Source organism: Phascolarctos cinereus, unplaced genomic scaffold, assembly GCF_003287225.1.
Source record: "Phascolarctos cinereus isolate Bilbo 61053 unplaced genomic scaffold, phaCin_HiC Scaffold_4;HRSCAF=312, whole genome shotgun sequence".
Classification (NCBI taxonomy): Eukaryota; Metazoa; Chordata; class Mammalia; order Diprotodontia; family Phascolarctidae; genus Phascolarctos; species Phascolarctos cinereus.
In genome coordinates this window covers 657,480,879-657,762,389 of record NW_027555847.1, presented here as the reverse complement: position 1 = coordinate 657,762,389, position 281,511 = coordinate 657,480,879, and the positions used below count along the sequence as shown (strand labels likewise).

Here is a 281,511-nt window from a genome sequence, read left to right as displayed (position 1 = left end):
TCATATTGCTAATAATGATTTATGAGCCAGAAATGAGACATCATTATCAGGAAAGGATATAAGTTAATCATTTAGTGAGGACAGGGGATAATAGATGGATACTGATAACATAAGGTATAAAAACCAAACAAATTAGAGGAAGCCTTCTCTAGCATGTTGAGTGGATCCCCTAAGGATGGGGATTGAGGACATGGATTTGCATCCCAGCTCTAGCACTTCCTACCTGTATGACTGGACAAGTCAGGTAACTTCTTGGACCTCACTTTTGTCATCTATAATATAATGTAATGTAATAAAATATAATAAGGGTGAACTAGACATCTGAGATACCTGTGATTTGTGGAAGGACATGACAACAACTTCTTAGCAAAGGGAATTAATGCTTGCATCAGTGAGATTATAGGTACACTGAAGTATATTTTCCATATCTAGGGTGGTTAAGAGCCATGAGGTGCTGCCACCTCCACATAGCCACCCACATCTAGCTACCCTTTCTGTGCTGGTGGGAACAGAGGGCATAGATGTCTACTCCTCACTACTAGTTGGGAGACAACAGGAACCTCAGCCAGCCCTCTTCCTCTAGCTAGAAATCATAATGTTCAGAACACAAAGAAACCATCATCATTCAGTAACCACACTGCCCTTAGAGGTTTTGTTACTCAGTCTTGTCCAACTCTTTGTGATCCTGTGGACCATTCTGTCCATGGAGTTTTCTTGGCAAGGATACTGGAATGGTTTGCTATTTCCTTCTCCAGCGAATTAAGGCAAATGGAGATTAAGTGACTTGCCCAGGGTCACACAGCTAATACATGTTTGAGGCCAAATCTGAACTCAGATCTTCATGACTCTAAGCCCAGCACTCTATCCACTGAGCCATCTAGTTGCCCTTTGAGGTCTACACAATCCATGTCTACCACCCAATCAAAATTCTGGTAGTTATTGTCTACCAACTATAGGACTCTCCCCTTCTTTCCTCCATCACAATCTATTGTCATCCCACCTTTCCCTCTACCTTGTAACACCAATCCCAGTTCTTTATCCTCATAGTGCTCTCCAATCACTGGACCCTTTGGTTCTTCAGTAGGCACATGCTACATTCTACTCCCTTCCTCATCTTGATTCCTTGGTCAAACAATTCATCTCTATAATCCTCTTCTCTTGAGATCCTTGCCTTCTTATTCTCAACCCTGGATTACTTCCACTATCAGCTGTCTTCACTCTGCTCTTTCTTGATGCTGAACAAAGCTGGAGAATATCATGAAATGGTGCTGACTGGATCCACTATAAATTTATGTTAGGCAATCTCAAGTGAGTTTTCACTGCAACAAGGCAAATCTTTTTACAGCTCCCTAACCGACCCACTATCCCACTTTTCCAAACAGTTTCATCCCTCCTCAAATCTTCTATTGTTGTCCTTTCCTACCCTCTCAGCTAAAAACCTTGCTTCATTTGCCTGAAAGAACTGAGGTTATTTGATGAAATCTTCCTCTTCTTATCTCACATTACCCACAAGCCTTCTACCACTATCTCTGCCTTCATCCCCTGTCTCATATGAAAAGGGGGTCCCTGGGGCAGCTAGGTGGCACAGTGGATAGAGCACCGGCCCTGGATTCAGGAGGACCTGAGTTCAAATCTGACCTCAGACACATAATACTTACTAGCTGTATGACCCTGGGCAAGTCACTTAACCCCATTGCCTAGCCCCCCCCCAAAAAGGGGGTCCCTTTTGTGGCCAAGGTTCACCCTTCTACATGCACAAATGATCCCATTCCATCACCCCCATTCTCTCAGTTATCTTCAATATCTCCCTATATATTGACTACTTTCCTACTACCTACAAACACTCTTATGTCTCCCCCATGCACAAAACTCTCTCATTTGATCCATTCATCCCCAATAGCTATCATTCTACATCTTTTTTTATGGCTAAACTCCTTGAAAAGACCATCTAAAACTAATACTTCCATTTCTTTTCCTCTCACTCTCTTCTTAATTCTTAATGGCTTCTGACCAATTGAAACTGCTCTCTCCAAAATTACCATTGATTTCTTTTTGCAAAATTGAATAGCTTTTTCCTCAAACCTCATCCTTCTTGACCTCTGTGACATTGTCAATTATCTCCTTAATATTCTTTTTTTTCCCTAGATTTTTGTAAAACTTCTCTCTTCTGTTTCTCCTACCAGTCTGACTGCTACTTCTCAGTTTCCTTTGCTGGATCTTCCTCCAAGTCATGGCATTAATCAAGGATATCCCCCAAGGGTGTGTCTTCTCCCTCTATACTATTTCACTTGGTGATTCTAATCAGCTTCCATAGGCTGTTTTCCTCTCTATGCAGATGATTCTCTAATTTACTTATTTAGCCCTAACCTTTCTGCCGACCTACAGTCTAGAATCTCCAACTGTCTATTGAACATCCTGAAATAGACATAGACATCTTAAGCTCTGCATGTCCCAAACTGAACTGATTATCTTCTGCCAAACCCTCCCCTTTTCCTAATTTCCCTATTATTGTCAAGGGTAGCACCATCCTTCTAGTTACCCACCCTCAAAATTTAGATGTCATTCTGGATTCCTCATTCTCTTTCATCCCTCATATCTAATCTGTTGCCAAGATCTGACAATGATTTTTACCTTTTTAACATCTCTCATACATGCACCCTTCTCCCCTCTAACACTGCCACCAACCTGGTGGCAGACCATTATCACTTGAACTACTGAAAACTAACTGCTGGTCTCTCCTTACTACAATCCTTTTTCCACTCAGCTGTCAAACTGGTCTTCCCAAAGCACAGGTCTGACCATGTCACATGCCCTTTTCATTCAACTCCATTGGCACACTATTGCCCTCAGGATCAACTATAAAATCCTCTGAAGGGTACCCAAAGCCCTTCATAATCTGCCTCCATCTTTGTTTTTGTTTTTTTTTTAGGCAATTGGGGTTAAGTGACTTGCCCAGGGTCACACAGCTAGTAAGTGTCAAGTGTTTGGTCGGATTTGAACTCAGGTCCTCCTGACTTCAGGGCTGGTGCTCTATCCACTGCCTCCATCTTTGTAATCCTTTAACTCCCATGTATTCTGATCCAGGAACACTGGCCTTATTGATGTTCCTACAGCTCTATTCTCCCTCCCTCTCCAGACTCAGGGCATCTTTACTGGCTGTCCTCTATGCCTGGAATTTTCTTCCTCCTCATCTCCACCTCCTGGTTTCCCTGGCTTCCTTCAAGCCCCAGCTAAAAGCTCATCTTTTCCAATCCCCTTACTGCTGGGGCCTTCCCTCCGATATTATCTCCACATTATCCTGTATATAACTTGTTCATACATTGTCTCCCCAGTAAGACTATGAGCTCCTTGACACTAGGGACCATCTTTTGCCTTTCTTTGTATCTCCAGTGCCTGACACATTACTAGGCACTTAATAAATATTTACTGAATGACAAGTAGATGTTAATGTGATTAAATGTCTTTTCCAGTCATCCCTCCTCCCCTAGTGGTGGGGTGTAAATTAAAATGTAAATGTGAGTAAGCATACTTTAGAGGGTAACATAGTCTGGCATGGAGAATACAGATGCTCCAGGAAGATAAATGGTGTCAAATAGGTACACTGAATGACAGAATCAAGAGGCTGCCTCAGATTCCCAGTGAGGATGGGGGACTGGAGGCAAGGAGCTATGACAAAAATGAGGGGCAGATATTGAAGACAGATGGAAGAAAAGCCATGTTAGTGCTAAAAAGCATATGAGAGGGAGAGATCTGATCAGTTAAAAAGGACTGTATACAAGAAAATACTGGAAACTGGATAAATGCTGATAAAAATTCATATTTACTCCCCATTTCCTTTAATGGTCTCTGGAAAATAAGTCCCTTCATTTGATTCATGTATATGCAGATTTTAAAGGTGGAGAAAATAGCCCTGGGGACAGGATGCTGGAATAGGGATCATCTCTCCAGACAAACGCTCTCAACAAAAGTTCAAAGAACGAACCAGAGCTACAATGTAAAAAGGGGAAGAGCACCCTCTAGTGGCCCTCTGGAAGGTAACAACAAGAACCTCAGTTTCAGTGTAAGTATCAAAAAGCAAGATACGTTAGAATCGGGGATTCCAACTCTTTGAAAACTGGTGTTCTTCAACAGTACAGTGCTATAAATTTATAAATCAAATTGAACAATAGCTGTGTTGAGGAAATTCAGTATTTGAAAGAGCCCTGGCAGCACAGCCTTAGGTAATGTGAATAATATCTCCATTCTCACAAACCTCCCCCAGCACCTTTTACGAGTTTTGTAAATCTGAATTTTCATAAATGGGAGTTTATTTTAAGAACTCCTTAAGTTTTTCTATATGCTGCTTTGGGGCAGCAAATTAGCCAACTCTCTTATGTCCCTGGTCAACCGAGACCTCCATTGAGTCAAATTGAGTGACACAAGGGTACTCTGGTTTTCAGTAGCAGGCCTTTTTTTTTCTGTCTAAGCAGAAGAGGTCCTGGGCCCATAAACAATCTAAGTTAAAGCCCTTACATTCAAGAGGCATCCTTACCTGGATTGTTCCTTCTGGCTGCTCCCTTCCCTCTGAAATGGCTCCTCTTTTTGTTAGGTTATTAAGGGTCTTTGCCAGGCTCCTTTGTTTATCAATTCAATCCAAATCTTTATTAAGCATCTACATAATGCAAGGTCTCTTGAAAGAGAGAACAGCAGGGCTGGGTCCTCTGAACAAAGCAGGAAAGGGAGTAGCTACACATTCTAGGGGAAAGAATGCACATGGGAAGGTCGAGATGGACAAGAAGAAGGCTGAGGATGGGTAGCAGTTCACATAAGGGAAAGGTGAATTATGTGAGGGGTGGGCAAGTAAGAAATGGGCTGAGTTAGGAAGGGGAGAAGAGGGTTCAAGAGCTGATGGAAGAGGAGGAGGCAACAAGCACTGGGCCGCTCTGGGGAAGAACGAGACAGGCAGGGTCTAGAGGACAAACGGGATGGGGGGGGGTGGGGTGGGGTGGGGATGGGGAGGAGAGAGGCGACGATCGGAGCCCGGTGGGGGAAGGGGGGACAAGAAGGGTTGAGTCTGGAGGGGAAGCCGGAGACAGGCAGACCGTGTCTAGAGGACGAGGGAGACCGGGGAAGAGGCGACCACAAGCAGAGTTGAGTCAGGGGAAAGGGACAAGCAGGGGCGGATGGCATAAGAAGGGCCGAGTCTGGGGGAGAAGCAGGAGACCAGCAGGTCGCATCTAAAGGACAAGCAGAACTGGGTGGGGAGGGAGGGGAGGCGACAAGACGGGCGGTTCAGGGGAGAAGTGACAGTGTCGGGTCTGGGAGAAGAAAGAGGCGAAAAGCGGGCACGGGAAGGACAGGGAGGCCACAAGCTTGAGCGGGGGAGGGGGGACAATAAAGGCAACAAGCAGGGCGTGGGAGGGGGGGAGCAACAACAAGGAGGTGATGACAAGCGGGGCCAGGTTTCCCCTCCGCCAGGCCGGTGTCCACAAGTGTAGAGGGAAGACCTCGGAGCTCCAGAAGCTTGTCAACCAATCAGCCGAAAAGTCTCAGCAGTTTTCCGGGCGAAAGGGCGGGGGGCCCTCCCTATTGGCTACACTCCTGCCCGATCGACAGCAGCTCAGACCAATAGAAGTGTACTATTTTTTCCCCTTTTATCTAGGAGCTTTGCCTCTCCTACCGCGCATGTCCGCCTCGATTCAACCCCAAGGTTCCTTCCCCATCCCCCTACGCTCACGTGCGTCATTCTCCGCTGAGGAGCTGCGGTTCCTAAGGGGATTTCTACAAAGGAAGCTAATGTTTTGGAGATCTTTTTGGTGTCTCATGGGTACCCTTGAAAGCAAAAAGATTTAAAAAATTAGTTGTCCGGTTAGCAAGCTTGGGTGAAGACCACTGCCCAAGACTGAGAGGTCGCTTTGATGCGTCCCCCTCCTTTATACTCAAATCCAAATTCTCAGCAAGTCTTGGAACCGAGGTCACAGCTGGGAGATGCTTAAAGATCCCCTAATTCAACTGCATTTTACAAAGGAGGAAACAGACCCAAAGAGGGCGAGTGGTTTACCAAAGTTACATCAGCAGTCATCACTGGCTGAAGAGGGCACCAAGCCGACTCCTGTCCCTGGGCTTTTTTATCCCAGATCTGGCAACCTTTTCCTCTTTTCCTCTCCCCTCCTTTTCTGCTTTATTGAGCCTTTTTGCTTTTATATTACGGTGATTTCTAGATATACTCCCCAGAGTGAGTTTTTCCTTGTGTAAGCCCCGGTCAAACCGTTAGTGAAAATCAAATGATGTAGCTACAGGTCTGACAGGATGTGTAACATTCCATACACGTAGTGCTACGTCTTATTAATGAAAGAAGGGAGACCAGCGTTGGTCATTACAATTTATATTGCGTTTGGCTTCATTCTAGTGTTCTTTTCTTTAACTTCAGGGGATCTTAACCGTGTGTGTGTGTGTGTGTGTGTGTGTGTGACTCCTTTGGCCGTCTGGTGTGCGGAAGCAGTTTTAAAACCTTTTCAGGTAAGAATAAATAATGGTTGTTTTTGTTTTTCCCAGACTGAAACCCTTTCCAGAGTTTTTGCTTTCGGAAAGTAGTTAGTAGGAAAGTAAGGCCTTTCTTAGGGAAATGAATTAAGTAAGATTATTCTCTTTGCTCTTCCTCAGAATGATTTGACTCTATGATCGCTTCTTTGCAGTTTAGAAGGGGTTAAAATGCCACATCCAGGAAAAGAACTATGGAGTCTGCTGATGGAAGCATGCTGTTTACTCTCGTTTGTTGTTTCTTATTTCTAGTGGTTTTTCCATTGGTTCTAATTCTTCTTTACAACATGACTAATGTGAAAATGTGTTTAATGGGAATGTATATGTAGAGCCTATGTCAGACAGTCCAGGAGGGGGAGAAAATTTGGAACTCAAAATCTTTAGAAGTGAATGCTGAAAACTAGAAATTAATTAATTAATTAATTAGCTTTTTTTTTAAAAAAGGATTAAAATATAGATGAAAGGGAGAAGGTCCTTTTGCTTACTACAAGACCAAAGAGTGGTCCAGGAGGGAATAGACTGGTGACTTTGGTACTTAATTTGTAATGTTAACATCAAACTATTTTAACATATCTTTTCCTTGTTCTAGATTCCTACAAATGTCTTTTCAGTTCATCTTGTGGTAGAGAGATACAAAAGAGAACACAGGGGAACTCTGCCAGTTTGGACATATCTTTAAGCCAGAATTGGCCTGGATATTAATATTAAATTATTTCCAGCAGACTTGTACCTAAACACAGAATACAGTATTAATATGTTTTCTTTTGCAGAAGAAACCTCTGGACCCCTTCTCAGAATAATATTTTTAAATGCATAAAATATAGAGGGTTATTAAGGAAACCAATTATATAGAAATAGTTATCAGAATATTTAAAAAAATTCAGACCTCAGATTAAGAATCCCCCATTTTACGTTTTATAGACAATTCCCTCCTTTTCTTCACTCTGTTGGATAGTCCTTTCACTGCATGTTGATTTTTCTGTTGAACAAAATAAGCATCTACTGCGTGCTGGCCATTGTGTTCTTTCTTTGTGATGCCTCTTGTATCTTCCTTTTCCATTTCAGGGGCAGCTGTTCTGGCCCAGGCCTTCATGACTTCACCCCTGGAGCAACAGCCTGCTGCCCCACTTCTAGTCCACCCTGCACCTGGCCACCACCAGACTCCCCTTTCTCAGTCCCAGCTTTCATTAATATCCATATTATCACAACTCATATTTGCCTGGTACACTAGTTTAAAAAATGCTTTTCTCACGAGGAAGCAAGGGAGTCAGTGGAGGTATTATGTTAGCTTGGAGTCAGGAAGACATAGTTCAAATCCTGCCTCAGACATTCGATCAGCTCTGTGACTGAGCAAGTCACTTAACTTCTTTTACCCTCAGTTTCCTCATCTGTAAAATGGGGATAATAGCTGTCTCACTGGATTGCTGTGACCAAATGAGATGATGTAAAACGTTTTAACAAATTTTAAAGTTTTACATATATGCTAGCTGTAGCTGTGTCATCATCATTTTTAAGATGAGAAAACGGTCTCAAAGAGTAACAGTCACACAGCTAGTAAGTATTGGAGTAGAGTCTCCAACCTGGGTCCTTTGGCTACAGATGTGGGTGCTCCTTCGTTTGCTGTTGTTGTTTCACTTTGTATCCATTGCGTGTTTCCTATGTGCTCGGTAGCTGGCGTGTGGTAAGTGCTTCATGCTTATTGACTGTTAACTCTTTCCAATCCGCCTGGCCCCTCATCATGTCACTCTGTTGCTTAGAAAGCATCCTGGAGTGCCAGTTACCTCTCCAGAATCCAGTTTGCACCCTGGCTGACATCCAAAGTCCAGCCCCAAGACCTTGCCCCAGTCTTTTCTCTCTCTCTTTCTGGTCTTACCTTTCCTCCTCCTTACACAAACTCTCTGTTCCAGCCTGGCCTATCTCTTCCCCTCTCCAACAGATACCTTTGGGCCATCTTGTCTCAAAATCTGACCCATACTTCAACACCCAAGCTTCAGTCTCTCCTCTTTTCTGAATCTCTCCCTGACTACCCCAAGGTCTGTGTTGGACACCATTGTAATATCTCTGTTCTTTGAATCCCTACTGAATGTGCAATCAGAGCTTTCTATTTCCCTCTTATCTCGATGTTGAATTCCTGGAGGGTAGAGAAACATCCTTGGTCTCTCCTATAGACCTAGCTCAGTAATTTACTCAAGAAATAGGGAAGGGGAGCGGGGCAGTCATTAAGCATGGCCTCATAACCAAGGCCATGTTGTAGATCATGGAATGCTAGAGTTTAAAGGGACTATATAGGATCATAGGATTTAGAGCAGGAAGGAGACTTTGAAGATCAAGTAGGCCACCTACCCTTCACATCCACCCGCCTATTTTACAGATGAGAAAACTGAGGCCCAGAGTGCCAGAGTGACATGCCTAGGATCATATAGCTAGTGAATTGCAAAGCTGCCATTCAAACCCAGATTTTCTGACCCCACCCAGATCTCGGGTAGGGTGACCACCTAGATTCCCACCAGACTACACCTATGCTGGGCAAAATTCAGAAAGATGAGGAAACAAGAGGTCATCGAGTAGGTCAAGGTCAAGGCAAACAAAGGCCTGGAGCAGAGGAAATAAAGTCACACCAGCCAGATAGGTCTGTTAAGGCCTCACTTTAATTGGAGACACCACTGACAGTCCAGTGGACAAAACACCAGAGAATTGCAGAGCCATCATAACCACCACCACCAAAAATCACCCCCCTCCATCATCCCTCCAAGGCCAGGGGGGTGGTCAGAGCCCAGGTGTGGTGGGAGGGGGGTGGGGAAGGATCTCTATCCCCTACCCAGCTGCTCCAGGGCCTTTGGTGAGAGTTGGCTGGGCATGGGGACAATGGCCAAGAGCCCCTTTCCTTTCTCCAATTGCTGGCTATATTCCCCTGTCCCTCTAGGAAGAAGGGAACAAGATCTGCCTCCCCTCCTCCCACAGCATATCTCATGAGAATAATAATTATAATCATAATAACGCCTCTACATTCTCTCACTTGTCTATATTACACAGTATAAATACACTGAGGGCTGCCTCACCAGGAGGCTACCCTGTCCTGCCCTGCCCTCCCTCCCCAGGCCCCTCTCTCTCTCAGTGGCCAGAGGGGAGGACAGGACAGAATGGGACAGCACTAGAGGCTGGGAATGGGGATGATTTGGATTGGGAGGGGGCTGGTTTCCCTTTGTTCTGCTGGAGAATAATTTACAATCCATTCCTGCAGTATGTACAAAAGGTGGTGGCACAGCCCCCACCCTTACCAGCTGGACAGAAACCACTTTCTTTACAAAAATAAACCCTGTACAAGAGCCCAGGGGAGGGGAAGGAAGGGGAGAGAAGGAGGTGTGAGGAAGGGCATGGGATCCACTCAGGCAGAAGGATCAGCAGACAGAAAAAAGGACGGAGGGAGGAAGAGAGTGCTAATAACTCCCATTTATATAGAGGGCTTCAAGGTTTACAAAGCAGTTTCCTCACAACAACCTTGCGAGGTAGGAAGTGTGATTTTTATTTCCATGTTAGAGAGGAATAAACCAGGGTCCAGGGTCACACAGCTAGTGCCAGAACCACAATTTGAACCCAGCTCTTTCTGAGCACTCCAAGGTCTGTGCTCTTTCATCAAACAGAAATGACTAATGATGGACAAAGGAAAGAAAGGAGGGAGAGATGGAGAGCCAGAGAAGTGGATGGAAGGACGGAAATGGACCACCTGGATGGAAGAACAAACGAAAGGACTAGTTGCTGCTACAGTACTGTGTACGATCAGAATTGGCAAGAAGGAGAGGTGCAGCAAAGGAAAAGAAATATCGCTGCCCGTTTTCTACCTCCACAGCCTGGGGGAGGGACAAGGTTCCCTCCAGAGTGGACTCCACCTCCTTACCTGCCTGGGCACTTCTAGATGGAGAGGAAGAACCCTATCTTTCTGACCTGTGGCCCAAGAGCCCCTCAGCTCCTAGTGGTTGGGGCACCTGGCAGAGGCCAGAGGGAAAGTACAGAGAGGGGTTACCAGGAGAAGAGGCAGCTCTGGCTCCCAAGGAGCAGAAGTGAGAGCTGCCAGGGGATAGCAGAAGGGGAGGAGTTGGGTTGGGAGTTTGGGTCAGGTGGGATTTATTGCTTGGAGCTCCCCCCCCATGGGGGGCCAGCTGGGGAGGGGAAGAAGGGGCTTGAGGGGGAACTGCAGTCTCCTGAGCATGGACCCTCTGCTCCCCAGCTCCCCTCACTGTCCCCCCAAGGCCACAGGGAGGGGTTAAGGCAGAAACAAGGAGAGCAAACAGCAGCTAGGTGGGAGGGAGGCAGAGCTTCCCCCTCCACCCCATTACAGAGGCCAAGAAAACTCATCACACCCTCCAAAGGCAAAACTGAGGCCTAAGGAGAGGTTGGGGTCAGGGGAGGGGGAGAGGCAGCCCTTCCTGCCCTTTCTGTCCCACCCAACCCACCCCCCACACACACATACACACACACACACCCGAGTTTTTGGCAAAATTAAAAGAGTAAAGAAAGTGGCTCAGGGTGCTGACCATGCTGCCCAGCCCCCAACACACACACCCTTCACCCCAGCCCTACTCCCCACTGTATTGCCAATCACTGTGCAAAATAAAGAGGAAGACTTCCTGGAGGTGGTAGCCTGGGGTGAGTGTTGGCTAGGAGATGGGGTCCCCTCTTGCAAAGTGACCCCTTGCTCCCCCTAGGATGGCTATGCCCAGCAGGGGGCACCCCAAGGCCTACTCACGGCAGGACAAGATAGAAGGTAGTACTTGGGCACAGACTATGCAGAGGAAGACTGAGCCCTAGAGGCTGGGGTAGGGAAGGGCATCTACAGTTGTTGTGTTTCATTCCCTTTTTTTCTTTTTCTTTTTTTTTTCTAAAAACTTCATAGTTAAAAACGGAAAAAATATCCCCCCTTTCCCCTGCCCTCCCCACCCCCTTTCCCTCCATCCCCCTCCCCTACCCCTAACCCCACCACCAAAAAACCCAGCAGGGAAAAAAAAGAAAAAGGGGGAAAAAATATTTTTCTTTTTTCTTTTTTTTCAAAACTGCAAGTTTTTGCTGCTGCTTCCGGAAAAAGGTTGAGGTGGTTGGTGGAGATGGAGGCGGAGGAGTCCAGGGCTGGGGAGGAATTAGGGATGGGGAGATGTTGCTCAGGAGGTACATCCTAGGTCCCCGAGGCTGGCTAAGGCTTGGGCCTCTTCGGGGGGTTCTTTCTCTGCTTGCAGGGAGGCTCTGGCCTCGATCGTTTCCACGTCTTCCTCCAGCTCCCGAGGCAATACTAGTGGTGGCTGCTGCGCCTCGTTGGCTGGCGTAGACTCCTTTGGTTGCATTTCTTTCTTCTCCCTTGTGTCTGGTCTTTGACAGCTCTGTTGAATGACTGAAGCTCCAGATGGAGGGAGGGGCCTTGTGGAGGGTGGGGCGGGCAGGCTGCCCTTTTGGAGGCCTTGGCCTAGACCTACCCGCCCCCCCTCGGGGGCTGGCTCCTCCTCTTCCTCTAGTTGTGTGACTGTCATTGTGGATGCTGTATCCTCCTCACTGATCAATTCAAATTGGAACCTGTCCTGGCCCTGGCCAGGTGGCTCTTCAGGGGGTGGTGAGGGACTCTGTGGGATTGCACTATGGTACCAGTCCCGATTATCCTCCAGCATGTCCAGAATCTCCTGAGCGTCAGGGTGAACGAGGTCTGCCCACGTCTCCCACAGCGGATGCACGATGTAGTCGATGAAGCCCACCTGGGGTTAGGGAGGGAGGCTTATCACCAGATAGTGTGGTATATGACCCCCAAGTTTCCTTGAAGCAGTGAAGGGTTACTCAAGAATACTGGGGGGGGGATTAGGCACCCCATTCAGAGGCCCTTTGGGGCAATGTCTTGTGGCAGTAATGGGGTGAGGCAGAAATCCCCTAGGGGTCACAGAAGGGGAGGGGGTGAGATGATGTCCCTTGGAGAACATGGAGGGTCCTTGGGGAATAATGGGGTCCTGGGCATCCCTGGAGGGGTTAGGGAGTCCCCTCAACATGGGAGGGCAGCACCAGAGATTTTCAGAGCATAAGGAGGGGGCTGGTACCTGTGATTTCTCCACAGATGCCGTATGTTTGTCACACATGGGGCTAATCTCCATGCCTCTCTCCCGCTCCTTGTCTCCCTGGCGGAAGAACTCTTCCATGATGCGGTCAGTCCATTGCCTGTACAGTGCTAGGGGCTTTGTCGGGTTGCTGAGGTCAGCACAATGCACCATGTTCCGAAGGACCTGGGGGATAGACAGGAAGGCTCCTTCAGCTCGGAATGATCAGAGGGCTGGGGACTAGAAGTCCTGGGTTCTAGTTCTCCTTTTGTCCCAGGGGACTAAGTATCCCTTAGAATCCCAGCATTGGAAAGTATTTAAATAGAAGGCAATTCATTCCAACCCCACCCCAAGCAGGAATCCTCTCCCACCTCCCTAACAAATAATTATCATCTAGAGTCAGCTTCCAGATTCTAGTCTAGTCCCTAGTGGTGGGGAGCTCACTCTCACATATGCCAGCCTATTCCATTTGGGGACAGATCTCTAGTTGCTAGAGTTTCTTCCCTTGCCTGGATCTCAATTTCTCCATCTGCATAATGGGAAGAGTAATTTGTTTGCCTCACCCTGTTGGCACCCAGGGCTCATATATGGGAAAGGTGAAATGAGAGAGTGAAGAAGGTTCTGGGAAACTGTCTCAGGTAGGGACTTAACCATGAGAATGCAAGAAGTTTCTCAGCCAAGGATCTTCTCATCTCCAGAGTCCTCACTGAGTGGGTGAAGGGTGCCCCAAGGATTTATTCCTTACCTGGATTCGGTCCGTATAATTGTCCAACAGAAGGACCCCTGAGCTTGTCACTTTCTTAGTTTCAACCATGGTCTTGAGGTCAGCCAGAAGGCTCATGTGTTTGGACATATCTGTGGCCAGCACCTGTGGGTGAGGGTGTGTTTACTAGCAGGGTCAGGAAACCCTGTTTCCTCACTACAGTTAAACTCAAGCTCTCTGACCTCAAGTCATTCCCTGCCTCCAGCTTCTGTCTACTCCTCCCAGCTCAGTCTCCACTTGATCCCAATTCCTGTCCCCAGCCTCCCCCACCACCAAAGTCATAACTAATCCTAGGGCCAATTTGATTTGAATATGCTAAAGAGAGGAAGGATGCAAACAGTGACCTTGGGATGCCCCCAGACTACCCTGGGTTGCCATTGCCACTGATCCTGGGGATCCTGCATGGAGTAGATACCCGTGCTGAGTAGCCAAATAGGTAGTCTGCCCAGGCAGGTACAATTGGATTGGTGCAGTAGAAGACAGGTCTCAGGACGGGGCTCCGGGAGGGTGATAACAGCTAAGGAACACTTGGGTGGTGTCAGCCTGGGACTGGACCAGCAAGGGCCCCTTCTCACATTCTCCCCCAGAGTGACAACATGGAGGAGGCGGAGGGGCAGTGGGCATGCATCCTTACATCCCTGTATTTCACACACACAGGTCAAGGTGATGATTACAACTCCATCAAATCCCCGATCCTGACTCTGCTCACACTGCCCACCCAACTACTATGTCGATTACTCTCCCTACCTTCCATGTTAACGACCTCCCAATGATCCTTCTCCTCACTCCTTGTACTACATCAATGATCACCCCCAGAGCTTTAACTAGGCATTATAGTGCTGGGGAGGTTTTAGGGGGGACTAGAATAGTCTACCCCATTTGAACATAGTCATTCTGGGCCTAGGAGAGGCAAAGCCCCCAAAGCCCCAAAACCCCAAACCCTAGGAGGAGGTGGAGGTAGCAGGTGGGTCCTACCCCACTCTTCCCCATGTTAAGAGAGAACCAACCCAAAGCAATAGGACTCTAAAAACTGAACAAGAGAGCAAGAGGTTACATTTCTTTTTGTTTTGCTTTTTGGTGAGGCAGTCGGGGTTAAGTGACTTGTCCAGGGTCACGCAGCTAGTAAGTGTCAAGTGTCTGAGGTCACATTTGAATTCAGGTCCTCTTGACTCCAAGGCCAGAGCTCTATCCACTGTGCCACCTAGCTGCCCCTAGGAGGTTACATTTCAAGATACAAGGCTAGCAGCCTGAGTTATCTCAGAAGAGAGGAGTTGGACTATGCCTCCCAGATATCAGACACTCTCAGGATCCTGGAGCAAATATCCAGCAGATTGGTCCTAAGTACACCTCTGCCTCCCACCACTAACCATCACCCTTGTCTCCTCCACCATTTCAATGACATCGCCCTTAGCTCCCCTTCTCCACCATGTCAATGACCATCACCCTCAGCTCCCCTTCTCTATCATATCAGTGACCGTCCCCCAGCCCCTTCTCCATCATATCATGACCATCCTTCAGCCCCTTCTCCATCATATCAGTGACCATCACCCTCAGCTCCCCTTCTCCATTATATTAATGACCATCCTTCAGCTCCCCTTCTCTATCATACCAGTGACCATTCCCCAGCCCCTCTTCACCATATCAATGACCATCCTTCGAAGACTCTGCCTCTGCCTCTTGTTCAGGTTCTGGAAGATGTCACAATTCTCCTCCTGCAGCAGCTTGAAACCCACAGCCAGGTGATGATTCTCTAGCACAGACTCATCATTGTACATCAGGGCTAGTTCTGAGTCTGGGGATAGGGCACTTCAAGTCAGACATAGGGGAAAGCGCCTCAGCCTAGCCTCTCCTCCAACTCCCCACACCAAGGGCTCTTCTTCACTCTACTCCTCCCTCCCAGGTATCCCTCCGCACTGTCCTCTCCCAGGATCCCTCGCCTGTAAATCCTCCCCACCCTTCCTCCAAGGTCTTTCCCCAAGAACCCTTCCACACTCCGAGACCCCTCCTCACTTCAACCCACTGTCCCCAAGCTCTAGTTACTCTAGCACCAGGGGTAAGGGTGTAGGGGCTTAAAGCTTGTGGTGTCTCTGGTGGTTGAGGGATTTAGAACTAGAAAGGACATTTGAGGGTCCAAACCCTTCATTTGGGAAGGAGGAAAACTAAAGGCAAAAGGGTTAAAGCCTTGCTGAAGACAGGAGAAATGGCCTTACTGGTATTGATGAGGAACTGGTTAGAGACCCCTGGGTGGTCAACATCATGGATGGCAGCAGCGAACAAAGCAGCTAGGATTTCCAGGTCTGTGAACACGGCCTAGGGGCACAGGGCGCAAAGGGGCAAAAGGATAAGGGAGCTCCTCCCCAGCAGAGTGAATGAGAAACAGGGGCCCAGGAACACAGAGGGGGCGGGTTCCAACAGGAAGGATGGAGTCAGGCAGCAAGCAATAAGCAAAAAAGTCGGAGCTTGTGTGATCATGTAATTTCTCTCCGTTGGTGACTCCTCACAGCCTTAAGTAAAGGAGCCATCACGGAACAGTGGAAAGATTCTTAGCTTCTGTTGTTTTCAGTCCTGTCTGACTCTTCATGACCCCATTTGGGGTTTCCTTGGCAGAGATACTGGAGCAGGTTGCCATTTCCTTCCCCAGCTCATTTTACAGATGAGGAAACTGAGGCAAACAGGGTTAAGTGTCAGGGTTACACAGCTAGTAAGTGTCTGAGGCCAGATTTGAACTTAGGAAGATGTCTTCCTGACTCCAGCCCTGGCATTGTATCCACTGAGCTACCTAGCTACCCTAAGTGGAAAGATTACTAATCCTATATTCAGAGGACCTGGGTTCAAATCCCACCTTTGGTGCTTATTACTTACGAAGGATCTTCCATAAGTCACTTAGTATCAATAAATAGACAGACATTCATTATGTGAAGGCTATGTGCTATGTATGTGCTAAGCCCTGAAATCTCATTAGGCCCCAGGTTCTTTCATGTATAAAATGAGGATTTGATCTTCTGACATTCAAGGCCTTCCATAATTTTATACTACTGCTCCCCTTCATGTACACCCTCCATTTTATTTTATTTTATTTGGCTAGATAATGGTGTTAAGTGACTTGCCCAGGGTCACATGGCTAGTAAGTGTCAAATGGTCGAGGCCAGATTTGAACTCAGGTCCTCCTGACTCCAGGGCTAGCACTCTATCCACTGTGCCACCTAGCTGCCCCTACACCCTCCATTTTAGATAAGTTTGACTTTTCTCCACACCCTTCTATTGCTCTTCCCTCCCCATCTTCATTTCTTTGCTTATACCTTCCTCCAGCCCTCCCTCCTTTCTTCCAGACCCCATTAAGGGGCCACACCCTGCAAGGATACCATGGTCTAGTGGAAGTCAGGAAGACTTGGGTTCAAATCCTGTCTCAGTCACTTATTAGCTAAATGTGACTCTGGGCAAATCACTTAATGTTTTTGTGCCTTATCTGCCAAGTAAGAGGACTGGGTGACTTCTAAGGTCCCTCCAGCTCTAAAGCTAGGATATTTTAAAGTCTTCTGAACCCTCATCTCTCCTTCCTCACATTTTCCTAGAATACTTTGCATCTGCCCCTGTCATACCCTACCTGGTATCTCATTTATTTCTGTATGATTAGATTATAAGTGCCTAAGAGCAGATCCTAGGCCCTAGCTGACTCTGTAAACCTAGCACTGAAGGAATAGCTTTCAACAGAATAATTAATAAGTATTTCTTGAACTGAACTGGGCTTGAAGGATTCCAGGGGCCCAATGGGGCTTAGGAGGGCAGGAAGATGCGGGGAGGCGGGCCTTACATCAAGTGCTGGTGTGGCCAGAAGCACGTGTGTGGACTGAAGAACATCGGCGGCGTGCAGGCTGTTGTGATAGGCCACGTCAGCATGGTAGTGGTCCTCCAGGGTCAGCATGTAGGTGACCAGTGTGTCCGCTGGGATCTTGAAGGTCTTCAGCAGGTCCCTCTCCTAGGAAAGAACCAGGAGGTAGTCGCTGTCTCCTCCCCATTGTTGATATTTCCCTTAACCCCCCAGGAGAAAGTGATCTTGGCCTTGTCAAGTTTCTCAGGGCCCTATATGCAGATGCCTCTTTTGCCCCTCTCCCATTCCACCCCACCCCACCTCAGCCACCCCATGAGAACCCATCCCCCACACCTGGAATATGGTATACATAATACATCCTAGCGATCGGCCATTGGAGAACTCAGCTACTTGGAAGATGTTAAGGCCCCACTTGTTCAGGTTTTCCAGCTCCTGGTAAGATGGTAGAAGGAAGCGCAGAGCTAGGGTCAGAGGCCTATAGCTTCCTCCCAACCTCAGTATGCTCACAGAAGGCTTGTGAGGGACCTTAGCCCAATGCCCCATTCTTAGAGGGGGAGACTGGGGTGCTAGAAGACTGCTGTGCCCTCTGCCTAAATAGAGCTAGCTACACACTTATCACTTCACCTGTGGGATGACATGAAGCGCTGGGAGGGTTCCCTTTCCACCCCAAAATATCTCCCCAGCCAGCCTGTCATAGGAGCTAACATTTCATCTTTTAAGTCTTCCTTTGGGTTAAGTCGGGGGTGGTGAACCTGCAGCCTTCAGGCCGCCTGTGGCCTTCTAAGTCCTTAAGTGAGGCCTTTTGACTGAATCCAAATTGGATTCCAATTTGACCGAATCCAAATTTAGTCAAAAGGCCTCACTTAAGGACCTAGAAGGCCACATGTGGCCTGAAGGCTGCATGTTTCCCACCCTTGGGTTAAGCCATTGACTAGCTATAAAAATGAGACACCCCTAGCAGAGGCAAAACAGTGTGTGAGACCATGGGCAAATCACTGTACTTCCCTGCCTCAGTTTCTATAGCAAGGAGCTTGGACCAGCTGGCTTCTGAGGGGTCCTTTCAGCTCTAGATTTATGGTCTTATGATCCTGAGTCCCTTCCTCCCTTTCTGGGCTTCCGTTGCCTTCTCTGAAAAGGAAGGAGATTTGATAAAGAGCAAAGGTTCTTGACCTCTCTGTGTCACTGACCCCCTTTGGCAGTCTGGTGAAGTATATGGACCCTTTCTCAGAAGAATGTGTATCGCTGACATGCACAATTGAAAGAAATGCTAACCTCCAGTTAGAGGTTAATAAAAATAAAGATATAAATTTTTTTCACCCAAGTTCATGGACCCCCCTAAAATCACTCAGGATCCATGGAGTCCAGGTTAAGAATCTCTGTATGATCTCATAGCCCCTTTCTGCTCTTAAAACAACAAGGCCTCAGATTGAAAGGTTATCATTGATTAATGCCTCACTGTGAATCACTCAATCATACTCTCCACAGGGGAATGGGGAGCTGGAAAGGGTCTGATTCAGACTCCAAGAGGAGCTGGTAGATGAGTACCCCATGCAGAGAGGTGCACACAAATACGCACCTTGCCCAACAGCTCCTCTTGATCAGTCTTGACCCCAAATCGGGGGATGCCAGAGTTGCTGAGACTGGAGCTATGTGTAAGCTTTTTGACCCCACTGATTTGGGACATGGGTTGCCTCTGCGGCCGTTGCTGAAGCTGCTTTTCCTGCTCCTTGGGTGGAGGGGATGGTATCTCTACATCGGCCTGCTTGTCTATAAAGGATGGGGAAAGAGAGATCCTTGGGGCATAAGCACTCCTGGCACGGCCCCTGTTTTCCACCAACAGGGATAGGGGGAACCCTTTCAAGGACCCCTCCCTCCCTCCCTAGGGTCTGGTGATCCTTGCTGCACAGGAGTAGATGACGGCCTTTGGTAAGCTCACACAGGAGGAGGCTGTCAGGCAATGGCTCGTCTCGATGGCTATTCAGTGGCTGGAAACCACAGAAGACACAAGGAACCCTTTGTGAGGACGTGGGTCTAGGTAGCACCAGATGACCAGGATTGGGGTTGGGATTTAGGTTGGGGGCTTGGAAAGAGTCCGGGCCAGGGGGCATGGAGGTCTGGTAGTTGGTAGTCAGAGAGGGCAGGAATGGGGATGAGGACAACAGAGTGAGGCGCTGAAGGCCACAGGTGGACAGGGAGGCTTCATGGCCTGGCAGTAAGCTGTAGTAGTGGCTTGAGTTAATTCGGGCGCTGGAAGGTGGAGGCAGCAGAGGAGGGAGGGGGATGGGTGTTGGGGCCTCGGGCTCCATGGCCCCCCCCAGGCACCATCAAGGGGGGCGGGGAGGGGGCCCAGGGCACTCTCTCCCAGGGGCTTCCTGCACACACCCCCTCACTACACTAAGACCTGCATTATGATCTCAGGTAGCCCACTAGCCAATAGCTTGGGACTACCTGGAATGTATTTGCATACCAGTCTCCCATTGGCAGGAACCCTCAGAGCTAAGCCCTGATTCCTGAGAGGGACCTCTTCAAAGTTCCAGAGGGTTATCTATTGCCAAATCCTCCCTTTCTTGGGGGACCTCTCTGCCCCGATCATGGTCCCCACTTAAAGATTTTTCTTCCTTAGCAGCCCTGAGGTTGAGAGTCAGGGCTCGAGTATACATACTGTGCTCTAGCTGGGCCACAGACCAACAGACTCCCCACTCACTCACCCAGGAAGGTGGTGGAGATGTATTCAGAGACCTGGTTCCCTGACCGGCTCATTTCCGATAGGTGTGTCAGCTCACGGTTCAGCATCCTCTTGAACTATCAAGCCCAGTGTCGTGAAAGGTAAGGGGAGAAACGGGAGACATGGTGAGGAGAAGGAGGAGGAAGGGGGGTGCTGCTAATCCAGGCCTGGGAGGCAGTGAAGAATCTGAAGCGGGGCTCACCAATTTAGAATTCCCAACTTCAGGGCTTGAAGGAAGCTTAGCAAAATCCTTTATTTTACACAGTAAAGCCAAAGGAAGTGAGGTATCATCAATTCTTAAGCCAGTCAGTAAACATTTATTAAGTGTCTGCTATGTGCCAGGCACTGCTCAATCCCCTTCCTTACTAAACTCTTTATGCTTCCCCTAGCATCCCCCTTTCTTTTGTATAACCCTTGGGGACTGCCAGAGCTGGAAAGACACCAGAAGAACCCACCCTCCCCATGCCATGGGGCTGAGCTCTGGCCAAGGGGATATTTGAGGGAGTACACTCTTTTTTTTACCCTCCTTGTAGGAGAGAGGGGTCCATGCTTGGTAGTAGGACCCTAAGGTCCAATGGCCCTAGGGGAGAGGGCACCCCACCAGTGTCAGGGAAGGAGCTTGAGGAAGGGGAGGGGCTCCTGCCTCCCTGGTGGAGCCAATGGAGTGGAAAGAGAGCTCAGTCTCCATGGTGATGGGAGTCTCCTCAGCAACTGCCCCTCCAACCAGCGGCTCTGGCTGCCGGAGGGGGGGGTGCAGCCAAGGGCACCTTAACCCCCAGATTCTCCAGACCCCAGGCCAGACACTCTTGGGAGATGTGGGGCACTGCATTCCTGGGTACTCTGGAAAGTAGAAGCAGCCAGGAACGTTGCTCCTACTCCATTCTGGGGCTTGTCCCTGGTGAGTTCCAGGCATCCTGGCAGTCAGCCACCGCCAAATCTGGAATGCCCTTGGGTGGGGTGGGGGTCCAGGCTTATCCCACTCTCAGGAGGAAATAGGGGTATGAAGCCTCAGAGTGAATATGGGGACTCCCTAATGGAGGGGGATTAAGAGTAAGCCTTTTCTCTCACATACTGTCCTCCCGGGCCTCAACTCACAATTCACACACACACACACACACACACACCCTACACACTCAGGACAGTAGGATGGACAAAGGAGACAGCAGCCTAAGATCAGAGAGCCTGGGGGGTTGGGTAGGGGTGCTGCCTCTGCCTGCTTGTGCCATCTCCATACTACATACAAGACACACATAAGCATAAGCATGCCAGGCCTGTGACATTGTAATTGAAGGAGGAAGGACACAGCCCTTGGATATCTGGGGCTCTCTCTGGTGGCCCCCACAGTCATAATGATGATCCCTAAGTTTGGATATTTTCCCTTTCCAACCTCAGGTAACCCCCCAAACCCCTAGATAACACAGAGCTCAGAGTGGAAATCAGGGAATGAGGGTTTACTTTAATTGGGTACTGTAATCTGACCCCCATAGTTTAGGGGTGTTTGTCTTAGTAATATTGGTGGGAAGTGAGGATAAGTCAGGTAGTCATCATAAAAACTGGGGCTTCCCAAGTGCTGGCCCAGGGCACTGGGGGTCTGCACACTCATACTCAGAGAATCACATATAGTCACACTATCAGACAGGTCCAGAAAGAGGGTCACAGTAATAGACACACACACAGAGTCACAAACACACATGGCCACAGTCACACAGGCTCACAAACATAGAAACACTCCTACAATGACAGTTATAGGCATGTATAATGTCACTTACATACTTAGAGTCACAAACACACAGGACACAGTTACAGACCTACACACAGGTACAGCCATAGAGAGACACACAAGTGCAGTGCCACGGACACAATCTTGGACACACAGTCACAGACACACAGAAACAGTCACAGAAACCTAATTCTGGTCATGGAAACACATAGGTATAGGCATAGACAGTCACAGTTACATGCCCTTAGAGTTGAAAGGAGCCAAAGAGACATACACATAGAGAATCATAGGACACACATAGGGTAATACATACATAGACACAGGCATACAAGCTGCAGACATACAGCCTTAGGCTGAAACACATACATACAAAATCACAAACACAGAGATCTCAGATAAAAGGAGAGGCAGACAGGCACAGAAAAACAGGGTTACAAGTTACACAATTCACACACAAGAGTAACAGACACTCAGACCATAATCACATACAGACAGACAGATCTAGGATCAGAGATACACACAGTCACACACACACACACGTCAAACACCCAGGGTCACAGATAACACATAGTCATACACACAGGGTCACAGACACTCAGATCACAGTCACATAAAGATAGATAGACAACTAGGGTCACAGATACACACAGTCACATACAGGGACAAAGACGCGTAGACCAGAGTCATAGACAGACATTCAGGGTCATAGATGCATACAGTCACACACAAGGGCATAGACTCAGCTCATAATCACATACACACATACTGACTGACACCTAGGGTCACACATACACACAGTCACACACAGGATTACAGACACTCAGATCATAACCACAGACAGTCACCCAGGGTCACAGATTCACACAGTCACAGACATGGAGCCACAAACCACAAATCACAATCATACATAATCACAGACAGACATACACTGGGTTGCAAACACAGAGGGTCACAGAGACACATATAGTCACAGACATAGAGATTCAGAGGTGGCGGCAGCAGTATCCATGAGAGCTAAAACTAGAGTGTCCCCTCCCTGTTCCCCAGCCCTGGCCCTGCTGGGCTCCCTACCTGGTCCCACCAGCCCACCAGCCATGGTTTGGAGCAGGTCTCACAGAAGAAATCCACCAGTGGCATCTTCTATCCTCAGCCCCCAGGTCGGGGCAGGGGGGAGGCCAGATGCAGGTGGTGGAGCAGGACAGGGTGGTGTCCCGGGTGGGGGCAGTGGGCCGCTGGGTTGGGGAGGGGGTCCTCTCCCCCTTTGGTGGGGGGCCAGGGACACAGGCAAACAGAAATTATGAGGACCCTGTTGTTTGGGCCCCAGCCTGGGTACAGAGATGGCTTCTAGGATCCTGGGGGGAGACTCAGGCTGCCTGGCTTGGGTAGGGGGGGGGCCGGGGGCTCTCTCCTCTAAGGCCGCAGCCCCCTCCCTGCTCCCAGCTCCCCGGCCCAGCCTGGCCAAGCCTATCACATCCTCCGGGTGCCCCCAGGCCAGCCCTGGCAGGCCCCCCAAGCTCTCTCTGGCACTTGCAATCCAGAGGTCCCCCCGACAGCAGCAGTAGCAGTGGCAGCAGCGGCGGTGGCGGCAGCGGCAGCGGCAGCAGCAGCAGGGTCAGAGGGAGGGGAGGGACATCTTCCCATGGAGATGGAGGAGGAGGCGGAGGCAGCAGGAGGAGGGGGAAAGTAAGAGGCTGGGCTTCCTGAGGTGGGGGAAGGGAAGGGGGGGGAATCAGTCAGGGTTCGGGCCCCTGTGGGGCTGCTCCCCACTGGGCCTCAGCAGCAGAGCCGCAGGCAGGATCCCGGGTGTTTGTGCGCGTGTGTGCGTGTGTGCATGTCTCAGCCCCTCACTGCAGCACTGGCAGAACACACTGGGCTGTGATGTCAGGTGGTGCTGGGGGCGGGGTGGGGGGGCTGAGGGGAGGAGGAGGAGGAGGAGCTGTTAAAGGGGCAAAGGGAGCAGAGGAAGGGACATCAGTGCAGGGATGCAGGGATGGACACACAAAGATGTGTCTATATGTGGGCCCATGGACACAAAGACACATCGGTCTAAATAATTAGTGCATCATGGGCTTAGGTGTATATGTATGCACACACAAACCCACCGAAAACCACATCAGGCACAGGCACACTATGGAAAGTCAGACACAGACACACAGGACACAACATTCTCTATCATCACACACACACACACTACACAGGTGTGCGCACAGACACCAGGGACACAGAGTACAGGAGAGGTAGGAATGTTCTCTGTTCTTCTGTCTCCTCGCTTTGTCTCTGTTTCTCCCTCCTTTTGTGTGTCTCTCCCTCTGTCTCTCCTTCCCTCTCTCTCCCCTCGCTGTCTCTGTTTCTGTCTCTGTCTCTGTCTCTCCTTCCCTCTCTGTCTCCTCCCTTTCTGTCTCTGTCTCTGTCTCTCTCTCATACACATAGACACACACACAGACACACAAACACACATATTCTTTCGTCACATTTACATGCATACTACACAGTTGTGCGCACAGACACCAGAGACACAGAGTACAGGAGAGGTAGGAATGTTCTCTGTTTTTCTATCTCCTCGCTTTGTCTCTGTTTCTCCCTCCTTTTGTGTGTCTCTCCCTCTGTCTCTCCTTCCCTCTCTCTCCCCTCCCTGTCTGTTTCTGTCTCTGTCTCTCTCTTTGTCTCTCTGTCTCTGTCTCTCTGTCTCTGTCTCTGTCTCTCTCTCTCTCTCTCACACACACACACACACACACACACACACACACACACAGAGCTTGGCCGCCTCTTAAGTGATGTGTTGACTTTAAGAAATGCTTTACATCTGGAAACTTTGCTCCTTACTTCCTCTGTGCGCCTGTCCCCCTACCCCTGGAAACTGAGGCCCCTCTGGATCCAGGGTTCCTCTCAGCTGGTATTGGAGTATCTGAGTCTCATTTTGAGGGCATGCTAGGATCAGATAGGACACAGGACCCCCAATGCCAGCCCTGTAGGTTGCTGTTCATTCTCAGGATCCTAGAAATCATTTCTGTCCTTGAGCTGGGGAAAAGTACATGAGACCCAGAACCCTAGTCACATGCATGAGTCTTGGAGCCCCACATAGCCTAGCTCTGAGACCCTGGCAGTGCCAAGGAGTCCTTTGATTCATTCATTCATTCATTCATGGGGGCCAAGTACCCACAGGCTTACCTTGTGGGAGGCCATCTCGCTCACTGACCGGTATGTCTGCATTGTCTCTAACTGTTCCAGGCACCAGTCCAGCTCCTCCAGGGTCTCCCGGGCCAGCTGCTGATATGTCTCCTCTGGGGAGTGGAGGGGCATGGAATGACAAGGGGTCAAAGGGCTAGGGTAGCAAGATCAAGGCTGTTCCTACGGGAGATGGTTAGACCCCATCCTCGTTCAGGGTAAGAGGACAAGACCTGGCTTGGGCCCCTGAATGCTCACTGTCCAGGGGCCAACATTCATTCTTTCATTCAACATTTAAATATTTGTTCATTTCAAGGCACTATGCTAGGAGACACAATGTTCAGAAAAGCTATAGCGCCTGCCCTCATGAAGTTCATTTTCTAATAGGGGATAATACAGGTGCAGAAAACTACAAAAGGCAAAATTCTGAAGTGCATTAGATTGGTGCAAAGTGTTATAGCAGGAGGAGTCCACCTTAGGCAGGGCCCTCACCATCCACTCCTTCCTCTTCCCATGTCAAGGGCTGTTACCTGAGAGTGTGGCCTTGCATACTGCTGGCTGATTGCCCACTGGGGACTTCCTGGGGAAAAACAGACATGGCATGAGCCCCCCCCCCAGAGGATCCCTGAGCACCAGAACCCCCCAGGCTGGGCACTCACTTGTTGACAACAGTGGCTGGTACATTGGCCAGAAGGGAAAAGTTGCTTCGGACACTTCTTAGACTTGCCAGCACCTGGGGTGGCATAAGAAGGGTGGTCAATGAAACTCCTGGCCACTGGGCCAGGCCCTGGAATTCAGGAAGAGTCCTGAGTATGTGGGACTCCCTGATTGTCATGCATGAATCTCTCTCTAAATAGTCTTCTTGAGTAGCTCAACCCATACCACCACCATTCCCTTCAGGAACATTCTCTTCAAACTAACCTGGGCGAAGGGTGTCACAATCAAGTCTTCATGTCTGCAATAAACCATAGTTGGGAGTAGGTGTCAGAAACCAAAGGTCAGAGTTTAGAGACTTGGGGAGCTAGGTCTCCCATACCCTTAAACTGTGCCAATGGGGAGGTCATCTGGGATGGGAAAGGTCGGTACTGGGGCTAGGGGCCATAGTGGGTATACAGCCTTGGAAGATTACAGACAAGAAGGTTTTATCATGCTTGGGGTGTAGGGGAGGGGGTGTTGAGTCTAGATGATCTTGGGGAGGGTTAGGAGGAGGTATGCTCACACTTCACTGGCAATGGAAGAGTTTCGGGACATGGTCTTGGGTGACATGTCATAGTCACTGTCCGAGCGGTACAGGAAAGACTCACGGCGCTGGCTCTGGGGGGCGCTGGGGGGCAGCACCAGCCCCGGGCTCGCCTGCGAGTCCAAGGGGCTGCGTCCTGGGGATGGGGAAGGCCCATTCTCCACCTCAAAGCTGCAACAGGGAGAGAAGGAGAAAGGCAGAGGGAGAGGATGGGGAGAAAAATAATGAGAGACAGAGAAGCAGAGAGAGACAGATGGAGAGAAATAGAGACAGATGAAGAAAAAGACAGACCACCAGAGAAAGAGGTGGGGACAATGATATAGATAGGAACTGAAGGAGAGACAACGGGAGATGTCAGAGACACACTTAGAGACAAAGAGACAAGAGAAATGGGGACAGAGACTGGGGAAGAGACAACTAGCAGAAGACATGGATAGACAGAAGGTAAGCAGGGACTCTTTTCCAGCCAGAGCCAAAATGTTCACCTCCCACCCACTCCACTGACTGAACTGAGCTCCCCTTGAACCTGGAGGTGGTACAGTGGTGCCATGGAAAGTGCCGGACTTGGAGTTAGGAAGTCCTAGGTTTAAATCCAGCCTCAAGACACTGAACAGCTGTGTGACCCTGGGCAAGTCACTTAATTTTTGCCTGCCTCAGCTTTCATGTCTGTGTAAAATGGGAATAATAATAGCACCTACCTCCTAGGGTTATATTGTGAGGATAAAATGAGATATTTATGAAGTATTTGCAAAGTATTATATAAATGGTAGCTATTATTATTATTATGGAGGGGTGTGTGCATGGAAAAGCAAGCATCAGAGCAGGGAGGTCATAGCTTCAGGATCTCAGAGATTAAATCAATCAATGGGAAGGTTTGGAAGGAGGAAAGAAAGAGTTTGGAAATGAGGGTTTGAGCCCTAATCCTAGCATCAGGCTTTGCACACAGTTGATATTTAATAAATCTCCTCGAATTGAATTGGCTTGGTCCCAGACTTTGCCATTTGTATCATGGGACCTCACCAAGTCACTTCCTTGATATGGGCTTTCATTCCTATACCTGAATAATCAGGGAACTGAATGAGATGCTCTCTGACATCCTTGAATCTCTATGATTCTCTGTTTCTAAGTCTCTCCTGACTCCCAGAGCCTAGGGACACGAGAAAGGATGCGACGAGGGAACTAGTCCCTCCTTCCAAGTTACTGAGGAACATGGGTACTATTTCTCTAGGTTCCACCCTGGCTTTTCCTAGAGGAAAAGTGCAGGGAATGAGTGTGAGATTTATAAAGACTAGGGATATAGAGTCAGATTTTCTCTCTGTCTCTCTTTCTCTGTCTGTCTGTCTGTCTGTCTCTCTCTCTCTCACACACACACATACACACATGCTACAGACATAGAGACACATAGAGGGAAACTGACAAAGACTGGACAGAAACTGACAGACCAAGAAACCACAGGAAAAGACAAGCAAAAAGCTTCAGAGACAGTTTCTGACTATGAAAGGCAGAAACAAAGAGAGACTCAAAAAGCGTCTGAGAGAGAAGTACTAGACAAAGGAAGAGACAGACAGACATTCAGACAGACAGACTATTCCTGGAGAAGGGGGGAGGGCTGGCCCCTGACTGACAGAGAAAAGGAATCGACAGCTCAGTCCTGGCCTTGGCACCTGGCCCAGTTCAGTCCTGGCATGGCGCCTGCCCCACCCTCCCCTGGGGGCCCATGTCTATGCACTCCAGAGCCCTGGGGCTGGGTACAGGTGTAGGGGGGGAAGGTCTCATGAGCCCCCTGTTTGTGCTTCCAGGAGCTCAGCCACCTTTAACCCTGTCCTTGCCACACAACCAGGAGCCAGCCCAGCCTGGTGAGGGAGAGAAAGGTAAACTGTGATCAGGTTGGATTTGAGAGGGAAAGGTCTGATCCCAGGAGAAGAAGGATTGGTAACTTCCCTGACAGGGGATGGAGGCTTAGAATCTGTGGGCCTTGCCCTGTGGCAGGAACAGGAGGAGCACGGACACTCCAAGGTGGGAGGATGGAGATGTTCTATGCCACCATCACCCAATCTCCCCCTTCACAACCTGAGATTCCAAAGTCTCTCTGCAGGTTTCCCCTAAATCCAGTAAATTTATCCTACAATGTAGCCCCCAATGGAGAGATCAAAACAGGGGCTGTTCTTGGGGGTCTTTCTGTCCATCTGCTCTGGTAGTCCTCTCTCTTCATGCCTACCTAGCTCCCCAGTAATGTTATCCCAATACAGAGCTAAGGAAGGTAAAGAAGCCATTTCATTCATTCCAAATGTAGATTTGGGGCAGTATCTGTATTTTGGTCCAAAGGCTCTACCCCTCGATCTTTTATCTTTCTCACATGCTCTTTTCTGGCAATGACACCACTCATCCCTCCTAGGGCTTCCACTACTACCATCCTGAAGTTGACTCCTAAATCTGCAGCTCCAGTACTGACCAGTGTTCTAAGCTCTCACCCTCTTCTCTGCCTCATGTAGCTGTTCCCCTAGGTATTAGATTTAGTGTGTCCAAAACCAAGTTCATTATCTTTGCCCCCAAACCTGCTTCTGTTGACTTCACTACTTCTGTCTGTGGCACCATCACTGACCATTAAGTCTTATCTTTGTCTTTTCCGTCTCCCATATCATTTGACAAAACTTTCAATTCCACCTCATCTGTCTCTCTCTCTCTCTCTCTCTCTCTCTCTCTCTCTCTCTCTCTCTCTCTCTCTCTCACACACACACACACACACACACACACACACAACCACAGAGCCCACTTTCTATTTCCAGTGCCACTAACCTAGTGTGAGCCAACTCTCACTGGCCTGAATTATTACAATAAACTAGTAGGTCTTCCTGATTATACTATCTCCCCTTCCCAATCCATCTTTCATACTATGTCAGACTCTTCTTTGCTTCTCAAGTAAAACTCAGATTCATCAGGTTAGTTTTCAAGGCCTTTCACAGTCTGGCCTAAACCTACTTGTATGTCCTAATCTGTGCATTTTGCTTCATGTCCTGTGCTCTACTACCTCCATACCTTTGTTCAGACTGTCCTAGACTGTCCTCCCCTTTTTTCACATTGAGCATGTATACATGTATGTATGTATTCATGTACCTATATTAGCCCAACTTAAATACCACCCCCAAAATGGCTTCCTTCATCTCCCCCTTCTCACTTGTAACTCACATAGCACCTAATCTGCTCCTAGAGGCAGTAGATGGTGGTACAGTACATAGAGCACTGGGAGGGCAGTAAGGAAGACCGGAGTTAAAATCTGGTCTCCGACACTTAATAGCTGAGTGACCTTGCACAAGTTCATTAACCTCTGTTTTCTCAAATGTAAAATAAGAATAATAATAGTACCTACTTTGCAGAGTTGTTGTGAGGATCAAATGAAATAATATTTGTAAGACCATGTCCTCAGCACAGTGCCTGGCACATAGTAGGTGCTACATGAATGCCTAGTCTAATTCATTTTACCTTTGTACATCTGTAACTGGAATATTGTATATTCCAGTTACCGGAGTTTGTGCTTTATCTCTCCACTGGACTTTAAGCTGAATGAATGCAGGGAGTGTATTTTATCTAAATTTTGTATTTTCACCTAGAACTAAGCACAGGGCACAGGTGATAACTATACGATCAACTGAATTGAATTTGACCAGCAAACACCCCTCTTCCCTTTTTCCTCCCCCCACCTGGAGCACAGATAACTGAGTTACTTGTGGTTTCTGACATCTCCCCTCTATCCTCCCAAACTTCCTGAATTCCTGGTTCCTTCAGCCTCTGACATACAGGTTCTATTTGACCTTCTCCTTCCATCCACCCCACTAGGTCAAATTTTGCTGGGGTGGGGGTAGGAATGCATGGGTAGTTGGTATACTGCTTCAGCTGTCCAAACTGGCCCCTTTTCCCCTCTTCCCACCCACTGCAATGGCCCCTCCCCCCTCAGACTCCTGAGTCTGACTTGACCCCAAGGAAGTTCCCAGCTTAGTGACTACAAAACAAGTATATGGTGGGGGGTGGGGTGGGGTGAAGAATTTCAATGACTGGATGTATGTTTGTGTCTCCAAGACTTTTGTGTGGCTTGTGTATGGCTGCTATACGTCTTCAAGACTGCAGTCTGAGTGTGTAGCCGTCTGTTCTGGGTATGTATGCCTTTCTGTCACTGCTCTGAGTTTATATTCAATGTGTCATGTATGACAAAATCTGTTTTTGAGACTACTGTTGTGTCTCTGTCCTCATGTGTATCTAAGACTGCTATGTGACTGCCATGTGCTGAAACTGCTGGGCCTCCGTATCCTATGAGACTGCTGCTGCCTGTCAACTGGGTAGTTCTTAAGGTGACAAGATTGTTGTTCCTGGGTTGGGGAACACTTAAGGCTAGCATGGTAGATCTAGACAGACCCAGACCTAAAACCTGTGGAGTCAGCTCCCCTCCAGTGTGGCTCCACTGGAAGCCTGGTACAGGAGCTCCTTCCGTTGGGAAGGTGACCAGGGCAAAAGGATTAAAGACTTAAAATTGCATATAACCTGAGAGGTCACTGTAGTCCAAACCTTCACTTTGCACATAAGGAAACTGAGGCCCTGGGAAGTTCAATGACTTACTCAAGGTCACATCTGGTAAAGGCCAAAGGTGGGATTTGATCTCACTTCCTCTGATTCCAGTGATTCCACTATTCTTTTTATAAGGAGCAGTCTCCTGAATCCTGGTGCCCTTCCTCTAAGTCCCCTGGCCCCTGCTCCACACCTCCCCCACCCTTGAGTTTCTCAGTTCCTGCCTTACTCCTCCCAGCCCTCTCATCTCCTCCGTTGCCTCAGCTCTTGTCTCCTCCACTAAGCCCCTCTCAGGCCCCTAAGGCCCCTCCAGGACCCAGTGGCCCGTACAAAGCAGGCCCTCTCTCCTCCTCCATTCCCCCAGGCCTCCTTCTCTTGGACTCTAAATATACTCAGAGAATCTTCCCCTCTCTGGTTTCTCCAGTAACTCAGCCCCGACAAGCTAGGATTTCAGGGCCAGGGCTCTAGCTTGGGCACTGTGAGAAGGGGGTGGGGGAAGAGACTGAGAAGCCTAGGACTTGGGGCAACAAAGCCTGGGCTTGGTAGTTCTCGGTTGGCTGAAAAAGAGCTCAGGCCTTCCCTCCCCCAAGCAGAGCAGGCAAGGTCTGGGCCTGGCAGGGCCTGAGTCTGGGTCCAGGCCACGAGGCTGGACACCCACCTGACGGACTTGGTGAGTCGGTGCCGGCGAATGTCCTCGTCGCTGAAGGAGAAGTGTGTAGCAGGCTCAGTGCCGGCACCCAGGAAAGCCAGGGTCAGGGCCGGGGGCCGAGGCTGGGGTCGGGGCTGGGCCGGGGGCGCCCCCGCCTCTCCCGGGGAGCCGGGTGGGCAGGAGCCAGAGAACATGGGAGCGGCACATGGAGAAGCTGGGTGCTAAAGCGGGAGCAGGCTGGGGCTGGGCTTGGCGCCGGGAGTCCGGCGCGGGTCCGGCTCCTCGCAGCCCCAAAACAGAAGGTGGAACAGTAAGTGGAACCGCAAGTCTGTGATCGCTAGCGGCCCTGAGAGCGGAGGGGACGCACCAGAGTCTGGGGCATGTGGCCCCGCCTTTGGCAGGAGGGGCCAGGAGAACAGCCCAGGGTCACCCCCAAGAGACGGGACGAGACCCAGGAGTCCTGGAACCCGGAGCATAGCGCAGCGCTCGAAGGGAGGCGGGGTCGGCAGAAACCTCAGGAAGCTTCACTCAGAAGCGCAAACTTTCCACTGAGTGACCGCACTCCGCTCCCTGAGGACCCACCCAGAGAAGATTTAGGGGTGGGGAAGGTGGTTGCTCCTGCTGGGGGAATTTGTTTCTGTAGTGTGTCTCTCGGGTGAGAAATGACTTGGACTCTCTCCCTGGAGCTCCGATGCCCTGCTCCCCTTCCTGTCATATAACTCCCCATAGAGACCCTCAGCTCTCTCAACCCTTGGCCCCAGAGGGGCCATCACCGCAGGTTTTTATAGCCCTTCCCCCAAGCTGCGGCCAGAGTCTCCGCCCTCCTTCCCCCCCAACCTCCCGGTGACGCCCGAGCTCCGCTGTGCCTGAGGGCAATGAATGCCGAGGGATTTGGGCTTGGTCCCCCACCTCCTCATCGCTTCTTGCTACTCTGCAGGTCCTCTCCTAGTGGAGAAAGGAAGAATCCCAGGCTAACTGCAGAGCTAGGGAACTGTCTCCACTTGGACGGAGCCCCCTCCCGTAAGCTATAGCAAGAAATTCAACTCGAAGACTACACGGGGAGACAAATACCCAATTTTAGACTACGAAAGACAAGGACCCAGAGACAGAAGGCCTCTGGACGCGCCCCATGCGGCTTTCGATTCTCCCGGAGTTTCGGTCCCTTGTTTAGGGGACGGAAGGGAATTTCTTGGCCCAGCTCAGTCTCCAAAGACCCCACCTGCGGGTCGATTTTGTCCCTGCACCCGTAGCTCCGCTGCCCTAATTCGGACCAGCGGTGCCTAGCACCGGGGCAGGTGCACTAAGAGGGAGGAGCTAGAAGTGCGCCTAGAGTTCTGAGGTATGGGGAAGACAATCTAAGCGTCTGGGCTTCCAGCTCTGGGTGACCTCCAATCGCGGAGGGTTGACAAATAGTTTGAACGAAACATTTTTAGTACAGTAAGGTCAGACCTCTGCTATTTTGACCTCACTGTAGGGCCAGGGCTGATCTCGCCCTTCCCACCCGAGGGTGCCTCTTCTCCTTCCCAAATCTCTCCCGGGCATCAGAAAGAGGGCGGGCAATAGTTTTCCCGCCGCTTCCGAGAAGAGCTTTCCCCAGGTAGGTACCTCACCCGAGGCCAGACTGGGCTGTGGGCCGCTGTCGGGTCAGGCTAGGGCTGGGTTGGGGGAGGGGGGCGCGCGGGCCGGCCGAACTTACCGCACCCGGCCCTGGCGGTGAGAGTCCCGGAGCTTGCGACTGGGCAGCAGACGCTTTCGGAAGGTCGGGGAATTAGTGGAGAAAAAGACAGGCGAGTGGGGCGGTGTGAGCCGAAGGCGCGGGGGCCCGCCCGGAGATGACTCCGGCAGGAAAGCTTCGTCCTCTGTCTCGGACTCCCGCCTGAGTCCCGGGCCTGACAGCAGCAGCTTCGGGATCCGGCCCAGGTTGGGCCCCCTTGCCATGGCCGGGCACCGGTCCTGGGCCCCGTGTCCTCGGAACAGCCACGTGGGGCCCAGGAGAGACGGCTGGAGGCCTGGCTGTGGGCCCGGGCCACCTCCCTGCCTCCGCTGGGGCCTCCCCTCCAGAGCCGGCGGCTTGCGGAACGGGAGGCGGGGGGAGTGGGGAGGATAAGGAGGGGAGGTCTGATCCCGCGGCCCCGCCTAGCTCTGGCTGGGGCCCTCCGACTGTGTTGTTCCGCCCCATCCCCTGCCCAGTACCCTGCGCTAGCCCCGGGCTCCAGCCCTTCCGGCTTTTCTGGAGGGGTAGACTAGAGGGGTCGAGGAAAAGAATTGCTCGAAGCAGGAAGCCCCCAGAAGCGCCAGCTCTCAGTCTAAAGTACTGTCCCGGGGCTACCAACCCTAGACACGGCCTCAGGTCTCCCAAGTCCTCTGCACTCTGCCAGGGTTCTATGTGCTCCTTGAATCCATTCTGGCAGCTTAAGGGGCAGCCTTCACCCAGCCAGCCTCCTTCCTCCTCCGACCGTATGTGTATTTGGAAAAGCGGAAGGCCAGTCTGCTAGGACTGGAATGGAAGGAGGGGCCCAACGGGGCCACAGCCCCTGAATAGAGAGAAAGGACCATGCCGAGATATTTTCATTACAGGGGCGCTGGGTTTGGCGAAGCTGCAGTTGCGGTGAGGCGCTGTCAGGTTGGGCTTAGCGATGGCCTCGGATTTAGAAGCGGTACTTCAGGCCCTAAGCTCGGCCAGAGTAGCTCCCCGAGAACGGTTCGATGTGTGTGCCCCTAACTCCCCCTTCAGGCCAGGGGCTTCAAGCTCCACCTAACTGCTCAGACCAGGGTCTTCCCAGCTGCATTTGAGTGCAGCCTGTATTGCAATACATGCAGATTTTGCGGGTTTTATTCCTTCATCAGCGCAGACCGCAGCCTCTCTATAATTTAATCTTCACGTCAACAATCACGATCCGTTAACTGCAACTATCCTAGAGATTTGTTTCCCCGAATTTACCTAGGCTGCCTCAGAAGATGGACAAGCAGTCTTTCACCTCGGCTTTCCTCACTCAAAACCTTTCCAGCTTGGTAGAACCTGTCCGGGTTTGTCCTTGGCTGGCATAGTCTTAGAAATCCCAGAACCACCTCCCCACAGGCAGGAGGCATCAAGGAGATCTTTAGTGCACAGTCAGGGTCCATGGTTTGATCCCCACAAAAGTCAGTTAGCTCTTCTCCATCCCTTAGTACTAGACTGAGCCTTTAATCCAGTTTAAGTCTGATCCTAAGGACACTCTCAGCCCAGCCACAGAATGACCTATGTAAGTCACATTAACCCAACCACACATTGACCTCTGGCTTCAAGCTCAGGCTAATGATAATAATAGCTAGTATTTACCTAGGACTTGAAGGTTTGCAAAGTATTTTACATGCATTATTTCAGTTGATCCTCACAACAGCCCTGTGAAGAGGGGAAATTATCTCCATTTTACAAATGAGGAAACTGAGGCTAAGATATTAAGTGACTTGTCCAGGAAGACACATCTAGTAAGTATCTAAGAAGGTCTTAGAACTCCAATCTTGCTGACTCTAAACCTAATGCAAAATTCATAAAACTACAATTCTCCCTTACTGATCCTGTAACTCATAGTCGTCCCCCCCATCCCATGTATAATCCAGATTCAGACCCAAAGTCCCAGGATATGTACCCCACAGCCATTCAGGTCTGTCCTTACCACAGAGTACCTATGTCTTCTCATATCAATTTTCATCTCAGTGTTGGGCTTCCCTTTTGTTCTGTCATTTCAGTTTCATCCCATTCTTCATGGCCCCATTTTGGGTTTTCTTGCCAAAGATATTGTAGCAGTTTGCCATTTCTCCAGCTCATTTTTACAGGTCAGAAACTGAGGCAAACAGGGTTAAGTGACTTGCTCAGGATCACACAATTAGTGAGTGTCTGAGGCCAGATTTGAACTCAGGAAGATGCATCTTCCTGATTCCCAGCCTAGTGCTCTATTCATTGCACCACCTAACTGCTCTGGGCTCCCCTGCGAATGCCCATAACCCTTCTTAGGGATGTTTGCATTGTGAGACACCCCTTGTCAGGCTAAACCCCAGAGAGGGAGGGATCTGTTTAACATCATGACACCCCTGACAATCTCAGCTCATCAGTCTGCTGTGAGGTCCATGAAGTTCTCCCATAGAGGTTGACAAGAAAAAATATTTCAAAGTTTGTAAAGCTGTGAGAGAGGCAAATCCTTACCCCATCTCACAGGTCAGGAAATTGAGGTTCAGAGGGGGCAAAGGGACTTATTGATTTGTCTTCACATAGTCAAGTGAAGACTCAGGCCAGATGTGAAACCTAATTCTTTCCTGCCTGGGATCTTCCCACACACATACTTTGACTGAATCTTGAATGGTAGATTTTCAGGCTCAGGGACAAAAGAGTAGGAGGAGAGACTTGGGGTACCCATCTTTCCATGGCCCAGAGCCTGGGAATTGGCTGGCACAGGAAGCTGTTTGGGGACCTGCTAAGATTAAACATCTCCAATGTGGATGGCTATTTATAACCCAAGATGGGGGGCACCTTCCCCCACAGACTGCCTCTCTCCTCTCAGGGCTGGAGAGGAAAGTAGGCTGTCATTTTAAGTAGGGGGAGAAGGATTGCCAGTGAAATAATTGGGGGACCTAGGATACAATCTAACCTTGTCCGTTAGAATCTGTGTGATTCCGGGCAAGTTATTTATTATCCCTCTAGGTTTCAGTGCTTTCCTTTGTGGAAAAAAAAATAATACTTTGGGCTACATAAGCCCAAGCTGCTTCCAGTGCTACGATTTTCAGAATTTCAGCCATTCAGCTCCCTTCCTCCACTGATTCCCACAAATCCTTAGCCCTCCCCACATCTCAAACCCTAGCCAAGTGGATCACACAGTCCTCCTGACTGGCACAGAGTGGAGCTCCAGGATCCCTTGCCCCTGATTCCAAAATCACTGGTTACTGACTCCAGCCATAAAGCATTCCTTCTCAAGGCGGAAGCTTCTAGGGCTGCGAGAGGGCTGGGTGGGGGATCTGCGAGGCTTTCCCAGGGCTGAAGGGAAAGAGTGGGGAGCAAGGGGACTCGCTGAATCGAGCAGACTGAAAGCCTTTGTCCTCTTACCAGTGGCCACGAGGGGGCGCCAAAAATCTAGGGACGGCGGGACCAAATAGAAAAGTAGGGTTCTCTGGAGAGAGTTCAGGGGGAGAGAGGAAAGACACTTGCACGGGCTGGGGCAGATGAGCATCAGAAACAGAGAATGACACAGTCAGGCAGAGGCAGGACTTAGAGTCTCAAGACTGATGCGACCCAAGGCGCCTGCAAAGTCTATAAAGTCTAGTATCCCAAAGCGCTTCCCTTTCTTCTCCAGAGGCTGCCCCGCCCTTTCCCCACAGATTTGCGCCTGTGAGGAGGTGGTAGAGACTTTGTCTACCTGTCTACCTGCGCCTCTTGCTCCAAGGGCCCAGGTCCTGCTTTAGGAATCTTTCTGTTCCTTGGGGTTACATCTGTGTCTGAACCTTATGCTAAGGCGGGGCTCGCCAGATTTCCATCTGTGTCTTTCTCGCTCGCTATCTTTGTATCTTTGTCTTTCCCGTCTTCAGGTTCCGAGCGGGGGGTCACGTTCCCCAACCCTCCTTGTGCGGTTCTCTCGGGCTCCATCTGCCTCCTGACTAGAATGTCAGCCCGTGACTCAGCCCCGCTAGGGGGCGGGCGGGGGCGGGGACTCGGTGTCTCAGTCTCACATCCCCACTAGTGTGCCAGTGTGTATGGGGACTGGGGGCTCGCTGAGTGGGGGCGCCTCTTTGTCTTTTGACAAGGGCCAAGTCCCTTCATCTCCCTAACGCGCTATTAGCAGGAGAACCTTGGCTCGGCGTCACCGCTAGAGCACACTGGTCCCCTGCTCCCGCCCTCACAAAAACCAATCAGGGTAAGCTTAAGTTTATGGAAAGTAGATTGATTCCCCTTCTTCCAGACAGCCCCCTGAGACTAGTACCTATTTGCCTGCCACCAACTGTGAGCACAAAAGTCCTGGGACAAGAAGGAGATAAAGACATATTTGCGCAAGGTGAGGCAGATAGAAATACAAAAATGTACAGATACAGAAGAAATAGAAATAGGGAAAAATCAAGATACATACAGAGATGGACAGAGGTAGGCAGAGAAACAGAAGATAGTCAGACAGAGAAACTCCAACTGCCACACTCCCTGGTCCGGGAAGAGATTCCCTTTTTTTCTCATTTCCACTTTCAGCCCGCTAACTGGACAGAATTCTCTCCATTCCCCCCCCCTTCCCTTTGCAGTGTTTTCCCTGCCTCAGCTATAGAGAACTCTACATTGAAGCCCTGGGACTAGGCTACGCACCCCCAATGTCTACAGGATCCGTCAGATCCAGCCGCCCACTCACCCCCCCCCCGAAGTAGGGAAGGAGGCTCAGCGCCTCCTGGTTGAAACAGTCTCCACAGGAACTCTGAGTTCATTGCAGCTACAATAACACAGCGGGAATGAAATTCCCAAACCCCTGCAGGGGAGGTGGCTCTGCTATAGCAGCCCTCAAGAGGAGCCTTTATCCCCTTTAGCTCTGCCCTCCGTTCTGCCCTCCTCTGTCCAGTCCCGAGTTCTCCCCCCCCCCACCACACGCTCTGCAGGCAGCCTGAGCAAAACCTGAGACACAAAGCTCTGCCCACTAACCGGTCCAGAGGCAGGACCCAGGGACCCAAGCACCCAGCTGTAAGGAGCATCCATACTGGGTACAAACGCCTTAGGAAAGGTGCCTCGAGGGACCTATTTAAGTTCCTTCTATATCTCCTCGCCAGCTTCTTTTCCTGCTGCTACTGCTAACTGCCTAGACGACCAGACGCGGCTGCTTCTCCAGTTACAGTGTATCTATCCTTCACGGCTGCTTCTCCTTTCAGCCAGCATACAGACATCCTTAGGCCGGCACATCCCGAGTCCCTGAAATTTACCAACCCTCCCCCTAAGCCCCAGAATCCAAACTTCAAACCCTACTCTAGAGCCCCCTGAAACTACAGAGTAACGCCCAGACTACAACACAGGACCCTGAAATCGTACCATCACGGCGCCCCGGTACCCCAATATAGCCTCTGGAGGGCTCAGAGCAGTGACCCCAGAGCCCAATTTTGCGCCCTCTAGGGCCCCTAAACAGAGACTACAGGTACTAACATAGTTCGATGAGATTCTGAGCTGTGTACCAAATCCCAATATAACATCTTTGGTACCCCATCGCCATGATCTGGAACCCCAAGTTAGAGCTAGCACAGACCACAGTGAAGTGGTCCTAATTTCAATTAAGCGCTTTTTTTTTGAGACCCCAATAGATCGCTGAAACCCTGGAACAGCTTCCTTGATGCCAAGCATTTAGCGCCCCCTAGCGATCTGCCCGAGTTCCCCCTTCACTAGCAAAGCGGCGCCCTGCTCTAGCCTCCTCTCTTACCGTTTGCCGCTGCTGCCACTACCCGAGGTCCCATGGAAAGAAGAGGGCCAGGACATGCGGGACTTGCGCAGGCCAGGCCGGTCACTCGTGTCCACAGCATCAGCACGCTCTATGGGCCGGTGCGGGGCCCGCTCCCGCTCAGAGTCCCCGCGCTCCGGCTCCCCGCGTGTCCCCCGCGCTCCACGTTCCGGGTCTGTGTTGTCAGAGTAGCCACGCTGCTGGATCCGGATCGGGGTCCGTGGCTGGCGCCACAGGTGCTGGGGTGGCCTTAGCGTGGCCTGGCCATCCCGAACCCCCGGCAGCGACAGGGACAGGCTCTTCTTAGAGCAGGGTGGCGGCTCCATTCCGCGTATCCAGCCCACCCCGGTTCCCTCTCGGACCTCGGCTTTCAGTGGTGCGCAGCCCCCTGCGCCCAGGCCAGAGTCCTTGCACTCTGCCTTGCCTGAGCCATCTCGCCCCTGAACCAACAAGGGCGGGCAGTGGCCAGCGCAGGGGCTCCGGACACAGAGTCCAAGGGTAGCGGGAAGAGCGGAGTAGGGGGACAGAGACACGGGTCACTGCGGGGGTCGGCAGCGGAGAGGGCTGCTGGGCGCTGAGAGGTTTTGAGCTTGGATGAGATTCTCTGGGGCCCCAGGGCTTTCGTCAAGAAAGCCCTGAACCAAGAATCTTGGATCCCGCAGGGGCTAGCCGGGAAAGGCACTCTTCGCCTTCTTCCCTCCTCCCTGGGGCTCAGGGGTCCCAAAGGGCGCCCCGCGCCCCACAGCACAAATCAGCCCAGCTGCTGCCGCGGCGCCGCCGCCTCACTGAGTCCGCGGCTCCGCGCTCTGCTCCGCGCCCGCCCCGCGCTCCCGCCCCGCCCCCGCTGCCGCCATAGCTGCCACCGCCGGCTGTCAGCGCCGCCCCCAGCCCCCAAGCTTTAACGTGGGGGTGGGGGGAAGTTAGCCCTCTGGGGGATAGACGGAGATGGATTTCTCCCTTCACCTCATAGGTCTCAATTGGACGCACGCGATTCTTCCTACCCAGCCCAGCACCACCACACCCGCTTGAGTGGGAGGGGGCCCAGTGCCCTCCCTTTCTGCAACACCGCCTAGGCAAGTACGGGCACTAAGGAGTTAACTTGGTAAACCGACGCGGGGAAAGCTCAACTTCCGTCTATCAGTCCTCTGTCTGTCAGTCAAAGGGGGCGGAGTCAACGGCCGAAGGTCTTAACGGGACCCTGTGTGTCCATCTGTGAGTATGTAACTGTCTTTGAATGTATGTCCGTGTGTGTTGATGGGAATGTGATTGTGGAGGAATGTGTCCGCGTGTGTACCTGTACGTGTGTGCACCTTGTATGTTTTTATTGGTGTGTGTTTGTGACTGTAAGTAGTATATGTGTGTGTCTGTGTGACTGGATGTGTGTATATGAGCCCATGCGTGGGTCTAGGTGTGTGTCTGGGCGTGCATGTTGTCTAGAGTGGGTAGAGGAAGAAGCCTACTGGAGGAAATACTTCAGCTCGTTGAACACTAATCTATCGGTCCCTGCGGGGACTCCCTAACTTGCAGTGGGGAAACTGAAGCACTATCTCTGATAGTCCGGAAAAAAAGAAAAGAAAAGATCCTCCCCTACGGGGCTGTCGGGTTCCAAGGATCATTTCTTCGCTGCTAGGGTGGGCAGACAGGACTCTATTGGTCTACTGGGGAGAGGAGAAGGAGCCTTCAGGCTCCGGAGAAAAGCACGACCTTTCCCAAGAAGTAAACGGGGAGCGCACCCCCACCACCACTGCTCCGAGGCCACCGAATGTCCCCACCCCCACCCTACCCCCTGCAGCGCCTAATTCTGGAGAGGCCGTGACTCACTCCCCGCCGCCCCCTGCGCCCTGCGGAGCTGAGCCAAGTCAAGCGGAGCCGAGTAGGGTTGCAGCCATGGTCTTCAAGTCCTCAGCCCCCCAGCCCCAGGATCCCCTACCAGCCCTACCGCGGGTTTCGGACCTACATTATCTATACTACTTCCCCCGTCCCAGTCCAATCTCTACTGCGCGTTCCTCCCTCCCTCTGGAAGCAGTGGAATAGTCTGTACCATCCCCCCAACCCGTACTCCCGCCCCCCCCCTCCAGCGCTTTTATAAAAAGAGCTGCCAATCTTGCTGCTGCCGGAGACCGATTTCATCCCCCACAAAGCTCTTCTAGTTCCCAACCCTTCCCTTCCTATCTTCTCCCCTCTCTTCCCCCCTCCAAATAAGGCCTGGGCCCCCTCTAACAAAAAGGGATCGAGGTGGTGGGCTCTCAAGCTTATGAAGAAAGGACCAAAATGTGGGGACCGCGAGGTAGAGCCAGAATCTGTTCCCAATCCCTACTCCTCCCATACTGCTCCTCACACAGGGACAGAACTCCACATGGTAACCCTTCAGAAGGGATAGAGTCTCCCCCGACCAGAGGACAAAAGAACTGGTGACAAGATGTCCTGAAACTGAGGCTTCCTAATTCATGTCCCTGCCCCATAGAATTGTCTGGATTTGGGGGTCTGAGGTTAAGCCTTGGTAGTGTCAATAAATGAGGCATAATGTGGAAAAGAGAGTGCCCCCTTTCTGGGATCTATTGGTGGCAGGGAGGGAAGAAAAATAGATACTGGAGTTTGCAGAGGAACTGGGAGGTCCTTACAGGTGAGACATAGCTAGAGATCAAGGTTCAGCAATGCCTTTCCCCCACCCTTCCCTACTACAGAAGCTAAGTCCCCACCTTTGGGGAGGTTATCTACCTGAGTACCAAGGGGGCAAAACTGAGGCTTCAACGTGGAGGTGGTGGGGTGGGTGGGGAGAGTCACTTAAAGCCAAATAAAAGGCTAGAGGCATCCTCCCTGTATATCTCTCCTCCTCACCCCCCCCATTACATCAGAGAGATGAGAAGATCAGCAAAGATCGACTGTACTCCTAGACAAGAAATGACAGAGTCTGTGGGGTGCAGCAGGTGAACACTAAAAGTGCACCTCTTCTGTCAGGCTGGTCAATTTCTCCTCTAAAGACTAGTCCAGGAGCCTAGGCCAGTTTGACAGGTATTGTTCCCAAGTTCAACCTCAGTCCCCCATAGTACATAAGAAATCCTGTATGATGCAAAAATGGCCATGATGCTCCACCTTTTGGGCCATGGTCTTTTCCCCTTCTTCACATATCCCTTGTTTTGCAAATCTCTAATGTACTTATCATATAATACATACAAGGCTGTGGCTTACCTAAACTATATTAATTCCAGCATCTAACACACTTGGGGACATTTAGGGTTTATTGAATCTGTGACTGACTATCTTATCTCCCTACTAGGCTGAGAATCATAAAAGCAGAGATAAAGCCTTAATTAGTATCTGCCTCTAAACCAACACAAAGTTTGGCACACTTAATATGGTTTTTTTGACTGGACAAATCATGTAACATACACTTTCTAATCTATAAAAAAGCAATAGTAGTGAGACATTGGACTTGTACCAACTACCACACAGTAGTGTTGTGAGGAACGCACTTTGTGAAGTGAAAAATTGTTTAGAAATGTGAGACAAATGTAATTATTCTTTTCATCCAAAGTAAGGTGCAGGAGAAAGAAAGATAATGAACTAGGAACCAGAAGACCTGGACTCTAAGTCTGGTTCTGGTACTAACTTGCATTGTGACCTTGAGCTATTCCCTTCCCTAATCTGGGGCTCAGTTTCCCCACCTGTAATAGGAAGTGATTTGACAAGATAATCTCCAAAGCTCCTTCAATTTTATAAGTGGGATTCCCTTAGTATGTCAGATCCTGAGAGGGTCCAGCCTAGATCTGAGCCCTGCAGCTCCTGAACATGTCAGGATGGCTTTGGCCATGATTTCAAAGGGAGGACCCCATGCAGCCTGGCAGAAGAAAAGCCAGTGGGTTGAAAAACAGGGGGATAAGAGTATGAGCAGTCCCACGTTCAGGGAACAGACCAAAACTGCTCTGGTTGTTAATGGTATGGCTGGGCTGGGTTCACTCCCCCCCCCCACATACATACATACACCTTGGCTTCTCTTATTTCCTACCCTCCACCATGTCCATGGGGCTCCACTATGTTAGGGAAGTAGCCAAAGCCCGGCGTCATGGTGTGGCAAAAAAAAAAAAAAAAGGCAGTGGGTTTGGAGTTGAGCAGTTGGAGGGCTGGCTCTGATAACTGCGTAACCTGTGTGACTTGAAGCTAGTTCCTTCACCTCTCTGGGCCTCGGTTTCCTTCTCTATAAAGCGGGGCTCGACTAAATTTCTAAGGTCCCTTCTAGCTTGGAATCTCCCAGGAGAGAGTCCCTCCCCTCCCCCTCGTCCCCCACCCTCCTCCCTACCTGTCAGGCTCTGCCCTGGTGACTGAGATGAGGGGTGGTATCAGCAGCGCCAGCGTGTTGGGCCGAGGCCGTGAGACTGCATCAACAGGTTCCTGGTCCACCCAGCCCGGACCGTAGGGACCGGAGGAAAGGCGGCGGAGTCGGAGACGAGGACGCAGCTCAGCGCCCCAGAGTGCTGCCCCCTGCATGGGAGAGTCTACAGCGACTTGACTCCCCAGCCTCCCTTGGCCTCTGCAGAGGGTAGGATGGGAATTGGGGATTGGACCGTATCCCAGCCCGTGTTTCCCCCTCGTCCTCTCTCCTCCCTCCCCAAGGAATGCCCGTGTTTCCATGTGAATCCAAATTCGTGGAATTGCACATCTCGGAAGGATATAAATCCAATTTAAATCGGTACACTCCTTAAATGAGAGATAGTCACTGATCGCATCTCGGGCCCCTAGCTGCTTCGAGCTCCGCCCCTAGACTGGCCTCAAAAGTAAGGGAATAGCTCGTCTCCAGTACGCCCACTCCCTTCCTCTCTTGTCAGACTCCAGAAAGATCAGCAGGGACAGTGCTGGGGGCTCCATACAGAGGCTTGAGGCAGGGGTAGTTAATCCCTGCAGGGAAGAGGCCGTGATCTGAGCTCCTTCAGTCTGGGGAAGTCTACCCTGGCATCCCAGCCCAGATTTGTTCTGTTTGCCTGAAGCTCGAGTGGCACAGGCTGGGATCCCAGATTCCAAGACGGGGGCGGTGGGCGTGGGGAGGTTCTTAAAGGGAGTGGCCAATAGAGGGCGCACTATTAGAACCTCCGCAAACTTGTGCCCAAGCTCCTACTTGTGCCCTGCCCCGGGACCCCATGCCCCCTCTCACCCGAGCCGGGTAGCGCACCTCGTCTCCGCTCACCGCCACGGCCAAGAAACTGCGGCTTCTTCTCATCCTGCGGTCCCTAAGAAGCAGGGGCCATGGATCCCCCAGGACAAAAGCCTGGAGGGGGCGTGGAAGCTCCTAGGAAAGAAAGATGGAGAAAAAGAAGAAAAGGAAGGGGAAAAAAAGAAGGCGAGGAGGAAGGAAAAAGGAAGGAAAGAAGGAAGAGTGGGGCTATGGTTAGAATACCTTGTCCTCTCCTGTTCAAGTGCCCCTTGCACTGATAGGAGGTTCAGAGCTCTCACTCAATATCCTGTTCCTTCACCACAAGGCCTTGTACCTACTCCAAATTCCCTCCCACGCAGGTAAGCGTGTCCTACTCCCCCAGCCCCAAATAGGCAATGTCCCCCCCAAAGTGGGAATCCCACGTCTTCCAAGCTTCATCCTCCTCCTACTAGCCTCTCACCATCCTGAGGCCATGGCTCCCTCCAAAGTGGAATGCTCTTGCTGGACCATGTCCTGACCCCTCCCTTCCCCCATTCCCAGGTTTCTCCCTGTTTCTCGGGCTCCCCCTGCCAGACAGTCCCCTCTTGTCCCAAGGTGAGATGTCAGAGGAATCCCTATGTCCTCTGCCCCTGGTGTCATTTCCCTGAAGCGTGACGCCCCCCTGCCCCGAGTGGATGAAGCCCCTACTGGGGGAGGGGGAGGAGTGTGCTGTGACGTTGCCTGTGGTTGCCGCGGGAACGGATGACGCAGAATGTGCTGGGTGGCGTCAATGCTGCGTCCCTTCCCCGCGGGGCTCTCCCAGTTGAGGAGATCCCAAGGAACGACTGGCAGACCCCTTCCCCATAGTGCCCCTCCCGGGTGGTCCCCACAGCCGGTGCTACAGAATGGGCTAAACTGGGCAGGAACCTAGATGGTTCTATTGCCAACCTCGTGATGATTTAGGCAGTGGATCGGGCAAGCCAGGTTGGGGAGGGAGGAGAGGGGAAGGTGGAGCAGGAGGAAAGTGACTGTGGATACAGAAAGGGGGGGGGCCCAGGAGAGAGCAACAGAGAGATAGAGAAAGGCAGAGACAAAGACAGAAGAGAAATGCCAGGAAAGAGAGATATCGAGATACAAAAGGAGAGAGGGAGAGATGCGCAGGGAGGGAGATGCACGAAGGGAGAGAGACAGAGACTGAGAAAAACAAAGAAAGAAGCAAAACCAGAGAGAGACCTAGCTGGAGAAAAAGAAAGATAATGACGGTACAATGATACAGAGATAAACAGAGATGTACACAGAGATCCAACACTCACTGAAATGTATGGGCCGAAATCCCCATCTCACCCCCTTTCTCCAGTGTGCTCAGGGACAGAACGCAGGGAGATAAAAGGGAAGGAGGGAGGCAGTCACTGTCCCAGCACCTGCAAGAGTATGAGGCTCCCCAAAGCGACAGAAGGGAGGAGAGAGCTGGAGAGTTCCGGACACTGCACCTCCTAGCCCAACTGCTCCACTCCTCCCTTCCAGACTTGCTCCTCACAGTCCCCCTCCCAAGCCGGATGTCACTGCTGGGGTCCGGGGATGACGCCGGGTAGGCCACTGGAGGGCACAGATGGCTGGGCAAAACGGAGGCGGGGTTGAGGGGACTGGCATCAGAATGGACTCGGGTATGAGGGCCCGTCAGAACTTAACTCCTTCTCAGCTGGACTTGATGATCTAAGCTTTCAAGGCTGGATGGGTCAGGCTGAAGGGAATGAAAGGGTCTAAAGGGACAGAGGGGACTGAAGCGAGTACTATTGGAGGATACTTTACAATTGAGAAAAAAAGATGGGTAAAGGAATTGGAAGGACCCAGGAAGTTGAAGGGATGAGTTGATCTTTAGGGTTAACTACCTCAAAGATCCTTGCAGTCTTTGGGAAGGGCAGCCTTCTCCTTTCCTTGGGCATGCATCTCTTCAGACCTTATAAAATCAAGACACTGGGTCTGGGAAGAGAAAGGGCTGGCTAAGGGTCAGGGGTACTTTAAGAGATGGAACAGGTGCCTCCTCCCTGTGCCCAGAGGAGTTGGGATAAAGCAGGGAAAGTCTTAGGTAAGAATGCTGATCCCCAACTCCAGGTGCTTATGAGTCTGAGAACATATTAGGTGTCTGCATCTGTCAAATGTTGGAGAGTATGCCAGTTGGGTCTGAGTAGTGGAATATGCATGTTCAGGAGTAAATGTGGAAGACTGTCTGTTGGACAATACGTTCCATGGCAAGCAGGTTGCCCAGAGGATTAGGGTTAGACCAGTCATCCCCAGACCCTCTAGGAAGAATGTCTGGAAGTAGGGATGGAATCATTGGGAGGAAGGAACCCCAAAGGATGGTTTTAAGGGCTCAGACACTCACTACCTAGTCTATAACTTGGAGTTGCAGGATGGGTTTCTCCAGTTCTCAGACTCACACACACATTATTATCCTGAGTCCAAATCCCTTTAGCTTCAGATGGATGCAGGGAGTGAAGGCCAAGGGACTGTGAGAGTTCAACATTCCCCTTAGTGCCTTTCGCTCCAGATTATCACTCCACATGTGCTTCAGAGCCTCCCTTCTAGTTACCTCAAAGTGTCCCCTTCCAAATTTTCCCAGAGTCACCCTTCTAAGAGACTCTTTCCCTTAGTCCATCAGAGCCACTGCAGTCCTATCCCCGAGAGCCCCCCCTTCCAGGTCCAATCAGTCTCCCCACCCCTACTGTCTGGTCTCCTTCCATTCCCCCTGAGCCTTTCATGAAAGTCCTCTCGGAGCCCACCCCACCCCCCACCAGACACACACGCCAAGTTCACTCCAAGCTTTGCCCCCCACCTCCCATCCCCCTTTTCCTCCTCTCCCCACCCCCTCCACAGGCGGGAGGGAAACTATGGCTGGTGGAGGGACTGGGCTCCCTGCCCGGCACAAGCAGACCGGATCCTGACACCCCCAGGGTAGCAGGTTCGGGGGACAAGTCAGGGCTTCCCGCAGCGGCCTCTTACCTCGGGCTGGGCCCGGTGGCTCTGTTCCCCCCACGGCCCCAGGGCCCGCCCCGCGTCTGTCCCTGCGGAGCGTGAGCGTGAGTGTGTAAAATGTGTATGTTTAGTGTGCGTGCCCGTGTGTGTGTCCGCACGGCGCTGCCTCTAGCGGGAACTGACAGCTTGATCGGGAGGAGGAAGGAGATTCTTGCTCTCACTCCCTTCCCACCTCCCAGCACCCCGCCCCCGCAAACCCCCCGAGTATGAATGGAGCCCTCCAGAGCCGCCGGCCGGGGGCGGAGTGGGGGAGGGGCACCAACAGCTTTTGTCTGGACCAGGAATCTCCCTCCCGCCCCCTCCTTCCTTTCCCTTCTCTGTTCTCTCTCGGTCTCCCTCCCCTTCTTTCCGCAGCCCCTCCCCCTGGCCTCTGAGGGCTCCCTAGGGAATCCTTCGCCCTCTTCCTCGCCACTGTAAGGGTGCGGAGTGTGTGCCCAGAGGAGAGGGTTGACCAGAGCCTGCCCGAGGAAGGGAAGGCTTTCCAAGACGGAAGAGAAGCTGCTGCAGCAGTCCCAGTTGCTGGGGTCCCGGCACTGTGGCAGTCCTCTTATCCCAGGTCCCGGAACTCCCTATAATCCTGGATAATCCCCACACTGGCCTGGACAGAGCTGTCTCTATAGTTCCAGATAAAAGAAGGGGCCGAGGCAGGGACCAAGGCTTTGGGGACGTGGGGTGGGGGTGGGCGGCGACAAGAGAACTGAATCCCCGTGAACTCTCCTCGCGGCCCTGAATATAACCTGGCATCCTCGCCTCCTGGCCTTGGGCTCCATTCCAGAGGCCCAACCTATGCCGTTCGCCTTCGGGACCGCTATCCCTCCAATTACCTCCCACTCCAGCCCTGACTCCCGAGTTCTGGTCCCTTTCTCCAGCTAGACCTCCTGCCCCGAGATGGCAAAAGCAGCTCTTAATCATCAGTCCCCTCTCCTCCAAATCTACACTGGCACGATCCCATCCAGCTCCTAGCGTCTGAGCGCCCTTCGGCGGCTGCTGGGGGAAGAGAGTTCAACAGCCAGAGCCTCCTACCGATCCCTGAGTCCAGACACCGGGTCAGTCTAAGGTCACTCGCCCTCCAGCAGCAAGAGTTGGAACCCTTGGACTCTAGCTGCTAGTCTAACTCGACCGCCTCCAACCCCCCCCACTGCATTCTAGAGCAGGAGAATGGGGGACCCAGTGTCCTGAGACATTCCAGATGATTCCTGCCCCTCTTGTCTCAGCGTCCATCGTCTGCCTATTTGCCCTTTTTGTTCAAACTCTGGATCCTCAACAATCCTTCGAGATGGGACAGGGAGCAGCCCCAACCCTGCCTGAGCCCCTCCGTCCTGGACTAGTTAAATTCAATGGAATTCCAGTCAACAGTTATTAAGTGCTTACTTTGTGTAGAGACCTGCTTCCAGACCCGCAATACTGGCTATGCAAAGAGAAACAAGACAATCCTTTCTCTCAATGAGCTTACAACATTCTGACTGTGATGCTCGTGAGGCAATAAATGTACCATCAACAGTAACTTCAGCACCTGGTCCCTTCTGCTCTCTCTCTCTGCTACCACCCTAATTCGTGTTCCTATTATCCATCATCTGGACACCTCTTATTGCCTCCCCTCTCTCACTCCTTTCCCCCACCCCCAGTACATACTTCACAAAACTACCAACATAATCTTCCTAATGCATAGATGTGGTCATGTCATAGGCAGTTAGGTTGTTCAGTGATTAGCTGGGCCTGGAGTCAGAGTAGATCTGAGTTCAAATCTAGCTCAGACACTTACTAATAGCTGGGTGAACCTAAGCAAGTCACTTAATCTCTGGCTGCGTTACTGTAAAGTTGGAGTTGAGGAATCAACTAGAAAGTTGGAGATAAGAGCACCTACCTCCCAGGGTGGTTATAAGAATCAAATGAGATAATATTTGTAAGGGCTATGTAAATGCTAGCTATTATTATTACTCAACAACTTTTTTTAAAAATTGATTTATTTTTAGTTTTCAACATTCATTTCCATAAGATTTTGAGTTTTAAATTTTCTCCCCCTCCTTCCCTACCTCTCTTCCCCAGACAGCATGCAATCTGATATAAGATCTACATACACATTCCTATTAAACATATTTTCACATTAGTCATGTTGTACAGAAGAATTAGAACTAATAAGAGGAACCACAAGAAGGGAAAAAAAACAAGAGGAAAAAAAAAGAGCAAATAGTATGCTTTGCTCTGCATTCCAACTCCATAGTTCTTTCTCTGGATATGGATAGCATTTTCCACCATGAGACTTTTGGAAATGTCTTAGATCCTTGAATTGCTGAGAAGAGCTAAGTCTATCAAAGTTTGTTATTGCACAATATGGCTGTAAAAGTGTACAATGTTCTCCTGGTTCTGCTCATTTCACTCAGCATCAGTCCATGCAATTCTTTCCAGGTTTTTCTGAAGTCTGCTTGTTTATTATTACTTATAGCGCAGTAGTATTCCATTACATTCATAGGCCACAACTTATTCAGCCATTCCCCAGCTGATGAGCATCCCCTCAATTTCCAATTGTTTGCTATAAATATTTTTGTGTATGTGGGTCCTTTTCCCGTTTTATGATCTCTTTGGGATACAGCCCTAGAAGTGCTATTGCTGGGTCAAAGGGTATGCACATTTTTATAGCCCTTTGGGCATAGTTCCAAATTGCTCTCCAAAATGATTGGATCATTTCACAACTCCACCAACAATGCATTAGTGTTCCAATTTTCCCACATCTTCTCCAACATTTATCATTTCCTGTTTTGTCACATTAGCCAATCTGATAGGTGTGATGTACTCAACAACTTTCAGTAACTCTCCATAATCTATAGAATTAAATTTAAACTCCTGAGCCTGGCGTTCAGGACCCTTTACAATACAGTTCCAATACCTGTCCAACCATGTTACATCACTCCTTTTCCAGTACTTTCGAGTTACAACTAAAGTGGACCAGTTTTCATCCATATTTATCCTGTTCTCTCTAGGATTCATGATTTTAATTCTAATGACCCACATGCCTGGATTCAATCCTCCCTCCTCACATCTCCATTTGTGAAAGGTCTTTCATTTCCTTTAAGGCCTCAATTCAATTGTTACCTTCTCCGTGAAACCTCTCCTAACACTTCCTCCCAGTTGAAAGTGATCTTTCCTGTGTCCAATTTCTCATGGTTTTTGGCCCCTCTGACACCTTAGTAAGGATCATCTTTATCTGGGTGTTTACAGCCTAAATTAGACTATAAATTCCTTGAGGGCAGGTACTGTAACACTATCTTCCTAGCCCCTTAGTGAGCATAGGGACTTACAGGTAGTAGGTACTTAATGTTCGTTAAATTGAATGGAAAACATGCACACATCAGTACAAGATAAGAGACAAAGGCACAAATTCTAGAAGACATTTGAGATAGAAAGAGATTGCTTTTACCTGGTGGGGTTCAAAGAAAGTGGCATAGAGAAGGTGGTTTTAAAAGAAAAGGACTGTGGTACACCCTTTCTCACTGTTTGCTGGACTTCAACCAGAAGATGGTTTTCACTTTAAAATATATCTTTTTCTTTGCATCTATTGTAAAAGTATAAGAACAAAAGAGTGACTCGAGGCAATCCAGGGCCTAAGGAGAGACTTTCTCTTGGGTATGAGCATTTCTCTTCTCTAAGGATCTTTGGACTCCTTTTTTTTTTTTTAATTTTGGAGGCAATGGAGGTTAAGTGACTCGCCCAGGGTCATGCAGCTAGTAAGTGTCAAGTGTCTGAGGCCGAATTTGAACTCAGGTCCTCCTGACTCCAGGGTTGGTGCTCTGTTCACTGCACCACCTAGTTGCCCCTTGGACTTTTCTTTATGACAGATTTCATCCTACACAGGGATATCCCATTGCCACTTCAAACTATACTCAACATGTCCAAAGTGGAACTTGATACTTTCTTTCCTGAAACCCACCCCTCTTCTAAACTTCCTCATTTCTGTGTGCAACACAATCCTGCAAGTCACCCAAGCTCACACCATCTGAGTTCTCTTGGACTCTTCCATTTTCCTAACCCCACTGTGGTAGCTACACCATTTACTAGGTTCCCTACCATATAGGCTGGGTTAATTTTCCACTAAAAGGCAGGGAAGCAGTCCCCAAGACTATATTGGTCCAGGACAGAGGTATCCACATGGGGCTTAAAACACTCACCATTGTGGCAGACCAGATCAAAATATAATTGGGAAACATTTAACAAAATAAGTAAAAATACAACAAAACATAGATAATTATGTATGGTGTTCTAAGTCTATATGTGATCCACGGGGATCCTTATAAGTGAATTAAAGGCCCCTGTTTCTTTTTTAAGTTTGATACCGGACCCTAAGTTTGTCTCCCCTTTGTCCAGGACTCTTCTGGTACAATATGGTGTATCCTTTCAACAGGTTAGAAAAGGATCCCTCCCCCCACAATGATCTGTTCAGATTAGTTTAGGTGCAAAAGGAGATTGACTTAGAAGTTGAGATAGCATTAGTTTGAGCATTCCCTGCCTATTTTTAAATGACCTTGGAAAATCTGGATCACCAGTATAAGGAAAATGAAAACAAACTGTATGCATTCAGTCACTAGAGAAAGAAATTTTGGTTTTTATAGATTCTGCCTTGAAGGCAGGCTTACTCATGGACTTAGTAATAGTACAAGTGAAAGGGATGATGCTAATCGGGATGTGGACTGGCAGACCGCTGGAGGGAAGTATGATCCCAGACCCAGAATTCCCCCTAGAAAAAGTGTTGCATACTGCTGAGGTCAGGGTTATAGGGGAAGAGAATGACAGTGACAATGAGAATTGGGCTCCAGTAGTAAGAGAGAATCAGGATCACCCTATTATCACACCCTGGAGAGTGATTTCCTCTATAGGGAGATTAGAGGGTAATGGACTGTTTTTGGAAAGCTACAGGAGAAATTTAAATAACAATAGTGATGAGTTACTGGTTGCTGAAGCTTAGTCCAAAGCATAACTCTTCCTGACCACAGAGTTCCATCTGCTTGGGAAACTCACAGGGGTGTACTTTGCAAGGACCGTTGAATTAGTTAGAAATACTGGACGGGGATAATCCATTGTCCTTTTTCAGGAGATTTAAGATGTCGAGTTGTTTACATGTTAAGTTGAATTCTCTCTGCAGCCATTTCTCTGACTGGGGGACAGCAATGGAAGGGATGAAATTCCTAAGAGATGGGTTTGGTAGACTGGATCTATGCCACCACACCATGAGTCCTTTATGCTTTACAGGGGTGGGGAACCTGCAGCCTCAAGGCCACATGTGGCTCTCTAGGTCCTCAAGTACAGCCCTTTGACTAAATTCGAACTTTGTTCTATGAAGTTTGGATTTAGTCAAAGAGCCACACTTGAGGACCTAGAGCAGGCTGGCACAACCTCAGGGCAAGCCAAAGGATTTCGGGTGACCCTCGAAAAATGTAGAGCAAAACATCCCTTGTATGTAGAGGAAATCCGTTGGGGTGTTGCAAGTGGCCTGCAGGTTGTGCAGGCCTGACCTAGAGGGCCACATGTGGCCTTGAGACCCCAGGTTCCCCACTCCTCTTCGGACCAGACAGATTTGGCAGTAATTAGATTCAACTTTCTGGAAGTATCACCTTAGTGATATTAGGTGTTAGCTATGGTTATAGCTGCAACACCCACACCTTTGTAAGAGGATCATTAGTGAAATCTGCTAGTATTGTGGAGGGAACACTTTCCCAAAAGAGTCCTCTTCCTAAGGGGTTGATAAGGAGAATATTCATGAGTAGCTTATGGGGGAATGTTATCCATTAGGAACAGTAAGGAGCCTTTGGTCAAATCAAAGCCTGAAGTATCCTCCTGAAGTCCCTGACCCATTTGGATAAAAGGGATTGCTGAACACCAGCTTCCAAGTTACTATCATAGTAGGGAACCCCCAAGAGGTCTATCAGGGCTCTCCAGTTTCGATTTTGCATCTGAAGGCCTTCCTCTTTACATTTCAATATAAAAAAGCCTCTTCTGACTTTTCAGCTTTATTGAAGTCTCATGGGAACATCCCCTGTTCCATACATAGAAAAGCTTTGAAAACCTTAGAGAAGTGTCAAGTGTTCGTTATTATGAAGGTGAGGGAGAATCCTTGTCTAGCCCCTGAGAAAAGAAGGCAGCTTCTCATCAGGGGCCTCTCTAAAGGGGCAAAAATTTGGTGTCACTTCCTCTCTACAAGAATCTCAGGGAGGGGGAAGTTCTTGTATCCCTGGCACTTTGGGTAGCATGAAGCATATGGTGAAACATGGCAAGTCTCCATACTGACCTTGTCCCTGAGACGGGCTGTGACTGACCTCTTTTCTGCCTCACTATAGAGAAGCCTGTCCATAATAAGGATTGCGGATTATCTCAGAAACATCAACATCTGCCCTGTGGAGGCCATATTGCTGGTGCTGATCCTGCTCTTTGAAACCACCTTGCATTGGGAGATCCATTGTGAATTGCCATCAACATGAAAGATGTGGGATTCAGTCCTTCAAAAGGTGAATCCTGGGATTTCTAAACTTTGTTCTCCTACCTATTAGGTAACCATCGCACTACACTATTGCCAGGGATTGTCATTTTGCTTTTTGGTTTTGTTCTGGTTTTGCTGTCTTTCTGTATCGTTATGATTATCATCATCATCATCATCATTATTTTACTTACATTAAGCTCTTCCTCTAGTACTGTCTGTGACAAACTCTTTGCACACCCAAGGTCAAAATTCTGTAGTAATGGTTCTTTCCATTTTCTCTCCATTTTCCATCGGCATCTCAGTTTGGTTTCAACTCCAAGGAACATTTTGCCTTCCACAGGATAAGCTGATCACCTGAAATCTCAATTGACTCAGTTTTTGATGTTCAGCACCCTCTTAATTCCCTCAATTTCCTTTCCCCTCAGATTGGAGGACAAGAGGGTGGAGCAATAAATTCCTTCCAAAGCTTTCCTTTGTACAGGGCTCAGAACTTTCCAGGTAACTCTCCATTTTCCATCAGCAGCTCTGCTTGGTTTCAGCTCCACGGAACAACATATCCCCATTCTGGGTATGGTCAGGTCCCTCTCGTTTTTAAGCTTCCTTTTCTGCGTTGTCTTCTTCCATCAAACTATAAACTCCTTGAGGGCAAGAACTATCTTTTCTTTATTTGTATCCTCAGAACGTAGCACTATGCCTGGTACAAAGTAGGTGTTTAATCAATGCTTATTGAATTGAATTGGTTCTAAAGCCATGTAAGTTATGGAAGATCCTCTAGAAGACCTTTAGGACCATGCCACCTAGGGGTGAGGTATAGTAACACTATCTCCTAGGATCCCTGCTTCATAGGCTGGGATAGTTTTCTCCCAAAAGACAGGGAAGCTGTCCCTGAAACTTGACGGAGATACTAGACTCGGACTCAAACTCCTGATGTGACTTCCCAGAGCATGAAAGAGCCTGAACCTCAGACTATGATGGATGTTCCTCTGAAGTTCACGTCAATGCAGTCTTCTGACCCAACGAATTTCTGCATAGAGACAAGGAAAGCTGTCGCCGCTACCTGACATAGTGCCGTATCCGTATCGAATATCCTTTCCATGCTATTGTTAAGTAAATTTCTTCTGGTTAACTGTTGTATAGGCTTCAACTGTCTCATTTCATTCCAATCCAAAGTATGGAAAAACTTGACCAGCCTGAATCAGTTCCGGTTCTCAACACTCCTATATCCAATGTGTTACTAATCTTATTGATTCTAAATCTATATCTGTCATATCCATCACTTTGTCTCTGCTCACAAGGCCACCACTCTAGTTAAGGCTAGACTCACCTCTAGATTTCACTATTGTAATATACTTCTAATTGGTCTCCATTCTTTTCCCTCTCCATTCCACCACTCCTCCCTCCACATGGTCATCAAAATGATTTTCCTAAAGCTTACACCTGACCATGTTACTATCCTACTCAAGAAATTTCAGTGGATTCCTAATTGCTTCTAGGATAAAACATGAACTCTTTAGCCTAGCTTTAGCCTTCACAGTCTGGTTCCATCTTGCCTTTACAGCCTTATTCTAAGTTAGTTCTTGGTGTGTTCTACAATCCGTCCAAACTGCTTATTTTCTGTTCCTCCTATGTAACACTCCATCTCGCCATTCTGTGCATTTTCATTAGCTGTCCCCCATGCTGTGGATGTGTTCCTTCCTTGGCTTCACCTCCTAAAATCCCCAGTTGACTTCAAAGCTCAGCACTTTCTATATTAAATGTTTCCTGAACCCTCCAGCTACTAATGTCTTCCCTCACAAAATTATTTTGTATTTATTGGAGATATACTTATATAGCCTGTGCTCTGAAGCTATCCCCTCAACACCCCCTCCTACCTCATTTGGATTGGCAGACTGGGACCCCAATCTTCTCCCTTCAGGGTTCCCTAGTCCATAATAGACCGGAAGGTGCCATTCTTTCTTCCTTTCTTTCTTCCTTGGCAAGTAGGGTTAAGTAACTTGCCCAGGGTCACAGAGCTAATAAATGTCTGAGGCCAAATTTGAATTCAGGTCCCCCTAACTCCAGGGCTGGTGCTTATCCAGCTGCCCCAGAAGGTGTCTTTCTAATGCCATAGCTGATAAGCCCCCAGTGTACTCCTCCCACCATGATTATCAGTTGATATCAATGAATCAGCCAAACTTAATTAGTTTTTAGAAAAGGGGGATTTACCAGGGTAAAATAAGAACATTTGGTACAAAAATTCCCCCTCCAAAAAGTCTGTGACACACTCTCTGAAAGGTACATACAAAGTCCAGGGGAAAGTGTGGTCAAGCTTAGAATACAGCTGATGAAATGGGGAGGGGGAACTCAGGGCTACTGGAAGTCTTTTTGCTAGAGTCCTCAAGATATTCCCTTAAGGAATGGCATTAGATACTGCACATATTTTCTGCTGGGCTCCTTGTGGAATCTTTGAAGTAGCCCTTCATGAGAGTGTCTAATTTGTCCTCAATTCTTGCAGACACTACCACAAGCCACTGTTACTTCAGAGACCCTGCTAGGATACCAATTCCTCTCTTTGAAATTCACAAGGTCCTCCTCTGGTCAAGGGGTAGAGAAGAGATGACAAAGGCTTGATGTGTCTACCTGCCAAGCAATTACTTCTTTGGTCCTGGACTACAACTGTACTCCTCAGCTTGGCACTAGAATCCTCAGGGTTCCAAACTGGTCCACTTTTTTATACAGAGCCCAGAAGGATATGGCTGAGTTTCTTCAGTCAATCTAACACACTTCATGTTGTACCTACTTGAAATACCTTTGATTAATTAATTGATTCAATAGAGGTGTCCTCAGCTAGTTACTTTTTTTTTTGCTTTTTTTTTTTTTTTTGGTGAGGCAATCAGGGTTAAGTGACTTGCCCAGGGTTGCACAGCAAAGCAGCTAGTTACTTTAAATGAAGTAAGGTGAGGCAGCTAGGTGGTGCAGTGGCTAGGAGGATCTGAGTTCACATCTGACCTCAGACCAAACACTTGACACTTACTAGTTGTGTGACCCTGGGCAAGTCACAAAACCCCAATTGCCTAAAAAAAAAAATGAAGTAAGGTGATTGATTGCCTCAATCAATACCTCCCACTTACCTTTGCCCTTATATATAGGTACATGTTGTTTCTCCCAATGTAATATTAACTTGAGGGTAGAGTCTGTTTCATTTTTGCCTTTGTATTCACAGTGCCTAGCACATAGTAGGTACTTAACAATTGTTTTTTTAATACTTCATTGATATCCAGAAAAGACAAAGCAGCTCATCAGCTTTCCCTGTAATGAAGCTCAATAACTAAATTTGGAATTGTTGTTGGTGCAAACCCTTTGACGTTGTGGTTGGTTCCTTTTCCCCATGAAATACCGCAGTCTCTCCAAGACTTGAAAAATCACCCTCCTGTTTATACTTCCTCTGGAAGCTACATGTTCTTTGGGGACTACAAAATAATCAATCTTCTCCCTGTCAGACCTGCACTTCTCAGGTAAGTCATGATAACGGTAAGAGGTAGCAAGGTCCAGATCTCTTCCTTCTCCCATGCCTATGACATGGCTTTAGTCCCTTAGCTATAAGAATTATATTGGCAATTCTTCTCCTCTAATAAGCATGCTATTGAAAAAAATCTTCTCCCTCCTCAAGTCTGGCATCTGAATCTCAGAATTTTTCAAATATGGGACTGTATAAACTTTTGGTTTCCCACTAAGCAATCCCCCAAACTGGAGTTGTCCAGCAGACCTCTCTCTGATTAGAAGGCTAATTTCATGGTCACACTGTTTAGAGAATTGGAAATCCCTCCTCTTCCACACAGCAAGCTGAGGTCCAGGAACTATCCTTTCAGGCCATGTACAAGCATATGTCTACATCTGCTGTGTGCTTCTGCCACGAGTCACAATCAACTGCTTCTGGGAAGGGAGGGAGGACCCAATGCATGGTCACAGATCCCACCATCCCCAATACACATACATGACCCAGAACACAAGTTTGTAGTGCTGCATTTTACTCTGTTTTCCGAAGGAGCAAAGGGATGTTTGAAAGAGAAACTGAGCTATTCTGTCAGCCTAATTTTATAGACCAAGAAAAGGGGCAGCTCCTTTAACAAAAGTCCTTCCTCCTGCCTCTCAGCCAGGTAATTATATCGGAAGTCCTAGTGCGCTCTCAACAAAGCACCAGTGGGCTTTCTTGTACTCCATGCCTCAAATGCCTTCAAAGACCCATATTCTACCATCTCATTATGTTAATTGGGGACCTCATTAAATTAATCAAGTACTCTCCTGATCAATCTTCCTTAAGTAGGCTGTTATTATATCGCATTCTTTATTTTTGATAATTTTCCAAAGACATAATTTAGATACATCCAAATTCATGTAATCACAAATCATGTTATAATGACCTTTTACGTGTTTCTTCATACATTGGGTAACATAGATTTTTTTTAAATTAAAAAAATTTTAATTTAAATTTTTTTTTAATTTTAATTTAAGATTTTTTGAAAAAGCTTTTAAAAAGCTTCAGTGACTTCCTATTGGCACAAAGACAAATATGTACAAATATGGTCACAGTAGTCCTTTTGCAGATTGCAGGTGCCCAGTGTTTCCCCCATTTTTCATTTTCCCTTAAGGAAGAAAAAAAAAATAGAAATGGAGAAAGAAAAAACCAAGTTAATGTAAAAGGAATCTGCTGGGGTCATGGCGAGTTGCAAGCTCCTAAGAGACTCTTAAAAGATTTTTGATGAAACATTTTGGCCTTTACTCTCCCTCTCCTCCCTTCCATTTTCTACTCCTCTTCCACTATAAAGAGTGATTTTTACTCTCAGGTATTCCTGGATTGGAGCTGCTTCTATGACCCTGACAGCCTGGCTGGCAGATGCCCTGATCCTGCTATGGGAAGATTTGTGAGATGATGTCATGGGAGTTGGGGGAGGCGGGGAGTCAAAGACACAGACTTTCTTTAACTCCCAATTCCATTTAGTAAAAGTATTCTAGCCTATATGTAAGTGACCTTTTGAGGACCTAAGAAGGCAAAAAGGAAATAAAAATGTCAATGGGGTGTATGTGAACACAAGCCAAAATATTTATAAGTTATTGTTGAAAATATATTCATTCATGAGCAGGCAGACTTCAGAAAAACAAATTGATATATTAATTGATGCTGAGTGAAGTGAGCAGAACCAGGAGAACACTGTACATAGTAACAGCAATATTGTGTGATGACTGACTTTGATAGACTTAGCTCTCTCAGCAATATATGGATCTAAGACATCTCTAAAAGATTCATGATGGAAAATACTATCCACATCCAGGGAAAGAACTATGGAGTCTGAATACAGATGGAAGCATACTATTTGCTCTCCTTTTCTTTTGTTGTTTTGTTTTATTTCTTCTTTCTTGTGGTTCCTCCCATACGTTCTAATTCTTCCTTACAACATGACTAATGTGAAAATATGTTTAATATGAATGTATATGTAGAGCCTATATCAGATTGCACGCCATCTTGGGGAGGGGGGTGGGGAAGGAGGCAGAGAAAATTTAAAACTCAAAAGCATATGGAAGTGAATGTTGAAAACTAAAAATAAATAAATTAATTAAAATTTAAAGAAAGAAAATATATTCATTCCCTCAGATTAGATTCAACCTAGGCTGAAGCATTCACTGGATATCTGGGAGCCATAGATACTGGCAAGTCTAATCCTAAATGTTCCATCTTCATACACATATAGGGAGAGAAAGGGGGATCAGGAGATTGAGTGCCTAGTTTTGCAAGCCTTTCCCAACTCTTCTTAATTCTAGCGCCTCTATTGATTATTTCCTATTTATTCTATATCTAGCTAGTTTATACATAGCTGTTTGTTGGTTGTCTCTGCCATGAGATTGTGATCTCCTCGAGGGTAGGAACTATCTTTTGTCTCTTTTTGTATGCCCAGTGCTTAGCACAATTGCCTGGAACATAGTAGGCCCTTAATAAATGTTGATTGATTGATTGATAGGTCCTGGTTGCGCCTCCATAGAGAGGAAAGCTGTACCGGCTTGAGGTTGGAATGCCATCTGGTGGTTCATAAGGAACTTGCAGCTGGAGCTGTTGTTCCAGCCCCTCAGTGCCAATGTCAGGAGGTGCTCCTGTGGGTGGAAGTTACCCTCCTGCCTTACCCCACCCCCTTTACAACTACACACTCCTTGGTCTGGCACTGAGAACCCTTCACGATCTGACTCAAACCCACCTTTGCATGTATGTTTCACCGTTGCACTTAGACACTTCACATTTCAGTCAAATTAATCATTCCCCATACCTGGAATTAACATGTCTCTATGTCTTTCTTCATGCTTGGAATGTACTCCCTCCTCACCTTAAATGATTAGAATTCTTCTATTCCTTCAAAGTTCAACTTATATGCCCCTTTTCTGGGAAGACTTTACTAATCTCACCCTCTTCAAATGGAAATCGCTAATATTTATATAGTTTTACATTTGTTATCTCATTTGATGCTTGCAAAAACCCCTGGGAGGTAGGAGCTATTATCCTCATTTTAAGGATGAGGATACTGAGAATGAAAGGTTAAAAGCCTTGCTCACCTTCACACAGTTAGTGTCTGAGGAAGGATTCCAAGGCTATTCACTTTGCCACCTACCTTGTGTTTACTTGTCTGTGAATACGTTTCCCTACTAGTAGAACATAATATTCTTGAGAGCAGGGACTGCCTTTGTCTTGTCTTTGTGCCCCCAATGCCTCCTTCACAAAAGTCTATCTTTGTATTTTATGTGTAGGAGGCAATTGGGGTTAAGTGACTTGCCCAGGGTCATACAGCTAGTACGTGTCAAGTGTCTGGTCAGGTCAGATTTGCAGTCAAGTCCTGCTGACTCCAGGCCCAGTGCTCTACATGCTGGGCCACCTAGCTGCCCCCAAGCCCATCTTTTTAATACCAGTATTCTTCCCCTGATATTATATGGTTGTTTGACCCATAGCCCAAGGCTCCTGGCTCTGGATTTACATCAATTATGTCTCCTCTTGGGAAACTGTGTCTCCTTGGCTTATCTCATCATTCAATGGAAACTGCTCTTTCCAGAGTTACCAATAATCTCTCTTAAAAAAAGAAAAAAACAGGGGCAGCTAGGTGGCACAAGCCAATAGAGCACTGGCCCTGAAGTCAAGAGGACCTGAATTCAAATTGACCTCAGACCAAACACTTGACACTTACTAGCTGTGTGACCCTGGGCAAGTCACTTAACTGCAATTGCCTAAAACAAACAAACAACCAACAACAACAAAAAAAAAAACTAAAAAAGAAAAAAAACAAGGGCAGCTAGGTGGTGCAGTGGATAGAGCTCTAGCCTTGAAGTCAGGAGGACCTGAGTTCAAATCCGGCCTCAGACACATAACACTTACTAGCTGTATGACCCTGGGCAAGTCACTTAAACCTGATTGCTTCACCAAAAAGGCAAAAACCGAATATGTTATTTGTTTTAATCAGCCAAAATTGGCTTTTTCACCCTCCCACCCAAGGCTCCTCCTCCCAAATGAGAACACACAACCCCCAAAACCCGTTATGAACATGTATAGTCAATCAAAACAAATTTCCACTCTGGCCATATTTAAAAAAATTTTTTTGTCTCATTCTGCATTCTGAGTCCTTTGCCTCTCTGTCAAATGGTAAGTATTATGTTTCATTATTAGTCCTCTGGAATCCTGGTTGGTCATATGCTGGTAAGAGTTCAGCAGAGCAGTATTCCATCACATTTATATACCATAATTTGTTCATCCATTCCCCAATTCATGGACACTAACCACAGATTATGTTTTTTTGGGGGTTTTTTTGGTTTTGTTTTTCTTGTGAGGCAATTGGGGTTAAGTGACTTGCCCAGGGTCACACAGTTAGTAAGTGTCAAGCATCTGAGGTCAGATTTGAACTCAGGTCCTCCTGACTCCAAGGCCTAAGCTCTATCCACTGTGCTACCTAGCTGTCCCTGATTATGTTCTTTACCACCACAAAAAGAGATATAAATATTTTTGTACATCCTTGGGGTTTGTTATGCTTCCCTCCCTTAATCTACCCTCCTTTTAATTCTCTCTTTTCCATATTATTTCTCTATGGAGTACAATGTAGTTCTAACCCCAACTCTCAGCGTGTGTATATATTCTTCCTCCTTTTGGCCAATTCAGATGAGAGTGAGGTTCAAGGGTCAGTCATTCCCCCCACACCCTTGTTTATATAGATGTCTCCTTGTATACCCTAATTATGCAGATAATTTCCCCTAACCTTCCTTCCCCTTACCTCCCAGTATATTCCTCTTCCCCTTGATTTCCATTTTTTTTTAAGATCATCAAGACATAACAGAACTGCTCCCAGGCCTTGTTTAATTGTACCCCTTCAATAAACTGTGATGATAATAATTTCCAGATGTTTGAATATAAGTAGTTTATGCTTGTTTAGTCCTTTATCATTGCTCATTCATCTTTACCTCTTTATGTTTCTCTTAACTGCTATGATTGAACTTCAAAGTTTCTCTGTAACTCTGGCCTTTTCATTAGGAATGCTTGGAAGTCCTCTATTTCATTAAAGATCTATTTCCCCCCTACAGTATTATATTCAGTTTTCTGGGTGAGTTATTCTTGGCTATAAGCCCATATCCTTCGCCTTCTGGCAAACACATTCCAAGATTTCCATTCCTTTATAGAGGTAGCTGATAAACTGTGTGTCTATGGCTTCTTGGTATTTGAATTCTTTTTTTTTTTTCCTGGAAGATTGCAGTATTCTTTCTTTGACCTGGAAGCTCTAGATTCTGGCTATGATGCTCCTGGGAATTTTCATTTTGAGGTTTCTTTCAGGATGTGACCAATCGACTCTCTATTTCCACTTTGCCCTGTGGTTCTAAGAGATCTGAGCAGTTTTCTTTTTAAGATTTCTTGGAATGTGATGCCTAGGTTTTTTTTTTTTTAAGGCAGTTAGGGTTAAGAGCCATGCAGCTAGTAAATGTCTGAAGCCGAATTTGAACTCAGGTTCTCCTGACTCCAGGGCCAGTACTCTATCCCTTGTGTCACCTCACTGCCCCAAGTCCAATGATTCTTAAACTCTTTCTCCTCAATCTGTTTTTCAGGTCAATTGTTTTTGCTATGAGATATCTTATATTTTTCTTAATTTTTTTTAGCCCTTTGACTTTGTTTTGGTATTTCTTGTTGCTTCATGAAGTCATTGGATTCTAATTGATCCATTCTAATTTTCAGGGAGTTTGTTGCTTGGGCAAGGTTTTATACTTCTATGCAAAGCTATTAATTCTCTTTCCAGTTCTTTATTCTATAGATCTCATTTGTTTTCCAATTTTTCCTTTGAGCTCTCATTCCATTTATAAAAATATTTTAAATTCCTCTTAAACTCTTGCTTCATCTATTCCAGAAATTCTAGTTGAGTTTGTGCCCAAGCTGTGTTTTTCCCTGAGTCATGGCTTGGAGATGTTTGGAATCATTCTCTTTTTTCTGCATCTGTGTCTTGAGAATCTCTGCCGCAGTAATAGGTGATTATGGTGGGGTTCTCTCTTTGTTTGCCCATTCTTCTAGTCTCCTTCCTGATTTTGAACTTGATGTTAGGGTTGGGCTCTGCCACACTTTTGGAGGGAAGTGGAAGATCAGGGCTTGTCCTTTTGCTGCTTTCTTGGGGTACTAAGTATTATGTTATTCCAGGCTCTCAAGGACAAGCAGGTGACCTGCAAGTACACACACACTACACACACACACACACACACACACACACACACACACACACACACACACACACACACCCTCCGCCTAGCTCTGAAAGTTTCTGGCCTGGGTTTAGGTCTGTGCAAGAGTAGATTGCTGCTGGACTTTACCTCATTAGCCATTTGGGAAAGTTCCATTGGTTGAAAGTGGCAGAATCTTAGGCTCTTCGGTCTGAGATTCCTGCCATGGTTATTCCTTTATAGGCTGGGCTGGAAGTTAGACCCTGCTCTGAGCTTGGAGTCTGGGTTGTACCACTGCTATTATTCCTTCTGAACTTTCTCCATTCCTCATACACAGCCCAAGGCCTTCCTACCTGAGGAACAACACTTCCCTGTCTAGGTGCCCTTCTTGATCTGCTCTGGATCTGTGACCCAGAACTGGACAGTGGGCAACAAAGCTGCCAGTTTCTACCTGCCCTCATTGCAGTTGCCCCATATGGCTCTGGGGGTGCCTCAGTATGGGTCTGGGACCTCCTCTGCCCTGGTGCATAGCCTGTCACTGCACGCTGGAGTGCTTCGCAAAGTGTGCTCCTTGCCTTTCCTGTCCCCAGTGTCTGAAAACCTCCCTATGTGTCTCCCTATGCCAAGCTGAGCTGGACAAATGACTCACTGAAATTTTTTTTTTCTGAATTTCCCATCAGAATTCAGTTTGGTGCATTTTCTAGATCTGTTTGGAAGAGTTTGTACATTGGAGCTCAGCCCCACTGCTTCCTATCATTCCATCTTGGAGCCACCTCCCGGTAATCTCTTAATGGCCAAATCTAATGTCTTTTTCTCAATCCTCATCCTTCCCGATCTCTCTGTGGGCTTTAACACTGTCAATCACTCTCTCCTTTCTGGTTTTTGTAACATTTCTCTCTCTTGGTTTTCCTCCTATCTATCTGACTACTCCTCAGTCATCTTTGCTGGATCTCCCTCTGGGTAATGCCCACTAACTGAGGTTTTTGTTTTGTTTTCTTTTGGTTTGGTTTGGTTTTTTGTTTGTTTTTAGGTTTTCTTTTTTTAATTTAATTTTATTTTTAGTTCTCTGTTTTATCCATCCCCATTCCCACTGAGAAAGCAAGAAAAATAAAACCCATTACAAATATAGTCAAGTAAAACAAATTTGCACATTGGCCATTAAAAAAATTAGTCTTATTCTGTGCTCTGAGTCCATTACCTTTTTATCAGGAGATGGGTTTCATATTTCATCATGAGTCCTCTGGAGCTGCAATTGGCCCTGCTGATCAGAGTTCCTGAATCCTTCCAAGTTGTTTGTTTTTATAATATTATTGTCACTGTATAAATTATTTCTCCAGGCTCTGCTCACTTTACTCTGCATCACTTCATATAAATCTCATATTTCTTTGAAACCATCTCCTTCACCATTTCTTACAGAACAATAATATTCCATCACATTCATATGCCATAACTTGTTCAGTCATCCCCTAATTTAATATTTTATTTTCCCCCAGTTACACGTCAAGATAATTTTTAACATTCATTTTTTAAAAATTTTGAGTTCCAAATTTTCTCCCTTCCTCCCTCCCCTCCCCACTACTTGAGACAGTAAACAATCTGATATAGTTTATACATGTTCAATCAAGTCATTCCCCAGTTGATTGATGCAGGTAACGGGATCTCCAGTTCCTGAGTAAACACTCAAGGTAACATCACACTTACCAGTTATGGGATGGTCTTCATTCTATCTCACAGAAAACACAAAAGGCTCATGGGATCACATAAATAAGGGCAGAAAACACACAAAGGATTAACTACCTACAATCAGTGCAATTCACCTCCCTTTTTGATGAGTCCTACTCCTTACCAGGGATCCTTTGCTGTCCTATTTTTTTGGCATTTGTCCTATGGCGTTACTGGTCCTGGGACCAAAGACCATAACCTTCCTCTCTCATCAGGAGGCACTCTGCTCAGGAAATTTCCAATCTCTCACTAGAAGGCCAGATCTCTAAATTCTTGAACTTGGGGATCACCTGTAGTACAAGGATTCCTAGAAAATTTTAGTGTGTCCTGTGTAGAAAGGAATACCTGAAGTTTTTTGTCCAGATCCCATATGGATAGGCTTATGCACTAAGGGAATCGTGGAAGAGTTTCTACCCAGGAAAGTTTCTCCTCTGAAAGAAGGGTGGTGTCTAGTTGATACCAGGTTCTTCATCCCTGCAGAGAAAGCTCCAGATGGTTTGAAAAGTTCAGTGTAGACCAGATTTCTCTCTCAGATGGGAAGCCAATTTTCTTTGCCTTTGGTGTTTCTTTTGCTTATGGGTTGAAAAAAGCCATTTGAGCACCAAGTAAGACATGTAGTGAGTACTAAGCAAGCAGTAATATTTGGTAAACTTTGTGAAATGTTCTCTGTTGAATCACAAAATTTTGATTTTGGAGGTAATGGTGATTTTTGCTGCACCTATAGGACTGTATGGGGCAGTTAAGTGGTACAGTGGATAGAATGCCAGGCCTGGAGTCAGGGAGATGAGTTCAAATCTAGCCTCAGACACTTACTAGCTGTGTGACCCTGGGCAAGTCACCTAACCCTGTTTGCCTCAGTTCCTCATCTGTAAAATGAGCTGGAGAATGACATGGCAAACCACTCTGGTGTCTTTGCCAAGAAAACCCCAAATGGGATCACAAAAAGATGGACATGACTGAAAATGACCGAATAATATAGGACTGCAAATGATCATGTAATATTTCCTATTATGAGACTTTTTATCTGTATGGCACTAGAGAGGCAAGTAGAAGGACAATGTTTATGCTTTCCCAGAGCACTGTTCTGATTTGGGGAAATGGATTGTAACCAAAATATACCCCCTGGCTATTTGCTGGGGAGAGTGAGTTCAAACTCAAAACAGAAAACAAATTTATTTGTATACCACCAAATTTATTTCCAAATGTATCATAGCCAATGGATGGATGAGTCTGCATCTCTACTACTGCTGGGCAGAGTCTAGCAGGCCACTCAGGACTCTGCTCCTCACTTTTTCACTTTTGGCAAATCCCAATGAGGATTTTTCCTCCTGAATTTCTTCTGGTGGCTAGCGCTCCTGACCTTTGAAAGCTCTCAAGGTCATAGACATCTCTAATACCCCACCTAAGGCATGAAAGAATGGACCCAACAGAGACAGAAACAACAGCAAGGGTCACACAGTTTTAGATTCATTCTGGCTTTGTGTGAAAGAGACAGCCCAAGGTTCCTAACTCACCAAGAGGCCCACAGCAATTCCTTTTCCTTCTCAAACTCCAGCCAGGCCAGTACCAGAATAAAAGACTTGGTTTGGCTGGTTAGTAACTTTTGAATGTACCCTAGTTCCAGCTCCATGGCCAATGAAAAGTGTTCTTCTTCACCTCATGGTTAGCAGAACAGAACCAGTTAAAGAACATTGGCACATGTTCCAAAGCCTGCGTAGGGATTGCATCTAAAAGTAGCTAGATGGTACAATGAATAGAGCGTTCGGGTAGGTCTGGAGTCAGGAAGACCTGAGTTCAAATTTGGCTGCAGATTGTGTGACCCTGGGCAGGTTACTTAACTGCTGTTTGCCTCAGTTTCTTCAACTGTAAAATGGGGAAAATAATAGCACTTATTTCCCAGGGTGGTTGTGAGGGTTACATGAGATGAGATAATATTTGTAAAGTACTTGGCATGTAGTAGAAGTTATAAAAAAGTTAGCTGTTGTTATTATGCTGCTCATGCTTGTAAGGACTAGGCTCATGGCCTGCCCGAATTAGCCTAGTTTCTAGGATCGAATTGACTAAAGAGTTGAAATCTCGTATTCCTTTATACAGACGGCAAGGTTTCACATACATTGACCATCAATTACTGTCTTCACTCATTTGAGTGAGCACACATCTACTCTACTGTGTGCTCCTTAAAAAAAAATTTTTTTTCAATGAACAAAAATCTATTTTTTTCTACCTCTCATCTCTCCTTCCCACCTCAGTTGAGAAAAAGTGAAAAATGAAACCCTAGTGAAAAAAATGTAGTCATGAAAATAAATTCCCACATTGGCCACATCCAAAAAATGTAACTATCACCTCTCTGTCAAGAGACGGGCAGCATGCTTTTTCATAAGTCCTCTGGAATCATCGTGGGGCACTACACAGATTAGAGATCTTAAATCTTTCAAAGTACCACATACTTCTACAGGAATCCTGTAAATGTCTCAATTGCTACCATCTCCTGGGCTGTGAATGTTCAATCTCAGTAGCTCTAGCCTCTGTGTTCTGATGGTTGTGAGTGAAGTTATATGACTTCCATGGACTCCAGCCACGAGGCTGCCATGACCAGACCGTTCCTGTGACTGTACAAGTTTCCTGAGCCCATAATGAAGGTTCCAGGTTTATGCTGTTGGACACTGATCTGACTTCTTAATAGTGAAAAGATGAATAGGCAAAAAGAATGAGAGCAGTCCCTGGTTCTCCTTTGTGTGGTTGTGTATGCTTTGTCCTTCATTCTCAAAGAGGACCATGACATCAGGAATTGAATTTAAGTGAAGGAGGACTATGTAAAGTCACTAGCCTCACTTTATTCTCCAGAACCATCTGAGTCCAGTGATCATATATAGATCAGGATGGCTGGAGATGGCCCAGGATGCAGTGGGAGACCTTGGTCTTTTTAAGCTAAGGTCTTTCCAAGTTCTCACTTTGAATGAGGCAACACCCATTCAGTGATTAGACCTGTTTAAAAAGTGAGTCAAGGGATGGCCCCTTTAATAAAAATTTTTTTAAAAAATCAAACTGGGAGGGGAAGACCCTCAGGGTTGCTGGGCACAACAGAAACAATTACTATTTGCATTCACTCTGAGGCTCGAGGACCCAAAAAATAACTATTAAGTGATGCTTGGGCAGGGACCTATTGTTGGCCAAGCAAAGAGAGCCAGAGCGAATGGTCTTTAGGAAAGAAACATAGCCAGCAAACCCCAAGATAACTAAGTAGGTTTCAGCCATCACAATTTACCTTCCTTTGGGCAAAACATCCTCAGGTAAGGGCATGATAACCCATGTGTGGAAGGGAGAAGAGAGGAGAGCAGGGAAGAAGAGGAAGGGAGGGGGTGGCAAAGGTACAGTTCCTGAGTTTTAGTCAGTAAACATGTTGGGAATAGTCCCAGTCAAAGAATTACAGAATTTGACAGATGGAAGGGTCTTCAGTGGTCATCTTGTCCAACACATAAGATGAACAGAATCTATACAATAACATTCCCAGTGGTCATCCAGCCTCTGTTTAAGACCTCTAAAGAAGAGGATCCCATTAACTTTAAAAGCAGCTCAATCCACTTTTGGATAACTAATTATTAGGAAGGTTTTTTTCCCCCTGATAATGAGCCTAAATTTGCTCTTGATAACTTCCACCCATTGTTCCTACTTCTGTCTTCTAGGGTCAAATAGAACAAATCTAATTCTTCTTTCACATGACAGCCTTTCACATAATTGAACACAGGTAATGATGGGGTGATGGGACCTGGACCCCTAGAGTCCTTGAATTTTCCCATACATTTCAGCAGCCCAGTTCACTGGCGTCTCTGCCCAAGGCACTTGGCCCACCCCAGCTCCCCTAGATCACTATTTAGTCTACTTGATATTCCTTTTATTGTTGGACCAGACCCACCCCAGACTATTTAAATACTGCTTAATCCCATCCAGTTCCTTTCACTGTCCTTTTGTATATAAGCATCAATCTCACCCCCATTAAGTTGCAGGTTCACTGGGAACCCTGCCTGCTTCTTATTGCCATTACAATAAACTTGGTCACTTGACTGGAAGATGGTTTGAGTGCATGAATTCATTCCAGGAAGACGCCGTCTTGTACCCTGACATTTCAGGGTTCCCAGCAACCTCAAACCATGTCAGTAATATATTCCATTTGAATCTCTTCTTCTCCAAGCTTAACATGACCAGTTTCTTCCAGTAAGCCTCATATGACTTGGTCTCAAGGCTCTTCATTATCCTGGTTGTCTTCTACTAGATACTATCTGCGTTATCATTGCTCTTCTTAAACCCTGGTGCCCAGAACTGAACTCACTCCAGATGAGGTCTGCTGAGGCCAGAGTACAATAGAACTATCAACTCCTTATTCCTGCAACTGATTCCTCTTAAATCAACCAACTGGAACTGGACCCACTCCCCCCAACCAAAGGGCTCCTAGATGGGCCAGAATTAGTTTTGGGTTAACCTTGGCTGCAGATGGAAAAGCAAGGTTCTTTTTAATTATCTGTGACCACCAGAGCCCTAGGGAAGATATCTTTTAGTTTTTGGTATTGTTCATGTCTAGGATGTCCCCAAAAGGTAATAGAAAGTTACTCCATCAAATATATAATATAATATAATATAATATAATATAATATAATATAATATAATATAATATATATAATAATATAATATAATATAATATAATATAATATAATATAATATAATATAATATAATATAACGTAATATAATGTAATGTAATATAGTATAGTACAGTATAGTATAGTATAATATAATATAATATAATATAATATAATATAATATAATATAATATAATATAATATAATATAATGTAATGTAATGCGATGTAATGTAGTATAGTATAGTATGATATGATATGATGTGATATGATATGATATGATATGATATGATATGAGGTAACACAACGTAATGTAACATAACGTAACGTAACATAGTGTAGTATAGTGTAGTGTTGTGTTGTGTTGTGTTGTGTTATGTTATGTTATATTATATATAACAATATTACACAGGTATTTATTTGCCCTACTCCCTACTCATACACACACAAAAGAAATGCTTACATCAGAAAAAAAAACCTAGCAAGTGCCTATTGACAGACTTAAATCATGATGCAGTATCCCATAATTACTATTATGTTCTCCTGGGAAATTGATACTTGGTAAGACATTAAAATATGAAGCAATTAATGTGATTGCGGAACGTTTCACCTTCATTTTGAATCTGCACTGTTGGAATAACTCCCTGAAAGTCAATGTCTTCTGGCAAGCCGGGCCAGGGTTTGGCATCCCCAGCAGTCATTTCTTCTAAGTAGTAGCTGTAAATGGCACTTCCTGCAGTGAAATTGGCACCACCTGAGGGACCCAGTGTCTCCTGACCTCTCAAATCCACAAGCTTATTCCCAAGGTTGGAAATATCCATCTCAATATCACCATTTGGTCACCTATGCTCTGGTAAATTAACAATCCGAAGAGTCAGTCAGAGGCCTGAGACTCAAATTTAAGCTTGCAAAGACAGCACATGTGCCCTGTTCCATATGGAAGCAGCTGCCAAGGTATCATTTTCCAAATGAGTTCCATAAGACATTCCAGAGAAGGAAAGGGAATAAGCACTCATATAGCAGATTTACATAAGCACTATATACTATGTGCCAGTTAACCATGCTAAACACCTTACAACTATCATATTCCAGAGAGAGGATGGAAAATATTGAGAACAAAAGTTCTATCTCCTTGTAGAGTCTTCATGGTTGACAATTCTTCCTGGCTCAATGGCCTGTAAAGAAATTGCTTCATCATCGCAAAGTACAAAGTACAAAGTTCTTCATAATAGGTCACAGCTCGTATGGCCCACTGAAAGTGGTCCAGGGTCCTGAGTTAGAGTGGGGAAGGCAGTTATCTTTCCCCTCCCATTACATTTTCTTAATGTAGTCCAATGTTGCATTAGGCTATCACTTCATGTAGATGACTATTACTGAGATTACAATCCACTAAAACCACTTAGTTGTTGTTGGGTTTTTCCCTGGACCAATCATAGCTAGAGTCACCTCAAACCCTCATCTGTAACAGCCAATTGCTTCTCTTTACTTCCAAAATTTTTCCCAAACCATTTAGTTCACTTGGGATAACAAAATCTCTTCATAAAAATCCATTTCATCCTGTTTTCAAGATAAAGCTTACAATAGTTTCATTAAAAAAGAAAATATCTCTGTCTTCCTTTGCTCCGTTCTCTGTTTTTCTCTAAACAAGACACAAATGACATTGATGAAGTGAAGCAGCACCTTCTACTTCTCTCAAGCCTTCACTCTTAATCTCATCTCTATAAAGAAAATATGATTCTCTTATAATGCTTCTACATAAAATAATTAAGACAGTTATGTTCAGTCAAGAAAGAAGTTTCTCCTCACTTTCTTTCTCTCTGCTTTCCCCTTCCTTTATCTCACAGATCCTCATCAGTCATAGCTACTCATACACATTTTTCCTCACTCCATAGGGAAAAACATCTCATAGAATAAGTCTCTTAGCATTTTTCTTCCTTAAAAATATAGTAATATAGTTATCCCTTCCACATTGTGGGGGTTAGGGGTACAATGCCCCTGAGATCTAGAAAATTCCCATAACATTTTTTGGCCCTCCCTTCATACCAGAGAAAAAAATCTGATTTTTTTCTCTTTCTTTTATGGAATGTTTACAGGACCTTACTGTAAAATTTGGGTTAAGTATTTGGTCATAGGCTCTGTGTTGTCTGCTGTGCCTTCGTGGCTCATCTGCAGCTTCTGCAAAACTTTCCCGAAAGTCCCATTTAATTTCTTGTGCTGACCCATGATATATCTAAACTGCGATGGGGAAAGTTACAATGTGGAAGAGATAACTGTAGTTTATATAACTTCTGTATGACAGGCTTTTGAAACAGGAGTTACACAGATATTGAACCATTAGACATTCTGAGTCTGGCCATACACCCGCTTAGGAATCCAACTTACTCTACTATCATCAAATCCAAAGATTCTCGAAGTGTGGTCTGAGTATCCCTATGGATTCCCAAGAGCCTTCCAGGGGGTCCACAAGGTCAAAACTATTTTTATAATAATACTAAGACATTATTTGCCTGTGTGAGGCCAGATTTTCTTCACAGACTTTACCCAAAATAATGTATCACAACCAATTGAATATAGAAGCAGATATGAGAATCTTTCTTCTATTAAGACAGACATTAAGAAGATTTTCTCAAATATGTAAAACAATGCCAATCTTCCCACTAGTTTTGTTTGGTTGTTTGCTTTTGGTTTGTTTGGTTATTTTTTCTTTAAAAATGTTATTTTGGCAGGGGGGTGCGACGCAATCAGGGTTAAGTGACTTGCCCAGGGTCACACAGCAAATGAGTATCATGTGTCTGAGGCCAGATTTGAACTCAGGTCCTCCTGATTCCAGGGCTGGTGTTCTATCCACTGTACCATCTAGCTGCCCCTTTAAAAATGTTATTTGTGTGTTGGAGAAGATGTGGGAAAATTGGAACACTAATGCATTGTTGGTGGAGTTGTGAAATGATCCAACCATTTTGGAGAACAATTTGGAACTATGCCCAAAGGGCTATAAAAATGTGCATACTCTTTGATCCAGCAATAGCACTTCTAGGGCTATATCCCAAAGAGATCATACAAATGGCAAAAGGACCCACACGCACAAAAATATTCATAGCAGCTCTTTTTGTGGTGGCAAAGAATTGGAAATTGAGAGGATGCCCATCAATTGGGGAATTGGCTGAACGAGTTGTGATATATGAATGTAACAGAATACTATTGTGCTATAGGAAATGATGAACGGGCTGACTTCAGAAAAACCTGAAAAGATTTGTATGGTGTGATGCTGAGTGAAGTGAGCAGAACCAAGAGAATGTTGTACATAGTAACAGCCATGTTGTGCAATGACTAACATTGACACACTTAACCCTTCCCAGCAATACAAGGATCTAAGACATCTCCAAAGACCTATCCACATCCAAAGAAAGAACTATAGAATTTGAATGCAGATCCAAGCATGCTATTTGATATTTTTTTTTCCCTCTTCTGTTGAATTTTGTTTCCTTTTTCTGATGGTTCCTCCTATTGGTTCTAATTTTTACTTACAACATCACTAATGTGAAAATATGTTTAATTGGAATGTATACGTATAGCCTATATCAGATTGTGCACCATCTTGGGGAGAGTGGTGGGGAGGAAGGGGAGAAAAATTTTAAATTCAAAAGCATATGGAAGTGATTGTTGATAAATCAAAATAAATTAATAAAAAAAGAAAAATGCTATTTGTGTAAAACATAGTAAATTTATTGTCTTTAAATACATTAATAAATAGTTTCAAATTTTATCAGTTTTAATTGCTAATATGATAAATATTGGTATAAGTAAGCACATAGATAAAAGCTCTTTGAGGTCTTCAATAATTTTTAGAGTGAAAGAGGTTCCTAAGATAAAACAAGTTTGAGAACCACTCATCTATTTCATATCTCTCCATCTTCTCCACAAGAATAGAATAGGCTACTTTAGCAAAAGTTTTATTAAAATAGAGGCAAACTAGGTCCACATCACTCCCTTCATTTACAAATGTAGTAATTCTATTAAAAACAGAAATGAGCATAGTCTTGTATCACCTGTTCTTGATGAAACCATGTTGGATCTTTGTAAGCATTATTTCCCTGTTTAGGTGTCCATTATCTCTTTAAGAATATATTCTAGAGATGGCAGAGTAGCAGGAAGAGATATAGTGAGCGCTATCCCCTTCCAACTCCTCCAAAATGACCTAAAAAAAAATGCACCAGACCAAACCTGGATTGAGAATTAAAAAAAAAAGTCACAGTGAATCATTTTTCCAGCCTAGGTCACCACAGGGAGACAGACAGACAAGTGTATGGACACCAAGAACAGGGTCTAGGTGGTAGCTTGCTGCCAGTACAGGGTAAGACTGTACATCAAAGCAAGAAAAGTCCCAGATCCAGTAGAGAGGGGCCTAAACTTGTGTAGGGTACAGGAAGAGTGTCAAATGACAGTTCTGTTGCTTACTACACAGCGCCGGGTTGTAGATCCAAGAGAGACTAAAGTAGGAACCTGTGTTGGGGCAGCTAGGTGGCTCAGTGGATAGAACACCGGCCCTGAAGTCAGGAAGACCTGAATTCAAATCCAGCCTCAGACTAAACACTTGACAGGTACTAGCTGTACGACCTTGGGCAAGTCACTTAACCCCAATTGCCTCACTAAATGAAAAAATAAATAAACAAATAAATAAAGTAGGGACCTGTGCCCAGGGTGGCATTCCACGGTGAAAAGTGGTCACGGTCTCTAGACACTATACTCAGCAAGGAGCAAGCGGCTCAGACCTCAGGAACAGAGCAGGGACTCAGTTCCAGCTTCTAGCCCAGTCTGCAAACTGTAGAAGAATAACCAAAGCAGGAATACCAGACCAAAGGGAGCTTGCAGTTCTGTCCCTTTAAATTTACAGAGCTTTCCAGCTCACTGATAGTGGCTGAGTCCAGCAGCAGTCTATTGAAATGGTAGTGATTCAAGTCCATAGGCCATAGGTTCAAGTCCACAGTTCAGACCCAAACCCAGGTCAGGAATTTGCAGAACTAAGACAAGGGGAAAGCAATCACACTTTATCATGGATCGCACCACTTTGGGGGCACTAAAAGCCTGGGATCGGAAGCTAACACAATTTAATATCTCCAAGAAAGCAATATCAGGTCCAGCCCAGACATTCCCTCCAGAAATGTACAGAGCCTGGCTTTAACATAAAGTCTTAAATCGGGAGTTAGCAAACAAGCAAAACATTCCACTATAAAAAAGCTGTTATGACAAATAGGGATGTTCAAAATACAAATCAAGAAAAGAATGATTCTACCACATCTAAAAGCAAAGCCTCAGGGGAAAAACTCAGCTTGGGTAAAAGCTCAACTGGAATTCCTAGAAGAGATAACACACAAGGGTTTTTTTTCTTTGAAGAGGTAAAATATTTTTTATAAATGAAGTGAGAGTGTTAGAGGGGAAAAAATGGGGGAAAAAAATGAAGGCTGGGGTAGCTAGGTGGTGCAGTAGATAAAGCAATAGCCCTGGAGTCAGGGGGACCTGAGTTCAAAACTGCCCTCAGAAACTAGCAGTGTGGCCCTGGGCAAGTCACTTAACACCATTGCCTAGCCACAAACAAACAAATAAACAAACAAAGAAATGAAGGCTATGGAAGAAAGAATTGGAAGGGGAATTAACAGCATGACATAAGAGATACAAAACTTTGCCTAAGCAACAAACTCCCTAAACATTTAGAATGGACCCAATAGAAGCTAATGACTCTATGAGAAAAAAGAAATTACAATTAGATCCAAAAACTAAAAAAAAAAAATTAAAAATGCAAGGCATCTCACAGAAAAAAATAACAGACTGGAAAACAGATCAAGAATTCATAATTTAAGACACATTGGACTACCTAAAAGCCGTGACCCAAAAAAGAGCATAGACATCACATTCCAAGAAATTTTAAAAGAAAATTGCCTATCTCTTAGAATCTGAGGGTAAAGTGGGAATAGAATCTACTGGTCACCTCTTGAAAGAATCTCCAAAATGAAAACTTCCAAGAACATCATAGCCAAAACCCAAAGCTTTCAGTTCTAAGAAAAAACACTACAAGCAACTAGAAAGAAAGAACTTGAGGACCAAGGAGCCACAGTCAGGATCACACACGATTTAGCAGCCACCGCTATAAAGGAGCAGAGAGCTTGGAATACAATATTCCAAAAGGCAAAGTTTATAGGCTTATAGCTAAAAATAACTTATCTGACAAAACAATATTAATGCTACAAGGGGAAGATGGGTCTTTAATGAAATAGAAGATTTCCCGAGCATTCCTGATGAAAAGACTAGAGCTACATAAAAACTTTGAAATTCAAACACAGGAGTCAAGAGTTTAAAAAGCAAACATGACTGAACAATAACAGAGGAGTAAACAAGAATAAACTGCTTACTTTCTATTATGAGAGAGATACATGTGTCCCCTATGAAAACTATCATCATTGGGTATCATAGAGGGAGTCTAATTAGACAGAACACCTGAGACTGGTTCCATTATGTCTTACTGATCTTAAAAGAATAATGGGAAGAGGGGAAGAGGAAAAGAGGAATACAGTGGGGGGGGGAAGGACAATTAGGGAAAATTATTTCACATAATAGTGTATATAAGTAGAAATCTATCCAAAAGAAATCAAAGAGGTAGAGGAAATAGCTAACACTTGAATCTCACTTTCATATAAACTGGCCAAAGGAAGGAAGACGACATAATCATGTTTTATTTAACAGGGAAACTGGAGGAAAAGGGGAGAAGTTAGAAGCAGAGATAGGATGGAGGATAGATTAAAGGCAGGATTAGCTCTAAGCAAAACAAACTTTACCTAAAGATGTACAAAAATATTTATAGCTCTTTTCCTGGTGGCAAAGAATTAGGAACTGAGGGGTGCCCATTAATTGTGGAATAACTGAGCAAGATATGGTATATGAATAGCATGGAATACTACTATGCTATAAGAAATTATGAAGGGGATGGTTTTGGTCAAACCTGGGAAGAATTGTATGAATTAATGCAAAGTGAAGTGAACAGCACCAGGAGAACAATTTATGTATGCAATGACAAAAATATTACAAAAACAAATATCTTTGAAGAATTAAAGAATCTGACAAGTGTAATGACCAACCATGATTCCAGAGGACTCATGATGAATCATGCAACCCTATCCCATAGAGAGGTATTGGACTCAGAGTGCAGAATGAAATATATAATTTTTTAAATAGCCATTATGGGAATTTGTTCAGTTTGACTATTTTAGCATGACTACGTTTGTAACAGAGCTTTTTTTTTTCCTTTCTCTTTCTCACTCCGCCATCTTGGCTGTGCCCCCCTTTCTTTCTCTTTCTCAACTGGAGGCTAGTGTGAGGGTGAGAAAGCAGATTTTTGCTAATTGAAAAAAAAAGTTACAGAATGGATTAGCATTCTAGAAAAAAAAAATCCATTCTGGAATTTTCCCAGATATCAGAGTTAAGATTGTTAGCCTATACTTTACAAACTCTGTTATCTTCCCCCCTTTAAAAAAAATATAATTAGGACAATATTTGCCTTTGTCCAATCTTGTGGTCCTTCTCCTGGTTCCACATTCTTTCAAATATTACTAATAGTAGGTCAGCAATCATAATTGCCACTTCTTTCAGGAGCCAAAGGGTCATTTATCTGGACCGGTTGACTTGTTTAGGCACTGTCTTTCTGTATCCTTATTTATCTTGGATATCAGCTCCCTGTTGGTCATTTTTGTTCTTTCATTTCCAAGTCAAAGGTTATTCTCCCTGAAAAACAAAAGCAAAATAGGAATTAAGAAGTTCTCACCCCATCCCAGGCAAAGGTACTAGCTTGTCTTTTGTCTTCCTTTGTGTGTATACATAGTAGATATGTATGTGTATGTATGTATGTATATATGTATATGTGTATACACACATATACATATATACATAGTAGATATGTATGTGTATGTATGTATGTATATATATATGTGTATACACACATATACATATACAGTGGATAGACTTAGAGTCAGGAAGACTCATCTTCATGAATTCAAATCTGACCTCAGACTCTTAGGGGCTGTATGACCCTGGACAAGTTACTTAACCCTGCTTGCCTCAGTTTCCTTATTTGTAAAATGAGCTGGAGAAGGAAATGGCAAACAACTCCAATATCTCTGCCAAGAAAACCCCAAATGGGGTCAGGAAGAATCAGACATGAGTGAAAAACAACTAAACAACATATAGGTTGTTTGGGTTTTTTTTTTTAAAGCTCCACACTTTTTCATTGTCTTTTGCTTCCCTTTCCTCATTTCATTCTGAATTTTTGCCTTCCTGACCACGCTCTTACCTGGATTAATTTCCATCTTTTGTACATTTCTTTAAGATATCTTAAATAGGTTAGTGATCTCTCTGCCCATCCATATCAGGCTCTTAAGACAAATCTCATTTTTCCTCCTCATTGGAATTCTTTCAGTTTGTGTCTTTAGAATTTAATTCTTGAGCATTTCCTATTCCTCCTAGGCTAACTTCTCTTATAGCATTTAAAGCCACAGTATCCTACTTACGTTTCCTCTAAAACATTTAAGATCTGCTTTTCCAAAATCTACAATGTATATCTGACTATGCTTAAATTCCTTCTCTTCTATCACAAACCCTTAGGAGGTCATGGTCACTCTGCCACAGGGTTGCCACCATTTCCATCCAAGCAACTAATTTCTCCCTGTTAGTGAGAATTAGATCCAGAACAGAATTTCCCCTTGTTGGTTCCTTCCCCTTTTTGAAGTATCAGATAAACACTAAGGTAAGTCAAGATATTATTAGCTGCTCTACTTTTTGTCTGGGGGTGGGAGAGAGAGAGGAGAGAGGAGAGAGAGAAAGAGAGAGAGAGAGAGAGAGAGAGAGAGAGAGAGAGAGAGAGAGAGAGAGAGAGAGAGCGCGAGAGAGAGAGAGCACTCCAGTAGTTGAATGAAATGAATGTTTGAAAAGTATTTATTAAGCATTTACTATATGCTAAGCACTAGGGATACAAATACAAAATTGAGATAGTTACTGCCCTTTTCAAGGACCTTAAATTTAATGGTAGAAACAACACATAGAGGGAAGATTTCTGGATAATAGGTAACATTTATACAGTGCTTACTATGTACCAGGCAATGTGCCCTGGGAGGTAGGTGCTATTTTTTAAAATAATATATTTATTTTTAGTTCTCAACATTCACTTCCATAAGATTTTGAGTTTTAAATTTTCTCCCCCTTCCTCTCCTCCCCCTTTCCAAGATGGCATGTAATCTGATATAGGCTCTACTTATACATTCATATTAAGCGTATTTTCACGTTAGTCATGATGTGTAGAAGAATTAGAACTAATGGGAAGAAACACAAGAAAGAAGAAATAAAACAAAACAACAAAAGAAAAGGAGAGCAAATAGTATGCTACCGTCTGCATTCATACTCCATGGTTCTTTTTCTGGATGCAGACAGCATTTTCCATCATGAGTCTTTTGGAGTTGTCTTAGATCTTTGCATTGCTGAGAAGAGCTAAGTCTATCAAAGTCAGTCATTTCACAATGTGGCTGTAACAGTGTACAATGTTCTCCTGGTTCTGCTCATTTCACTCAGCATCAGTCCATACAAGTCTTTCCAGGTTTTTCTGAAGTCCTCCAGCTCACCATTTCTCATGACACAATAGTATTCCATTACAATCATATACCACAACTTGTTCAGCCATTCCCCAATTGATGGGCATGCCCTCAATTTCCAATTCTTTGCCACCACACAAAGAGCTGCTATAAATATTTTTGTATATGTGAGTCCTTTTCCTGTTTCTACGATGTCTTTGGGATACAGATCTAAAAGTGGTATTGCTGGATCAAAGGGTATGCACAATTTTATAGCCCTTTGGGCATAGTTCCAAATTGCTCTCCAGAATGGTTGGAGCATTTCACAATTCCGCCAACAATGCATTAGTGTTCCAATTTTCCCACATCTTCTTCAAAATTTATCATTTTTCTGTTTTGTCATGTTAGCCATGGTGTGAGTCATTTGATTTGCATTTCTGTAATCAATAGTGATTTAGAACATTTTTTTCATATGTCTATAGATAACTTTAATTTCTTCCTTTGAAAACTGCCTATTTATATCAGTAGGTGCTATTGTTATACTCATTTTATAGATGAGGAAACTGAGGCAGATGTCAACTGATTTATCCAAGGTTACACAGCTAGTAAGTGTTTGAGGCTGATTTGAATTTGGATGTTTCTGACTCCACTGCACCACCTAGCAGCCCTTGGATAATTGGAGTCCCCCAACATTATTACATAATGCATTTGCGTCAGATTTGTGATCTGTTTCCCAAATTCTTCGCTTATTTCCTTTTTCTATCCCAGTAGTTTGTAGTATACATTAAGGAGAAAATCACTTCTATTTCTCTCTTCATCGACCTTCACCCACATCATTTCCCTGTTCTGGTTCTGGGATTCTTTTGAATAAGGTCCATCCAAAGCAGTTTGGTCATGTGTTTCACCCCATCAATTCTCAGAGTTACAGATGAAGTCAAATTTATCTCTTTGTGTTGAGCCCTCCAGTTCCTTTTGTTCGTATAGACATCTGAGACCACGGATTTGATTATTGGCTCCTTTCTAGAATTGTATCTCCTGATATTTTTGGATTATATCAACTACTGTATTTCTGTATGTACTTGTAGCACAGTGTATCATGGAATTTTGGAGAGAAATTTTTTTTAACCAATCATACCACTTATCCCAGTAGTGGTTCAGAATCTGGTAGAACAGCTCACTCAGAGCCTAAAGGTTCAAACAAAGAGTTCTTTTTACTAAAAACCTATTCCCATACCTTCAGCTAAAAGCAGTTCCCAAGGCAATTAAAAAGTTCAGGCTGTTAAAATCAGATAAAAGCCCCATGGCTAGGAGGTTAAAAACAGTTAACAAGGAGGTTCCCTGGAGCTCTCCCCCAATGTCCCCAAAATTTGTTGTCCAAAGAGCCTAAGAGCAGGATTTCAGGTCAATCAACCCAGGGCAAAGTTAACCCAAATCGCTTCAGATCTGCACCACAACTTCCTTGCTTACAACAGTCCCTGATAGAGTTGTGGGATTTTGGGGCCTGGGAGCTTTTCATCCCTCTCCACTTCCCTGCCTGTAACACCATCACAGTAAACAATGGTTTCCAAAAACTGACGCGGTCTGGCTGACTGATATCAACTGATAATCACTGGGGGAAACAGACTGGTGTGGTGTCCCGAGTTATAGTACTAGAAACCCCTCCCCCCAAGCTGTTCAGGCCTGAAGAGAAATACTTGACACTCTCTGAGAACCTAGCCTGCTAATTGGAATGGGGGCTGGAAGAGGAACTTGAGATTACTACGAGATTATTGACTTTTCCGTAGAGTTTTAAAGGTTGCAAAGTGTTACATATATTTTTTTCGTTTGAGTCTCACAACAACACCGTGAGGTAGGTGCCACCAGTATTATTATAGCCATTTTACGGATAAGTAAACTGAGGCTCTGACTTGCCCAGGGATCACAGGGTTGGTGTCTGAGGTAGGATTTAAAAAAAAAGTCCCGTTTTCTCAAAGTTTAGTGGGGTGGCACTTTTTTTCCCCTACCATGGCTGCTTAAAGTACTCTGCTTGGGGCTTTGGGACAGAATCAGGACAGGGCTGTAGGGTGGACAGAAAGAGAGGAGACTTGGCGCTAAGGGGCGGTGTGTGTGTTCTTGGGCAAGTCCTTTCTACTGTTTCCTCTCCTGTAAAATGGGGATAGTGGATGGAGTCCATGACATTAGGCTAGTATTCTAGCTGAACCCTCCTCTCTGTCTATCCGCCTGTGCTTTCAACCCTCAGGTTCCCAGGTTGCTCTACACACCCTGGACACAGGATATTGGAGGTGAGGGGGAAGGGGGGGCCCTGCTCTCTGCGCGCGCTCTGTTCTCTTTGGCTGACCTAGGACCCACCCCTACAGCCCGCAGCCAAATCCTAGAACATCGGAGCCACTAGGAGGCGGGCTCAGAACCGAAAGGGGGCGGTGTTCCTACTGGCTAGAGTGTGTGTCTCTTTAAGGACGCCTCTGTGTCGCGAGCCTCCCGGGTCTCTGACGTAAGGGTAGCTGCGGCGGTTCCCGTTGCTAAGGAAGTGATGTCTTGGCGGGAGGGGCGGGTCTGTCGAACGATCGGGTCCGGCCTCCCGGAAACGGAAGGGGAGGGCCGGAGCCAGGCCGGAGCGAGCGGGGGCCTGGCCGGAGGCGCCGCAGCCGCAGGGAAGCCCAGCTAGGCGGGATCGGTCTGGCGCCAAGATGGTGGATTACAGCGTGTGGGACCACATCGAGGTGTCGGACGATGAAGATGAGACGCACCCCAACATCGACACGGCCAGCCTCTTCCGCTGGCGGCACCAGGTGCGTCCGGGGCCGGACCCTGCCCCGGGATCTTCCTCCTCCGGCTTCGAGATCCGGACTCGCCCTTACCCTGCCCCACTCGCCCTCCCGTTCTCCCCCCTTCCTGCACCCCCGGCCGGACCTAAGATCCGGCCCCCTTCTCCTCGACCCCTTGCCCCGAGACCCTCGCGCCCCCTTTCTGCACTCATGTCCCAGCCCTCCTTCCTATGACCCCGGATCCAGGCCTCTCCTGGAGCGGAGCTGGGGGGGCATCCCTCCCCTCTAGCCCCCAGGCCGCAGCTCCCGCCCTCCCTTCCTGTCCGAGGTCCGAGGTCCGGCCTTCCCCCAACCCGAGTCCGCCCATTTAATGCGAGACCACTTAGGTGCATGGTGGCGGCGTGGGGGACGAGGGGACGGGCAGTGGGGATTCCCTCGAGCTTACGCCCCAGGCTCGGGTGCTGAGCCGAACCCCTCGCCCCCCAAATCCCAACCCCCCCAAATTGATGCAGCGACCCGGTCCCCGTTATTCTGTGGGAACTTTTCTCCCACCTTCAACCACACACTTTCCCTTTCCTTTCCTGGAGTGCTTAGAACAACCCCGAAATCTCCTACCACCGAGATGTAGGTGAGTTGGCTTCGGGGAGGTGGCGGGGTGTCTTCAGGCACCTTCCAGGCAGGCCCAGAAATTTCCATTCCTGGCGGAATCCCTGTGGGATTTTCCTGTTACTTCCTTAGCCTCTCCTGTGAAACCTAATGCAAGAATTTCTGTCGGAAGACCAGGGTTTGAAGCCCAGCTTTGCTGTTTGCTGCCTGTGTGACCTAAATCACTTTAATGAGGGGCCTCAGTTTGTAAAATGAGAGGGTTGGATTAGATCTCTAATACCCTTTCTAGCTCTAAGTCCGGTGAGCTTTTTTGGTTACACTCCTCTCTCTGGGATGTCTTCAGTTCTTTTGTTGATACCTTTTCCTACCTAAGATGTCCTCTCCATGACTTCACTTCCTAGGGTCACTGCTAAGGTCCCCTTGCTGCCTTCATGCCCTGAGCACGTTCCCTAAATACAGTCTCTGATCTCTCAGATGACAGTATGGGACCAATAGAATGTACATTTTGGTACAATTTAAGGGCCTTGAGGATAGGTACTTGTAAAAATTTTATCTTTTTGTGAATCCTCATCACCTAGAACAGAAGTTTGCACTACTAAACACTTAGTAAGTGCTTCTTGGATTGGACCTGGATGCTTAGGGCTATAAGACCCAGACCCAGGCCAGAATCTCCTGACCAAGTCAGTTGTGGTTTCCAGGCCCACAGTATGATGCTCTGAGTGGAAGCCAGGTTTAAGCTACTGCTTCCACTGACTGAACATGTATAACGTATTTATTCACATGTCTTTATTTAGCTCAGCAGGGGTGAGGATTTGGCATCTGTGGGTGTCAGGATTGGGCCCATGGGACAAAGAGAGTCTGCCAGGCTAGCCAGACACACTTGTTTCTCTGGATCCCCACAGAAGAGGAGGCATTTTGAAAAACCTTTCATAGAGCAAATTAACCCAGGAATGGGGTGGGGCTGACTGGGGAGGTAGAATGAGCCCTGCAACCAAAAACATGTGGTAAAATGGAAAAGGCAGTAGACCTGAAGTCAAGACAATTAGGTTTAGATCCTAGTTCTGACACTTACTAGCTATGTGCAGATCACTTATCCCCACTGTCTGTTTCCTCATCTGTAAAATAGGGATGATAATATTTGCATTACCCATCTACCTCACAGCATTGTCCAGAGGAAAGTGCTCAGTAAACCTTAATGTGAGTTATTACTAATATTTTTATAATTGTATTTTTGGATGACAGAGGACTAAGATTAGCCCTGTCAGCCCCAGGGCCACTGTGCTGCCTGCCCTTCTTTCTGGTTCCTGCTCCCCCAGTTCTTGCTGTGTATCCTGCTTCCTCCTGAGGTGGTCACTGCTCTCTGCAGGCACGAGTGGAGCGCATGGAGCAGTTTCAGAAGGAGAAGGAGGAGCTAGACAAAGGATGCAGGGAGTGTAAGCGGAAGGTGGCCGAATGTCAGAGGAAACTGAAGGAGCTGGAGGTGGCTGAGCCCAAAGGTGGCCAAGCAGAGGTGCAGCGACTCCAGGCGGAGGCCCAGCAGCTGCGGAAGGAGGAGAAGAGCTGGGAACAAAAGCTTGATGAACTGCGCAAGAAGGAGAGAAACATGCCATGGAACGTAGACACGCTGAGCAAGGACGGCTTCAGCAAAGTGAGCTGGGGGGCAAACGTGCATGTGTGTGTGGCACGGTTTGTTTAGCTCCTGGGGCGTCCTGTGGGGAGGGCGAGGGAGGACATACTGGACAAGGGTTTATGACCTGGGGCTTCCTTGAGGAAGATGGCGTTTGAATACGTAAAAGCAGCAAAACCAGCCCTGAGGCAGGTGCTCATCCCTCCATCCCAAGGAGTGTGAAGCCTTCCAGTTGTGTTTTAGCCAAATTCCCTGTGAGTAAGCTAAGCTCTTTTCTTTAGGCCTGAATGAATAGACCAACTACTCATCTTTCTTCTCATGCTATGGAAGGAGCCAGGTAGAGGGGCTAAGTCTTAGCATAGGGAAGATTTGGTTCACTGATTTCTCCCCCTCGCTTTCCCGTAACAGAGTGTGTTCAATATTAAGCCAGACAAGGAGGAGGATTCTGAGGAGCAGAAAGAACAGAAGCACAAGACCTTTGTAGAGAAGTATGAGAAGCAGATTAAGCATTTTGGTAAGACCTGGCTATTGTAGTATACTCTGGGCTCTCCCACCTGGGAAAAACAGATTCTACCCTAGCAGAGCCTGCACTTGGACCATTGATGGGGGTCATTTCCTAACCTGGGAGAGTGCCTGTCACTGGAGAGTTTACTTTTGGGTGGGAAGACTGCTGAAGGCACAAGGTTCCCAGGAGCCATGACCTTGAAGCTGTAGTCAGACCTGTGAAATGGGCTATGAAATGTTTTCAGCCTCAGTTCCTTCCCCTGTAAATAAGAGGATTGGACTAGGTGATCTCTAAAAGCCTATTCAGTGCTAACTTCTGATCTCCTGATCTCCTGATCTCAACATGAGGGCAAAGATAGGGATATTGGGGTCCCTCAGTGCCTTTCCTTCCTTTCTCTGCTTCTCCCAGTATGTTAATGGCAAAGGGGAAGGGATGTTCAATCTGTCCCCCAGATTGACCCTACAGTAGAAGTGGTGTTCTGAATACTTCCAGCCCCTCCAATCACTCAACCCAACCAATGACATACACACATACAAACATATGTGCATACATACATACATATATACAGCGTATCTCTACTTGCCCATAATGCTGCTCTGCTCTGCTATGCTGTGGAGGATAGTGAAAGGTAAAAGACAACCTCTAGCTTTATGGAGATTCTAATCTCGTTTGACAAAAAAAAAAAGAAAAGAAAAGAAAGAAAAAGAAAGAAAGAAAAGAAAATGCAAAAGATTTAGACAAAATGAAATAGAATTAATGTCTTCAAGATGCCTGGATTAAAGGGTTAGGATAGGATGTGAGTTTCTCTGAAGTGTCTATATCTCTTGGCATGTGGGAAAGAATGAATGAATGAAAGAAAAAGAATGTTTTAGTGGAGAGAGATGTGAATGTAGGGGCGTAGGGCCTTGAAGTCCCTGTCAGTGCCTTGTATTCTGACAGGCATGCTTCGGCGCTGGGATGACAGCCAGAAGTACCTGTCTGAAAACCCACACCTGGTCTGTGAGGAGACTGCCAACTACCTGGTCATCTGGTGCATTGACCTGGAAGTGGAGGAGGTAAGGGCGGCCAGGGAGGGAGCCTTCACCTGGCTGGCCTAGAACAACTACAGCATAAACCTGAACTGTGTAGAGAAGCACTCCACTGCTCTGGGGCTTGGGGGATAAGGGAAATCAGGTTTGCTGTGTAGAGATAACTACACTGTACAACATTACATGGTAAGCACTCTGTAGAATTGTAAAAGAAAGTGTTTAATGAGGCTTCTGGATAGAGGGATGGAGAGGGTCTGTTACTATCCCTGAGGGGTGGGGAAAAGGCTTTTGCTCCTGTGACCAGGTGATCTTTTCTCCCCTTCAGAAATGCGCCCTTATGGAACAGGTGGCTCATCAGACAATTGTCATGCAGTTCATTCTGGAGTTGGCCAAGAGCCTCAAGGTGGATCCGCGGGCCTGCTTCAGGCAGTTCTTCACAAAAATCAAGGTGAGTCTTGATGGCCCCCCTGTGAAGACTAGGGGTTTGGTTCGGGGCAACAGGAAGGGAGAGTGGCTGTGCAGGATTGGCTCCAATCTGAGCATCGTAGAGCACTCTGGGCCACTGAACACCTGCTAGTTCAGGACACTAGCCAAAGAGTGAAAGGAGCCTTGTGCTCCCATTTATCTCAGCAAAGGAATTGCTCCTCATCTTCTTTTTTCCCCTGTCCATTCCTTGTAGACAGCCGATCAGCAGTACATGGAAGGCTTCACAGATGAGCTGGAGTCCTTCAAAGAGCGGGTGAGAGGCCGTGCCAAAGTGCGGATTGAGAAGGCTATGAAGGAGTATGAGGAGGAAGAGCGAAAGAAGCGCCTGGGCCCTGGGGGCCTTGACCCCGTGGAGGTCTATGAGGCACTGCCTGTGGTATGTCCTTACAGCGGGAGTTAGTTAGGGAACTGCTTGATCTCTTCTGTGCTGGGCCCCAGGGAGACTGCATATCCCAGGGCTATCTGAGCCCAGTGAATTTTCCCCAGCGGGTGAGTTCATAGAGGGCCAGTTGCCCAGAAAGGACTCAAGCTCTTCACTTCATTGCTGAACCTTTTCTCCTGTGGCTAGCTATTATTTGAGTCATTGAACACCCTGTGTCTAGCTGTCCTTATCTGTCCTTTGGAATGTTCTCATTCTGGACGTCCCCTTATCCATCCCTGTGCTTACTTAGGAGCTCCAGAAATGCTTTGACATTAAGGATGTACAGATGCTGCAAGACACCATCAGCAAGATGGACCCTACGGTGAGTGTCCAGTAGGGGGAACCTGGAATAAAGTGTAGTCTGGCCCTGGCCATTGTCACCCTCCTTTTCTTAAGCACTTGGGGTGTGGTGCAGGATTGTCGGCTGCTTTTGGTTTCCTATCTTTGTCCAGACTTTTCTTCTCCTGGGCTTCACTTCTCCTTGGCAGAGGGTCTTCCTTGGCAGTCAGTAGTTGACTTATTCTCCTACCTTGGCAGGGACTAGAATCGAAGGGCCCTTCAGCCTTTATGGAAAGTTTGCCAGCCTGGCAGAATGAGGCCTTTGCCTTTTCTCACTGTCTCCAGCCAGGAAGCAGCAAGAAACTTTCTTTTGGGGCTTGGCTTGGAGCTTTGGAGCTTCGGCCATCTCAACCCCGGTGGAGCATGCCGGCCGTCAGGGCCTGCTGCCTCTTCATGTGTGTCTGGGAGTTGTGGGTTCAGCGGATGGGCTATATGTGCAGAGCCGGGGCTTTGGGAAATCCAGGGAGTAGAGAAACCTATAGAAGAGGAAACGTTCTCATCGGTGGTGGGGTAACCTCTTGTTCCAGGAAGCAAAATATCACATGCAACGTTGCATCGACTCAGGCCTCTGGGTCCCCAATGCCAAGGCAGCCGGAGGGCAGGAGAAAGGAGAGGATGAAGCCCCAGCTTCAGACCCTGTGGGTGAGGCCAGGAAGGGCAGGGTCGAAGAGGAAGAGAAAGGGAACATCTGATCTGGCCTCTGCTGCAAACTTTATATCAGACTCTCTTTTAAGATGACAAAACCAACAAATATAAGAATATACAAAATCTGTGAGCTTTTGAGTCTCCTGCTCGCTTTCCACACCAAACCTCCAGTGCTGGCATTCCTCCCAATGCCCCCTCTGTCCCAGCTCTGATCCAAATATCTGCTTTGAGTGTGAAGGGGCTTCCAAATGGCTCTGTGCCACCACTGCTGCCCCTCCTCCCCCCTCAGTCATCTTGCCCTGTGCCCAGGAGGAGTGGGATCTGGTACTGGGTCTTGGGGGAAGGAACTTGGACGTAGAGCTGATTAGGGTTGTAGGCATGGCTCTGGGCACTGTTATTAACCCGGTAGTGTGCTGTTGTGTCTATTTTTGAGGTGAAGGTAACTGGCATACATCTTCAAATAAAGGATTTTGAGGAGTTGTGACCAGGGTTGACTTCTTGACATAACTTTGTGAGTGTCGTTTGCCAGGCTTCCCTTGTACTCTTTCAAGGTGGCTTTTACCAAACCCAACCAGACGGTTATCCTATCTTTATGGACAGATGGGTTCCTTCTTTCTTCTCCTACCCTTAGCTTGTTACATACAGATATGGGGAAATATCTACCTTCTTGTGACCCTTCTATCTCTGGGCATGAGGACAAATTTGGGACAGAGATAATAGAAGTTTTCTGTGACCACCTTTGAATTTCTTAAGGACAACAAGATGGGGGTGAGGGTGGTGGAGGTGGAAGAACTTCTTGCAAGATGGTTGAGTAAGTGGATGTATTTTGCTTTCCTTTACCTCAAAAAAGCAAGAAATACACTATAAAATAGCAACAACCAAAAAGGGAGGCTGAGGAAAGATATCCTAGCAAGGAAAGCCTTGTGGTAAACCAGTTAGAGACCAAAGAAATAAGTAAAGAACAAAAGAGGACCTAATACAATGTAGAAATACCACAAGACAAAAGAAAGACATTTTCATTTCATTTAGGTATTAGTAAACAGCTAGACCTACACGAAGGAAAATGGAGCAACCACAGGAACCTCTGGAGTGAGTTAGACAACCAAAAATGAAGAAGGGCCTTGAGGGATTGGAAAAGATGGGAGACTTCAGAGTTTTTAGCAGAAGCTGGAAGTTCTTCAAGCAGAGGGTGCTCTGACAGGCAGGCAGGACACAAAAATACAAAAGTGCAAAAATATAGAAGAAAATTCAAAGTTGCAACAGACCTTGAAAACAGCGCTCTGATTCAATCTCAGAATTATTGGTCTTCCAGGAAAAAAAACAAATGAAGAATGAATCGTTTATTAAGTGCCTACTGTGTGCCAAGCATTCTTCTAAGTGCTGGAGATACAAAGAAAGGCCAGAGATATTCCCTACTCTCGAAGGGCTTACAGTCTAATGGGGAAGAGAGCTTGCAAACAACCAGGTACAAACAAGATGAAGACAGGATAAATGGAAAATAATCAACAAAGGGCACCAGGATTAAGAGCAGGAAAGGTTTCTTGTAAAGGTGGGATCTTCGCTGGGATGTGAAGGAAACTTGGAGAAAGGGATGAGGCCTAGAGGACAGCAACTGAAAATTCCCAGTCAGAAGATTGTTTCCTTAGAAATTAACAGCAAGAAAGCAAGAGTCAGTATTGCAGCAGTGTGTATGTGGGGTGGGAGAGAAGGGCAATAAATTGTAAGAAGACTGGAAAGGTGGAGGGTGGTAAGTTTTAAAGGGTTTCGAGTGCCAGAGGAGTCTATGTTTGATCCTGGAGTTGATGGCCACTGAGCTTCATTAAAGTGAAAGAGTGACATGGTCAGCCCTATGCTTTAGGAAAGTCACTTTGGTAGAGTAGGGAGAGACTTGTGGAAGGGAGACCAATCAGCAGAGGCCATTGCAACACTCCGAACATGAGGCAATGAAAGACCTGCACTAGGGTAACTGCAATATCAGGAGAGAAGAGAGTGTATAAGTGAAACGGTGGATAGAGCTCAGGGCCTGGGGTCAGGAAGACTCAGGTTCAAATCGGGTCTTGAACTAGCTGGGTGACCCTGGGCAAGTCACTTAACCCTGTTTGCCTCAGTTTCCTCATCTGTAAATGAGCTGGAGAAAGAAGTGGTAAACCCCTCAAATATCTTAGCCAAGAAAACCCCAAATGGGGTCGAGAAGAGATCGACATGATTAAAACAACTGAACAGCAACTTTACAGAGGGTAAAGTCAACAGGTCTTAGCAACAGATTGGACGGGGGATGGGGGCATTGAAAGAGTAGATAGTCAAAGCTGACAAGGTTCACAACCTAGGTAACGAGGAGGATGGTGGTACCCTTGATAGTAATAAGGAAGTTAAGAAGAGGGGAAGGTTTGGGAAGAAGATGAATTCAGTTTTTGGACATGTTGAACTTAATATGTCTGTGGGACATCTAGCCCAAAATGTCCAATAGGCAGTTGGAAATGTAATACCAGAGGCTGTCAGAGAAGTTAGGGCTGGATAATTTGATTTGAGATTTCATTGCTGTAGAGATGATGATTGAATCCTTGGGAGCTGTTGAGATCACCAAGTGAAATAATCCAGAGGGAGAAGAGAAGAGGTCTCAGGACAAGCCTGGGGGACAATATCATGTTTAAAGAAATCACACAAAACTCTCTATAGGTATTGGGGAAAGGAGGGAAGAGAAGGGAAAAGGACAGATAAAGAGAATCCACAGGCTTTCATCAGAGAAGGATCCCAAAGCTAGTTTACCTTAAACATCACCAAAACCCAGAGCTTCAATTAAAAAAAATAGAAGTTGGCAAGTAACTAGGAGGAGGTAACTGACATATCAAAAAACTCCAGCTGCAATCATGTAGGTCCTCTTAAGAACAAAAAATGAAAGAAAAAGCTGGAATACGATATGCCAAAAAATGAAAGAGAAAGCAAAGCTTGAACTCAGAGTAATATCTGTGAATTGAACATAATCTTACATTAAAAAAATGGACTTTTTATAGGATGACAGGTTTTAATGATTACTTCACAAATAACCAGATATAAGGATGGCTTTGAGGTCCAAATTCATTAAACTGAAGTTAATTATATGCAAATCCGATAGCCTGAAAGGCTTATATAGAAATGCAGTGTTTCTGTGTGTTAAAGAGCAGATTAAAGTGTTCCTTAGAAATCCTATCTTGCCTGTTTTTTGGGAACAGAGAGAACAGCTGTCGTTAATCCCAATAATCGTGATCAGACTGTTATGGGAAAGAAAACTTGGAGATGAGAGGGGAAGAAAATATTTCAGTCTTTTTGGAATAAAGCTCTACGTGTAGTGTTGCATCAAACTATTACCAAGGAATTCAAACAAAAACTATTGGAGAGGCTGTAGGGAAATTGTGGTTAGATTGTTTTAAAGCAAAAACAAGTATAGGCTATTCTTAAAAAAAAAAAAAGCCAGCTTCTGAACAGGCTTGGGGAAGGAAAGGGTGTGTTTTGAGAGAGAAGATTGGGACAATCTTATTACAAGCCAAATAAGGTACAATTAACTAGTACTGTGTTGTATGTGTTTTTAAATAGGTTATTTAGCAAGATTTGATAAGGGGAAAAACATTAAATAATAATATCCTTTTATTATAATGACTTTTTCCTGTGTAGAGTTAGGCCAAACACTTTTGAGTGATTACAGATCTCATTTATGTGGCCCTGAAATGTTCTGAGGCTGCATGCAATCAGTACATCATCAGCAAAAAGGAACTTGTGGAGGACCTCTTTTGATTTGGTCTTTGCTCCAGATATTGTTAATGACATTGGGAAACACCTGGGATGAACCTGTCTCCCCAGTTTTATTCCTTGATTGTTCTCAGCAATTAGCTTGCCAGTAGGATGGCCACTAAATGGACAGCAGGTCATAGTGTTGGCCTGTGAATCTGTACATCTTAGACAACACTCCATAGGGATAATGAGGTGAGCCCTGATTTGAAGAAGAGTAGGAAAGCAGGGTAGTTTGTTTTTTTGTTTTACTAGACCTGCCATTTCATCTGTGTAGGAAACCCAGCGAGGATCTTTCCCCTACCAATTCAAATTGATAGGGGGGCAGCTAGGTGGTACAGTGGATAGAGCGTCGGCCTTGGAGTCAGGAGGATCTGAGTTCATAAACCAGTCTCGGACCAGACACTTGACACTGTTGACCTGAAAGTTTGGTTAAAGAAGGCAAACAAGTTAGGTGATACATGATTATATAGTTTATTCCTTTTTAGCTAGAGAGTCATGTACATGGAATCAGAACGTGATTCTGACTCCAAGATTAAGCAAAATGAGAGAGGTTTTATACAGTTTAGAGTGCTCAGACTCAGGATGTCTGTGTTACAAAAAATACAGTCTCCATGTTTTTTTAACATATAGCATGGGAAAGGAATTTTCTTAATTGAATAGGTTGTAAATACAATAAAATAGGAGAATGCAAAAGTGTTGATTGAAATTATAGACCAAGATAAGAAGAGTCCCATTATTCAAGAGAGTGTCTGGTAACGAACAGGAAGAATGATGGTCAGTTTCATCTGGTCCTGGAATTTGCTGACATAGGAAGGGGTGTTTTTAGTTCACTCAGAGAGAAAAAGATTAATTCAGGTTTTTGGCCCTTATTGGGGCTCAATTGATCTTAAATGATTATCAACACTTACTAGCTTGTGACCCTGGGCATGTCACTTAACCCCAATTGCCTTACCCCCCCCAAAAAAAGAACAAATTGATTCCTACTCTGCAATTTAGAGTCTTCAAGAGTTGCCTAGGCTAGCTGTGTGACCCTGGCCAAGTCACTTAACCTCAATTGCCTAAAAAAAAAAACCACGAACAAACAAGAGTTGCCTGGGACATTGGGGAGTCTAGTGGCTTACCCAGAGACACATCCGTGATGATTTCTTTGCTCTGTGGCCACATCTTTGGTAAATTTCACAGCTCCTTTAATGACAGCCTCCATCTTTCCCTTGTAAAAAAAAAAAGATCCTTAAAACCATTTTTTTAAATGTATGGCTGCAAGTCATAGAATTCCATTCCCCAAAGGATTCAAGTTGATCACCCAAAGGACAATAAAGAAGCACTTGGTAGGTATGAACAGGATGCAACACATTGCAAAGGAGGAATTATGTTGGAGATACAATTCAAAGGAATGGCCTTGAGGGATTTGAAATTGGGGTATATGTGAGAGCCAGAGCTGAAGCTCCTGAGCCCTCCTTCATCCCAGTTGGTAAAGGATGTCATTAGAGAAATGTATGACTGGAGGGAAAAAAGATAAGTGGTTTCCATGATGAGATAAAGGGATAACCAATAGGTATCCCAAATATCCCATTGGTACCAATGAAGCATCAAGAAATATAGAAGAAAGCCTTAATACATTGTGTGAACCCCATGGCAGATTTACAGGGAGACTGAGACAAGAGTTGCACACGATAGGCAGAAATGGATGGGCTGCGATCTGTGTCACTGGGGAGCGTGCCCTCTTTGATGAGATCACAGATCCGATTAAATAAATTAATATTTGCAGTTTGCCTGTGAAGAAGGAAACTGTTTAATGAATGATTGGTGAAGGCGAATTCTAGGTTTTACAGAGGCTTACTGGCAGTCTCTATTAGAGTTTGTGACCATTTAGAGAGAACCAAGAGGTGTCTAACTGCAATGGCAGCATCTTGGAATCCAGCAAATATAGGGATATCCCTGAGGCTTCATTGAGCCAAGAGACAAGACATCCAAGCTGTGGTGAAACTGGGGAGATTGGCTGATGATCCCAGCTCAGATACAGGCACTTGTGGGTGAACTCTCCTATCCCTCACTCCAGCAACAGAGGGATGCCTATTCCTTGCCTTAACCAATCCAAGAGTCTTTTGGAGGTTTCCCAGTCTGCTCAGAGATAAAGTGGAATGACATTATTTTCTGATGCTTTACTATTTGTTTCTGTCTTAATTAAATGTTTTGCTTTTTGTCACTTAGGTATGTTTGCAGGGTAAGCAAATAAGGAAGCAACACAATGTACTGGATAGAGCATTGGTCCTGGAATCAGGAACACCTGTGTTTAAATTCCCCCTCAGATATTTAGTAGCTGTGTGACTCTAGGCAAGTCATTCTCTAGGCTTCAGTTTGAAAGGTTGGACTCAGTCTTTAGAAGGTGGCTTCTAGCTCTAAATATATGATCCTATGACTATTTAGACCTGAGTTAACTTCAGAAGTCCTCAGTTTTCTAACTGGGTAATAAGCAAAAGGGTAACACCCTACAATTTGAACCCTAGTCCTGGAGGATCCAGAGATGATAGGATCCATGGGCTACAATTAAATAAAATATTAACAAAGAGGCTATAGCAAAAAAAAATGTTAAAAACAAAACTTTCATTATGACCAAGTTATATTTGTATCAGGAATGCAAGGAAGTTTCAACATTAGGAAAATTATTAACACATTAATTATTAATAACAAATACATTTCCTTCTGGCTAGGGAAAGGCATTGACCAGGCTTAGGATGAATGCAGACCTCTTTCTGCTATGTGTATTGGAATATCTGGGGCTTGCCTGCAGAGGATGGTAATGAATTCATTAAAAAAAAAATTAACAAGCAGAGCTAAATTGGCTTAGCTTCCTACAATGTCACAGGCATGGGCACAGTGGTTCAAAGAGGAATAACTGTCACAGCCCCAGATATGAAGTGGGGACACATGTTTAAACACCTGTAAATGAATAACTGAATTGTGGGAAAAGTTGTTTTCAGGGTAAGCTGTGGCTAGAACCACATTCGAGCAGTTTTTTTTTTAAGTGAGTGTGTGAAGGTAAGGAAGAAGAGGGGGCTCTTTGGAGGAATGTGGCTGTCCCTCCCAGAAATGTGGAGTGGTTGGATAATGGTGCAGCTTGAAAGCTCTGCTGGATAAGAACTGGGAGAAGGGCCCAAACCCAGCCCTTTTCTCCATGGAATGTGTGTAGATTCCTGTTCTGGCGCTTGGAGACAGACCCTCCACCCTCGAGAGCAGTGGAAGGACAGATTACTATCTGGTATTTACTATCTGGTGGGGCCTGGTCCTCCTGGGTGTGAATTTTTTGGGGGGGGAGGCATGGGAAAGGATTATTCCTTTAATGAGTTGGGAGTGGAAGTCACTGCTTCCTGTCAGGAGAGGAATAGGAAATGAAGGCTATTGCAGGAAGTACTCAGAGGAAATTATGGCGAATGTGAAAGCCAGATGTCCTCTGAGCTGCAGCTCCTGTCCTCTCCTGATCTCGGCAACCATCTTCCCTGGACTCCAGGCCCAGAGCTCTACCCACTGAACTATCTTGCTTTCCTCTGAGCTGTTAGTCCCATTGGTTTAATCTCTTAAAGAAGTGTTTACTAAGCTCCAATTATGTGCCAGGCACTGTGCTAAATAGTGAAAATAGAAAAACCAAAGGGAAATGAGGAGCTTTCACTCTAATGAGGGAGTCAAGACGAACATTTATAAGTAGATACAAAATATATAAAGAAGATACAATGTAAATGGAGAAGAGTCAAGCAACACGAAGGAGTGAGAGTTGAGAAGAGGAAATAGAAAGGTTGGGATAAAAATCTCTGAGACATTGAGTGCCAGGATGAGGATCAATGAATTAGAACTGGAAAAACACCTTAAAAGTCAGCTGGACCAATACCCCCTTCCAATTTTGTTGTTTTCAGTCCTGTCGACTCTTCCTGACCCCAATTGGGGTTTTCATCAACAACACAGTAATATTTGAGGCCAGATTGGAACTCAGGAAGATGAGCCTTCCCGACTCCAGGCTGGGAGCCACCTAGCTGCCCCTTCCCATTTTTCAGATGAGAAAACTAAGGCTCAGAAGGGTGAAGTGGCAGAGGCAGAATTTTACCCCAAGTGTTCTGATTCTCAATTTTCCCGTCTCTCCACTGCACAACACTCCTCCTCTAAAGCGTCTGAACTTGATGCTACAGGAAATGGGGACTTTGAGAGTTCTTTATCAGGGCGTGATAAGAAAGTACTTTTAGAAGATTCATTCCCCCCACTGCCCCTCCCATTCTTCCCATTTCGTCGAGGGAGAACTTCAAGGACCGCCCACCTCTTAGAGAGGAACTATCCCTAGCCCACCCCCTCCCCACCAATCCCCCAACCACCTTTTCCGTCTTCTTTCCACTGACCAATCACTGTAATCTCCTCCTGGGCTGGAGGATCCAGCCAATCAGCGCCGAGCACCAGGTGCGCAGGATAGACCAATGGAATGAGCGCCGACGCACTCCCAATGAGAAAACGCTGTAGCAGCCACCAATGGATGAGCTTGTTGCAGGAGACCAATGGGATGTGGGCTTTCGGCTGCCCAACTAGGGAAGCCCTGTCAGAGGGTCCAGTGGCGGCTGCGGTGGCGTAGGTGGCGGAGGCGGAGGCGGAGGAGGACAGCACTGGGGTCCGGGCTGGGGCTGAGCTGAGCTGAGCTGAGCTGGACGCTGACAGGTGATCCCGGACTCAGGCTCGAGACCGGGAGCAGCGGGGCCCTGGAGGGCGGTCTGGGAGTCCGGTGTGTGGGATCCCCAGGGATTGCGTAGCCTCAGGGCGGTGAGGGCTGTGACCCGGCGGCCCCTGCGCTGCCTTCTCCAGCTGGCACCGAGGGGGCAGTGCCCGGGGAGGGCGCAGATGGGGGAGGTGTCCAGGGTGGCAGTGACTGGGGTGGAGGCAACCACTAGGGTCGGAAGGATGGGGTAAGTGAGCGAGACAGACATAGTGGGGTCAGTGCTTGGGATGGGCTCAGAGAGTGGGAACATTCCTGGAGCAGGCATAGACAAGACAGGCATTGCCCGGGGTGAGAGCAAGCTGGGGGGCAGTGACTGGGACGGGCCGTAACTAGAGTGGGCAGACTGGGGGCATGTAGGTAGATATTGTGGGGAGACGGGGAGGATAGCATTTGATGTGTGGGGATATGGATGGGATGAACATGCAAGAGGGGACTGGAGCGCTGCTAGGCTTGGGAAGCATCAGTGATGAGGCCTATGGTTTCTAAGATACTGCCTCTGGTGATCTCGCACTGCAGCTATCCTCTGGTTTTGGCTCTGGATTTGGTTCCAGTTCCCTCAAAGCGGGGCCAGTGCCCTGTGTGTACCCTCTCACTACCTCTAATCCAGTCCCACAAGCATTCATTAAGCACTTACTGCATACAAGGAATTGTGCTGTCTGTGTCCCTCCCTTTTTTGCATAGATCTTTGGGCAGGTAGTAGTGGATCTATGTAGCGCCTTCCCTGAAAACCCTTTTCTCCTCTCCTTCAAGGACTGAACCTAACCCTCCAGTAGAATTATCCTCTGTCTCAGAAACACATTTACCAATTCAATTATACTTCTTTCCCAAATGACTAAATTGGATGTTTTAGAGTGAAGAAGATTAAGGAGAAACAGGAGGATGAGCTGTGACTAATGATTAGTTTTTCAGTAGTCTCCAGTGTTGATGAGAGCTAGAAGCAGGGTGGTGTTCACATATACCTATACCCTAGTCTCAACGGATCCTCCAGGCAAGAGAAAGCTCTTTTATGGAGACCTGGGGGTCTGGGATAAGCTCTGGGAGTGAGGGAAATAGATTTTTATGACACGAGTCCCTATCTACTAGAATGGGCCCTGTGGGAATAAGCCTCCTTAGGGAACAGGAACATCTCCTGAATTGGGTATTAAGAGAAATGTTTCTCTTTCCGATTCAGCTCTCTCATATTTCCTTCCTCTGGGACTGATAAACATTGTACAGAACCAGCAGAGTGAACTCAAGTCATGGTGAAGTCCAGTGTTCTCACCCAGAAAGAGTCCTGTCTGTCTGGGACGACTTGAGCCTTTCTTAGCCAAACAGCTGAGAATTTCTGTTCTCAGTTCTTTGATGTGAAGACCCTGGCTAGTTAGATTGTGTACTCTTAGGTGGGGATGTTTCCTTTTAGGCGTCCTCAGTCTCATTTTCCAGCACCTCTGCCTCATTTGCCCCCATCATCTCCCATGGTGTCTGAACCTTTGTGACAAGATAGGGTTGCTAAGGCGTTAGGGTTTGGAATTAAGACTTCTTTACAGAACAGTAGGGTATGAGTCTGCTTTTTTACCTCAGGGCTGCAAGGAGATGTGTGTGATAAAGTAGACTGAGGTGTCTGTCTACTTGTGTGTGGGCTGTATTTATTTTGAGAAAGCCTAGTGTAATGGACCCCATTCATCCTCAGTTCTGGGCGCTTGAGTATCATGCCATATATTGTCTAAAGATGCTACCTTCTACCATTTTGGGATAGGGCTGAAGTTGCTTCTGGAAATTTTAATTTGGAAAGAGGGGCTGGATCTAGCACGCATTGTTGGGAGGAAGGCTTGCTGAGGATAGCTTAGCTTAGAATTCCAGATGCCTCAAAGTATGGTTTTCTACTGACAGACTGGCTACTTCTTAGAGTAATGTCTGCAATCCATTATTAGAATCATAGAGCAGGCAGGCCTCTTAAATATCTAGCCCAAGGGTAGGGAGCCTGCGGCATGGTAACCACATGTGGCCTTCTAAGTCCTTGGGTTTAGCCTTTTGATTGAATCCAAGTTTTACAGAACAAATCCTTTTATTAAGGGGATTTGTTCTGTGAAGTTTGGATTCAGTCAAAGGGTCAAACTTAAGGACCTAGAGGCCACATGTGGCCTCAAGGATGCAGGTTCTCCACTGCTGATCTAGCCTAACCCCTCATTTTATAGAAACAGGATCAGAGGTGAAATGACTTATTCTGTTATATATTCAGTAAGTATCAGAGCTGGGATTCAGACCAAGGTCTTTAGACCTCCAAGTCCATGGTCTTTCCATGATTTTATGCAATGACTTTCCATTTGTTTTCCTCCCTTTTCTCCTAACTCCTGGGCTAGGACAACCTGGGTGGAGAGAACTTTGGAGTGTGGGGCCTAAAGCGCCCCTTCAGTTGGCAGAAGATCAAGATGCCACTATGTCACTGTGCTGCAAGACACAGTGATTCCGATGGGGACTGGGGCTACCCTAGCAGCAGTGGGATCAAGGTTTTCCTCCACTGGAGCAATGGGGGTGACCAGTATGTGACCTACAACCAGGGCACCATGACTGCAGAGGAAGTCTGCATTCATATTGCACAGAAAGTGGGTAAGTGGAGTTTGAAGTAAGAGAAAGTTGGATCAGAGATGAGGACTTAGTGGATTAGGGATAAGGAAGCACTGTAGTTTTGAATCTTGCTTGGAAGCAGCTTCCCCCCCCCCCACATCTAATATTCCCCTAGTGAAATGGATGAATGAGGGGAGTAAGATGGGAAGATTGGGAAGGAGACTCCCTGGGCAGGACAAGGTCTGCTTCCCACCAAGTTGGCCTCCTACCAAGTTGCCTTTGGTAGGGTAAGTATAGTTGTTCCATCCACCTCTCCCAGTCCCGTGGATATGGGAAGAGGCTTGTGGTATGGCCTTAAGGACTTGGATTCTAGAGGCTTTCCAAGACCAAGTCTTTGTCTGAAGATAGCAAGCCACTAGTCCCAGCACCTGGGTCCTGTGGAGGGTTCTATGGTGCCTGGACCAGTCTATAGGATTTGACTCCTGCCTATTTATTCTACCACCAGCTGGGATCATGGTTGAGCATCTATTTCCTTGCCTTGGTCCCTCAGAATTTTCTACCCTTATCCTATACCTACCTCTGAGAAAACAACAAAATATTAGGGTTGTTAGGAGATTTCTTCCCCTACTCTGACTTTAGGGTAGGAGAAAGGGAAGGAGAATAATGCCTTGATATGTCCAGTTTTTTTTTAGCTTCGAGAGGCAGGGGCAAACTTGCAAGGGTGTGTGTGTGTGTGTGTGTGTGTGTGTGTGTGTGTGTGTATTTAACTTTAATGCCCTTCTTATCTACGTTGTTCCTGCTTCCAGGGATCACCCCACTCTGCTACAACCTTTTCGCATTATATGATGCCCAGGCCCAAATCTGGCTCCCTCCTAACCACCCCTTTGAGATCACCAAGGACACCAACCAGACCCTACAATTTCGAATGAGGTAGCAGCTGCTTCCTAAGCTTTGGCCTTGGGGATGGGGTCATGACAGAGGCCTTTTCCCCAGTGGTAACAGACTTTCCAGGGAAAATCTCCACATGAAACCTTTAGGGCATACTCAAGAAGTGATGGTTCTTGGCTAAGGCTCTAGGCTGGGAGAGCAGTTTCCTTTGGTGGCCAGTTTTTCTCAAAATTGGGGGGGTGGGTGGACACATACTGTCCCCATTCTATGCGTGTCAATGGCCCACCCACTATAGTAACTTAGAGATATGGGCTGTGGCCTGCCTGTTCCCTGGAGATTGAAGAGGGTTGTAGTAGGAGGCTTTCTGTCCTTTATTTCTTCTTGCTCTGAGGCACTAGAATGAGGAGGAGCAACAGGAGTCAGCCAGTCCTTTCTGGAAAGCTGTAGACCCCAGGAGGGTTGGCTGTGGTGCTACAGAGTAAGGAAGTATTCCTTCCCTTCTACAAAGAACCATGGGGTAAGACCATGTACCCTGCAGGTATTACTTCCGAAACTGGCATGGTCTGAACAGCCAGGAACCAGCCGTGTACCGAAGCATGCCTCAGGGTGTTGAGGTCTCTGAAGAGAAGACCTCGACGGAGCAAGGGTGTGCTTTGCTGGACAAAGCCTCCTTCGAGTACCTCTACGAACAGGTTGAGGGGGTTGGGTAGGGAGCATCACCCTGTGGGCAAGATATGGAGGGATGGGTGGGAAAACCCTAGGGGCTTCCTGGGGGTTCTAGAGGATTCAGCTGGTACAGATCCTGCTCCCCTGCTTTCCCTCATAAGCTTTTCCAAACTGTTTTGCCAGCCCTTGATCTGTATTTTCCTATTAAGAGTTGTGCATCTTAATAGTCAGCAACTTCTCTGGAAGGGTCAGGTAGGACACAGAGGGAAGGCATGAGGCTATCCTCCTGGGTCATTCATCCCACCCTATCCTGTTGTCGCAGGGGAAGTTTGAGTTTGTCAATGACGTTGCATCACTTTCGGACCTACATAGTGAAGCTGAGATACATTACTTCAAGAATGAGAGTCTAGGCATGGCCGTGCTGCACCTGTCCCATCTTGCCCTGCAGCGTGGTGTCCCCCTGGAAGAGGTGGTGAGGAAGACCAGGTACCTGGCCCCAGGACACAGATGGGGTTCCTCAGGGTGTCAGTCAGTCAACAAGTATGCCTGGCTTAAGAGGAGACAGAAGACATAAGATACATGCCCTGGCACGTGGGCAGCTCAGCCATATGCCTGAAACACCTTGAGGACAGTAGACAATATGTGGGCTGTAGTTGGGGAAGCCTGCCCAGTAGAGAAGATGGGAGTTCTGTTTGTCCTAAACAACAGATAGAATTTAGATTGATGGAGAATCAGAGTGAGAGTATTCTGGGTACAGGGAACAGTATAGGAGGGGATCAGAGCTGGACTCCACCTGTGTGGGACAGTAAGGACATTACCTGATTCAGGTACTTTGAATGCGGACCGTTAGCCCCTGAGCAAGCTGCTCTAAGAAGTAGTGGGTCAGGGGCAGCTAGGTGGCACAATGGATAGAGCACCGGCCCTGAAGTCAGGAGGACCCGAGTTCAAATTTGGCCTCAGACCAAACACTTGACACTTACTAGCTGTGTGACCCTGGGCAAGTCACTTAACCCCAAGCGCCTTAAATAAATAAATAAAATAAAGAAGTAGGGGGTCTGCTGGGGAAGTGCTCAGCACTGGGACTGATGAGATGATGCTGGACCTTAGAAGCTGGAAGAAAAAGTACTTGGGGCTTGTCCTGGTAGTCATGTGCAAAGAGGGTTGGAGTGGTGTTGGCTCAGTTAAAGCTCCTTCCTGTTGGAGCCCCTCAGGCCCCACTCACCTTTTCCTTCCCCTCTGCTTGTCCTTCACCCCCTGCCCCCTACCTCAGCTTCAAAGACTGCATCCCTCGCTCCTTCAGCCGACAGATCCAGCAGAACAATTCCCTGACTAAATTCCGCCTGAGGAACGTCTTCCAGAAGTTTATGCGACGTTTCCATCTGCAGACAGTGGGTCCGGGGCGGCTTAGTGAACGGGACATCATGTTCAAATACTTGGCTACGCTGGAACAGCTGGCCCCACGCTTTGGCACTGAGCACTTTCTTGCTCTGACCTTGGCACTGGCCACAGAGGCTGAAAGGGATCTGTGCTATGTCAATAGCAGTGAGCAAGGGCCTACTGTTCCGCCAGGAGCCACTCTCTCCCTCGCTGACCGGGCTCCTAGCCATGAGGTTCGAGTGACGGGTACAAGTGGTATCCATTGGCGGCTTCTTCAGGTGGAGGTGCGCAGACATGCATGGAGGGCTGCCCTGTGGGGTCCTCAAACTCCCCTCACCCTGGACAGATTGAGGTGAAGAGGGGTAGTGCTCTCATCTATCCATGACTGAATTTCAGGACCCTGACCTGGATGTCAACCATCCTCGAGGCTCCTTTCGTAAGAAGTCCAAGGCCCGGGAGGCAGAGAGCCGGAAGCCAAGCCAGCTGCCCACTGAGAGGAAAGAGAGCCCCTGGATGTATTTTTGTGACTTCCAAGATATCACTCATGTTGTGGTCAAGGAGAATAACGTCAGCATCCACCGTCAGGACAACAAGTGCCTGGTGGGGGCTAGAGCAGGGAAAGTGGGCCAGAAGGCAGGGGTGGGACTGCTGAAGGCTGGGAGGATAGTTCTAATGGGAAAAACCCTGCTAATGCCTCCTTTCCCCCATCCCCAGGAACTGACTCTCCTGTCACCTATGGTGGCACTCTCCTTGGTATCCCTGGTGGATGGCTACTTCAGGCTGACAGCAGACTCCAGCCACTACCTGTGCCGTGAGGTGGCCCCCCCGAGGCTGGTGATGAGCGTTCAAAATGGCATCCATGGGCCCCTGCAGTGAGTGTATTGGGGGGGGTGTTTTATGTAACTTTAGGGGTCACTGCATGGTTGTGTCACTGTGGGAATATGAGGATTGACACAAGGCTCATGGGGCAGAGGGAAAAGTTTACCCAGACCTCACTTGCTTCCCCAACCCCACTGCTTTCCAATGTTCAGGGAGCCTTATGTACTATCCAAACTGAAGCGAGAGGAGGTAGAAGACGGTCTCTACCTTATCCGTTGGAGTTCCTTTGACTTCCACCGCCTCATCCTGACTGTGGCTCGGAAGGACCAGGTAATGGCCTCACGGGTCAGGGAACAGGAGGGCCTGTTCCCTCCTTCCTTGGGGAGCCAGACTGTTTACTCCTCAATGCTTCCACAGACATCTGGAGCACAAGGTCTCCGTTACAAGCAGTTCCGCATTGAAGAGCGGGGCCTGACCTTCCAGCTGGAAGGCTGGGATCAAGCCTTTTCCAGTGTGCGTGAGCTCACTGCGGCCCTGCAAGGCTGCACGCTGCGATCCAGCTCTGGCTCTGGTCCTGGTTCCAGCCTAGAGAGCTTCACACTCAGCAAATGCTGCCTGCCTCGAGCAGGAGGTACAGCCAGGGGCAGAAAGGAAGAGGGGGATAGAGGTTGGGGGATGTGGCTAGGCTCCATGGGCAGGAGGACCTTTACCCCCACCACAGGTTGGTGGTGTTCTTTTTTGGAGGTAGGGGGTGGGGAGTATGCTTCCCTGTAGCATCATTTGGAAATTTCTCATTCTTAAGGCTTCTCCTGGTAGAACTATAGATAAGGCTTCTGTCTTGATTATATCTCTTCACCCCTATTTCCCCCAGAAATTTCCAACCTGATCATCACCCGACAGCGTCCTAAGGAGGGCCCTAAACCACTCAACTTGTCCCAGCTTAGCTTCCACCAGATCCGTAAGGAAGAGATCACCCAGGTAGGTCAAGGGTGCGCCCCCGTTTCTTCAGACACCGAGGGTGCCTTGCTGGCTCACTTGCTGCTTGCTCTTCCACATCCAGATCTCTTGCTTTGGGTTTGGGGGTAGAAGAAAAATAGGTTTCTTGGAGCTAAGGCCCCTGGCTTAGATTGGATGGACAAATGGCTGCATTTGTACTGAAGTGGTCCCTCTCTTCCTCCCATCCTGTTCCACCTCACCCCTCAACTCCCGCTTCAGCTGGCTCACCTGGGCCAGGGCACCCGGACCAACATTTATGAGGGACTCCTGCGTGTGGGGGGTGGAATGGGAGCTGAGGATGAGGAAGAAGAGAACATCCCCTCAGAACCCAACAACAACCATCGGGAGCTTCGAGTAGTGCTGAAGGTGCTGGACCCGAGTCATCGTGACATTGCTCTGGTAAGAGGGACCTGCGGGAACATCGTGTGTCCACGCGTCTCCTGTCTGGCCGTGCATATCCCCCATGTGTCCTTGTTCTGCCTCCCCCAGGCATTTTTCGAGACAGCCAGCCTAATGAGCCAGGTCTCCCACATTCACTTGGCCTTCGTCCATGGTGTTTGTGTCCGGGGCTCTGAGAGTGAGTATATCTCATCTATTATTTACTCCCCCTATTCTTCCTCACCATCTCTGTCTCCAAAGGCAGAGGTTTTCCCATCCCTGGCCTAAACTGCCCCTAGATGTGAGTATTTGGTCTCGCCCATTGTAGACATCATGGTGGCAGAACACGTAGAACATGGGCCACTGGATGTATGTCTACGCCGGGAGAAGGGCCATGTGCCTGTGGCCTGGAAGATTACTGTGGCCCAGCAGCTTGCCAGCGCTCTCAGCTACCTAGTAGGTGTCTGGCCTGGGGACGGGACTGCCAGTGGAGCTGGGGGCTGGACAAGGTGAAGCTAACACAAAATTGGTGGTTAAGAAGGCATTATTATCTCTCTCCAACTTGGAAACCAAACCAGAAACCATGCACTGCATGTGAGATGTGCGAGTTCTTACCTCTATGCTTATGTCCTGTGTGTTCCAGAGAATGACCCTCTTCTCTTGATATTACTCTTTAGGAGGATAAGAACCTGGTTCATGGTAATGTCTGTGGCAAGAACATCCTGCTGGCAAGGCGTGGCCTTGGAGATGGCACTCAGCCCTTCATCAAGCTCAGTGATCCTGGCGTCAGTGTCACTGCCCTCTCCAGGGAGGGTGAGGAGGATGGGGACTGGGGTGGAAGGTCATTGCCCCTAGGCCAGTGCCCCCTGCCCTGAAAGCAGGAAAAGGTACAAAAGCTCTGACCTCTGACTCTGGCCCCCAGAGAGGGCAGAGCGCATTCCCTGGATTGCCCCCGAGTGTGTACCCAGTGGGACTGGCCTCAGCACAGCTGCCGACAAGTGGAGCTTTGGAACAACACTATTAGAAATCTGCTTTGATGGGGAAGCACCTCTACAGGGTCGTACCCCTTCTGAGGTATGACTCCTCCCCCCAACCTCAGTCTTGCCCCCTCTGAGGTAATGCCTTCCCCATCCTCAGAGTCACACTGTCTTCCTCACACCCTGTTCTCAATCATCTGGGATGTTCCTGAGTAACGGGCCAAAATGAAACCTGGTCCTCGGCCTTGCCAGGAGCTGATGAGCCCTTCCTCTACTTCTCACCCTCAACCTACAGAAGGAGCGCTTTTATGAGAAGAAACACCGGCTTCCTGAGCCCTCATGTAAGGAGCTGGCCACCCTCATTAGTCAGTGCCTCACCCATGAGGCCAACCAGCGACCCTCCTTTCGAACAATCCTCCGTGATCTCACCCAGTTGCAGCCCCAGAGTAAGGCTGACTCTCTCTGTTGCTTGTACCCCTTCTCCTCACTCTGGGTTACTTCTGTTCCTCCCCTGTGCTGTCAATTATAGTCATTAGACAAAGAAGTGTTAAGAGAAGATCCACTGTCCAGTCACTTAAGAGCCTCCTGTCTGAAAGAGGAGACATGGTTTCTACCTAGCTAAATAGGCACTCAGACAAGCCCATCAACTGAAGGCTGTTCCTTGGGACCCCAGAAAGAATGACCCAACTAGGCCCAAGATTTGGGTGCAGTGGAGAGGCTAGTGAGCCTTACCTGCCACAGGTTTGTCCCTGGCTCTCTTGAACCCCGTCTTCATGGGGCTGTGATCTTTTCCAGATCTCGCTGACATTACCACCGTAAGCCCAGAGTTCCCAGCCTCAGACCCTACTGTGTTTCAGAAACGCTACCTAAAGAAGATCCGAGACCTGGGAGAGGTCTGTAAAGGGTGGAGAAGAAAGGGGCTTGCATATGTGGATGAGGGCAAAGGGCTGTGGGGGCCACTGACTTGGTACAGTCTTGCCTGGAGCTAGGCCCTCCCTCCCTTTCCTTACCTCTCCTCAGGGCCACTTTGGCAAGGTGAGCCTCTACTGCTATGACCCAACTAATGATGGGACAGGTGAGATGGTGGCTGTGAAATCTCTCAAGGCTGGCTGCAGCTCCCAACTCCTGAGCAGCTGGCAACGGGAAATTGAGATCCTTCGGACACTTTACCATGAGCACATCGTCAAGTATAAGGGCTGCTGCAGTGACCAAGGTCAGGGAGCAGAGGTGACCCTGGGTCTGGCCTGAGGAAGGAATTTCCCTGCAATCCTAGGCCTCGAATGACGAGCTTTAGGGCTGAGAAGGGACCTTAGAAACTGTCACGTCCCACCCCCTCATTATACAGATGGGGAAGCAGTGACCCATAAAATGGAATAGATTTGCCCAAGGTCACATCATGAAAGACACAGAAGCAAGATTTGAACTAGAGTGGGAAGGACCTTTAAAGTTCATCTGTCTATTTTAACCCCCCTCATTGTTCAGATCAGGGAATTGAAGTCCAAGGAAATTGTGACCTGCCCAGTGTCACACCAGTAGGGAGGAGCGGAGCCAGGATTTGAACCCAGACCCTTTGACTTCCATCCAACCCAATGTTCTTTCCACTGTATTCTACTTCTTCCCTCTTTCCCTCATACCCTTCTCCTGGGCTGGGTTTTGCAGGGGAGAAGATGGTCCAGCTGATCATGGAGTATGTGCCACTAGGCAGCTTGCGGGACTACCTCCCCAAACACAGCTTGGGGCTGGCCCAGATTCTGCTATTTGCTCAGCAGATCTGTGAGGTGAGGCCCCTGGGAGGTGGGGGCAGGGAGGGCACTGTGGGCCCTGTGCCCTGTGACCCCAACTTCTGGTGACCTTCCCCATCCTCTAGGGCATGGCCTACCTCCATTCCCAACACTACATCCACCGAGACCTGGCAGCCCGGAATGTCCTTTTGGAGAATGACAACACTGTCAAGATTGGAGACTTTGGCCTGGCCAAGGCTGTGCCAGAGGGCCATGATTACTACTGTGTCCAGGAGGATGGAGACAGCCCTGTCTTCTGGTGACCAGGGGCACAGACAGGGGGATTAATCCCACATACTGCCACTCTTCCCATGCCTAAGAGTATGAGAAGTTTGCGGGGGAGTGGGAGGGAGTAAGGGCTGATAGAGCTAAGGCCTTTGTTTTAACACTGGGTTCCCTGTGTCTTTCCCCCGTCCTTCTGCCGTGCCTATTGGGTACCTCCCATTTTCCCCTCCCAATGGCCTGAGTGTCATGCCCAGTATCCCCTAGGTATGCCATGGAATGTCTCAAGGAATGTAAGTTCTACTATGCCTCAGATGTCTGGTCCTTTGGGGTCACCCTCTATGAGCTACTGACCCGCTGTGACTGCAATCAAACCCCCCCCTTGGTGAGAGCCTGGCCTTGGACCCCTGCCAGCCCTTCCTCCCATACTCCTTGGCAGCATCCACCTGTGTGACAGCTCCTCTTTGCCTTTTCTCTGGTCAGAAATTCATCGAAATGATTGGGGTTACCCAGGGCCAGATGACGGTGCTGAGGCTCATTGACCTGCTAGAGAGAGGGCAGAGACTGCCTTGTCCCAAGGATTGTCCCAGTGAGGTAAGTCCCTCCTCCACCCCCCAACCTCCCTACTGATGATTCTCCCTTAAGGTATGATCCCATCACCACTACTGAAGATACTGGTAGATTTCAACCCTTTTCTGTGTGCCAGTCGCCCTCCCCCGCTTTTGGTGGCTGATCACAGACTATCTACCTCAATAACCCTCGACATTGGGAGGTAAAGCCTTGCCCAGCCTTGGGGGGAAGGGGGGGAAAGTCCTTCCAAACCCTCCCATAAGCCAGGATACAATCCACCATAATCCAGACCCCTGGTAGATGGACCCCACCTGAAAATGTGGGGCCTAACGCTTCCCCCCTCCCCACCCCCATTCTCTCCCCGCTAGATCTATCTTCTCATGAAGAATTGCTGGGAATATGAAGCCTCCTTTCGCCCAACCTTCCAGAACCTTGTTCCCCTCCTCAGGACATTCCATGAGAAGTACAGAAATCAAGCACCGTCTGTGTTTAGTGTATGCTGAAGGAGAGAGGCCTGGAGCAACTGTGGCCAGCCTGGGCTCATCTGTTGCACTATGGGAGTGGGAAATCTAATTGGGGCCTTATTGTTAGGCCCCCTCAGTGATTGGGGACTGTTTCCCACTCTCTACATCATCCTCAGTCCTGGAGGGAGGAGTGAGGCCATATTTAACCCCTTGGGACCCACGGGGAAGGGTCCATGGTGCCATCTTCAACTTCTTTTTTCCCTGATGCCAGGTGGTACCCAGGGGTTGTATGGCTGGGGCTGCCTAGTTACTCCTCTATCGCATACAAGTTTGAAACTCTGAAAATGAGAGACACTTCAGCTAATGGGGGGACCTAACACTGTGACCTCTGCCAGCCCCCTCCCTCAGAGCTGGGAATAAGGGGTCAGCCAGCTGTGCTCTCTCCAGAAGCCACTTTCCTTGTGCCTTGCCCCAGTCTCCCCTTCTCCCACAAACACACCTCTGGCCCCCCCCCATCGCCTCAGGACCAATGAGGAGAAAACTTGATATTTTTGCCTTCTCTCCAAGAGGCCTTAATCCTCTTCCTCTGCCTTTATCCTATCCCCTCTGTCCCTCCCCCTTCTTTCCCAGGTTCCATTTTAGATAGGGAAGGACTGAGAGGAAGCTGAGTGTAATGGAGAATCTTTAGGGTGGAGCTCTTCTAAGTCCTCTGTCATCTCCATTGTGCCTTCAACCCCAGTCCAGGTGCCCTTTCCCCAACTGTGTGCTCTCAGTGCCCTGCTCTACCCACAAGTGAGCCCATGTTCCTTCTGCCAACAGGAGCTTCATCTCTGTAGGTAGAAGTGTTAGGGGTCCCTTTTGAGCTAGGCTGACTTGACCTAGGAAAAAGGCTAAGGACCCTGGTCTTAAGAACCATCTGTAGGAAGCTACAGGTAAATGTCCTTGTTTTCAAAAATTAAAAACCGGGCCTACCCCTCCCTGGGGTCGGTCACTCAGGCCAGATGAGGCAGAATGGGCTTAAGCCTTGAGCTCCATCTTCCCTTTTACTTTAGCCACGCTTGTTTTTTTTCTCTGTCTCTGTCTTTCTCTTTCTCTCTTTCCTCTCCCTCCCCCCTGCCCTTCTCCAATCCTCTTTCCTCACACTAGGTCCTCTGGGCTCTAAAGTGAATCTAGGCTGGGTGTGGATGAGGGTGTAGTTAGTCATCATGGTATCACTTCCTTTCTCCCAGAAATACTGCCATGTCTTCATTTCCCACTCAAGTCCAGCAGGCTTTATTTCTGTAAATCAGCTTCTCCCAGAGTCTCTGACACCAACCTCTGGCCAGGTTTGGATTTTGGGCCCCAGCAACTCACAGCTCACTCAAAAAAGAATGATTGTGTTATGTGTCTGTGTGTGAAAGGAAAGGAGATTGGGAGAGATTTCCCTAGCCATTGTGTAAACCTTGAAGGCAGAGACTTTCTCTTGTCTTGCCCGCAGCACAGTGCTAACTAGGCCTTCACAACAAAGAAACAGTCTGGGAGTGTTTGTGGTGGAGGAAGAGGAAGAGCAGGTAGGTCCCCAGCAACAGGATCCTCTAAGGATGATGATTGGTCTGCAGATGTTATGTAAGTTGCCTCGTGACATAATGCATGAGTGTTGAAGACAGAATTACAGCCAAGGCAAAGATTTAATTAACAAAAAGGAAGAAGCTTCTGGGCACCATCCAGGTGGATGGGACTGAGGAGGCAGCTGCCTCTGGTTACAATTAGATATCCACCCTGGCCCAAGTTTAGTGCCTTGTTTAGCTTTTGATGATCCCTGCCTCCAGTACTTGTACAGAGATACAGACATGCATGTATATTGGTAGGCACAGATTTTCCCCAGAAGCCTATCAATCCTTCCCACAGTAACTGGGGGAGGGGGATACAACTGGGACAGTAACTGCCACCAGGGAAAGGAGGGAACGCTGTAGCTGGAATGTTTCTGGCTGGACAGTGAGTGTGGCTCAATGGAACATCTTCAATGAAGCCTGAGCATCATTGAAGGAGGGCTTATGGATGCACTGGGTCATACAGACTTTAAGTTCATACTCTGTCCACCATCCTCGAGTCATCTAGTCCTTCCCTAAGCCCAGAAGTTTCAGTCTCAGTCAGTGCAGTGGAAAGTTGGATATGGAGTCTAGGAACTGGATTAAAATTCCCAGCTCTCCTGCCTCCCGTGTGTGTTACTCTGGGCAAAGCCCCAAGGTAAGCCCCTTTGAACCTCAGATTTCTCATCTATAAATCGATTGGCTCCAATGAGCTTGAAGGTCACTTGCAGTTCTGAATTTGATCCTGTTGTAAGGAGTCTACCACATTGGACTTCAGCAAAGCTGACTGTTGCAAGAGGGGAAAGACAAAGACATTCAAATATAAAGCACTCTACAGCTTAGAGCCCGAGATTTGCATAAATACAGACTACCCCATGCCTTTGTCCCCAGCCACTGAGCTACATAAGGCCCCATCAGGGATCTGGGAAGTGAACTGGTTGACCATAATAAGTTAGGGTGAGGTTCCTCACTGAAAGAATCTGGATTTGAGCCAGGATTTGAATCAGAACATCATTTTGACCTGTCTGGCAGAGATGTTACTTCCTGTGAAGAACACAGCAACCAAACAGTCTGCTTAGACCAGACTGGTAACAGCTGCCCAGTGGCCAAGAGACTTAAGCAGGTTGGTCAGTCCATAAGCCCAGTGAGGGGCTGGTTCGACGGCAGAACAAACCACTTAATAAACTCAGCAGCAAATTGCGCTATCCACCCAAGACATCTTACCCCAGGAGAGGTAAGCATAGCTTAACCAGCCCATCCAGTGAAGATGCTGTGCCCTAAAAGGAATCAGCCTAGCAGGAGAGTGACTCGTTCATCACTGTTACCAATGCTGCCCTTCAGTGAACTTCCTGAGGACTCTGGGAAAAAGGAAGGACATGAAATGCCTGGTATTCCAGAATTGTGAATCACCTTGGCTACATGTGCTCCCTACACGTGTGCCTCACAACACTGTACTTTAAGTTCATGTCTGCTTGTCCCTAACAGAGTCCATGTGTGTATGTGGGAGAGTGCATCCCAGATTTTTTCGGGAAATGCTTTGTAACTACTGTTCTTGCTATGCCATTTGAGTAAATGCCTTGTCTAAAAGCTAATTTAGTTTACTGGCTGATTGTTAAGGAGAAGCCCATCAACGGTGACTTATCAGCTCCAGGGAGCATAGCCACCCAAATAGCAGTTGCTCCTCTGGGTACCCAACTCACCAACGCCAGTTCAAGTTGAGGAAGTGAGCTCAAGGACAGTGTGATTTACTCAAGAGTAAAGAGTAGGAAAATGAGGAATTCTGTCAATTAAACAAATATTTACTGAATTTAGTGGTGGAATGGGCAGGGAATCCAATCCAGTTCCACAAAAATTTATTCAAGAATGTGAGAGCCACAGCCTAGGGAAGCCCCTCTCAGAAAAGAGTCTCTAGTTCTGGACTTAATAGTCTAATCATCCTGAAAGTAATCTGATTCCCCCAGAAAAGGAGTCAAGGTTTTCTTTCTTGCTTGCTTGCTTATGCTCCCTCCCCAGGAGTAGAACTCAAGGAGAAATCTCTAAAAGAAAACAGAATGGTTCATTATACAGGTTCACTGAAAAGGGGATTAACTAGGAGCTTTGCAAAAAGATATGCAATTAAAAATTTTTATATCAGGTAGGGGACATTTATTTCCTCCAAGACAAAAAAAAAATACTTAGAACAGAAGACTCAGAAGTACATATCAACAAATGCTGAAAACAAATAAAAACCCATCACTTCCATTATACTTTGCAGAAAGATAAAGACAATTTTACGGGACAGCAGAAATAGAAATTTCACTTTCATCTCAGACCTGCATTGTCTGAGTAACTCACAATGTCCGGATATCCCAGATAACCAGGCAGGACTTTGGCTTTCTTAATACTTTCAGAAGTGGGCAGCTAGGCGTCCTAGTGGATAGAGCACCGGCCCTGGGGTCAGGAAGACCCGAGTTCAAATCCAGCTTCAGACACATAACTAACACTCACTAGCTGTGTGGCTCTGAGCAAGTCACTTAACCCCAATTGCCTCATAGTAAAAAAAAAAAAAATACCTTCAGCTGAAATGTGCTCTTGCTGATAATCTTAATTTTCCTTCCAGAAGTAGAGTAGTTGCAGGAATCATCTCCTGTTGGGCAGCCAGCACAAACTCAAGAAACCAGGAACTCTGGAAATTGCAAAGAAGCATTGTTGTCAGACAAACAAACAACAACACAACCTTCCTAACAATTAGAGCTGTCCCAAAATGGAGTGAGCTGTCTCAAGAGGTGATAGGTTTATTCTTCCTTGGAAGTCTTCAGAGTTTAGATGGCCAAACTTGTCAAGGTATACTAGAGTGGGAGTTCCTTTAAAGTAAGGGTTAGGTAAAAAGGTCATTGAGTTGGTCCCTTCCAACTCTCAAATTCTGTTTTTGTGGAGCACAAACACAGAAGAAGAAAGCCAAAGCCTTAGGCTCACTTAGACAACACATGTCTTTGATGCCAAACCTTCAGATTGCTATTGCCACATTCTACAGGGAGGTAGAGAAATAAGAGAAATCTCCTCCCCATCTTGTAAACCACTGAGTGGGGAGAGCCTTCCACAAGAGTCTGTTCCCCCCATGGCCAATTTTCTCAGCAGTCAATCCTCTGCTGCAACCCCCAGTCGCTGGGACCAAAGATCTAATCAGAATTTGCTATGCTGTGCTTATCTTTAACGAAGGGCCAGAGTACATTTTCAGCACCAAGTATCACTTCTATTACAAATGCATATCAGGCTCATGTCATCATAGAGTTTAGAGGAAGCTTTGGTGTAATGGAAAGAGCATAGAACTTGGGATCAGAAAACCTAGTTCTGAATCCCAGCTCTTCTAATAGCTGTGTAACCCTAAGGGAAGTCACTCAACTTCTCTTAGTTTCATTCGCCTTACATAATAAGGTTGGGGGTGAGATGATTACTGAGGCTAACTTTAAGATACATTAACCAAATGAGAACACTTCTCTCATCAATCACAGGCTTTAGGCTAGGTGTAAAACAAGTCCTTGATCAATTTGGATGTCTTTGAAACCCACTGGATGAATTGGAAGGACATCACACACAGAGTGTGTTCTGATTGGTTGAGGAAATTGGATCACAGCTGTAGCTCATCTATAAAATAGCAAACCAGGGACTGCTAGGTGGCACAGTGGATAGAGCACCAGCCCTGGAGTCAGGAGGACCCGAGTTCAAATCTGGTCTCAGACACTTGACACTTGCTGTGTGACTCTGGACAAGTCACTTAACCCCAATTGCCTCACCAAAACAAAAACAAAAAACAACAACAAATAAAATAGCAAACCAGGAAGGAAACAAGCCTTCGTCTCCTTTAGCCTTGGCCAGAGGGAGGACCATGTAAACTTTTGGGGAACCACAGAATTTAGACTTTTCATCAGTGCCCTAAGCAGAATCCCTGGGCAGTAGTGCTTGGTGACAGAAACTGTTTCAGGGGTTAAAAATAGAAGAGGCGTGATGAAGAAAACCAAGGAGCCCAGCGGAAGCTACATGGTATCTAAGGAGAACCACCTGAAAACTAGCAAAAGGACTTCGGAGAAGTTGTGGATTATCTCCTTTGTCACGTTGTTCTAAGCATAAACCCACAATCCCTGGGACTCTATGTGTCTTTCTGGGAGAGAATATCCCAGACTTGGTGGGAGGGAGGAAGACAGCATTTGTACCAACTATACCAGTATGTTTTGTATTTCTAAAAGCTAATTGAATTTGGCTAATTAATAGATATCCACTGATAACCAATGGGGGAAGCATATACTTGGGGGCTCATGAGTTATAGCATTAGAAAGCCACTCCCCAGTCCTTTCAGGGCTACCCCTAGAACCCTGAGAAGTGATGTGACATGAACAGCTAGATGGCACAGTGGATAGAAGACTGGTCCTGGAGTCAGGAGGACCTGAATCCAAATCCGGCCTCAGACACTTACTAGCTGCGTGACTCTGGACAAGTCACTTAACTCCAATTGCTTCCCCCTCTCCCCCAAACAAAAAGAAGTGATGTAACAGGTGGGCTTTGGGGCTCTCATCTCCTAGTGAGAGTAGAGGTTAGGAGAATGGCTTCAGAGCATATGCTACACTTAAAAAATAAGGATGATAATACTTGCAAACAAAAACAAATACTTGCAAAAACAAACAAAACACTGCTGTGGTTTGAGAAGAACTTTGTAGGTCTTGAAGTGCCATAGAAATTGTTCAAAAGAATCTGTTTAAAGAAATGGCTTACATACATCATACAGTTTAAATATACAATTGTAAAGACTGTAAGTATAGTATGAGTTCAGGGAATGATAAGATGATACCAAAGACCTCATCATCAGTAAAAACTGCTCTGCCTCCAAGATCTGCAATTCTGCCTCCCTCATCTAATCACAGCCACCTATCCTCCCACCTCTTAGAATCCCTTAGTCGTCCTATACTGTTCTTTGCCCCTATTCTGGAACTCATACGAACAGTGTTGTACCTGGAAGATTTTGCCTGTCTCTCCAGCTGTCTTTTCCAGTATTAGCTGCGTCTTCTCTCATGACTTCCAACACACTGGTCTTGGAGGAATAGTTGGCCTTTCTTGCTCCCAATTCGAATTCCAGACCCTCCCTTTGCTGCCATCACTCAGTACTTTCTCTTCCTTTGAGGTACGGTCGATCCACATACATTGCCCCATCCAGATCCTGATGGTAATTTACTGCTTATTCTCCCTCCTTTCTCAAGGACTTCATTACCTGATTCACAGTCTTCTTCTCCACTTCAACTTTGGCCCTTATGCTAGGGGACTTCAACATGAATGTCAATGTTCCCTCAAATGCCCTGGACTCCAAGTTCCTCAGTATCCTCAACTCCCACGGCCTATTCCTTCACTCTACCTTAGACAGACACAAGGATATCCAGAGTCTTAATGTCACCATTGCCCAGAAGTATTTCTCTTCCACCATCAAGAATTCTGAAAGTCTTTTATCCAGCCATAACCTCTTGTCATTCTATCTCTCCCTATAACTTACTCATCTTAGACCTCATCTTCCTCATCCTGGCTTCTGATCCCTCCATCCCTCATCACCATGGCTCTGTTTTCCTTCTTTTTGATTGCCAGCCCTTACCCTTATAATTAATCAGGTCAATGTTACACTATCTTCTACTCTAAAGTCTCTTGTCTCATTGTCTGATCACCATTCATGTCCTTGACAAACAGTAACCCAGAATTACTCTCACCATCCATGTCTTCTGCTCTTATTTGCCTGCTGCTGCATGGATCTGGAGACAGTCTCAATGCAGCTGACTGAGGCGGCTGTAAATTTACGTTATCTAATCTCAATCATACGGTTACTCTGGCAAGACAGTCCCTTTACCCTTCCCTAATTGATTCTCTGTTGTGCTACACACGGTATCTATACCAAACCTAATAGCCTTTCCTCAAGCTTCTCACATCACTCTCTCCCCACATCCTCTGAACAGGGACCTTGCCTAATACTCTACTGTTCAAAAGATTATAGCCAATATCATTTCATACACTCATTTTAATTTAATATTTTTTGAGACCAAGTCTCCTTATCCCACTCAGACTGGAAATGCTGCAGCCATAGGTCTGACTCAACTGCTAACTGGCACAGGAACTTTGACAGGCATTGTTTCTAGCCTGGGCCAACTGTCAGGCAGCTATACTGATGCCACATTTAAGGCAGACACCTGATTGGGATTAGTTCTACTAAAGTTCAGAACTTCCCAACTCAAGCAATCCATCAGCCTCGGACTTCTCGGCAAACTACATGTGCACACCACCATGCTCTCACTTTAATGCCAAAAGACTTTGCTTGTAGAAATTTTGTCCTACACCATCCTATAGCTTGTTTCTTTACTACAGGATGCTATATCAGGGGTGTTAGGCAAGAAAGGAACTCTCTGCGGCATTCCTCCGTCCAGGGGAAAGATGTTGGGTGTCTACATATAACATCTATTTATTCTGAGAACACCCTCAGCAATTTCCTGTGCTGACTTGGAAGCAAGGGACACTTAGATATGCTTGAGTTACTGCTTCAATATAGCCCTTTTTTTCAAAGCACTTAATTGCTCTTTTGTATCAAGCAGATAGTTTGCATTCTTTATTCTAACAGAAGGTCTTTGCTTTACTTCACTGTCTAATGTCTTCTTCAACTTAGACATCTCTGACCTCCCTGGCTTCCTTTAAGTCCCAACTAAAATCCTGCCTTCTGGGGCAGCTAGGTGGCGCAGTGGAGACAGCACTAGCCCTGAAGTTAGGACCCAAGTTCAAATCCGGCCTCAGACCCAACACTTGACATTTACTAGCTGTGTGACCTTGGGCAAGACACTTAACCCCAATTGCCTAAAAGCCAAAAAAAAAAAAGAAAGAAAGAAAAGAAAAGAAAGGAAATGCTAAAAAAAAAAATCCCGCCTTCTACAAGAAACCTTCCCCAACTCCTGTGCCTTCCTTCGGTTAGTTCTTGTATATATCCTGTCTATAGCTTGCTTTGCATATATTTGTTTGCATATTGTCTCCCCCATTAGATTGTAAGGTCTCTGAAAGCATTCTATCAATGACTTTTTGTATCCCCAATGCTTAGAACAGTTCCTGGCACACAATAAGTACTTAATTAGTGTTTATTTATTGGTTGATCTCACTTCTAGTAATCAAATTTCTGTCTAATCTCTTTTTCAAGTCTTCAACATTCTCTGACCATCAAAGTTTTCCAGCAAAACATGGTCACCTTGCTCTGATTTTTAAAAAAAAAAATTTCAATTAGCAAACATTTCTTTTCTCTCCCTTTCATCCTCCCCCACTCACTGGGGGAAAAAAAAGAAAAACAAAATTTTGTAAAAATATGCACACTCAAGCAAAACAAGTTCCGTCATTAGCCAATAACAACAACAACAATAATAGTGATAGTGGTAGTAATAACAATAATAGCTAGCATTTATATAGTACCTGCTATGTGCCAGGCACTGTGATAAGTGTTTTACAAGTATTATCTCATTCTCACAATGATCCTGTGAGGTAGGTGTTATTTTTAACCCTATTTTACAGTTGAGGAAACTGAGGCAAACAGCATTTACATCCTCATTGGTCCTCCAGAATCATGGTTGGTCACTGCATTGATCATAGTTCATAATTCTTGTTTGTTTGTTTGTTTGTTTGGTGAAGCAGTCAGGGTTAAGTGACTTGCCCAGGGTCACACAGCTAGTAAGTATCAAGTATCTGAGATCACATTTGAATTCAGGTCCTCCTGACTCAGGGCTTGTTCTCTATTCACTGTGCTACCTAGCTGCCCCTAGAGTTTATAAATCTTTTTAAATTGTTTGCCTTTTCAATATTGTTGTTAATGTAGAAATTATTCTCCTGGTTCTGTTCCCTTCACTCTGGATCAGTTCATTTAGTCTTCCAAAATTTCTCTGAAACCATCCCCTTCATCATTTCTTATAGCACAATAATATTCCAACACCTTCATATATCATAACTTGTTCAGCCATTCCCCAATTAATGGGCATCCCTTTAGTTTCCAGTTCTTTTCCACTACAAAAAAAAACCTACTAAAATTTTTTTTTTGTAATTATGGGTCCTTTTCCTCTTTCTTAGATCTCTTTGAGTTATAGTTCTAGTAACAGTACTGTGAGGTCAAAGGGCACACATAGTTTAGAGGGCATATCTCCAAATTATTTTCCAGAATTACTGAACCAATTCTGAAAATTCTGAAGCTTCACCAATTAATGTGCCTGTTTTCTCACAGCCCCTCCAACATATATAATTTTCTTTTGTTTTTATTATCTTTGCCAATATGATGACTGTGAAGCAGAAGCTCAAAGTTGTTTCAATTTGTACTTTTCTGACTATTAGTAATTTGGAGCATTTTTCCATATAATTTTTGATAGCTTATATTTCTTTCTATGAAAACTGCCTGTCAATTTCCTATGAACATTCAATAACTGGAAAAATGGCTCTTATTCTTACAAATTTGAACTTGTTCCTTATGTAGCTTGGAAATGAGAACTTTATCAGAGAAATTTTCTGCAAAGTTCTTTCTCTAGTTAACTGGTTCACATCTAATCACAGTTGCATTAACTTGGTTATGTGGTACAGAGGATAGAGTACTAGCCTGGAGTCAGGAAAACCTTAGTTCAAATCTAGCCTCAGATACTTGCTAGCTGTGTGACCTCGGGCAAGTTAACTTCAGCTTGCCTCAGTTTCCTTATCTATAAAATGGAGATAATAATAGTACCTACCTCCTGTGGTTGTTGTGAGGTTCAAATGAGATAATATTTGTAAAGTGCTTAGCACAATGCCTGGCATATAGTGGGCACTACATAAATGCTAGCAATGATAACAATGATGATGATAAGAAAAATTTCTAAATTTTATATAATTTAAATTATCCATTTTTTCGGTGACCCTCTACTGCTTGTTATGTCATGAACTCTCTCTGAATCCACAGATCCCATAATTAATGTCTTCCTTGCTCCTCTAATTTATGATCTTACTTTTTATATCTCTATCATGTAGCCATTTGAAGTTTATCTTGGTGTATATAGTGTGAAGTTTGGTCCAAACCTAGTTTCTGCTAGTGTGCTTTCCAGTTTTCCAAGCAGTGTTCATGGAACAGTGAGTTCTTACCCAAGTATCTGGGGGTTTGGAGTATATCAAACATTAGGCTAATAGGTTCATCTGCTTTTGTACATTATTTAACTAATCAGCTCCACTTGTTGACTTCTCTGCTTTTTAAAGCAGTGCTAAATTGTTTTGATGATTGCATCTTTGCAGTGTAGTTTGAGATATGTTGATGCAAGGGTCCCTTTGTTTTTTTCTCAATAATTTCCTTTGAGATTCCTGATCATTTGTCACTCCAGACAAATTTCAGGAGAAGAGTCATTTAGAATTATTCTTTTTTTTCTAGCTCCCTAAAGTAAGCCTTTGGTAGTCTGATTTGTTAATCATTGCTTCATATCTTGATTAGGAAAAAAAACCGCAAGCCTCATACAAACACTCTTTCCATAGGCATCTGCTTCCTCCAAACCAAATGATAGTTCTCTAGAGTGCACTTGACAAATTCCCGGCCTACAATTTTAACAGAAAGTAGTGGTCTGCAATTGGGCTGTTGATACTTAGTTCTCTTGCTCTCTCATCTTCACAAACAGAGCAACTTAGTGCCTGATCTTTCTATGGATTCTTTGAAAACTTTTGACTTTGAATATGTGTCATCTGTGTGACTTTCTTGCTGTTACTTCTTCAGTCCATACACGAGAGAATGTTCTAGAGTTAGCAAGGATTAATCTCCCCTCTTAAGAATTCTTAGCAGCTTTTCTTTTGTTTTCCCTTGCCCCCAGTGGTTCTGCCAATGCTTCAAAATCTGGTGAGTTTTATAAAAATTCTTAATTGCCTGTGTTCTGATTATATTGCTGTATATTAAAGCTACTGCTCACTCAGTTCAGCTAATTGACATTCTTTTCTTCAGCCCTTACTGTATTCATTTTGATCTGTCTTTGTAATATGGAGTAGATACGAATTACAAAAACAGAAGACCTTAGCTCAGAGGAGTCCGTGCTAAAATGAAGAGCCAGTGAATGCAGCGTACGGTTGGTCTGGTTCAAAAGGACCCCTTCAAGCTTTTCAAGTTTTTAACAAATTTGCCATATCACATCAGGCTCTGCAGACATGAGGCCCACTGCAAACCTACAATCTGGCCCTCTAGTGCTCTCCATTAATATGTCCTTTTCCAGGTCAGATGCTTGATGACTCCTTAATGCTCTTGACATATGGGTAATAGGAATGTAACAGTAGACTGGCCAAAAAGCCCTGCCCTTATGAGCATGCACAGAATACCTCTGATGCAATCTCCATAGAGATGCTGGAGCATGAACAGCGATTCTTTACCTGATTTCAGTCCATTTACCAGGTGATGAAGAAGAGCCTTTTTGACTTTTGAATGCAATTTAACCAGTTGATATGTCCTCAATATAACCAATAATCAATTAACATCAATTACCTTTTTTTGCAAAGGGATATTTACTGAAATGATTAAAAAAAACCCAAAACACAAAGTACAAAAGTCTCCCTGTACCGGGACACTCTCCCTTCTGCCGCCAGAATCCATGGAGAGAGAGCACTCCAACTTAAAATCAGTGCATCATTGCCCATGAACAGAGATGCTGCCTTGCTTGCAGGACACAGTGTGTCTTAGCTGCTGGATAAGTCCACTGCTTGGCTGGGTCAAGCAGATAAACCCCTTAGGGCTGGCTCTTTCCCAGCCTTGGCTGCTGGGTGGAATCTTCTAACCTTTTGAAGCTCTCAAGGTTCTAGCCTAGTCCATTCCATCTCCAACACTGATTGGCCTAAGAGAACTCAGAACGAATCTCAAGAGACGAAGAAATAGGGTGGATTCAGGGTGGATTCAAGGACCACATGGTGGTCTCAAGAGATTAGAGCCCAGGGCCTCTCTCCCCAACTGGAGGCTTGCAATAGGTCTTCCCTCAAATGCCACAAGAAAAAAGATTGAGTTGGCCAGTTTGCGTCTTTTGTGTTCACACTCAGTTTTGCCCCAGTGGCCAGTTATAAGGCTTTTCTTCACCATGTTAAAACTGGGCAAGAAAACAGTCACAGAATCCCTGAACACACTTTGATTTGGGAGCAGGACCCCTCCATTACATATCATTCACTTCTAGAAGCGGGTTTGGCAGCAGGCAGAACTCCCAGTGCAGACTCCCAGGACTAGGCCCTCATTGGCCAGTAACCCATGACTCTTCTATTTGTACCTGGCTTTTTGTTTGTTTTTTTTTGTGGCTGTAATTATGACCATTCCTTTATTAGGACTGCTGACCAAAATTGTTAAACAGCCATTCATGATCAAAATTCTCTGGCTGATGAAACCAATTTAAATAGGATTGTAATGATACATGTAAAAAAAGAAAAGCAATCTCATCATGAGAGATACCTCCTTTTTATAATAAATAAGGCAGCAGACAACTATTACTCATTGGTGGCCTTCTTAAGGTATGCTATCAAATCTGCCCTTTCTCCCTTCTTCTTAATGCCTGTGAAGATCATTTTGGTTCCAGGGATATACTTCTTGGGGTTTTCCAGGTATTCCATCAGCATATCCTCTCCCCAGATGATACCTTTGTTCTTGTTGGCATCTATGTAGGAGAAGCCATTGCAATAACATCTTCTCCAAACTTGAAATCTTCATTCCTATGACCTACTCTTCTCAGCCTACTAACGTTTGCCTTAGACAACTCCTACCACCCAACTCTTGGGCTCTGACATTCCTGAAAGAAGCTAGGAAACTGCTGGGCACATCTACTATAAATTTATCCTGTCTAACCTCAGCTTGGCACTGGTGCAATTGCATGGCAATCAATCTTTTTTTTTTCATATTTTATTTACTGTCACCCCTCCCACAAGAGCTATTTCAAACTTTCTCTTCTCTGAAAGGCCCAATTCTGCCCCCTCTACCCTCATTCCCAACAAATGGCCTCACTACCAGCCTTCCTGAGAAGACCGAGACTACATAAAGTTTAATCCCCCTCCTCTACTCCTCCAAAATTCTCCGTGCCTTCACCCATCCTCTCGTTCTCTGTAGTCACAAAGGAAAGGTAGCCTTCCTTATTCCTAAGGCCAATCCCACTACTTTGATCTTATCCCTTCCGATCTTCTCCAGGCCCCTAATCCATCAGTCATCTTCGATAGGAGCAGAGTTGGAAAGAACCTTAGAGGTTATCTAAAGCATCCTTCTCCCTATTTTACAGATGAGGAAATAGAAGCTCAGCGAGATTAAGCGACTCACTCAATGTCACAAAAATAGTAAGTGGCAGGAGATTTCAAACCTAGGTCTTCTAACTCTCCCCTTCTCTTTCTCTTTAGTCTATAAAGAGATTCGAGTATCTTCTATCCTAACACACACACACATACACACACACACTCTCATACTGCTTTCCTTGATTCAGCTATCTCCTTAAAAATTATCCCATACTTCCTCTCCTTCAGAATCAACCTTCTAAAAATTTAAGAAGTCTGAAAATGAAAGCTTACTGCCTTTACTTCACCTCATTCCACAACCCTTTGTAATCTGGTTTTCATCACCACAACTTTGCAAAAGTATACAAGAGTATAGTCAATATTAAGAGTAGCCAATAATATTTTGATGACAACCTAGAAAGAAGTCTCCAGTAGAGTGCCCCAGGCATCTCTGCTTGCCCCTGTGCTAACATTTCTATCAACAACTTGAATAAAGGCATAGATGGCATGTAACACCAATTTCATTTCTTGATGAAATAGCATGGCCTATTTTCAAAGTTTTTGAATAATATCTTAGTTTCCCTCAATTAGATACAAAAATAATTTTCAACACTCATATTTTAAAATTTTGAATTCCAAAAAATGTTTCCTCCCTCCCTCCTCTCTCCCTTCCCTGAGATGGTAAGCAATCTGATATAGGTTATACATATGCAATCATGTAAAACATATTTCCATATTAGTCATTCTGTGGAAGAAAACTCAAACCAAAAAAAGAAAGTGAAAAATAGTATGCTTTGATCTGCATTCAAACTCCATCAGTTCTTTCTCTGGAAGCAGAGAGCATTTTTCATCACAAGTCCTTGGGGGCTGTCTTAGATCACTGTATCGATGAGAACAGTTAAGTCATTCACAGGTGTTCATCATACAACGTGGCTGTTACTGTGTACAATGTTCTCCTGGTTCTGCTCCCTTTGCTCTGCATCAGTTCACGTAAGTCCGTCCAGGTTTTTCTGAAGTCGGCCTGCTCATCATTTCTTATAGAACAACAGTATTCCATCACAATCATACAACTTGTTCAGCCATTCCCCAATGGATGGGCATCCTTTCAACTTCTAATTCTTCGCCACCACCCAAAGAGTTGCTATAAATATATCTGTACAAGTAGGTTCTTTCTCCCCTCCCCCCTTTTAAACATCTCTTTGGGATATCGACTCAGTAGCCGGTTCAGAGGGCAGGCATAGTTTTGCAGCCCTCTGGGCGTAGTTCCAAACTGTAGAGCACAGCCTATGGACGAGGGGCTCCCTTGCTTACAGGACATGGTGTCTTGGCTGCCGAGGCAATTCACTGTTGGGCTAGATCAGCCAAGTCGTTCCTGAGTTGGCTCCTCATTAGCCTTAGCTGCTGAAGCTACAAGACTCAATGACCAACTCCAGTTACGGACCGCTCATAATTTTTCTTTTCTTTTTTTTTTTTTAAGGCAATTGGGGTTAAGTGACTTGCCCAGGGTCACACAGCTAGTTGAGTGTCAAGTGTTTGGTCTGAGGCCAGATTTGAACTCAGGTCCTCCTGACTGCAGGGCCAGTGCTCTATCCACTGCGCCACCTAGTTTCATAATTTTTCCACCTTTCTTAGGTTCATAAAGTCATATTTTGGTCTGTTCCATCTCCTTAGATCAGGAAAGAAGAAACACAAATATCACTGGTTCACTGACTTGTGGAAGGCAGTGGGGCAAGTCTTCCCAAGCCGGCGTCTCACAGCAGTTCTTCCTCCTTAAAGCCATAAGAGAAAAGAGTTCATTCATTTGAACCTTCTGTATACTCACTCCCTTCTGGCTGAGCAACCAATTAAAAGTCTCCCTAACAGGAAATAGAGGATACGTCCTTCCGCTCTGAAGAAGGAAGGGAAAAGTTCTCGCCATCATATTTTGCCGTAAAAATCAAATTTCCATATGGATTGGTTTAAGAAAAGGCATACTTCTGCTAGTTTCAATTTCAAGAACTTGGCCTACAAATTCATAATGCTCTACTTCTGGGGAGGCACCAAAAACTAAGCCCTGAGAGGCTAGGTAGCAAACAAAAACTGATAAGATTCAGTCTCTGCTCTCAAGAAGTTTTCCATCTGATAAAGAAAAATGTTCTGGGGGCAGCTAGGTGGTGCAGTGGATAGAGCACCAGCCCTGGAGTCAGGAGGACCTGAATTCAAGTCTGGACTCAGACACTTGACACTAGCTGTGTGACCCTGGGCAAGTCACTTAACCCTGATTGCCTCACACACGCAAAAAAAAATTCTGTACTCTCCCCAAAAGATAAATGGTCAAATGATGTGAATAAGCAGTTTTCTAAGGAAGAAATCAGAGCTATCAACAACTGTATAAAAATGCTCTAAATCAATAATAAAAACTTTAATAGAGAAATGAAAACTAAAGCAGCCCTGAAGCTAATCTCCCACCTACCAAATAGGCAAATATCACTGCCAATAAAACAATGTCTTTTTTCTAATGTGGAAATATGTATACATGAATGCACATGTATACATTACATTGCTTGCTGTCTTAGGGAAGGGGGATGGGAAGGAAAAAAATTTGAAACTCAAAATCTTATTAAAAAAAGGAATGCTGAAAACTATTTTTATGTGTAATTGGAAAAAAATAAAATACTATTTACCCCCCCCAAAAAAAAAGAAAAGGCATACTTCACATGCTGTAAGAACTGGGCCCTTATTGACCAGTCCTTCCATTCCGTACAAAGGACTAATCTCCAAGCTCATAGACCATCAAGGAAACGCTGTCATTTTCTCCAAGTATAAAAAATTAGGATCCTAGAGAGTCTACTTCTCAGAAGATCATGGAATCAGAGTTGGAAAAGCCTTCAAAGGCCATCTAGTCTAGCCCATATTTGACTATAAAGTCCCTCTACAACATCACCTAAAAGGGATTACCCAACTGTTGCTAAAAGACCTCTCAATTAAAGACAAAAAACAATAATAGCCCAGTTCATTTTTCTGAATAGCTTTAATTATTAAAATGTTTTTCCTTCCATTGAACCGAACTCTGATTCTCCACATCTTCCTCTCATTCCTCCTCGTTCTTCCTTCTCCGGCTAATCAATCAACAAGCAATCACGGAATGCTTACTGGATTCCAGACACTGTACTGGATACAGGGGATACAGTCAGCTCTCAGTGGGCTTACACTATGGAGGGAGAAAATGTGAATTCCTATAAGTGTCGAGTGTGTGTGTATGTGGGTGACCATCTAGTATAGCTAGAGTTGGAGTAGATATATCCTGGATAGATATCTGCCCTGGGATCTTGCCCATCCCGTCTCGAAGAGATACTACAATTTCCACATGTGTGGAGAGGAGGAAGAAGGCTCTGTGTCTTACGTCAGCTGCCTAGTTGGGAAAGGCTGGGCAGGATCAAGGGCTGCTGTGATTGGATGGTCTTTCCACTATTCTGTTGGGCTAGAATTACGACTATCTACTATACCTCAAATATCTGTGGTCTAGGGGTATGACATGTTGTTGTTCAGTCCTGACTCTTTGTGATGCCATGGACACATGCCAGGTCCTTCTATCCTCCATTACTTCTCAGTCTGTCCAAACTCATGTTTGTTGTTTCCATGACACTATCTACCCATCTCCTCCTCTGCTGTCCTCTTTTCCTTTTGCCTTCCATCTTTCCCAACATCAGGGTCTTTTCTTATGAGTCCGCTTTCTCATTATGTGGCCAAAGTAAGCTTCAACTGACCTCCTAGTGAATAGCCTGAATTAATTTCTTTAAGTATTGACTGATTTGACCTCCTTGTCGTCCAAGGGACTTATCCCTTGTCTTATCCAGCATCACAATTCAAAAGTGTTGATTCTGCAGCATTCAGCTTTCCTTATAGTTCAGCTCACCATCCAGGCATTGCTACTGGAAAAACCATAGCTTTGACTATATGGACCTTTGTCAGCAAGGTGATATCTCTGCTTTTTAGTATGCTGTTTGGATTTGCCGTAGCTTTCCTTCCAGGGAACAAGTGTCTTTTTAACTTCATGACTGCAGTCACCATCTGCAAAGATCTTTGAGTCCAAGAATATAAAATCTAACACTACTTCCATTTCTTCTTCTATTTGCTAGGAACTAATGGGACAAGTTGCCAAGATCTTAGTTTTTTTGATGTTAAGCTTCAAGCCAGCTTTTACGCTCTCCTCTTTCACCTTCATCAAGAGGCTTCTTAATTCCTCTTCACTTTCATGAGTTTAGAATAAAAAGCACTTTCCCTGACTGTTCTCAAGGAGAGGGCAACAGTTATTTTACTCTCACTGACTTGGCTCCCTCCCACTAACAACACAATTATACACATTCTTGGACAGCTAATAAACCTCTTTATCAAAGTAAATAATAAATAGAAATTGAAGAAGTTATTTATATTGAGGAAGTTATATTTGCATTTACACAGGAGTAGAAGACCTTTTGGGGAATATGATAAGATCTAATATCCCAAGGAGATTTCACAGTGGAGTAGAAAGTTCATTCTTAGTAGTCTCTAGGGTTGCAGGCACTGGAAGTCAAGGAATATGGAGGGGGTGGGGAAGGGAGAGATGACACACGTATGATGTGTGTGTGGTTCCTAATATGTCAGCAGCTCCAGGGAGATCTCTCATCTACCATTCAGAAGTTTGCATTTACTTCTTGGGGGCAAATTTGCTTCTAGGTGGCACATTGGGTAGAGTGCCAGGCCTGGATTCAGGAAGACTCCTCCTCCTGAATTCAAATCTGGCTTCAGACACTTACTAGCTGAGTGACCCTGGGCGTGTTACTTAACCCTGTTTGCCCCAGTTTCCTCATCTGTAAAATGAGATGGGGAAGGAAAGGGCAAACCACTATAGTATCTTTGCCAAGAAAACCCCCAAATGAGTCACAGAGAGACAGGACTAGAAAATGATCTAACAACAAAACAACTTTGTTTCTAGTTCTTAGCTACCATAAAAATGATACTATAAATATGAGTGTTCTTTTTTGGCACTGACCTTCTTGGAGTACATGCATACTGATGGAAGGTGTGGTCCAGGGGTGGGAAACCTAAAGCCTCTAGGCAACATGTGGCCCTCTGGGTCCTCACGCGAGGCCCTTTGCATCCAAACTTCACAGAGCATATCCCCTTACTAAAAGGATCTGTTCTGTAAAACTTGGACTCAGTCAAAAAAAAGGCTGCAGGTTCCCCACCCCTGGTCTGGTCAAAGGATAGGGACATTTTTAGCCACTTGTTTTCCAGAATGCTGCCCAGCTCCACCAACAATACCCATTCAGAGATATATATGTGATCATGACATATAGCTTCAAAGACTCCAGGATGTGATAAAGGTGTTACAAATCACGAAGCTTTAAACAATGGCAAATTATAAGAATAGGTCTAACTGGATCCCATCATGCCACAAAATTATTTGTATTTTCTGGTATCTCATAGTGGGTGCTAGCACTAGCATATAGGTTATTATGCTTAATCAGCAACTGGTAAATTTAAAATTAGTATCAAGGCCTTTCAATTTTAATTTCCTGATAAATTTAAAATTTAAAACTCTAATATTCAGCATCCACGGCTGAGCTTTGAAGGAAACTAGGGATTCTAGGAGATGGGAAAGAAGTAAATTCCAGGTATAGGAGATGGCCAATACAAAGACTAGGAAAATGGAGATGGAATGTTGCCTGTGAGGAAGAACAGGAAGACCAGTTTGACTGGACCAGGGAATTGTGAAGGGCAATAAGTGTAATAATACTATAAAGGTAGGTTACAGTGAGCTTGTGAAGGGCTTTAAAAGCCAAACGGAGCAGTCTGGCATTTTTATTCTTGAGGCAATAAGGATCCCTGGAGCTTATTGGGTAGGGGAATGACAGAAACCTCTCTGTGTTTTAGGAAAATCACTTAGGAGACTGGATTAGAGAAAGAGGAGAGACTGGAGGCAAGAGGACTAATTAGGAGGCTGTTGTAATAGTCCACTTGAGAGGTAATGAGGATCTGATCTAGGGTAATGTCCATGTAAGGAGGAAAGGGGACAGATATGAGAAATATTGTGGAGGCAGGATTAATAAAACTTGGCAACTAGGTAGATATGTGGGATGAAGGCGAGTGAGGAGCTGAGGATGACACCAAGGTTGCAAACCTGGGTGACTAGAAAGTTGGTGTTTCCCTCCACAGAAATAAGGAAATTTTGTGGCAACTAGGTGGCATAGTGGCTAGAAGCACTGGGGTTGGTGTTCAAATCTCACCTTACTGGTTGTGTGACCTTGGGCAAGTCACTTAACCTCTGTCTGCCTTAGTTTCCCCAACTGTAGAATGAGGGTAATAATAATACTCAACTTCCAGGATTGTTGTAAAGACCAAATAAGACAATATCTGTAAACCACTTAGCATACTCCCTGGCATATAGTAGGCACTATATAAATGCTATTGTTATTATTACCTTTTGAAGAGAAATGGGTAAGGGGAGGGGGGAAATAACGTATACTATTTTGGACGTGTTGAGTTTGAGATGACTACCGAACATCCAGTTTGAAATGTCCAGTGGCAGTTGGTGATTCTAGACTAGAGCTCAGGAGACAGGCTAGTCCTAGTCAGGGGTGGGGAACCGACAGCTTGGAGGCCACACATACTGCAGGTTCCCCACCCCTGTCCTGGACATACAGGTCTGGAAGTCATTTGCATAAAGATGATAATTCAATGGGAAATGATGAAGTCACCAAAGGAGAGTATAGAGACAAGAGATCCCACAGAGATCTCGCCTTTTGGTACACCCTCAGTTAGGGGGTGGGACATGGACGATGAGTCAGAAAAAGTGTCTGAGAAGAAATAGACCAGTGGGAAGAGAACCAAGAGAAAGCTGTGTCATGAAACTCCAGACAGGCAAGAGTACCCAGCAAGAGAGAACGATCAGCCATGTGACCCTGGGCAAGTCACTTAACCCCAATTGCCTCGCCAAATAAGAGGGGGAAGGAGGGAGGGAGAGGAGAGAGAGAGAGAGAGAGAGAGAGAGAGAGAGAGAGAGAGAGAGAGAGAGAGAGAGAGAGAGAATGATCAACAGGATCAAACGCTGAAGAACCATCAAGAAGGCTGAGGAGTGAGAAAAGGCCATTGGATTTATCAAACAAGATATTATCCTGGGGAACACAGTATAGTCAAGATGGCAAAGTGAGAGGAAGCATTCGTTGTTGCCCAGATCACACAGCACACCTCCTCCATAATGACCTAGAAATGCTCCAGTCCAAATTCTGATCTGGAAAATGAATAAAGCATCATTGATAACTTTGAAGATATCAATTTCAATTAAGTGATAAGCATGGAAGTCAGATTTCAAGTGGTCAAGAATTAAGTAAGAGGAGAGTTAGTAAAGGCAAGGCAAGTAGAAAGCTTTTTCTAAGAGTTTGTCTGAGAAAGGGAAGAGAGATCCAAGATGATAGGATTTGGGGATAGTAAAATAAAGAGGTTTTTATTTGCTTGATTTTTAGGATAGAGGAGGTTTGGGCACATTTGTAGGCAGCAGGAAAGAAACCATAGACATGACAGACTGGAGTTAATCTGAAAATCAGAGAAGGGATGGATTCTTGTGAAGGCAATTCATTGAAAGAGGTGGGAGAGATTGGGATTACAGGCACATGTAGAGGGCAGTCTACCTCATCATCAGAAACTAATGAGGGATGATGTCTAAAGGGTCTCAAGTGCCAAGAAGGGCAGGTGAGAAGAGAGGAAGTTCACGGTGAATAACTGACTTCTGCTTTCTCAATAAAGAAAGTATGATGCAATGTTCTCAGCCAAGAAGATGGATGGGGGGGGAGGGAGAGGGTGGAGAATGGAGGCTTGAGGGGAGGACAGAAGGCATAGCTGCTGTGGTGCTAGAGACAATCAATTAGTAAAAGGTAAAAGGATTGTTCTGCTGCATTCAGTGTACAGTTGAGATTAGATAACCCAAATTTGTAGTAGACTCATCAAGGATGCATGACTCGTATCAGCTATATTCAGCAACAGGTGAATGAATAGGATCATTCACTCATTCAATAAACATTTATTAAGCACCTACTTTGTGCTAAGCACTGGAGCAGAAGTGGATGGTGGCAGTGATCCAAGGTTAGGTTTGGGCAAGGATTTGAGTGGTGATTGAACAAGGAATTTCAGAGGAGAGGACTGGTTAGCTACAGGATCAAGATCGGGACGTAAAGCCAAAGCAGCTGACCAGATTTCTTGGATGACTGCTAAGGGGTGGAAGAACTGAAAGTCAGGGTGATGATGAAGAATGAAGCCAGCTGTAAGGCACGGGAAAAGAAAATTGTAAGAGGTTGTGGTCAGAGAAAGGAATTTCTGAATTCTTAAGGATGGAAGTGGAACATGTGTGGGTGACAGTGAAATCAAGGCTATGTTAGTTCTTACAGTAGCTGAGTTGGAGCGTAAGTCTATGTTCTGGAAGCTGAGGTGACTGAGGAATTAGAAGGCCATTGTATAACAGGGAATATCAGTGGGTGTGTCGAGGTCCCCTTGTATAAAGGCAGGAATTGGGTCGGCTCAAAGAAAGACTTTGAGCCAGGTACTAAGCTCATTGAGAAAGAAGGGAGTAGATGACTCCCAGGATCTGGATTGGGTAATATATTTGGATGGGCATCTAGGTGGCCCAGTGGATAGAGCTCTGGGCCTGGAGTCAGGGAGACTTGAGTTTAAATCCAACCTCAGACACTTATTATGTAACCCTGGACAAGTCATTTAATCTCTGCCTCGGTTTCTTCAACAGTAAAATGGGGATAATAATAGCATCTTTCTCCCAGGGTTGTTGTGAAGATCGAATAAGATGATATTTGCAAAGCACTGAGCACAGTGCTTGGCACTTAATAAACTCTTGTTCCCTTCCCACTTCACACGACCCCCTCCCCAAAGGAAGAGATTGCTAAATCTCGGTGGCAATGAGAAAAGTGGCAACAAGGAGCAGATTATCCTGTCTTCCTATAGGACCAGTATGGGAATGAGGGAGACAATGCAAAGCCCATAACGGAAGCCTGGCTAGAGATGCCGTGTCTCCTTGGATAGAAGGAAGGGCTGGTATGGCTGGGACTCCAGAAGGGAAGATGGAACAGAGATTCAAAGCAAAACATTTAATTCCACAGTGCCCAGCCCTTCCAATACCTAGTAGCACAACAGACATGAGGACTCACTCTATCGTGGAGCAGCTCAGTGTGAGTGAGGGCGTTCTCTGTGACCTGGTGTAACAGTCTGGGAGTCGGAAGACCTGAGAGTTTGAGCCTTGGCTCTGAAACTTTTTAGCTGTATGACCCTGGATAAGTCACCTCTGTACATCAGTTTCCTCACCAGTAAAATGAGGAGAGCAATGCTTCCATGATCTACATCATACAATTGTTCTGAGGAAAGCCATTTGTAGGCCCAAAAGTGCTACAAGTGCGATCATGGCTGTTGTGTTATGATGAGGATAAAGACAACGATAATAGCTAACTTTTCTAGAATGCCTACAATGGGCTAAGTCCTTTACATGTATTATCTCACTTGGTCTTCACAACATTCCTGGAAGGAGGTGCTATCATTATTCTCATTTTTACAGTTGAGGAAACTGAGGTTAAATGACTTACCCAGAGTCCCATAGCTAATAAGTGCCTGAGCTGGATTTGAACTCAGGTCTTCCTGGTTCCAGGTCTGTGCTTTATCCACTGTGGCACCTAGCTGCCTCCTAAGTAGATTGTGCTCTTGAGATAGACCCCATCTGGCCCATTCAGATACATAGCAGGAAAAAAGATGAAATTTAGGCTTCCTATCCAAGGTTCCAGCCTCAGCAAACGCAGGCAGCAGGTTTCTTATCCATAGATTTTTCATTTGCCCTCAGAAAAGATTTGCTTATTATAATGATACAGTTCTTAGCTATCTCAACTTCTTGAAAGTTTGATGGGAGAGGAAGGGAGTCAAGAATCCTGATAATGGTTCCTAATCCTAATCCAGGTTCAGATGAAGATGCTAGAATGCACTGCTGTTGTGAAGGTTTCCAGATTACAAAGTGCTTTCCACATCAGCTAGGTGGCTCAGTCGACACAATGTTAGACTTGGAGTCAGGAAGACCTGAATTCAAATGTGGCCTCAGACATTTACTAGCTGGGTGACCCTGGGCAAGTCACTTTAACTTGCCTTTCTGTTTCCTCAACTGTAAAATGAGGATAATAATAGCACCTACTTCCTAGGGTTTTTGTAAGGATAAAATGAGACATTTATAAAATTTGCTTAGCACAGTGCCTGAAACACAGTAGGTGCTCACTAAATTCTTGTTTCCTTGCTTCCTTCCTCCCTCCCTTCTCTTCTTCCTCCCTCCTTCCCTTCTTTCCTTCCCTCCTTCCTTCCTCCCTCCTTTCCTTCTTTCCTCCCTTCCTTCTTTCCTTCCTTCCTCCCTCCCTCCTTTCCTTCCTTTGGGTCATGTGAGCTTCAGAACAGCATAGTATAGAGTGGAAAGAGTCCAGGTTGTGGAGTGAGAGGCCCTGAGATCTGATCGACCATAACCCTTACTCCCTGTGTGACCTTGGGCAAATCACTCAACCCTTCTAGACCTCAGTTTTCTTCTCCCTAAAATCAGAATACCAGAATTTTAAGAGTTGGAAGAGACCTCAGCAGCCATCTGGCCTGACTCATACCAGAAAAAGATTTCCCACTCAGCATCTGTGACAAGTAGTGATTCAACTTCTTCTGGAAGACTTCCAATGAACTGGAGCCAATTTTTTCTGAAGGCAACTGGTCATGCTTGGGGTTACCTCTAACAGGATATCGCTGCTGACATCAAGCTTAAATTACCTCTTTTACCTAGTATTCTTTGTCCTGCCCCCTGGCCCTAAATGCTGTGATCTTTTTCTGATTCCTTCCCTCTGTGGGTACACATTAAGTGCAGAGAGGCAATATGCTCAGCCACTAAAGCAGGGCAGTGAACATTACCCAAAGGACAACCAGTCCCTCCTCCCCCAACTCTAGTTCCACCATTCAAGTCTCTTGTTTAACAGAAAGGAAGAAGGCCCAACCCAAACTGTTGGCCAAGGGCTGGTGGCTTCCTGTTGGGGGTGGGGACTAGCGATTTTATCCAGATCAGAGATGCCTCTTTGGGGACTGGAAAACTGGCTCATGGGCCTGGCCCTATCCTTCTCAGCCTTATGCTCACTGAGTAGCCTCCATGCTGGGAGACACGGGCTCAGGAGCTGTACTTCCGCTAACGTAAAAGCCTTTACTTAGAACCTCAGTCCCCACCCCCACCTCCCGGAAGACAGGAGGCAACCCCACTTCACTCTACAATCACTCTTCTGCTACTCAACCCAGGCCCTGCATGGCACTCCTCAAAGCTTGGCCCAAGTCTTCCCTGAACCTGCTGGTGTTTGCTGTCATGCTCTCAGGTGAGACCCTGGCAAAGGCCTAGCTGCTTCAAACTACCTAAGCTAGCTCTCCTACAGCAAGAGGGCTCCCTGTAGGTCCCATGAACTCTTAACTTTGAGAGAAGGTAGGGAGGGGACAGAAAGACCCAGGCTTTTGTATCCAGGGCCCAGAGATGAGGATAACCTGGAGGGCAGTACCGATTAACTTAGCCCCGCTTGGTCTCAGGAAGGGGTTGATTCCTCAAAGGGCAAGAGGGAACTCCAGGATTTTTGTGTCTATAGGGGAATGTGAGTAGAAGGGTGAGAAAGGGGTCCAGACACTTGGTAAGTCAGGAAGAATGTCCTTAGAAAGAGTCTGAGGCAACCACCATAGCTCTGTGTTTGCAGGGGCTCCAGGGATCACATGGATAGAACCCCTAGACCCAGTGATCACTCCTGGGGGGAACTTGTCAGTGAACTGCAGCACAGATTGTGATCAGCCACAGTTCATCGGCCTGGAGACCCAACTTGTCAAGACACAAGTAGACAACGGGACCAGATGGAAAGTATTCCTACTAAGAAATATAACCCAGGATAGCCTACTCTACTGCTTTGCCAACTGCTTTGAGAATACTCAGATGACCCACAGTACCACTGTCACTGTGATTCGTGAGTACTTTGGTCAGTGGGGGTGTACACCATTAATGACTATGGCCCACAGCCATACCTAGGACAGAGCAACTAGGGATTTGCCATAGGTTTTTCACCATAGGGAGCAAATTTCCTGGGCATGGGCAAATGTATTTCTTAAAGTCTCCCTATGGCTTACTTGGAAGTCCTCCAATAGCCTTCAATGCCATGCATGGCAACCACCCCTGCAACTACCACCTCTAGGATTTCTCTGGCACGCCTAATCTGGAGGTCCCCTTTCCACCTAACCTATGATGGGGTCCCACCAAGACTCTGGGGGAACTGGTCACCCTATCTCTTAGCATGCTAACACCTTAATTAGACCAGCAAGTAAGCAAGCATTTGTTGTTGAGTGTCCACTGGGTGCCAGGCACTATGCCAAATGCTTTGCAAATATCTCATTCAATCTTCACAAAAACCTTGGGAGGCAGGTGTTATGATGACCCTCATTTTAGTTGAGGAAACTCAGGCAGAGGTTTAGTGACTTGCCCAGCTAGTAGTATCTGAGGCTAGATTTGAATTCAGGTCTTCCTGACTCCAGGCCCAGTGAAGGCAGACCTAGCTGCCTCAGATTATCTGAGAAAGCAAGGTCCCCTTCCCAGGCAAGACTCCTAGGTCTGTGGGTCAGATGAAGGCACATGCCATGAAAGACTGTGGGTCCAGGCAGGGTACCGGGACCTGTAGAACAGGAAGATCCTGTGCCCCCAGTGAACCATGACATATAGGATCTGGATTGGTTGTGTGCCATGAATGACTACAGGGCAGGTACCTTGTGACTGACCAAACGAAAGGTCAGAAGCAAAGGAAAAAGATATTATGTGACAATACAGCCTCAGTTTCCTCATCTGCAAAATGAGGGGGGTGGACAAGATGGTCTACTCTAAGGTCCATTCTAGCTTTAAATCTATGGTTAAATAATCTCCTGCCCAGACCAAGTTACTGCCTCCTTCTGGTCAAGCCCCCTTCTGCTTCCCTCATCCAGCCAATGAATAATTCAATCAGCATGATGATAGTGAGAAAGAAATATCTGCCTCATTTAACCTTCTCCACACAGCACTTATTATGCAAATCTGTTGAATACAGACTACTAGGAAAGATCAAAGAATAGCATCAATTTAAACCTTTCACTAAGTTAAAAAGCTAGGTTTAAAAAAAGTTTGATCAATTTGACCAGAAAAAGACTTTATTAATTTGGGTAAAGTGTTTTAAAAGGAATGTTTAGATATTTAAATATTGGACGAAGGCAATCAATCAGTCAACATTTGTTAAGTGCCTAATATATGCCAGGCACTATGCTAAGAGCTGGGGATACGAAATGAGGCAAAAGCCAGTCCCTGCCCTGGAGGAGCTCACAATCAGTGGGGGAAACAACATGCAAACAAACATATAAAGCAAGCTATATACAGGATAAACAGGAAATAATAAACAGGAGGAAAGTCTTAGAATTAAGAGGGGTTAGGGAAGGCTTCCAGTAAAGGATGGAATTTTAGTTGGGACTTAAAGGAAGCCAGGGAAGTCAGCAGTCAAAGTGCAGGAGGGAGGTCTTTCTAGGCATGAGGGACAACCAGAGAAAATGCCCAGAGCCCAGATACAGAGTGTCTTGTTCCAGGAATAGCAAGGAGGCCAGTGTCACTGGATCAAAGAAGTACTTGGCAGGGGAGTAAGGGGTAAGAAGACTGGAAAGGTGGGGGGTGGGCGCTAGGTCATGAAGGGCTTTGAATCTCAAACAGAGCACTTTGTATTTGGGCCAGGTCCTCTTAAATCAAGAGTTTCACTGGGTTGTTTCCAAAGCTGGAGTCCTTCCACTAGGAGGAAATGGTGGGAAACTAGGGCAGTCCTCTACTCCCACAGACCACTTAGGGGTCTTTTCCCTCTTCTCAGAGTCACCAGAACCTGTGAATCTTGAGCCCCTGCCTCGATGGATTCTTATGGGCCAGAATTTCAGCCTTCGATGCCAAGTCTGGGGTGGGAAACCCAGGCAAAACCTGACAATGGCACTGTTTCGGGGACCTCAGGAGCTGAGCAGGCAGGCAGTCTCTGAACAAGGCCCAGGAAAGGCAGCTGAGGTCACATTCACAGCCACAGCCAGTCGAGAGGACCACGGGGTCAATTTCTCCTGCAGAGCAGAGCTGGACCTCCGAGCACGAGGGCTAGGACTCTATCAGAAGAGTTCAGCCCCCATGGAGCTCCACACCTTTGGTGAGGGACAAAAAGGAGCTGCTGGGCCATGCCAAAGTTGATGACACCCTGCAGTCTATTCCTACCTGTTTCAACTGCCTCTCTCTTCTGTTCTCTCTTCTCCTTTTAGCACTGGGTACCCCTCGACTCATAGTTCCCAAGCATCTGGAGGTCGGGAAGAAGGAGACTGTGAGCTGTGAGATTGACAAACTCTTCCCAGTGGAGAATGCCCAAATCCATCTGTCCCTGGGAGGAAGAAGCTTGAGTCCTACAGTTGTCCGGGGCCAGGACATGCTCAGGGCTACAGCCATAGTAATCATTGCAGAAGGAGAGAAAGAGGGCCAGCGGGAGCTGACTTGCAATGTGACCCTGGCAGATCATGACCGGGAAGTCCAGGAAAATCTGACTGTCTACAGTAAGGAGAGCCACATATGGGGCTGAGAAGTAGGGAGGGGGTGGGGCAAAGGCAATGTGTGATTGTGACCCCAGCGGGCGGGGGGCGAGACTGGAACTCTGATCCTTCCTCTTTCTCCCCCACCCCGCAGAATCCCGGCGAGACCCTGTGCCCATCGTCATGGGGGTGCTGCTGGCCCTGGGCCTCGCGGCCATGGCAGGGGCGATTGCAACCCTGTGCCTCTGGCAGAATCTGCGGAAAGGCAGTTATCAGCCCCAGACGCTGCCCTTGCAGGATCGGACGCCAATGGAGACACCAGAGACGGGCCCTAAAGGCCCGAGCCCGGTAGCCTCGGCCTAGGTCAATAAAAGCTACTACTGAGACACAACCTCCGGCCTCTTGCATAGCTCTTCGTGGGTTCGTCCGCCAGTCCACGTGGGGCGGGGCCATGGGGAGGCGTGCTCACCATTTCCGCCGGCCACTTCAATCACGCCTCCCCATCTATAACAGGCTGCCAAAGTCCAATTAGGGAACAAAACTCACCCACGAGCGGGCGGGAGCTAGCGGGAGGAGTCTCGCAGCCAATGGGTTGCAAAAGGAGAGGAGGGAGGTGGGACTTGCCCTAGCCAATGGACGGGCGCGGCGCCGTTGCCGCTCTAGGCCGCTCCGCCCCGGCTCGCTGGTCCCAGAAGGCGCCGGGTTTCCCAAGATGGCGGCAGACGTGTCCGTTACTCACCGGCCCCGCTGAGTCCAGAGCCCGAGGCTGAGGCCGAAGCGGGCGGCGTCGGGGAGCGTAGGGCGCTGGACGAGAAGCTGCCGCCACTAGACCCCGAAGAGGTGCGGAGCCGCCTGGAGCGGACTGAGCGCCAGTTCCGTAACCGCCGAAAGATCCTCATCCGGGGCCTCCCGGGGGACGTGACCAACCAGGTGCGACGCGGAGGGGGGGGGAGAGGCAGGAAAGACCAACACGCCCGATGTGTGTAAGTTGGGGGCGGGACGGGGACGGGGACCGACGAGACACACCAGCGCGGGAGGCTGGTTGGCCGGTGGGCAAGAGCGCTGAGGGCGGCAGAGACTAAGGGGCATCCTCCGCCTGGGGGTTGCGGGGGGAGTGGGAGAGACCAAAGTGGGAGTTCGGGGCGGGGTACGCCGAGGGAGCGTGCTGCGCTAGGGGGGAGGGGAGAGAAGGAAGAGATCGAGGGGGCGTGGCAGCCCTGGAGCAACCAACCAGTTTAGGCGAGACCGAATGATTGACGTGGAGGGGAGGGACCGTGGACGCACTTCGGAGACGCGGTGGTGGTGCGTCTGGCAGGGTGCTGGGACTGTGGGCGCTCGGGGAGGGGGGAGGGTCTGTGCTCGGTGAGCCTGCTGCACCAAACGGGACCCCGAGTCTCGTGGCCAGCCTAGCCTGGCCCACGTGCGGGTTCCAGGCCCTTTCCTATGCCTTCTGGGTGGAGAGGAAGGAAGGGAGGAAGGCAGCCAGCCTTGACTCCCAGGTTTGGGCCAGGAGGGGTTTGTGCGATGAAAAGGAGGCGAACCAAAGAGGGATGGCTGGATTTCTCTCGGTTAATCCTACAGCCTTAGCAAAACAGAAGTCTTAGTGGATGCTTGTGTGTATCTTCCTGTCATGACCCTGGGCCATCCTCAGCTGGAATTCCCCCATGTCAGTGCTTTTATCTTTCTTCCATGCATGCTAGGAAAGTGGAACACAAATTTGTTTTTAATTTCTAGTATCCTTTGAACCCAGTGGAGATGAAGTATGAAAGGCAGTTATTCCCCAGGAAGGAAGCAAGCGTCCCTTTGTAAAAAATGTCCAAGCTGAGGCTGGCAGTTGGGAATCTGTTAGAGGTGACATTTGATTCAATGGCCTCACCAGTGCCGTCTTTTGGCCTGTTGCTATGTTTTAGATCTCCAGCCTTAGGTCTGGGATGTGGTAGAAGGTTTTGAACTATTGAGAAAAAGCTCAATAGAAAGGGACCAGATCTGGAGGCTGATTGCTTGCTTCTGGCCTGGTGTTAGCCTTTTTGGAGTGGGAGGTGCCATTCCTAGTTACAGCCCACCACTCTAGCTCTGTGGGGAATGTGATGTCTCCCCTGAGGAGCATTGTGTCTGTTACAAACAGCTCAATCATTTTTGCTCCCACAGCTTTCCTGTGAAGAACCTTGTTGATGTTAACATCAAGGAGCTGCCCTGAGTCCTGGAGTTTATTTCTTCTCTTCATACAACTCCCCCACCCAACGTTCCTACTTTTAGTCTTTAGGTGACATTTCTCTATCTGTTTATTTCTATAGGAAGTTCATGACCTGCTCAGTGACTATGAACTCAAGTACTGTTTTGTGGACAAGTACAAGGGGACTGGTGAGTGGTGTTCCGGCTGGGGAGTAAATAAGAGTAGGGAAGATGACCCCAGGGCAAGAGGATGAGGTTCTGGGAGCAGGTGTGCCAGTTTTGGTGATTTTTTTTTTCCTCCTCTTCAATGCCTTCACCTTAGCCTTTGTGACTCTGCTGAATGGGGAACAAGCAGAGTCCGCAATCCGCACGTTTCACCAGAGCCACCTGAGGGATAAGGAGCTGTCAGTGCAGTTGCAGCCCACAGATGCCCTGCTCTGTATTGCCAACTTGCCCCCAAGCTATACACAGCAGCAGTTTGAGGAGCTGGTGAGGCCCTTTGGCAACCTAGAGCGCTGCTTTCTGGTGTACAGTGAGCGCAGTGGTCACTCCAAGGGCTATGGCTTTGTGGAGTATATGAAGAAGGATTCAGCAGCTCGAGCGAAGTCAGACCTGCTGGGCAAGCCTCTAGGCCCCCGGACACTGTATGTTCATTGGACAGATGCCAGCCAGCTGACTCCAGCACTCTTGCATTCGAGATGCCTCTGTGTTGACCACCTACCCCAAGGCTACAGTGATGTGGATGAACTGCGACAGGCCCTGTCCTCTGTGCACCCTCCCACATTTTGCCAGGTGAGCAGCTGTAGCCCTGACTCCTTGTCAGGGCATTACACCTTTATTAACAGGGTCATGGGAGGAACCTTACAGTCCACTTCATTTCCTAGAGAAGGAAACTGGCCCCAAAACAGGGAATGACTTGCCTGAGGTTCCACATGTAGTGCCACAGCCGTAATATGAATTTGGGTTCACTGGCTTTAAATTCATTGGTTTTTCTATTGGGTCATGATGACCTGACCTTAGATTTCCTGACTTGACTACTCTCCAGCCTAGGGGGTAGGTAGTGATGGGTCTTCCCATTTATTTTCTCTGTCTTCTGCCCCACAGCTCGCATATGGGCAGGATGGACAACTGAAGGGATTCGCAGTATTGGAGTATGAGACATCACAGATGGCTGAAGAAGCCCAGCAGCAGGCAGATGGGATGGCCCTGGCTGGGAACCCTATCCGAGTGTCTTTCTGTGCCCCAGGCCCTCCTGGCCGTAGCATGCTAGCTGCTCTCATTGCTGCTCAGGCCACGGTGAGTAGGACCTCCCTGGATATAGGGCACAAGCTCACTAAGAAACCCCGTGTTCCCTGGGTTTAGGATCTCTTACTTCCTGTCAGGGCCTGGGTCATCCTCCACGTGGGAGTGCTGGACTATGAATGGGTTCTTTGGTTTATCTCTTAAGGCTCTGAACAGGGGAAAGGGGCTGCTGCCTGAGCCAAACATTCTTCAGATCCTCAGTAGCTTAGGACCCCCTGCATCTCTACAACTTCTCCTGAATCCCCTGCTGCATGGCCCTGGGAGTGGAAACAAGCAGGGTGAGTGTTCCCCCTGAGCCCCCTGGGATGTGGTATTAGAGCCTGGGGGGTGTTACTGCGTGATAAGGGAATATGGTGAGAAAAGGGAAGTAGTGAATGGGAATGATTTTTCTGGCCTTACAGGCCTCCTGGGTGCACCTCCAGCTATGCCCCTGTTGAACAGCCCAGCCTTGTCCACGGCATTGCTCCAGCTTGCCCTACAGACTCAGAGCCAAGTCCAGCAGGTACTGCCTTCCCCTCCCTACTTGGGCTACAATTCCATACTCTGTCCCAGCTCACCACCAGGGTCAGGGTTTGGGAGATAAGGCCAGGAATGATTGCCAGGCAACTCCATATGTCCCTTTACCTATTTACCTGTCTGTATTTGCCTGCCCAACTGACTGGAGGAGTCCTGGCTTGACCCTGGGTGGGGGTCTTGTGTGTGGAGTATTGTGATCATCTGAAAGTTCACTTTCCATCCCCACTCTTCAGGAGCTTTTCTTGTCCAAAGACTGCCCTGGACCAGCTCTGCCTGAGTACTTTGACCTTTCCATTGGCCCCTCCTTTTCTTTATAAGCCTCATCTTCCTGACTCTGGAATGGACTTTGATTTTCTGTTTTTGCCTGTCTTCCTTGGAACAGCAATCATCCTTTTTGTTTGCTGATGAATACTATACCTCTCTGCCTCCTACTACTGGGGCTACTGATGATTTTTTCCCCTTGGGTTTCTTAAAGTGGCCACCCTCTGCCCTCCAATAGTGTGGGCTCTTGGGTGCATAAAGCCACCTGATCTCTGACATTGTGACCAAACTTTCTAGAAACCAGGAATCCTTGGAGACTCTCCCATGGGTTCATTCCAGTCTGGAGCCCAGCCTGGCAACACTCTTCTGGGAGAGTTACCTGCAGGTAAATTGGGCTTCTGCTGCTTACTCTGCTAATTGCACAAAGTCATTCAGGAGGAGGCATATGGTAAGTACTAACTGAATGCCAAACACTGTGCACCTCTGCCTTTGCATTCTGTTAGAGGAAATGCCTAATGGCTGCATAATGAGAAAATAGAAAATCCACACTGATGGGGCAACACAAACAACATGGGACCATCTGGAAAGGCCAGAAATGGGGCTTCCCAAGACGTTAGGGCCAGGGCGATTTATATGATGGGGATGTGTTACAGTGGGAGGCCGGTGGAGAGTTAGGGCAACCTGTACTCATGATGGATTCTCTCTTTGAAGGAGGAGTCCTCCCCTCAGACATCCCCCCAGTTCGAGGGAAGCCACCATCTCTTTTGCCACCACTGCTAGGCACAGGGGGAGACCGTGAAGCTCTGGCTCTGGGGGCTTCAGCCACTCAGCTTACCCCACCTCCTGCCTCCCTTCGGGGCTCTGTCCTCAGTGGATTACAGAAACTGAATGAGAATGGGCCACAACCAGCCTCTGGGGTAAGGCTCAAACCTTTTCTCTGGGTGAGGAGCAGGCAGGGTTATCCGAAGTTATGCCTTTGCCAAAGGTGACTGTGTCTTCCTGCCCAGGTGTCACTGTTGGGAGAGCCACCCAAGGACTTCAGGATCCCCTTGAACCCTTACCTAAACCTGCACAGTCTCTTGCCAACAGGTAGCCTGTCCAGTAAGGTGTCCAGGCTGGGAGTTGGGTTGGAGTAGCCTCGGGTTGGGAGGTGGCAGGGTGGAGTAGCCTCTAAGGAGAACAAATCTGATATTCTTCCTTTTGGCCCCAGGGGGTGGCAGCAAAGCCTTTAACCTGAAATCCAGTATGCTGGGCAGTGCTTCTAGCACCCGTCTGTCCACTGATTCAGGCCTGTCTTCAGATGGTTATGGCTTTGACTACCCACCGGTAAGTCTCAGGGGCTGAGGCCTTGCTCCCCTTTTTTTTTTTTAATCTTTCTGGTTTTTTTCTCTAGGTCCTTTCTTACCACACATATGAAGCTCACATGTTTTCTTTCCTCATACTAATCAAACAGGACAGGGAGCTTACTGACCTAGGAACAAGCTCCAAGTTCTGTCACAGTGAGGCTGGGCTCTAAGCCTGTTACAGCCTAGGAGTGAGCAGAAGGGAGGTGCCCAGTCAAAGAGACCGCATGGGCTGTAATTATAGAGGTGGTTGTTAAGAAGCTGTTTAGTCCCCCTCTCTGAACCTTTCCTTCCAACTGTATATGATCTTTTCCCCAGGACTTAGGACCAAGGCGTGTGTTTTCCCATCCCCGAGAATCTGTGGGACCCATGCTGGGACCACTTGGGCATAGCAGACATAAGGTAACAGCTCCACCCTTTTGTCTACCCCTATCCCATTCCAGTTCTCTTCCCCAGTCTCACTTTGGCTTTTGTTTTCTTGGCTTCCTGCAGATGTCTCCCCCACCCAGTGGGTTTGGAGATCGGGGGACTGGAAGTGGGGGGCTCTCCCACTTTTACTCGGGCTCCCCTACCTCCTACTTCACCAGTGGTCTGCAGGCTGGCCTCAAGCAGAGTCACCTCAACAAGGTGAGATCCTCTAGTAGGCTGTGCAGAAGGTGGGAAGGAGAATACTAAGGACCCCTTGCCTGGGCCTGACGTGGGAAAGCCCAAGTCTTAGAGGGAGGGGAAGCCTGAGGACAGCAGTTATCTTATAATTGTGGGGGAGCTAAGGTCTTAGCTTCATGACAGAATCTAGGTCCCCTTGGGGAAGAGCAGCTCCATCTAGTGAAAGGGCTCTGTGGGGCAGAGGGAAGATTAGCAAGCCTGGGACATGGGAATTGAGACTTATGGCTCCCTCACCTCTCAGGTTGTTGGCACGTCCCCCATGGGTTCTGGAGAGGGTCTCTTGGGTCTGGGTCCTGGCCCTGACAGCCATGGCAGCCTGATGAAGGTAAATGGCTTGGGGCAGGTGGTGAGTGGGGCAGGCTGGGGGAGGGGGACTACCTTTCACCTGCTGCTTTGTGCTTTGCATTCACAGACTCCCATCGGTGGCCAGAAAAGAGGCTTCTCCCACCTGCTTCCCTCCCCAGAGCCTAGCCCTGAAGGAGGCTATGTGGGCCAGCATTCCCAGGGCCTGGGGGGCCATTATGCAGATTCCTACCTGAAACGCAAGAGGATATTCTAATGAACCCCTGACCAGAATTTTGACCCTACCCTAGGCTGGCTGACTGCTTTTAAAGCCCACTCTTGGATTTCCAATTTAAAAAAAAACAAACAACAAAGTGTATGTAAAGAACTTGCCTTCTGAACAGGGCCAGCCCCCTTAGACCCAGCCCCTTTCTCCTCAGTAGAAATGGCTGTGCCAGGGGATGGGGGTTGTTCCCTCCAATACCAGCACCTTTTGACATCCTCCCTGGGGCCCTGTAGCTCTTGAGGCTCAGTGTTTCAGTTGTAGTGGTGGAGAAGGAAAAAAAAAGGGGGTGTCCTCCAAGTAAAAAGTAGGGACCAGACTGGGCACGGGTCAGGATATCTTTTCCCCATACCCTGGACTTATGTCACTCTTCTAGGGCAATGTCCTTGCCCTGTCCCACTTTGGACTTCTGGGGGGGCCACCGGAGATCCTGTCCCAAAAACATTGTAGCCTTAAGAGGCCCCCAGGGTTTGTGACCTCATTCTTGCTTTCTCCTTTTCTCTGTGACCCCTTTCTTCATTGTCTTCTTTTTTTCTCTGTCCATTCTCTGTCATCTCTTTGTATGTCTTGTCTTGCTCCTTTCTTTCTCCTTGGTGTCTCTTGAGAGGCGTCTTGGGCTCCCTGGGTGGCTCCATCAGGCTGGGCCTATGCTGGATCCTGGGGTTTGAGTGCCTTGGACATCATGCAGCTTCCTTTTTAGGAAAATGCTGCATCTGTAGGTTGCCTTTAAATTTTTTTTAACAATTGTTTTTATTTTCTTGTGTGTGTTGTTGTTTTTTAATAATAAGCCAGGAAGAACCCAGCTCCCTGATTCCTGTGCGTCCCAGGGAGCCTGGGAAGCTCAACTTACATATTTTCTTTATGGCTTTAAATTTCTTAGCCATATGTTAGAGGTGATTTTTGGCGCTGCCCCCCCCTTTTTTTTTTAATGCTGCAGGTGTGGCTACCTCCCACCCCCTGCTGCTACTTCTAGTCTTCATATAGAAATGGCCCTTCCTGTGTCCCCAGATGCCTTAAGGCCCTGAGCCTCAGTCCCTGCCCAGTCCAGAGAACTCAGCATCTGTGGTTCCTTCTGATGCTGCTGGGGCTACACTTCTCTCCTTAAAACTCAGGACCAAACAAGCTGAGAGAGGAAGGGACAGATTGGGAGGTGAGCCTTTAAGCCAGCCCCTCCTCTCGATTAGCTCAGCTGGAGAGTGGCTTTCTGCTGGATTGCAACTCCAGCAGTTGCAGAGGTCTCCTTTGAAGTAAAGCTTTATCTTTCATTTCACCCATACTTCACCCCCAGTTGGTTTTTATGGTGAAATTCTTTCTGCCCAACTATGTCAGCTGGAGACGTCCAGCTGCCCCTAGCCCTAAGGCCAAAGTCTCCAAGCAGAATGATACCTTCTTCCTTGCCCCCAGGGAGAGGAAAGGGCCATCCCAGGCCTCTTCTTTTAGGATAGGCTGCCCCTCTCCCAATTCAAGTGAGCCAACCCCCTCTAGTGCCTCCATGTGCCCTGGGCACAACACCTCATATGCCTAACCCTTCTTTTCCCCCATTCCTGAGACCTGCCGTGCTTTTCCTCATTGCACTCCCGTCTTCCCAATATTCCCTTTCAATCTGTACTTTTGTCTTTGTCATCTGAGCTAGACCTGGCTGGACTACCTGTTCCAGGGCTCTGGGCTCAGGCCTGCTGTCTTTGGACCAGCCCTAGCTTCTAGGGGCAAGGTTTTCAGTGCCTGCACTGTCTGTCCTACAGGAACCCTGGGTGGGGGGTAGTAGCTCTGTCCTCGTAAATATGACTGTCCCTTGAAATCTACATTTGCTGAATTAAAGTTTTTAAGTAAAATGATTTTAATGAAACTGGTACTTGACTGATTATTTTACCAGCTAGCAGTATTTTACCCATGGAGTCTTAATTCTTGGAATCCCCCCCACCTTACATAACTAGGGTCTTCTCAGGCCCATCGAAGGGGCCCAGGGCCCCAGCCCTATTCTCACATCACTTTGTTGAATTAAATGGAGTTGTACATGGTAAACGCTTTAATAATGTTCATTGAATGGCAGCGGCGGTCAAAGACTGAATCTGAAGTCAGCATGACCTCTCTGCCTTCGGGCAAGAGGGCAGGAAAAGAGAAACCCCGGCTTCGACGTACGGTAGCCACTTGGGTCCTCCAGCCTGCGCGGCTATTCCGAGAATTACAGTTTCCCCGTGAGGCTCGGTGGTTGATTGCGCAGGCGCCTGGGGCCTTGCTGGGTCACGTGGAAAATATCATGGCCGCCTCCATGGCGGGGAGGAGCGTGAGAGCCGGGGCGTTGATACGGGAGGCCGGTGGCAGTCTGTGGCCGTGCCTGGGGCCCTGCAGACCTTACCCGAGGAGAGCTGTCGCACCGTCACCGGTCAGGCCCCGGGACTTCCGGAGCACAGGTGCTTAGGGGAGGGGATGGGGCTCCTCCCCTCCCGGTAACGTGCCGACCGTGGAGGGGTGGGGGGGAAGGGTTCTGAGCGGACTTAACCCCTTCGCCCCCGGGACCCCCCCTCCCCCTATGGGCTGTGCTCTGCTCTCAAGGTGCTCCCTGTTTTCCAGGCCCTTGCCCCACAGAGGAGGAAAAGCAGCAGCCGGACACGGAGCCTCCCTCCGGGGACTTGTGAGTAAGACCTGCACGGGGGAGGAAGGGGAGAGGCGGGAGCCGTGGCCCGTCCTTTCCGTGACTACCCCCACCCCTCCCCTAGGGTGAACGTGGTGTTCGTGGACCGCTCGGGGAAGCGGATCCCCGCTTGTGGGCGAGTGGGCGAGGACGTGCTGCGCTTGGCCCAGCGGCACGGTGTCGATTTGGAGGGTAAGCGGGCTCCCCAGGACCGTCCGGAGCTGGGGGAAAACAGGTCCGCGGTCTAGGAGTCATCGAATGTCAGAGCTGGAGGGAACCATAGCCGTCTGCCAGTCCGACACTCCCACTTTACTGCATTTTGTGTGGCTGGGTGTGCTTTTAGTTTGGATTTTATTTTATTACTTTGAAAATTTTTTATTGCTAGCTTGTTTTTACATCACAGTCATTTAGGGAAACACTCCTCTTCATCTCCCATTTGAATCCTTTCTTGTTAACAGTTAAAACAAAAACATCTGATACAGTGACTTTCCCTGGCAGTGTATACGACATTTCGCCCCAGTGGCCATCCATCTCTGCTAGGATCAGGAAAGGCATTGCAGAGAGGAAAGCACTTGTTTGAAGTCACCCAAAGGTGCCAGTTACAGTCGTAGAGCAACGCCTGAAATCCCTTTTGCTAATCAATCCAGGGAATTTCTTCTTATTATACTGGAATTAGGAAAGGAGCTGGAGACTGGCCATTCCAGGCTTTTCCTGTTTTTGGTTGGGGGCACTTTCTCCTGCTCCTTAGGATATAACCTAGAGAGATTAGCCTTGCTCCCTGTATCCTCCCTATATCTATGGATTTTTTTTTTCCTGTTGTACTTTTACTAAGCCACTGACCCCACTGCCTACCCTCTTCCTGGCTTGTTTTTACCCAACTTGTTTTGAGGAGGAGGAGGTGAAGAAGGTGGTGGGGCTTAGGTCCCCCGCATATGCCCTTTCCTTCCACAGGAGCCTGTGAGGCCTCCCTGGCCTGTTCTACCTGCCATGTCTATGTGAGTGAAGAGCATTTGGCTGTTTTGCCACCACCTGAAGAAAGGTAAGGGTTGGGGAGCGGAGAATGGCAGAGGCTGCCTTGGGACTGAGGCTTCCTGGGATCCCTGGTTCAAGAGGCTTGAGCCAGAATCGGATGATGCAGCACAGTAACCAGTGGCCACAGGTGTCATCCAGGCAGCAAGGGGAAGAAAGAGGCAGGTGGGTGGCTCAGGTCTTGTCCAGGGCCCTGGGCTGCCTGAGATGGGGGTTAGGGGTAGAATCTAATCTGCTCCCCAAACTTGCTGGCTCCTTTATTGACCACCACGTCTTTGGGCAGGGAGGACGACATGCTGGACATGGCCCCACAGCTGCAAGAGAACTCAAGGCTGGGCTGCCAGATCATCTTGACAAAGGAACTTGAGGGTGCCCAGTTCACTTTGCCGAAAATTACTCGAAACTTCTATGTGGATGGCCATGTCCCCAAGCCCCATTGACAGGGAGGAGCAGCCAAGGGGGGAGGCACCTTCAGCTGCTGGACACATGTGCCTCTTCCTCAGGGCTTGGTAGCTGACTGACTTGAGCATGGGACTCACTTAATGGACATACAGCCCATCTCTTGCCCTACTCTTCTCAGGGCCTAGCCCTGTGGACCAAAGCTGGCCAGATTGTGGACACCTTATACCGGACCAGAGGGGGCTCAGAAGAGAGGCCATGGAGAAGTCTCCCTTTTCTTGGGAGGAATCTACACTTGTGCTTTAGATGAAAAGGTCCCTCTCTTGCTTTAGCCTTGGCAGGGGAGGATGTGGGGCTCCTGGGCCCCCAAACTGGGGGTGTCTGTTAGAGCCACAATAAAAACACTTTGTTCACCAGAGTCTGTGGAACCTCTTTGGAACAGGGAGGGACCTCAGGAAGTTTCTCTCATAATTCTACCACCACCACCCTGACAAACAGGATAAATCTAAATTTATAAAGACAAAGGATTTTTAATTGAAAGAACCTTAGAGAAAATGGTCCAACAGGAAGCAGAAAGGAGAGGACTTAGCTAGTCAGATTCACACATGCAAGCAGAAGAGGCAAAATTGAAATCTAGGTCTTCTGTCTGGCCCAGGGTCAGCCCTGGGAAAATGGGACTCACAAGTCCAGGGTGTTCACCCTGTTGACTTGGCTCCTCCAGTTGGATGAATTGTGCGGTTTTCTAGCAGATGAAGTGGGGATATAAGTTAATGTTTACATAAAGCATTGAGATTTACAAAGTGATTTACGTATAATATGTTATTTAATCCCCACATCAACCCTGTAAGTTCCATGATATTGTTATCCCCATTTTACAGATGGGAAAAGAGGCGAATCCTAGACTCCAGGCCAGCACGCTATCTGATGAGCTGCCTCTGGGTGGCTGATAAATATATGGACCTGAGGCAGCTATGTGGTACAGTGTATAAAGCTCTGGGCTTGGAGTTATGAGGACCTGAGTTCAAATTTGACCTTAGACACTTGATACTAGCGGTGTGACCTTGGGCAAGTCACTTAACCCCATGACCTCACCAATAAATAAATAGATGAATATGTGGACCTGACTGAGGAAAATGGAATCTAGATATGGAAAACTGAGGCTCAGGGAATGGGATTACTTGCCCCAAGTCAATCAGTTATTTAGGAGCAAAGCCAGGACTAAAGTCCAAGGCTCCCAGAGGTCAGTTCTTCCAAGTCTGGGAAAGTCGAATGAGAATAAACTGCAAGATACCTGATCCAATCCCCTCCCCTCCTTTTATAAGAAACTGGTTTGTAGAAGTCGCGTCTTGCCCAATGGTCACACAAGTGAGGGTGGGATCAGAAGAAATATAGTATATAACGACTAGCTTAAGCCAGGAATATCGAGGCACCTATATATATGCAAGGGGAGAGCTAAGTATCTGCCCAGGGCTACACTGGACAGGCAGCACGGCCCCTAAGCCAAAGGTTTTGGACACTCAGGAAGGGGTGGGGCCTTCGCAGTGACCACGCCCTCCTCAGCTGCAGCCAATTTTCTCCTGGAAGGGGGCGGGGGCAGGGGCCAGAAGAGCCAGAGGTCTGGGGTGGGGTCTCCAGCTCTAGCCATGGAGGGGGAGCCCACCCCGGATTTTTCTGTCCTTCGGGAACTGCTGGCCCCGCCCTGCCTGGAGCCAGAGCCAGAGCTCGAGGGGGTGCACCCTCTGCCTCACCCCACTCCCTGCGCAGGCTCCTTAATCCTGCCCCAAGAAAACGAGAGCCCTGGAGACAGCAGGTGTATAAGGGCTCAGACCTTCCCCGCCCCCCCCCCCACATTCCCCTCAGGGACTGGGCCCAGCCGGAGTAGCTCTCCCGTCAGGGATCCTTGGGGTCACCCCGGGGACATCCCCTGGGTTCACGCAGGGTCAGCCAGAGGCCACTCCCTAGGGGCCTCGGATCAGTCTGTGGGCCCTGGGGGAGGGCAGCTAATCCCATTGCCTGCTCCCCCTAGGTCTCCTTGGTTGGCCCTCCCAGCTGCAGCGACCGGCCTGCGCTTTCTCCAGGAGACTGCTGAGCGGCTCGGGCAGGCTCCTGTCCCACAAGCCTCCCGAGCTGAGCCCTGGCTGCAGCCACCACTGACCCCCAGGGCCTTGGCCCCCCCTGACAGTCCCTGGGGGTCCAGGAGCTTGGGATGCTGTGGACTCACTGGCCCTCATCAGCCTTCAGTGTCACAGACTGAGCCCCCCAAGGGCCAGGAAACAGGTGGGGCTGGGAGTGGGACTGGGTAGGGGTCCTGGCCTCCAGGCCCTGGCAGGCAGGACCCTCCGCAAACAGCCCCACCCCCAACGGGGAGCCGAGGGTCTGGAGCCAGGATTCCAGGGTGTTGTGCTGAGGATGCACCTGAAGCCTGATCAGGAAGGGCACCAGCTGCTAATCACTGCCCAGTTCAGGTATTGAGCTGGGACATCCAGGACCCTCTTCCTCATATATCTTGCCCCAGAGGCTGTGTTCCCCTGCCTGAGACACTTGGGAACAGCAGAGTGGGGATAGGCTGGCTTGGTTGGGGCAAAAGGTAGGAAGGTGGAAAGCTGAGGGAAGGAGTAATTCAGGGGTCTCTTCTTATGCATAAGGCTGGGAGCTTTTGGGAACACAGCAATGATGGTCAAGGCCTAATCCTCTTCCAATTCCCTTTACAGTTCAGCCTGTGGTTCCCGGAACTTGGAGGCCTCACCTAGTCCCATGGGGGCCTTGCCCAGTCCCATGGGGGCAGCCACATCAAACCATCAGGGTCCCTCAGGTATGTGAGGGAACCAGTCCGTTTCTTGCCCACCTCTGGGTGGGAGGCTTCTCGGCAGCTGGAAGCTAAAATTTTGCTGTGCTATCCAGTTCCTGACTGTCTGCCATCCCTCTCTCTCTCTTCCTCCCTACCAAGTCTGTCTTTTCCCCATCACCAAGGCTGCCTCTTCTTCTCTCTCAGTGTTGACCACTTGGGTTAAGACTTCTGGACCATGGGGCAGCTAGGTGGTGCAGTGGACAGAGCACCAGCCCTGGATTCAGGAGGACCTGAGTTCAAATCCAGCCTCAGGCACATAACACTAGCTGTGTGATCCTGAGCAAATCACTTAACCCCATTGCCTAGCCAAAAAGAAAAACAAAAAACAAAAAAACCCCAAAGACTCCTGGACCTTGTGGGGAGGGCTAGACCATGAGTCCTAGATGCCCATTTCTGTCTGGGGAATACTAACCAGGCCCAAAGGCACCGTTAAGCTTAGAGAGGGTCTGACCAGGTGGCTGTTTCCTCCTTCACCCCTACCACACTTCTGACCTTCCAGGGAGTCGATGCTGTGCCTCCTGCCGAACCCAGAGGACCCCACTGTGGCGGGATGCAGAGGATGGGACCCCACTGTGTAATGCATGTGGTATCAGGTACATGCTGGGCAAGAGCAAAGGACCTGAGCCAGGCTTTGGAGCTCTGAGTTGGCCCAGGGATCAGGAAGGAAGCTTTATCCCGCTTGGGATAGGAATGCAGCTGTCCAAGCATCCTTCCTTCCTTTCAAGGTCCTTGGAGAGTCCGGAGGGAACTCGGTGACAGCTTCTTAGCTTCTGACATCAGGGTGAGGTGGCACAGTGGATAGAGTGCTGGCCCTGGAGTCAGGATGACTGAAGTTCAAATCCAGCCTTGGACACTTACTAGCTGTGTGACCCTGGGCAAATCACCATCTGCTTTAGTTTCCTCATCTGTAAAACAGGGCTAATAATAGCACCTGCTTCCCCGGGTTGTTGTGAGGATGAGATATTTGCTTTGGAAACTTTGAAAGAGCTACATAAATGCTTCTTACTACTACCACCTACTGCCCTCACACAGGTACAAAAAGTATGGAATTCGCTGCCCTACGTGTTGGACTGTACCTAGGAAGAGCATCTGCCCACTTGGACATTGTACCCGTTGCGGGGGTTGGCTCTGTACCCCACAAGGCCCTGGCAAGAAAGGTGAGGAACTTCCCCTTCCCCAGGCCCTGGCATTGGTCTGGGCCCTCCTGAGTTTACTCATCCTGTCCCTTTCCCTACATACCTATCCTTAGCCCCATTGACCCCCACCCACATTCTGAGGAACTTTTGCTGAAGAGGAATGAGGGAGGATTCACGGGACTGGAAGGCAGGGGGGAGGACACCATATCTGTCATATTTATGACTCTTCTTTCCCTCCAAGGGACTGACAGCCATGACTCCAGTGTCCGGCCCCGGGTGCCCCGGCTCCATGGGGAGAAGGAAAAGAGCTTCCCCAGAGAAGCTGCAATGAGATCAAGAGAGGCAGCAGGGATCCCCACAGGCCTGGGGCATAGCCCTGATGAAATGTGGATTCCTGTCCCAGTGGGAAGGCCGGAGCAGTGACTTCAGTCATGCCCTCCCCCACACTCATCCAAAGAAAAAATCAGAAATAAAATAGATCTGTTCATGCAGAGGAAGACTACTGTGTCTGATTGAGTGGGAGGAGGCGACCCTACTAACCTTGGCCCTTACTGACTGTCTTCTGACCCTTCCTCTCAGATGCTCCCTGACACAATTTGCCCTGTGCTTTTCTTTGGGGAGGGGGAGGAAGGGGCACACATGGCCATTTTCTTTCTTTTCAGGGAAGTTCTTGCTAGAGCATCAGAACCCATCAGGGAACTTGCTGGCCTTAACAAGGATGTTTCTGTCTGAGAATTGGTTGGGGTGGGAGGAGCAGGGGAAGCTGGAGGAAGGGGTACAGAAAATGAGGAGAGGGAAAAAGCATCAGCTACTGGCATGTACGTGTGTGGTTACTGCCTCCTCCATGCAGACATGCTAAGAGTCACCCCAACTCTGAAACTGTGTCCTTCTGCAGGGATCTCATGCCCTGACCTGGGGGTGGGAGTAGGGGTAGGGGGTAGGGGTGGGGTGAACTGAGGCTCTAGCAGATGGGAATAGCTGGTTCAGAGGCCGGGTTTTACTCTGCCCCAGCTGCACACACTCCGAGCCCATCATGTCCTGTTCATACTCTCCTTCCCCTACCAGGAGTCAATCATATCTAGAGACTGAGGATCACAGAAATGAAAGTTGTTGGACATAAACTTAAGTCCCTCAGGACTGGGAAGGTCAGTGATGTTAAGGCAGAGTTTAAGGCTGAGGTTCTTTGTCTGAGAATCCAGAGGCCCCTGTCTAGACACATGCGGGACAAGATGACTCAGCTGCTGACCCCACTCTGCACCTCAGTTTACTTATCTATGATATGGGGAAAGTGACCCCAAGGGATCTTTTATCAGAGCCCTAGAGGGGGAGGGAAAAGAAAGGGTAAGGGGAGAAAAGCTTCCCCATCTCCACCCTTCAGGCGTTGAGACTTCTCTGCATTTTGTTCTCAGGACGTTAGTGAGCTTCTCAGGCAGAGTAAACCGAGGTAAACCTTAGAATCCTGGCCACTTAGTCTAGCTTACCCATCTACTCTCTGTTGTGATTTGACTTTGTCTTCCACTGTCCAAAGATGCTTCTCTAAACCTGGGCTGGGTTTCTAGGAGAGATTCCAACTTCCTTCTGTCCAGGTGGGAGTGGTGGTGGGAGGTCCCTCTGGAGATTTGAGGACAGATGAGGAGGCTCTTCTGGCCTCCCTAGGACCTCCCCTTGGCCCTCCGAGCTATCAGGGTTGGAGTTGGGGGAGAAGGAATCCTGCCTTGGCCAGAACTGCCTGCTAGGGTTACTCCCTCCCCTTCTCACTCACACCCAGTGCAGAGGAAACCGAGGAGCAGCAGCTTAGGTCTGGCCGGAAGAGATAGCATGAAGGAGACAGCCTGGCCCCAGGAAGGCTGGGGTTGGTACTGGTGCTCACAGTCTGTGCACCCTCAGATCCTGAGGCCAGGACTGGGAAGGATTACCAGGCTGGGAGCAAACCACTGAGCAGATGCTTTTTCCATTGGCCAGAGTAGGGTAGCTTCCACCTCCATTCTGGAATAGAGGAAGACCCTCTGGAGCTCTCCCAGTCCAAGGGTCTAGTGTCAAAGTTCCTTAAATAAAGACCCATATTGAGGAGGGAGTAGGGAAAAAGGCATGGTGAGAAAACACCAAGACATGAAGAGATCGGGAAACAGAAAGAGAAATGGAGACTTACAGAGATACAGAATCCTAGAATAAAATGCTGGAGCTAAAGAAATCCCACAGTTCAATCAGTTTAATCTCCTCATTTTAGGGACGGGGAGCCCCATGCCAGAGAGGTGGAATAATGGACGTGGCCCAGATCATATGGCAAATCAGTGGCAAAGTTGGGCCAAACACTCGGGGTTCTTCCCCTCACCCCACCCGCGCTATCCCCTGCCTGTGCTTCTTTCCACCTGGCTGCCTTGGAAACCCAGAGACAAATACAGAAATAGAAACAGACTCACACAAAGAGATAGACATAGAAACAAACTTCCCCATAGAAAAAGATGGACAGAGAAGGAGGCAGAAAGGGAAGGGGGTGGGGAGAGGGAGGGCAAGAGACAGCTGACAGAGTCAATTATAAAAAGTTTATTAAGGGATAGAAAACTCGGGGCAGTAGTTGAAGGGCTCCTGGGGATCCTGGATCACAGCTGCCTTGGCACTCGGGCTCCATAAATAAATACATCAATTAATAAAGACATGTCAGGGAGGGGCTGCTTACCCATCTGGGCATAAGGGTGTGGGAAGTCCTGCTCCTGGGGGGTGGGGGGGCTCACGTGGCAGTTAGTTGGATGGAATACACCTCCTCTGCTCCTCCTGCCTCAGTCTCAGCCCCAGCCCCAGCACCGCTTCCACCCCCAGCCCCGGTCCCAGCCCCACTCCCATTCAAGCACACAGCTTCCCCAGAGCTCTCAGCCTCCTGCACGTTGTACTCTCCTTTCTTACAGGCTGTGGACTGGAGGTAATAGGTGAGGCCACCCAGGCTGGCCAGCAGCAAGGCCCCTCCGGCCACCCCGCCCACGACAATCCACAGCCAGGGCCCTGTGGACAGCCAGGGATGAGATCCTTCGGACTGTGGGCCAGCCCCCAGTGACCCTTCACACCCACAGGAGAGCTAGGCCATAGGCTGCTGAATAGCTAACCCAAAGCCTTCTCCCTTATGGACCGCTACCCCCTCTGCCCAAGGCCTAGCCTTACCAGCCACGTGCACGGTGATCTGAAGGGCATGGCTTCCGTGGGTGTTGGTCGCAGCACACTCATACACACCTCCGTGGCTGCCCAGGGCACCAGCCACACTGAGAGTGCTGTTGTTGCCCGAGAGACCAATGTTGGGGGCTCCTGGGGGCGTTCGCCAGCTGTATTGGGCTGGGGGGGATCCTTCAGCACGACAAGTCAGGGTAAAGTTCCCCCCAGGCTTCACACTGCCTGGGGGCATGGCCACCAGCTCTGCTACCAAGGGCCTGTCTGGGGGTGGAGAAGCCTGTTATCCCCAGAATCAGACAGAATCCTGTCCCCTAGGGAGCCCTGCCCTCTTCTCCCTGCCCTGAATCTTTTCTAGGACTGGCCACTTACACTCTACCCCAATGGTGACCATCCTGGTGTCTGATCCATGGCTGTTGGTGGCTACACAGTGGAAGATCCCAGCATCTGCCCTGGAAACACTGGGCTTCTCTGGCCGCTCCGGCCCTTCCCGGGAGCACTGGACCCTTGGAGTGGGGTTGCCCTGGGCTCTGCAGGTCAGTGCCGGTGCTTGTGTCCCCTCCAGCCATGTCTGGTGGCTTGGGCAGCTGGCCTCATCCATTTCTGGTGGGGCTAGAGGGCAGCAAGGTTAACTTGTCAGTAACAGGGGCCAGATGTACTGATAAGGGCCCCTACACCCTGAGCCCTGGGTCCCCAACTTACACTCGGCACTGATGGTGACTGTCTTGCTGGCTGACCCATGCATGTTGGTTGCATTGCAGTAGTAGAGCCCAGGAGAAGGGTCATGCCCCAAGCGAGAGCCCAGGTGAGGAAAAAGCAGCTCCTCATGGCTCCGGTTCCCTGCCCTTACACATAGCACCACAGGCTCTGGGTTCCCATCAGCCTCACAGGAGAACTGGTGGTCAGACCCCTTGACCCAGGTCCAAGCACCAGGGCAGTCAACCTCCCCAAAACTTGGTGCATCTGCCATAGGTACAAGACAACCATCAGGCACTGCAGGGCACCAGGCTGCCCTCTGCCCCTGGCCCTTACCAATCTCCTTTCCCTCTCCACTCACACTCAACAGTGACGGACACATTTGTGGAGGCTGAGCCTCGAGGATTTGTAGCCACACAATGGTAAGTGCCTGCATGTTCCCGGGTGACTTGAAGTTGCCCCACAGGAAGCCAGGCCCTGGGCCCAGTGGGGATGCAGCTCACAGTGGGTGGTGGGACCCCAAGAGCCTGACAGGTCAGCACCTCCTCTGTACCCTCAAGCCATGTGCGTCTCTCTGGGCAACCTAATTGATCCAGGACTGGCCCATCTGGTAGCAGAGGGGGATGGTATTGGTGGGGGTAAGGGGACAGGAGGCAAGACACCCACCATACTTATTTGTTGTCAAGTGGGGGCTTCAATTGGTAGGATGCAGTCATTGGAGAGTGAGAGCAGTGTTTAAAAACAAAGAAAAGAACATGAATAAAATGTTTTTCTAAAAATAGAAGGGGCCCCAGCCCTGCTATTCTGCTGGTCACTGCTCCATCCCAACTGGACAATACCCTGGCACTGCTGGGTATTCCCCCTTGACCTTTTCCCCATAATCTCCACCACCCATTCTTGGATGGGAGGGCCCTCCCTCCAATGGGGCTGAGCCAGGGTGGGTGTGGTGGCCCCACTGTCACTCACACTCCACCATCACCATCACATCCTTTGTTGTTTGGCCCACTGTGTTGGAAGCTGTGCATTGGTAGGTGCCCGCGTGATCCCGGCTGATGGGCAGCGGCAGGCCCAGCGGGATGGCTGGCCCCCCCTCTGGCCGGATACATTCCACAACTGGGGGTGGATTCCCTGGAGCCCAGCACTGCAGGGTGGATTCCATCCCCTCCAACCATGTCCAGTTCCCAGGACAGCCTGCCTCATCCAGTCTTGGCCCATCTGGAGTGAAAGAGGGGAGTTCCCTGTTGACTGTGCCCCCAAACCTCAGGGCTGAATCCCCAAATGGGTCTGAGTTTCAGCTCTATCAAAAGGGCCTTGTGGCTAGGCAAATAAGGAAGAAAATCAACACAAAGTGGTAAGTCAGAGATAAAGCAAAAGTAAAAGAACACGGAGTTTTAGTCTGAATTTCTTGTTTTACCCTCAATTTACAGATGCCCGGAGGGTGAAATTATTTGATCCAAGATCACATGAGTAAAGATCTGGGGCAGGGGTGGGATAGAATCAGAGCTCAGATATCAAAAGTGGGGCAGTTAGGAGTAGAGGTTTTTCCTTTCCTTGGTTCTCATAGACTTTGACCTCTCTGGAGCTTCTGACATTAATTTTAGGAAGGGACGATGACAAACTGGAAAACACCCAGAATAGTAAAGAGCCCAAGATGAGAATTACTTAAAAGAATTCAATATAGCCCAGAGAGAAGACTTGGTAGGGATATGGTAGCTCACCAACTATTTCAAGGGTTGTCAAGTGGAAAAAGAAACTTGTAAGTCAGACGGACACATTTCGGCTTGATGTGGGGAATCATTTCCTAACTGGTTCTCCAAAAGTGGAATGGACTGCCTGAGTAGATTTCCTCCCCCCAACCCCATCCCACCCCCCTACTGGAGCTCTTTCTTCAAAAAAAGTTGGATTAGCCACTTGTACCACTGTGGGTTACACTCAGTGGATGGCCTCTGAGGTCCCTTCCAACTCTGAGATTCTAGGACACTTATCCGACCATTTTTCTTTAGTCCCCTTTGCTTAGCATACTCCCTAAGTAACTCTACACTCTTTTGGTGAGCTCATTCATTCCCCTGGATTCAGTGATTAGCTCTACTCAGCTAATTCCCCTCTATACTCAATCCTCATCTCTCTCCTGAATGCCAGTCCTTCATGGTCTTGTGGCGGTTGTGCATCTCTATTGCCAGTACCATTAACATACCACACTTGACCTATCCAGTGTGGCCTCGTGGACAGAGTGCTGCACTTTTCCTTTGCAGGATCTGGGTTTAATTCCTCCCTCTAACACTTACTGGTTGTGTGAACTATGGACGAGTCATTTAACCTTTCTCACTGTCAGTTATGAATAAGAATACCTGTAGTAACTGGTCTCCGTCAGACTCAAATGAAATAACGTATGAAAAGCATTTGCAACTCTGAAATACTACAAAAATGAAAGTAGTTGTTTTTGCCCCAAACCCCTCCCTCCTTCAAACCTCCATCCTTTCAGTCACACTGGCTGGTTAATTCGAAGTCATGCTTGACTCTTCCCCTCTTCCTCTCACATCTAACCAATTGCCAAGTCTTGGCAGATTCCAACTGTATGACACCCTCCCCATCTGTTCTTTTCTTTGAATCTATAGGGCCATCGTTTGATACCATCCCTTATTACCACAACAATAATAAGTAGCATTAATATAGAGCTTTAAAGTTTGCAAAGCACTTTACAAATCCTATCTCATTTGAGCCTCACAAAAACACTGGGAGGTAGGTGCTATTTTGCAGATGAGGAAACTCAAGTAGATAGAGGTTCAGTGACTTGCCCAGGGCGAGACACAGCTAAGTAAGAATCTGAAGCCAAACTGAAGCTCAGGTTTTCCTGACTCAAGCTTCAACTCTTTAGCCATTGCGCCATCAAGCTGTGATAGTGTCCTAACTAGTCTCTTTGACCAGGACATCAAGGGGTCCTTCCAACTCTTCTAGTCTGTGTTTCTGTGATGTCATCTGCCTGCTCCTTATTGTCTCCAATAACTCATTCTGGCAATTAGGATCCTCCCCAGTCAGGCACTTCCCTATGTTACAGTCCTCCCCTTCACGATCCCTGCATTCCATACAAACCGGACCACAAACTATTCCCTGACTTTGACATCGAACCTCTGGACTTTTAACCAAACTGTTCCCCTTCTTGGAATGTACTTCCTTCTCATCTCACCTTCCTTTCCTCCTTTTTTTTTCAGGGCTCTGATTATCTTGTTTCTCCTTTATGCCTGTGCTGCCTTCCTTGATCTCCCAGTTAAGGGGAATTCCTCCTCAAATTATCTCCCATTAGTTTATTGGCATGGAGGCCCTTTTCCCACAGAAAGAATATATGTCCCTTTAGGTCAAGGACTCTTTCATTTTGGTTTGCATCCCAGGGCTTTTTACATTGAGTGTTTGGCTGGAGATAAGATTGTCCGGGCTCTGTTCATGTCACAGAACTTGCCTAGAGAAGCTTTGACCCTTGTTTTTGGGCCCAGGTCCAAAACCCTTCTTCCTCTTTGTCTGTTTTGTAATAAGTACATTTCTGCTCAAAATGCCTTATGAGTTGCTGTGGTTGCTAGCTGGTGAGCTGATTCAATTACATTAGGAAGGAGCCAGATTGGGATGTTAGTAAAAGCCTGTAGGATTGTTGATGGGTGGTTGCCCTAAACCATCAGAGGCAGGGAACGGGGGGGGGGGGGGGGGGGGGGATAGGTGCACTCACACAGAACCTGTAGCTCCAGGCTTTGGTTCCTACGAAGGATCTCTCCTTTCACCTCCAGGAGAGCTTCACAGGTGAACATCCGCTCATCGTCTTCTTCACTAGCAGTCAGGGTGAGCCAGGCTGGCTCCCCAGGGGGAGGTTCAGGAGCCCCATCCAGCCGCACCTGGGCACCTGGACGTGCCTCACAGGTCACGTTCACAAAGGTCCCCTCCCTGACACTGGGTTCACTGACCTTGAGGTTGGGCTGAGGAAAGCCTGGAGGAAGGGGAGCCATAGCCCATGAGCCCAAGCTCCTAGCTTCCCTCCTCAGCTTCCCACTTCAGCCACCCAGCTGGGCCAGCCCCACCCGTCACCTCCTTACTATAGACTGTCAGGTTTTCTTGGGCCTTTCGATCCTGTCCCCCCAGGGTCACAGTGCAGGTTAGCTCCTGCTCGCCCTCGCCCTCAACCTCTTCCTCTTTCACAGTGAGAGTAGCAGCAGCCCTCAGTTTGTCCCCATCCAGGACAACCTGGGGGCTCAGCATCTGGCCCCCTAGAGCCAGTTGTACCCGGGCTTCCTCAGCTGGGAACAGCTTGTCCATCTCACAGCTCACCAGCTGCTCCGAGCCGACTTCCAGGAGCCTGGGGAATGCTAGGCTAGGGGGCCCTGGGGCCAAGGCTGTGAGGACAGGAAGAAATAGAGGAGAGCTAGGCTAGTGGAAGAGGAAGGTGTGTGGACCCTGCTCTTTTGACAGAGCTGGGGGTCCAGGGTCAAAGGGAAAAATGGGATTGGACAGGTGGAGAGGTTGGTGCATTTTTTCAGGGGGTGAGTACAGACAAACTTAGTATCATCAAGACTCAGGAATCTTGCCAGGCCCTTCCTAGGGCCAGCAGCTCCTTATTCCTACCTGGCAGGAGTGCAAGGGCAGGGGTCAGAAGCTTTTCCCACAACTTCCCACTTACCAAATGTGTGGAGCTCCTGTGGGGTGGAGCTGTTCTGAAGGAGCCCCAGTCCGTGGGGCCTAAGATCCAGCTCAGCAAGGCAAGAGAAGTTGGCTCTGTGGTCTTCCTTTCGGGCAGTGGCCGTGAACGTGGCCATAGCGCCCCTTGCCCTTGGCGATTCTCCCGGGAACCTCCGCCTGCTCAGTTCCTGGGCTCCCCGAAGCAGAGTGACAGAAAGGCTCCCCCGGGGTCCAGCTCCTGGGACCCTGCAGCTTAGAGTGAAGTTCTCACCCACAGGTAACCAGGCAGGTAGGGGCTCCAATTCCACTCGGTCTGGTCGTTCTGTGGGCACAGGGGCGTAAGGAGTGGGAATGGAGGGGGAGAGGGAATCGAAAGAGATGTGTGATGGAGAGGAGAAAGGCGCAAAAAGAGCCTGGCGAAGGGTTGGAAGAAGGAGAAGGATGCAGAGTGGGAATGGAGAAGGGCATGAGAACACGGGAGATAGAGAGGAATAGGGAGGATGGGGAACGCCCGACAAGAAAGGGGGCTAAGGTGTGGAGAGTTACGCCGAAGTGAAGATGGGTGCGGGGAAAATGGAGAGGAGGGTGGAATCGACGGGGAGCGAATTGGGGAGGGGATTGCAGAGGGTCCCCTTCACCCCTTCCACCGTCACTCACGGTAGGTGAGGATCGTCCCACGCGCCTGAAGAGTCCGGCGGGCGCAGCGGAAGAAGCAGATAGGATGGGCTTCAGGCTCACGGATATCCACTAGCTGGCGGGCAAGCCAGCGCAGACCCCTCTGCGTTCCGTTCCTTCTAAGCGAGGTCTCCAGCCCTCCCAGCTCAGGTCGCGGACAGTTGGTGCTACAGTTCAGCCACAGCGAGCCCCCTCGCTCCACTAGTGCCGACCTGGGCTGCAGGTCTGCCCAGTACGGCTCCTGCGCCGCCCCTACGAGGAGACCAGGTTACCCTCCGGGATGTACCGGTCCGGGACCAGAGGAGGCTGGCTTTCTAAAAGCCAACCAAGTCAGCGATCCCTTTCCCTCCTCAGTGATCCCAGGAATTCCTCTCCCCCAATTCTAATCATTCGCCAGTGGGGACGCGCAGTCTCCCAGGGACCGAACAGAACCCCAGGCCCAGGATTACTGATATTCCTATGCCTTCTGAGACCCCTGGAAGTGGTCCTTCAGTAGTGTCAGGAGCTTCGGGACTTGGTAAAAATGAAGGGAACGTCGGAGATTCTTGGCCTCTAAGCCGCGTGTCGCGGGGGCGGGCGGGAGCGCGCACGGCCCCGGGGTGGGGGATGGAGAGGGTTTGGGGGCCTAAACTGAGTGGGCTATCATTCGCTTCTTTCCTGCTGGCTGAGGTTGTAAGGGTGACACTGAGACGTATAGCAGGCTAGTACTCCACGGGGAATCAGCTGCTTCTCCAAGTCGGGGATCCCTATCCCATGTCCAGGTGTTGCAGGCGTGGGATAAGGGTGACTCTTACCTGAGAGAGCGAGCAGCCCTAGGCAGAGGGACCCCACAAGGGCGAGCAGTGCCCGGAGCAGCAGCAGCTGGGAGAAGGTCATTGCCGGCGGAGCCGGAGCGCAGAGAAGCGGAGATAGAGGGGATGAGGAAGAGGACGAGAGGGAGAAACGGAGAGGACGCCTTGGCTCGGTTCGGCGCGGCGGGGCGGGGCAGGGTGTGGAGGAGGCCAAGTTGCGCTTGGGGATTGGTTTAACGTTGGTAACTTGGTATCCAAGGAGGAGGAGGAGGCAGAGGCAGAGGCGGCTGAAAGGAGAGGAGATGGAGAGGAAAGAAGAGGAGAGAGGAGAGGAGAGGAGCAAGAGAGCAGGATCGAGGTTTAGAAGCATAAAGAAACAAGAAACGAGAGACCCCTAGGCAACTGGAGCATCCTTGGCTCAGGGTTATCATATCACCAGCGCTTACCACAGTCTTGCACATAGTAGGTGCGTAATAAATGCTTGTTGAATTGAATTAAATTGAGCCACGGGAACCTTTTCAGCAGCCCTGTGCGGTTGGAGATTAGGGCTGATTTTCTCGTTCCTCCCACCCACCCCCACCAATCCTCACTAGCTCGGAGCCTAGTCGACACAGCACCAGAACAGCCACTGGGCCTCTAAGTCCAGGCGCATGGGGGCGGGAAGTAGGTGTGAACTGCGACGCCTCAGCTGAGCGTTTCTGGAACCTACACGCGTCAGCTCAGTCCCGCCCGCGGGGAGGAGACTACTATAATCTCCCAGGGCTCGGTAGAAGAAAGGACGTGGCTTGGATTCCACCAGAGCTTTAGTTCTGGAAACTAGACTCGACTGGGGAACGCATAGACGAAAGTGGTGTTAACCTCAGATTCCCTTCCCCAGCTGTTAAGGCACAAGAAGTCTTTATGAAGCCCCGCCTCCATCCAGGCCACGGCTGCACTACGAGGGGGGGGAGCAGAGCTGTGCGAACGATCCATTGGGGACAGACCTGGAGAGGTTCGAACCTAGGAACCTCGGCAGGCCCGTTGCAGACGACAACTTCTCCAATGCTGAGGCAGGGCGGTGGGGGTGCGGGGTGAGGGCGGTGGGGGAGGAGGTCAGGAGAAGTCTAGGGAGCAGAATTTCTTGGTGAGCCTACTCTCTCCTGTCTTTGGGATCCCAGATGTCGGGTGCGCTTCCCTTCCCATTTCCCAGCTCCACCCTTCACCGAAGAGTGGCTTCTCACGATCATACTCCCTTAGGAGAGTCAAGGACCGTTGTTCTCAGCGCCCCCGCGCTCGAAAGCACGAAGAGGAGGGTGGGAGACAGAGCCCAGTTGCCTCTGGAGACAGCCGTGTGTGTGTGTGTGTGTGTGTGTGTGTGTGTGTGTGCGCGCGCGCGCGCGCGCGTGTGCGTGTGTGTACCGGAGTGTGCACGAGCGCATGTGTACAGTGCGCATCATGTCAGTGGGAATCTAAATTAGGGGCTTTTCGTTACAGCGTCCGTATCTACTACGTGTGAGGGGGACAGGTGTCTCTGTGTAGGCCTTCTTGTGTTCGAGAGCCGAAAATTGGTCTTCCTGAGCAGAACCCTGAGCTCTGTACACTAGGGAACCAACGCGTTGTGGACCTACCTGGGCTCTAGCTAGGCGCAGCACTCTGCTCTGTCCTCACCTAGCCCCTCCGCGCAAACCATAGGGCTTGTGGGTTGGTAAACGGACCAATCAGGGCTACCCCGCCCGCGGGAGCGGAGCCAATTGGGTCCCAGGGTCTGGTTGGTAAGCCGAAGGCCCACTGAACCGCTAGCCCCCCATGTGGCCTCAGTCCCTCCCCACTGGACTCCGCCTTCCCCGCCTGCTGCTTCTACTGCTTCGCTTCGATAAGGCGCCGGCTGTGGGGGATGGGGGAGGGGGAAGAGAATTGCCCAGCTGTGGGGGCCAGGTGGGGAGAAGCCACAGTGGCACCCGTCTGGGGTTCTCTTCTTGAGGGCCCTCCCGCTCTGGCGCTTCTAGGCGCAAGAATTGAAGTACTGTCTTGGCCCCCCCACTCCAGTCTTCCCATTCCCAACCTGGGGTGATTGGGGCTCTTGAGGCAGAACTGGGCTTATTCAGACCCCTGGGACTTCTGGTCTAAACGGGGACCGGAAGCTGTTGGTCTAGAGTCTGCCTTGTGAAAGGTGTGGGGGTGACGCATAAGGCAGCGGACTGTGGTCTGGGACTCCGCCAGTGCGTTAGGGTAGGGGGGAAAAGGGCGGAGAAAGGAGGCGAGGTGACATCTCAATCATTCCTATAGTCTTTAAGGTTTAAGACGAACTTTACTCACAATAACCCTGTGAGGTAGGGATTATTCTCATTTTTTAGGAGGAAAAACTAAGGCTCAGTAATTTTCCCAAGGTCACCCAGCTAGCAAGTAGATTTGGACCCGTGTCCTCAGACTCCGATAGTAGTCTTTCCTCTCTGCCAGGTTTGTCAGCCGAATTCCTTGCTGCTTGAAGTGCCCCAAAGCGTGGAGCCCAGGACTGTTCCTAGGCTGGAGTTTGGAGCCCTGAAGAGTCGCTCTGTTTCCCTAAACTTAAGCTAGTACTGGTTGCTAGCTTGAGGGGAGGGGAGGAGGGTGGAAGGAGGGGCATCCTTCTCAGCTTGTTAGGAGGCCAGTAGGGTCGAAGGCACTATGAGGGGCTTGGCTTCCTGCCTTGGTTGGTCCAGCCACTTCTTGCTGTCGGACACACTAATGTCCCTCACACCTTCTCTTCCGAAGTTCCACCAGAGGGGGACAAGGCTTCTGACTGCAGCTGCCCCCTAGACTGCAAGAGGAACACACCTAAAATAAGGAGCAGGAGCCCAGCCAGGGCTGCTAAAGCAACCCAGGCTACCACCTGAGACATCGGGTTCTCTGCAGAAAAAAGGGAGGAAGGGCAGAGAGATGAGGTCAGGGGTTACTCACCTCTGCCCTTTCAGGCTCTTCTGAGTCCCTGAAGCCTCCTTCTCTTTCCCAAGGTCTCATTTTCCTCTCCAGTACCTTCCTGTCCTTTTCCACCTGGCCTCCCCCTTCCCCACATTGATGGGGGCAGTGGGAAACGAGTCTCCTCCATAATCCCAACAATCAGGACTCCCCTAGATAAGAAATCACCCCAATGTTTCCCGCTTCTGCCTGTGTGGCCCTCACCTCGGAAGTGTAGCCTCACTGGTTTGGAGCTTCGAATGACCAGGAAGCCATCAAGGTTAAGCACTGCGCGGCAGGACAGGAGCTGCCCCATGTCTTGGAGGCGTGGCTGGAGCTTGGAGGTCCAGGTCACATTGGCTGACTCAAGGAGGTAGCCTGACCTAGCTAAGCTAACAGAACACAGGTCTCTGCCTTCGAGGCTCAGCATCATAGTTAGCTTCTCCAGAGGGAAGACAAAGGACGCGTGACAGTGAAACTTGTATTCAGTGCCCACATCTATGAGGGGTGGCTGTTCCAAGACCACAGTCTGTGGGGGGCCTGGGAGAAGGGAGAGGGAGGATGGAGGTCACCCGCCTCATCTCCAACCCCTGGAGCCCTAGACCTCCCTTGGGCCTAGCCAGTCACAGCCCATGACCACCTAGGGTGCTCCAGGGTCCCAAGCCTAGAGTCCCCAATTCCTCTCATTTGTCCCTGTCTCTCTGAGATCCAGGGCCCTGAATCAAAATGAAGATTCACCCCTTCCACTCACTGTAGGCCTTGATTGTGGCAGTGGCCTCCTGGGTTTCTCCAGCACAGGTAAAGAAGCATCGGGCTGCTGAATCCCAGGCCCTCACATCCAGTACCTGGAAAGCAGCCCATCCTGGTCCTGTCACTTTTTTGCCCTGAGTCAGTGAAGTGATCAACCCGAGGCTTCAGGCTGGATACAGCTTGTGCTGCAGTTGATCCAAACAGAGCTGCCAAGAGGTATGCTCACCTCTCGTGGCAAGACTCGAACCCAGAAAGGCCCATGGACCTCTGTGGAGGGAGTGATGAAGAGGGTCAGCTTTCTGAGATCCCTTGTTCCTGAACTTTCTCTCCCTTATTCCCATCATTCCAAACTAACCTTGGCATTTGATAAGGCCAGATAGGAACTCAGAAATGCTCTGGGGTCCCTAGCAAAGAAGGCACTGAAGGAAGTCCTTTAAGAAGTGAGGGTAGGCAGAAGGAGGAACAGACCCTTAGAATACCCCTAGCCTTATCCCCACCAGGCCAGATATACAAAGAGGAACAGAACACCTCCAGTGGGAGGTGAGAAGAAGAGATAAATACAGAGGTGGAGTTTGGTGATGAGGGCTACCAGGCTCTCATCCCCACCTCACCTTACACACACATTCTCTCCCCACAACAGCCAGCCCAAGCCATTTTTTTCCAGGAGCTCTGGGAAAGAAGTTAGAGAGTGAAGGCTCCTAGTACAATCTCCCATCTTTCCACCCCAGCTTCTGTGCCTAGAGGACTGCTGGAGAAGTATGCACAGAAGGTGTCTGCTAAAGCTCTAGCTCAGACTCTGGTTCCTGGCCTTCTGGTCCCACCATGTCCTATCCAGGCACCACTGACCACCCCTTCCATTTCTCACCTTGGCCACCACCAGTGGCTACCAGCAGCAGCAGGATTAGTAAGGCAAGAGAAGAGGATGCCCTCATGGCAAGTATCCTAGAACTGAGGGGCCTCTCCCAAGGCACAGAGATAAGGTCATAGATGCCCCACCCTGTCCCTTGGAGGGCCTCTATGTTAGGGGCCAAGAGGAGGGATCAGAGTCACCCTCTCCCCCACCCCCTGACAGAGTTTGTCTGAAGGGGGTGCATCTAGATATAGCCTTCCTCCAACCCCTTTCCCTGGCTATTGAGCCAGATGAACCAGAGTAGAGTCCCTGGAGTTCTATGTGGAGGCAAGTATGTAAGTGGATCTGTGGAAATGTGACAGAAGGTAGGGAGGCGGTGGTGGTGGAGGTATGTGTGTGTGTGTGTGTGTGTGTGTGTGTGTGTTGTGTGTGTGTGTGTGAACGTTTGAATGTGTGCTGGAGTGAAAGCTGGTCTTCCTTTTAAAAGAGGAGATAGTAAAGAGGCTTGAGGAATGCCTCACCTCTCTCCAAGTTATAATAAAATAAAATTAAATATTTGCTTAAAAAAAAAAGGTGTCAGTATGAAAACCAAGAAGAGGAAGGACCAGAAGAGGTAGAATTCAGGAAATTGAAGCAGCAAAGAAGAGAGGAAAGGACCACTGAATATATTGGAGGTAAGTCATAGATATGGCATTCTTCCCAAAATGGGGCCAGGAAGCAGTCACTTGTCCTCCGAGGGACATGATAGGTATTTCATGTGCCATCAGGTGAGAGATCAGAATGGAGTGTCAGAGGAAGAAGAGGTCATGTCCAACTAACTTCATCACCTTTTTCAGCCAGGTTACTAGATCAGTGGAATTATCAGAGGGCTACTGTAGACATACAGTTTTAGCAGAGCATTTTGACAAAGTCATGATATTTTCGTGGATGAAAAAAAAAGAGAGATTTAGGCTAGGCTGGAGGTTCTCAGGCTTTCTCAGTTCACTGCACCCACTCTTAGTGTCTCAGGAATTTTTCTTTTTCCTTTTTTTGGCTAGGCAATGGGGTTAAGTGACTTGCCGAGGGTCACACAGCTAGTAAGTGTTATGTGTCTGAAACTGGATTTGAACTCAGGTCCACCTGAATCGAGGGCCCGTGTTCTATCTACTTCACCACCTAGCTGGCCCAGGAACTTTTCTATAGCACCCCTAGGCAACCCCCCCCCCGAAATTAACAGTTCTATTTATTAAAGTCAAAAATTTTAAATATACTATACTTGTGAGTTTACTCCAGCACTAAGCCACACAGTTTGGAAATGTAGAGTTGAGTAGTCTTAAAATTAAGTGGATTTAGAGCTAGCTGAATGGCCTGACCCAGAAGTCAGTGATTAATGGCTTCATGCCTATTCAGAAGTGTTCTTTAGCAAAGAACCTCAGGGTTCTGCATTTGGACTGGCCGGTGCTATTTAGCATTTTTATCTGTGACTTGGATAAAGGCTTTTATTTAAGTTTAAGCCTGCTCATCACTTTTGCACAAGAAACAGCTACAGTAATAGCTGAGACACTGGATGAAAGAAGATTCCAAAAAAGGTCTTGACAGGTTAGAACATCCCAGCAAAATCTAATAAGATAACACTGAAAGTCTTGGACTCAACTCGGGGGTGAGACTCATGTTGTCCTTTGACATATCAGGCTATGTGTACAGCATCGTGTTCATTTCTGGGCTCTTCATTATAGGAAACACATTTGCAAACCAGCCATGTGGCTTTTTTGTTTGTTTTTGAGACAGGGTCTCCCAATTTCCCCTGGCCTAGAAATGCAGTAGCCACTCATGGCCCTGCATGGAAACATCAACCTATTCTATTTCCAACCTGGGGAAGTTCACTCTTCTTGGTGGGCCTCTACTCTCAGGATTACCATTGAGGGTGCTGGACTTCATTCATTTATTTATTTTAGACCTGCTGCAGTTCAAAACTCCACCAGCCCCATCCTCTTCTAGTGGCAGGGATTACGGGCATGGGACACCATGCCTAGCAAGAATTGGTTTTTAAGAACTGGGAATGTTCAATTTGAAGAAGAGAAGGTGGGGGAGGGGGACTAATAGGTGATTTCAATTAATTAAAGAGTATCAAGTGATCAGGAATGTTCTGCTTGTCCCAGAGGGTAGAACAAGGAGAAATAATAAAAATCAGAGAAAGGCTGATGAGCTCAATGTCAGAAAGAAGTACTTAAGGAGAGCTATCCCATAGTGGAGTAGACTACCTTTGGAAACTGGGATTTCCCCTCACTGGGGCGTGTGTGTGTGTGTGTGTGTGTGTGTGTGTGTGTGTGTGTGTGTGTGTGTTTCAAGGCCTGTGCATGTATGAGTAGGCACTGTCTATATCTGCTGGCCTTGTTTTACAATCAGTGACACCCATTCCACACCCAATGCTTTAGGTTTCCACCAGGTCCAAGGTTAGGTGAAAGGGCCTGGGGATCAGGAGGGTAGTGACTTGAGACAATTTGTTGCCCCAGAAGCAGAGTCAGAGACATTGGTCAAGTTTTATTGGAAGGAGTAGAGAAGAGGACAAGCTATGGGCTGGGACACCCCTCTCTATCACCCAGCGTCTCCCCTCTCTCTCCAGGTCCAAGGTGTTGAGGCAGTCAGTCAGTCAGTCAGTCAGTCAGTCAGTCCTCAGCTAGTGTTTCCTTCTGTGCTGGCCCAAGGCTCCACATGAGCCTTCTTCTGCTCCCATGTCAATGTTGTCGGGTACATCCCTGAGTCCATTCTCAGACACAGGTGATCAGTAGTCAGTCACATTCTTATCAGCCCCACAACTCCTATCCCTAGGTTCCTGAGTCCCATTCCCATCACCCAGACATGCCCAGCCCAGCCCAGCCTGTTATGTGGCTCCAAAGGGGCTTCAGGCTACCTTAGGCCCAGAGATCAAGCAAGACCTCACATGCTGTCCTGAGATCCAGGAAGAGTGTCGGGCAACTTCCTGGCCATGGCTTCAGGCTTTGGTCACATCCTAGTTTCTTCAACAAGGTGGTTAGCCAGCCCTTCAACTCTCCAAAATAAAGTGCTTGTTCAGGGAAAGGTGGGACCCCATCTAGGGGCATGGTTTGGCCTCTGCCTTGATAGGCTGCAAGGCTCTAGCCTCCTGTGCCTTCTTCAGCTCGTAACTTCTAATCCGCTGCTGCCGGTAATAAAGATATCCCCCGGAGATCACAATACCGACAGCCACCATGCTGATCAGTATGCCGACGAGAATTGGCCTCAGGTCCACATCCTGGACTGGAAGAATGGCTCAATGAGTATTACATGGGCCTGTCTTGCCCAACACCCCGAAAATGGACAGGACTTCAGGGCAAATCCTATCAAAGTCCCTCTGAGGGGAAGTACCCTTATTAAAGCTTCCATGACCAGGGGGCACCAATTCTTTAGGCTAAAACACCTCAAGTGAAGGTGAACAAGAATTCACCCCTGAGGCAGCCCGTTCTATTTTTAGGAAGGTCTTTTTTTTCCTCCAGACATTGAGATTAAATCTTCCTCACTGTAGCTTTCTCCACACCCCTCTCCTCATTCTGGCCTCTGGCTCTAGTAGAACAAGCAATCCTTTAACCCTTCAGCCCTTCAGATAATAGAATAGTTAAAGTTTTCCAGTCTTTCCATCCCTAAGGCTTCTTTTCTCCAGGCTGACTATCCCCAGTTTCTTCAGACAATTTCCCCCAGCTGCAGAGCCTTCACTGTCCTCCCTATCTTGGTCTGTGCCTGGGTTTCTCTACTGTATCTATGCCCCTCCTAAAATGTTGTGCCCCATTTATCCATTCCATTGAAATAATTTATCCAGTTACTACAGGGCCGTGTGCTCATCAATGGGATAAAAAGAAAAAAAAAGCTTTCCTGCCTTCCAAGAGATGAAATTTATTCTGTTCCCAGCCCCTCTGAGTAAGGGAGCCATCCTCCCCACCCTCACTGGTCAACTCCTTGGTCACTCACACATCACAACCACGGACACGACTTTGTTTGCTTCTCCCAGGGAGTTGTTAGCAGTGCAGCGGTAAGTGCCACTGTAGGCCCGGGTGACAGTTTTCGGTATCCCCAATGGCATCCCTGTCTGTTGGTTTTCTGGGACACACTTCACGATGGGGTCTGGATTTCCTCTAGCTATGCACTGTAGGGTCTGCTCAGTTCCTTCATTCCAGGTCCAGTTTCCTGGGCATTTCTCATCCAGCTTTGGGGGGACTGTAGATAACAGGGTGGTTAGTACTGAGTACCAGCTGTGTCTCCTCCCCTCCTCCCCCAAAATATACCGAGTTCCAGCCAGAGGAGGGAGTGAAAAGTCAGTGCCTTGGCAGCAAAAAGGTAAGGGGTCAGAGGTTTAGGGGTCTTCACTTACATAAGACATTTAGATTCAGGCTGCTGTTTTTATGCAGCGTCTCTCCCCGCAATTTCAGGGTGGCCTGGCAGGTGAACAATCGCCCGTTGTCCTTCTCCTGGACTATCAGGGACATTCTGTCAGGTTCATCACCTGTGGCTCCCTCAATCATTACCGTGGCTGTCAGGTCTGCCTTGCAGGTCAAATTTACTCGATATCCCTCCTGGACGGGTTCACTGACCACAAGACGAGGTTCTGGGAAGGCTACAGGAGAGGAACCTGAGTTGTGATCCTTGCCTCCACTAATCCTTTCATTTCCCCCTGCCCCCTTCCCCCCAAACCAGGCCACCCCAGCCTGATGCCTTTCCATCCTTACTATAGATTGTCAGGTCTTCTGATACATTCTTGGTTTCATTTCCCAGTCTCACATTGCAGGTCAGCTCTCTATCACCTTTCTCCTCTTTTGCCGCCATGACTGTGGCTGTGGCCCTCAGCATGTCTCCATGTCGGGTAATGTTTTGAATCAGCCTCTGCCCTCCCCAGGACAGTTGTATGTTGGCTTTCTCCACTGGAAACAGCTCGTCCATCTCACAGCTCACCTGCTCTTTGGTCCCAGCCTCCAGGAGCTTGGGGATCACAAGCACTGGGGGCTCTTGTGCCAAGGCTTGGAGGAAAGGAGGAAAAGTGAGAGAGAAGAGATGGAAACCAGTGACTGAGGAAAGGAGTTATCATCAATGTGGCCATAATCCTCCCAGGGCCTTTATTGCTTCTCTCCCTACCCCCAGAGGTTCCCAAAGTGGGCAATACCACCCCCTGGGGGGCACTGGAATGATCCAGGGGGATGGTAGTAGCCTGGGGTGTAATTGGGGGGATGTTGAATAAAAATAAAGGGGTGGTGGAAGCATAAGGAAAGAAGAGAAGAGAATTCTGAAAAACTGTTCGTACATGTTTCATCTGTTGTGTAACAGAGTGAAAGTCATAGTGATTATGTTATTTTCCAAATAAACACACAAAATACAAGTTATAACAGATCAATAGTCAAGTCCGCCGACAGAGCTTGACAAGTAAGTGTTGCCAGGTGAATGTGTTGTGAATTGTCAGGAACTCAGCATACAACGGCAGGAATATGTGCGCGTAATGACTTGTTTACAATATGATATGGTTACATGACATAATGTTGTGTCACCAAAATTTCAATGCAGGAAAAACTCCTACAAATTTACAATAAATTATTAAATTTAAGAGGCATCATTTAAAAAAAATAGAATTTTTTTTAAATGATGCAAATAAAAAAACTATTAAAGGATTAAAGAAAGTAGATTTTGGGGGGGGGGGGAATGAGTAATTTTAAAAAATGGGGCAGTAGGCCAAATAAGTTTGGGAACTTCTGCCCTATCCGGTCCCCAAGTCTGCACTTCAACCTCCCCCCTCAGCCCCTCACCGAAGGTGTAGAACTTCAGGGGCGCTGAGCTGTTCTGGTAACGCATTAGTCCCCTTGGCTGAAGGTTCAGCTCAGCACGGCAGGAGAAGCTGGCCTCATCATCCTCCCTACTGGCTGTGACCCAGAATTTGACAAAAACGGTGTCAAGGGTATTCTTTGGGACAGGCTGTCTGCTCATCTCCTGGGTTCCCCGAAGCAGCACCACCATTAGATTCTCCCGAGGTCTCCCACCTGCCACATGGCAGCTTAAAGTGATGTTCTGGCCCACAGGGATCCAGGGGAGAGAAGACTGCTCCTGAGAAGGCTCCAGATTCAGCTCCAGGTTCTTTGGTGGCTCTGGAGGGCAGAGAAGGAACTAGGAATAGGCAAGTGGGAAGGGACATTGACTGGTTACCAGCCCACCCCTTCTGGAAGGTTTTGAGCTTTGCATTGCGGGGCAAGTTGGATGGAGCTTCCCAGGTCTTCATCATGGCTCTCTATCTACATTGTCCTGCTCCTGCCTGGCTGACACCTGACTTCCTTTGCCAAGCAATGCCTTTCTTATTTTCTCTGCCTACCAAAAGCCCAAGCCACCTAGGGAATCATGGGACTGGAATGGGTCTTAAAACAGAGAATGATATCAGATCTGGAAGGGTTTAACCCCCTGACCAGTGAGTCCCTAGCTCAGACTACCACTTCATGAAGGGCCCCAGGCATGCTCATTTTACTCCCAGCTCAACTCTCCAAACATCTCCCTTTCTGCAACAGTTGTCTTGCCTCCAGTAGGGTACCCTCTTCTCCTATTCCCTTTCCAGATCCCCTTTATGTATTCTCTTCCCTCTATTAGAACATAAGCTTCTTGAGGGTAGGGACTATCTTGTTTACTTATATTTGTATGCTTACTACTTAGCCCAGTGCCTGGTACATAGTAAGAACTTAATACATGCTCTATCCATCCATCCAGCTATCCATCCATCTATTTATCTATCCATCTACCTATATCCATCCATCGATCATCTATCTATTTTATAAAGAGGGAAACTGAAGCCAGAGAGGGAAAGAGACTAGCCTAAGGTCACACAGCTGATCCTCCTTTCCTGAGCTGCCTCTGTTTGTTCAACACCTCTTCTGTGAAGTTCTGCTCTGCCATTGTTAACTGTCTGATGGAAAGGGGAGCCAAATGGCTGTCATTAGAAGCTCCATTCTGCCAGTTACTGTGTGAATTTGGTCATGTTACTTATCCTTTCTGGGCTTCAGTTTTCTCTTCAGTGAAAATCATCCTTTAAAAGGTGCAGGAAGCAAAGAACTGGAAACTAAGGTAAATGCCTATGAATTGGGGGATGGCTAAACAAATCATGGTGTATAAATGTAATGGAATACTATGGGGCTGTAAGAAATGGAAAAGTTTGGGGCAGCTAGGTGGCGAAGTGGATAGAGCACTGGCCCTGGATTCAGGAGGACCTGAGTTCAAATCTGGCCTCAGAAACATGACACTTACTAGCTGTGTGACCCTGGGCAAGTCACTTAACCCCAGTGCCTAACCAAAAAAAAAAAAAAAAAAGAAATGGAAAAGTTTGCTTGAATGGGGTTGGAGTGAAGTGAGCAGAACAATTTATATTGTAACAAATAAAATGGTAAAAATGAACAATTTTTGAGGGACTTAAAGACAATAACTCTGATGGACACAGTGGTCAGCCATGATTCTAGAGGACTAATGATAAATAATTCTAACCAACTTCTGACCAAGAAGTGATGGACTAAATATGCAGAATGGGATACGGTTTTGGACATGGCCAATAATGGAATTTGTTTGATGTGATTGTGAATATGTGTTACTACAGCCATGTTTGTGTTTTTCCCCCAAGAGGGAGGCTAAAGAGAAAAAATAAATAAATACTTGATCATAGGAAAAAAACTAATTACAAAAAATCAGGAAGCCAACAAGGGGAAATTTAATTGTGGATGTGATTTTCACTAACAGGGATGAATAGGTTGCTGACAGTGGAAATGATAGGAACTTTGAAGGGAATATAAGTGCTACGTCTTAAAATTTTTAATAGAAATAAGTAAACTGAGCATAGTTTGACATTCAGCCTTGATTTGATGAAAGTAAATTTCCAAGGCTTCAAGGGAAAGTAATATGTATGATGTCATGGACTAAAATTTTACTAGGGAAATCAGCTGAGGAGGAATGAGTAACTCTCTAGAATAAAATTCTGAAGAGGGAGGGAGAAGGGAGCAAACATTTATTAAGCACCTATTATGTGCCAAGCACTGCATTAAGCACTGTACAAATATTATGTCATTTGATTCTCTCCACAACCCTGGGAGGTAGGTGCTAGCATTATCTCCATCTTACAGTTGAGGAAACTGAGGTGGAAAGAGGTTAAATGACTTGTTTAGGGTCACACACCTAGTAAGTGTGTAAACTAGTAAGTGTTTCTGAGTCTAGGGCCAGAACTCTATTCACTTCGATACCTATCTGTCTCTAGACAATTGTGAAGAATCAAAAGGAAACAATTCCAATGAGGTGGAAAAATAGAAATTGTTTTAAAAGGCCAGTTTGGATATATGGAGAGCTTTTCAATATAGATTTTTAAAGTTATATGCTGAAGATGGCAACAAGGGAAAGAAATGGAGGGTGGATACAACAGTATGGCTCAATTCTGGAAGAGTAACAGCAAGAAAATGAGCTGAGGCCAGGGAAGAAATTAAAGATGAAAGAGAAGACTGGGTATTTAAGCTATGTTGGGGAAAAGAGGAAGATTGAAGGAGGGATAAATCAGGCCAATGCTGTACATGGAAGGAACAAAGACAATTGGCAACTGAGAGAAGGTATTATTTTTTTTTCTTTTTTTTGAGAAGGTATTCTATTCATTTTTTGCTCATTTTTTTCTGCTAAGAAGAATGACCTTTGGACTGGAAAAGACAAAACAAGGATGGCTAAAGGATGTTAATACCTGAGATAATAAGGAGAGAGTAAGAAAGTCCCTAATGGCACTTTCTGAATGCAAATCACCTGACTGATATATTCATCCCCTAGTGAAAGAATTGGTAGATGCCATTGCTGAGCCACAGTCTGGGATATTCGAATGATCAGAGAATATGTGAAGATCAAGAGGATTGGAGAAAAACAAACAGCTTCTCAATTTTAAAAAGAAGGGAGCAGGGCAGTTAGGCGTCAGAGTGGATGGCCCTGGAGTCAGGAGGACCTGAGTTCAAATCCTATCTGAGACACTTACTAGCTATGTGACCATGGGGCCAGTAACTTAACCCCAATTGCCTCCCCCCCCAAAAAAAAAGGAGGCATTGCTGATATGGAGATGTGTTTTGCATTGCTTCATACTTATAATGGGTATTGTATTATTGCCTTCTCAATGGGTAGGGTGGAGGGTAGGAGGAGGGAATGACTTTGAAACTAAAAATAAAATAAAGCTGAATTTTTAAAAGGGAGAAAGGATAGAATTTGCAAACTCTAGGAAAATAGAATTTGCAAACTGCAGGGAATAGAATTTTGCTAACTTCAGGCCACTGAGGCCCTGAAGAGGAAATGAAAAAATGCACCTTCCTCCTTTGGCTAATGGGTAGGGGACTATAGAATTGCCTCAGTTGATATGTTGGTTGGTTTTGCAGAACTGCTTTCCAATTTTTTTCCTCTTTTTTTATTTGTTCTTTCTTATTATGGTGAATGACTTTTTGTTCTGGGGGAAAGGAACGGATGCACTTGCTAGGTGTAAAAGATGTAAAAGCAGAAGTTATTACTTAAAACAACAACCGCAACAAAATAAGCTTGATTTCAATTCCTGGCAAAAAATCATTTAAGAGATGGCTACAGAACATTTGAAAACAAGAAGTTGTAGTTACAGTTGTCAGTATGGCTTTATCAAGGTCATGGTTCATTTTTCAGGTGGGCTTACAAACCTGGGAGTTATGTGTTCTAATTTGCAAAAAGTTTAAAAATAGTTAATTATATCCTTGTAGAATAGAGAGTTTGGTGCAAGGAATTTCCTCCTCAGAGTTCTCTATACTTGAAATCACTGGTCCAGTCTCTATCCCAATCCCTATTCTTGTGGAAAAGAGGCAGAGAGGTGAGCTAGGTTAGGTTCAATAGGTATGTAAACACTTCTGGACAAAGAGGCAAGATGGTATCAGAGGGGATCTCAACACAGTTGAATGGAAGATGGGCAGAGTAAAAGCCAGGACTTGCCTGTGCTCTCCCCCCAAACCCTTCAAATACAGTGGAGGGGGAAAGAGGGAAGGTGAGAGGGAGGGAGTGAACATTGAGAGTAATGTTCACTCCCTCCCATCAAAACTGGCTTAAAGAGGGAATAACATACACATTCAATTGAGTATAGAAATCTATCTTATGCTACAGGAAAGTAGGAGGGGAAGGGGATGGGGGGGTGGTGATAGAAGGGAGGGCAGATTGGGGGAGGGTGTAGTCAGAAGCAAAACACTTTTGAGGAGGGACAGGGTGAAAGGAAAGAATAAGATAAATGGGGGGAAGGATAGGATGGAGGGAAATACAGCTAGCAATAGTAACTGAAAAAAAATTTGAAGCAAGTCTCTAATAAAGGATTCATTTCTCAAACATATAGAGAACTGAGTCAAATTTATAAAAATAAGAGCCATTCCCTAATTGATAAATGATCAACAGTTATGATCAGTTTTCAGGTGAAGTAATCCAAATTATCTATAGCCTTATGAAAAAATACTCTAACTTACTATTGATTGGAGAAATACAAATCAACAGAATTGAATGGGAGATTGAAATTCTGGAAGGTGAAGGGTGCCAGAAGCAAAGTTTGTCGTGATTCACTGTACAATCTGCCCTTAAAAACTTTTTAGTCCAGCTCTGCCCTAGGCTCAGATTTCTTTGCAGAAGAGCTGTGGAAGGTGGTACTACTATTAATGAAGGAAGCTCCCTGGTGAATTTTACTCTCTGTAGCTGGGGCAGGCTGGAAGCATACTCTAGTTCAAGGCTGTCAGAGCAGATTGCTCTGCTAAAGTAAAGTTTGCAAGCACTCCCTAACTTATTTTCCCACCTACATTCTCCTTTTTCTTTTCTCAGATCCATTCTATCCTTCACATGGCTTCCTCTCCCTCCAAAAAAACAAAAACAAAAAACAAAAAAAACCCACTCCTTATGCACAGATCTGGTAATATCACTTCTCTGCTCAAAAAACCTTCCATGGCTCCTCTCTCTTATCTATCAAATAAAGCCCAAATCCCTCACCCTGGTATTTCATGACCCTCCACAATCTGATTCCACTATATGCCCTCCATGCTCCAGCTCATGTGGACTTCACTTATCAAATAATAATTTGTATTGTGTTTGGTGTAAAGGGCAAGGAAGGGGCTATGTTTTATCTCAAGCTGTATCTCCTCCAGTGACCAGCACAATATTCTGAACACAGTAGACGCTCAGTGTTTGCCGAGTGAATATGGAAAGAATAAAGTCGGGGGTTTGAAGAGCTGGGGCAAAGCAGCCTCAGCCCTCTTCAAGGTAGCTTGCTTCAGAGTCTGTAGAAGCCTGAATGGGTCACAGGAAGAGGGGGACATTGCTCATGTTCCAGTGTTCATTCTTGATCACTCATCTGGATGTGACTTTTTCTGAACGCCTGACAGCTCTTGCCTTTCTTGTGGCAAGCTTGCCTTTCAAACTGTAGTTTTCTTCCCACAGTTTCATCTCCAGGCTGTGAGCTCCCTGAGGGCAGGGCCCTGCTTCATCGAGTCTCACATTCCTTTTTGCCTCCCTCAGAGGCTGGCATAGAGTTAATAGCATTAAATATTTGTTTTGTTGAAGTGAATTCCTAAGCAAAGATGCGGGTGATTGAGTATTTGCCTGCCTGCCAAACCCAGCCCTTTCTTCCCTCTAGTCACTCTCTTAGCCCATGCTAACCACTACCATGCCACCCCCTTTTTCGTTACTTAACTTAGATACTCCCCCTCCCCAATCCCTACTTGCCTATCCTGGTTATCATTCACCATACCAGAGCCCTTAGTCCCACGATTCCTGAAACCAGCACCTCCATTTCACTCACCATAAACCACGATGTGAGCCCTGATGCTACCTTGTTTCTTCCCGGGGCAGTTGACATAGCATAGGGGACTGTTATCCCAGGTCACATTACTCAGCCTCCAGGCTTTCCAATTCGACCCGTTGCCCTCCGGGGTCGTCTTCAGCCTAGTCTCCAGGCCGATCTTAGTGGGATTGGCGCAGTCGGTGCTGCAGTTCATTACTACTGAACTGCCAGAGAGGATCACGGGGTTTGGGGGATGTACCCAGACCTGCGGCTTGATCGGGTTCTCCTGGGCTCCTGCAAATATAGAGCCCCGGGTCCTCAGTCGGGCCCTGGAAACTGAATCACTTCTATCCCTCCACCCCCAACCCATACATTTTGACTCGATCTCCCAGGAACTAATCTCAGGAGCTTTGAAGGGAACTCCCCCCGGGTTTGCCCCACCCCAAGCCTGGGCGCTTTTGACTCTGCACTTCCTCGAGGAGAACCTAGCCCTGGAATTCCCCCGCCACGGGTAACCATCAACTTCTCCCCCGGGAGAGAACGAGAGGGGGAGAGAAGGCTTCTGAGGAATGAGGAAAAGATTCGGGGTGTGAGGGGAGATGGGCAGGGTATATTAGGACCCCGAGTAACAAGGCTCCCTCCCAGCCCAACTCAGTCCACCGTCGTGCTCCCTCTCCCGCCCTAACCCTCTTTGGAGTCTAAGGTCAGAGAGTGGTGGGACTTCACTCATTTCTACCCTACCCGCCACCAGAAGTTGGAGACTTCGAAAGTTTTAAATTCTTTCCTACCCTCAGTCCTAGCCCAGAGCAGTCAACTAAAGCTCCAGGGCTGGATGACAGCCCAGAACGACTAAGGATAATGCCGCCTTCTCCCCGCAGCTCTCCTGTCGGTCCCTCCCCAGGCAAAGCTAGCGATCCGAGACAGGACCGGATGGGAAAGAGCTAGTCAAGATCGAGACCCTCACCTGAGGATAAGAGTAGGTACAGGAACGCAGTCAGAGCGGGAAGGAGCCTGAGGACTTGCATGTTGGCGCGGGAGTCAGAGCACGAGCCGGAGCAAGAGGGGAGGTCAGAATGCGAAGACGAGGTACGGGGCTCCTTTTATGATCTCCCCCTTGGTGATTAGGGGCTGGGCTGGAGCGAAGGAGGGGGAAGGCGGTACTGCCTTCCGGGAAACCTCACGCTTTCCCCTCCAGCGCAAGTTACCCGGTATTTCCGGATGGGGGGTGGGGGGCGGGGGGTGGACGCGTAGGGGATCAGTCCCTCCCAGTTCAGGAGTTTCCAAAGAAAAGTCACACAGTGCATGCGGGCCATTAGGGGTGGGCTAGGGGGAGCGGTCTGGAGGACAGACAAGGGTCCAGCAGCGGGTTTTGGGGGTGAACCCAAGAGTCATATCCAAGAGAAAGATGACACCTAGCCTACCTCCACCCACACAAGATTGAGGATCCGGCAAGTCTATTGATTACCGTTATTTTTTTTAGCCCATTCAGGATTTTTAATGTATCCAGTCCACTCAAAATGTATTCTTTGCTTAGATCCCGGCTTTCCTAGTGTTTTGCTTTTATTTTTGGAAGTTCTTCCTATTTTCTGGTCCCGGAGTCCTCTAATTAAACCTTGGGAAGGGGGAGTTGCCAGAGCAGATGAAGCTGGGACAGGGGAAGGAGGGTGATTGGGACAGGACCCAGGAATTCCAGACTCCCATGAAGAATAAGAGGGTGTAGCCCTCCCTTCTCCCTTTCCCCTATTCCCCCCTCAATGCAGGTTGCGGAATGAGGAACTTTTTCTGAAAAACGCTGGAGCCTCGGGCAGCGACTACTCAGGTTTTAGCAGAAGCAATATGAGGCGGCCATGGGAGCGGGGACATAAAGTCACCTGGAGTGACACTGTTTCGACAACCCAGGGTCATAACCACGTCTACTCGCCATCTTGGCCCCTTATAGACGCAGTTGTCACATTTCCCAGTACTAAATTTCCCTTTGCCCCGGCCCGGGGACGACAGCATAGTTCAGAGAAAGAGGAAGAAGGCACTTTCGCAGTGACGTGCCGATTAGCCGCTAGCCCCTAGAATGGTTCGTCTCCGCAAAACTAAGCCCTGTCGCCAGGGAAGAGACTTTTCCGCCCCTTCCGTTAACCCTCATAGCAACGCGCCCCTTTTCTGAGGAGAAAATCAAGGTGCAACGAATAGAGGGATTTTGTTCCAGAGGCATGAGCAGCGTGGAGGTAGAACTACATCGGGAATACAATGACAGCCCGGGCTTCCTCGGGAACTCATAACAGCAGCCCGCCCCACTCCTGGTCACTGAAGCAGTGGGGCTCACCTGAATCAGGACTGGCTTATTGGAGCTGTCCGAACCCAGAAATCCTGATAGTAGGCTTAGCCGCTGGAAAATGGAGCAGGAAGCCTGGGGTCAATCCTTCCTAACTCAGAGCCCTCTTCCATGCACAGGCTGAGCCTGTGCCCCCTGAGTCATGGTCCCTGCCAGCCCACCCACTACAGAACTGAGAACTATGGGGGAAGGGAACTCGATGGATTCTATAAGTTTAGGGGCCCCTTTCCTATCTCTGTCTGATGGAGGGTCTGCTAGACTCTGCTCAGAGTCTCGGCTCTCCCCTTCCCCGAAAGGCTGGGCCTTACAGCCCCCCCCCCCCCCCCCCGCCCCAAGTTTCCTGTTATGGGACCCACACTGAGTTGTTGTCATGGTGTCCACAGGGCGAAGAGGTCTCCGAGCAGAAAGGGAAGGGGAGGGGGACCTATACCAGGAACGCGGTGACATTGGAGGGCTGTGTTCTCATCTCCGGAGCCCTCACTTCCTCGGAGACCCCAACAGGGGACCGCCCCAACCCCCTTCCCTTTCTGGAATACCAACCCGAGTTGAACAAACAATCTAATTCCAATACAAATTCCCTCACCCCTCCAGCGCAGGAAAAGTGAGATACTCAGCCACTCCCTATCAAGTCCTTGAGTAATGAGATTCAACCGCCCCATTCCTTCCCCTCCTCCTCAGCCCAAAGATTTTTGCTAGGCTAACACTGCATGGTCTCCGAAGGAATGTTGGGGGGAATGTTGGGAGGGAGGAGGAGCATGGGAAAGTTAATTAAACCACGGGATCTTCCGGGATTTGGAAAATCCACGCTCAGGTTTGTGGGTCTGGAAAATCCTGAGTTGTAGGGTGGGAACGTACAGGTTATTTTTAGGTGAAAGTTTCCCCAAGCTAAACTGAACAATGCGCATCTGAACCTTAACCCCAGGACTTGTGGCCGAGGGCGGCCCCAAGCGGCTGCACTGGGATGGTGGGACTTACCGAGTTTTCAGACTCCCCAGGTTTTCATCATCCTTTCCTGACAATGCCTGGGGAAGTCTGCAGTCAAGAATTAAGTAAGGGGGTCAGGGTCGGCAGGTACTTATAAGTCCTGATTCTAAAGTCATCTGTTAAGCATTGGAGGTAGGGGAGAAATGAAGGAGGTCTCACCCTGGTCCTTCATTGGCTATGTGGCGTTGTCCCATTTATCAAGAAGCAAAGTGTCATGGTAAAGGGGGGAGAGGAAGGAAGGAGGGGTAAGGGAAGAAAAGGAAACAGATGTTCTACTGCCCTTAGGGTTTGAGGGCAGATTCCTCTTCCCAAAGGGGTATGTGGCTGGCAGATTGGAAGCAAGATTGAGGTGCCCAGGGAGGAAAGCAAAGTTAGGATTTCCTCTAGGGTGCCAGGTAGCCTGATTCACTGACCAACTCATATTGGAGGAAAAGAGAGGCTGCCTCAGGAGAAAAGCAGGTGGGAAGGAGAATGAGGGAGGTATTTTGGGGAAGTAGGACAGAACCAGAACCAGAACTCTGTGACACTTGCCAAAATGTAGCAATTCAGGTTTCAGATTTAACAAAGACAGGGGAGCAGGTGGCAATAAGTGACAAAGGCTTTTTTTTCTGATATGCCAGGAATGGGGAAGCCCAGTCATTGGAGGGTCAAGGGAAGTCGCTGTAGGGCAGGCGGAATGGGTAGAGGGCTGTATAGCGCTTATCATGCCATAACAGCTTCTTCTCTAGGAAGGCAACAGTGTTGAGAGTCAAGACCAGGGTCTGGTGCTTCAGCATACTGTGGACATTGAGGCCTGTAGGGATGGAAGAAGGCCAAAGTTGGAGACATCCCAACATACATCTCACAGGATCTGTGCTCCCAGATCTAGCCTAATCCCACCGGCCAGCAAAAAGAAGGGAGGCCTCCTAAATGAGTGAGGTCCCCAAGCCAGACCATTCAGACCCAACCACTCACCAACTGCTGGCACCAGATTGATGGTCTTCAGGTTGGATACAGCAGAAACAATGTTCTGGGGCATCTCCTCGTCCCTGGAACACAGAGCTGAGTAAGTAGCAAGTCATCCCAGAGAATGTCCAGAATGAAGAGGCTCGGGATAGGATTCAGAACTCCTTCTGACCCTCCACCCAATCATGAACCAAAGCCCTAGCCAGAGTAGGGGAAATTGAGCCCAAGGAAAGATTGGTACCACTCCCACTGCCCACAGGTACCACTTACACATCAACAAGGAGCACAGAGTCACCCCAACATCGGTGCCGAACCAGGTCTAACAAGTATCTTGGGTCTGAGGTTGGCAGCTCCAAGGAATCTACCACATGAAGGTCATCCTGGGAGGTTAGAGTCAAGTCAGCCTTCAACAACCAGAGCCTCTAATGGATAGGGCATTCTGGTTTATGACAGGAAAGAGGCATCAAAACCCTTGCCAGGGATCGGGATGCCAGAGTTCTGGTTTCCAGCCCCTTCAGAGAACACCAGGGCCATTCCCAGGGTACGACACTTCCAGTCCACCTCCCCACTGCCTGTGTAAGGGGCAGTAGCTGGCACCTGCATCAGCTTGACTGTCAGGGCCACCTTCAGGCCCAGCACTCGAACCTTCATAGGCAACATATAGTAGTAGCTAGTTGGACCCCGTGGACCATGCGCAATACCACCTGCAGTAGGGATGGGGGAACAGGAAGCAAGGGAGAGTCTGATTAATGCCCAGTATATTCCTACTGCAGACACTTCAGCTCATGGGCTCCAAAGATGTTTTTGTACCTTGTCCCCAACATCCCCAAATCCTCAAGACTGACCTCCTCGCCATATTGGGGAACGGATGCTCCCATGCCGGGCCCGGCCTGAGCCTTTCTGCCTCCAGGGCTTCCTCCCACCACCTCTCACCTCTGCCCGGGTCTTGGTCTTGGCATAACTCTGATTGGGTGGGGGGGAGGGGTTTGAGAGAAAAGAAGAGCAACAGAGGAGTTACTACAATGTCCACTCCTACCCCATGCTGCCCCTACCCACTAATATGACACTCACAATTCTCTTGAAGTTCTTCTGCCATATGGCAACCTCATGTAGAATATCTAGCCTGAGAAGGGAAAGAAAAGTCATAGGCAAGAGCTGAGAACTCTCAGCAAATGGCTCCCAAGAGACATTTTAATTGCTAAATCTGATGGCTTTTTCTCTTCTTTTAAAAATTTATTTATTTTGAATTTTCAACATTCACTTCCATAAGCTTTTACTTTTTCAATTTTCTCCCCCTCCTTCTCTTCCCTAAGACGGTATGCAATTTGATACAGGCTCTACATATACATTCATATTAAACATATTTTCACATTAGTCATGTTGTAGAGAAGTAGAACAAATGGGAGGAACCACAAGAAAAAAGAAACAAAACAACAAAAAGAGAGCAAACAGCATGCTTCGATCTGCATTCAAAGTTCACAGTTCTTTCTCTGGATGTGGACTGCATTTTCCATCATGAGTCTTTTGGAATGGTCTTAGACCATTGAATTGTTAAGAAGAGCTAAGTTTATCAATGTAGGTCACTGCGCAATGTTGCTGTTACTGGGTACAATGTTCTCCTGGTTCTGTTTACTTTACTTGGCATCAGTTCTTACAAGTCTTTCCAGGTTTTTCTGAAGTCCAATTGCTCACCATTTTGTTAAACGACAGTATTTTATTACATTCATATACACAATTTGTTCAGCCATTCTCCTCAATTTCCAATTCTTGGCCACCACAAGAGCTGCTATAAATGTTTTTGTACATGTGGGTCCTTTTCCCATTTTTACTATCTCTTTGGGATACAGACCTAGAAGTGGTATTGCTAGGTCAAAGGGTATGCATTTTTCTTATAGTCCTTTGGGTATAGTTCCAAATTGCTCTCCAGGATGGTTGGATCAGTTCGTGACCACCAACAATGCATCAGTGTTCCAAATTTCCCACTTCTCCAAAATTTATCATTTTCCATATGATGTGGTACCTGATGGCCTTTTCTCAAGCCTCATCCTCCTTGACTTCTCTGTAACTACTGACACAGCTACTATGGTTCTTTCCTCCTAGATATTCTTTTCTCCTCCAGATTATGTGATACCAAATATAATCTGGTTCTCTTACCTAACTGCTCCTCTTAGTCTTGTTCGTTGGTCTGTTAGCCAAGTCCTGACCCTGGCCTGTGGCTGTTCTCTAAAGCCAGTCATGGGACTCCTATCTTCTCTTCTATACCCTTTTCTCTTGGAGATTTCATCAGCTCCCATGTGTTCAACTAGCATCGGTAAGCAATTGATTGTCATATACTATATATTCAGCCGTCATCTCCTGATTTTCATTCCTAAAGGCAACTCAAACTTAAAATTGTCTCCCTTAACCCCGTCTCTCTTATTTTTCGATTTTGTTGAGGGCATCCCCAATTCCACCTTTCAAGGTTGACAACTTGGAGGTTAATGCCAACTCTTTCTCACTCCTATACCCAATAAGTTGATGAGATTTATTGATTCTGCCTTCATTAACACCTCTGCCATCTTAAATGATTACCGCAATGGTTCAGGCCTTTTACCCCTGAATGGAAAATAGCAATAGCCTCGTAACTTGTTTTCTACTTCTCCCTTCTCCGGGACATCTTCCAATTAATCTCATCAGTTTATGAAAATAATCTTCCTAAAGCACAAGTCTGGCCAGGTCATTTCCCAGGTCAAGAATCTTTTTAAAAAAAAAAAATTTTTTTAAGCAATTGGGGTTAAGTGACTTGCCCAGGGTCACACAGCTAGTAAGTGTCAAGTGTTTAGTCTGAGGCCACATTTGAACTCAGGTCCTCTTGACTTCAGGGTTGGTGCTCTATCCACTGAGCCACCTAGCTGCCCCCCTCAGGTCAAGAATCTTTAGTGGCTCCCTATTGCCTTTAGTATAAAAAACAAATTCTTCAGTTTGGCCTCTAAAGCCCTGCACAGGCTGGCTCCAGACAATCTCCTTTCCACACATTTCCTACTGCCCTCCTTTACAGAGTCTACGTTTCAAAGGGTCTCTTTGTCATTCCCTGACCTCAGCCCTCCATCTCCTGCTTCTCTGACTTTGCACAGGCTATGCCCCTAAGCACTCATCACCTGTCTCTCACAGAATCCTTAGCTTCCTTCAAAGCTCAGATCAGGTTCCATCTTCTGTAGGAAGCCTTCCTTGATACCTCTAATCATTTGTGGTCCTTCCTTTACTTATCTGTGTGTGTGTTCCAGGGTATCTCTGTGTATAATCCCCCAGTAGAAAGTAAGCCCCTTTTGGGCAGGACTGCTTCATCTTGTTCTTGCATCCCACCACACAGGACAGTGCTGCTTGTTGAACTGTAGTGGGGTGAGAGGTGGTAGAGAGGAGGTAGTTGCTTTAGGCTGGGTTATGGTTCACCTAAGGGCAACGTTAGGCATTTACAGACAGCCTGGCAGCACTACTGGAAAGAGATGGGACACATTTTCAGAGAATCAGAGAAGGAAGGGCACCCAGTCCAAACCAGCACGTATCCCCTGTACAACCGAACCTAACAAGTGGCCATCTACTCTTTGCTTGAAGACTCCCACCCCCTAACACTATTGGCTGTTATGATCCTGTGGTAAATCATTTAATCTTTCAGGGATTCCAGAAACTTTCTGACTGTTAGTTGCATAGAGAGTTGGCAGAGAAAAAAGAATTGAGCAACTCTGCTTCCTGACAAGATCCATTTTCCACCACTGAGCCATCCACACTTCAGAGCTGTGCTCTGATTTCTATGATCCCCCTTTCTTCCCATATAACTTCGAAAGACCTTGCTCTCCACGCTGTAATATCATACTGTATATCTGTGGATTCACCTCTCTGTTTCCTCTCTACTGACAAATATTCAAGTTTCATTTCACAGTCCCATTAAAATGAAAGGGTTGAACTAAATGATCTGCTGAGATCACAAGCAGCGATGAAATCTTACCACCCTTTCCAGCTAGGCAAGAGCAGCCAGAGTTTGTATCCTAGAATAGCTTTTAAAAACCATGGTTCCTAATATGCTTTGATAAGGCATCTAGGCAAGGTGGTAGCAGACGGTAAAATGTGGTAAATGTGAATATTTTTAATACTAAAAAGAGGCTGGTTAGGTTTTTACTTTGAGAAAATGTGTTAGGTACGATGGCATGACCTCCAGAAGGCTAGGGGGTGAGGGTAGCGGGCTTGTCTATGCAAGTGACTTTCAAAAACAGATTGGGACCGGAGGCCACAATTACCTCGTTCAGTGAGGTTTTGCTAACTTGTTGGGGGCCGGAAGCTACTTGGTTTTGTCTTTGTGACCCAGTTCACTTAGCATTGAGTGGGAGGGCACTTAATAAATGGGTTGGGTGGGAGTTAGGGTGGGGTCCTCTCCTACTCACCGGGGTGGCACGGCGAACACATCGGGGTGCAGGTCTGCCAAGCCCAAGCGTGTTTCCTCATAGCCCCGGAGGGATTCCACCCAGGCTTGCACCGGCGTCCGGTGCACGGGAAGCGGGAGCTCACAGCAGCGGAGCAGCGGGACACCGGTGGGGTTTAGGGGTCCTAATTTGGGGGTATGATGGGCATGAGCACAGACCCCAGACCCCTTATCCCCTGAACCCGCCCCTTCCCTAGTGACCCCTGACCTGTAGTCAACGCATGCTCCGGGCTTGCGAAGTCTCCGCCAGTCAGCGTAGACACGGCCTGTCCGGGGAGGAGGCGATGAGAGGAGCCCAGGTGACCTTTGATCTCTACCCTCGCACCTCCCTCGACCCCTTCCCTTTAACCCCAGCTTGGGCCCACTTTGGCCCAGCCCTCACCCTTCGTGCTGGGGTTAGGCCCCGACCGGGTCCCCAAGCCCCCAGGGCTGCCCGGATCAGAAGCATAGCCTCACCCGGCTCCGACACCTAGAGAGAGGACAACTTCCTGGGGCGCCCGGAAATTACGTCATGGGCGACAGATGTCGTCAGCTTGAATTCTGAGCGGGAAAGTCAGGACCCCGTGGAGGGGGAGGGACAGCCTCTGGGCACGACGGTGTTCCAGGCGCCGCCTTCTAGACGACCCGGCTAAGCTTTCTCCTCCTGACCCCGCCCTGGGCGGGGCAGGGGCGGGGCCTAACTGGGATCGCTGAGGAACTGGAGGTTCTCCCACCCTCTTCCCCCACCCCCCCCCGCCTTGCCCCTCCCACTGGCCCCCCCCCCCCGCAACTAACGCTGGGGTCCCTCCAGGTGTCCGAGGCCCAGAACCCGAGGATTTAGATTGGAATAATAATATTAATGAAAATCACAGCTGACTTTACATAGAAGTTTGAAACGTTGCTACAGGCATTATTGAAGGGACCTCAGACATCTCTTGCCCCCAGACCCCTTCATTTTTCAGATAAGGAAACTGAGGCCCAGAGAATGACACTTGCCCAAGGCCATGCAATTGGTGGTGCTGGGGGGAGGATTCTAAACGAAGTCTTCCCCTTTACTGAGAGTGCACTCAGACTCCTCTTTAGGCCCCACACACAGGGGTCCCCCCTTACATCACTTATTAAAGCTGCTGCCTCATTCTGGTCACTGGGGTTAGTGCACCCTTTTTCTCAACGCAGCCCCTCATTGGGGTTAGTTCGGTTCATGTGATCTGTTCATTTCCTCCCCAGTCAGGGTGATCAGTATGGCACTTTCTTGGTAACTGTGGTCAAGAGGGACCCTCCTTGGTCAATGTGGTTAGGCTTTCCTTTACTCCTATCATGATTAGTCTTGATCTCACCCTTTTCGAAACTCCTCCAACCTTCCCATCCTAGCACCCAGAGAATAGTTGGGTATCTTACTCTGTCTCCCCAGCACAGTGTGGGCTACAGAGCCAAAGGTCAGGCTGTGCAGACTCCTAAGTCAATCTTTAACTTGTTCTGTTCACATGACCTCTCCCCATGGCATTCTGACTGTATTCCTTCAGGGAGACTGAGGCAGGGCACCAAGCTTTGGCTTCGAAGAGACTCAGGACTAAAGATAAAGCTTACTGAAGGAAGCAGGAGTCCCTTCACTAACCACAACTGAGCTCCCTCCTGCACCCTCCACCATGGCCAAGCTGGAACATGAGAGATTCCAGGAGCAGGGCAGAGCAATTAGGTTGGGCCCAAACATTGAGTCTGTATATTGAATCTGCCTCTCTTATGCCTGTACCTGGCCATCTATACTAGTTGTCTCGTACTGGGGAGATGGGGATAGGAGTCAAGAGGGAGGGGGGAGCTGCAGTAGGCTGATCCCAGACTCTCTAGCTCCCTTCAGTCCTAGGAGACACCCTTCTCCCTATCTTCCTTAGTATAGCGGGAAGGAAGGAAAGATTCCCAGGGGGCACACCACCTCCTGTTTTGCATGTGAAAGAGCCAAGGAGGCTCAAGAAATTTGTTTCCTAGGGGTAGAAGTGTGGGGGAGAAGAGATTAAGTGTGTGTAAGAGAAAGACGTGGACCAAGCGTTAGCACGGGTAGATAAGGGATAGCCTGGGGTTGGAAGAGGCTGTGCAGAAGTTGCAGGTCTTTAAACAGAGGCTGGGGGGGCCACTTTTCAGGAATGATGTAGAGGGTATTCTCGCTCAGGAATGGGTTTGATAGATAACTTTTGAGTTTCTCTTCAGCCCAATTTGGTGATTCTAAGAGAAGTAACACAGTAAGGAGGAAAAAGTTCTATACTTGGAGTCAGGAAGATCTGGCTTCAAATCTCATCTATGACAACTTATTAAATGTGTGACTCTAGGCAATTAAATTAAGAATTAAATTAAACAGGGGCAGGTAGGTGGCACAATGGATAGAGCACCAGCCCTGAAGTCGGGAGGACTTGCGTTCAAATCCGGCCTCAGACACATAACACTCACTATCTGTGTGATTCTGGGCAAATCGCTTAACCCCAATTGCCTTACCAAAAAATAAAGAATTAAATTAAGCATTATTAAGAATCTTGTTGTTCAGTCGTGTCTGACTCTTTGTGGCCTCATCTGGGATTTTCTTGGAAAAGATACTGGTCTGATGTACCATTTCCTTCTCCAGCTCATTTTACAGATGAGGAAACTGAGGCAAGCAATCCCATGGTCACAAGGCTAGTATGCATCTGAAATTGATTTGAGCTCAGGCCTTCCTGACTCCAGGCATGGTGCTCTGTCCACTGCGCCACCTAGCTACCCTATTGAGAATCCACTGTGTACTAGGCAAGACAGAAAATTAAAACTCTTATCTTTCGTCTTGGAGCTTATATGCATGTACATAGATAAGTAAATTCGAGACAATTTGAGAAGAGAACACTAATTAGCGAGATAGAATGTGACACCTGGGAGAAGTCCAAGGAACAGAGGTGAAGAGGGAGTAGATTTCAGTAAGGAAAAAATTAAGTCCAAGGTGGGGAGGAAAGAGATGGAGTGCTGAGTTAATGGAACAGCAAGGAGGCTAGTTTGTTTGGAATGTAGACTCAGTGAAGGGGAATAGTATTGAATATTTGGAAAAGTAGCCTGGAGCCAGATCATGAAGGGCTTCACATGCCAAGCTGAGGAGTTTGTATTTTAACCTAGAGACAGCAGTAATGAACCACTGAGGATTTTTTTTTAAGGCAATTGGGGTTAAGTGACTTGCCCAGTGTCACACAGCTAGTAAATGTCAAGTGTTTGGTCTGGGGCTGGATTTGAACTCAGGAACTCCTGACTTCAGGGCTGGTGCTCTATCCATTGCGCCACCTAGCTACCCCTACCACTGAGTATTCTTGAGCAGGGGAGTAACCTGGACAGACATTTGTTTCAGGAAGGTTATTTTAACAGCTATGTGAAATATAAATTAGAGAAAGGAAAGGTTGGAAGCAGAGACTAAGTAAAACACAATTGAAGGCAAGTTTCTTTGATAAAGGTCTCATTTTAAAAATATATAGGGAACTGAATCAAATTGGCAAAAATGAGTGATTTCTCAATTAATAAATGGTCGAAGATCAAAATAAAGGAAGTTTTCAGAGGAAAAAAATCCAAGCTATTCATAGCCATATGAAAAAAATGCTCTAAATCACTAATAAATAGAGAAATGCAAATTAAAATAACTCTAAGGTAGTTGCCCAAAGAGCAGCTGTTGGCACAATAGATAATGCTGGGCCTAGAGTCGGGAAGAAAGCATCTTGATGAGTTCAACTCTGGCTTCAGACACTCACTAGCTGTGTGACCCTGGGCAAATCACATCATCCTGTTTTCCTCAGTTTCTTTATCTGTAGAAGAGCTGGAGAAGGAATTGTCAAACTACTCTAGTATCTTTGCCAAGAAAACCCTAAGTGGGCTTATGAAGAGTCAGAGGAGTCAGACAGAACTGAAATAACTGAACACAACAACAAAACACATAAAAAGCTTTTAAAGTTGCCAAAAAAGCTATTAAAGTGTGGATACTCTTTGACTCAGTCATGTCACTACTAGATCCATACCCCAAAAGAGAAAGAGAAAACAGACCCATATATACAAGAATATTTATAGCAGCTCTTTTTGTGGTGGCAAAGAATTGGAACTTGAGGAGGTGCCCATCAATTAGGGATTGATTGAATAAATTATGAACAAATTAATATAAACAAATGAGATCAGTAAAATGGAATATAATTGCATTGTAAGAAATGGTTTCAGAAAAACCTGGGAAGACTTTTGTGAACTAATACAAAGTGAAGTGAACAGAACCAGGAGACTAATTTATATTGTAACGATAATCAACTTTGAAAGACAGTATCTGATCAATATAATAACCAACCACAGTCCCAAAGGACTCATGATGAAGTATGCTATTCAGAGTGCAATGGAAGGATACTGTCTTCTCTTTCTTTCTTGTTCTTGCTTTTTTTTTTTAATATGACTACCATGGAAATATGTGTTTCATGACTATACACATTTGTAATGGGTATTCTTCCTTCCTAATGAATGGAAGAAGGGGAGAGAATTTGAAACTGAAGTAAAATAAAATTAAAACCTAAAATAAATAAGTTAATAAATAAAGCCCCTCCCCCGAAAAGAGTTCTATTACAGTATCCTATTCAGAGGTGATAAGTGTGGTGATTATTTGATAGTGAGACAGGGAGAAAGACGTATCTTAGAAGTAGAATCAACAAGTCTTGGCAACTTATTTTTTTTAAGAGAGTACAGATGTCATAACATTTATTAAAAGGCATGCTGTAACACTAGAGTTGTTAAAAAAAAGAGTTAAGTATAGATAATCAAGCAGTAATAATCAGCAAATACACAAACTTAGGAGAAATGGAATATACTGTAGTATACAAAAGCTTGAATTAACCATGCACTATGCAGTTAGAAGATATGTTTCTTTAATATTTTATCTTCTCTTTGCATTTATAACATAAGTCATTTCAACAGACATGGAATCCTTTTTTCCTCCAATGACACAAACTGCTTTACAAATAGAAGCTGGTACTGTTGCTTATCAAATTATACAAGACAATTGATGTTTTTATATAAAACCGCCTTATACTTTAACTTGTTCCCAAAAACCTTTTTTTTTCTTTTATTGGCAACTTATTTTAATTCCTGATACTCTGGAAGCCTAAAAGATTATGAGATCGCAGATGTAGAGGCAAGGGACTTCACAGGCCATATTGTCCTACTTCCTCATTTTGCACATGAGTAAGCAGGTTAGATTTTTTTGGGGGGCTACTCTCAACTGTTGGTTCCTTTTGGGTTTATGGTCCACTAAAATCTTGATATCTTTTTTACATGAACTGTGTTGTTCAGTCATGTCTGACTTCCCCCCTCCCCCATCTAGTTCTTGTGAAGCTAATATTTGTGAAGTGGCTATAAAGAGTGAGAGAAAGCAGAGTTGAGGTTGACTTTGAAGTTTCGAACCAGGAGAAGCAGGGACATGGGGGAGGGGGATAGAGATTTAGGTTTAGTGGGAAGACAGTAAATTCCCTTTTGGACATATTGATTTGGAGATATCAATTACATATTCATGGAGAAATGCTCAGCAGACAATTGGGCATCTAGAACTGAATGAATCTCAAGAGAGAGATGAAGGCTAGAAATATAAATTTGGAAGTCATCTTCATAGAGAGGTATAGTTGACCCCCAAGGGAGCTAATTGATATCGCCTTAACCTCTCTGTGTGTCTTCATCTATTTCTTCATCTGTAAAAAAAAAACGTTTCTTCACCTGTAAAACTACTTCACATGGTTATTGTTATGAGAAAGACTTGTAAATGAAGTTTGATCTAACACACATTGGGGATGCAAAAGACAAAAATGTAACGGTCACTGTCCTCAGGCAGCTTTCTGTTATATATAGGCATGTATGCATGTGTATATGTATGTATATATGTGTACATGTGTACGTATATGTGTGTGTGTATCTATCTATCTATCTAGATAGATAGATACACACACATGGATGTGTGTATAATGAACTATCACTGTCATGCAGGCAGGAGGTGGATGGGGGTGGACAGAGTAAACAGGTGTCTAGAGCAGCTGCTCCACTTCTCCCCACCCCCAGTTACCCATACACACACATACACAAACACAAGACCTGAGGTAATAGGTGAGATATTTGTGGGTATGGGCTCATGTTGTGTCCATTGATAACTCCTGAAGAGTTGATCCATCCTCCTGTGAGGGCTGGTGACAGGATTACTACACTGTTGTAGACGTGGCTAGAGTTGGGGCTGGAGTTTCAAGGCCCCCCCAGTGACTCTTGCAGCCAAAACGGAGCCCCACCCCCTCAAATTCCCATTCCTTCATCCCCCCCCATCCCCTTTAGAGTGCCAAGAAGAACATCTGGAAATCTTCTCTGACGCAGGCATTCCCTTCCCCCTATCCTGGATCCAGTTGTCACTTGGGGCTGGAATAGCATTGGGGATATTGGGGAGTGGTAGCTCTGACCTTCTCCCCTAATGGGGTCTGCCCCCCCCCCCGATCATTCCCTATACATTCTGTTCTCCAGATGCTAACATTTGGCAGGCAAAGAGAGGAGTACTAGGAACTGGAGTCAGGGCTCCTTGGTCTTGTTCTACCTTCAGTGAAAATACTGGACCCTAAAGAGGGGATGTCTAATGAGGTAAAGGCCATAAGACCACTGATCCTTCTTACTCTCCCACCTCCACCCCACCAGCTAGACTTAGGGGTGTGTATGTATCAGAATCTGATGGGAGTTATCTAGAGAGACTCAGGTGGTAAAACAGAGAGGCATCTGGAAATTGCAGGTCTAGACTAGGGCAAGAGAGACTTCTTGTCCCCTCTGCCCCTTTCCAGACACACAAGTGACTTCTTTATGTGTTAGGGAAAGTAGGTGAGGCTGGACTGGGGGGTCACCTGGTTGAGACTGCTATGAAGTAAGTTCTATACCTGGGACACATGAGAGAGACAGCAAGGAGCTGGGTCTGTGTATCTGAGAACCACAGAATCTCAGAGTTCGAAGGAACCTTGAAAGGCATACATTCCAACTTGGACTTGAACAGGAATCTCATCTATAACATTCCCTGAGTCATCATTTAACCTACTCATCAAGGTCTTCATTGAGGGATGACTTATCATCACCTCAGGGGCCCCCTTCCACTTTTGAATATCTCTAATTTTTCTTTATAGCAAGCCTAAATGTATCTTTCTGAAACTTCTAACTATTCCTCTTACTTTTGTGCTCCAGGGTCAAACAGAATAAAACTAATGAGTCATCATCATCATCATCATCATCATCATCATAGTATTTATATAGCCCTTTAAAGTTTGCAAAGTGCCTTACAAATATTACCTCATTTTATCCTCACAAGAAGCCTTGGAGGTAAGAACTATTGTGATTCCCATTTTACAGATGAAGAAGTTGAGGCAGACGGCAGTTAAGTGACTTGCTCAGGATTGCACAACTAGTGTCTGAGATCAGATTATCATTTCTTCCTGACTCCAGGCCCAGACTCCTATCCATTCTACCACTTTGCTACCCTTCAAATACTTTAGGGCAAAGATCGTTGTCCTTCTAAGTCTTCCCTTCTCCAAACTAAATACCCATTTTTTTTAGTTCAACCTCCTAATTTTATTTTTTCTGGTTTTACATTTTTAAATTAATTAATTAATTTTTCATTTTCAACATTCACTTTTATAAGATTGTGAATTCTAAATTTCCCCCCTCTCTCCCCTCCTTCCTCCCCAAGACAGCATGCAATCTGATATAGGCTATACATGTACAATCATATTAAAAATATTTCCATATTAGTTGTGTTGTGAAGGAAGAACAAAAGAGAAAAACCATGAGAAAATAGCATGCTTCAATCTACATTCAGACTCCATAGTTGTTTCTCTGGATGTGGATAGTATTTTCCATCATGAGCCTTTTGGAATTGTCTTAGATCATTGCATTGCTGAAAAGAGCTAAGTCTTTCAAAGTTGATCATTGCACAGCGTTCTCTTGGTTCTGCTCACTTCACTCAGGATCAGTTAATGTAAGTCTTTCCAGGTTTTTCTGAAATCTGCTTGCCCATCATTTCTTATGGAACAATAATATTCTATTACATTCATATAACACAACTTGTTCAGCCATTTCCCCAATTGATGAGCATTCTTTCAGTTTCCAATTCTTTGCCACCACAAAAAGAGCTGTTATAAATATTTTTGTATATGTGGGTCTTTTTCTGTCTTTTGTGATTTCTTTGGGATACAGGCTTAGTAGTGGTATTGCTACATCAAAGAGTATGCACAGTTTGGTTGCCCTTTGGGTGTAGTTCCAAATTGCTTTCCAGAATGTTTGGATCCTTCCACAGTTTTCATATGGAATCCATCCCAATCCCCTTCCCTTCCTGGTCAAAGTCCTCTGCATTCACTAGTTTGTCCCAGTGTCCTTCCTAAAACATGGTAACCTGAACTGAAAACAATACAGGTAGTAATAGAAGTGATTGTCACTTCCCTCATTTTCACCCTTATCATTGTCTCAGGAATGCAGCTTAAGATCATTGGATCACATATCTAGACCTAGAAGGGACCTCAGAGGTCACTTAGTCCAACCCCCTCATTTTTTCAGAGGAGGAAATGTGTTTTGAGTCTTTGGCTGCTAAAATTATGACAATGTTGATTCATATTGAGCTTCTGGTCCATTAAAATCCCTGTCTCTTTCTCCCATGAGCTGTTGTCTTCCTCCCCATCCTGGACCTGTGAAGCTGATTTTTGGAATCTCAGATGAAGACTTTACATTTATCCCTATCAGATTTAATAAGATGAGATGTGGCACATCCTTCCATCTATGACTTGTTTGAGTTATACCTCCTAGCTTCACATCAACTGGGAATTTGATAAACATTCTCTCTCCACCTTTGTCTAAGTCATTGATAACAGTGTTGAACAGTTCTGAGCTGAGGACACATCCCTGGAGTCCTCAGCCACCTCTAGTCTCCAAGTTGGCATAGAAATAGCATCATTCAGGGTTACCTAGTGGTACAATGGATAGAGCACCAGCTCTGGAGTCAGGAGGACCTGGAATCAGGACTCAAATATGACCTCAGACGATTAATACTTGTGTGACACCAGGCAAGTCACTTAAACTGGATTGCAAAAAAAAAAAAGCAAGCATCATTCACTACTCCTGATTGGTTCATTCAATCTTCTATGAATCTACTTGCCTGTACTGTCTTCTACTAGCTCACAGCTTTCTATCTTATATACAATCAGTTCTGTGACACTGTCTGAGAAATTGGATTCTCATTGAGTCTGATTCCAAAGCCCTGTAGGTAGGGGTGTCTGTATTTTTGGGTCTATGTGTTTGTTGTCCTGAATCTGTGCCAGTCAATATATGGGTCTGAGTCTGAGACTGTGTGTCCCTGAGACCATGTGGTGGTCAGTCTTGGTCTCCATTATAGGGGAGAGAATCTGAATCCTCTCCCTGCCTGGGGCAGAGGTGATTTCACAGTCTCCTTCCTCTCCATTTCTGTACTCAGAGACAGTGAACCGCAATTACCATGAGATGACTGAAAACAGGCAACAGAAGTGGAGCAGAGTGACTTCCTCAGCAGCTTTCAGGTTCCTGAAGTGGTGAGGGGATATCCGCTCAAGAGAGCTCATCTTTCTGTATCATATTCAGGTGTCTACCTGTTCTGCAGGTCAAGGATGGACGAGGAAAAGAGAAACCCCAACCACTTGGATCTGAGGTTGTTCTTTCTAGCTGATGCTTCCCAGGGCTAATGTCTTGAAGTGGGCCCGAGAAAGAGGCCCAGTCTGAAACTGTTCAAGATCTGATATCCATGTACAGAGCGAAGTCTGTCTTCTCTACCACCACATGGTCCAGGCTTAATCTCTCCACAATTACAGTCATGGCCTTCCCAGCCTCTGAACACTTTCAGCTTTGGCCCCATGAACTTCTATTGCAGTGGAAATCTACAAGGACTTTAAAAAAATACAGGGATGCTAAGGCTGAACAAGGCAGCATATTAGATGGGACAGAGGAGACTATTCTTGGGGGAAAATAAAGGGAAAAAATACACCTTTCAGCTGAGGATAGACAGGAATGAGGTTAGAGTGCTGTAGAGGCTGTGTTTGAGCTAAGGAACAGGCCACTTTGAGATTAAGGCTCCAATCTAGGGTGGGAGGAGACTAAGAATCCGAGTTGAATCAGACTTGAGTGAGAGGAGAAGTCTAATAAATGGTAGTATCAGAATTGTGTGAATCAAATAGGGCTGCAGACTGGGAAAAAGAGATAGGTGATGGTCTAATTGAGCAAACCTGAGTTCAGAGGCAATAAACATAAGCCTGTCTGAGTCCAGGGGCAGATTCATTTCAGAACAATGACCTAATCTGTATATTGAAGCCTTGGTCCCTCCTGCCAAATTCCACCTCCCTTTTGCCCCTCTCTGTACTCCCCTAGGTGTCTCCTCGACTTTTGCAATGGCCTGTATATTCTTTGAAGTCAGATGTCTCTGTGCCCCTTGGCCTCTCCACTTCCTAGGTCACTGCAGGTGGCTCCTTGGAAAAAGACCTACAAAACAAAATCCTCTAAATTACTAGACCCAGAACAAGGGTTCAGTTTATTTGAAAGAAGCCAGGGAGAAGATTAGGTTTGATATGAATGTGGGCTGCTGAGAGAAGAGGGATCTAATCTCAGTAGGACCTCAGAACAGGGGATCCCAAAACAAGAGACTAGAGTCCTCTGGGAGGTGGGAAGTGGAGGAGGAAGAATTCGAGTGGTGTTGTAGAGGACTGGACTAGTGAAGTCATGGGACCAATTCTGTTTTCAGAATTGGAAGAACATCCACTTAAGTGGGCACCTAGTGAGTTGGGAGAGGAGAGGAAGGATACTCTCTTCTCTGGCTGAGTGCTTGGACCAGATTAGAACCCTGGGCTTCCGATAACTCCGAGTGGGAGAGTGACAAGGGACATTGTCCCTTGAACTGCCTTGGGAAGGTTAGCAACGACACCTTAGGCTAGGGAGAGAATGAAGTCTTAGTTCTCCCTCTCTGCCCTCCTCCACCCAAACTGCCACGGCTTGGGCAGAAAGAGAATGTGCTATGTATGAAGGTAGCTGCTACAATTTCTCAGGTATGTTCTTTTGTGGTCCCCCCAACAATTCCTCTTCCCCTAACCAATCTCTCCCCCACCCCCATTTCCTAGAGGTCTTTCTCTCTCTTACTGCCCCTTCCCCGGCCTCCCTTCCACCTCTCCAGAGGCGCGGGGCTCAGCCACATCTGGAAGACATTGGCTGTGGCGGAGTCGCGTCCGGAAAGGAGAAAAGGGGGAAGGGTTCGGGGAGGAGCGAGCTGGTTGCAGAGGCGGTGGCTCTCCCCGCCCCACGACCCAGGCGCAGCCGGGCGGGCTGGGGAGCCCCAGCCTGAGCTGCGGCTGCTGTGAGAGCGCAAGAGGGACACGGAACACTCAGACTGCGCTCTTGGGCCGGCCCGGTCCGGCCTAAGGGCTAGCATCCGCCGCGGGAGGGAGGCGGCTCCAGAGGCAGAGCCCAGCCCGGGAGGAGCCAGGTGAGTGTGCGGCGCGCGGGAGATTGTCACTGTGAAAGAGGAGGGACGCAGCAGCACGCTCCCAGTGGACCCTGCTCCTGCTACCTCCCCAGCCCCTCGGCTCCGATTGTGCGGGTCCGGGTCCCAGTCCCATTGAGGCCAGTGGGATCTAGGGGCGGGGGCCTGTGGCCGAGTAAGGGCGCGTGCACACTCAGATTTCCCCCCTCCTCCACCTTGGCCCACAGCCCAGTCGCACAGAAAGGGGGCTTTCCTCTTCTTTTCTTCTAGGGCTTTCCCCCTCCCCTCTCCCCAGCATAACGTGTCCTTAGAGGATCCAGAGGGAAATTCTGTGCCCACATCTCTTATCCGAGGGTGGACACCTCCTCGTCCTTTGAAGCCCCTCTACTCTCCTTTCTGACCCCCTCCTCGCATGTCTTCTCCCCTCCTTTTCCCTCCTCTCGGATGGCAGGAAGTCTGCACGGAGGCGGAGGCGGAGGCGGAATCTGAACTTTCATAGTGAACAGAATGGGGGCGGGGACGGGGCTCCTGGGGACTCGGGCGATGTCAGACGGGACTGGGCTGAGGAACCCCTGCACATTGGGTTCGGGTCGGAGCTCCTACTCCGGTGGTTTGCCAAAAAGGTTCGGCGGGAGGGAATGGTCCTCTGAGGTCCACTGAACTGAGGAACAGGGGACTAGACAACTTTCCCAGAAACGGGGGCGTCTGTCCGGCTGATTCTCCGCTTCCTTTGCTGCCTGCTGCCTCAGTTTCCTTCCCCTTTCCCAGAATGGCAAGGCGTACTTCGGGAGGGAAAACGAGAACCATGTGGAGTCAAAAGAAGCTTTGCTAGGAACCTCCGGGGACGCGCCGTGTCACTGAGGGTGTCTCGGCGTGTGCTTGTCCCCGGCTCCCTGCGTGGCCCCCATGGACCCGAGACTGACTCACAGCAGTGGCGGCGGGGACTTTCCCAAGGGGCTTATGACCGTCAGATGTTCCTTGGGCACCGGGCCCACGATGCAGCCCTATGGAAGCTGTCCTGAGTGGAATTGGCCCTAGTCTTTACCAAGAATCCTTAGGATATCAGGGTCTCGGCCTTGGGTCTACTCCCCAAGTTCTATCTAGGTGACTCTTAGGAGTTCATCTAGTTCCGATTTCCCCTTCCCCCATCCCTATCTTTATGGAAGAACTTTCCCTGAGACTCCGACACATCGCCACTTCCCCTCGATCCTCCTGGTTCCGCCCCCTCCTTCCTTCTTCCCCTCCTCCCCTCACTCCCCCCCCGCCCCCAGACCACGAATTGCTGGGCTCCGGGGAAAGTGAACTCTCTGCTAGGTTTGTCGCACTCCAGGAGGATATTTGGGCTCAAAGCTACAGCCGCCCCCTCGGGGAAAACTAAGGAGTCCGACGCCTGGAACAAGAGCAAGGGCCTGAGCTAGAGCCGGAGGAGAACCCAAGGCTAAAAGGCCGCAACCTCGGAGATAAGCGGGGCGGCCCGGTGCGGATACCGAGCATTCCAGGGTCGCGATAAGACACAAGTGGACTCCCCGTGGGGGCGGAGCCATCATCACCATGGAGATGCACTCAGATTTAGCTGAGAGATTGCGGACTGAAAAGAGAACAGCGACTCTGTTTCCTCACCCTCTCACCCCCTACCCCCACCCCGGGAAATCCTCATATAGGAGGCAGATTCAGCTCGGAATATGCAGCTTGAAAGCTCTGCTGATCCTAGAGGGTTTCTCGTAGTCGGTCTCTGGAGCTGGCTCCTGCCTAGGTACTCTGGGAACCAGAGAATGGCCTTCTGCATCCGGAGAGGGAGATAAGAATCTCTCCTTGTCTTAATGGGCATTTCCCAGTGGCGCCTTCTAATGCATTATGCCTGGAGCTGGATATGCTGTGTGGCAGGTGCTCTGGCCAGTCCCTTAGGTTATACACGCGTCCACAGTCTGAGGTATCCACTTGACTTGGGTTTGTGGACCTGATTTGGGTCGAGGGGAAGAAGAAGGGAGGATTACCATCCCTTTCTCTCTCTCCCACTCGGGGCTCTTGACCTGGGCTCTCTTGCATAGGCTTTCTATTGCAACCCGAGCGCTGACCAAGCAGTTTGTGTTTCTTTCTTCTCTTCCCATCTCCCTAGGCTGCTCTAGCTCTGTCCTGCTGGCCCCTCATTCCATTTTGGGTCTGGCGATTTCCGGAGCCAGGCTTGGAAAGATTTTAACTCTTTCGAAGCTGAGCATGACTTTGGGCAAGAAGGGAGCTGAGGCTGGGAAAACGTCTACAGTCTGAGTCTGACTCAACTGTGGGTCCCAGGCTAAACCCGGGTTAGCTCCTTTGCCTGCATCTGCCTGACGCTCCTCCCCATCCTGCATACCTGAGGGTCTCAACTCTAGCACAGAGAATTCTACTGAGTCTGTGAGATAGGGAGAGGTGGTAGGGAGGGAATGGTACTGACTCGAGGATGTTTCTTCCATAAGATTGGGAAGTGGAGATACAGTGGGCCAGCACCTCGGTTTACCCATCTATGACTCTTCTGCTCCCTAGGTCTCCTATCCCTCTGAGAGACCCTGGAGCTAATGAACTCACTTCCGGAGTGGTCCAAACCCACAGCGGGGGTGTGGGAACTGGCAGTAGGTGGCCAGGGCTATGTTTAGGGCAGGCCTGGACTTCCTACACGCATAACTGCACTATTGTCTGGGAGCAGGAAAGAGGGGGAAACTACTGATCCGTTAACAGATTGTTTTTTTTTTCCTTCTGAAATCAACTGCCAATCAATCTTTGGACCTCAGAGCCCTGGAAAGTAGATAGCTATGGTCATATGCAAGTTGTAGAGGCTGTGGCCCTTCCTTTTCTTACCACCCTTCACTTTGAGACTGAAACAAAACTTGTGGGTTCTGGGAATTTTAGCAGTTCCATTCCAGTCCATCACACCTGGAAGGAGAGAGATAATCCAACTATAGAAAAACAACCAATGAGAGTAAGTGTTCCAAGAGGTAGAACTTTTATTGGTTGTTAGTGAACCCATATAGGGAGTAGATCTGAGAAGGCTGCAGTCCTTGAAGGTTAGGGTTGCCCACTTGGGGTCTGGTTCTTTTTGTCAATGTCTCATTTCCATCCAACCCAGAAGTCTAAAACTGGCATTAATTCATTCCTCAAAGGAAATTTAGAGTTTTCTGTCTGCCTTCTTAATATAGCCATAGGATCAGTCTGAGAATTCAAAGGGATGCTGTCACCAGCTGGACTTTGTGTGTATCAGTAAAGTTTTGGGAAAAAGAAAATAGTCAAGTAATAGGCCTCACTGGCTGGGAAATAGCCCAAAAGATGCATGGGTTCCTTTGTGGGACTTTTCTCACAGCTTTAGGCCAAGCATCTAAGTCCTATCCTGTGCTGAGGGGCCTAGGTTCTAGCAAAGTTCAGCCTCTGATTGAACTCCATCTGGCAGAGGGCCTCACAGAGCCCAAGGTTGAGTCCTAGAAACAAGGGGGCTCTGTCAGCTGAGCTGGGCAGGGCCACAGTCCAGGGAAGGAGACAGACAAATCCTCCTCTGTTTCCAACCAGGACTGATGCCCTCTCCTGCCTCAGATTTCCCCCCTCCCCAACCCAGGCGGTAGAGAACCAGGCCAAGAGCCAAAGCAACCATTGGGCTGAGCTCTCAATCTTGGGCGTGGCTTGACCCTGAGGCTGGACAGTCTGGGGGAATCTCAGTTAAAGGGGTTCCTAGGAAGACTCAGACAGCAGCACTAGTGTAAAGGTACAGGGACCCCCACAAGGTGAAGTCCCATTCCCAGAGTTCACGTATTATCTCTCAAGACCATTGCTGCAGTTTCAGGAGCTAGGACAGTGAAGCTGGCTGTGGGAAAGACCGTGTTAGTTTACCTGAGAAAGGGAAGGCACTGGCTCCTGTTTCTTGTTATGATGGGGTTTGGGAGAGTTGGCTCACTACCACCTTGATCTGATGCCCCATGGTTGCCACTACAACATTTTCCCCCACCCCATTAGGGAAGGCCCTAGGGTTACAGAGTAGAGCCTACTGAGATGAGAGGAATTGAGTTGATAGGGGTGGAGAGAAGGGTGGGATACAGTTGCACTCCTATATGGGAGAGGCTGGTCTGACCGGGAGCATGAAACTAGATGAACTGTCTCTATAGAGAGACTCTCTTTCCCCACCCCTCTCCCCTTGCCCTGTACAACCTAGAAGAGGCCCCTTCTTATTTTGAGTTGGGCCAGGAGACTCATAATATCTGTTTCTGCAAGAATCTGGCCATATAGTCCCTGTCACACATCTCTCCCTCCCCCTCTGAGCAATGTCTCCGTTTGCTCTGTTTGGAAATTTCTCATTTGAAGGCTGGACACTCCTTCCAATTTCTTCTCATTCTCTAGACTCCCCCTTTTCCTATGATCTCCTTCATGTTGCCCATCCCCCCCCCCGTATTCTCTCCCTCATCAATTCCCTGGACCGGATATGACCAGAGCATGGGCTCCACCCCAATCCAGAAGCCTTGCACATCTGGAATGTATCTCAGCAGAGTGGTCCTCCCCCCTCCTGCCTATTCTCCTGGGACACCCTGTCTGAGCTCACCCTCCACCCCCACTCCCTCACCCCCGCCCCTCTCCTGCTGATGACAAAGAGTTGTTTTTGAAAAAGAGCTGTCTCCTCCCTGACTCAACCCCTCATCCCCATCCCCCTAATGCACAAGATTGGATAAAGTGTGCGTGTCCCTTTCTTAGATCAGAGTTCCCTTCTAAGGCCAGAGGGAAGTCTTTACCACCAGACTCCTTCAAGTTTGGGGGTGGGGCATCATCCTGAGCTTCAGAGTAGTTCCAAACAGAGAAGGGCATGGATGAACTCAAGCTCTGGGCCTGGAGGGCCCAGTAAAACAAAGAGAGGGGTAGAATAACTTATGAAAAGAACATGAGTAGTTGTTCTAGGATTTATGTAGATTCTGGCCTCTTTTCTGCCCACCTGGAATCACCTTGACCCTTTTTATGCAGGCAGTTAAGGTTATGGGGCTGTAGCCCCAACTGGGAAATGATGGGGAGCTGGCAACAAAGGTGACCAGGTAACAAGGGTGCTATTAGCCCAGTATCACCCTCTCTCAGGTAGGTAAGGAGCATCATGGGTCATACTTCCAGTGTACAAAAGCCCGGACCTGGGCACTTTGGGAGGCGGGTAAAGAGAAAGACCACATCTATAGGTAGTTCCCAATTTAGATGAGGAAATGGAGTTTATGTATGATAAAATATCCAGAGCACACAAAGCAGCAAAAAAAACCTGTACTCATTGGTACTAATGAACTAGTATAAATCAAGTCTGTAGGTATTGAGGGAAAAGAGAAGGGGACAAAGGCATGGGCTTCCTGGCAGGGGTGAATTTTGAGCTAGGTTTTGATGGAAGGGGAACAGGTTGGATGAATAAAAGTTGGGAAGTGGAATTAAGCAAGATGCACATTTGGGGAATACTGAAAATTTGTTCCTGGTTCTTTTTGATGCCACCTTGAATCTCTCAGACCATACGTGGACCATGAGGATCTGCCCCTGATGATGGGCCACTGGGAAAAGCATCCACTGTTCCCACCCCAGGGTGGGGGGATGTACCATGCCTACTCTTCAAGTCCAAGAACATGTCATCTATGACTTTGGGTGGGAGTAGAGATCAGCCCCTCCCCACCCCCCCACCCCCAGTTCCCTCAGGTTGCTGACTGTATTGTTTTTTCTTTTCCCTAGCTTTCACAACCCCATGGCCTCAAGTGGCTGCTGAGTCTCATCTGGCTTTTGGTGGGGGGTGGGGTGAGGGACAACACCTCACCCCACCTGCCATGGGCAGCCCTTATGAAGATTACCTGAATCCTAACAAGGTGTTTGAACACTACAACTTCACCAAGGAGACTCCTGTACCCCCAGACACGCCATCCCGCCAGGCAGCCTCAGCTTTCATCGTCCTGCTGTGCTGTGCCATCATCCTGGAGAACCTGCTTGTATTGGCTGCTGTTGCTCGGAATAGCAAGTTTCATTCAGCCATGTACTTGTTCCTGGGCAACTTGGCAGCCTCTGATCTGCTGGCTGGTGTAGCTTTCATTGCTAATACCCTGCTGTCTGGCCCCCGAACGCTGCAGCTGACCCCTGTGCTCTGGTTTATCCGAGAGGGCTCAGCCTTCATCACACTTTCTGCCTCAGTCTTCAGCCTGCTGGCCATCGCCATTGAGCGGCATGTAGCTATTGCAAAAGTGAAGGTATACGGTAGCGACAAGAGCTGCCGGATGCTGCTGCTGATCGGGGCCTGCTGGGTCATCTCTCTGGCCCTTGGAGGTCTGCCCATCCTGGGTTGGAACTGTCTTGGTCACCTGGATGCCTGCTCCACAGTGCTGCCACTCTATGCCAAGTCCTATGTCCTTTTTGTGGTGACTGTCTTCACTGCCATCTTGCTGGCTATAGTTGCCCTCTATGTGCGCATCTACTGTGTAGTGCGTTCTAGCCACGCAGAGCTGGCTGGACCACATACCCTGGCACTGCTGAAGACAGTGACCATCGTGTTGGGTGTCTTCATCGTTTGCTGGCTGCCAGCCTTCATTGTACTGCTGTTGGACACCTCCTGCCCTGTGCGTGCCTGCCCTGTGCTCTACAAAGCCCACTACTTCTTTGCCTTTGCTACATTCAACTCATTGCTCAATCCTGTCATCTACACATGGCGCAGCAGAGACCTTCGGCGGGAGGTGCTTCGGCCCCTGTGCTGTTGGGGGCCTCGAACCCGGCAGGGTCATGGAGGGACCCCAGGGCGTTGCCTCCTGCCCCTTCGAAGCTCAAGCTCCCTGGAACGTGGCACACAGATGCCCACATCACCTACATTCATGGAGGGAAACACAGTGGTGTGAAGGGTGTGTGTGTATGTGTGTGAGACTGTAGCTTGAGAAGGAGGTGCTAAAGGGCACATTGGTAACCGGAAGGGGGGATGATTCTTTGGGGCAAGGTCAGAGCCCACAATCTCTGGAAAGTTGTGAATGAGAGGTGGGACAAACTGCTCTTTCCCAAAGAGTCTGATATAAGATTAGAGAGGTTTGAGGGGCCAACATTGTCACCACTGCCCCTGTAGACACCTCATCTTTTCCATCACCGTCCTCCTTACTTGTTCCTTCCCTTGTGTACATATCCAATGCCTTTAATTTCCACCTTTCCCTTCCAGTTTCTAAAGGGTTCAGGGACTCTTCCCTCTCTGTCCTTCCAACTGTACAAGTCCACAGCTTCCCCAAATCTTGACAGCTGACGGTTACATCTCCTTCCCTTCCTCACCCCACCACATGCTGGGAAATCACAAGATGGGAAGGGGGAGGGCTGCCAAGTGCCATTCTTGGTCTTCTGTGGCTATGTACGCTGTTGTGGGGGTAGAGAATAAAGGGAAAAGACACTGAGGTCCCAAAGACTTGACTTGGAAGAAGATTGGGGGAACAGGGAGGAGGCCAATCTATTGAAGCCCTCCTTCCAGGAGCCAGGTTCCCCTGTAGGTCTTTTCTTGTCACCTCTCCCCCCTACTCGTTAGACCAGTTTGGGGAGTAGGGGAGTACTCCTGACATCCCAGATTAGGGGTGAAAAAAAGCTGAGGTTAGCTCTTGTGGGAATTATATACTGCTCTCACCATGGACCCCAAGCTCAGTCCTCCTTTCCCCCTCCCAGCTTTCCTCCCCATTTATCCATCCTTTGCCAGCCCCCACAAAGTATCATATCCCGTAGAACATGTGAGACCTCTAACCCTAGCAGACTGGCTATTACCCAGTTCAAATTAGACTGAATGGGAGTTAGAAGAATGAACAGAAGCCCTGGGGCTGCTCCCCCTCCCCACCCCCTAACTCTACAGAAAAGGCCTGGAACCCTGTGGATGAAAGGGAATCAAACGGTACAAATGAGCATGTATATTTATGTCTGTGAGAGTGTGCATGCTTCTGTGTGTGTATATGTGTGTCTCCATTCCCTCAACTCTCTTTTGTTTTTCCTCAGTGACTTGTAGTTTGAATATTCCACATTTTTGTTTCTCTGGTCTTTGTTGAAGTAACCCAAGGGGAGGGGGAACAGTTCTCTCCTTCCGGTCCTAATGCTTCTTGTGGAATGACAAGGAAGTCATTCCCATTGGGGGTGGGGTGGGGGAGGGATCTCACACGCCGCCTATTGTCCACTAATCGGGCAAAAAAAGGTCTTAATAGGACTCTTGAGAGGAGACTTTTTGCCAAAGACAACTGCAATGAAGATAAAAAGAGGAGAGAGGAACAGACTCCATATTCTGTCTGTCTTTTTGGGAAATCCCATATGCCTCTCTCTTCCCTCAGCCTCTGACCTTGGGCTGATTAAACGGTTCAGTTTGACTTCTCTCAGCGTCTCCACTTTGGGCTCTGTCTTCTGTTTGGGTCCTGCTGCTAAGGAGGGAATAAGACTTTTATCCTCCAGGCTTTGAGCAGTAGGCCTCTCCACACACGCATTCTGGGGTGATTGGCTTCAGGGTGGGGTTGTCTGAGCTGGAGAGGCCCCTCCAACCCCAGCCTGCCTTTCTTCTCAGCCTCCCTAGTGTAGTTGTTGACTTGTTGACTCTGCTGCCCTAGAAACCCTCCTGCTTTCTTGTTCCTGCCAGGCCCCTCCCCATACTCCAAAGACAGGATCTTGGTGGCTTCCAAGAAAAGAAAGTCAGTGGCAGACCCACCCACAGGCTTATCCTTCACTCTGGGTAGCTGCTTCTTAAAGAAAACTAACTGTAATGATTTATTGATCCTTACCATTTACTGCTATCCAGGGACTTTTCCATATGGTTTTGTCAGCAGGACAGGAGAGCTGAACTGAACAGACACTCAGGAAAGTCAGGGACACCATGTTCTCAGGAGGCTAGTTTGATACACATTGGGCCACTCCCTGAAGAGACAGATTTCCTCCCCCAGTAGCAGGGTATTCCTCTAGGACAAAGCTTTTTGCCCTCTTCAAGCCCAATAGAGGATTCTGGGGAAACTGAAGCACAGGGGAAAGACCACCTCCTGCCAAGGACAGCTGAGAAGAACCCAGATATCCAGGCCCCTAGCATCCTTTCCAGCCATCAACACAGGCCAGAATTTAGGAGGAAAAGAAGAGCAGTGGTTTTCTACCCATTTACCACCACCATCACTCACTCCCCATCCCTTCAACCCCATGAGAAGGTGAAAGCTGCCATCTCCAGGCACAGGAAAGCTCCAGATGTATGGCTGTAGTAAGTGGTCTCTCCAGAACTCCTCCTCAGCCAGGCCTCCTTCTTGGGTCCCAGGGAAACTTCTTTTTCTCCTTCCATTTATACTGGGCATAGAGTGAGGCAGCTCCTAAGGGTGAACCATGGATTTCCTCCTAAGAGTTCAGGGCAGATGGGACAGGGGTTGGGATGAAGGTGGGAAGAAGAATAATTAATTTTTCAGGTTATGAATCCTTACTTCTCTGTTAACACTCAGCAACACAGAACCAAAGACACATAAGGAATGCTCTTAGAAAACCCAAAGAAAACACACACTTATTTCGAAGCATACCTATATATAGGCACAGAAAAAAAGGAGGCAGTGTACTGCACTCACAGATACATCTGGAAAAAGAAAACCAATACATGTAGACACAAAAAGAGCAGAGTTTCAGAAAGACATTCATATTCCGTTCTTGGCCCAGCCACAAACTCTTTCTAGACTGAACCCTCCCAGGGCCTCCAACCCTGCTTAAGGCCAGGAAGAATGAGAGCTCAGAGACAACTTTGTTTAGAAACTTGAGCTTTTGGCCAGAGGCATTGGGGAGCAGCTCCTCCAGTGGACACAGCCCCACATGGCATTTGGGTGGGGGTATGGGGGGAATTTCGAAGAGATGCTTGAATGTGGAGCTTGGAAACACACATTTTAAAAGGAGCCATTGAGTTCTGTAGTTCCCCTCTTTTTTTGTGCCTCAATTTCCCCCTCTGTGGAATGGTAGCAATGTTGACCCAGCTCCCAGTGATGGAAAGGATTTTTGGGTTAGCTTTCTTTAACCCAGAATTGCTCCATAGAGATGGAATGGCTCACTTCCTCCAATTTTCTGGAGGAAGGAGTGGTTCCCATAAGCCTAGCCCAGAAAAAAGTGGGAAGCAGAGCCGGGGATAGGTCAGGGAACCTGATCCTATCCCCCACCCTTCCATACACACACCTTTCAAGCCTTCTCTGTGCCCCAGACATGACTAGAATACCCAGTTCAGCAGGTAAGAGGGGGTATTCCACCTGGCTTTTTCTGCTGCATTTCAGTGGGAGCCTCTTGGGGCATCAATCTCTACAGATCTATTGAATCTGAGGTATGGGAACAGGGTCTGACAAAGCCCAGGAGCAGACACTGAAGGTTGGCTTGTTTGAGTTCCCTCTTTGGCTGAGAAGGGGAGGTGCTATCAGTCCCAGGCCCCTGGACTTGTTTACATTTACTGTCCTCTACTTTTGGGAGAGGATGCTCAGTAAAGCTGTCAGTCCATGTGGGTGACTAACCCTACTGCATTGTTGGTGACTCAGCTCCACTGGTCTCCTGGCTGACTGACCACTATGTCACTGGCAATGTACATTTCCTACTGTGTCTGACCTTGGTTTGGCTGAGACTCAGATTCTTGACTGTTCCACTTCTGAACTCTGCCTCTACCCTAGGGAACACAGCAGGCGGTTGTAATTGGGAACAGGAAGCATTGTTCAAAGTGAAAACTCTCGTGCCAGATGAAGCCTTTTCTAGTTCTGCACATCTTTTCCACCCAGGCGAGGCAGGGACAACCTTTCCAAAGTTTACTTACTAACTACCTAGAATGCTAGACCATTAGATAGTTTCCCCTGCTTTCCCTTAGTGACCAAGAAGGGGTTGATTATAGGATGGGAGGTTTAAAAAGCCCAGAGCTTTTTAAAGAATCTCTGAAATTGGAGAACAGCAATACTCTTGAGCCTAATAATAACACCTTAGGGACCCAGGTCAACCACGAATTTTGGGGGGTATCTTAGCTTGTCAATATGCTTTCTTAGAGCCAGGTATCTTTCTCAATTACCTCTTTCTCCTAATTTCAAGGCTCCTTAGCCACAGGTTTAATAGGATGGGGGTCAGTTAATCAGTGGCAATAAGATTTTGGGGTCTGCTAACTTACAGATCCAGCATCATCACATGGACAATGGGTACTAATGAATTGCTTTGACTGACTGATACTGACAGGCCAACTCATCCTAACAAGACAAGTTGATTGGCCTTGCGGCCTCAGTTGTCTCCTTCGTAAAAGGGGGTTGGATGAGATGATCTCTAAGGTATCTTCTAGTTCTGAATCCTAAGATCCTATGATGCTGACATTGACTGAATAAGACAGGTTTATTGACGCTGAACACACAGACACAGACAGGTCAGGCTGACTGGCAGGCAGAGGTTGATAAGACAGGCTGACTGCCACTGACTGTCAGGCAATGGTTGATAAGACAGACTGTTTGGTTGACAGGGGGAGTGACTACCAACACAGGATGATGTCTGGACAGAGAAAGGCTGAGTAAAAGTAGTAATTGAGCAGACAGTCTGACTCAGTCAGGGGTTAATAGGACCGAATGAACTGCTGGACCAGACAAGCTGACTGTAGCCAATGGTTGACCCAACGGGCTGACTACATGCAAGGTTTGAGCACCCAGTCTGATTACATGCAGAGGCTAAGCAGACAGGCTGTGGTGGACAAGTTTCAGCTTCCATCTAGAGGTAGACCTGGGTCCCCAGAATCTATCCTTTCCCGCAGCCATCAGGATCTAATGGCTGTCTCTCCCCTCTCTTTTCCCTCATCCTTGCCCCGGAGCTCCAGAGAGGCACGTTGGGCCAGTCCATTTCTTCTCCCCCTCCCTCTCCGCCGCCGATGGTACAGGCCGCTCTTCTCTACTCTCGGGTACTACGGGATGACACACACCGACCTCTTCCTTCACCCTCCCCCTGCAGCGCCGCGTGAGACAGGGAGCGGCGGGGACTGCCCGGGAGACGAGGGGAGTCGGAGCTGGGGGCTGGGGCCTCCATTCCCAATTCTCCCCCCCGCAGGAACTTTGCGTTTGGTACAGTCCTTCCCGGAATGGTCGCTTCGGAGCCCCAACCGCGTCGCCGACCAGCCACCCCCCCTCCCAGTTGGTATATCCCTCTCCGCTCCCCCTTCCCCCTCCCCTCTCGGCGGTTCTGGTTTCCGCGCGAAAAGCCGGCGGTCCGCGCGCTAGCTTCTGCGCGGCCGGAGCCGGCTCCCTTCCGCCCCCCGGGCCCCGCTCCCTGCTCCCCGCTCGGACACACGAGATGCCCGCCCGCACTGGCCCGGCCCCGGTGGCCGCGCCGGGCTCGCCCGCGCTCCCGCTGCCGGAGGAGGTCCGCAGACGGTAAGTGCCGCTCGCTCCGGACTGCCGGGGCTCGGGCCGCGCTGGGCCGGGCAGGGCCGGGCTGGGCCGGGGCAGCCGCGCGCGGGCCGCTTGACAGGCCGGGCCGGTGCCAGGCCGGGCCCCGAGTCGGGGCTGAGGGCTCGCGCGCACCGGCGGTTGGCCGTTGGCGGGGGCTCGCGGCCGCGGGTCCCTCCGGGGGCGTCGGTCCGCGAGGGCCCCGTCCGGCGTAGCTGCAGCTGCCGCCCTCCCCGCTCTCCCGGACATTTGGCGCCAAAACGCCGTGTCGCGTCTCGGAGGTGCGTGAGGAGGGAGGGGGCGGCCCTGGCCTGGGACTCCGGGTCCTGGCCGCGGCCTTGGCCCCCGGGCGGGGCTGTCAGCTGGAGCCTGGCGGGCTGGGGGGGGGCTGAGGGGGGGCGCCCCGGGGAGGCGGAGGCGCGGGGGTCCGGCGGTGCCAGTGACAGGAAGTGGGGGGGCCGGGAATGGTCGTCTGGGACGTGGGGCTGCTCCTGGGGAGGCCGCGTTTGACCCACGCGAGAGCCGGGGCACAGGCCTCCGCAGCCCCCGGTGGTCCCTTTGGGAAGGCCCCTGGGCCCCTTCTTCCCCCTCCATCCTCCTGGCGGGGTCGCCTTGCTCCGGCTTCCCCTCCAGAGGCATTCATTCTTGGGGCACGAGGTGGAGAGGGGAAAACTGCCCAAGGCATGGATTTCCCCTACCGCAGGATTTGTGCCCAGGTTGTATTTCTTATTCATTTGTCCCCAGTGCCTGTAAAGACATGTGAAATGCCCCCTTGGGCCATCTTTGGTCTCTTTCATGAAATTATTAGCAGAACCACTCATTTAGAAGTATTATTTTTCTTGTTTCCCTGCAAATTGATTGGTAGCAAGGCATTTGAGTTTGTCGTGTGTAATTGTGACAACAAATGCAAGTTCTCTGGTAAGGACCCTTATCAGGGATCTAGCTGTTGGTTTGCTCTCTTTCCAGTGCCATTACAATTACAATTAATTAATTAGTTAGTTATAATTGTCCTTATTGGGAAAGGATAACCTTTGATTACTTTAATTTACTGCTGTAATTTGCATTTTTACTTTTTCTTGGCTCCATCCTCCAGCAAGGTGATTATGAAGATGTTCAGGTGACTAGGGCAGAGGTCAGCTGCCTAGTCTGCTTTGGCAGAAATTTTTCTATGGACCCCGAGTGTAATCTCATTTTTAAAAAGTAGTGTATTCTTATTGGGGGCTTTGATTTTTGATTCGTTTGCCACCATGTATTATTTAGTGGCTAGAGCCAAGAACTTCAAGTTTATCCTGTCACTCCAGTGACTCAACCGGTGACCTTGGGCAACTAACTCTCTCCCTCACTTGTCCCCATTTCACGGAGGAGAAAATACTTAACCTCACAAAAGAGTTGCTATGATTAGTAAGATCTTGGTATCATTCATCTTCAAAGTGTAGTATTAGGTATCTGATTACTTGATGTTTATTATTTCAAATATTTTAGTGTTTTAAGAAGGAGACACAGCTCTTAGCACCAAAAAAAATTTAATTATATTTTGATGTTATTTGCATCAAGGCACTGAAAAATATGAATGAGTTTTAAATCTTAGTTGATGAGCTTAGGGTTGGCATTTTTGAGAGATGATACAGAAACATTTTAAACCTTGTAGTTAGAGACCTTAAATGAAGTTCATTCTGATTTCTTGGTATCCCCAGTAGGTTCTCAGCTTAAATAATTGTAAATGTACAGTTTGTCTTAGAACTTGAGGATCACTGTGTATCACAGTATGCAAAGTACAATAATGAGAATAGGTAAGATTTTGTTGAGTTTTGTTAGTAGTTGGATTAGGAATTGGGAGCCCTGATTCTGGTTCTGTATCAGCTGCTTTTCTAGGTAACTTTGGGCAAGTCACTTTGAGTCATTGATTAGAAAAGGACCTTGGAAGTCTTCTAGGCTTACCTCTTTTCTGATTAATGACCTGCCCCCTCTCTCATCTTTGTCTCTGGTGAGTTCAAGTCCTGGATTGAGTACCTCCAGTTGACAGGGATTTACTGTCTCCTGACAACCATTTCACTTTTATATTGCTTTGGTAGAAAATTCTTACATATATTCATTCAGTCATAAGTTGCTCGGTGTTTCTCTTTTATAAAAGAGACATAACAGATGCTGGACTGAATTAATAGAACATGGTTTAGTAACAAAAAAGAAAAAGCACTTTTCATTTTAGGATTACTCTTAGAACATCAGAGATGCAGACTTAGAAGGGACATTCATCTATCATTGGTTTTACCACTACCAAGAGTGAGTTGGTCAGGTTTTCAACGTCCCTGATGAGTGATTGTCCCGCTTCTGCTTAAAGACTTCCAGTGATGAAGTGGGACTGTGGATAGCTCCAGTTCACATTTATTTGGTGCTTTTTGATTTAGAAAGTGCTTTCCTCAGAGAAACCCTGTAAAATAAATAGCATATGTACTAATCCTAGAAAGAAAAGGGGGCTTCTATAGCTAATGTCAGAATCAGTACTGGATCACAGGCCTTCTCTGATTCTACTACAATGTCCTTCCCACTTCTAATTGGTTTTTAAATAGTTTTTTATCTTATATCATCTTAATTATTTGACTTACCATTATCCTCAGTCTCCCCTGTCCCTAGGCCTGGGATCTTTATAACTATTCATATAAAACCTAACCCTTGTCCAATATTCTGTGGAGAGTAGGGATTCAGAAATGACTTTTGAAGAATGGGGTGGTAATAGTATCAGTATCATTTTAATTTTCATTAATATATATAAATATATATAAATATATGTAAAAAAATATGTAAATATATAAGTCCAACTGGAAGACTTCCAGAGAGCATTAAACTCTATGTATATGATAATAATTATTGTTCTCATAGTTGTAATTGTAGTTAGCACTGTTCAAAGGAAGTTACTACTGAGATGAAGAAAAGTTGTTGATTTACATATTCAGTTAATCACAATAAATATTTACCAAGTACCTTCTTTGTGCAAGGTATCATATCAATACTGTTATAGTGTACCTGTGTCTGGCAGAAAAGTAAATAGTTTATAGATTAATTTGAAATGAAAATGACTTTCATTTTTAGAGAATATGAAATAAAAATTTTATTTATGTAGATACTTAAATTATGTCCACTAACACTTCAGGTGTCCAGAACTATATTACCTGAGAACTTCATTTGTTCAGAATAAAGACTAATACCACATAGGAAGTATAAAATGCTTCTGAGAAAACATAAGTAAATGTAAAAATCCATGCAGTATAAAGTTTATGCACATATAGGATCATACCTTTTCAGGGGCTCAGGTTCTGTTTACTTTTAACTTATACACGGTTCTAAGAAACTTGATAATTGTACTTCCAAACCTAGAAATTAGAAGGACAGAGTAGTTGCTAGGTGTGTAGGTACTCACAGATGGTCACAGAAGTTATTTAAACAAACTAACCTGAGAATTTAAAAAACCTGGCTGTTTGGAGTCATTTAGGAAAGAGGCAAACAGCCCTTCCCCACCATCTGTAGGCCCCTGGGGGATTAACATATACTCCACAATCATGGATATTCAGATAGATGACCTTGATGGTTCTAATTAGGTTCAATATTCTCTAGTTAAGAAAGCTGGGAAGGTGTATCAGTGCAGTGCCTTGCCCATTGTACAGACTTAATGTGTTGGCTGAAGATAGATTTCCATCACAAATGACAAAATAAAACACGTTGATATTTGTGGTGGGTAAACTCTCAGCCATCCAAAATGACTCCAGTGAAATTTCTAGATGGTTTAAATTTTACCATACCCCTGATTATATTATGGGGCACCAGGGATGGAGCATAGGGCTTGGAGTCAGGAAGACATGAGTTTAAATGTGGCCTCAGACACTAGCTGGGCAAGGCACTCAACCCTCTTTGCTTCAGTTTCCTCATCTATAAAATGAGCTGGAGAAGGAAAAGGTAAACCACTCCAGTATCTTTGCCAAGAACCCCCCCCCCATGGGGTCACAAAGAGTCAGACATGCCTGAACAACAACAAATTATGTTTTTTTAAAGTTGTATCCTTACACGTTTTAGAAAGCTATTTCAAAAGTTTTAAGAAAGTATATTTTTCTTCTTTTCAGGTCTTTTGTTGCCTTTAAGCTTTGAATATTCAGATTTCTCATTGTGCAGCATTTAGTTTCCAACAAGAACTTATTTCAGCCATTGAAGTATTTGTAAGCAAAACTTATAAATAATTGCTAATTAAAATAATGTTTTGATTATTAACATGCTCAAAAGACTGGTGCCTATGAGAGCACTTTATTTTCCCTTCTCTATTTTGGGAGAGTGACCTACAGAGGTGTCAGAATGCTGGAAGCCTTAGGCTAGAAGCCTAAGGATCAAACTAAGATCAGCTTAGTATCTGAAAGTTCAAAACATGCTTCTGTATCCTTCCAGCCCTATAGAGATAAGCAGAGACTGATAAAATGAGTTTTACTGTCAAAAATATAGCCCATTTGACTTTGACACAGAAGAAGCACCAAGCCTCATAACCCAAAAGGAAAACATCCTGGCCACCAAGTGCTGCAAGGCATAGTTCTTGGTGATAAAAATGTGACTGTTACTGGTCAGTTTTTCTTTAAAACATATCTCTGCAATATTGCACAGGAGTGGGGGACGGGAAAGAGGGGAGGAAGATCTGTATTTTGTATTGGTTCATATAGTGGCTGGGGCAAGGATAGTTTCAGATGACAGAGTCAGCTTCCTTTAAGAGTAGTCAATGGCATGGGATTTTGTGGTGTCTGTGGAAGATAGATGGCCATTCTCTCTTAGTACTATTAGTCTGATGAAGTGTAATTAATGTTTTGATTCAATTTGATATAAAACTCATTCCCTGTAACAATATAATATACAGTATGTATTAGTAACCTTATTAAAGTTGATAGTAGTGGCATTTGTTATATCTTATCTCTTTGGATAAAGCTGACAAGCTTGGTATGTAACTGATTTTTTTTATTGCTTTGGTTTGATAGTAAATCCTTTTTTTGGGGACTGCTGCTCTCATTTTACAAAACCTATGGCTATTTTCAATTTTGCTTCAGATTGTGGTGGTTCTGAAACTTAGCTTTAAAAGAGCATTTGATAGTACTGTTATAAGTCAGTCTCTGACTTTATAAAAAAAATTATACATTCTGTCATTGGCTAGCTTTTAACTTTAGGCATGTCAAAGGCTGAGGAAAATGAAGTTAACTGAAACTTGTCCTACCTTTTCAGAGTATGTTGTTAAAAAATCAAATGAAATAGACAAAGCTAAGTATTTTTGGTTTTCAGAAATCCACAGTTAATGCCTAAATCTGTTTTAATGCATTGTGGTTTTTTGGTTTTTTACTCTTTCTTGTGATTATCCCAGTTTAATTCACTGTGCAACAGCTACATGGCTATCTATTCTTTGTGTGTACATTATTTCAGTGTTGGTACACTTGCTACCATACAGTCTTTCAGTCTTTTTTTTTTTTTTTGGCTAGGCAGTGGGGTTAAGTGACTTGCCCAGGGTCACACAGCTAGTAAGTGTCAAGTGTCTGAGGCCAAATTTGAACTCAAGTCCTCCTGATTCCAAGGCCGGAGCTCTGTCCACTGGGCCACCTAGCTGCCCCTACCATACAGTCTTAAACATAGGATTTGTAGCTGGTAGTAATCTGAGTTTTTGAATGGTTCTATTCAGATCTATGGTAGGTCTTAGAACCTTGGATCTCCTCAGCTTTCATCTACTATTGATTATATTGTTTTATATCAGATAGTAGAGTTGGAAAAGACTATTAGAGATCATCCTGTCTATTCCCTCTTTTTTTTATAAAGAGACCAGGTGTGTAAATGGAGGTATTGCCAAAAATCACACAGATGGCAACTAACAGAACTCATTTCTTTTTTGGTGAGGCAGTCGGGGTTAAGTGACTTGCCCAGGGTCACACAGCTACTAAGTGTCATGTGTCTGAGGTCACATTTGAACTCAGGTCCTCCTGACTCCAAGGCTGGAGCTCTGTCCACTGTACCACCTAGCTGCCCCCAGAATTCATTTCAAGTCCTTGGATTCCAAATCTGCTGTTATTTCTATTAATATGTAAATATCCAGATGTAGGCTTCTATCAACCTGTCCTGAGTAATTTAGAACCTTAAGTCTCCAGCAGCTTCCTTTTTTTTTTGTTTGTATGTTTGTTTTTTGGCTAGGCAATGGGGTTAAGTGACTTGCCTGGGGTCACACAGCTAGTAAGTGTCATGTGTCTCAGGCTGGATTTGAACTCAGGTTCTCCTGACTCCAAGGCCAGAGCTCTATCCACTGTGCCACTTAGCTGCCCCCTCCAGCAGCTTCTTAAGCATTGAATCTTTCTACCTGAGCCAGTCCTAAATGCCTTCCTTTTTCTTAAATTCCATAGGGTTAATGACTGAGAGAAGAGATTTGTATGGCATTCATTCCTGTGTTTGATGTTTTTTTCTTAAGATGGAATGCTGCATTAGTTAGAGATCACTTTGTTCTAAGCTAGTTGCCTCATTAGTACAGATAACTTAACAGTCATTCCAATAACCAGCACTTTGTATCACTGAAGTATTTATTTAGCACGTATTTAAAGTCTCACTACTAAATAGTAACCTAATCAGTGAGATTATTCTTTGACCCTTAGGTAGTTCTGTGATTAACTTTTCTTCAGTATAAAGACCCTTCTGAGCTAGGGCCTGGTGCTAACCCACTTATTGTGGAGGATGAGACTGTTGCTATTGACATTTCCATTGAGGTCCAGTTGCTTTCCTCTACACGTACAAAGCCCACTCTCCCAGCCCCTCCCCATGCTCCTTGATGATTTCATGTGAATATAAAACCCAACTTATGGCATGGTGGTAAGGCTTATATGTGCAGACGGTGGTGCTGTGATGGATAATTACCTAGAACAAGCCTAGATCCAGGTTAAGGATGCCGTTTGGCTATGGAATAATTTTCTTTTTTTCAGTAGCTTGTCTGCATCTTCCTCATCTGTTTTGAGCTGCTCACATTCACCATGTTGAACTCTTCTGTTATCTGGGCAGCAACATAGATGCATTTTTGAGAGCTTCATTATAGGATAGAAAACTGTCTCTCCTCCCACCCACCGTAGTTGCTGGCCCTTTAAGTAAAAACTTCTATCTTAATTAGCCAAAATAGGTAAAGTAGAGCTGGGAAAGGGACTTGATATGCTCTTGTAGTGATATATAGCTGGTGAAATAGGTTGTTTTTTTCCTTTTGTTCATGGTTTCTGAAGTCATTAATCACAATTTTACTTGACCTGTAAATTATCTATTTGATTCCCCTCTCTCCCTAAAAAAAAAAAGAAGATAGTAATAATATATGCCTCTCTTTAAAGTGATTTGAGGTGGCTTTTTAAGAGATTGAAGGGAGGGAAGGAATCTTTTTCTCCCCCCCCCTTTTTCCTCATGAAACCTAAATGTTAAAAAACCACTGATGCTTTTGGAAGCACTGCATACCCTAAGTGGGTTCATAAAAGGCAAGCAGATGCAGAGTTGTCTCTCTGGAAATTCACTGAATTTTGAAACTTAGTAGCTATTCCTTCTTAGCCAACAACCCTTGTCTTATCCTTCCTTGGATAGGTATTCAATCAATCAGGAAGCATACTTTAAGCACCTATCACCTTGGAAGAAAAGTTCATATCCTGGGTGCTAGAGATACAATGATTAAAAACAAAAGAAATAGTCTCTCAAGGAACTTTATTTTCTGTTGGAGAAAACAACATACATCTATATAAGTACATCCAGAATAAATAAATGGAAGTTAAATACAAAATAGGGAGGGGAGTTTGGGGTTTAAAAACTTAGAATTCCTGCCTTTAATTTTCCTTATTATTACAAACTTGACAGACATCAACAAACACAAACATTTCCCTATATAAACAAGAACAGAAAAAGAGAACTGCATGTGAAACCGTGAGTCTCTATTCTCTACAACATGGGGGCAGTTTTTGGTGGTTATTTCAAATTTAATGAGGTAGTTCCTATACAGCTCTGTTTGTTCTGAACTTCTACTCTCCTGTGTTTTTTTTTAAAGTGATTTATTGACATTCTTTTCTTTGTTTTCTTCCCCCTTTTTTGGTATCATTGTCATTACTTTCCCAAATCTCTCCCCTCCCTTCCTCCTATCCCTCCCTTGTAATAACTAAGTATAGTCATGAAAAATAAAATGACACATTGACAGTGGCTGAAAAGTATGTTGCCTTCTTACTTCTAGTCAATTACTTTTCTTCTTAGATATGGGAAGCATGATTTATCATTAGTCTTTTAGAATTGTGATTGGTCAATGCACTGATCATGGTTCTTAACGTTTTTCAGTTATTCTCTTTTACAGTATTGTAGTCATTGTGTGGGGCAGCTAGGTGGCAAAGTGGATAGAGCTCTGAGCCTGGAGTCAGGAAGACTTGAGATTAAATTTGGCCTCAGATACTGACTAAACAATGTGACCCTGAGCAAGTCACTTAGCCCTGTCTGTCTCTGTTTACTTATCTGTAAAATGAACTGGAGAAGAAAATGGCAAACTGCTCCTATATTTTTGTCAAGAAAACCCCAAATGTGGTCACAGAGAGTCAGACATGATTGAATGACACCAAAGTCATTGTATAAATTGTTTTTCTGGTTCTGATCACTTTACTTTGCATCAGTTCATGTGTTCTGTTTTAGACATGTTGAATTTAAGATATCTAGGGAATGTACATACAGTCTGAAGTGTCCAGTAAGTAGTTAATGATCTGGGACTGGAACTTGAGACAGAGAGAGACCCCAGTCTGGAGTTGATTATAGATCTGAGAATTATTTCATGGAGATGATAATTAAACATGAGAGCTAGTGAAGTCATGAAGAGAAAATGTGAGGAGAGGAAGAGAAGGTTCAGGACAAAGGCTTGGGAATACCCACAGTTAGGGAGTGTGGGGGATGATGAGCCAGCAAAAGAGAGTAACCCTCTAAGTTTCATGGCAGCTAGGTAGTTCAGTGGATAGACATGGGCCCTGAAGTCAGGAGGACCTGAGTTCAAATCTGGCCTCTGACCAGACACTTGACATTTACTCGCTGTATGACCCTGGGCAAGTCACTTAACCCCAATTGCCTTAAAAACAAAAGCAAACAAGAAAAAGAAGAAATCTTTTAGGTTTCATTTGTACCAGTTGATAAAGTATACTCTAGGTACCTTTTGACATTTGACTTCTGGTCTTTTTATCAGGAAGGTATGAAAGTCCACTATTTTGTTGAATATCCATCTCCTCCCCTGAAAGATCATGCTCATTTTCCCTGGGTAGTTGATCCTTGGTTGTAATTAAGGAATATCATATTTCATGCCCTATGGTCTTTTAATGCAAAAGCTGCAAGGTCCTGTGTAATCCTAACTGTGGTTCCATGATATTTAAATTGTTTCTTTCTGGCTGCTTGCAGTATTTTCTCTTTGACCTGGTAATTTTGGAATTTGGCTACTATATTCCTTGGTGTTTTCAATTTGGGATCTCTTTCAGGAGGTGATTGGTGGATTCTTTCTATGGCTATTTTACCCTCTGGTTCTAGGACCTCAGGGCAGTTTTCCTTTATGATTTCCTGAAAGATGCTGTCCAGGCTCTTTTTTTCATCGTGATTTTCAGGTAGACCAATAATTTTTAAATTGTCTCTCCTGGATCTATTTTCCAGGTCAGTTGTTTTACCAGTGAGGTATTTTACGTTTTCATCTATTTTTTCATTCTTTTGTTTTTGTTTGACTGATTCTTGCTCTCTCATAGAGTCATTAGCTTCCATTTGCTCAATTCTAATTTTTAACAAATTGTTTTCTTCTGTTAGATTTTGTACCTCCTTTCCCATCTGGCCAATTGTATTTTTTTAGGGACTTGTTTTCTTCAGTGTACTTTTTCTCCACTTGGCCAATTGTATTTTTTAGGGACTTGTTTTCTTTAGTGTACTTTTTTTCCAGTTGGCCAATTGTATTTTTTAAGGACTTGTTTTCTACAGTTAATTTTTGTCCTTCCTCTTCCAAGCTATTGACTGTCTCCTGCATACCTCTCATTTCTTTTCCCATTTTTTCTTCTATCTCTCTTATTTGACTTTTAAAATCCTTCCTGAGCTCTTCTAAGAAGGCTTTTTGGGCTTCAGACCAGTTCATATTCCCTTTTGAGGTTCCAGAGGTGGGTTTGTTGACAATGTTGTCCTCTTCAGAATTTCTGCCTTGATCTTCACTCTTCTCATAATAAGAATCTATCGTATGTTCTTTTTGCTCATGGTGTTTGCTTATTTCTTGGCCTTTAAAGAGATTGGGCTCTCCTGCTGGGGAGCAGAGGGCACTGATCCAAGCTTCTTATATTGGGAGCCTAGGGCCTGGTCGATGGCTTTGTGTGCTGGGGCCTCCAATGTTGGCAGTTGGAGGCTGTAGGATTCTGGCAGCTTGCCTGGTGTTGGGCTGGAATCAGCAACACTGGAACTCTATGGGTAGGATTGGGTAGTGTGCCTCCTGGAGATTTCCTGCTCACCCAGGCCTTTCCTTCCTTTTGCTTTCTTCAGCTCTTTCTGATGGATGTTGTAGGGTATTTATCTACCTGGGGCCCCTTGGAACACTGCTTCCCTTGGTTTTGCTGAGGCACTGGGAGAGCCAGTTGCTGTAGAATGCTGAGGCACCTGGTGGTTTTCTGAGCTGGTTTGCACCAGTTCCTCTGCCCTCAGTGAGGCACTTGGGGGGGGTCCAGGTGTTGGTGTTTGCCTGCTCCACCACCTGGGCTTCAGGATCTCTTCCTGGTATGCTGAGGTGGGGCTTTTCACTAGCTTGCTGGGATGCCTCCTTTCTGTACTGCTCCCCTTCCCCCGAGGTAAGAGGGGCCTTTCCAGTTAATTTCTCAAGCTACCTGGTCTACTGGACTGCTGCACCTCATCTTTCTTCTGGTTCAGCTGTTCCAGGGTTTGCCTGGGGTGATATTTTCTGGGCTTTCAGGGGCTAATAGGGGAGGCTAAAAGAGACTCACCTCTTACTCTGCCATCTTGGCTCCCGGAAGCAGAACTTCCCCCTTTTGACTTTTAAACAAGGCACGTGGCCTAACTAGGTATGTAGGTGGTGTTGTGGTGTGCTCTGGTACTCTTGTTTTGATTGTATTATTTTTTTGGGACTTATGAACTTGACATTCTCTATTTTTATCCCACCATCTCTGGCACAGGTGTATTGTGGAAATGTATATTTCTGTTACTTTCATTGGATTATAGGAGGTGTATCTGGGTTTTGGCTATAGGAGAAATTGTACTATAATGACTGTATTTTCTTCTTTCAGGCTTAAAGAGTTAGAAAAAGATGAGGATATTCTTACAGAAAAGGTAATTCCTTTTTAGACGATTTTTGTTTCTTATATTGGACTCTTTACTTGTAGATGTCTAAGATAGATATTTAGTTTTTAATGGGCATTATCATCTTGGTTTATTTTTAACAAAAAGAAGAGAGGCAGCATGGTTTAGTGGGGCTGACCTTGGTGTTAGAAAGATATGGGTTCAAGTCCTACTTCTGATACATACTAGCAGTATGATCATCAACAGATCACACAGGTTGCCCCAGGCAACTCTCTAAGATGAAAAGTTAGAGGAAGTTACCAATTTGCATTGATGGAAGGAATTTCTAACCAGGGAAATCTGGTCTGGACATCCTTGTCATCATCATCAAAAGCTAATCCCAGAAAGAGATATTATTTCAAAGAAAATAGATTTCCAAATACCCTACCAGAACCTATGCTGTGGTAAACACTAATATGTATTCAACTAACCCTCATTTAGAATAGTTGAGTTAAAAATTACTGTCTTAAAACAATTTTAAAAGCTGCAATTAATTGATAACTTAAGACTTCCTTGAGCCCATAACTTGACCCACTAACTCCATTAGGATATCCATAGAAACATATCTTCTATATCCTTATACTTTTTCCTCCTGTAATTTTCTTCTTATAGGTTATTTATTAAAGTGAGAAACTATGCCTAAAGTAGTTTTATTCCTTTTATAATAGGTGTGGTGGTGACCACACTGAAGTACAGTGTTACTGTGTCTTATGACCTTTCTATTTCATGGATCTCCGTCATTCCTTTGCTGTCAGATGCCTTGTGTGTCTGGATGGTTGTGTGCTGCCAGTGTCATTTAGCTACATCTTTGCAATTCAAATGTCTGGAAAGTTCTTGAGACTCCAAATCATCTCTTTTCTCCAGGAGTTTATTAAGAAGAAATTAAGTCTACTGCATGAATTTCTGCAAGCAGAAGTACAGCATCAGTTACTTGACTTGGAGATCAGATTGCACAAAGAAGAGCTTTCTGAAGTAAGTCTTTTTTTTAGTCCCATTTTTAACATTGCTGTTTCCTTCCCTTATGTATTTGTATACTTGTGAAGGACACAGGGAGATGAAAGGAGCCTTTTTCACAAGCCTTTGCTTGATATTTCTTTGTATTAAATAGAGTAATAGAGTAGATGGAAAGTATCTGGGCTTTATTATAGCCTTTCACGTCCTAATTATTGTTTAAATTGTTTCTATCCTGCTTTAGGAGGGATACTTGGCGAAAGTAAAATTCCTATTAAATAAAGAATTGTCTTTGGAGAATGGAGACCATACTCTCAATCCAAAAGTGAATGGTTGTTTAGAAAACGGTACTTATACCAGTGACGACGATTTTGAGAAAAGTATTGAAGAAGATAGTACGGTAGAGATGGAGGAAGCAACTGGATCATCGACATCTCTGTCAAAAACCAGAAAACCTAGACGAAGTAAATCAGATGGCGAGGCTAAAAGTAATTGAATTTAAACTTTGGCACATATATGTTACTTATAACAGTTTAAACTTTGGCACATATATGTTACTTATAACAGTTTTAATGTTATATTGGCCTTGAAGGGGAGAGACTGTCTAGCTTCTAACCACATGTGAGAATGTGTCCATGGGTAGTGCTGTCTTTGGATCCTTTTTACTCCTGTCAGGTACAAGATAGATCTTAAGATAGAATACTTGAGTCTTGAACAGAAATAGTAAACAAACATTTACTTGTGAATGAGCGTGAGTTCATTAGACTACATAGAATATGAGAAATAGATTCAAAACGTTTACATCTGTGTGTGTCTGAACCTAGTGCTTGTTCTATTAAAACCCTCAAATGCCATTTTTGGCACTGTCAGCATACATCTCTTCACTTAAGTTTTGTAGAGCTTATTTCATTCCAGTTTAGAAGTTAAAATGAACCAATGAGTTGCCTTGATTTTGATGCATCAGAAATGATATTGTGGTATTTCCTTCTTCTATAGAAATCATAGGCTGCTGTGGTTAACTGAATGGATGAAAAATAGCATATCTCCTGTATCTCATGAAATGTCATTTATTCCATTCTTTTTTCTCTAATGGTTTGATCATGTTGGTGAAGTACTAAACTGTACTTATGACCAGTGCTGTTTTCATTTATATAATGAGGGTTTACCTTGAGTTTCTTTTTCTTTTTAAACAGAATCTTCAGCTAGCTCAAGGGTTACGAGAAGCTCTGGCAAGCAACCTACTATTGTATCCCTGTTTTCAAAAGGGTCAGTATGGCCTTGCCTTAATTAGGCAACTTTTCTTTAGTAATAGTGATTTAAATATTATTTTGCTTAGAATATTGGTGGAAGGGATTTGGAGGATTTTATTCATTTTGGTAACTTATGAGGCACCCAATTCTCCCTTTGTAGGGAGTCTTTCCCTGGTCAATCATCTATATAATATATTAAAAATCTACTTCTGAAGACCATACTTAAATGTTACCTATGAGTTTTGTTAATGTCTTTTGGAGATCTCATTATGTAAGTAGATTTTTAGTGCTGTTAAAAACATCTTTCTTTACAAAATCATTTTTGGGGGATGAAGATAGAGACAGTTTATAAGATTACTTGCAAATAGATTGGGATTTTAATTGGCATGAAATTATGTGGACCTTTTTGTAAACAAGGTAAGTGTAAAACCTGTAGCTGCTACTCTCTGAGTTGTGGGAGGCAGTATTGTTAGTATAGATATGAAGAATTTGCCTCCTTTTCAAATTGTGACTTGTATTTTGAATGGCAGATCCAGTAAACGGAAGTCAGAAGGGGCAACTGGAGAAATAAAGCAAGAAATGAATATAGAGAAGGAAGAAGATCTTGAAGAAAAGGTAACTTGGAGAATCTTAAAGTTTAGCAATTACAGCATTTTGTTTTGTATGCATGGCCCTTTTGGTAGGGAAAATGATATATAGAGTTATTGATGATGAGGACATCATATTGAATTTCAGTAATGCTAGAAAAGGAGAATTTTGTTGTTGTTGATTGAAAGTTATTGTATTTGTAGGCTATTGGAAGTAATTGCCTCTTGAAATTTCAGACCATCTCTTCTAACCTCACACTTGATTTCTTTGTAATAATGTTGAGCTGGATGGTTGCTAGTATACAAAGGTAGGAGTATATACTACTGTAGGCGGTACTTCTTGGAATTACCAACCCCCCAATTGGCAGCTTCTTAAGTTCCTCTCTTCCTTGGATAGGATTTTGAAACCAAGGTAAATACTTCATGTTGAAGTATATATAATGTTCATTAACTGAGAAAAAACACCCACGTGATCAAATCACAGCTTTAAGTTTTGCTGCTTGGTAGTTCTGTTAATTCAACTCAACAAGTATTTATTTAGCGTTTATTAGACTGTGGGGACACAAATCCATGAATGAAGCAGTTCTTTCCCTTGAGCTTACAGTGCACTGAGGGAGGAAAAAGTGTGTGTGCAGCTATATGGATACAACATATATAGCTATATAATATATCCATAACCTGTATGTAATACAGATTATAGATGTTATGTCCGCATAACTATATGTGTGATCTACATATCACATACTTACACACCCATACATGAACACAACAGAGTAAATTTAGAGGAATAGGAAGTAGAAAGCATTACTACTGGGAAGGGGGGGGGATCAGGAAAAGTCTCCTGTAAGAGGTGGCACTTGAGCTGAGTCATAAAAGGAGTTAGGAATTCCAAGTTGTGAAAGTGAGGAAGGAGAGCATTCTGAGCATGGAGGTAGGCCTATGCTAAGGCACAGACTTGAGAGATGGAATATCATATATATGGGAAATTCAGCCAGTTTTCTTTGGAGTATAAAGTACATGAAGTAAGGTGTAATCTGGTCCTTTTTGAGAATGACAGTCTCCCAGGGAAGATATAGTGGGACCAGCTTCAGAAGTGGCTTTAAATGCCAAACAGAGTTTACATGCAATCTTAGAGCCAATAGGGAACCATTGAATCGTCTTGAGCAGGAGAGTGACATGCTGAATTCTGTGCTTTCAGAGTATCAGTTTGACATCTATGTAGGAGAAAGATTGAAGAGGATTGAAATTGGAGACAGTTAGGAGGTTATTGCAACAGTCTAGGTGAGAGAGAGATAAAAGGGGTTGTGATTTGGGTGGTGGCCTTGTAAGAAGAAAGAAAGGGTTGAGAGATGTTGTGGAAATAGAGTTGACAAGATTTGAAAACTAATTGGATATGGATGGGTGAGGGAGAGTGCAGGGTTGAGGATGACTCCAAGGTTGCAGATCTAGGCAAATGAAAAGTCCATTAGTGCCTTTGAGAGAGGTGACTTTTGGGACAATGTTTGGTTTGAGATGCCTATTGAATATCTAGGTGTGGATGTATAGAAAGCAATTGGGGCAGCTAGATGGCACAGTGGAGAGAGCTCCGGTCTTGGAGTCAGGAGGACCTGAGTTCAAATCAAGCCTCAGACACTTGACGCTTACTAGTTGTGTGACCCTTGGCAAGTCACTTAACCCTGATTGCCTCACCCCCCCCCAAAAAAAAGTTATAGAACTTTCAGATATTCCCAATATGGGAATCTGTGCAAGGAGAGTATATTATAGGGGCAGCTGGGGGCATAGTGGATAGAGCAGATGGAGTCAGGAGAACCTAAGTTCAAATCCAGTCTCAGGCCAGACACTTGACACTTACTAGTTGTGTGACCCTGGGCAAGTCACTTAACCCCATTTGCCTTGCAAAAAGAAAAAAAAAGAAAGCAATTGGTCATGAAGGTCTGTCACTCAGGAGAGAGATGAAGGCTAGATATCTGTATAGAGCTAATTAGTAGTTGAACCCATTGGAGGTAATGAGATTACCAAGGGAAGAGAGTATAGAGAGGGAAAAGAAGAGGACCCAGAAGAGAGCCTTGAGGTGTAATCATTGAAAAGGATGAAATCTGTATGAGGATCCTGCAAAGGAAACTGAGAAGCTTTGGTCAGATAGGTAGCAGGGAGAACATAGAGTCTTGCCATTAAGACTGAATGAGGAGAGAGCATGTGGGGGGAAGAGGGTAATCAGCATCCTGAGAAGCTGTAGAGGGGTCAAGAAGGCTGAAGGCTGAGAAAACTATTGGATATAGCATTTTGATTGTAAATTACTTTGGGAGATAGTAGTTCCACTTGAATTATGAGGTTGAAGCCAACTTCTGAAGGGTTGAAATGTGAGTGGACAATGAAGAGGTAAAGACAAGCAGCATAAATAGTTTTTTCCCAACAGTATGACGGAGAGGAAAAATATAGACTGATGATATCTTGAGAAAATAGCAGGGTCAAATAGAGATTTTAGCCGTGGAGGTGACCTGAAGATGTTAGTTGGGAGTTTGAGATTAGAAATAGTTGAGAATCTTTGAAGGCAACATTATATAAAGATTACTGGACTGTCAGATGTGAATTGTAGACATGGCTGCCCTGCTAACTACCTGTATGGCTAGTAAGTTACACTTTGAACCTGTTTCCTCATATGTAAAATGAGAGTCCCCCACCTTTCTATAACATATAAGAAAATATTTTGTCAAGAATATAGCAAGTATACCTAGTATACAAATATAACCTAGTCTTCCTATAAAGTTCTTTGTTTTCACATAAATTCCTGCGCTCTTAAACTTAAAAAGGTAGCCACTTCATGCTAAGCCTGATTTTGAAGGAAGAATAACATTTCCAGCTAGCCTTGATTTATTTTTCATAATGTCATAATAATGCTTTTGTACCATTTTAATATATAGACGAGTCTTACACTGATCCACTAGCAATCACTTATAGAAATGCTGGTTTATTATCTATATTTGAAAAAGGCCTAGTGTCTCTGTTGGGTTATCTTGTATATTGTTTTAAGAATGATTTCTACTCTGGATGACAATTTAGAGTGGTTTCTAATTTAAAAGTAGAGAGTTTAGAGCCCCACCTCTGTGATGTGTGCTTTGGCAAATGACTGTCCATTAGAAATATTATATAGAAGGAAGGATACTTATCCTTCATTGGGTGGTAGGTGGGGGATCTTGGAGAGTCCTTCTAAAAATGATTCCCAGATGTTCCAGGTTACTCTCATTTTTTCTTTTTATAATTCCTGTAGCATTTTTAATCAGTACCATAAAGTCTACCACTTTCATACAGGAAATAAATAAATATATAAATTTATATGTGATATATATTAATGTATATTTACACAGTATATATTTTGATGGATACATATGCAGTTTACACCAACTAGATTGTAAACTACTTGAGGTCAGGAAGTGTGGTGTTGTCTTTACATTCCCCATATCCTTTAGTAAAGTAGCAGGTACCAACCAAATCCTTGTTGGCTCCGCTGCCTTTCTAAGCGTAGTGTCTTAATGAAATTTTTTACCTTTTCATTTTTAACTATTTCCCTGTAGGAACAAGGAGAAAAGAAAATGAAATTTGAAGTCAAAGAAGGGTAAGAAGAGTGAATGTTTTTTGGTTTTCCTGATCTCATGTTTCCTGAAATTATTTTACTCTAAGGGGCAAGGAAAGATAACCAGGGGATTTCTAGTAAGAGGTCTGGGCTAATCAGAAGCCAAATCAGTTGAGATATTACTAAAGAAATGGAAAGTAGACTTCTCACTTTATTGATTCTTACCTGTTATATTCTTGGGAATAATTTCCATAGTTTTATGGAACTAAATTACATCCTTCTTTTGGAACTAGTGTTTATTACTGAGCCAGCAGCGCGTCGCAGTGGAGAGAGTGCAGACCTAGGACTCAGTCTCACTTGTGCTGCGTCTCCCTATGGGAACATGGACAAATCTCTTGTCTTCTTTGGATTTGTTTCTTTGTTAGTAAAACAAGGGATTTGCACTGTGATACTTTGGGAAAGATCCTTAATTTCATAAGCATAGGTACCCCTATTAGTACAGATAACAATCTTTCCCTTTTTCATAAATTGCTGTGCCCAAAGAATACATCATCAGGTTGCTAGTCTTCTGCTTAACCAGGTCAGTCCTCAGATACAGTGTATACCTGGGCTTAGTTGGAAGGCTCTTCAGACTGGTAAGACATAGTAAATCTTGTTCTTGAGTAGCATAGGTAAACTTTTTTTGAAATTCAATTTTATTTTCAGTTTTTAATTTTTTCCTTCCCCTCTGCCCCTCCCCTAATCATCAAGAAAGCAAGAAGAATAAAAATAAAACTGTTATAAATATTTAGAAACAAGCAAAGCAAATTCCTGTATTAGCCACGTGTAAAAAAAAGAATAGAATAAAAATATGCTTCAGTCTTTACTCAAAGTCAGTTAGCTCTCTGTCTGGAGGTGGATAGCTTGTTTCATTATGAATTCTTTGGAATTGTGATTGGACAAAGTTCCTATATCTTTCACAGTTATTTATCTCTATGAAATTGTTGTTATTTAAAAGTACTTTTCCTGATTCTGCTTACTTTACTTTGTATCAGTTCATACAAGTCTTCCCATATTTTTCTGAAACTATCCCATTCATCATTTCTTACAGCACAGTAGTGCATCATATTCATATACCACAGCTTGTTCAGTCATTCCTTGATTGATGAGCATCCCCTCAATTTCCAGTTCTTTGTTGTCATGAAAAGAGCAGCTACATGTATTTTTGTATATAGAGATCTGTTTGCTCTTTCTTTTTTATATCTTTGGGGTATAGACCTAGTAGTCATATTACTGGGTCAGAGGGTATGCAGTTTAATAACTTTTTGGGCACCGTTCCAAACTGCTTTCTGGCTAGCTTCACCATAGATCTTAGACCACTGTGGCCTATGTGCCACAATAAGGCATCAGATTAAGACTTCTGTATTCTGACAAGTTAGTTGGGTTTCTACTAATGGTACTGTATAGTTTTTTAGTCTTGGAATTTTAGATTTTACAAAAACTGTAACTAGAGCATTCTTTGTGAAGAACAGAAGTAGAGATTTGCATAGAATTACACAGAGCTCACTAGGAGAGATGGGATTAGGAGTCAAATTCTTACTTAGAAGCTATTTAGCAGAGGTCAAGTTTTAGGGCTGAATTTTGATCACTTATCTTGCTGTGCTTTTTGTACAGACCTGAAATAAAAGAAGTAGTTCAGAGCAAAGCTGTCTTACCTGTAAAGGTAAGTTGTCTGTGAATTGGGACATATTAGAGTATTTAAATATTAAATGCATTATTCCTGTACATACAACCCAGTACAAGTCTAAACTTGTTCAGTAGTATGCTACTTACTAGTGGGTAACTTTGGACAAGTCTTTTAACCTTTTGGGAGGGGTCTTTTTTTCTCTTATGTAAACTGAAGGGTTGGACCAGATAATCTATTAGGATCTTTTTAGCTTTAAATCTTATCACTATTCAAACTCTGTGATAGGGAAGGTCTCAGAATAATAATAGGACAACTAGGGCAGCTAGGTGGTGCAGTGAATAGAGCACCGGCCCTGAAGTCAGGAGGACCTGACTTCAAATCTGGCCTTTGACCAAACACTTGACACTTACTTACTGTGTGTGACTCTGGGCAAGTCACTTAACCCCAATTGCCTTAAAAAAAAATAGGACAACATAAGGAGGCACTTGGTAAAATTATCTGCTTTCTCTCCCAGAAAATAATGTTGTATCATTGGACCCATTAGAGCAAACTTCAAACACTTTTCCCAAGAGTTGATTTGGATGTCTAATCATAACTCACTTTTAGTTTTTGAAACTACAGTTAAATAGTTAGTGTTAAGCGATGGTTTTCTGGGATAAATTTAGTTTCAGAAAGAAGTATTTTGTTTTGTCCTTTAGGTATTGCCCTCTAAAGAAAATCTAAACCTAAATTGAGGTGTGATTTTTTTCCCCTTTTAATATAATGTACTACCAGATTGTTTGAAATGCCTTTTTTATTGGTACACTTAAAATGTGACTAGAGCTACTTCCAGCTCTTGGAAAGAAATTTTCTTGCCTAAATCAGGATTTATCTGCGTTATCTTAAAACAGTAAATGTGTCAGGTTCTAATGTGTCTGCTAGAAATTGGGAACTGGTAACTATTTCTAAATGCTACTTAATGTGTTATCCCTTGTAGTCTACTCCTCCTAAGTGTGTGGATTGCAGGCAGTACCTGGATGACCCTGATCTCAAATTTTTTCAAGGAGATCCTGATGGTGCAGTAAGTTTTTTTTTTCCTTTTCAATCCAACAAGTATTAATTAACTACTTATGTGTAAAGTACCATGCTGGGCATCAGGGATATAAAGACAAAAAGTCTTTGGCCTGGCAAAAACAGTTCCTGCCCTGAATGAGCTTATGTTCTATTTGGTGTTGGGAGCTAGGAGGGAAAAAGTATGTAAATAAATAAGAAAAATGTAAGGAAAATTGAGGAGCACTAGTAACCTGGGGGGAGGGTGGGGATAAGAGACTTCTACACTGAGGAGGTAGCACTTGAGCTGAGCCTTGATGTAAGACATAGAATAAGATAGAGATGAAGAAGTACATTTTAGTATATGCAGAAGTAGGATTAAGTCCAAGGGTGATTGAATATTACAGATAATGTATGTCATGGAGAAATTTAGCTGAAAGGTAGGTGGGAACTAGGATGTGGATGATTTAACAGTTATTGATTAGATTTTTTACATTACTCATGCCATATTTTAAGATTTTTAAAAGTAAAGAACAAATGAGAATTTTAAATAGTTAGGAAAATGTGTGGTAAGCTAAAATAACAAAAATAAAAAGAAATGGACTTATTCTGTGATGCAGTAAGTTTGAGCACTCTTTGTATTCTCACACTATTCTGCTTTTTTGTATAATTCTTAAATATGTCTTAGTTGGATGAGCCAGAGATGTTAACAGATGAACGATTATCCATTTTTGATGCCAACGAAGATGGCTTTGAAAGTTATGATGATCTCCCACAGCATAGAGTAACATCCTTCAGGTAACATGCGTGTTGGAGAGATGGAGTTGAGACTTTAATTCTTGTGTTAATTAATCACTGTCAGATTCCATTAAGGGAAATTCTTGACTCTGGGGTGAGAAACTTTTTTTTCCTCTCTAAGCAACCACAGGAGAAAAATCCATCTAGTGCCTCAAAATTTATTTTTTTGCTTAGAGAAATATATAAAACCATTTTATTTGCTTTATACTTTTATATTCTCTGTTCATTGAAACAATTTAGTAAATACAAGTAATAACTATAATATAGTTCTATGTAATGCCTTATTAAAGGTTTGAGATCAAAAGGGGAAGAAAGAAAATTAGGGGAGGAGAACTAGTTTCTTATCCCCATGCCCACCCTAGTAGAGTTTCATGGAATGATACTCCCATACTGTGGAGTTTTTAGGATAATGTCTCTGGTAACTATAGTTATGAATGGGAGTATCCTCTTTGGTCCTTGTGTAGGAAGCCTAACTAACTGTCTCCACAGGTTGGAGGTTGCCTTCCCTTTGGCAATGCTAGGAATTCTTCATTTGATAAATGATTGGTTGGTTGGACTATAGGGTATAAGAAAACAAATAGTGCCTGCTCTCAGGGACTTTATAATCCAGTAGGGGAGATAATTTATATATATATCAGTGATTATTTGCATTTACCGTAGATAGCATTTCCTGGTTACCGGGTGCTTTTTATGTCTTTTCATTGGATTTTCACAATAACCTTGCGAGATAGAAAATATCAGTATGTATGTATGTACCTCAAAATTATAGAGGAAGAAACTGAAATTTGGGAATTAGGAGCTTTCTTATGGTTATCATGAAGATAGTAAATAGTGGAGCTGGGTCTGAATCTTGGGCTTTCTGCCATGGCATGCATGTTACTGCCTCATGAGATGAATGTTATTATTAGAATTACAAAATTCAGTAGGAGTTGAAAGAAAGAGGTGATTCTCCCATTTGAAGGAGGGAATTCAAAGGAGGCTTCAAACATAAGTATACTTGAGCAGTGCCTTAGAGGATGCCAAAATGACCAGGAGAGTATACCTCCCCAGGGGAAGAGGGACTAGCATGAGCAATGACATTAACTAAAGAAACAGGGCCTTGCCTTTTCTCTCTTAGCCTTTTTTTACTTCATAAACCTAAAGAGGACTTTTTGTATACATTTGATACTATGCTTTCTTATCCTTGGTTGGGGGACACGTGCATGTTATGATAGCTGTAGAGATTTGATTATTAATCAAATGGGGTTACTGAGCTTAGGACTCAAATATAGTCCTTTTAAATTAGAGGAGTCGGCTTTCATAGTACTGCGGTATCTGGTTTAAATTTGTAGTAGGATAGTTACAAAAAAGTCCTTTTTTCCCTCCCTCACTAGTGTTTATGATAAGAAGGGCCATCTGTGCCCATTTGATACAGGCCTAATTGAGAAGAATATAGAACTCTACTTCAGTGGGACAGTAAAACCAATCTACGATGACAACCCATGTCTGGATGGTAAGAATACATATTTCAGGGTACCATATTTGGGACAGACAGAATATTGTACATCCTTGCATTTGTTATAAATTGAATAACCGTCAACCAACATTTAAATAAAGATCATACATAATGCCATAAATTTCAGTCATGGAGAAATGTTTGAAGGGCATGTTAACTCTTGATTGTTAATAACGAATATATTGCTTCTGAGTCCTCTTCTGATTGAACTGTGTATATTTGGATTTGGTTACTCTTTGTGCTGGTATCTGTAGTCAGCTTCTATACTGATGGAAAGCATGTTGATTCTGCATAATTTCACGTCTTTTCTTTAGCCTTTTTGGCATTTTTTATGACATAATAATATTTCATTACATTGTTCTACCATATACCATTTACTTTAGTAATGCCCCAATTGTTGTACAGGTAGGGGTTTTCCAGTTTTTTTGCTATTCAAAGTAAAGCTGCCATGAATTTTTGTTTCAACAAGACTTTTTCCTTTTTTAGGTAATAGTCTCAGTATAATAGCCCTCCTCCAAGGGGTTAGTGAGTTCAAGGATATGAACAATTTGCTGGCTTATTGCATGTTTCTCATATTACTTTTTAAAAACTACCAGTTCACAGCTCCATCAGCAATATCATAGCATACCTATTTTTCCACAGCCCCACCAATGTTAATTTTTGTTGATCTTAAACTACCTTTGCCAATTTGAAACTTTTAAGGTAGTAGCAACTCATTCCCAGTTTGTGCTTTTGTTAGTTTGAGCAAGTCTTCAGGTGTTTTTTGTTAACTTGTTTTTGTGACCTACCTTTTCATGTGTTTGAATTCTTATCTATTTGGAAATAAATTTTAAAAAATTATTTCAATTTTTAGATGTTTAAGAAAACATTTTTACCTGAAGTATCTGATAAAATCAGTCTTTTTTCCCCTTTTCTTTTGATTGTATTGCTTTTTGCTGTGTACCGTTTAAGAAAATTTATTCATTTTGTCTCCCACAATCTTTTTCTATTTTTATTAAAGACCTTCTCATTATAATTGACTAATTTTGTTCCCTTTTCTTTTTGTAGTGTTGTACACTTATTTGGGCAATAGGCCTTTCATTTAGACGTTTTAGTTGTAGTTGAAAATTCTTAGAATTTGAAGGTTTTGCTAGTTTACCAAAATATTTATAGTAACATTCTGAAGGACTGATTTTTGGTGACTGGCTGCTTAAAATGACATATTTCACATGAAATGTGAATTAATCACCTGTTAATAAAAGGAACCATTAATTCACTGATATGAATACTCTTTATTGACAGTTATCATAACCACTACATACATTAGACTGTCCTTGTACATTGCTGTGGCTTCTATATTCTCACCTATTATCCAGCCTTTTGATGATGAACCCATCAAACTTAATGAGACAGGGCCTTTGATGACACTCCGCTACTAAATCTGTCCTAGAAATCATTCCAGCTTGGTAGAATCTGTGTTTACCTGGCCTAGACTTGAAAAACCTAGGGTCACCAGGTTGCAACAATGAGGAATCACAGTTAGACTTTAATTGGAGTTGTTAATACCATTCAGAACATAGGGCATTTTACTTTTGGCTTTTGTTAGTCAAACCTTAAGCATTCTTTGACTCTTGTTAAAAGAAAAAAAATTGCTAAATTTTTTATTCTTTGTTTTTTCCTTAGGTGGTGTCAGAGCGAAAAAACTTGGCCCCATAAATGCATGGTGGATCACTGGTTTTGATGGTGGCGAGAAAGCTTTGATTGGCTTCACCACAGGTACCTTCAAAGTGGGAGTTAGTTTGAAGCACTTGGCAACATTTTACTAAAGCGTCAAGGTTCTTAACTTTGGGTATTTATAGAATATACTCCAAATCCTCCTGCTGGTGACTTAGAAATACCTTGATAAGGGCCTTCCAATAACCAAAACTGAATTTTTGCAGAAGTTATGAAATACTGTACCTAAGTCAGTAGGATGATCTTTCCTTACAAAATATAGCTAGGTAGCACAGTGGTTAGAATGCTGGGTCTGGAGTCAAGAAGACCGAGTGTAAATCCACTCTTAGACATTTAGTAGCTGTGTGACCCTAGCCAAGTCCCTTTGGTCCTCTCTGCTTCAGTTTTCTCAGCTGTAAAATGGGAATCATAATAATAATTAATAGCATCTATCTCATAGAATCAGATGAGATAATATTTGTAAAGTGCTTAGCACAAAGCCTGACATATGATAGGTGCTTAATAAATGCTTGTTCCCTTTTGTCTCATCCTTGAACACAAAGGTGAAGGAAAAAACCAAATTTTCATTCTATTCAAATTGGGTTCACCCTTTAATGGAAAACTAACTTATTTGTTGACTTGAAGCTAGTTCTAACTATACTCTGGTTCTCTATTTTTTGCTTAAAAAACTTCACAGTAAGGCTGAGATTCATCCAGGTTTCCTTATTTTAAATTTTTTTTCTTCCATTTTTGGTGTTAAGTTTGTTAATTTTTTTCTTTACATTTTTGGTTTTTATGTCAGTGTTGTCTTCAGATAGCATTCCTTCTCTCCCAGTTGAATCCTCCCTTGTAACAGAGCACTTAAGCAAAATAAACTGGCACAGACTGCATCTGAAATTCTATACTCACAGTTTGCCACTTCTCAAGAGGATCATAGGATCTTAGATTTAGAGCTGGAAGAGACCTTAGCTGTTATCAGGTTTAGCCCCCTCATTTTATAGCTGAAGCAGTTGAGGCTGAGAGAGATTTAGTGAGATTTCATCCCAGGTCTTCTGACTCCACACACTATGCTGATGTTGTTGCTTAGTTGTTTTTCATTCGTGACTGACTCTTTGGGATCTTTTTTGGGGTTTTCTTGGCAGAGATACTGGAGTGGTTTGCCATTTCCTTCTTCAGCTCATTTTACAAATGAGGAAACAGAGGCAGATAGGATTAAGTGACTTGCCCAGGGTCACAGAGCTAGTAAGTGTCTGAGGCTGGATTTGAACTCAGGAAGATGACTCCAGGCCTGGTGCTCTATCCACTGTGCCACCCCATCCAAGAGCTTCCAGCCTAGAGGATCTCAGGGTCTTTTGAAAAACAGGTGCTATCTCAAAACTGGTGTATTTGTCATCGGTGCTCTTGTACCAAGTGTGCTTATTGCATTTCAGCTGAATTTGTTTCCTATAGTGTTTTTCATTTATGTTTCATTTTGTCATTTCATCACTGTGTATAATCCATTTTATCTTCTAGCTTTTGCCGATTATATTCTGATGGCTCCTAGTGAGGAATATGCACCTATATTTGCACTAATGCAGGAGAAGATCTACATGAGTAAAATTGTTGTTGAATTCTTACAGAATAACCCTGATGTCAGCTATGAAGATTTGCTCAATAAGATTGAAGTAAGTGTGCTCAATCCTTAATGTGCCCAATACAAGCCTCAAGTTAATTGCAAATAGAAAATAGAGTTTGGGGCTCTTTAAGAATCTATTTATTCCAGATCAATAAATGGAAAAAAGTTTGACATGACCCCAGGCTGATCCTTTTTAGATTATGAGAAGTATTTCCAATATAAAGCCTTAAACTCAGAATGGCAGCTTTGGTTGTTGACAAGGGAAGATCAGTTTTTGATTTTTATTTGTCTCCTTCCTTTTAAAAGACCACTGTTCCTCCTGCTGGACTCAACTTCAATCGGTTCACAGAAGATTCTCTTCTTCGACATGCCCAGTTTGTGGTGGAACAAGTAGAAAGCTATGATGAGGCTGGAGACAGTGATGAGCAGCCTGTCATCATTACACCTTGCATGCGAGACTTGATTAAATTAGCTGGTGTCACCTTGGGGAAAAGGTAAAGACTTAAGAATTATAACTTTTTCCACCATTCAGTTCTAATAGTCACACAGACAAAACTTCTTCAGTTTAAAAACACAATCTGTAAAATGTTGAAATTACTTATTAGTGTGATAATTCATGTGGTAGACTTAGCACTCTAGGGAGAAATAGAATTCCTTGTGTGTTCATTTTCCTGGTCTTGGCATTTTGGGGAAAATCTTCTAGTGCCTTCTTAGTAGGACGTCCTGGGCAGGGTATAGTGGAGGCAATCTTTCTGATCTGATAGATTGCTACTTTTCTGAAGTAAAACTGGCTTAAATGTTTTTGCAGTGCAGGCATTGAATCTGTGCATCTAGAAAGAGAAATTTTTTCCATTGTTCCATTTTATTTTTATTTTTTTCTTATTTAATATTTTATTTTTTTTTCCAAATTGCATGTTAAACAATTTTAATATATATATTTTTTCACATTTTGAGTTCCAGATTCTGTCACTCCCTCCCCATCCTTCCCACCCTCATAGAGAAGGCAAGCAATTTGATATAGGTTATACATGTGTAGTCATGCAAAATGTATTTCCATGTCAGTCACTCTGTGAAGGAAAACACAGACCAAAAAAACCCCAAGAAAAATAAAGAAAAAGTATCTTTGATGTGCATTCAGGCTTTATCAGTTCTTTCTCTGGAGATGGGACAGCCCCTTTCATCATAAATCCTACAGAGTAGTATTGGATCATTGTGTTGCTGAGAACCGCTGAGTTAATCATAGTAGATCATCGTACAATATTGCATGTTTTCCTGTTCCATTTTATTTTGTTCTTTGAATATCGTTAGCGCACTGACCCTTTATTTTACATGTAGACCAGAGCATGCTTCTTATTTACTAGTATGATTTCTGACTTTCAGACGAGCTGCAAGGCGGCAAGCTATCAGACACCCTACCAAAATAGACAAGGAGAAAGGACCAACCAAAGCCACTACCACCAAGCTTGTCTACCTGATTTTTGATACTTTCTTCTCAGAGCAAATTGAAAAGAATGAAAGAGAAGATGACAAGGAGAATGCTACGAAGCGTCGTCGCTGTGGTGTCTGTGAGGTAACACACACTTGGGCTATGGTCACAAATTTGAGTTAGTGCAAGGAGAATCCTTGTGACTCAGCTTTCTTTGGGATATTGCATAGACTTATAAGTGTGGCCCTTGATAAACAGGATATTTGTTCTGAATGTTGTTCCTTTGATATGAAATGGTTTTCATTGGGGCAACAGATATCAACGGCCTAAAAGCTAATCTAATTAGATTAGGTTAGCTGTCTTTGGTATTCAAGGTATTTGATGACTCAGAAAAAAAACATAATTTTAAGGACTATTTTTATTTCTTAGTGTTGTGAACTTTAATAAATAGTTTAATAAATAAATCTTTAATAATGATGGTGCTTTGTGAGCCTTCTAGCCGTTCAGAATTCTGTTGCACACACTTTCCATCAGGCTGAGCTGAGGATGATCTCTGACTGCCCTTCTGCTTCTACCTTCACTCAGGAAGCATAGAGTGGTCCAATTTCTGCCCAGTATTCTTCATATTCATGTGCCAGGAAGGAGAGGCCTGGGGCCATTAAGTTTTATCTCCAAATTCTATCTTATGGGGTAGCATTATGGGAGTTGTGTATAGGTCTTTGTTTTTGTTTTTGTTTTTTTTGCCTGTGTATAGGTCTTAAAGAGAAATATTCCCCTAAAGTCAGTGCTATTATTCAATCTGTAGGAGAACGTGTGTTGCCTGACTTTTAATAACACCTCTTCTGGCCTTCAAGTTTTTGTATTTGTGAATTTAATTTCTAATATAGATTTGTTAGCTCTAGTCATGGCCTCCTTAGTAGGATACTAATACAGATACTTTTGGTTATTCCAGGTTTGCCAACAGCCCGAGTGTGGAAAATGTAAAGCCTGTCAGGATATGGTTAAATTTGGTGGCAGTGGGCGCAGCAAGCAGGCTTGTCTACAGAGGAGGTAAAAACACAGCTTTCCTTAGTAGCCATGTAATTTGTCTTGTAAAGGAGTAGTAGGTCATTCTAAAGAACACAGATTTACAAAGAAAAGTTCCACATTAGGGTGCACCCTTGTAAAAGGCTCCCCTCTACTCTACATTCATGACCAATTCTTGATCTCTTTCCTGCAAGCCTTGAAGGGTAGTCTTTGAAGGTACTCTTTCTATACCTTAGGAGACAGTCTTCAAGAGCTGCTGGGTTTGAAACATACTTCATCCTGTAGCCAAATCGTGTGGTGATCCTCTCCACCTAACTAGGCTGGTTTCCAGAAAACCAGTGTGTGGTCGTGTCTGGGTCTCTGGCTGTCCAGTTTGGTAGGGCCTGCTGCCATGTGCTCATGCTCACTCTGTAGGCAGAGGCATTGAGATCCCAGATGTCCTAATGGGCGTTTGGAGACAGACTTGATTTATGTCAGAGAGCTGCCATTATAATTTGTACTTGCAAAGAGCCTCTTTGTTTTTCTATATACTAACTATGAATTATTCCTAGTCCCAAAAGTTCCTCCTATAATGAGGATCAGTAACTTTCTAGGTGTCCAAATCTGGCTGTGAAAGAAGCTGATGAAGATGAAGAAGTTGATGATAATATTCCTGAAATGCCCTCACCTAAAAAAATGCTCCAGGGGAGGAAAAAGAAACAGAACAAAACTAGGATATCCTGGGTTGGAGCTCCAATCAAGGTAATATTTGGAAGTTTCTTTTGTCTCATCCTAAGGAATGTTTCCATTCTAACAAGCACGTAGAGGTTGCTAGTGGGTAAAAAGCCATGCCAAATTTTCCTCGTTTAACCTCAAGGCTACATAACTTAACTTTTAAGGTTTTTTGGGAATAGGAACAGCTGGAAGATTTCTGAGTAATAAATGTGTTCATAGGCTGCTAACTACTCCTCTACCATTAAAAGAGCACTGGCCAGTGGCCTATACATCCTCTTCCCAGGTTTTGTTATCCAGCTCACCAGCTCTGCCAGTATATCCGCTGACAAAAATATAGATAATCCTTTGCACTGTCTACCTCACAGGATTGATGTGAGAAAAACACTTTGCAGACCTTAAGGTGCTATATACAAATAGAGGTGGAAACTATTGTTAGTACTTTTTTAGAATCAAGCAGTATTAATGCTTGTTATATGCCACCACTATGCTTTGGTGCTGGAGATTGAAATACAGTCCCATCTTGCAAGAAGCTTACATTGAATACAAGTACCTATAAAATATAAGTGAATAAATACAAATATATGCAAAGTAGTTAAATACAAGGTAATTTGAGAGGGAGGACACAAACATTTGAGGAGAATTAGTGAAGGCTTCACGCAGAATATGATGCTTGGTCTTCGACCTAAAGAAGGAAAGACAGAGGTAAGGAGGGAGTGCATTCCAAGGCATGTGGTTCAGACAGTGTAAAGGCATACAGACAGAAAATGGAGAGTTGTGTGTGAACAGAAAGAAGACCAGTTTGGCTTGAATGTGTAGTGCAGAAGGAAGAGTGGAATTATGCCCACTTAGGCTGGAAAGATAAGTTGGGACCAAGCTGTAGAGGTCTTGAAATGTTAAATACTTAGGAGTTTATTTTATATCCTGGAGACAATAGAAAGCCACCGATATTGATTAAGAGAGTCACATGGTCACATCTGTACTTTTAAAAAACAAAATTAATTTTCATTTTTTTCTCATTTATTTTTCCTCCTCTGCTTTCCCCTGCCCTCCTTGAACAATCACAACAAAAATAAAAACAAATAAAACCCTATAACAAATACACATAGTCAAGCAAAATAAATTCCTTCTTTGGCTATGTCCAAAAATGTATTTTTCATTTTGTCTTATGGCATCACCTCTCCGTCAGGAGGTGTGGAGCTTACTTGTCTTTAAGGGTCTTCTGGAATTGTGGTTGTCATTACATTGATCAGAATTCTAAAGTCTTTCAAAGTTGTTTATTTTTTAATAATATTTTTGTCATTGTATAAATTGTTACAGCTTTTGCTCATTTCACTCTGCATTGTTCATAAAGTTCTTCCCAGTTTTCTTTTAAACTGCCCGTTTTGTCATTTCTTAATGGTACATTAATATTCCATTCTGTTCATGTGCCATAATTTGTTTAGCCATTTCCTAATAGGTAGACACTCCTTTAAATTAGTTTCTAGTTTTTTTGCAGTTATGAAAAGAGCCACCATAAATGTTTTTGTACGTATGCATCTTTTTTATAAAAAATTTGATCTCTTTGAGGCATAGGCCTCATAGTAAGTATCACTAGTTCAAAGGGTATGTGCCATATAGTGATTTTTGGAACAGAGTTCCATATTGCTTTTCAGAATGGGTAGGTCAATTCATAGCTCCACTAACAGTGCATTAGTATGCCTGCTTTTTTTCTAGCAATATCTCCAATATTTGTCATTTTCTTCTTTTTTTTTCATCTCTACCAGTCTGGTGGATATAAGTAGGGAACTTTGGAATTGCTTTAATTTGTATTTTTGTAATTTCTACATGGTTGCTGATAACTTGGATTCCTTCCTCTAAAGGCTGCTTCTACATGTCTTTAACCATTTATCAATTGGAGAGTGGCTCTTACTCTTTTTAAATTTGAGTCATTTCTTTATATATCTTTAATATGAAATCTTTATCAGAGAAACTTGCTGCAAAGAAATCCCCCCCCCCACATTATCTGTTTCTCTTCTGATTTTAATGCATTGGTTTTATTTGTGCAAAAACTTTTAATTTCATATAATCAGATTATCCATTATCTTTTGTGATTTCACCTATCTTTTGTCTGGTCAAGAATATTCCTATCCAAAGATCAGAAAGTAATTTCTTTTGTGCTCCTCTAATTTGATATCTAATGATAGAATCTTTCATGTCTATGTCATTATCAATTTTAGAGTTTTTCTTCATATATTGTATGAGATGTTGGTAAATACCTAATTTCTGGCAGCCAACTTTCCAGTTTTTCCACCAGTTTTTGTCAAATAGTCCTTACTCCAACACTGGCATCTTTGGATTTACTGAACATTAGACCATCATGTCTGCTTCTTTATGTTGTAGGCATAATCTGTTCCTAATCTATCACTCAATTTTTTAAACCAGTAAAAGATCACTTTGATGAATACTCCTTTAGGGTATATCATTTGAGATTTGGTAATGCTAAGTTTCCTTTTTTCACCATTTTATTACTGAAACTTAAATATACGATAAGAAAAAGAAACATATTATAAACTTAAATATTAAAACTTAAAATACAAATTAAGAAAAGAAAAAGCATGTGCACAGCAGAATATAAGAGAAGATTCAAAATATATAAAAATTCATTTCCATTTCAAGAAAGCCTATATAATAAAAGAGCTGTCTATCCTTTCTTTGCTTTCTGTACGTTCTTTTGTTCTCTACTGTGCACTTTTTATGTTGTTCTTCTCCCTTTCCCCTCTTCCCACTACAATTAAGCGTAGCCATATCTTTATATATACCCATATACATATATACACATACATGCATATATGCACATATATATAGACTTATACTTTCCCTAACAGATTTTACTCCTGATCTTTGTTTTTAGCTTGTCCCACTTTCTTTTAAACTTTCTTTGAGATTCTTGATCTTTTGCTCCTCTAGATGAATTTTGTTATCATTTTTTCTATTTCTATGAAATAATCCTTTGGTGTTTGGTTGACATGGCATTGATTAAATAAATTGTTTTAGGTAGTGTTGCCATTTTTATTATGTTGCCCAATCTACCCATGACCAATTCATATTTCTCTAATTATTTAGGTTTGCAGATTTACACTTTAAGGAAATTACTTTGGTAGTGGTATGTAGGATGGATTGGATTGCTGGGGCAGGGGAGGGATACTTAAGGTTGAGAATCTACGTAAACAGTGATGAGGGCCTGAACTGAGGTGGTAGCTTTGTGAGTGAAGGGGAAGGAAACATGGATTTATTAAGCATCTACCATGTACTAGGCACTGTACAGATATTTCATTTGATCTTCATAACAACCTTGAGAGCTAGGTGTTATTGTTATGCCCATTTTACAGATGAGGAAACTGAGGCAGACAGGGTTAAGTGTTGCCAGGGGCCATACAGCTAGGTATGTATCTGAGTCATATTTGAACTTGGGTCTTCCTGACTCCAGACCCAGCAGAGATGTGAAGTTAGAAATGGCAAGATTTGTCAACTTGTGTGCCAAGCAAATTGAATAGTCATAGAAATTGAGGTTTTGAATGAATGTTCTAAAAGTGTTAGTTTTCCAATTTGTTTTGAAAATATTTACATATTTTAAAGTATTTTTTATTAAAAATTTATTTCATTTAAACTTTTCCCTTCCTTGGTTTTTGAGGCATTTGTATATAAGTTGGGAGTTGGCAATGTATTCAGTCCAATGCCTTGAATCCTTTGGGCTCCCAAGAGCCTGTGAAGGTTTTTTTGAACATTTTTCTTTTGGGTTTGGAAGGAAGTGCCCTTTTCTTCTGCCCCATATATTAAGTTAGAGAGCAAGATATTTTTTTCCTTTTTCTTAGTCACTAGCTAAAGTGATATATTCTTTTATGCTTAAGAAATAGACTTATGTTACCTGTTGCTATTTGTCAACCATTGCAGACATGAGCATTTTCAGTGGGGTAAAAATAATTGTTAATTTCCAGTTATAGTAGAAAAGAATGAGGGAATGAAGACCCTCTAATTTATAGGGTCAGAAACTGAGTTACCGTTATATATAAAATTGAGTCTATAAATAATGCTTTTGTTTTACAGAGTGATGGGAAGAAGGATTACTACCAGAAAGTGTGCATTGACTCTGAAACTCTAGAAGTAGGAGACTGTGTTTCTGTCAGTCCTGATGATCCCACCAAACCCTTATATTTAGCAAGGTTTGTATTGTCTGTCTCTTCTTAGTTTTCCACCTGCCCTTCTAGATTAAATCCTGTCTTGTGACAAAACTGATGAAACAAAAATATCTGGCCCAGAGACCGTGACTGACCATGTACATAATATTCTGTCCTAACCTTTTCTAGAGGAAAAAGAATTCAATAGCCCCTTTCTCGTACATTTCATAAATGTGACATAATGTTCTTTAATTAAGCTACTAGAATTTTTTTCCTTTTTAATTCTAGAATCACTGCATTGTGGGAAGACAGCAGTGGACAGATGTTTCATGCTCATTGGTTCTGTGCTGGGATAGATACTGTCCTTGGGGCAACATCAGACCCTCTGGAACTCTTCTTGGTAGATGAGTGTGAAGATATGCAGCTCTCCTATATCCATGGCAAAGTGAATGTTATTTATAAAGCTCCCTCAGAAAACTGGTCCATGGAGGTAGGCACAAATTTTGTGACTTAGCTTTGGTCCTTTAGCCACTACTACACTCTGTTGTCTTAAAATGTTCACATTCAATGCCTGCGAAACCTGTTTTCTCTTCTCTCTAAAGGGGGGCTTGGACATGGAGATTAAAATGGTTGAAGATGATGGCAGAACCTATTTCTACCAGATGTGGTATGATCAAGACTATGCAAGGTTTGAGTCTCCTCCAAAGATTCAGCCTACAGAGGATAACAAATATAAGTGAGTGTTTAGGAATGAAAGCTTATGTTAGTCTGAGGTCTGTGTTTGCAGTTCAGTTAAAGGTTCCATTGTTTAATACTGACTGTTGCCACAAAGAATGTTAGGAGTTGTATCTCTTGGAATAATAGAATATTGAAGAACATGTGGTCCAGACAGAGCTATAAAGGCCCAAGAATCCAGGGTAGCAAAGGTTGCCTCCTTTTCTTAAAATCACCACCTCTGCCAGGGCAAGTCCAGCAGAGAGGTGGACAGTTGGTCTTGGTTCTCTTCTGCTTAAATCACTAGTGGTCACCTGGCTTTCTGACTCTTCTCTTCCAGGTTCTGTATAAGCTGTGCACGTCTTGCTGAAATGAGGCAGAAGGAAATCCCCAGAGTAACAGAGCCTCTGGAGGAGATAGACCAGAAGGTGCTCTATGGCCTGGCGATGAAAAATGGAGTACAGTATAGGACAGGCGATGGAGTCTTCTTCTTGCCAGATGCTTTTGGATTTAAGTTAGTATTCATCCATCAGTGTATCCATGTGTATTTCTTTATGAAGTTTTTAGAAGTTATTTTTACAAAGTGTGATTTAAAATGTAAGAAAATCTTTCCCTCAGAAGAATTTAGCCAGAAGTATATGTTTTTTCAAATGTGGAATTTATATTTTCAAGACAAATTCCTGTTTGCCTGAGTTAGCTTATTACCTCTCCTTCTAAATCTGTTCTTCTGGACTTCAGTATTTCTGCCTCAACATATCATGTGAAGTACATCTCTGGGAGAGACTTAGCTGAAAAGTGACTTGGCTTGTGGTTTCCCTTCTGCATCAAGAATTGTGTGTTTCTTGGCTTAAGGGACTGTCTTTTTACATCTTTAGTAGCTCCTGGTAGGGAGCCTTACCTTACCATAAGCTTATATAATTGATCTCTCAGTAGTTGATACCTCTAAGAACTTGACAAGCTTATTTGGCTCCATTTAGAGTTCATGCCAAAGAGCGTTGGTGAAATACCAGGCATTCTAAGCAGAGTTTCTTATGTTGATGTAGCATTTTCACATAACACAGTTTCATATGTTTTTTACTACTTTGAGTGGTAGTCTAGGCAAAGATTATTTTCATTTTACAGCTGAAGAAACTGAGGCTCAGGATGGACCAATCTGAAACTCAGAGCCACATCTCTTGACTCTTAAGCTAATACCCTTTACAGCTGTATCTGTTAGGTCTCTCCGCTCCTCTACAAATTCTCCCAAGTGGCTGTTTTCTCCACCAGCACAGGTCATGTTGCCTTGCTAAATGTCAGGGTTTAATAGGATCATCATATCACAGTCAGGCATGGGTGGAGGACTGTGATTGATTGAGGATCCCTTTAATAGGTGCCCAGTAAACACTTGCTGGTGTTTTATTTGACATTGAAGGAAATAAGGAGCTTACTTTAAATCAGATGAAAGGTTCATCCTGCTAAGTGAAGCTAATTAAATGGGTGTGTGAACTCAAGCAAGTTACTTAAGAAAGGAAACTGCTAAGGAATTTTTTAAATGGAGAGCTGTTCATGCCACTGAATCCAGTCCAGACTGAAATGGTGCTGTGTATTGGAGTAGATGTTAGTTGCCCCCTCAGGGTTATGGATATGACCTAGCTTAGCTGAGCAATAAGTGTCTTCTAAGGTATAGTAAAGGCCAAGTCTATCTGAATAGGAGGTAACCCAGTGGTGATGGCCTCCAGTGAAACCATGGACGGGAATTATTTTTTTACCACAGCCTTCTGCATAAATGGAAACTGTAGAATAGAAACTGTCCCGTAGAAGTGTAGATTCTAAAGTGAATGTATCTAATAAAATAACATGTATTTAATTCTTTTCCCCCAGGTGATAAAAGCCTACAAAATTTAAGTCTTTTCAATACTTTTTATTGGCCATACATACTGGCTTTAAAAAGTTTTATGACACAGTAACTCTTGACCAAACCGATCATGTACCAAGGGAGATTGTGTCTGTTTTTAAAATGTTGTATTTATTTTGGTCTTTCTGGATAAAGTCTCCTTTACCTTCTGCAGCATGAAGTTGTGTAGCCCAACCAAGAGATCAAAGAAGGAGTCTGTGGATGAGGAACTATACCCAGAACATTATCGGAAATATTCAGAATATATTAAAGGCAGCAACCAGGATGCTCCTGACCCATATCGCATTGGCCGTATCAAAGAGATCTTCTGTAACAAACGCAGTAATGGCAAGCCAAATGAAGCAGACATCAAACTCAGAGTTAATAAATTCTACAGGTTGGCAGCAATTATAAATTTAACTATTCATGCAAATGGCAAAGTTCCAAGAAATTGCTTAGTGCTCAGTTATGAACATTTCTATGGAAAATTCAGATATTTGAGATTTTCCTTAGCACTTTGGACAGTAGAATATGGTGCATAGACTGAGTGCATACCCAGTGATTATCGATAGTGTCAGTAGTTTGATGTTAATACTATAATTTGCAAAGCCCTTTGTTTCTTCAGGGTCAGCCTAGGCAAAATCTGAAGAAGACAAGGGGTTTCCCTTTTCCTTTTGGAACTCTTTCCTCTCTCCTCAACACACTACCGGTTTCTAGTATCTTGACACTTTTTTTTTTACAAATTGCTCAGCCCTGCCTTTATACCACTTAGCCCTATCTTCCTGGGTCATTTACTAATCTTTTATCTTCTTTGAGATATCCACTCACATAACCTGAACCTTACTTTACCAAAACTTACCTATCCTGTATCCCATTCCTTCAGGGTTCTGGTCACTGTCAGGCACCAGCCAGCTCGTACAACAACACTTTGCTTGCTAATGGCTAAGAACATTACCCCTCCCACGTTATGTGTGTTTAAACTGGGGCATCTTGCAATGAATTTCTTCCCAATGACAAATGTTGGATGGGTGAGGGTTAAGGCCACATGTTTGGTCAGTAGAGGGGTCTTGAGGGGTAGGTTGGGTTTTATGACACCCCTCTGGATATACTCTTTCTAGAAGTGTATTTTGCAACAGATTCTTTTTGTTACAGACCAGAAAATACCCACAAATCGATGAAAGCAAGTCATCATGCAGATATTAATCTGCTATACTGGAGTGATGAGGAAGCAATTGTGGATTTCAAGGCTGTGCAAGGCCGCTGTATCATAGAGTATGGGGAAGACTTAACAGAATGTATTCAGGATTATTCTGCTGGTGGCTCAGATCGCTTCTATTTCCTTGAGGTGATGATTAATCAGTTGGTGTTTCCTTAGAAGGAAGTCTAGTAGAGTGCCCGCAGGATACAGCTTTGGCTCTGGTCCAGTCAAATTTCTTTTGAATTGATTTGGGTGTTGGGAAGGCCTCTCAGGTTTACCCAGGTCATAAAATTGGGAGAGAGAACGAGTTAACACATTGGATGAAAGAATCGATGCATGAAAAGATCTCAGCACACTGAAATGATGGGACCAAATTGAAGAATAAATTGAAAAAGGATAAATATATTACTGTAGGACTTTTTTTTTTAACCCAAGTTTATCATAGACAGCCAACAGAGAAAGACCTGTGGATTTTAGAGCATTTAAATCTTAATGAAGAGTTAGCAGTGCAGCACGATAGGAAAAAATAAAACAAAACAGAAAACACCAATTTGATCTTCAGCTATGTTGATAGAATCTGTATCTTTTTTTTTTGTTTGTTTTTGCTTAGGCAGTCGGGGTTAAGTGACTTGCCCAAGGTCACACAGCTAGTAAGTGTTAAGTGTCTGAGGCTGGATTTGAACTTAGGTCCTTCTCACTCCAAGGCCAGAGCTCTATTCACTGCGCCCTAGTTTCCCCTTTAGAATCTGTATCTTAAGGGAGATGATAGTCCTGCAGTAATTTGTCTTCGTCATATCACATATATGTTATCTTCAATTCTGGATACCATATTTTAAGGGGACTAAATATTTAAAGGTGGAATGTCTGACTTGCTGTGGAATATGAAGAATTCCCTATCACTGTAGGTCTTGAAGAAGAGATTAGATATCTGCTTATCAGCTGTATTACAGAATGAATTCTTATAGAAGTTGGGCAGTATGCTCTCTGTAGTCACTTCTTCTCTGAGACATGGATGAAATGTTTGTTATATTGACTTATTCTTTTATTTGAAGTAACTAATGTCAGGTTTTTGTCTTTTTAGGCATATAATGCAAAAACTAAAAGTTTTGAAGATCCTCCAAATCATGCCCGTAGTCCTAGGAATAAAGGGAAAGGAAAGGGAAAAGGAAAAGGTTAGTTGTATTCCAGACTTACTTTCAAAGATTTTTCCAATTTTGTTTTGTAATCCAAAGGAAACTTAACTATTTTCATAATTTGCTTTGTAAGATATTTCCTAAGGAGCTTTTGGAAATAATTACTATATTTCAACAAATCCCTCCTTTTCTCTTATTCTGTATTTTTTGGCATTTCCTTTGAAATAGTAAGGCTTTGGTAATTTCTAAGGAAAGTGGAATTCCTGTGTTTGGTGTGACTTTGGGGTTAGCAATTGTGATCTAATAAGCAATGGGCTTCTCCTTACCTCCAGGCAAAAGCAGGGGAAAATCTGTAGCAGTGGAGCCAAGTGAGCAGGAAACAATAGAAGTAAAGCTACCCAAGCTTCGCACCCTGGACGTGTTCTCTGGCTGTGGAGGATTGTCTGAAGGCTTTCACCAAGCAGGTAAAGGCAGCAGGTTTTTGCCTCTGGATGCTCTAGTTTGAGCCTTTTGTTTTCCTGTGGGGTTCTTCTCTAGGGACTCTTGAATTCTTTGTCTCATCCTTCTAGCTAAGAGACTTGCTTTAAAAAATGCATGACATGCAAAGCACATCTTCCTTCAACAACAGCTGATGTATTTTTCCCCCTCCAGGAATATCTGAAACACTGTGGGCCATTGAAATGTGGGAGCCTGCCGCCCAGGCATTCCGACTGAATAATCCTGGGACCACTGTGTTCACAGAAGATTGTAATGTTCTCCTGAAGCTGGTTATGTCTGGGGAGAAGACCAACTCTCTAGGCCAGAAGCTGCCCCAGAAAGGAGATGTAGAAATGCTGTGTGGTGGCCCACCCTGCCAAGGGTTTAGTGGCATGAACCGCTTCAACTCACGCACTTATTCCAAGTTCAAGAACTCCCTAGTTGTCTCCTTCCTCAGGTGAATGGCACTGGGGAATAACTGTTTCCTCATCTTAGCTTGTAGTCTTTGCTTGCCTCTTACTGGGGGGTGGCAAGCAGAGGTAGCCTTTATGTTCCTAGTGTGGACATCCCCACTCCAGAGCAGGAAGTCCCTACTCTTGTTGGAATACAGAGGTTCAGCCTTTCCATTTTCCTGTGTGGAAGTTTGCTACAGAGGGACTTGTTTGCAAAAAGACAATTTTTAAAAAATAACTTTTCATGGCTCTGTGTTGTTTTATATGTCATCATAGTTTCCCCCGGTATCCTTTTCCCTACTTCTAGAGACCCCCATATCACAGATAGTATTTTTTTGTTGACAAAAAAGTCACGCAATATTCACTTTTGATTTTTTTATATCGTTGTTCTTTTTAATTACATTGTAGTCATTGTGTATATCGTTTTGTTGATTCTACTTCACTCTGCATCAGTTCATGTAGCTCTTTTTATGCTTCTATGTATTCATCATATTCATCATTTCTTATATCACAGTAATATTGCATTGTATTTGTGTGACACAAATTATATAGCCATTCCCCAATCCATGGGCATCTACTTTATTTCCAATTCTTTGCTGTCACAAAAAGTGCTGCCATAAATATTTTGATGTATGTGGGGACTTTCTTCTTATCAAAGGCTTCTTGTATATAAGCCCAGTAATGGAATCTCTGGGTTAGAGGATATGGATTTTTTACGTACTTTATTTGTGTAATTCCAAATTGCCTAACAAAATGGTTGTACTCGTTCACAGCTCCACCAACAGTTTGTCAGTGTGTCTGTCTTTCCACAATCCATCCGACATTGACTATTACCATTTTTTCTCATCTTTGCCAGTTTACAGGATAGGAGGTATATAACCTTGGAGTTGTTTGGATTTGTGTTTCTCTTAGTATTAGTGATTTGGAGCATTCTTTCATGTCGTTTATAGTTTACGATTCTTTTGAGAACTCTTTGTTCATATCCTTTGACAACTTATGTATTGGGGAATGGCTCTTGGTCTTATAATTTATTTGTTAATTGTTTGTTTATCTTGGATACCAAACCCTTATCAGAGAAATTTGATACATAGATTTTTTTCCTGTCCAACCATTTCCCTTCTCCATTAGAGGCAAATAGAGACAATTGGTAACACAGTGCAGAGTGCTGGACTTGGGGTCAGGAAGATTTGAGTTCATATCTGCCCTCAGACACTTATTGGCTGTGGTCCCTGGGAAAGTCACTTAATCTCTGTTTGTCTCAGTTGCCTCTTCCATGAAATGGGGAGCATCTATCTCCCAGGGTTGTTGTGAGGATCAAATGAGATAATATTTGCACAGTGCCTGGCACACAGTGGGCTCTATACAAATGTTTGTTTTCCCCTTTCACATATTCAAGGTACATTAATTGTGTCTGTGCACAAACTTTTCAGTTTCTTATAATCAAAGTTATCTATTTTATCTTTGTAATTACTTCTCTTCCTTGTTTGGTTAAGAATGTATCTCCTACCTATTACTATATGTAATAGGTTATATGGTCTGCTTCTCTTCAAAAATGTTTTAATAGTATGATCTTGAATATTAAGGTCATAGATCTATTTAGAATGTATTGTGGAATATGGTATAACTTGTTGGTCTTAAGTCTAGTTTCTGCCAGACTGCTCTCTAGTTTTCCCAGCAATTTTTAGGGAGTTCTTTCCTAAGTAATTTATGTTTTCTGCTTTATTGAACACTGAGTTATTGAGTTTCATTGTTTCTATTTCTCTTATCTGGTCTGTTCTATTGATCTACTTCTCTGCTTTTTAACCAATACCAGATGGTTTTGATGACTGCTGCCTTACATATATTTCAAGATCTGGAAGTGCTATTCAAGGGCAGATTCAAATGTAACATAGTGAGAACTCAAAGGATGTGGGTCAGTCTACCACATTGTCTCTTTTAAAGAGCTCAGTCAGTTGGTTTACTCAGCAATAAAGGTGTCTGTGGGATTCAGTTGTTTCATTCTTCCATTTTGCAAAGAATCTTATTCAACTCATCTCTATTCTCCTGCAGCTACTGTGATTACTACAGACCCAGGTTTTTTCTGCTAGAGAATGTAAGAAACTTTGTGTCATTCAAACGTTCCATGGTCCTGAAGCTGACCCTCCGATGTCTAGTTCGAATGGGATATCAGTGCACATTTGGCGTATTACAGGTATGCTGACACTATACAGGGGAGACGAAGGTAACCAAGGAATTTGATGCTGATGTGGTCAGCACCTCTCGGTCTCTGTTCTTGAGTGTGTTGCTGCTTGTTATTACCGTATCTGCTTCTTATGATTTCTGTCAGTGTGTGTTAGAATGGACTCCAGTTACTAACATCATTTCAAACCATTTTTCCTAAGGTGAAATAAAATTGTAACTTTTTTTTTCTTAACTAATATCCTTTCTCACACCCTGTTTTCTTAAGCTAATTGGGTTCTTGATAGCATATGTGAAGTTTATTTAGAGTGATACTTCAAGAAGTTCTAATACCTAATATCTTTTAGATAAAGGATGACCCATTTTTGTCCAGCAGGTTAGTTTTGGCTGACCCCTGAATCATTCTTCTTTAACTAAAAAAAAAAAGTTTGTTTTTTTTCCTCTCACCTTTATCTCCACAAACACTCTTCCAGAGATCTGTCTCTTGTAGTAAAGATCACCAAAAAAGTTAACAAAACTAACATTCACATCAAAAAAATATGACATTGTATTCAGTGTCTCATAGCTATAGTCTCCCCCACCACCCTAAAGAAAGGTGCCTTCTCATAGCTCTTTTTTGGGTCCAGACATGATCATTATAATTTGATCAATATAATTATTTTGTTGTTCTTTCCATATACATTGTTGTAGGCATGTTTATTGTTTTCTTAGGTCTGGTTCATGTTATATCAGTTCAAATGTCTTCCCATACTTCTGTATTCATCATATACATCTTTTCCTGTTATACAGAGTAATATTTTATTACATTCATGTACTACAACTTGTTTTAACCATTCCACAATTTGTGGGCATCTACTTTGTTCCAATTCTTTGATATTACCAAAAAATGCTATTTATAACTATTTTGGAGGATATGGGGCTACTTAATTTGTTTGTTTGTTTAAATCATTTGCCTTCTTGAGGCATATGCCCAGCAGTGGAGTTTCTAGGTCCCAGGCTAATGATATTAGCCACCTTAGCATAATTCCAAGTTGCTTTCCAGATCAAATTCACTGTTCTACCAATGATGCGTTAGCACACCTGACTTGGCACAACCCCTCTAACATTGTCTATTTCCCTCTTTTGTCATCCTTGCCAATTTGTGATATAAGAGAAAATGACAGCATTGTTGTATTTGCGTTTTACTTATTAGTGATTTGGAGCAATGTTTTTTGTGGTTGTTAACAATTTGCAATTTTTCTCTTAGAACTATTTATCCTTTAACTATTTGTCTATTAGGGAATAGCTTTTAGTCCTCAATATTTCTATTCATTGCCTAACTAGATATCTTAGATATTAGATTATCAGATATATTTATTACAGAGATTTTCCTCTTGATTGATTGCTTTCACTTTTATCCCAATGGCATTAATTTTGTTTGTATCAAAGTTCTTCAATTCCGTGTAATTGAAATTATCTGTGTTCTTCGTTGTGAACCCCCTTGTTTCCTTAAGCATTCACTTATAGCCATAGCTGTGAAAGGTACTCACTTCTAATTTTTTTTTGGCATGACTTTTAATATTGAGGTCACATATCTGTCTTGAGCTTATTGTGGTATGTGGTACAAGATTTCTTAACTTTTATGGGACATGAATATTACTGATGATATAGAAGTCAGATTTTTTGTTATGTTACAGGGCTAGGTATTCAATTATCAAGTTAATTAAAGGCAAGTCATTTAACATGAAAGTAATGGTGAAGTTATCAGTTTTGAATGTTAGAGACTGTTAAGAGATGATGGTTATCACTAAAAGGAAGCTCAACTCTGAGGGAATGAAAAACCAATAATGGTTCCCAAGAATAGAAAATTAAATCTACCTTTCCTTCCTTGGCAGAGAGGTGTGGGGTACTGCTAGGGCAGAATAATGTATGAATTGATTGACAATCGAGGTCACTATGTTGGTGTTTTTGGTTAACTTATTTTCTTTGCTACAAGGAAGGGTTCAATACTGGAGGGTTCAATTCCAGGGGTGGTAGGGTATATGCAGATATGATTAATGTAAAAACAAAAGACATTGGCAAAACTTATTCTTAAAAAAGAGAGAGCTTCTGGTTAGTGCCACAAGCAGATAATCTAGTATGACCTACTATGGTGAGGGGCTTTAATATGGTTAGATAAATTAGCATGACTTCAGCATTAACTTTAAAACTGTGTGGTTGATTTAAGTAATAAAAATTCAATAAATCTAACTTTTATTCCTAAGCCAACATCTCCCTTGCTATGCATATTTGCAATTTTTTCCATTTAACAGGTAGACCTAGAGTCCAGAAATACAGATAACCTTTACTTTTAAATAATGTCTAGTGTGTTGGGCTAACTTTGTAGAATTTATGCTTTGTCTTCTGTGTCCAGGCTGGCCAGTATGGTGTTGCTCAAACTCGAAGAAGGGCCATCATCCTGGCTGCAGCCCCAGGCGAGAAACTCCCCATGTTTCCGGAGCCCCTGCATGTATTCGCACCCCGAGCCTGCCAGCTCAGTGTAGTGGTGGATGACAAAAAATTTGTTAGCAATATAACAAGGTAAAGGAATGCAGAAGTATTCCATTTATCCTAGGAACCAATCCCTATTGCAGGTGTCAGCAAGCTCTTTAACCTTACATAAAATCCTCAGAGCTAATTGTCTAGAGGTGTTACTAGTAGGCTGTAGGTCCTAGGTTGGAAGAAAAAGAAGGAGAAAAGAGGAGGCGTGTACAGTACAGGGTAATAGAATGCTCTGCTTTTCACGGTAGCCTGTCCTTGTGCTAGTTTGCTTAGTATTGTCTGGCTTGGCAGTATTTATTTTATACACTCTGTAGTTGAGGATTCAACTCTGTAACATATTAAGTACCTGCTGTGTGCTAGCCACTATGTTAGGGCCTGGGTGATAACAAAGACAAAAGAACCATCGCTTGTCTTCGAGGAGCTTATGTTCAGTAGGGGAGAGACAACATATTCCCAGATAAATAGATATAAAATACATACAAGTTAATTTCAGGGTTGGGAGAGATCGCTAACAACAAGAAGAAAAGGCATCATGAAAGGCCTCTTCAGGTGAGGCTTGAAGGGAACCAGAGATTCCAAGATGTAGGTCAGTCCAGAGAGCATTCTGAGTAGAGAGGCAGTCTGAAAGAGGCTATGGAAATGTGACATGGAATGTGCTGTACAGGAAACAAACAAGTAGGTCAGTTTGGCTGGAACATGGAGTGTGTGGGGGGACTAATGTGAAATCAGTCTGTCAAGATAAGCTGGAGCCCGATTAGGAAGTCAGCTCTAAATGCCAAGCAGATTTGCAGAAATTTTTACAGAGACAATATAGGGAACCATTGAGACTTCTTAGGTGGGGGAGTGACATTGAGAGTTAGGCCGGTGCTGACAGCTGTGTGAGGAATAGGGAAGCAGGGAGACCAACTTGGAGGTTAGTGCAATAGTTTAGTTGAGCCGTGTTAAAAGCCTGAACCAGGGCGGGTGACTGTATGAGGAAAGAGAAGAGGACAGATTCAAGAAAGGCCATGGCAACGGATTACATATGGGGGTGAGGGAGAATGAACAATTGAAGAGGACTCTGAGGTTTCCAGCCTGGGTGACTAGAAGACTTGCAGTGCTGTTAATGGAAATATGAAAGTTAAAAAACAGTAGATTTTTTTGGGGGGAATAAAAAAATAAAACAAATTGGGGGGAAATAAAAAGGTCCGTTATTTGACATGTTGAGTTTGAGGTATTAATGGGACATTCAAGTAGGTGCAAGTGTACATCAAGCAGTAGGTGATTTGGGCTTGGAGCTTAGGAGGGAAGTGAAGGCTGGATATATAGATTTGAGATTCATCTACTTAGAGAGGGTAGTCAAACCTGTAGAAAGTAATGAGATCACCAAGAGACAGTGTAGAAAGAGAAGGACCCAGCACAAAGCCCAAGGGTACACCCTTGTCAAGAGTGTGGGGCGTGGATGATGATTATTCTCAAAGGAGATTGAGAAGAAATGGTCAGGTAGGAGGAGAACCAGGAGAATTTTGGAGGGGAGAAAAAGAGATTCTGTGATAGACTGACTGCAAAATCAGCAGTTCCCTTCTTCCGCATTGTTATTGATGATATATGATCAAAATAATTTCCAGAATCTAAATTTCCACCTTTGGTTGTACTGTATTTCAGAATGAACTCTGCTCCATTCCGAACTATCACTGTACGTGACACAATGTCAGACCTCCCCGAGATTAGGAATGGTGCTTCTGCCCTAGAGATCTCTTACAATGGAGAACCTCAGTCCTGGTTCCAAAGGCAGATCAGGGGCTCACAGTATCAGCCCATCCTCAGGGATCATATCTGCAAGGTAAGACTAGCTGTAGCTCAAGTTTCACATGTTTTCCATTGGTCTAGTTTGGTAGCTGGTTTTAAAAACCTTACATGCTTTAGATACTTAGTTATTATTTGCTGTGAATAGTTGTATTCCCACAAGGAGAAGTACTTCACAATGTCACTTTTATGAGGTAAATGTTCTGAGTTATTGCTTTAAAATGCATGATCTAAGTTCTGAAATACTTTTCAGAATCTGATCTGTTGATGTCTGATAAACCTGGGTGGGAAGAGGGTTTGAGACAACAATGGGAAGGTAATGGTGATTTGGGTTGCAGGATATGAGTGCTTTGGTAGCTGGCCGAATGAGACACATTCCCCTCGCCCCAGGATCAGACTGGCGTGACCTACCCAACATTGAGGTCCGTCTCCCAGACGGTACTACAACCAGGAAATTACGATACACCCATCATGAGAAGAAGAATGGACGTAGCAACACTGGAGCTCTCAGAGGTGTCTGCTCCTGTGCAGAAGGTAGGTATTTTTCCTTCTCCTGGAATTGTTCTCTCAAAAGGGATGAGAGTTAATGTTCAGTCTTCATTATTGATTTTAAGTGATCTTCATATTACCCAACCACACTTAGATCATTGGGTTACTGTGTGAGGGGAGCAAAATGTTTCCTAGAAATTACATAGGTGGTCTTCCTGTTTCAATACACTTGACAGACAAAAATTTAACTGGCCTTTTCAAACCTAGTTCCTTACCATAGTTTTACATTTTAAAGTTTTATTGTTGCCTTTTGATATTTATTATATCATAATTATTCCCCCTTAACCCACGATTCCTCCATTAAGCCTTTCCATGTAACAAAAACCTTTAAGTCAAACCGACAGAGAAAGCAAGTACATCTGACAGTGTGTACCGTAAACTACATCTGTAGTCCCTAACCTTCTACTGAGAGGAAATGTGCCCTTCATTATCAGTCTTCTAAGACCAAGATTGTTCATTACAATTTGTCATCAGAATTCAGCTGCTTTTTTTGTAGTCATCATGTATATTATTCTCTTGGTTCTGCTTTTTTTACTCTTCGTGTCTTGATATAAATCTTCCAGTATTTCTCCAGATTCCTCATCTGTCATTTTTTATGGCACATCTTACCCAATTTTTGGGCACTCATTTTACTTCCTGTTTTGAATATTTTGTTCTGATCCTGCCTAGCTCTGTGACCCTGAGCAAACTGCTTCACTTCTTGGGGCCTCAGTGTCCTCATCTGAAAAGTGAGGATGTTGGATGAGATAGATAATTCTAAAGTCCCTTCAAGCTCTGAGTTTATGATCTTATGATCCTCTGACCTTTCCTATCATTGACCTTCTCCGGGTATATGTCCTTCAGGGGGATCACTGGATCAAAAGGTATGAGCAGCTTAGTGACTTTTCTTTAGTATATTCCTTATATATCCTAGATAATTAGCTTTTTATTAGAAATATTTTATGCAAAGATTTTTTCCTATTCAAATATTTTCTCTTTTTCTAGCTGCAGTTTTTACAATCCAGATTGTCCATTTTATATTTTATGACTGCATCTGTCCAGTTTTGGTTAAGAATTCTCTGCCTTAGAGAAAGGGTTGGGATACATTGGAAAATGTAGGTTTTGTTAAAATGAACAAAAAAATAACAAAGATTTATTTAAAAAAAAAAACTTTCTCCAGTGGACATACATGTGAAAAGGATGTCCTTCCACTCTCTAATTATTCTTATGAAGTGACCTTGTACATTTAGATTGCATATCCCTTTGAAGCTTATTGTGATCTGTGGCGAAAGATGCTATTCTAAATCCAATATTCCCTTTCATTGTAATGATCGATCAAATTAAATACCAAATATCCATTTACCACTGAATTTCAGCTTGGTTTTTCTTCCATTCAGGTAAACCATGTGATCCTGCAGATAGACAATTCAACACCTTGATTCCATGGTGCCTGCCCCACACTGGGAACAGGCACAACCATTGGGCTGGGCTCTATGGAAGGTTGGAATGGGATGGCTTCTTCAGCACTACAGTTACTAATCCTGAACCCATGGGCAAGCAGGTGAGGGCGTGTTGGTGGGAGAAAGTAGAAGTCACCTGTTTTCCCACCCTTGTGGAATCCAAAAATGTTGGTAGCCACTACTTACCATAGAACTGCTCCACAAATGACCTTGCATTTTGAGGCCCATTTGTCATTGCTAGGTGGCCATTCAGTTCAGGGCATTGTTTTCATTTCCACTTCTCTCCATATACTTTCCAGTGATCCATGTCCCAATGGAGAACCCCATCCCAGGACATGGTCTCCTAAGTGTTGTTGCAGTGAAGGGTGATCCTGCTTTTTGGCCGTTGTGTTACGGGAAGGAGATTTGTCAGCAGTGTTATTTTTCTCTAGTGCAAGTTCATGCTTTCTAATGAAAGGAAAACTTGGGAGCTGATGGCATGGATTCTTGTGTCTACAGGGTCGAGTGCTTCACCCAGAACAGCACCGAGTCGTGAGCGTACGGGAGTGTGCTCGGTCCCAAGGATTCCCAGATACCTATAGATTGTTTGGCAACATCCTAGATAAACACAGACAGGTCAGTGTTAACCTCCATTCTTTTGAGGCTACCAGAAGGCACTTCATTAGGAATTCTGTCATTGCTTACTGCAGTTGATGCATGAACAAAATGAAGTCTTTTCTTGCCAAGTGAATATCTGGTATAATTTGCATTTGGCTCGCCCACCAGAAGGCTTGAGGTGGCCTTGAGGCCTCTAAGAACAAGATCCACTCAAAAGCAGACCGGGGAATGGAATGAGAATTGTACCTTGGGGTAGAATGGCACCCTGATTCAAGTCCTCCAAGACCTGGTCAGAGTGCTGCTGTCTTCTGTGCTGAAAAGCCAAGGTGTTCACAGGGATCTTTCTAGGCACAGGACCCTATTACACAACACCAAATTCTATTCTCCTGTTTCCCATGCAGGTGGGTAATGCAGTGCCTCCACCCCTTGCCAAAGCCATAGGCCTGGAGATCAAGCTCTGTGTGTTGGCCATACTGAAAGAGAATGCCGCAGGTAGGTGTCAGTATGGCTAGAGGACTTTCTGGTGTGTGAAATGGATTGTGTGCAATTGTATTTTAGGGGTAGTGTGTGGTAGCTCAGCTCTCCCCTTTTCCTCCCCTCATTGCTCACTGAGTCTAAGCAGACCATAGGTCATAAGGGGAATCACCTGAGAGAGCCCCTCTTCTGGATGGATTTCTTTACTGGGTGTCAAATGCTAAGTAAAGATTGAGGATTCTAACAACTCACCCTGCTGTGTCTAGGAGAACAGCTATTGTGCAGAGGAAAACCCTAGGCTCTGTTTTAGTCTAGAAACTCTGTGTGTGTGTGTGTGTGTGTGTGTGTGTGTGTGTGTGTGTGTGTGTGTGTGTGTGACGCACTTGTGCTTATTCAGCCATTATCAACTTGTTGCTGTGTTAACATTTTCAGATATTTAATGTGATTATTACTTAGTACCAGAAATTTAAATTGTCACATTTGGTATATCTATTCTATGCTGTCCCTTTCTATTCAAATGTGTCTTCAACTTGTTTCTCCTCAGAAAAAATTAAACAAGAAAATTTAAAGTCCACGGATTAGCCTTTGCATCTCCCATCATCCTCCTTTCTGGCACCAGGATCTCCAACATGCACTGACTTGTTTTTTTGAACATGCTGAAATCTGTTTTTGTTCAGCTGTCCTTGTGAACAGTGTTTGTCTCCTTGGCTGACATTGAGCTGTTTTGTGATGTTCAGATTATCAACTAATAATCATTTAGTGATCAAACTGTGCGGTGCCCTTTGTGCATTCTGGATTTTTAAATCTGTTTTTATTATGCATTGTATTAAATAATCTACCACTTTATACAAGTGGAAATTAATACTTTATGTAGTTTTTATATGTTGTAATATTTCTTCAAATAAATCTCTCCTATAAATTATCCTGTATCATTCCTGTTTCCTGTGTTATTGAAAGTTATTTCTGGCTCTGCTCATTTGATCTGCTTTTGTTACTCAGAGGAAAACGACTTTTTTTCTCTAGCTGCCAAACTGATTCTCAGAAGTTTAGTGTGGGAGTATCTTCCTGGCCTTGTTTTCTACTGTCTTCCTGCACTTGACACCTTGGTCTCCCTCACCTGACCCTGACTCTAGTTATTGGTTTCTTATTATCAGTACCTTGGGCAAGTCATTTGGAGTCCCAGCTTTAGAAAGGAGCTTGACAGTCATGGGCTAGCCCTGACTAATGAGTGATCCCCCTCAACATTGTCTTTGACAAGTTCAGGTCCCTGCCCAACCTGACTTCAGCGGCTTCAGTGATGGAATTTGGCCCCTCCTGACTGTGCATCTTATTTTTAGACTGCTTTGTTAGGAAGTTATCTGACATTAGAATCTTACTTTAGTTTCCCATTTTATAAAATATATATAACATACACCAGGCTGAAATTGAAAACAAAAAGAGAATCTAATGATAATTCAGATGAAGTGCTCAATTTCTAGAACTGTCTTCCAAGCTGATTTGCAGAGTGACAAGGGACTTCTTTTCATTTTACCAAATTCACAAGTGTGTATCTAGCTTTGGCTTTAAGACCTGTGATGATGGGGGGGGGGTGTTATAATTAATGCTTTAGAATTTATAGAACATTTTCCCTCAGAAAACCATTTTACAGATGAGAAAAGATGACCCTGAAGGGTTCAGGGATGTCCCTACAATCAGGTTTAATAAAATGTGTGTCGGGCATTGTAAAACAAAACCAAAAGAGTGAAAAAATAGAAGAGAATGTGAAGTATCTCATTGGAATAACAACTGACCTGGAAAACAGATCCAGGAGAGAGAATGTAAAAATTACTGGGCTATCTGAAAGCCATAATCAAAAAAAGCCTAGACATCATCTTTCAAGAAATTATCAAGGAAAACTGTCCTGATATTCTAGAACCAGAGAGTAAAATAGAAATGAAAAGAATCCACCAATCACCACCTGAAAGAGATCCCCCAAGGAAAACTCCTAGGAATATTGTAGTCAAATTCCAGAGTTCCCAGGTCAAGAAGAAAATATCGCAAGCAGCCAGAAAGAAACAATTCAAGTATTGTGGAAACACCATCAGGATAACACAAGATTTAGTAGCTTCTACATTAAGAGACTGGAGGGCTTGGGATATAATATTCCAGAGGTCAAAGGAGATAGGATTACAGCTAAGAATCACCTACCCAGCAAAATTGAGTATAATTCTTCAGGGGAAAAAATGGACATTCAGTGAAATAGAGGACTTTCAAGCATTCTTGATGAAAAGACCAGAGCTGAATAGAAAATTTGACTTTCAAATATAAGACTCAAGAGAAGCATGAAGAGGTAAACGGGAAAGAGAAATCATAAGGGACTTATTAAGGTTGAAATGTTTACATTCCTACATGGAAAGGTGATATTTGTAACTCATTAGACTTTTGTCAGTATTAGGGTAGTTGGAGGGAAAAAAATTATGTATAGATAGATAAGATAGAGGGCACAGGGTGAATTGAAGATGAGTGATATCTGGAGAATAAAATTGAGGGGTGAGAGAGGATTATACTGGGAGAAGGAGAAAGGGAGAGGTAGAATGGGGTAAATTATCTAGCATAAAACAGACAAGAAAAGGCTTTTACAGTGGAGGGGAAGCGGGGGAAGGTGAGAGGGAATGAATGAATCTTATTCTCATTGAATTTGGCTTAACGGGGGAATAACATACACATTCAGTTGGGTATGGAAATCTATCTTACCCTGCAAGAAAATAGGGGGAAAAGGGGGTAAGAGAGTGGGAGGATGATAGAGAGGAGGGCAGATTGGAGGAGGGGGTAATCAGAAGCAAACACTTCTGAGGAGGGACAGGGTCAAAAGAATAAACGGGAGGGGGGAGAAATAGGATGAAAGGAAATATAATTTTTCACAACGTGACTACTATGGAAGTGTTTTGCATGACTACACATGTATAACCTGTATTGAGTTGCTTGCCTTTTCAATGAGGGTGGGTGGGGAGGGAGGAAGGGAGAAAATATGGAACCCAAAGTTTTAAAAACACATGTTAAAAAAAATTGTTTTCACATGCAACTGGGAAATAAGATATACAGGCAATGGGGTATAGAAATCTATCCTGACCTACAGGAAAATAAAAGGGGAAGAGGATGAGAGAAGGGGGAGAGAGAGAAGGGAGGGCAGATTAGGGGAAGAGGTGTTCAGAATGCACGCCATCTTGGGGTGGGGGGAGGGACGAGATGGGGAGAAAATTTGGAACTCAAAATCTTGGGGAAGTGAATGTTGAAAACTAAAAATAAATACATTTTAAAAAATATAAAAAGAATATGTGTTTCAGGGCCCATCCTACAAATATTTGTTAAGTGCCTGTTATTTGTAAGCCACATTTTGCTAGGTGCTAAGGACTTAAAAATGAAACAAGACTCTCCCTGAAGGCACTTAACTTAGGGCAAAGGAGATCTGTGGGCAGAGGGGGCAGGCTTGTTAAGTACATCATTTTCAGAAAAGTACTGGATCTTCAGAGGAGGGAGAAAGAACAACCAGAGATCAGGATAGCTTCCATAGACAGCTCCTAAATTCAACCCGGAAGGCAGCTAAGGGTTCTCAGAGGTTTAAGTAAGGAGGGCATCCATTTTAGGCATGGGGGACAGATAATCTTTGTAAAAGGAGGCAGGGAGAGATGGAATGCCTAGTTTGGGGCTGGTTTGATGGCTAGAAAGGAGACTAATATGGATGGCCTCAATCTCAGGCGTTCTCACCCTATGCGTTGTGCCCGCCCTGTCCCCTCACCCCACATCACACTACCTGTGCTTGGTTTTACAGTTTTATCATTCGTCCCAATATCTTCTAAGCTTATTTAATTTCTCCCCCTAAGCTCCTCAAGGTCTTATGTTTTATAGCTACCCATATAAACTATTAGACATCAATCATCCAGTACCCTGGAGATAGATAAAGGGGCATTTTGGTATAGTGAATAAAGCCTGCTTCAGAGACAGAGTTCTTGATTCAAATTCTGTCTGTGAAATGTACTTTCTGAGTCACTCTAGGCAAGTCACTTAGCCTCTCTGGCATAGACAATACTCTGAGATCCAGAATATTGGCAGATCTGTGCAGATAGAATTTCTTCACTGATAGTACTTAGCACGGTGCCTGGCATATTTTTGTGTTTTGAGTTGTTTTTCAGTTGTGTTCAACTCTTCATGACCCCATTTGGGGTTTTCTTGGCAATGATACTGGACTGGTTTGCCATTTCCTTCTCTAGCTCATTTTACAGATGAAGAAACTGAGGCAAACAGGGGTAAGTGACTTGCCTAGGGTTGCATAGCGAGCAAGTGTCTGAGGTCAGATTTGAACTCACCAAGCTGAGTCTTTCTCACTTCAGGCTAGGCACTTTGCCACCTAGCTGCCACATCTGGCAAATAGTAGGTGCATAATGAATATTGATTGATAAAGACTTATCTGTCCTGAGGAAATCATAGGTCTAGACAGAAAGTACAGGTGCACAGATGTTTATGATAATGAGTTTTGAAGAACATGTTAATAATGTAATGATTATCATTTTTATGCATTAACATCTAACTCCAACTTGAATTGACCTTCAGCAAGGCACCTAACCATGGAGTGTATGAAAATAGTTATTGTACACATAGACACTGGCTGTAGTACTATTGAAAAGGAATTTCTGCTGAAATAAAGAATATTCAATCTAAGAAACATTTGTTACATGTCTACTATGTGCTAGGCATTGTACTAGATCTGATATACCAATATTGCTATAGTGCACTCATGACAAGCAGAAAGATAATAGTTAAATGATGCAACTCACCACCTCCCAATTCCACTTATTGATAGCTCTTGAGTTATTAGCAAATTTTTCCAATACAAAACCTAAATTTTCCTCTTTATGACTTCTGTCCATTGCTCCTGGCTGTGCTTTCTGGGGCCATTCAGAACAAACCTGATCCCTCTACTACATGACTACTCTTCAAATACCTGAATACAGTTATCATGTCCTCCCCAAGTCTTCTCCAGGCTAAAACCCAGGTTCTTCCAACCAGTTGTTATATAACATGAACTCAAGCCCCTACACCATCCTGGTTGCTTTCCCTGGATGCTCCCCAGCTTATCAAAGTCCTATTCCCAATGGCACAGTAGAGATAGCTACCATCACCTTGTTCCTACAAGCTACCCTTCTCAATGTAACCCAAGAGGACAAGCTTTTTTGGCTGCCACATCACACTGCTGACTCACAGTATGCTGACCCACTGAAGCCCCTAGATCTTTTTCAGATAAATTGCCATCTAACCCTTATTCCCCAATCCTGTACTTGTGAAGTTGATTTTTTGAACCCAAATATAAAACTTTACATTTATTCATTGAATTTAATTATATTAGATTTAGCTAAATATTCAAGCCTGTCAAGTTTTTTTTTTTGAATCCTGAATGTCATTGATCATTGGCTATCCCTCACAGCTTTGAATCACCTATAAATTTGTTGAACATGCCATCTATGCCTTTATCCAAGTCGCTGATAAAAGTAGTAACAGTGCAAAGCACAGATCCCACTGGAGACCTGCCAAGGTGACATGAACTGTTAACCAACCACTCTTTGAGTACAATCGGCTCCAAATCCATCTAGCTTTATGATTATCTAGTTCACATCTTAATGTTTTCTCCACAAGAATATGAGATGCTGTGTTGGGTAATTTACTAAAGTCTAGGCAAACTTTCTGAAGCATCACCCAGATCAATTAGTTAAGGAGCTCTACAAAGAAGGTAATAAGATTAGTTGGCACAGCCTGTCTGTCCTTCATGAAATCATGCTGGCTCTTTGTAATTAATCACTGCCTCCTTTTCTAGGTGTTCATTCATCTCTTTGTAATAGATCTTTTTCCCTATGGGTGGAGGAAGTGATGGAGACCTTTGTGGAGAATTCTGGGACTTATATGCTCCTTTTCCTAGCTCAAAATAAAGAGATGAAAGTAATATCATGAGATTTAGATCTGGACTATGCAGAATCACACCTGAGGGAAGCTTGAAAAAGGGTATACCAGAGAGTGCAGAAGATCCTGTAGGGGGAGCAGAGCGGTGGACAGTGCCATCAGGAGTGATGGCACCAGTGGCAGGTGGGGTCTTCCCCTCCCCTGGCAATTAGGATAAGACTGGGGAGGCGGAGTCAAGATGGCAGAGAAAAGGCAAGGACTTGCCTGAGCTCTCCCCAAAACCCCTCCAAACGCCTTTAAATAATACCTCAAAACACAGTCTAAAGCAGCAGAGCCCACGAAAGGATGGAGTGAAACAATTTTCCTCCCAAGACAACTTAGAAGGTTGGCAGGAAAGGTGAGAGTGGAGCACAGTCAGGTGCAGGCTGCGCCCCAGCAAACCAGCAGTAGGTCTTATAGACAACTGAATCAGTGGCGGCAGTGACGATTTCTGGACCTCTTAGCCCAGAGACAGTGAGGGGATCAGACAACGGGTCAGAAGAAGATTACAGGGGTCCTTTTGCTGGCACCAGGGGCAGGATTCCATTGCATTGCCTTTACTTGGATCTTGGTCACAGTCCTGGGTCTCAGTCCCAGGCTGAGGAGGAACATTAGCACACCAGAGCTTGTGTCTGCAAAGGGAGCCGTGACCCTGATCATAGTTCCCTAGATCATACCACCTTGGAAGAGCCGAAAACTTACAGCTCCCCAGAATTATCTTTGAAACTGCTTCACAAAACACCCTGCAGCTTAGGACAGTGCCCCCTCCACTTGGGAAGCAGAGCCCCATTTTTGCATAGAGTTAAAAGTCAAGAAATAGGCTGGAAAAATGAACAAATAACAGAAAAAGATCCTGACTACAGAAAGTTACAATGGTGACAGGGGAGAGCAAAACACGAACCCAGAAGAAGACAATAAAGTCAAAACTCCTACATCCAAAGCCTCGAAGAAAAATATGAATTAGCCCCAAGCCATAGCTCAAAAGGATTTTAAAAATCAAGTAAGAGAGGTAGAGGGAAAATTGGGAAGAGAAATGAGAGTGAGTAATGCAAGAAAATAATGAAAATAGAGTCAACAGCTTGGTAAAGGAGGCACAAAAAAATTTAAAGAAAATAACACCTTAAAAAACAGAATAGGTCAAATGGTAAAAGAGGGACAAAAATCCAATGCAGAGAAGACTGCCTTGAAAAGCAGAATTGGCCAAATGGAAAAAAGATATACAAAAGCTCACTGTAGAAAATAATTCCTTAAAAATTAGAACTGCATAAATGGAAACTAACAACTCCATGAGACATTAAGAAACAATCAACCAAAATTAAAAGGAAGAAAAAGTTGAAGAAAATGTGAAATATTTCATTGGAAAACCTACTGACCTGGAAAAGAGATCCAGGAGAGATAATTTAAGAATTATTGGACTATCTGAAAGCTATGATAAAAAAAAGAGCCTAGACATAATCTTTCAATAAATTATCAAGGTAAACTGCTCTGATATTCTAGAACCAGAGGTTAAAATAGAAATGGGAAGGATCCACTAATCACTTCCTGAAAGAAATACCCAAATGAAAACTCTCAGGAAAATATTATAGCCAAATTCCAGAGCTCTCAGGTCCAGGAGAAAATATTGCAAACAGCCAGAAAGAAACATTTCAAATATTGTGAAGCCACAATCAGGATAACACAGGATTTAGCAGTTTCTATGTTAAAAGATCAGAGGGCTTGGAATATATTCCAGAGGGCAAAAGAGATAGGGTTATAACCAAGAATCACGTACCCAGCAAAACTGAGTATAATTCTTTAAGGGGAAAAAATAAATATTCAATGAAATAGAGAACTTTCAAGCATTCCTAATGAACAGGCCAGAACTGAACAGAAAATGTGACTTTCAAATACAAGACTCAAGAGAAGCATAAAAAGGTGAACAGGAAAGAGAAATCATAAGGCATTCAATGAGGCTAACCTGTTTACATTCCTACATGGGAAAATGATACTTGTATTAGGACAGTTAGAAGGAGTATACATAGACAGAGGACATAGATGTGAGTTGAATATGATGAGATGGTTATCTAAAAGAAAACTAAAGACTGAGAAAGAAGAATGCATTGGGAGAAGGGGAAAGGGAGAGATGGAATGGAATAAATTATCTGACATAAAAGAGATGTGAAAGAGATTTTACAGTGGAGGGGAAGATAGGGAAAATGGGGCTGAGGGAGTGTGTGAACCTTACTGTCATTGGAATTGGCTCAAACAGGAAATACATATTCAGTTGGGTATAGCAATCTATCTTACCATGTAGGAAAGTAGAAGGGGAAGGAGATAAGAGAAGGTAAGGCTGATAGAAGGGTGAGTGGATTGGGGTGATAAAAGTCAGAAGCAAATCACCTTTGATAATGGGTAGGGTGAAAGGAGAGACAGTAGGATAAACAGAGGGAGGATAGGATGGAGGGAAATACATAGTTAGTAATCATTAGCCATGAAAAAAAATTTACAGTAACTTTCTCTGATAAAGACCTCATTTCTCAAATATATAGAGAACTCAGTTAAATTTATAGAAATAAGGGTCATTCCTCAGTTGATAAATGATCAAAGGATATGAAAAAGAAGTTTTCAGATGAAGCAATCAAAGCTATCTATAATCACATAAAAATGCTCTAAATCACTATTGATTATAGAAATGCAAATTAAAACAACTCTGAGTGACCACCTCTTACCTATCAGATTGGCTAACATGACAGAAAAGAAAAACGACAAATGTTGGAGGGGATATGGGAAAATTAAGACACTAATGAACTTCTGGTAGAGTTGTGAACCAATCCAACCATCCTGGAGAACAATTTGGAACCATGCCCAAAATGCTATAAAACTGTGCATACCCCTTGATCCAGTAATATCACTACCAGATCTGCATCCCAAAGAAATCATGAAAAAGGGGAAAAGGACCTGTACGTACAAAAATATTCGTAGCAGCTCTTTTTGTGATGGCAAAGAGTTGAAAATTGAAGGGACCCAAAAATTGGAGAATGGCTGAACAAATTGTTGTATATGATTGTGACGGAATACTATTGTGCTATGAGAAATGACAAGCAGGATGTTCTCAGAAAAACCTGGAAAGACTTACATGACCCAATGCAAAGTGAAATGAGCAGAACCAGGAGAACATTATACAAAGTACCAGCAATATTGTACGGTAATATAACTGTGAATAACAGCTGTTCTCAGCAATACAATGATCCAAGGCAATTCTGAAGGACTTATGATGAAAAATTCTATCCGTCTCCAGAGAAAGAACTGATGGAACCTGAATACAGATTAAAGAATACTTTTTCTTTATTTTTCTTCAAGTTTTTTGTTTATTTTCTTTCACAGCATGACTTACATGGAAATATGTTTTGCATGACTGCACATGCATAACCTATGTCAAATTGCTTGTCTTCTCAATGACAGAAAGAGGGAGGGAGGAAAAGAATTTGGAACTCAAAGTTAAAAAAAATGTTAAAATTGTTTTTACATGTAATTGGGGAAAAATAAAATATTAACTTATGAAGTGAAAAAAAAAAGGATAAGAATGTCCTGTGGTCATAGAAGCTTGTCTTTTTTTTTTTTTTAGCTTTAGGTCATGATCATGAAGAAATATTTCTGGGAAAGGTGAATGAACTGTGAGAAAAATCACCCAGGTTTCTCTCCTCTTCCTCATCCCCCTTCCCATCTCCCTCTCTGTCTCTGTCTCTCCCTCTTCCTATCTTCCTCTCTTTCTGTCCCTCTTCTCCCTATCTTTCCATGTCTCTTTCTTCAACTTCTCTTTCTACCCTTACCCACATCTTGTTTATTTTACAAAGCATCCATTGATGATTTGTGCTCTTGCTATAGCCTAACTATTCTTTTATTCTGATTCTGTTTTTTTTCACATAATCAACCTAGAAATATAATTTTCTCTGCATATATTTGGTCTTGGATGCAGTGTACAGATGGGGAAGAGTTCTGGTCATTTGATTCCACTGAGAGCATAAAGAGCTGTTATTTAAATTTTATTAATAATACTATAAATTCCCCCAAAGAGCAAAGAAAGGATTTTGGGTCTTGTTTATAGATCTCCTGTATCTTTTGGACATTTCTTTTAAAAATCTGAAGTTCTGATAAGTTCCCTGTCCATCTTCATCAGTCTCTTTAAATGACTCCTACTCTTACCTTGGGGCATAAGGGAGCCTGTTATTATTAGCTGAGTACTGTTCACTAACTCCCTAACCCCAATGGAGGCAGGGTGAGCATGGTACGGTGATGGTCCCTGAGGCAAAAAGTCTCTGTACCTTATTGGAAGGGAGGGGAGAAATCAGAGGAGAGGGTGACAGCCAAAAGGGAAGACCATGCACTGAACCTGCCCCAGTGGGTGGACATAGATGTGGTCTGGGAGCAGTCCATTTCACTCCTTTCCCTGGAGAGAGGGGGAAATAAGAAAAGAGTATGTCCAGTTGATGTTGCTTTCCATAGCAACATCTACTGGTTACGTCTTTCCTAATTTGTTCTAGAATTTCCCCAGGAATTGATACCAAGCTCACCAGTTTATAGTTTCCAGACTATTCAGGACAGCTGTCGTTCTCTGGTCCTTCAGCATTTCTGTTCTCTTTCAAATGATCTTTCAAATATGGTCTGGTAATCCCATTTGCCAGGATATAGTTTATCTGAGACTTGATTTCATTGAGGTCAACTAGGTGATGCCTTGCTGTCTCCTAACTCATCTTGGGTATCAACGTCCTGTTGGCTCTTTTTGTTCTGTCCTTTTCAGTCCAAAGATCCTTCTTCTTGGTAGAGAAATGAGAAACAAAGTAAGAACTGAACAGTTCTACCTTCTCTCAGTTGCCAGCTGTCCTATCCTCCCCAAGCAGGAGTCCTCATTCCCTTTTGCTTATCTTCTAGCTAAACAATAACAAAAAAGATCTTTTTTAAAAATTGTTTTTCGTTTGAGCACTTCTGACAAAATTTTTAGTGCCATACGACAATCTCATGTGCATCCTCTCTTGCTTTCTCTTGCTTCTATCTTCTGTGCATGTTTTTAAAAAAATCTATCTTGGTGGGTGAGTTCCTTATACGTCCATATCAGTCTCTTCAGGTAACTTTCATTCATTCTCCTTATTGGAATTGCTTTCCTTTGTATCTTCAGGGTCTGTTATCTGAGAACATCACCACCCAGAAGACAGTCCAACATTAAAGAATTTAATAAATGCTTCCATGTAACTGGAAGCTACTTCACTCTACTTGTGGAGGAATCCTCTCATGAATTCACATTCCATTTTCTCCTAATCTACATTCAATTCAAACAAATTTGATGATCAACTTGGATGGATGAGGTTTCCAAGTGAAATTCCAATAATTCCAGAGAGCAGTGTGGATAGAGCACCAGCCCTAGAGTCAGGAAGACCTGAGTTCAAATCTGTCCTCAGACACTTACTAGCTGTGTGACCCTGGGCAAGTCACTTAACCCTGATTGCCTCAAAAAAAAAATCTACCTACAACCATTTAAATTCAAACAACAGAAGAGGCAGCATCAAGATATTGGAGTAGCAGGAAGAAGTCATTGGTCCCTCATTCCTGCCTCCAAACAGATCTAGAAAATGCACCAGACCAAATCTTAATGGGGAAAAAGTCACAATAAGACATTTTTTTCCAGCCCAGGTCAGCACAGGGAGACAGATAGTTTTGTGGACATTGGGGACAGGGTCTGCAGGAGGTACCCTAGCACCCAGGGAGAGGACGCAAAAGAAGAGGTCCCAGACCCATACCAGGACACTAAGCAAAGAGTTGCAGGAACAGGTGCTAACTGGCAGCTTTGTTACCCACTATTCATCTCTAGGTCACAGATGCCAGGTAAACAGAGGAGGGGAACTGTGCCCAAGGGTGGCACTCCAGAAGTATGGGGCAGAGGGTCCTGGGGAACGAGTTCAGAAGCCAGAAGTAGCTGAGTGGCTCAGACCTCAGGAGCACAGTGGGGTCACAGTGCCAGCTGCCAGCCCAGTCTGAAACCTGCAAAAGAATAATCAGATCTGAAATCTCAGAACAAGAGAGTCTACAGTTCTGTCCTTCAGAACCAGCAGAGCTTTCCAGCTGGATGCTAGTGGTCGAGTCCAGCAGCAGCCTGGGTCAGGAACTTGCAGAGCTCACCAGAATGGCAGCAGACTTCCCCCTAGATCAGACCATTATGAAGGCAATGAAAGAAAGCTTACAGGTCCTGAGCTGAAGCTGTCCCTGAGATCCTAGAATAGTATAACACTCAATACCCCCAAGAAAGCAGCAACAGGACCATGCCAGACCTACCCTCCAGAAGTGTTCAGAGCCTTGCCCTACCATCAAATCTGAAGTCAAGAAGTAGGCTAATAGATTGAGTAAACAAATAGACAAAAGGATCCCACCATGAAAAGCTATTATGATCGGTCAAACTGAAAAGAGGAAAATGACTCCAGAACATCCATAAGCATAGCCTTGAAAAAAACATAACTTGGGCACAAATTTAACTAGAATTCCTGTAAGAGATGAAGGAAGAGTTTAAAAGCTTTTTTATAAATTAAGTGAGAGTGCAAGAGGAAAAAAAAAAGAGAAGAAATGAGAGCTACAGAAGAAAGATTTGGAAAGGAAATTAACAGTTGGCACATGACCAACCAAATCTTATCCAAGCAACAAAATCCCTGAAAATTAGAATGGACCAAATGGAAGCCAATAACTCCAAGAAAAATTAAAACAAAATTAAAACACTGAAGAAATAGAAGAAAATGTAAGGTGTTTCATAGTAAAAACAATAAACCTAGAAAACGGATTGAGGAAATGATTTAAGAAACATTGGATGACCTGAACCTTATGACCAAAAAACCAAAAAGAATCTAGACATCGTATTTCAAGAAATCTTAAGAAAACTGCCCAGAGAAACAAGATATACAGGAAATGGGGTATAGAAATCTATCCTGCCCTACAGGAAAATTGAAGCGGAAGGGGATAAGAGAAGGGGGGAAAGATAGAAAGGAGGGCAGATTAGGGATATTCAGAATGAATTCCATTTTGGGGTGGGGGGAGGGACAAAATAGAGAGAAGATTTGGAATTCAAAATCTTGTGGAAGTGAATGTTGAAACCTAAAAATAAATTAATTAATTAAACAAAAGAAAAACTGCCCAGATCTCTTAGAACCAGAGGGCAAAGTGGAAATAGAAAGAATCCATTGGTCACATCCCCAAATGAAAGCTCCCAGGAACATTATAGCCAAAATTCAAAGCTTCTAGATTAAAAAAAAATATTGCAAGCAGCCAAGAAGGAAGAATTAAAGTTCCAAGGAATCACAGTCAAGGTCACACAAGATTTAGCAGCCACTTTGATAAAGGAGCTGAAAGTTTACAATATAATATTCCAGAAGGCAAAAGATATAGGCTTACAAACAAGAATAACTTATCCAGAAAAACTCAGTATAATGCTTCAGGAGAAAAAATGAACCTCTAAGCAAATAGACTTCCAAATACTCCTGATGAAAAGACCAGAGCTATGTAGAAACTTTGGAGTTCAAACACAGGAGTTAAGAGAGACATAAAAAGGTAAACATCATTAAACAATCATAAGGGACTAAACAAGGATAAAATGTTGACATTCAAAGATTGGGAGATTCTACATGTGTCTCCTCTGAAGTGGTCAAATGAGGAAAGAACATGTATACAGGTACAGGGGGAAAGGGGAAAAGGGGGAATTAGAGGGAAAGCAGACTAAGAGAGATATTAGTCTTATGCAAAAAACAAAAATCTTAAAGACACACAAAATATTTATAGCTCTTTTAGAGGTGGCAAAGAGTGTATATCTTAGAAGGTGTCCATCAACTGGGGAATGGCTAAACAAGTTATGGTATGTGAATGTGATAGAGTATTATTGTACTGCAAGAAAAGATGGAGGGGATGGTTTCAAAGAAACCTGGGAAAACTTATGTGAACTGATGCAGAGTGAACAGAATCAGAACAACTTATACAATAACAAGAATTTGCTAAAGACAAACAACTTTGAAAGACTTAGTGAATCTGATCAGCATAATGACCAGCCATAATTCCAGAGGATTAATGATGAAACATGTTACTTATCACCTGGTAAAGAGATGAAGGATTCAGAGGGTAGAGTGAGACTTTTTTTTTGGGGGGGGGAGAATCGGCCAATGCTTGCCCATATTTGTTTATAAAGGGGAGGTGGTTTACTTTTCTTTCATTCTTAATTTGGAAGGGTGTTGGAATGGGAGGAAGAGAATGTAGATTTTTGCTATCTGAAGAGTGTGAGTGTGTGTGTGTGTGTGTGTGTGTGTGTGTGTGTGTGATTTAAAAAATAAATTCAAATAGCAAAGCCCTTCCCAATCTGGCTCCAGCCTACTTTATTTCTGCTCCTCACACTATGTTCTAGGCAAATTGTGTATGTGTTCACACACAGGAATAGGAAGAGGAAGAAGAAGGCTTAAATGAACTGACAATAAATGAAGTCAGCAGACTAGAAAAAACAATATAGAAAATGATTTATAACAATGTAAATGGAAAGAACAACCAAAAAATACAAGTGTGTAATCATGACAGAACTGGGTCATGGAGTATTTAATAGTAGAGAAAATGCGTCTTTCTTCTTTGCGGAGGTGGGGACTATAGGTTTGAAATATTGTACAAACTGCCAGACAGGATTGGTATGTTGCTTTGCCAAAATGCTTTTTTTCCTCTTAAAATTTTTTTTTTTACAAGAGCTGGTAACTGGGTAGGGCAGAGAGAAGGATATATTTGGAAATAGAAGTGAAAGTGGCAAAAATAAAAGGCATCAATAAAGATAAGATTGTTTAAAAAGTCCTGGTGTCGCTAAAGCTAGGAGGGAAAGCTCATACATCAAATAATTAATAAACCAAATTTATGACACACATTTCAAACAATATTCCTTGATTGCTAACATCGTGAAAGGATTGGTGCCCATGAGGACACCACATTTACCCCCATTGCTTCCACCCCTCAGCGAAAGGCAAGGAGGAAGGGAATCAGGGCACTAGGACTGTAATCTAGGGAATAAGCTAAAATCACTTCATTAACTTCACCTGGCAAATTTATCAGCCAAAACAGTAGCTCTAAATCCCTTCAGCACCACACAGTCAAGTCAGCAAGCATTTATTAAGCACTTACTGTGTGCTAAACACTAGGGATTCAAAAATACAAGCAAAAGGAAAAGCTGCTCTTGCCAGGAGAGTTTACTTTCTAATCGTGAAAGACAACACATTAAAACAAAGCTGAAAATTGAGGCAAAGGGACAGGAAAGAGACCCTCCCACTGAGCCATAGTGGTAAAGTCCAGGGGATGAACGAAGTGTAGTTGGTACAGACCCTTCCTCAAAATGGAAGTCCAGAGAGTGGAGATAGAGGCAGGCAGACCTGTTCAGTTCAAGTAGCTCCCTACTGCCTCTAAGATTAAAGACCAATTCTTCAATTTGATATGTAAATCCAAACAACAAAACCCCTCTCAATCTGCCCCAGCCTAATATATTTGATCAGGTTACTTCTCTTCACCTAACTGTATTCCAGCCAAATAAACCTCCTTCTGTTTTTTCCAATCTCAGCATTCCATCTTTTGCTTCTTTGCCCAGGCTGTCCTGCATACTTGTTATCTACTCCCTCCTCATCTCGATTTATCTGTGGACCATCCCCTGCCTTCCAGCAGAATGTGAGCTCCTTGATGGCAGGAACTTAGGGTTTTTGTCTCCCCCAGCCCCTAGCACAGTGCTTGGCACACAGCATGTACTTAATAAGTACAGTAATTAAATTTAGAACTCAAAATCTTATGGAAGTGAATGTTGAAAACTAAAACCTAATTAACTAATTAATTAAAAAGTAAGTACAGTACTTGTGGAATTTGAATCACATTAAAATCGCCAATTTCCTCCAACTTTACCCCAGGTGAAGTTTGCCTCCTATGGGGAGATGAGCTTTGCTGAGGCCCTAGGCTTTAATTGTGCTGTTTCCCTTCTCAGATTGTCTTGTATTCCTTACCTGTTTATATGTTTTGCTCCTAGAACATAAGCAGTGTGAGTCCAGGACACATCAGTCTTGTTTTGTGTTGTATTCCCAGTACTTAGCATAGTGCCTCACATATAGCAAGCTTCAAATGCTTACCCTATTGAAAGGGGAGCTACATTCTCCCACTGATTGGAAGCTAAGATGGTAATGCTGTCAAGTCAACAAACATTTTTTTAAGCAGCTACTACATGCCAGGCACTACACCAAGTGCTAAGAGTGCAGTAATAATAATGATAATAGTAATAAAAATAAAATAAAATAAGCAAACAAAAAAAGGAATTCACAGAATAGTATCCTCCCCACCCCCCCTATGTCCTAAGGGATATAGTCCCCCCACTGAACCAAATAGGAGTGGTATTAGTGGCTTGGTCCCTGAGACCCAGCCCTGCAATGTCTTTCCCTAAAGGGGAAGAAGGCACTCTCATAATGGCTGGAACAGAAGTGCTTTCAGCTGGGAGGGAAGTAGAATGGATGCAGGTGTATAGCATCTCACCCTGAGTGGAAGGTCAGTAGCCAATTGGAAGGGCAACTGCTCCCTGTGTGGGTGACAGTATGAGCTTAAAATCCCGACAGGGAGAGATGCCATCAAGACAGTCTGTTATCAGTTGTTAATCTGTTGGGTTCTGAGTGTGTTCAGTGGAGGTGAGAGGAAATTGTGCTCTTTGGTTTGACGATATTTTCTTTGGGCGCCATCCCTTGGATAAAGAATCAAGTTATCATTCAGCCTTGGCTGGATGTCAGTTGGATATTTTAACACTCTTTTTTAAAATTAAAGATCTGTCAAGGAATCAAAGAATTTTTGGAGCAGTAAGTAATGCCTTAGTTACTACCTGTGCTATGTCTGTGTGTTTAAAAGATTGTAAGGTAGGGTGGGGAAGATTCACAAAGAGGGCCTAGAGTGCCAACTTGCCCCTCTGGTCTATGGGTCTTTGGCTCTTCCTGTTGTGTTCACACTTCTTGGTCTCACTTCTAAGAAATACGCTGTCTCTAGGACTTTCTTAATGAACATGGTATTACTGATGTCTACTGAGATCGAGCAGTGAAAACTCAGCCTGTTAACCCTGCCGTTGTTTCTCTGTTATGTGAATATGAAAATCTTTGAAACTGCTGTTCCTGTTTTATAAAACCCATGGCAATTTCCAGTTTTCCGTCTTACACTGTGATTGCCTTGTAACCTAGCTACAAAAAAAAAGAAACCTAGTCCTGAGAGGAGTCTTCTGGGTTGGTCCATTGGCTAAGCCCAGGGTTGGAGTGTATATGTTCTGTCACTAACTGGTTGGGTAACCTTGGGATTCACAGGTCTTGTAAAAGAGAGCTGAGCTAACAGAGTGGCAGTTCTTCTTCTCTATTTTTTGCATGTGCTCAGGGCTCTTCGAAGGGCTCATTACTTCAGAACTGGTATACTTGTTACAATTCACAAACGAAGTCATACTGTAACTGATGGTTCATCTGGCTTCTTGAGTAGTTTTGGCCAAATCTGTGGTAGGTCTTAGCCTGGTGGGTGCTGAGTACCATACCCTTAGATCTCCTCAGCTTGTAGCCTACGGTTGATTGTATCAGTTGACTTATGTCCATAAGACCATGAGCTTCAAGTTAACACATTCTCCTTTTTCTGTTGTATAAAGTATCTGGGAAGCCAAGAAGTAGACCGACTTACCTAAAGTCAGACAGATTGTAAATACAGCAGAGCTAGAATTTTAACTCGGGAGCTTTAGATTTCAAATCTGTCAACCTGTCCTGAGGAATGATGAACCAGGTGTTTACAGGACATCTGGTTTGGTATGGTAGTATATATTTATAACTCCTGCTGGTGAGAGGGGGAGATTGAGGCTGGTGGATATATTGAGCTCACAAATTCTGAGCTGTAGTAGGGCCAAAGGCTATTGGATAATTGTTTACCAGTATGGTGAACCTTGGGAGCCTGGGGCCACTGGTCTGCCTAAGGAGGGGTGAACCAGCCTGGGTTAGAAATGGAAGCAGGTCAAAGCTTCTGTTTTTAATCAGTGTGGCCTAGCCCTGAGTGGCTGCTGCACTTCTAGCCTGGGTAATATAGGGAGACCCAGATTCCTTAAAAAGGAAAAAAAAATTTAGTTGGTCTCCAGTAGCTTCTTAGAATCTTTCTAACTGAAACTTTTCCTTGAACAAATTCCATAGGATTAATGAATGTTTGGGAGAAGGATTTTGTATAGCATCTACTCTCAAATTTGATGTTTTTTAAGATGGAATGCTGGAGATGGAGATAGCTCTATCATACACTAGTTGGCTCGTTAACACAAAAAGCTTAGCAAATCGTTCCAATGATCAGCACTTTGTATCACTGGAGTATTCAGCACCTTTAAAGACTCCTTTGACCTAATCAATGAGACTATTCTTTGGCCCTTAGGTAGTTCTGTGACTCACTTTTCTTCAGCATAAAGACCCTTCTGAGCTAGGGCCTGGTGCTGACCCACTTATTGTGCAGGATGAGACTGTTGCTATTGACATTTCCATTGAGGTCCAGTTGCTTTCCTCTACACATACTAAGCTCACTCTCCCAGCCCCTTCCCATGCTCCTTGATTATTTCAGGTGAATATAAAACCCAACTTACAGCATGGTGGTAAGGCTTATATGTGCAGACGGTGGTGCTGTGATGGATAATTACCTAGAACAAGCCTAGATCCAGGTTAGGGATGCCGTTTGGCTATGGAATAACTTTCTTTTTTCAGTAGCTTGTCCGCATCTTCCTCATCTGTTTTGAGGCACTTGCACTCACCATCTTGATCTCTGCTGTTATCTGGGCAGCAGTATAGGTGCATTTTTGAAAGCCTCATAATTAATATGGGAAACTTTTAAATTTCCCCAATATTTCCCCATAGTTGTTGGCCCCTTAAAGAAAAACTTCATAATCTAGTGAGCCAAAACAGGTAAAGGTCAATGGGTGGATTTTTAAAATATAACAAGGAACACTGGATATTACAGGACTCCTACTGAGTCTGGAGAACAGGAAGAGTCACATAGGAAAGAATAAATTCAGCATGTTGTTCAATAGTAGGGATTGTCGATGTTGACTAGAAATTCTTGTGATACACAGTGAAATGGATTTAGGTAACTGTCTCTCATTGGTGGTTTCTGATGTTATCACTACTCAGCCGGTAAATTATCTACTCCATCCACTCCCTGCCCTCCCCAAGTGTTGGCCAGGCTCTGCTGACGACAGGATAGTCATGACATCCTAACCTTTCAGGTGATCTGCAGTCCTGTAAGGTATCGTGGCCCGTTGAATAATTTGGCCAGTAGGTGTCAGGCTTAAAGCAATTAAGGGAAATGCTGCTCTTTTTTCCTAACTAGTTTGTTTTACCCCCATCTCTTGCTCAGTCCCCACGTGTCAAGAAGGGGCTGCCGTTTGGGGAAGCACTGCATGCCCTAAATGGTTCATGCAGGACTGACTAGTGCAATGTCGCCTCCTTGATATTGACTTTGATTATTGAGCTGGCTCCCTTTGCTAGCCTTTCCTGGCCCAGTAATCCTGTCAAGGGCCTGCCTAAGCTTCATTTGTGCTGACTGAAAGGCGTAGCTTTGGTACCTGAAGCCAATCGCACTCTAACAAGTATATTTGGTCCTTGTAGGGTTTAAAGGATTAGAAGATGGGGCTATTTTTTTTTCAGAAAAGAGAATCCCTTTCAAGATAAGGTTGGTATCTTCTCATACAGTTTCATTTGTAGCTAACTGGGCATGGAGGTACATGGCTTAGACCATAGCCATGCCATGAAAATTGAGAACAATGTGACAATGCCCTCTCACCCTAGAGCAAAGGCCTTGAATAGGACACCTAATCAAAATAGTGTACCCAGCCTGGTCCAAAAAAGAAGGCAATGTTTGTGGTGGACCAGACCGATAGCATCACTGTCCCCTCTCTCTAGACGGAAGGAGGGACTCGCTGGAGGAAAGAGTCAACAAAACATTTACCCCCCCTCCCCCAATGGGGGGGTAGCCTTAGACTTTTTGCCCTCTCATTTTTCACTCTGTTCCTAACCAGAGGAGAAATCGAGTCCTGGGTGGGGTGGTGGTGGTGGTGGTGGTGGTGGTGGTGGTGGTGGTGGTGGTGGTGGTGGTGGTGGTGGTGGTGGTGGTAGTAGTAATCTCAATCCTTTCCACCCTAGGTATAGTGGTGATCCACACTGAAGTACCTTGTTACTGTATCTTCTCACGGTTTTATTAATTTTGTTGAACTTGCTGTCAGTATAGCAATGTTTCCAACAAGATTTTGAGTGCCAATGGGGTCACATGGGATTCTGCAAGATCAGCATCAGTGACTTTGGAGATCTAATTGTACTAAAATAAATGCTGCCATTAATGTGGATGGTTTAAAAATGGAATCATCAAATTAATTAATTATTAAATTAAAACTCCCCTAGTGGGAAACTAGAAAACGTTAGCTTTGTTGCTGGGGAGGGGGGAGGTTTGTCTTCTTTGTCAGTTGGCATAAGACGGGAATTAAAAACAACTTGAGGTCTTGCCTGATTTAGCCAGTGACTTTCTCTCCTATTCGACCAATGATTGTCTCTGACAGAATTATCTAAGATGAATTTTTTTTTTCTTCCATGCTAAGAGTTTTTTGGTTTTTGAAGTACAAGACTCTTTTTGTTGTGGTCCTTGTTCTTTCCTTAATGAGAGCTAATCCCAGAGTCATTCTTTTTTTCTTCAAAGAGAATAGAATTTCTGAATACCCTACACCAAGGCAAGTCAACAAGCATTTATTAAGTGCCTTCTATGTGCCAGGCACTGCAGTAATCCCTGGAGCATAAGCTATGGGGAACCCTAGCTTACTGTCAAGCAACTAATTTTCAAGAGCTTAAATTTTTCTTTTTTTTGGTGAGGTGAGCAGGGTTAAGTGACTTGCCCAGCCTCACACAGCTAGTAAGTATTAAGTAAGAGTTTAATTTCTTGAAACAGACTTCAGCAGATCTGGTTCAGTATTTATTTCCTTAGGGCAGTTACCCTGACCCATTTAACTGTTCAGAGAAACAGATATTGTTCTAGTGTTCAGTTTCTCATTTAATTTGATTTTTTAAAATTGTTAACCTTTCTGTTTTTACATCTTTTCTTCTTCATGGCCTTCCTAGTAAGAAACAGCCCAAACCATTAGACACCTACAGTACGTGCAGTATTCAATACATGCTTCTTTCCTCTTCTCCCTCTCCCCACCCCTACAGAAAGAAGGGCAAATTTTTCTAATTTATTTTTCAGGACTGAGACCAGTCACTAAAACTGATCCGAGTTCCACTGTCTTCTAGAGTTTTTCCACATCAGTCTAGTCATCGTAGACAAGTGATTTCCTGTAGCCTTAGACTTTTTGCCCTCTCATTTTTCACTCTGTTCCTAACCAGAGGAGAAATCGAGTCCTGGGTGGGGTGGTGGTGGTGGTGGTGGTGGTGGTGGTGGTGGTAGTAGTAGTAGTAATCTCAATCCTTTCCACCCTAGGTATAGTGGTGATCCACACTGAAGTACCTTGTTACTGTATCTTCTCATGGTTTTATTAATTTTGTTGAACTTGCTGTCAGTATAGCAATGTTTCCAACAAGATTTTGAGTGCCTCTGTGCCTGCATGCTAACGTCAAGTCTCTCTTCTATATTCCTGTGTATTACAAGTTTGAGGAACTCTAATTTCCCTTTCCTCCTCTATGAGAAATTGTCTATTGCAGAAGTTTCTGCAAGCACTATCAGTTGTCTGACTTTGAGTTCAAACTGCATCAGAGTCAGAGTTAATAAACGTGTATTTAACACTGAGCTAGGCATTGTGCTAAGCTCTGGGGATACAAAGAAAAGCATAAAACAGTCCTTGCCATCAAGGAGATTTAAAATTTAGTGGAGGATCTGCCCCATGTCCATCCTCCACCCCCTCCAATTAGAGAGAGGGAGGCATCCTAGGGACAGGGTGTGCTGAGCAAATATGAGTTACTGAGTTGATTTCATCTTTTTGAATGATGAGTTTCTGGAGGTGAAGTTGAAGAAAGTAGCTAGGTAGGAAACGATTAAGGGAAACTGTTTGAAATCTTCTGTACTGTCCAACTTGGCACATAGCTCCCTCTTCCTATTAGTGCAGAAGAAAATTGTCTGGCTTTCTCCTAGGCTTTCCCATACTAACCACTCTTTAAATGGTCTCTACCCTATTCTAGGGGAGGATACCTGGTTCAAGTAAAATTATCACTAAATAAAGAATTGGCCTTAGAGAAAAGATCCCTAGGCTTCATCAGAAATTGACTGTTTAGAAAAAGATGGCTGCAATGATCTCTTCCTCGAGCTCTGAAGAAGAGAGCGATTATGAGATGAGAGGCAGTGAAATGAAGCCTTCACCTAGAAGTAAGTGACTGTGAGATGAAAGGTAATGGTGGTTGGACATTGGTATATGTCACTCATGTGACATCTGTCTTGAAAGAGAGAGCTTCTAGCTTTCAACCAAATGGCACAAGAGGTCTAGATTTCCACAGTTCCATCTCTAGTGTTCATTGTAGTAGAAACTCAATTTCCTTCTTTATTCTTAGTATAGAGAGAATACGTCATACTATTTGTGACCTAGGTCCTTGGAACTTCTAATACAGAACTATTGGTGGGTATCAGACAGAATGATGGCTTCTTACACTTGGGGCAAGCACCATGAACAGCACCCAGGGCAAGTGCTCTCATTGGAATGGTAGAATGGGGGAGAAAAAGACCAAGCACTGATAGATTCCTATGGTAATACATCTTACCAACTTGATACAAAAGCTTCTTTCTAAGCCACTCAAAGATGGCTAGTGCTGTTGGTGCCCTAGGGCTAAGCCTTAGTTGCCCTGTACAAGGGATGGCTCCTTAAGGCATAAAACTTGCTTTCTAGTAGAATATACAAGGTTCCTAGAACATAATAAATTAACTATATATTTGGAAAGTGCTTATAAGGTCACATAAAATGTAAAAATAAAAAGGTAGGGGGTAAATATTCTGTGTCACAGAGCATATAAATTCTATTAGTACTTAAGTTTTTCCCCCCTCAAACTCTTTATATGCCAAGAGTGACAATAGTAGTTACTCTCAGCACATTAAGTATAGAACAATATAAACCAATAATATCCTCACTTAAAAAAAATAAGGATGGGTCATTGTAC

General features: G+C 45.4%; 13 protein-coding genes and 3 long non-coding RNA genes across 31 annotated transcripts; 9 read left to right on the top strand and 7 right to left on the bottom strand.

Moving 5' to 3' along the window:
• Window positions 1-11,489: 11,489 nt before the first annotated feature.
• On the bottom strand, window positions 11,490-43,902 carry PDE4A (phosphodiesterase 4A). Of its 11 annotated transcripts, none has more exons than XM_078153898.1 (17): window positions 43,821-43,902; window positions 42,954-43,184; window positions 26,006-26,197; window positions 25,708-25,741; window positions 25,446-25,519; window positions 25,317-25,366; window positions 24,790-24,902; window positions 19,885-19,978; window positions 18,753-18,943; window positions 17,510-17,608; window positions 17,159-17,323; window positions 15,558-15,657; window positions 14,985-15,139; window positions 13,692-13,985; window positions 13,330-13,452; window positions 12,588-12,770; window positions 11,490-12,254 (listed from the first exon to the last, which is right to left on the bottom strand). In XM_078153898.1, the coding sequence occupies exons 2-17, from the start codon at window positions 43,139-43,141 to the stop codon at window positions 11,673-11,675; spliced, it is 2,637 nt and encodes an 878-aa protein (XP_078010024.1). In that variant the 5' UTR covers window positions 43,142-43,184; window positions 43,821-43,902; the 3' UTR covers window positions 11,490-11,672. The 11 variants fall into 11 exon arrangements, with proteins under 11 accessions (XP_078010024.1, XP_078010027.1, XP_078010025.1 ...); XM_078153901.1 differs by lacking the exons at window positions 42,954-43,184; window positions 43,821-43,902 and adding exons at window positions 31,242-31,283; window positions 32,929-33,346; XM_078153899.1 differs by lacking the exons at window positions 42,954-43,184; window positions 43,821-43,902 and adding exons at window positions 31,242-31,453; window positions 32,929-32,947.
• LOC110214296 (uncharacterized) lies at window positions 31,717-41,189 on the top strand. The gene is made up of 3 exons (XR_002326246.2): window positions 31,717-32,829; window positions 39,627-39,868; window positions 40,184-41,189. It is a non-coding gene; the product is annotated as an uncharacterized LOC110214296 (long non-coding RNA).
• Window positions 43,903-81,498: 37,596 nt separating the features above from the next.
• Window positions 81,499-87,840, top strand: CDC37 (cell division cycle 37, HSP90 cochaperone). Its single transcript, XM_020994924.2, has 8 exons — window positions 81,499-81,723; window positions 83,672-83,953; window positions 84,341-84,446; window positions 85,377-85,492; window positions 85,791-85,913; window positions 86,145-86,327; window positions 86,623-86,694; window positions 87,239-87,840. The coding sequence occupies exons 1-8, from the start codon at window positions 81,622-81,624 to the stop codon at window positions 87,401-87,403; spliced, it is 1,149 nt and encodes a 382-aa protein (XP_020850583.1). The 5' UTR covers window positions 81,499-81,621; the 3' UTR covers window positions 87,404-87,840.
• A 3,119-nt stretch (window positions 87,841-90,959) lies between these two features.
• Window positions 90,960-95,675, bottom strand: LOC144457067 (uncharacterized). 2 transcript variants are annotated; one of them, XR_013486386.1, is made up of 3 exons: window positions 95,480-95,675; window positions 92,243-92,331; window positions 90,960-91,538 (listed from the first exon to the last, which is right to left on the bottom strand). It is a non-coding gene; the product is annotated as an uncharacterized LOC144457067 (long non-coding RNA). The 2 variants fall into 2 exon arrangements; XR_013486385.1 differs by lacking the exon at window positions 90,960-91,538 and adding an exon at window positions 91,552-91,922.
• Window positions 95,676-95,778: 103 nt separating this feature from the next.
• TYK2 (tyrosine kinase 2) lies at window positions 95,779-110,713 on the top strand. Its single transcript, XM_020994917.2, has 24 exons — window positions 95,779-95,877; window positions 98,211-98,457; window positions 99,222-99,345; window positions 99,842-99,995; window positions 100,292-100,455; window positions 101,240-101,630; window positions 101,743-101,946; window positions 102,061-102,218; window positions 102,378-102,495; window positions 102,583-102,796; window positions 103,037-103,143; window positions 103,381-103,560; window positions 103,651-103,738; window positions 103,868-103,995; window positions 104,217-104,352; window positions 104,462-104,613; window positions 104,812-104,962; window positions 105,312-105,409; window positions 105,537-105,729; window positions 106,176-106,294; window positions 106,384-106,556; window positions 106,787-106,904; window positions 107,003-107,113; window positions 107,458-110,713. The coding sequence occupies exons 2-24, from the start codon at window positions 98,280-98,282 to the stop codon at window positions 107,590-107,592; spliced, it is 3,594 nt and encodes a 1,197-aa protein (XP_020850576.1). The 5' UTR covers window positions 95,779-95,877; window positions 98,211-98,279; the 3' UTR covers window positions 107,593-110,713.
• Window positions 110,714-110,919: 206 nt separating this feature from the next.
• Window positions 110,920-135,762, bottom strand: LOC110214174 (uncharacterized). Its single transcript, XR_002326207.2, has 3 exons — window positions 135,673-135,762; window positions 111,674-111,786; window positions 110,920-111,157 (listed from the first exon to the last, which is right to left on the bottom strand). It is a non-coding gene; the product is annotated as an uncharacterized LOC110214174 (long non-coding RNA).
• ICAM3 (intercellular adhesion molecule 3) lies at window positions 132,429-136,368 on the top strand. Of its 2 annotated transcripts, none has more exons than XM_020994920.2 (5): window positions 132,429-132,760; window positions 133,127-133,399; window positions 135,290-135,607; window positions 135,717-136,001; window positions 136,132-136,368. In XM_020994920.2, the coding sequence occupies exons 1-5, from the start codon at window positions 132,694-132,696 to the stop codon at window positions 136,338-136,340; spliced, it is 1,152 nt and encodes a 383-aa protein (XP_020850579.1). In that variant the 5' UTR covers window positions 132,429-132,693; the 3' UTR covers window positions 136,341-136,368. The 2 variants fall into 2 exon arrangements, with proteins under 2 accessions (XP_020850579.1, XP_020850580.1); XM_020994921.2 differs by having other exon boundaries at window positions 132,430-132,760; window positions 133,127-133,387.
• A 306-nt stretch (window positions 136,369-136,674) lies between these two features.
• Window positions 136,675-144,648, top strand: RAVER1 (ribonucleoprotein, PTB binding 1). The gene is given in 15 exon segments (XM_078153894.1): window positions 136,675-136,717; window positions 136,720-136,907; window positions 138,272-138,338; window positions 138,472-138,941; window positions 139,254-139,445; window positions 139,597-139,729; window positions 139,853-139,953; window positions 140,526-140,613; window positions 140,940-141,145; window positions 141,236-141,317; window positions 141,439-141,554; window positions 141,890-141,973; window positions 142,064-142,198; window positions 142,479-142,562; window positions 142,650-144,648. Coding segments are annotated over 15 exon segments (2,121 nt in total). The 5' UTR covers window positions 136,675-136,689; the 3' UTR covers window positions 142,797-144,648.
• A 64-nt stretch (window positions 144,649-144,712) lies between these two features.
• FDX2 (ferredoxin 2) lies at window positions 144,713-147,280 on the top strand. The gene is made up of 5 exons (XM_020994925.2): window positions 144,713-145,213; window positions 145,374-145,434; window positions 145,520-145,626; window positions 146,386-146,473; window positions 146,747-147,280. The coding sequence occupies exons 1-5, from the start codon at window positions 144,805-144,807 to the stop codon at window positions 146,901-146,903; spliced, it is 822 nt and encodes a 273-aa protein (XP_020850584.1). The 5' UTR covers window positions 144,713-144,804; the 3' UTR covers window positions 146,904-147,280.
• An 87-nt stretch (window positions 147,281-147,367) lies between these two features.
• Window positions 147,368-151,337, top strand: ZGLP1 (zinc finger GATA like protein 1). The gene is given in 6 exon segments (XM_020994926.2): window positions 147,368-149,141; window positions 149,143-149,327; window positions 149,574-149,674; window positions 150,210-150,303; window positions 150,743-150,867; window positions 151,088-151,337. Coding segments are annotated over 6 exon segments (1,323 nt in total). The 5' UTR covers window positions 147,368-148,505; the 3' UTR covers window positions 151,270-151,337.
• A 2,033-nt stretch (window positions 151,338-153,370) lies between these two features.
• On the bottom strand, window positions 153,371-162,564 carry ICAM5 (intercellular adhesion molecule 5). Of its 2 annotated transcripts, XM_020995400.2 has the most exons (11): window positions 160,824-162,564; window positions 160,012-160,281; window positions 159,356-159,676; window positions 158,775-159,071; window positions 158,414-158,668; window positions 155,665-155,913; window positions 155,060-155,305; window positions 154,705-154,965; window positions 154,375-154,614; window positions 154,000-154,266; window positions 153,371-153,843 (listed from the first exon to the last, which is right to left on the bottom strand). In XM_020995400.2, exons 1-11 carry the CDS (start codon window positions 161,188-161,190, stop codon window positions 153,575-153,577), a joined length of 3,042 nt encoding a protein of 1,013 aa, XP_020851059.1. In that variant the 5' UTR covers window positions 161,191-162,564; the 3' UTR covers window positions 153,371-153,574. The 2 variants fall into 2 exon arrangements, with proteins under 2 accessions (XP_020851059.1, XP_020851060.1); XM_020995401.2 differs by lacking the exon at window positions 155,060-155,305 and having other exon boundaries at window positions 160,824-162,561.
• A 315-nt stretch (window positions 162,565-162,879) lies between these two features.
• On the bottom strand, window positions 162,880-165,544 carry ICAM4 (intercellular adhesion molecule 4 (Landsteiner-Wiener blood group)). The gene is given in 5 exon segments (XM_020995032.2): window positions 162,880-163,685; window positions 163,959-164,273; window positions 164,485-164,640; window positions 164,643-164,750; window positions 165,349-165,544. Coding segments are annotated over 5 exon segments (801 nt in total). The 5' UTR covers window positions 165,416-165,544; the 3' UTR covers window positions 162,880-163,530.
• Window positions 165,545-167,833: 2,289 nt separating this feature from the next.
• On the bottom strand, window positions 167,834-178,286 carry LOC110214227 (intercellular adhesion molecule 1-like). Of its 2 annotated transcripts, none has more exons than XM_020995029.2 (7): window positions 178,083-178,286; window positions 177,137-177,412; window positions 171,114-171,449; window positions 170,049-170,336; window positions 169,694-169,936; window positions 169,294-169,539; window positions 167,834-168,588 (listed from the first exon to the last, which is right to left on the bottom strand). In XM_020995029.2, exons 1-7 carry the CDS (start codon window positions 178,141-178,143, stop codon window positions 168,404-168,406), a joined length of 1,635 nt encoding a protein of 544 aa, XP_020850688.1. In that variant the 5' UTR covers window positions 178,144-178,286; the 3' UTR covers window positions 167,834-168,403. The 2 variants fall into 2 exon arrangements, with proteins under 2 accessions (XP_020850688.1, XP_020850689.1); XM_020995030.2 differs by having other exon boundaries at window positions 168,493-168,583.
• Window positions 178,287-180,949: 2,663 nt separating this feature from the next.
• Window positions 180,950-186,337, bottom strand: MRPL4 (mitochondrial ribosomal protein L4). The gene is made up of 9 exons (XM_020995031.2): window positions 186,209-186,337; window positions 186,035-186,092; window positions 185,789-185,951; window positions 182,445-182,496; window positions 182,219-182,336; window positions 181,971-182,077; window positions 181,644-181,753; window positions 181,383-181,456; window positions 180,950-181,221 (listed from the first exon to the last, which is right to left on the bottom strand). The coding sequence occupies exons 1-9, from the start codon at window positions 186,272-186,274 to the stop codon at window positions 181,076-181,078; spliced, it is 894 nt and encodes a 297-aa protein (XP_020850690.1). The 5' UTR covers window positions 186,275-186,337; the 3' UTR covers window positions 180,950-181,075.
• Window positions 186,338-197,112: 10,775 nt separating this feature from the next.
• Window positions 197,113-205,653, top strand: S1PR2 (sphingosine-1-phosphate receptor 2). Of its 2 annotated transcripts, XM_020994914.2 has the most exons (3): window positions 197,113-197,326; window positions 198,092-199,253; window positions 203,024-205,653. In XM_020994914.2, the coding sequence occupies exon 3, from the start codon at window positions 203,116-203,118 to the stop codon at window positions 204,166-204,168; it is 1,053 nt and encodes a 350-aa protein (XP_020850573.1). In that variant the 5' UTR covers window positions 197,113-197,326; window positions 198,092-199,253; window positions 203,024-203,115; the 3' UTR covers window positions 204,169-205,653. The 2 variants fall into 2 exon arrangements, with proteins under 2 accessions (XP_020850573.1, XP_020850572.1); XM_020994913.2 differs by lacking the exon at window positions 198,092-199,253.
• A 3,562-nt stretch (window positions 205,654-209,215) lies between these two features.
• LOC110214165 (DNA (cytosine-5)-methyltransferase 1-like) lies at window positions 209,216-259,308 on the top strand. Its single transcript, XM_020994912.2, has 34 exons — window positions 209,216-209,655; window positions 220,965-221,007; window positions 221,881-221,988; window positions 222,212-222,455; window positions 223,161-223,233; window positions 223,748-223,832; window positions 227,377-227,417; window positions 229,029-229,077; window positions 230,018-230,101; window positions 230,759-230,868; window positions 232,242-232,360; window positions 234,026-234,118; window positions 235,568-235,719; window positions 235,977-236,164; window positions 237,051-237,240; window positions 238,049-238,146; window positions 238,716-238,863; window positions 242,920-243,035; window positions 243,279-243,480; window positions 243,593-243,726; window positions 244,045-244,218; window positions 245,753-245,974; window positions 246,730-246,922; window positions 247,857-247,947; window positions 248,241-248,372; window positions 248,560-248,842; window positions 250,887-251,028; window positions 253,408-253,574; window positions 255,180-255,357; window positions 255,659-255,854; window positions 257,246-257,409; window positions 257,807-257,923; window positions 258,307-258,397; window positions 258,924-259,308. The coding sequence occupies exons 1-34, from the start codon at window positions 209,576-209,578 to the stop codon at window positions 258,959-258,961; spliced, it is 4,545 nt and encodes a 1,514-aa protein (XP_020850571.1). The 5' UTR covers window positions 209,216-209,575; the 3' UTR covers window positions 258,962-259,308.
• The last annotated feature ends 22,203 nt before the right edge of the window (window positions 259,309-281,511 follow it).

Bases quoted from the DNA above. Each gene is read 5' to 3' on its own strand.
- PDE4A (XM_078153895.1), bottom strand. From the start codon at position 38,982: ATGGAGCCGCCACCCTGCTCTAAGAAGAGCCTGTCCCTGTCGCTGCCG. The intron at 26,198-38,638 runs GTAAGAGAGGAG...TCCCTGTTGCAG, and splicing joins AGTGGCAGCAGCGGCAAACG to CTTTGAGGTGGAGAATGGGC. The intron at 25,520-25,707 runs GTTAGTTTGAAG...ATGCCACCCCAG, and splicing joins TTGTGACACCCTTCGCCCAG to GTGCTGGCAAGTCTAAGAAG.
- CDC37 (XM_020994924.2), top strand. From the start codon at position 81,622: ATGGTGGATTACAGCGTGTGGGACCACATCGAGGTGTCGGACGATGAA. The intron at 83,954-84,340 runs GTGAGCTGGGGG...TTCCCGTAACAG, and splicing joins GCAAGGACGGCTTCAGCAAA to AGTGTGTTCAATATTAAGCC. The intron at 86,695-87,238 runs GTGAGTGTCCAG...CTCTTGTTCCAG, and splicing joins TCAGCAAGATGGACCCTACG to GAAGCAAAATATCACATGCA.
- TYK2 (XM_020994917.2), top strand. From the start codon at position 98,280: ATGCCACTATGTCACTGTGCTGCAAGACACAGTGATTCCGATGGGGAC. The intron at 101,631-101,742 runs GTGCGCAGACAT...ACTGAATTTCAG, and splicing joins GGCGGCTTCTTCAGGTGGAG to GACCCTGACCTGGATGTCAA. The intron at 105,410-105,536 runs GTCTGTAAAGGG...ACCTCTCCTCAG, and splicing joins AGATCCGAGACCTGGGAGAG to GGCCACTTTGGCAAGGTGAG.
- ICAM3 (XM_020994920.2), top strand. From the start codon at position 132,694: ATGGCACTCCTCAAAGCTTGGCCCAAGTCTTCCCTGAACCTGCTGGTG. The intron at 135,608-135,716 runs GTGAGGGACAAA...TTCTCCTTTTAG, and splicing joins CATGGAGCTCCACACCTTTG to CACTGGGTACCCCTCGACTC. The intron at 136,002-136,131 runs GTAAGGAGAGCC...CCCACCCCGCAG, and splicing joins GGAAAATCTGACTGTCTACA to AATCCCGGCGAGACCCTGTG.
- FDX2 (XM_020994925.2), top strand. From the start codon at position 144,805: ATGGAGTTGTACATGGTAAACGCTTTAATAATGTTCATTGAATGGCAG. The intron at 145,435-145,519 runs GTGAGTAAGACC...CCCCTCCCCTAG, and splicing joins GAGCCTCCCTCCGGGGACTT to GGTGAACGTGGTGTTCGTGG. The intron at 146,474-146,746 runs GTAAGGGTTGGG...GTCTTTGGGCAG, and splicing joins TTGCCACCACCTGAAGAAAG to GGAGGACGACATGCTGGACA.
- ICAM5 (XM_020995400.2), bottom strand. From the start codon at position 161,190: ATGCTTCTAAACCTCGATCCTGCTCTCTTGCTCCTCTCCTCTCCTCTC. The intron at 155,914-158,413 runs GTGAGTGCACCT...CTTTCACTCCAG, and splicing joins CCTGGAGCTACAGGTTCTGT to ATGGGCCAAGACTGGATGAG. The intron at 154,267-154,374 runs GTAAGTGGCCAG...CTCCACCCCCAG, and splicing joins GGTCACCATTGGGGTAGAGT to ACAGGCCCTTGGTAGCAGAG.
- LOC110214227 (XM_020995029.2), bottom strand. From the start codon at position 178,143: ATGCAAGTCCTCAGGCTCCTTCCCGCTCTGACTGCGTTCCTGTACCTA. The intron at 169,540-169,693 runs GTAAGTGAAGAC...TGTTATCTACAG, and splicing joins CCTGAATCTAAATGTCTTAT to TCCCCCCAAAGCTGGATGAG. The intron at 168,589-169,293 runs GTGAGTGACCAA...CCATTCTTCCAG, and splicing joins CGTGTCCGTGGTTGTGATGT to TCCAGGATGTGGACCTGAGG.
- MRPL4 (XM_020995031.2), bottom strand. From the start codon at position 186,274: ATGCTTCTGATCCGGGCAGCCCTGGGGGCTTGGGGACCCGGTCGGGGC. The intron at 182,497-185,788 runs GTGAGTAGGAGA...TTCCCTTCTCAG, and splicing joins GTGTTCGCCGTGCCACCCCG to GCTAGATATTCTACATGAGG. The intron at 181,222-181,382 runs GTGAGTGGTTGG...CCATCCCTACAG, and splicing joins CAATCTGGTGCCAGCAGTTG to GCCTCAATGTCCACAGTATG.
- S1PR2 (XM_020994913.2), top strand. From the start codon at position 203,116: ATGGGCAGCCCTTATGAAGATTACCTGAATCCTAACAAGGTGTTTGAA.
- LOC110214165 (XM_020994912.2), top strand. From the start codon at position 209,576: ATGCCCGCCCGCACTGGCCCGGCCCCGGTGGCCGCGCCGGGCTCGCCC. The intron at 244,219-245,752 runs GTTAGTATTCAT...TACCTTCTGCAG, and splicing joins CCAGATGCTTTTGGATTTAA to CATGAAGTTGTGTAGCCCAA. The intron at 257,410-257,806 runs GTGAGGGCGTGT...TTGTGTCTACAG, and splicing joins CTGAACCCATGGGCAAGCAG to GGTCGAGTGCTTCACCCAGA.